Below are 288358 nucleotides of genomic sequence, written 5' to 3'. Positions count from 1 at the left end.
ATTATAAAAAGATGTTGAATAGCTCACAGTCTTGCTGGAACAGTAGATAACCAGGTTTGCGTCTAGAAAGCAAGGAACAATGTGAGAAATTATGCCACAGAAATTTCCTAGAGAGGAAATTACTATTGCTGCTTCTAGGCTCTGCCCACTATAATCTGCACTGCTGACACCACTGACCCTTGACATCAGAACCTCCCTCCCACCCCGCCCCAGAGTCCCACTCCCCCTGCTGTTCAGTGTTAGTCTAACCCTAACCCTAACTCTAACCCTAACCCTAACTCTAACCCTAACGATGGCTGCTGCGCCCACTAAAAGCTTCGTTGTGGTCCCCGTTTCTTCTGGTTGCTAATTCCCTTTGCGAGTCTGCAGAGCATACACATGATCAGAGAAGACTGAGTCTATACCCATCCCCCTCTTAGCTGCATGAGAGGCTGGGGAAATGATTATCCAGTATCCTTTTGAGTCTCATGAGTGGGAAATTCTTCACACACAGGATAGACTTCTAAAGCTGGGTGGACCAGATGAATGAGAATATCCACCAGACATATCAAGCCAATTGATCTGAGGATTATCTCTGATAATGAATGTGAAGAGTGTAGCAAGTTCCTGGCTTTAATTATAGAGCATCTGCTCCTTGCCTAGCAGAAGGCTAAGTACTATGATGGGTCCAAAGAAGTCAGGGTTCCTGAGCTCCAAGAAATGACAGTCAACTCCGACAATGGTCCAGAGTTGACCTTCCTATAAGGTTAATCCCTTTAGCGCCGTCCTGTGTCCAGGGAGAGCAAACTCTGCCTTTTGGTTTCAGAAGACCTCATTACTGCTATTGGAAAGAACATTTTGGTCAGAGATAAACAATGTTTCCACTTTCTTGTTTGGAAAGCTATTTAGAGAAGGGGAAATGAGTGAGCAAGGGTTTCTGGTGATGTGATGGATGACAAAAGACTTCCCTCCATGCTGCAATGGCCCAGAAAAGGCAGCAGTCACACACGTAATGCTCGTTACTGCTAATGGGAGTTGAATCTGGCATCCGGAGAAGAACATGCCCTTGGAGCTGTGCTTCCCTCTGTGGACAAATTGACATTGAGGGAACCTTTGTCATAAATAATGCCTGCCATTCGAGAGAACATTCAGCCCATTGCTGCGGAGGGAAGACAAAAGAGTCACTGAAGTTTCACAGACTCTGGGAGCTCTCTTTAGGAAGATGAAAGAAGGCACTACAGGCCTCAGAGCTGCAGTGATGGATAAAAGAAGTAAAGAAGGGGTTCTGAGTCGCTGGGCCTTGTGATGGCTGTACTATATACATATATGTCAAATATCCAGGTACAAAATGAAAACTTCAGTTCCTGTTCCCAAAAGCTACAGTCTACTGTTTTGTGTTATATATTTTGACAAAAAAATAAAACAAAAAATAAAATGCTATTTCAGGGTCGCAGTCCATTCAACCAAGAATTCTATCCCTGGAAGACTGTTTAAAGGTATTTTGGTGAAGGGCCCATGTTATATAAATTGACAAATAAGTGAATGAGTGAAGATGAAGGATAAATAACTAAATACAAGGCTTAACAACCTGTTTGCCTGCCATCCACCTCCAAGCAGACCTCAGAGAGTTCATTTTAAACTGTTCCAAAAGAGTTGACGACCAATGGCCTAAACGCTCCTCAAACCTAACTATTCAGTCTGGATGGTAAATCTCATGAGACAAGTACTATAGAGCGTTCTTTCACAAAATCTTGTCTGAATGGAGTCCAGTTTACTGGAAACTTCAGTTTAATAATCTGTGCCAATCCTTTCAGCATCCCCTTGTCACACGCCCCCCCACCCCCACCTGCCACCCATGCCTCTTATGCTCTGACCATATTGGGCTTTTTTCCATTGCCTAAATAGACCCAGCTCCTGTCTGTCTCAGGGCCTTTGAACATCCTGTTTCCCCTAGCTGTGCTCCAGCCTCACCACCGCTCAGTCAGCGCCTCCCTAATGAGACCAACTCTGGCCTCACCCTAAGTGCTACCACCGCTGACAAAACCCCTCTACTCACTCCATTCACAGACCTTCCCCCTCAGTCCGCTCCTTTGTTTGTCTTCATAGCACTTCTGATCACTTGTACTGAAGGAGTTCAGAACCTGCCACCCTAAAATAGGCCACTTTAGCATATGAAGTATTTTGAGGTAAAGGTAATCAGAACAATCAGATGCAGGAAAAGCTCTTTATCTCCCCCTTAACTGCCTAAAATAAAGTATAAATTTCCCCTTTTATAAAGGAAATTTGCATTTATAAAATAATTTTCCATTAGGAAATGCATCTGTATGAGGAGAAAACTACTCCCAGAGACAGTTGTTTTTTTTTTTTTTTGCGTTACGCGGGCCTCTCACTGTTGTGGCCTCTCCCGTTGCGGAGCAGAGGCTCCGGACACGCAGGCTCAGCGGCCATGGCTCACGGGTCCAGCCTCTCCGCGGCATGTGGGATTTTCCCGGACCGGGGCACGGACCCGCGTCCCCTGCATCAGCAGGCGCACTCTCAACTACTGCGCCACAAGGGAAGTCCCCAGAGACAGTTTTTTTTTCACCCAAGAGACTCTTAATTGCATAACAAGGCAGCTTTTATTTACCAGATATTTCCTCCCCTCCCCTCCCCTAATTCACTCCCCCACCTAAGTGTCAAACCCCTATTTTCCATAACTCAGGATAGTATACAAGTCTCAGCTGGACACCTCCTTGAGTCTTATATTTTTATAAAACTCTCCTGTGTACGTATGTAATTCAAATTAATCTTTTTCTCCTGTTAATCTGTCTTGTGTCAATTTAATTTTTAGACCAGCTACAGAACCTAGAAGGATAGAGAGAAATTTTTTTCCCTCCCTTATGCCATCCTTATTTGTATATGTTCTTGCTTTTTCTTTTTTTCTCACTACAATTCAAGCTCCATGAAGACAGATGCAGGGCCTACTTGACTCCTTATCTTATCCTCAGGGCTAGCAGAGTAGTTATCACATGACATGAGATAAACAAATAAACGCTGAATAAATAAATGAACGTATTCTCACCCCTCTCATTACAATTTTAGGAAAATGAGGAAAAAATAAAACAAGTTTATATTAAGAGATACATTCAAAACAAAAATTTCCAGCATGTATCCTGTGGGCAACAAATATTCAACCTAAGTATTACCTCTTTTACATTTATAACCAAACAAAATACCTCATTCAATAAGAAAATCTTGGAAGGCAGTAAGGAAACGAACATTTATTTATGTCTCACATATTACAGGATCTATGTCATTTCTTGCAGTTCCTCCAATAACTCTGGGATAGATATAATTAGAAAAACGAACCATAGCATTTTATTGTCTTTCCTTATCTGCAGATATGAGACATAAATAACAATGAGAAATAGCCTGTGCAGGTCCCATACCTCAGAGAAAACTGGGATTGGTACAGAATAGAATGGTCAGAAGTGGCTTCATAGGAGATGTGAGGCTTACATTGAGTCTTGAAGAATGCGGGACATTCAGAAGGTAGAGAAGAAAAGGATGGTAAGTCCATGCAGATAGCAGAGCCTGAACAAAGTGTAAATAGTACAGGAGTCAGCACAAAGCATTGGAAAAAAATAGTGGAGAAATCACAATGGCTGGTGGATCATGACAGGGAAAATTTAGAAAGATGGATTCTGTCGGCATGCTGGAATTCCTTAAATTCTGGGCTGAGGAGACTGGATTTTATACTCCACACAAGAACAAACCATGAAAAGTTTGCTTATGATGAAAACTACATTTAAGGAAATTTAAGTTGTTTATGAATAGGTGAACTGTCATAAAGAGAAGCTAGAAAAAGTTATGGGATAAGTAAGTACTGAGGTTGTAATGTACAACATGGTGACTACAGTTGCTATCTGGTATATTTGAAAGTTGCTGAGAAAGTAAATCCTAAAAATTCTTATCACAAGGAAAAACATCTTTTACTTTTTTTTTTGTAACTATATGAGAGATGGATGTTAACTAAACTTATCGTGGTAATCATTTTGCAGTATATGTATGTTGAGTCCGTACAAGGTACACCTGACTCTTAGAGCTGTATGTCAATTATATCTCAATAAAACTGAAAAAAATATTATCTTCCAATACAGAAAAAAAGAAAAGCTGGAAAAGGGGAGACTTCTTAAAGAGCTAATGTTCTTATCTAGGTGCTTGGCAGCAGAACTAAAAGAAAAGTGTTTAATTGTATCTGTCAGAGTGTTACTGAGTCCAAGCTCACTCTGCTTGCTGAGAGGCAGGCCAATAAACTGGGAGACAGGTGTTGAGTCAAGGAATATTGACTTTATTCAGAAAGCCAGCAGACGGAGGAGAAGATGGCAGACTAGTGTCCCCAAAAACCATCTTATCGAGGTCTGGATGACAGTTTTTTTATAGAACAGAGAGGGGGAGGAGATGAGGAAGTAAAGTAAAAAAGCCATTAGTCTTGCAAAATATCTCCTGGCTTGGCCAGCATCAGGGAGAAGGGATGTGTTAATTTCTTCCTTTCTGCAGCTACTCACAGGTGGGCAGGGTCAGATTGTCTCCCTGTGAGCTGAACAAAGGCACTTTAGTTTAACATTCAGGCAGAGGGGCAGGGTTCCCTGAGGCAGGCAATTATGTATGATTATAATAACAAAAGCAATGAAAAGCAAAGGTTAAAATAAAAGAAACAGATCCAACATGGAGTCAGATTTTGCTCTTCCCTGTTACAAGGGTCCATTCAGAAAAACAAGCCACTCCAATCATTTTAAACAGAAGGTATTTAATGCAGAGAATTGGCTACACAGATGATATAAGAACTGAGAAGTAAAACAGGGGACAGTGAGGCAAACCAGGAATTAACAAAATCCGGAAGCTGTTACTGCCACCAAGGTTGGGGTGACAATTGGGAAATAGGGTCTTACTGGAGTCTAGGTCTGGGGCTCTCTCAGAAGCTGAAGATGAAGACAGCCTGCCAGGACGTAGATGCTGTTTATAAGAACATGGAGCCATGCAGCAGCTCTATCTGCTGCTGGAGATGCTACTCATGGAGAAAGAACACAAAAAATATCACAGTCTCTCCTTCCTTCAATCTCCCATTAGTGGTTCCTTTGGTTGAACCTAGACAGAAGGCAACTGGCCAAGATATTTTGAAAAATATATTTTCATACACGTCAAAGCAGAAAAGGAGGTTAGGGAATGTTTCTGAGAGTTTACAGGCAAAAAGACCAACATATCAGTTAAAGAAAAGAGAAGCTGGGACTTTAGGACTAGTAAGCCATAAAGGGTAAAAAGTGTCCAGGTATATACTTCAATCATGCCATGAAAAGAAAAGAAAGAAATTAGGAGAAAAGGTTTACCAAGAACAGCATCATTTTGCAGATTATGGAGTTGAAAACCAGAAAAGTGAAGTTATCTGACTAGCGTTATGCAGCTTTTTCTTGAATGAATCCTAGGTTGAAACTGACCTCTTCTTCCAGGTAGTGTAGTACTTTTTCCATTGTATTCTATTGTTCAAATTTTGTACATGTTCCTCACATTGTAAGATTTTTTTTTTAATGTAGAAGCAAATACAGTAGGTGATTTTCAACTGAAAAGAGAATTTATCAGGCTTAATCATTCAAAACAATTTTTTTTAATTTTATGCAACAAGTCTTAATAGAAGTTCTCCTTTATCCACATTTTCGAATGCATAATTCTGTCACATGTGGAGAAAAAAATGGCTTCTATGAACACCAAGGTTCAAACTGGGTGCTAAATGCTTGCAAAAATATTACCATATGAAATCAAAGTGGCATGCATCATGAGGGACACCTTTCCAACTTGGCTTCAGAAGTTTTTTCAAAAAAGTCTATCTCCTGCTGTGTCTTTATGCAATCATACACAGCATGATTAGATGGAAAAAAATGATTCCTTAAATACCATGTACAGCTAGAATAAATTTCTAATCAATTCACTGATTTTAAATTGTTTCAAAATATATCCTGGGTACTAAGACGATCATCCTTAACTTTTCTTATTTTAGTAGAAATTAAGTTCTATTTTTTTGACCAATACATTTCTGCTCAAGATAAAATATCGAGAGGCTTAAAATTCTAATCAAAACATGCAAATTTAAGTGAGATATTATTTTTGTCTGTCAGGTTGGTAATGATTAAGAATGAAAGTATCTAGTTTAGCAAGAATGTGGGGAAAGGGGTAATCTCATATTCTTCTAGAGCAAGTATAATCACTACACTCGAGGGCAAGTGTAGGCACTATAATCATTTTGCAGTCCAACTTGGCAATATGTATTTAGAGCCTTTAAGAAATATTTATGCCCTTTGATCCGGTCATTCCAATTCTAGTGATTTGCCCTAAGGAAATTATCAAACAATACAAGAATGTTCATCACAATATCACGTATAGTAGGGAAAAGAAAGGGCACTACAAAATATCAAAAAAGACAGTGTGATTAAATAAATCAGTGATGTCATATATGATACAATATTTTCGGACCTCAGTAACCAAGAATAAAACATCAGCAAATAATATGTCGGTATGATATATCATTTTTTATATATGCCATTTTATAAAAGGTAGAGATTACAATAGTATAATCCAATTCTCACAAGCTTTGTATAAGTATATGCAGCTGTGTACACGCATACATACACATACACATGAGTAGAGAAATGCAAATACTTTAGAAGTTTATGCACCAAAAATATTTATAGAGCTTATGTCTGCCTGGAGATGATATCAACTTCAAAATGTTGCTGTCAAGATTCAATTACAAATATATATATAATTGACATACATAAAATAAAAGGTTTTTATTTACATTAATGAGTAATACAGATGTGAAACAACTTCCTTGTATGTCAAAGCCTCGCTTGGGTAAATCGGATAATAGTGTTCACATAATGGGAAGATATTTCCTCAAATTTTGAGCTATTCACAATGTAATGGCTACAGAAAAAAATGTCAGCATTCGTGGCAGAAGTATATAGGTTGGCTGCAGATACAAGAGCTTGATAAAAGTCAACAAAAGCGTTCTTTGAGAATTAATTGGCTACATGGAATTTACAGTAAAGAGTGTTGAATATTTTTTTATTACTTGTAAATTGTGCATCCTGTATCTTTTATACTGGTAAAAATTGTAATGAACATACACACATAAAAAGGAATATTTTATTTATTTTACATTCATATATCATATTGTATATAAACATATTATATATAATATAATTTGTGTATTATACATATATGTGTGTGTGTGTGTGTGTGTGTGTGTGTATAAACACACGCATAATCTCCCTATCAGAGGGCCTGGGAAATAGTAGACCTTCAAAGAACACCAGTTACTTTCTTTCCTTTACGATGTTTTCCTTATGTAACACTCACCCCACTCTATTCTATGCCTAACATGATTTGGCTCCAAGAATAGAATCAGGGGGCTTCCCTGGTGGTGCAGTGGTTGGGAGTCCGCCTGCCGATGCAGGGGACACGGGTTCGTGCCCCGGACCGGGAGGATCCCACATGCCGCGGAGCGGCTGGACCCGTGAGCCATGGCCGCTGAGCCTGCGCGTCCGGAGCCTCTGCTCCGCAACGGGAGAGGCCACAACAGTGAGAGGCCCACGTACCGCAAAAAAAAAAAAAAAAAAAAAAGAATACAATCAGGGATAGAGAAATACCTCAGGAAGGGAAATAAATCAGGCAGAAAACGAATAAGCTTCTAGAACTCTTTGCAGTGTCTCTGCACATATCCTGTCAGGCCAAAGCTTTAAGCTGATGCCAGCTTCCAAATGACAGCAGGATGACAGGGCTTCATCACCCAGTGCATGATCTTAAAGGCTACCTTACTGATGTACATAGACTAAGGATAACCTCTTTTTGAGAAAGTGTTCTCTTACTGCCTTTTAAAAGCATGAATCAGACCCTGGAAAGGCTCAGGTTCATTACTTTAAAATAACCATGTAAAGGAACTTATATCCACATATCCAGGCCTAATGGATTCTGCCCCCTGAAAGAGGCATAATTTTGGATTCTCCTTCTAAGCGCCTGTTGGGTTTCCATGGGAACAAATGTCTGGGGGTCAACTCTACTCATCTTGGGGTTGGGGAGCTACATGAATGGGTGAGAGAAAAAATCTGTCCCCTTTGGGAGCTGATTGGGTCTAACTATGAGCATATATTTGGCCATTAAAGAGGAAGGAAAGGGCTTGATGTGATATGAGGTTTTAAGGCCAGAGCCGTGAACACCTCACAGAAGTGTGACATAATTTTTAGCCCCTCCAAATGGCCCCCTGGCAAGCTGTTGCCTGACCACCTTTAGTCTGCTTTCCCTTTTGTTCAAAGAAAGGGTAGATGCTATCTTTTCGGGCTATTCAAAATGAAGAGAGAAAGGACTCTCAGACCCCATCCTTCAATCTGATTTAATGGAAATGAAAGTCAAACTGAATGGAACAGTATCTGACATATAGTAGCATTACAACAAATATCTATCCAAATAAATATTTACAATGTATTATTAAATGAAAAATAAGGCTTTTGAGCATTGTGTAGTATATAATATTTTAAAATATACACTTACCAACTAAAGTATAAGTTCCAGTTCTTTTGCTTGCTGAGTAACTTTGACCAAATCGCTTAATTTCTCAGTGACTAAATGTCTTCATCCTTAAAATTGGGATAATATATAGTAACCACATAGGGCATTTTCATGAGAATGAAATGTGAAAATTCACATAAAGATTTAGCATAATCTTTAATATTTAGTAAATGTCCAATATGTCTGAGCTTAAAAATATGCATATAACTGCTATATATTATTATCACATAAACGTGGACAAAGAATACATTAAGGGTGTAGATCAGGTTTAAAAAGAGAATTATCTGGCGGGTATATGAAGAAAGAAAAGAGGAAAAGGTAACCAAAAAGACAAAAACAACACGAAAAACAACAAATACAATAAGACAACATTTATGAATTATAAAATTATGTCTATATATACATTTTAAGACATATTTTCAATAAAAATAAATGTCTTGGGCTTCCCTGGTGGTGCAGTGGTTGAGGGTCCGCCTGCCGATGCAGGGGACACGGGTTCGTGCCCCGGTCCGAGAGGATCCCACATGCCGCGGAGCGGCTGGGCCCGTGAGCCATGGCCGCTGAGCCTGCGCGTCCGGAGCCTGTGCTCCGCAATGGCTCAGAGGCCACAGCAGTGAGAGGCCCGCGTACCGCAAAAAAAAATAAATAAATAAAATTGATAAATTTGACTTCATTGAAATTTAAAGTTTTGCTCTTCAAAAGACACTTTTAAGACTTAAAAAGGCAGTCACAGACTGGAATAAAATATTTACAATGCATATATCTTACAAAGTACTTTCATCCAGAATACATAAAGAATTCTTACAATACAATAATCAGAAGACAAATAACCTGACTTTAAAAAATATATGTATATGCAAAAGCTTATACTTCACAAAATAAGGTGGCAAATAAGCCCATGAAAATATGCTTATCATTCATCATTAGGCAAACTATTAATAAAATCACAGTGAGATACCATTATATACCTATTAAATGGCTAAAATCAAAAAGATTGACAATACCAACTATTGACAAGTATGTGGAACAATCAGAGCTCTCCTACATCATTAGTGAAAATACACACTGGAAAACAGTGGGAATTTCGTTTAAAATTATGCATAATCTTACAAAATACACAGAAATTCCATTCCTAGGTGTTTATTCAAGAGATATGGAAACATTAGTTTACACTTATACTCAAAAGCAGATTTATTCACTATAGCTCCAAATCGGAAAGAATTCAAGTTTCCATCAAAATCTGAATAACTAAACAAATTGTGGTGTGTATATAGAAACAATGAAGTACAATTCAGCAATAAAAAGGAATGAATTACTGATAAAAGCAATAACATGAGTAAATCTCAAGAACACTTTTGTTAAGTAAAAGCATCCAGATACAAAAGGCTACATACTGTAGGATTTAATTCAAGTAAAACTCTAGGAAAGCCAAAACTATAGTAAAAGACAGCAGATTTATAGTTACCAAGAACCAAGCGTCAGGAAGAGAAAACTGACTTTAAAGAAACATAAAGGAACTTTATAGGATGATGAAAATAGCATGATTACTGTAGAGGTTACACAACTGTACACAATTATCAAAACTCAACAAATTTTGCACTTAAATTAGTGGATTTTTATAATGTGTGAATTACACTTCAATAATGTTTATTTTTAAAAATAGAGTGCAGGAAAAAATCGCCTGTGGCCCTAGTGATTTAGTCATCAGTGGAAATTTTGTGTTGCTGTAATTTAATTATCAATAAATACAATTGCCTTAATTATAATAATGTAGCATTTTGCTGATTAGTAAATTGCATGTAATCTGACACATGCTATGGTAATGAAACAGAAGGTTCAAAATACAGATTATTCTAAAGAGCCAAGGTAACAATACCAAGTATCACTGAGGATAGAGAGCAACAAGAACTCTCCTACACTGCTGTGGGAGCATAAATTGGTACAACTGTTTCGGAAAATTCTTATGCATTATTAACCTTGTTTTGTACGATCAACCCTATGACCCAGCAGTTTTATGTGTACGTATGTATCTGATAAAAATAAGGTCTTATGTCCATCAAATAAAATATACAGTAATTTCATAGATGCTTTATTCATAATACCTCCAAATGGGAAATTCATGAAATGTCCAAACACAAAAATTATTATGGAGAAATAAATTGTGATATATTCACCAAGGAATTCTATTGAGAAATTTACAATGAACTACTGTTACCCACAACCATACAGATAAATCTCATAGGCAACGTGGAACAAAAACAGCCAGACCCCAAATTCCATTCAAACTGTGTTAGAATAGGCAAAACAAATCTAAGTTGGTAGAAGTCAGAATGGTGCTTCTTCAGTGGGTAGTATTATCTGGGACGGGGCATGAGGGAGACTTCTGGGGCCCTGAAAACATTCTGTCTTGATCTGAGTGGTGGTAACACATACACATGTAAAAATCCATCGAATTTCACACTTAAAATCATTGCACCTTACTGTGTATAAATTATACCATAATTTTAACATTTTTCAAAGTTTAAATCATGCTTTTAAAAATTATGAAAAACATAAAATAATTATGATGTATCACAGCCTTAGAATACTAAATACTATTCTTGTTCTGTGGATAAGAGACTGAGAGAACATTCTCAGTCTAAAAGACTGAGAGTCTTTTAGAACATGCTCCATATAAAAATCCTTCTGGAAGGTATTAGGGAATTCTCAGGATCAGATAAGATGAACCTTCAAGCCATATGAGAAAAATGTGAGCTCTCAATTTATTTAAAATGTCAACACTTTCCTTACTCTTCCAGTGGTTATTTCTTTTTAGTTTCCTGTAAGGGTTGAGGACAGACCTGGCTTGACTGGTAGTCATCAGGTTGTACTTTAAGCCCCTGCTGCCTTCTGAATAGTAGTGTGTACTTGGACAAGTCAGGTACCCTCCCTATGATTTCAGATTCCCAAAATACTATTATTAGCAAAAATGGGAACAGCTTCTGTCTATTGAATATTTGTTATGAGCCGGACACTGTGCCTTCCACTTTGCACGCAGTATCTCCAGTCTTGTGTGCAGGGTCTTATTATTGAGAAGCGGCACAAGACTGTGTTCTCTGGAGTCAGATTCTGAGTTAAAACCCTGGCTCTGCTTCTTCCCAGCTCTGTAAATGTGGGCCTCAGTCTCTTCATCTATAAAATGAGAATTAAAAAAAACATTCCTCCCAGGACTGTTGCTAGGATTAAGCAGATTTATATATATAAAGCAATGAAAATATGCCTGGCACATACGAAGGGCTATAAACATATTTGATAAATAAAAATGACAAAAATAATTTTAAAGATGAGAAAACACAAGCTCACAGTGGCAATAGCATAGATGGAGCAGAGTGCCACACTCTGTGGCAGTGTGTAGACAGTGAGGGGATGCATTGTATGCTGGATTTTTTAATAAGAAAAATAAGACTTTTTATTATCATAATGCCCTGACAATTCAAAACACTAACGAAGATAAAATACTCTCCAACTGTTCTTGGACCACACCCACCTTGGACAGCCCTGCATTGAGGTTAAATAACTTGCCCAGAGTCATAGGACTGCAGATGAGGAACTGAGATTCAAACCCATATCCATCAAATTTCAAAGTCTTCACTGACTAAACCTCCTCTAAGGGCCATCCTCGTTCTTAGAATGTATCTCTTAGAATCCCTATCTGCTGTATATAGTATTGAGGTCTTCTCTTGAAATATTGTTTATTCAAGAAATAAATAGTAGTACCTACCATGTATTGAGCTCTCTTCTAGCCACTGGGCATACAGCAGTGAACCAGACAATGTCCTTTCTCTGTTAGAGCTTATATTCTAGTAGGGTGAGACAGAAAAATGAATCCGAAGTGTTATTATTTTCAGATGGCAATAAATCCAGTTGACCCGTGTGCAAGGTTGGAGTTAGGGGTGCTGAGTGTAACTTCACAGTCAGCCTTCTGTATCCAGTTCTGAATCCTCAGATTCAACCAACTGCAGATCCTGCAGTACTGGAGTACGGCTTTATTGAAAAAACCCATGTATAAGTGGACCCAAGCAGTTCAAACCCTGTTGTTCAAGGGTCAAATGGAACTGAGGAAATAAACCAGGCTGATGGACCAGAGCTGCGCGGCCCAATAGAGTAACCATTAGCCATATGTGGCAACTGAATACTTAAAATGTAGCTAGTCCAATAGTTGAAATGTGATGTAGGTGTAAAACACATATGGATTTCAAAGATTTAGTACTAAAAAGAGAGTGTAAAATATCTCATTTAGCTTATATTTCTCTTTAAATCCTTGAAGGTATTTATATTAGCTGGGTTTTTTTTTCTTTTTTTTTTTTTTTTGGGGTACGCGGGCCTCTCACTGTTGTGGCCTCTCCCGTTGCAGAGCACAGGCTCCAGACGCGCAGGCTCAGCGGCCATGGCTCACGGGCCCAGCCGCTCCGCGGCATGTGGGATCTTCCCGGACCGGGGCACGAACCCGTGTCCCCTGCATCGGCAGGTGGACTCTCAACCAGTGCGCCACCAGGGAAGCCCGTATTAGCTGTTTTAAGATCCACATCTGCTAATTCCATTACCTTTATCACTTTTGTTTTGTTGGTAATAATGGATGCTTCTCCTGGTAGTAAGTTGTACTTTTTCTACTTCTTCACATGTCTAGTATTTTGTTTCTATTAGACCTTGGACCCTGTGCATTTTATAATGTTGAGTGCGGGATTTCCTTTTAAGATACATTCCTTTAAAAGGCATTGGACTTCATCCAGGCAGGCACTTAAATTACTGTACTTGTTATTCAGCTTGAAATTTGCAAAGTTTTCTTACAAGCTTTTTAGTGCAGGTTTCAAGTGTCCTTAACTCTAGAGCTAGTTTATTCTCCTTCGTAAGGCAGGACCCTCCAGTGTCCTGAGGGCTTCAACACGAACTCTTTCCTGTGGTTGACCAAACTCAGACATCTCCCAGCCCTGTGTGTGTTCTAGGAACCCTTCAGTTTACAGTTCCTTGGTTGTTTTTTTGCCCAGCCTCACGGTCCTTGGTTGTTTTTTTGCCCAGCCTCATGGAGGCTCACCTTTCACATCTGTAGGTTACTATTCAACACTATATTCAAGGGGCCTTTATGCAGATTTTGGAGAGTTTTTTTCCAGGCAGCTCCCTCCTTTCTGGTACTCTGACCCTTAAATTCCAGACACCTCACTCTGCCAAAATTCCAGCCTCCATCTCCTCCTATGCTCTGCTTGAGTTTCCCCTCCCTTCACTGCAATCTGGGAAGTGCCTCTGGACAGACAGCCCAGATGAACATAAAGTTCACATTATTTATTTCTCTTCTCTCATGAATCACAGTCCTGCACTGCCTGTTGTCTACTGTCCAGAAACAGTTACCTCATATATTTCATGCAGTTTTCTCATTGTTTACTGTCCCATCACAGTTACTCCATCACAGTCAGAAGCAGAAATAAGCCTGTATGAAATTTAGCCATTTATAAAAATTAAAATATTTTATTTTTAGAAAGTAAATGCATTCCAAGGGCATCTCATCATAAGAAGCATCTAATCTAGTCCACCGATTTTCAAACTTGGTTGCACTTTGGAATAACCTGGAATATCACTCCAAGGGTTTCTGATTTAGATGGTCTGGGATGTCATTTGGGCATTAAAAAATGTTAAAGACCCCTTGTTGATTCTACTAATATGCAGTCAAGCTTGAGACCACTGATGTGATATACTGAAGTATTTAGTGACTGACATTACACTACAAAGGAGTGGATGCAGTGTGGTTTTTTGTTTGATTGTTTGCTTGTTTGTTTGTTTTGCGGTACGCGGGCCTCTCACTATTGTGGCCTCTCCCGTTGCGGAGCAACAGCCTCCGGATGCGCAGGCTCAGCGGCCATGGCTCACGGGCCCAGCCGCTCCGCGGCACATGAGATCTTCCCGGACCGGGGCACGAACCCATGTCCCCTGCATCAGCAGGCGGACTCTCAACCACTGCACCACCAAGGAAGCCCTCCATTGGCACTTTTATCTTTGCTTCATCCTCCTAACGGAATGTGAGGCATGTGTGATTCCTCTTTTAGAAGGTTTGCTTTACTTCTTATTGCTACAGTTCACTCCTATCATTTCCTAATAATGACAATCGTATAAAAAGGTTTTTTTTAATGCTTCCCATAATTTTGTCATGTAATACCCATAGGATTATTACTGGTTATGTTTTATGATATACAGATATTATAGATGCCTATATTTTTCTTTCTACCAACATGTAAAATGCTGATGAGTTAAAACCCTAGAGGGTGAGGCTTGACCAATCAAAGACAGGAAACAAGAAGGAACCTTGCCTAAAGGCATTCCACAAACATGAAGTGATCACCTAATATATTCCAGGCACTGTATCTGCTTAATAATATTACATGAAACTTTGACATAGACTATACTTTGTTTCTTTTTATGATAAAAGGAAGTGTTTTTTTTTCTTCTTTATCCTAGAAGCTACTTAAAAACTGGAGTTAGTGGGAATAAAATAAAAGAGCTTGCATGCACAATGTCTTTCAAAAACAGCCATTTCTCTTAATGATAGCAAGTCTTGGAAATCTTGCTGAAAGCTACATGACTTGTTTAAAGTAAATGAGATTTCATCTTCCCATAATGATCATATCAGGGAAAGAGGAAATCTGAGAGATCAAGTGGATTACAAGGGCCAGAGATATCTCTAAAACCTATGAACCAGCACAGAGATGCAAATTTCCAGTTTTTGGTCTTCAATGACAGAATTCAAAAGTAAATTCAAACTATTATTACCATAATTTCATAATATAAAGAACATTTTAACCCCAGTAAGAAGGAAATTATCTCAGAATTCTAAAATTCTGCTATAAACTTAACATTATGAAAAACTCATTAAATATTTTATTTTTCTCAAAAGCTGGTGGGACTCAGGGTTCCTTCTGTCCTCCTTTAGTAGTTCATGCTTTAGTTTATTCTTCACTCATTTATTCACAAAACCTATGTTGAGTGCCCACTATGTTCTAGGATTGCTAGCAAAAGATGGAGATCTCTAAATACTGCAAAGTATGATTTTCAAAAAGTTAAAAACATGACTCATATGATCAATTTATTTAACGAATTTAATATGGAATGATCAATTTATCTGACTAATTTAAAAGGGAATCAGCAGAATCGTAAAATAGTATCAGAGAGCATTTGAGGAACTGAGAATTTATGGGGATTAAAGAAAGAATATTGGAGTAAAATTGCTAGGTTAGGTAGAAAACGAATAAACTGTCCTCTGTAGTTAAATTTTCTACGAGACAGAAATTTGCATCTCTATTAAACAAAAATCTACCAGTTAAAAGGTAACATGACAGAATTAGGGCCCTGATCCATAAAAAATACAATATCAAATACAGGCATTTTCTCCTTGATTATTAAGTAGTCATTGGGTAGGTCTATTAGTCAATGTTCCAGAATGACACTGAAAGGACACGCAGTCCTCTTTGCCTTATTTCTAAGTATCAGATAATTTTGAGAACAAGAAGCAGATTCTATGGGCTGGTCTATTACAACTATACTTCCCCAGCTGCTAGAAAGGAAAAAATAAAAGTATTAAAGAGAATTAAGTCCTCAGAATAAATAAACATATATAGAACTTACATGTGGCACTTTTTTTTTTTTTTTGCAGTACGCAGGCCTCCCACTGTTGTGGCCTCTCCCGTTGCGGAGCACAGGCTCCGGACGCGCAGGCTCAGCGGCCATGGCTCACGGGCCCAGCCACTCCGCGGCATGTGGGATCTTCCCGGGCCGGGTCACAAACCCGTGTCCCCTGCATCGGCAGGCGGACTCTCAACCGCTGTGCCACCAGGGAAGCCCCTACATGTGGCACTTTTAGTTCTCATGCAACTGAGCAAAGTGGTTATCCCCAAGCAAATTTTAAAAATGGAAAAATCAAGGCTGAAAGCATTGAGATCACACAAGAGGAGCCACTATTCTCAAATCCATACATGTCTGTTCGAACCTTCAAGCACTTTGCAGTAGGCCATGTGGCCACTCATGAAATTCACAGGTTTGCTGAGCCATCCACTCACTGGTTAATTCGAAGACATTTATTGATCACCTCCTACACACTCAGTATCTCAGGCCTGGCCCTGAAGCAGGGATCTAAGCAGGTTCTATCTTCATTTTATCTCTGCCTCATCAGCTTACATTCTAAGGGGCCCCAGGCCTTCATTTTAGCCAGTTGTCACGCAAGCATTTCCCTCCGACACAGCAAAAACTAATTTGAAGTCATTTCTTTTTCTTTTTGGAAGCATGCCCCTCTTTCTGCCATCTCAGCCCACAGACACCTGCCTGTTTCATCCGGCTGCCTCTCCCCTTTCCTGCTACCTCTCATCTTTCCCTTCCAAAGCCATTTCATTCCCTGAGTTCAGAGCTGCCGAGCTTTCCTTGCAAGTCAGACAGACACCTCACACGTTCTATTCAAAGGTTTCAGATGCCTAAACGACCAGCAGCTGCTCTTGGGAAACCTGAGCCCAGAGCCCTTTCAAGCAGTGGCTCCAGGAACTCCCCGCGCCTCTGGGCCTGGGATGGACAGAAAGTCAGCCCAGGCTAGAGCTCACTTTCACACAGGACACATGTCTGAGAAGCTGGTCTTTGTTACGAAATGTCACAGCTACGTGAACAGTGGGAGCATAATTCAGGCCACTTTCTTGGTGGTCATTCACAATGGATTAGGTCACTGGTAAAACAGAACCCAAAGGTCCCCAGTGTAGAAGGGCTCCCTTTGGCTTTAGCAAGAATGCAAAACGTCAAGAGGGTGTACCTTTACAGCTCATGGAGACTATTATTTGCCTCCTTGTAAACTGGGGTAAAATTCATTTCTGTTTTGAGCTACAGTGATGTGACTGTGCAATGCTTAAACAGCAGGCCACAGAATCCGAATCTTTTAGACCTGTAAGGACTCTACCAAAAAAAAAGAAGAAAATGGTAACTATTGAGGTGATGGATATGTTAATTCGCTTGATTGTATTGATTATTTCACAATGCATACATATATCAAAACATCAAGTTGGGGCTTCCCTGGTGGCGCAGTGGTTGAGAGTCCACCTGCCGATGCAGGGGACACGGGTTCGTGCCCCGGTCCGGGAAGATCCCACATGCCGCGGAGCAGCTGGGCCCGTGAGCCATGGCCGCTGAGCCTGCGCGTCCGGAGCCTGTGCTCCGCAACGGGAGAGGCCACAGCAGTGAGGGGCCCGCGTACCGCAAAAAAAAAAAAAAAAAAAAACATCAAGTTGTATACCTTAAATATTTACAATTGTTGTCAGTTATATTTTAATAAAACTGGAAAAAAATCATATGTCCCATTCCTCTGCTTTCAGACAAGACTCCACAAGATCCATAACATTCAAATCAGAGAAATCCAGTCAGAGCCCAAGGGAAGCGGGGTGGAGCTTCCCACCTTTCCCCTCAATCAACCAGTCCAAGGTGTAAGGATACTCAGCTCTCAAATACATTTTTCCTGGGGCATAAGTGAAATCCCTCACACCGGAGCCTAATCATTTCCCCTTCCTCTTGTTCTGTAATTGCAGAGGTGCCATAAGACTGGTCAGTATCCACTGAAGTATGACCCATTGCAAATACTTAAGCACAATCTCTAAATATTCTCACCCTAAATGTCTGAAACTACGCGACTGGTATAGGTGAACTGTGAAGTTGAACTAGAACCCAGTGAACTTGTCTCTGTAAACTCCCTGGGGGGTCTGAAACAGGAAGCTCTAACTAACCCGTGGAAAAAGGCATTTTTACTTCCTCCAGAAGGACTGACAGCCAGGCTCACTCTTATTATTCCCAAACCAAAGGCCAGGAGACAAATGGAGGCCCACATACCATATAACAATATATTTTAAATGTATAAATCAAGCTGACAAACTGTTGGTTAAAATATGTTCTATCCACCTTCCTTGAAAAGTATACCTTCATAATGACAAAATTGAAAAATATTTTTAATACTGTTAAGTTTAAATGATTGCAAGTCAGTATAATATCAAAGATAACTGAATTTAATTCAAGTTACAGTGTTCTGTTGGTAAGCCGCCAATGTCAGAATGAGTTCTAAAGACATGCCATTCATAAATTATTATATTTTTTCATAAAAATATGCCTTGCCTTTATTTCAGCACATCACTAATTACGCTGTTAAAGATTTGTCACATAATCTGGGATCTACTGCCCGCAAAGCCAAATTAGACAAACTTTCTTGAGTCATCAGATTTCTTAGTTTTTTAAATTAAATTCAATGTAGAGAAATTTCCCTCTTCCGAGACAATAGCAATTAGCATTGTCAATGAATTCTTTAAGCAAAACAGATCCAGAAGTTAATCATAATTTTACATGTCATTTAAAAATTTTTGATGTGGTCACATATAATAAATTATCACAAAAATGGCATAAAATAATTTTATCCCATAAGGCACAAATACACCGTAAATTTAGCATCTCTTTATGAAATATTCAAATTCATAAGACCTGCATTTCATTTCTCTCTTCTAGTGAATCTCATATGTTATCTAAGTTTAATTTTGTTGCTCTAAGAATGATTTAGTCATTATTCTCAGCATGTGTCTGAGAGTAATTATGATGTCAGACTTGATATGTGTTTCATCAACATGTTCCTCCATTGACTAAATCCAGAAAACATATGTAATCTCTGATTTGTTCCCAGTGTCATTGCTATGAACATCGAGACCATTCTCCCAGTGACAAATTCAGACGATGTACCTTACATGCCACACAAAATATTTCTGTATTTCAGCCAACATTCTACTTTGCACACTTTATTACCTTACCCACCATTTGGTGCCATTATCTTAGGCCTTTCCTGATTGATCTTTTAATTACTTAAATAAGCTGAACAGATTTTTTGAGAATTTGTTAAATTATATTAAATATTCTTATAAAGTACAACTTTTGCAATCCTAGCTTCGGTACCAATCTAATTGCCAATGTGAAAAATCAGTACCATGCTCCACATTCATTACACCTAGACCAATGCTGTCCAATAGAATTTTCTGCAATGATGAAAATGTTCTGTATCTGAACTGTCCAGTATGGTAGCCACACTCCACGTGTAACTAACTAGCACTTGAAATGTGGTGAGTAGGACAGAGGGCCTGGATTTTTTTTTTTAATAACCTCTCTTTTTTTTACAAAAAAATCTATTTATTTATTTGGCTACACCAGGTCTTAGTTGCAGCACACAGGATCTTTCTTTTAGTTGCGGCATGAGGTATCTAGTCCCCTGACCAGGGATCGAATCCTGACCCCCTGCATTGGAGGTGCAGAGTCTTAATCAGTGGGCCACCAGGGAAGTCCCAGGACCTGGATTTTTAATTTCGTTTAATTTTGGTTTATTTAAATCTAAATAGCCACCATATTGGACAGCATAGATCTTGACCTACATATAAACAAATTTAAAAGTAATATGAATTTTTCACACTGCAAAATATTTCTCATTTGGCACGTTAATGTATGCCTTCTCGTCCCTACCTGGAAACCCTATCTCCTTATGTAAAATTGGCTTCATGCTACCTGAGAGAAAGAACTTGTTAATTAATTTTTCTTTCTCTTAATTAAGAGTTCTGCCACTCAAATTATTTTCACGCCCTGATACAGTGTCTGTCTCCACTATCTTGTCCCATCCAGGAGAGGGAGTGGAAAAATGTTTTGTTGATGCCTGAGTTGTGTGTGTTATGTGAGACTTTCTAAAACAGTCTTGGGTCAAAGGCTCCTCTTGCCCAAATCTAGGATGAGGCATGTGGGTGAAAAGGAAAATCTTGAGTTGAGAAAGGAGGTGGAGAGAAGAGAAAAGAAAGTAGGGCACATAGATTGGTTTATCCTCACCCTCCTTCTTGCTTTCTCTATTCAGGATGCCCAAATGCGGAGAAAAATGGTAGTCGGCAGCTTCTGACCACAACTTTCTTTCCATGAAAACGTTCACTGTTCTGAGGGAGGAGATCAGAACTTTGTGTAACCAACATGCAATAAGTAATAATTGATTAAATGACTCAGTAAAGACCACATCCATATATACCACCCCCACCAACACTAGGAGGGACTTTGCAATCAGCCACTCTTTGGGATCCAATAATTTGACACATTTAACTGTAGTCCTGAGAACCTCTTGACAAACTACATCACCTCCCTGGGATTCAGTTTTATCTCTAACTCAAGAAGTTTGCATATTGGAAAACAGAACCCATCTTCTCGATCTTCACTAACGTGCTCTTCTGTTTACTGTCCGGACTTCTAATGGAATTGTTGAATCTGTCAAATGAGAGGACTATAAAAATGGCACATCCAGGCAGTCCTCATTAAAGGAACACCATTTCAGGGGTATTGTATTTGTTTGCTAGGGCTGCCATCACAAAGTACCACAACCTGAGTGGTCTAAGCAACAGAAATTCTTTGTCTCACATCTCTAGAGACTGTTAGTCCAGGATGAAGTAGTTGATAGGACCATGCTCCCTCTGACGGCACTAGGGAAGGATCTGCTGTGGCCTCTCTCTTGGCTTCTGGTAGTTCCTTGGATTGTGGCAGCATAACTCCCATCTTCACACGGTGTTCTCCCTGTCTGAATGTGTCTGTGTCCACATTTCCCCATTTTATAAGGACACCAGTCATACTAGCTCATAGCCCACTCTACATCATGATGACTTCATCTTAACTAATTACAACTGCAATGATTCGATTTCTAAATAAGTTTCTGTTATGAAGTTCTGGAGAGAACACAGCTCTGCCAACTCCTTCGATTTTGGCTCAGTGATACCAATTTCCCACTTCTGGCCTCCAGAGCTCTGAGAGAATACGTCTACTGTTTTAAGCCATTAAGTTTAAGCCTTGATAATTTGTTACAGCAGCCATGGGAAAGTAATTCAATACATCTGAATCCAAGTTTTTCATCTGTTGAGTTGGGGATAGGAGACAGAATAGATAGGCAATTCTCAACTCTTGCTACACGATACCATCAGCAGGAGAGCTTTCAAATTATTCTGATGTGGATCTGGCTCCAGAGATTCTGGTTTAATAGTCTGGGGTGAAGTCTGAGTAGCAGTACTTACAAAAGCTCTCCAAATGTTTATAGGATGCATGGAAGCTTAGGAGCCACTAGACTAAATGGTTCTTCCTGAATCTAACATGCTTTCATTCTATATTCTCGTATTTTAATACCATTACCTGTTTGAATGTGGGATAAGAAATCCCCAGAGAGGACAGGAGGAAAGAAACCTCCAGGAGAAACCAGGACAAAACTGAGTGATATGAAAGAGAGCTAGAGGGACATAACAGTGAATTTCAACATGTCCCTTTGGTGTTCAACAGCCTTCCTCTCCTGAAGAGAGTGAAATCACTCCTAGCAGTGAAGAAACACTGTAGAAGTAGGTGACTTTCAGAAAGGTTACATCCAAATGGCAAGCCAACTTACTGCTGTGCTTCACCAGAGTGAAAATCAAAGGACCAGTGGGAATTCAAAGGACTCCCTTTCTTAATGATTCATTTATCACTTTATGAAATATTTATTACAGTACTTTCTTGGATGCCATCCAACCTTTAGTCATTCAACAAATACATACAGGTTGCATACTGTGTATCAAGCACTGTTCTAGGTATTGAGATCCAGCCAATATCCAGAAATATCCTATACTTGATGAGATCCTGGGGAAAAAACATGGTGTGAGGAAAAATAAATCAGGGATGGGGAACATGAAATGGGGTGGGAGGTAGTGCACATGTTTGGACAGGGGAAGGCTCCCAGGACATATGTTTGAGCAAAGCTCTGAAGTGGGTGAGGGAAGAGCCTTGGGCATTCACTTAAAGAGCTTCCCCAACAAAGGGAGTAGCAAGAACTCATGGCTACTTTAATAAATCTAGAGAATCATCTGTCTTTGGAACTTGAATACTTGATTCAAGAATCAATGTATTCTCTTCTGCTTTGCCCTGTTTCAAAATAAATTGGAAATGGAAAATAGGAGAAACTGTTTAAGTAAAGCTTGAGTATGGGGGACACTGCATTGGTGAAGAATTGGTTCTATGAATAAGATCCTTTTATACTCTTTTTAGCAATAAAGAGAGCAAAAAGAGCCTTTTCAGGCAAATACCCCCAAAGCAAAAGTTGAGCCACTGTGGGGCTTCAGTCTCCAAAGGGCAAGTTCCTTGACAGGAAGCTCAAGGGAAGAACAGTGACCAAGGCAGTAGAAGCCCCTAAGCTCCATGCTGTTTTTCAGCACTGTGGTGTGATTTCCCTTTATCATTTTTGGACCAGTCCCCTTTTCCAATTGGGGATCACAGCTGCTAAGAATAAAGTGGTGTCTGTTCTACTGGCAGAAGGCACAATGGCCCACTCATGTCATCAATGGGAGTCATTGTTTGGGAAATATTGCCATTGAGATATTTTAAAATGCTAATGAATTAATTTCCGTTTCAATGCTGAGTGTCACTCAGTTCCTTTTGTTTTTAAATGCAGGAGAGTTTTTTTAAAAAAACAAATTGTTGTGGATCAAAAATATTTCTCATGAATATATAAATTCAGAATTTCAGGAACCTCTAATATTATTTATTTAACCAACTCACTTAAAGAAGAGAATGCAGCTCAGAAAAGCTGAGTACTTGGTTAAAGCAACAATGCTACTTAATGACAGACTTGGAATTAAGAACCAGTCTCTGTGCTCCATCCAGCATTCTTTTCACTATAGCAGCCTGTGCCATCAGAAATATTTTTGTTAGAGGGATCTGTAATTCACCATTAAATTTTCTTGCCAAGTAAGTATATTCTCCCAGCAATTTTTTTCTTACTACTCAAATATGGAGTCCAGTCAAATTTCTCATGGCGTCTCATCGAATCAATGCTATCTTTTCCACTCAAGGAAAAATAGTCCTTGTACACTGGACAGTCTCAGGGAATCAAAGGAATGTGTTGTTCTTTCAGATACAGGCATGTTTCTTGATGCAGCCTGTTTGGTGGCTTGTGTGGACATTAGCTATAAAGCGTCCACCCCCTTTAGGTGTCCTGGTCAATGGTTTGTTGCTGTTAAATCACTCTTTCCAGAAGCTGAGGGTACATCAGCCATCTCAATACAGTGCCCTGAAGACTGCATACTCAATGAGCCTCATTGGAAAAAAAGGGGGGGTCCCTTTAATATTGTGGAACATATAAGTGTCCCAGTCTGTGGATTCAGTCCACACTTACATCAAAGAAGCTCTGCTTTATCTGAATACCCATTATTCTGCTGTCATTAGAAGAAAACACGACCCTGGTTTAGATATGCAGATTGAGCACACAAAAAAAAATACCAATGAACTTGGAGTTCAGAGAATTTTTGCTTTAGGTACTTCATTCAATCATTTATTCAACAAAAATGTTCTTAAGACCTATGAAAAGACAAATCCTCTTCTAGGTGTTAAAGAAAAGATTATTCATGACACTTGTTAAAGATGAAAGGCAGACTTCATTCAGAGGGGGACTATTGAGATCAGTATGGGGACCAGTGTAATAGGGTCTTGTAGTGGAGAAGAGATAATGGTCTCAACTTTGAACACAACCTGGGCATGTGGAAATTTATAGCCAAGGAGCAGGGTGGGGATCAGTAGATAGAAAATTACTAAGAGGAAACATCTGGGGTGAGGGAAGATTCTTGCTTAACCAACCTAACAGGATTCTTGCTGAAGGCAGGCCAGGGTGATCAAACATCACTTGAGGGATGCTGGAAGGTGAGGAACCCAATTAGATATCAAGAGTGATCAGGGGGGACCTTCAAGACGGTGGAGGAGTAACACGTGGAGATCACCTTCCTCCCCACAGATACATCAGAAATACATCTACATGTGGAACAACTCCTACAGAACACCTACTGAATGCTGGCAGAAGACCTCAGACTTCCCCAAAGGCAAGAAACCCACCACGTACCTGGGTAGGGCAAAAGAAAAAAGAATAAACAGAGACAAAAGGATAGGGACGGGACCTGCAACTCTGGGAAGGAGCTGTAAAGGAGGAAAAGTTTCCACGCACTAGGAAGCCCCTTCACTGGCGAAGACAGGGAGTGGGCGTGGGGGAATCTTCAGAGCCGCGGAGGAGAGCGCAGCAACAGGGGTGCAGAGGGCAAAGCAGAGAGATTCCTGCACAGAGGATCGGTGGCGACCAGCACTCACCAGCCCGAGAGACTCGTCTGCTGTCTGCTCACTCACCGTGTGGGTGGGGGCTGAGAGCTGAGGCTTGGGCTTTTGAGGTCAAATCCCAGGGAGAGGACTGGGGTTGGCTGCATGGACGCAGCCTGAAGGGGGCTAGTGCACCACAGCAAGGCGGGAGGGAGTCCAGGAAAATGTCTGGACCTGCTGAAGAGGCAAGAGACCATTGTTTCGGGGTGCACAAGGAGAGAGGATTCCTTTCCCATGTGCCCACAGAAGGCAGAGTACCACCTAAGCAAGCTCCAGAGATGGGCGCAAGCAGCAGTTATCAGCTCGGACCCCAGAGACGGCATGAAACACTAAGGCTGCTGCTGCCGCCACCAAGAACCCTGTGTGCAAGCACAGGTCACTATCCACACCCACACTCCCCAGGAGCTTGTGTAGCCCGCCACTGCCAGGGTCCCTTGATCCAGGGACAACTTCCCTGGGAGAACACATGGCACGCCTCAGGCTGTTGCAATGTCATGGCAGCCTCTGCCGCCACAGGCTCGCCCCGCATTCCAATTATGACTACTGTACCCCACCCTCTCCCCGGCCTGAGTGAGCAAGAGTGCCCTAATCAGCCGCTGACTTAACCTCCTCCTGTCTGGGCGGGGAACAGATGCCTGATGGTGACCTACAAGCAGAGGCGGGGCCAAAACCAAAGCTGATCCCCAGGAGCTGTGCAAACAAAGAAGAGAAAGAGAAAGGGAAATTTCCCACAACCACATAAAAGGATGCTCAACATCACTAATCATTAGAGAAATGCAAGTCAAAACTACAATGAGGTATTGCCTCACACCCAACAGAATGGCCATCATCAAAAAGTCTACAAACAACAAATGCTGGAGAGGGTGTGGAGAAAAGGGAACCCTCTCGCACTGTTGGAGAGAATGTAAATTGATACAACCATATGGAGAACAGTATGGAGGTTCCTTACAAAACTAAAAATAGAACTACCATATGACCCAGTAATCCCAGTACTGGGTATATACTCGGAGAAAAGCATAATTCAAAAAGAGTCATGTACCACAATGTTCATTGCAGCTCTATTTACAATAGCCAGGACATGGAAGCAACCTAAGTGTCCATCGACAGATGAATCGGTAAAGAAGATGTGGCACATATACTCAATGGAATATTACTCAGCCATAAAAAGAAATGAAATTGAGTTATTTGTAATGAGGTGGATGGAGCTACAGTCTGTCATACAGAGTGAAGCAAGTCAGAAAGAGAAAAACAAATACCGTATGCTAACACATATATATGGAATCTAAAAAGTTGGTTCTGATGAACCTAGGGGCAGGACAGGAATAAAGATGCAGACGTATAGAATGGACTTGAGGACACTGGGAGCGGGAAGGGTAAGCTGGGACGAAGTGAGAGAGTGGCATGGACATATATACACTACCAAATGTAAAATAGATAGCTAGTGGGAAGCAGCCGCATAGCACAGGGAGATCAGCTCCGTGCTCTGTGACCACTTAGGGGGGTGGGATAGGGAGGGTAGGAGGGAAACACAAGAGGGAGGGGATATGGGAATATATGTATACATATAGCTGATTCACTTTGTTATACAGCAGAAACTAAAACAACACTGTAAAACAATTATACTCCAATAAAGATGTTAAAAAAAAAAAAGAAGAGTGATCGGATATTGAGATTTGAGGATTCTGGCTAAACAGACATAGCAGGATTCTTGCTAAAATTAGACAATGCAGAAATAAACATGTAAATCCAAGAGTTGAAGCCTAGTTGAAAAAGAGTTTAGGAGAGCGTGAGTAGTTTGGTCAAGAAGAGAATCTTGGTTATAGGTTATAAGGGTTGATGCTGAGCTAAGGCAGGTTTCCCGCTCTGTCATGATTTGCAACGTGAACTTTGAAAAATCAGTTTTATATGTCTCGGCCTTGGTCTTCTCATTTTAAAATGGGAAGTTTTAATACTTGCCTTGAGATTTACACAGAAGAAATATCAACACTTTATAAACTGTGAATCATGTTTCAAATGCAAACAACGATTTTAAATACAGCCCTTGTGAGGGATCCTAGTACTAACAATAATGTACGAGTTCCTGTACTAGGATCTTTTAATCATCCCAACATCCTGCCAGACAGGCAGCATGATTTCCTTACAACCTGCCGTAACTGAGGCACAGTGAAGTGAAAAGTTTGCCCGAGTTCCCAAGGCCAGAAGGTAGAGGATCTGGGATTCAAACCATGTCTGTGACTTGTTAAGTTCTGAAGTGAAGGCCATGCCTATGTGACTTCTACAAAACAGAACTGACTTCAATTTAGCAAGAAAAAACCATAAATGGCTATAAAACTCTTGGAGCAAAGTAACCAAACTGGTTTGTAAAATTTTATGCACATACAGTGACCTACTTCCCCTACCCCCAGCAATAGAAAATGTCTCCCAGACCCCGATGTCTTATCTCTTGATACAAATTCTAGAACCATCAAAAGCAATAATTGAAATCATATCTCCAGGTCAATCCGTCTTCTAATTTGACAGCTTAATCAAGAGATGTGTGGTCACCACTGTCAAAAAAACCTTTTTTTTTTTTTTTGTATCTAGGCCCAGGCAATTTCAGGATGATAAACTCAGATAAATAAAGTTTACCTGGAGTTCATACAAATACAAATTTCAGGAACTGACCTTTGCCGGCCTAGACACTTTTTTCTTTCTTTCTTTTTTTTAACCACAAGCAAAAAAATCAATAGCAAAATCAAAACCAAACCAAACGAATGAACTGAAGAAACAAGCCTGAACAACTGACCATAAAAATTTCTAATTAGAAATTTAAACATCTAGGAAGAATTACCTAGAAAAGAAATTTTCTGTGGGTTTGCTCTCATCTTTCCTTTAAGGTGTCATTTTGGTTCTATGTGCAAAAGTGGATTGAAATCAACTTCACAGGCAGCCTTGACTTAAATCAAGGAGACAGTTCCATCATTACCTGGAAACTTTGCAGCCACAGCCCTGCTCCCATGTAATAATCCAAATCCTAACCTACGGCAAATTTGAAATGTTATTTACATATGTTTTAGGTAGACGTGCGTTGGGGGAGAAAAATCAACTCATCAGACGTGCTCATCTGCCACCTGGCTTCCTCTGGGTGCCTGAAACATCCCTCAAATTAAGAACATACCAAATGGAAAGAAAAAACAACAAAGACCAAAGCTGAAGGCCAAAGCCACAGAGCAATAATTGAACTCAATTCCAAACAACTGTCCAAAAACAATGTTAACGTCACTCTTTCTCAACTCTAAAAATGGCTTTCTTTTTGCGGTACGCGGGCCTCTCACTGTTGTGGCCTCTCCCGTTGCGGAGCACAGGCTCCGGATGCGCAGGCTCAGCGGCGATGGCTCAGGGGCCCAGCCACTCCGCGGCATGTGGGCTCTTCCCAGACCAGGGCACGAACCCGTGTCCCCTGCATCGGCAAGTGGACTCTCAACCACTGCGCCACCGGGGAAGCCCTAAAAATGGCTTTTAATTAATTTATTAAAATCATTAAATTATGCCATTTTAAAAATTCATATTTTTAAGATATCTTTTCTGTGCTTTGTGTAGTCCATCCTCCAGTTGCAGAGAGAATGCTCACTTGAGCACAAATCTTCACTTTGCCCTCACGTATGTCGCCTGTGTGTTATGTTTATCGTGCCATACAGTACAAAGTTGGATATAAATGTGTTCATTACTGTTCCATGAAATGTATAAAGACATCTGTGTTGCTTTTCACTCATAGCAAACCCCTTCCATGTCCTGTCTCTTTCTGCTTAGCCTTAAAACAATCCTGTAAAGTAACTGAAAAAGGTACCATCACTCCCATTTTACAGATTAAAAAACAAAACCTCCAAGAAGTTAAGTGACTCTCCTGGCAAAGGCTAATAGACTCAATGTCGTGTTGCAGGAAGAACAGGACACTGGATCTGAGCAGACAGACCTCTAGTATTTACCACCTCCTTTCCTTCCCTTCTCCATCCCTCGGTCCCTTCCCCTTCTCCCTCCTTCAGTCCCTTCCCCCTCTTCCTCCATCCTTCCCTGCTCTCCTTTCTCCTAGTGGTCAATAATTATTGAACTCTTTGAAGTCCAGGCAGACATCCTGTTCAGTCACTGACTAGCAAATTCATGGCCATACTCCCATTCCAGGCATCCAAAAGCAGAAACCCCAAATCTGACCAGTGTCAAATTTGAAATTATGGCTCCTTCATGTCTTCCAAAACCTGAACTTTCCTTCCATCTTAGCTATCATAGGTATTTTTGTTGGCTAATTTGGATAAACATGTATGTTGTTTACCAGTCCACATAATTTGCACAACTGTGTCTGTTGGGATCGCATGAATATTCTTTTGTCTCCAAGTATCCTTGAGAACAATGATTTAAGCAACAAAGTTTGGGGTAATAAAAAACTGAGCAGACTTCCATATATGAGAAGGACTCACTGGAAGATTAAGGAAGAAGGAAAGAGAAGTTTCACCCCTTGTCTCCAGCAAGACCACATTTCTTACAAACACCCTCACAATGCAGCTGCTATTTCTTGTTTCCAGCAATAATGTAGGGTCATTACTGTTGTCTTTAATCACACGACCTCAGCTTCTGATCCCTCCATCCTTCATTCATGAAGTGAAGAAACATACCAATTGCTTCACTGTAAAGTTTGAACGAGACTCCCTGGAGGCAATCAGCAATTTCATGATTAATGTCAATAGCAGAGATCAGTGAGCTATGGAAATGGGAGATGGAGAGGGAAAGAAAAAAGAGAAAGAAGAAGCAGTTGCATGGGAGACTACAAAAATCTACTTGTAAGTCAATTACCAATTTCCACATTTAGTTCTTCCTTGAAGGGAGAAAAATTAGTCTTTCCCACAGTATGCGTAAAGACATGATGTTAGTAGGCTTCACCACAAAAAAAAAAAAAAAGAGGGGTGGGGTAGGAAGTCTTATAGTCATTGTTGGGCTAAATAAAACTTGAAATTTTGTAGACTTTAATATGTGAATGGAAGTGGCAAGACAAGATGAGTACAAAATACGTTGCTTTTACCAGATTTATGTGATTATGGAAACAATTTTCTTACAGTCTATGACACAGAATGTTCTGTGGAACACACTTCGCTCAGTTATACCTGTAAAAAAAAAAAAAAAAAAGAAGAAGAAGAAAGAGATAAGAACTCCAAATAAGATATAGTTGAATTTTTCACATTCACATAGTAACTTACAGTTTATCAAATATTTAACTAACATAATCTCAACATAGGATGTTTTGATCTCACTGTCCCCTTGAATTTTACCTAATCCCATACGGTCCTCGATTAAAGCAGCTCATGACCCTTGTAAACAAGGAGAATTCTTTCTCCATCTCCCTCCAATTCCTCCCATTCTTTTCATCCAGTGTTCTCTCCTCCTTCCCCCTGGACACTAAGGTCCAGCACTTTCTTCTCTTCCAGTAGGATCCTAAAAAGAAGGGGAGTTCTAGGAGTGCAGCTAGTTATCAGTTCAACTGGTGTTGAGTACGTACCATATTATTAGTTACTAGTTGGTGATGCTGAGGTTGTCCCATGTTTCTGGAACTTGGAAATGCTAGAGAATAGCAGCAAATCAGGTTGCTGTATGTATAAAGGTAAATTCCAATTAGATTGACATCCCAGCTTCACTGCTGCTGTTGGACAAAGGAAGGAGACAAAAGTATGTCTTCTTCTACTTTACATTGTAGACATTGCTGATGATTGGATAAAGCAGGTAAAAATAATTATCTAGTAATCTCTGGTTCATTTTTACTAATATGGAATCTATAGGAGCGAGTTGGAAATTTTTTGAACATGGCTTCTCTCAACTCTTGGTCCATGTGATATGGAAAGGATGAATTTCATCCCCCTGATCCAGGGCGTGTCACATGGCCAGACAACCCCCTCCGTTGTTCAAAGGGATCAGTTGAGGGATGGGCACATGACATCAGTGGGTCAATTAGTGTTGACCCTCGGCACTTTGCTGAAACTCTCAGGAAAGAGGAGCTCTTTGTTCTCTGTGATCATTAGCTGTGAGAATGACGTAAGCCTAGAGATTTTGGTGACCAAAACCGCCACATTAGTTCCATGAGAATGAACCCAAAGCTGGGGAAGGCAGGGCCAAGATAGAGAGAGAGAACAAGGTGATTTACTGGTGGCATTATCTGAGCTACTGGATGCCTTCCTGAAGCTAGAAACGTTTCTGAATTTCTAGTTTTATGAGCCAATAAATCCTATTTTGCCTAGAGAAGTTTGATTTGAGATTGTAACTAAATGGATTTTGATTAATGCACGTCAGAATTCTTAACCCCTAGAAAGAGACTGAAAAATATATACTTATACTCATTTTGCCAAAGATGATTAGAAGGATTTCAAAAACTAAATGTTTGCCTTCTCTAGAAACTTAATATTCAGAGATATTTTAAAATTTTTTTAAATTGTTAACTTGGAAAAATAATTTCATTATCATTTTTAGAATGGTCCATTTTCTCTTATTTTAAAAACGTATTAGCATAAAAATATTCATTGTAATTCGTTTTTTTAATCTCTCTTATACTTATGTACCCCTTTTCTCCAGTCATGTATACTTGTTTATTCACTTTTTTTTTAATCGACTCACAGTTTTTTCTATGTTATTATTACTTTTCACATTGAATCAATTTGGTAGTTATTGATCCTCTCTAGTTTTTGTTTTCTACTTCACTTATTTCTGCTTTTAAACTTATTGTTTTCTTCCCTCTACTTGTTTTATGTTTAAATTGCTGGGTTTTTTCCAAGGGCTACAAATTTCCCTATAATACAGTTTTAGATTTTTGGTAGGAAAAAACTCATGTATTTCAGTTCTAGGTATTTTCTGAGCTCCATAATGACTACTATTTATCAATGGGTAAGAATGGAGTTTAATTTTTTTATTTGCTCATTTTGCTTTCCAATCATGTCTGGTAATTATTTAGTTTTATTTTTGTTGTAGTCTTCTAGTTGCATTGGGGTTATAGAAAAGAGTCAATATATTACTACTGAAACTTTGGTTTTCACTAAGACATGCTTTGGAGGTAGATACATAATTGGTTCTGGTAAATGATCGATATATATTCACAGTGTAATTAGCAAATGTACATTTGCTAATCGTTAAATACAGAGTTTGTTGTAAATCCATTAGATAAAGCTTCTTAGTCGAGTTTTTTAATTTTTCTATGTTTCTCCTCATTTTTTTTTTTTTTTACGGTACCCGGGCCTCTCACTGTTGTGGCCTCTCCCTTTGTGGAGCACAGGCTCCGGACGCGCAGGCTCAGCGGCCATGGCTCACGGGCCCAGCTGCTCTGCGGCATGTGGGATCTTCCCGGACCGGGGCACGAACCTGTGTTCCCTGCATCGGCAGGCAGACTCTCAACCACTGCGCCACCAGGGAAGCCCTCTCCTCATTTTTATTTTGGCTTGATTCATTCATTCACTCATTCACTTACTCAACAAATGCTCTGAGTGACTACTACCGGCCAGGCACTACTTTAGAACCTTGAGATACTGTGGAAACGATAAAAACAAAAGTTCCTGTCATCAGAATGCTTCCTATGGGGGAAACCCTGATAATTTAAGAGAGAGGGAAGAAAGAAGGAATGAAAGAAAGAATGGAGAGGTATATAGTGTCTGAGGGTTCGATTCACCCAACTGCTGATGTGGAACCCACAAATACGGAGGGCTGACTGTAGTGCCATTTTTGATAAGGGACTTGAGCATCAGTGGATTTTGGTACCCTTGGGGGTTCTGGAATCAGTCCCTCTCAGATACTGAGGGATGGCTGCAGAGAATTACAGGTGGTGATAGGAACAATGGAAAAAATAAAGAAAAAAGATAAATAGTGCAAGGGTGGGAAAGGGAAGTGGTCTGGATTATATGTAGGGTTCACAAGAAAGGGCCCACTGAGAAAGATACACTTGAGAAAAGACTCAAGAAAGTGGGGGTGTGAGCCAAGTAGATTTCTGAAGTCAGAGAAATTAGCAAGTAGAAAGGTCCTACAGTGGGAGCACACTTGGTAGAATCAAGGAACACAACGGACTAGTGAAGCTACCACAGAATAAGTAAGGGAGAGGCTAGGGCATGATGATTTCAGCAAGGAAGGCTGCTGGGTTGCAGTGAGGAGGGAGACTGAACGGGGACTTTTAGCTATTTTCAGGGCTTTGGCTTTTATTCTAAGTGAGATGGAAAGTCATTGGATGCATGCGGAGTGATTAATATGAGTAAAATCATAAACAGGTCATTTGGATATCTTTTGGTGGGGGGCAGGAAGGAGAGGGAATAGCTACAGTAGGCAAAGGGCAGAACCAGGGAGAACAGTTAAAAGGTAATTGAAATGTACATGTAAAAAACTATTGGATGTGGCACATATATACAATGGAATATTAGCCATAAAAAGAAATGAAATTGAGCTATTTGTAATGAGGTGGATGGACCTAGAGTCTGACATACAGAATGAAGCAAGTCAGAAAGAGAAAGACAAATACCGTATGCTAACACATATATATGGAATTTAAGAAAAAAAAATGTCATGAAGAACCTAAGGGTAAGACAGGAATAAAGACACACACCTACTAGAGAATGGACTTGAGGATATGGGGAGGGAGAAGGGTAAGCTGTGACAAAGCAAGAGAGAGGCATGAACATATATACACTACCAAATGTAAAATAGATAGCTAGTGGGAAGCAGCCGCATAGCACAGGGAGATCAGCTCGGTGCTTTGTGACCACCTAGAGGGGTGGAATAGGGAGTGTGGGAGGGAGGCAGACGCAAGAGGGAAGAGGTATGGGAACATATGTATATGTATAACTGATTCACTTTGTTATAAAGCAGAAACTAACACACCATTGTAAAGCAATTATACTCCAATAAAGATGTAAAAAAAAAACAAAAAACTATTGGAGCCCAGGCCAGAATGGTATCAGAGAAGGTAGTAAGATGAATGTATTCAAATACGGCTTAAAGATATAGCTAGCAAGATTTGCAAACAGATTAAATACACTTGGAGTATGAGATAAAGAAAGGAGTAAAACATGACTCCAAAAAATGTTAATCTCTTCCTTCTTTCCATAACACTAAAGAGATTTTGAAAACTTTTCTTATCATGCCTCTCCTTTTTATATGTATTAGTTTTCCAGTATTTTACTTCCATCTTGCTTTACACCCACCAAATGAATCACTGTTCTCTTTATTGTTTTATGTACAGCCGTTGCCATTTAGATTTGCCCACAGTACTTGTCTGTTGTTTTTTGAAAACACACCTAATTTCTTGGATCACATGTCTTTCTTCTATATTCAACTTCCTTTTATCTAAAGTTTATTATGTCAGCTATCAATTTATTGCTTCCTAGCTCGAAATTCACCCTTCAATATTTGCTCTGCAATAGTGGAAGAAATTCCTTTCAATATCTCTTCTTTACAATGCGTTAAGCTTTCTGGATAGAGGGCATGGATGGGGCACTTCAGTAGGGAGGAGAGCCCCTGTTTTATCTGGATGTACTGTCAGTGAGGGGTATAGGCATTAAGACATTCAATGGTGCTTGGCCCTAGCCACACACCCAGAACATATATGGCTTTTTGGTTTAGTCTAGTGATCACTTGTCATGGTCTCAATAGGGACACTGTGAGTTCTGCCCACACTGGCACCCTAACTCCCTCTGCAATACTCCCTCTCCCTGGAGGTTTGTCTCCTATGACCTGTGGCCCATGTACCAAACTTCTCACACACTCTGGCATCCTGACTCTCACTGCTTGCCCCTGCTCTGAGAAGTTTGTCTCCAGCAGCCCTCCTGATGCCACAGCCCTCCAGACAGGAACAATATATAGTAACCCCTCACCCACGCCAGCGCTCCACCTGTCCTGCATGCCTGGCCACCACCTGTAGCGTGCATGTGGCTTGCCTCTGCACCCTGGAGTGTATAGAGGATGTTCTCTTATTTTCATTCTAGCTGCTTTTTTTTTTTTTTTTTGCGGTACGCAGGCCTCTCACTGCTGTGGCCTCTCCCGTTGCGGAGCGCAGGCTCTGGACGCGCAGGCTCAGCGGCCATGGCTCACGGGCCCAGCCACTCCGCGGCATGTGGGATCTTCCCGGACCAGGGCACGAACCCATGTCCCCTGCATCAGCAGGCGGACTCTCAACCACTGCGCCACCAGGGAAGCCCTCTAGCTGCTTTTAAGATCATCTCTGTGTCTGTGCTATTCGGCAGTTTGACAGTGATGTATCTAGCCCCTCCCCACTTCTGTTGAAACCAAACAGGTCCCTGTGGGACCTTCCTGGGGACAGACTCCCTGTGTCTCCCCCTTCTTATCTGCAGAAAAACTTCAGCCTCCTAGGCCTTCTGCCAGTTCCAAAGAGCAAATTTAATCAGAGAAGTGAGAAAACGCAGAAACAAAAGAAAACAGTCAAGCAAGACAAAATTATAATACTTTAGCCATCAAGCAAGTCAAGGACATTTAATTCCTCCTCAAGGGCCATAGATAATATCCTGAAGTTGTTTTGCAGATACCAAAACACCCCACCAGTGGGAGAAGTTAACTGCATGCTGACCACCAGCACATAGACCTCAGACCGGTTGAAACTAGAAGGTTAATGATTGAAATTCTCAAATCATCACCCTGTTACCTCATGGTCAACCAATCAGAGAACTGTACATAAGCTGACCACACACCCTGTGACCCTGTCCCTCACACTGTCTTTAAAAGCCCTTCCCTGAAAGCCATTGAGGAGTTCAGGTCTTTTGAACACAAGCTGCCTATTCATCTTGCTTGGCACCCTGCAATAAATGCTATATTTTCCTTTATCACAACCCAGTGTCAGTAGATTGGCTTTGCTGTGTGTTGGATTAGTGGGCCCAAGTTTGCTTCAGTAGCACTGTTATGTTCTTCTTGCACTTTCAAATATGAGAATCCGTGCCTTTCATCAATTCTGGAATATCCTCACCCATTTTCTCTTCAAACATTGCTTCCTTCTTATTCTCCCTCTTTTCCTTCTGTCCTCCTTTTTGACATCCATTAGGCCTCCTCATCCTGACTTGCATCTCTTTAACCTCTCTTTGTAGTATCTACTTACCCCTCCATTCTGATAATTTCCTCAGCTCTACCTTCTACTTTCCCCTATTCTCTCTTTCAATGTAACTAATCTACAATTTAACCTATCTATTGAGTTTCTAATATAAATGACTCCAGTTTACATTTCCAGAAGTTCTATTTGATTCATTTTCAGATTTGCCTGTTATTTTTTATAGCTTCTTATTTTTAGTTTTTTCTAAAGTTCTTTTGTAGTTCTTTAATTATCTTAAATGCCCTTATTTCATCATTTGAATTCCTGCTATTTGTTGTGTCTGCTGATTCTCAGGATAACTATTTTCTTAAATTGATTTATGATTTATCATTGTAAGTTTTTCTTCAGAAAGAATTTCTCAGTAAAAATCTTACGCATCACAGTTGAGAGTACATCCTTCAGAAGAAAAATTGGGCCTTCTGAAAAATGCCAGAACTATTTTGGTGTTAATTTGTCATCATGGAATCCTCAAACCATGCAGGCAGTAAAAAGTACAATCTCTTATCCAAGTGCGAACATGCCAATGGTTAAATTTATCAGAAGGAACTTTGTTCCCTCTCAGAGTCCAGGATGACAGACAAGGTTCCTTGTCATCTTACTGTGCCAATGGTTCATTTGTGTCTAATCTACCCTTTCACTAAAATGGTAGCCCTTGAAGGGTCAGACTTAATACGGTGGTCTCAGTTATAAACTTTTTTCTCCTGTAGGTTCGTTTTGTCCTGTCCCAGTATGTGCACCTAACACCCTAGGTTACTAAGACCAACAACCACCAACTTCAGGACTTCCACAGTCCTATAATATCAAGTCACTTTTTTACAGCTCCATTGGCACCTCATGTCTACCCTTACTCATTGAAAACCTAAGCTATGAACTCAAAAGGATGTTGTCTATATATTTTTTTTAACATCTTTATTGGGGTATAATTGCTTTACAATGTTGTGTCAGTTGCCGCTGTATAACAAAGTCAATCAGCTATACGTATACATGTATCCCCATATCCCCTCCCTGTTGAGCCTCCCTCCCACCCTCCCGATCCCACCCCTCTAGGCGGTCACAAAGCACTGAGCTGATCTCCCTGTGCTATGGGGCTGCTTCCCACTAGCTATCTATTTTACATTTGGTAGTGTATATGTGTCAATGCCACTCTCTCACTTCAGGCTATCTGATATTCTACCATGTTTCCAGATATAAAAGTATGACTATTATTTTAAAATATTTTTCCCATAGTAAAATGTAAGTTTTCCTCATTCTGACACAAACAGTTGTAAAAAAGTTGTATTGCAACTGGCTTTACAACTGACAAATGAGAAATGTAATTTTCCTATTGCTCATTCTTTGCTTCCCAAAGTGCTTCTGTTGAACTAAAAGTCTAAGAGCAGAGAACATATTTTTATTTGAGTCTTCTGAGTCATATTAATTAGGCAATGTTTTCAAAGTGCTTTTTGAGATGAAACCATTATTCATCAGCAAACCCAGTTTTTTGTTAACATAATGATGGCTCCTTTTAAAGATGCTAATTGGCCCACCTGCCATGAAAGAACAATTTCACCTTTGCATTAATGACTGGAAACATCATACCTAAGCATCCTACTTATGAGTTCATAAATAAAGACTTCATAGGCAGAAATATATATAATTTTACTGTTACAACAGCGATGAAAAGTCACTGCAATGAAAGTGAACATTTTGGCAATGCTGTGTACCTCCTGAAAATAGAAAGTTGCTTGTGTGGGAACCACAAGAGAAAACCCATTATTCTCATTGTTTCCATATCATTGTTTCTATACATAAGAAAAATATTTTCATATTTCTCAACAGACTAGACCTTACTGAAGTAGTCCATTCCCAACAACTGTCCTATGAATATGGTTTTAAGCTAGTTCTATTCTATGTCTATAGAGGGGAAAGAACTATTAAATGATTTTTTTCAGCATTTAAATGAAAATAACAGTAACGAGCAACTTAGCAGTAACAAGAAAGTTTCTCTCAGGTTCTTTTCTAACATGCAGAGAGAATATTATGCTCTCTAAAATGTTATCCAAAGATTCTTTGGCATTTTTTTTCAAAATTATATTTTTATCCACTCTGTATTTCATTGGATATCAAATATTTGATATGGCATTTGAACTGACTTAATTTTTTCCCAAGGGCTAAAATGATTTTTTTATAAATCTTCCCTACAGAATCAAAACTATTTGGAAGGCAACATTAATAGCCTTCTCTTCTGAGAAAAGTGAGAGGGCTATAAAAATCTAGCATAGAGAGCCAAGTACACTACAGCTCTTATAAACCTTGAATCTAAAAATAAACCTTTTCATGACACTTGTTTGAAAAAAAAAAAAAAAAGGTTGTTCTAAGAGAATATTCTAGAAATAAATTTAATCCAAATGTCTCTTTTCAAAAGAATTAGTTTTGAAGTCGTTGTTCCATTATAAAACAGCCTAGTATATGAGCAATTTGCTAGTTGTAAAGTAGGCATTTGGGGGTGTTCGGTTAACTTTTTTGTGGATCCAGAGGCCCTTGAATGGGCTAAGTACCCATTTATGAAATGGTGCCCCAGAGTCAAAAAACTAAGAGAGCAATGAAAAACACCTAAATAATTGTCAACAATCAGGTTCTATCCCAGGATAATCTATATGGTTCATATATAACATAAATCTAAATGAAATTTTTAAAAATCTGATGATATATAATGTTGAGAATCTGGTTTCTAAACAGAAGTCTTATTTCTTAATTTCAAAAATCGATCAGGTTGGTTTATGAGGTTCCATACTATAATAAATTTCACTGTGCCTAAATAAGGAATTTTATATAGCTGGGCCAAGAAACTCTCTACCATCAAGGAAGTTAATTAGATGCATTTTAGGGGGCTGCAGGTGTGTCTGAAATTCAAAATTTGGATGTTTACCTTTACATATTGCACTAGGTGTTGGGTACATAAGAGGTGAATATAAGATAATGGTCCGAAGTTCAGAGGGGAGGCTGACATGTAGATCCGCAGATATAAAACAGTGATGGCAGGGAAAAAAATGAGTGATCAATTCTACTTGGGAAGCTCAGAGAAGATTTCTGAAGGAGGTATTTGCAGTAAGATTGAAAGCTGAGTAGGAGTAATGTAGGTGGACAAGAGGAACAAGGGGCATCCCAGCAGAGGTATGAAATAGGATTGCAGATTTGGAGAACTGCATAAGTTCAGTATGATTGGAGCATTAAATATACCTGGGAGAACAGTGGGAACTGAGGTTCCCAAAATACACACATACATATATTTACACTTTAACATTTCAGCCTTTTAAAAAAGGTGACTTAGAATCAAATTATAAGAAGGGTGTATTATGTACCTTGATGGCTGAAAACAACACATATTTATTATCTCACAATTTACATGGGTCAGGAGTCTGGCCAAGGCTTAGCTGGGTCCTCTGCTCAAGGTCTGACAAGGATACAGTTAAGACATCTACTGCCATGTGCTCACCTGGAGGCTTAGCTGGAAAAGAATTCACTTCCAAGCACATGCAGGTTATTGGTAGAACTAATTTCCTTGTGGTTGTATGAGGAAGGGTCCCAGCTCTTTGCTGGCTGGTAGCTAGATGTCACCCTCACACCCTAGAGGCTGCCCACAGTTCCCCACCATATGGCTCTCTCCTTAGGCAGTTCACAATATGGCGATTTGCTTTTCAGAGTCTCTCTCACTGACAAAGTCTTATATGATGCAGCCTAATCAAAGGTATGATATCCCATCACCTTTACCGTATGCTATTGGTTATAAGGAAACCACTACTTCTTCCTACACTCACGAGGAGGGAATTACATGAGTGTCATTCATTGAGGTGTCACCATAGGGTGTGTCCTCCTCAGAGGGCTTGATGGAATCTTCATGGAATCAAATAGAAACTGAGTATCTAAACTATTTTGATGTCATTTTCAATTCCTAATTTTCCAATGACTCATGTTAGAAAATTGGAGGTAAATTCCTTTGGAAAATGATCGGCCCTAAGATATAACAACACAACACATAGAAACATAACAAACATTCTCAAAACAAAATAATAGAAAATAAAGCTTTGATGAACTAATAGTGCTCAAAATAGCTCATAAAAATTCAGATATTACAAATAATATTAATTCTGTATTTGATATAACAAACTAAATATCCAAAGGATAGCAAAAATGGCACATTGGATTCGGTCATCACATGCCCTCTTCCCATGGTCCACAGCGAGGTAACAGGTGCTGAGAGCTATTCAGAGCTTTGTGAAAACTATTTGGTCTCTGGGAGTGATCATGACTGAATGAGATACAAAACAAAGCAATAGAAGTGGCAATTCCAAATGCAGCAAGTGATTACATGGAGTGACTTATTTACTAAAACCAGAGAGGAGAAACTTGAAAACTCCACTTATTCACTCAACAAGTATTGACACCTCCTACATGCCAGGCATTGAAAAAGGCACTGAAGACATGATGGCAAACAAGGCAGACTCAGTTCATGTCCTCAAGGAGTTCTTGTGACCTTGTGGTGTGTGGGTATAAAGTGAGCTCCTGTAGACTTGCCCTGCCTGGTATGGTACCCACTGACCACATGTGGCTATTGAATATGTAAAATGTGGCTAGTAATGATTGAGATCATTATATACTATACTATATAAACTATAAGCTTAAGATGTACATTGGATTTCACAAATTTACTAAAAAAAAAAAAATATATATATATATACATAAACTATCTCAGTAATTTTTATATCAATTACAAGTTAAAATAATATTTATGCATTGAATTAAATATATATGTATACATAAAATATATTATTAAAATTACTTTCATCTGTTTCCTTTCATGTGGCTTACATGTGTGGCTTGCATTGTATTTTTACCAGACAGTGCTCTAGACTAGGGACTTCTCATTTCTATGTCTTTTGTGCCAAAGATGGTGCCTGTCACATAGTTTACTCCACACCCATCAGGAAGCAGTAAAAGCAGAGAGAGAGGGACCACCTGGGGCTGTGTAACAAAGTAAAGGAGAGTTGTTATCAAAATTTCTCTCTAAACACTGGTGTTCTTGGAACTAGACAGTGGTGATCTACCACTAAAATATATATATATATATATATATAAATTGTTTCTTCTCAATTTTCAGAGGGGGAAAGTCAAATAAAAGTATTTTCTTTAACTAGTTTTTTTTTTGTTTTATTCATTTATTTATTTATTTATTGGCTGCGTTGGGTCTTCGTTGCTGCGCGCAGGCTTTCTCTAGTTGTGGCGAGCATGGGCTACTCTTCCCTGTGGTGCCCAGGCTTCTCATTGCAGTGGCTTCTCTTATTGCAGAGCACGGGCTCTAGGCACATGGACTTCAGTAGTTGTGGCTCGCAAGCTCTAGAGCACAGGCTCAGTAGTTGTGGCGCACGAAATTTGTTGCTCTGCGGCATGTGGGATCTTCCTGGACCAGGGCTCAAACCCGTGTCCCCTGCATTGGCAGGCGGATTCCTAACCACTGCACCACCAGGGAAGTCCCATTAGTATATTTTGTTCATGAATTTTTCTTAAATCTCTGTTATCAGTTGTTGCTTTTGTGCTATAAAATGAATAAGAAGTTAGTGTGATCAGTGGAAAAAACTGAAAAATAGCCTCCATCGAGCAAACACTGAGAGCTTCCCTGGAAAACAGTTTTCCAGATTCCTTTGCAATTTATTTCCAAACTTCTTTCAAGTCCAGTTTACTTTTGGCTTCTGATCTTTAGTATCATGTCTTGTTTGGGATCCTCTTCTGCCCTTTGGACAGAAGTCAATATTTGCCTTTGCTAGCTTTGATGTTTGTTGCTGCTAAAGATATTGGTTCCGTCCTTTTCTGGACTTGGGCAGGAGGAATCATAGCTCAGTTTTAGCCTCTCAGCCTTCCCAGCTAATTCTAAATTGTACCCACAGAAACAAGGTGTTAGACTGAGGAGACATTATTGCTTTCCACAGGATGAATCATTCCTAAGGAAAAAAGCATCAGCTTCCATAGTCTACCTGATACCACAGGTGACCTTTGTCATACTCCCTATAAGAAGAGGAACATTTTTCTACCCCAAAATCCATGGCGGTGGGAGCTTTGGGAAGTTGTTGAGAATCTAAAAAGTTACCTGTTCTTCAGATTACTTGTCAGGAGAGTGGGATGCTGAGAAAGAAGATGTACATGATGCAGAATGCATAGAATAAAAACTGTAAGAAAAATCAGTTCCCTTGTTTTTCTTAAATTCAATTTAATTGGATTCTCTACTCCAACCCACCAGGTTGGCAGACTATTCAATCTCAAGCATTATTGGGGTCTCTTCTCCATCCCAGGTTTGCACCACATATGGGATCTAAAGATACAGGGAAGGTCTTCTAAACGCCAGTCTATATGAGGACCACTGAAGTCTCAGAGCTCAAGTTTATTGTAGCTTAATGTGCCCCTCATGGAGTCTGGGAACTCTTTCTAAAGCTGAGAACCTTCACCATAGAGTTTCCACCTCCTTATGCACTCATCATAGTCCTAACTTCTAAGCCCTTGTCTCCTCTTTAGGGACAGGCACAGAGCAGTGTATGGTATACAGATGCCCACTGGTCTGGGGACACACAAATCTTTCTCCTTTTCCACTTTCAGGGGAATCTCTTTTCATTTCCTGGCCCTCAAAAACCTTCATCGTCTCACCTCTCTCTCTGGGGCACGATATTTTTAAATACCCACAGTATTTTATAAACGACAGAAAGCATTATTGACTTCAGGTTGCTTTTACTAAGCCTCTGGCTCCTACCTGGTACAGGAGGCAAGATGTGGTACCACAAGGAGGGAAAAAAAGAAAATTAAAAATTTAACCAATTAACCTGATACCAACACTGTGAAAACCACAGATTTAAATAATGGCGCCTTTGTTTTTTAATCTGTCTCTAGTAACCAGTATTGGACGTGGCTCAATAAATATAGATTATGTAAATGAGTTAATGAATGAAGAGTATTCAGTTAGATTTATTTCGGCCCCACCTTTCCCAAGGTCTGCCAAATTTAAGTTATCTCCGTCACTTTCTCAGGCTGCCCATCGAAATTTGTCTAGCAACATGGCTACTATCTCAACAGCAAACAAACAGACCTCGTAGTCCTGGTCTGAACCTTCAATGGTACATGCATCAGACAAGCAGAATGCAATCCAGGACATTTCAAACACCTTTTAATCAAACAAAAAGTCAGTGCACCTATTTTCTTTACCCTTCTGTATGAGGAATTTTGATGGCAAGACTGCTCAGTTCCCTACAAATTCTAATGTGGAAAGAGTCTGCAAATTACTGCTCGTCCCACAAAGCCTGCAAAATCAGCTTCCATTTGAAGAAAAATAAATGCAAAGATAAGACAGAGTGGGGGTGAGACCCTGGTGCCCTCAACACATCCCAAAAAACCTCAATTTTTTGCTTTACCCACTAAAAAAAGTATTTGTATCCATTTCTAGCCTTCTCTCCTTTGATCCTCTTCAGTTGAGAAGCCCTTCCCTTTACTTCCCATACAGCTCTATGGCTTACGTGACTGCCTAAAGGGCACCGTTGGTTTTCACATGGCAAGTATGACAAATTTCTAGAGCCCAGTGAAGGCAATGATGTAATGTAGAGTCCCATTCCGTCGGAGTCATTTATTTGGTTTTCATATAAGAGCAGCCACTTGCTAAACAGAAACATTATCCTCCACGATTTCATGTTTCCACAGAAAGGTCGTCCCACTAAAGTAACACTCCTGGCCTCCTTCCCTACCCTTTTACTCCTTCCCAGCAGAGAAATGATTTATGCAAGTAAGGAGCATGGGAGAAGAGACAGGACAGCTCTATTCCTTAAGAACTATTGGGTTAGCCCTGCCTCTCTGATGGGGATTGGAGAAGCTGTCTTGGACCAAAGACTCTGTGGTTGAGTGAGTACGTCTGTCTAATTCTAGAGTTCAGTATTAGGAAGCAACATCTTCCAGCCTGGCTGCGGGGTCCCTTAAAAGTCCAACACTGCTGTGTCACGTTCACTGTGAGCTATTGGGAATACAAATACCCATAACAAATAATCATGGTCCCTTCACTCAAGGAACTCATGGCTCATAAGAGAGACCAGGCACATAAACATATAATTACAATGTAAAGTGGTAAGTAGTGACTGAGAAAAGCACTGGGTACTAGGGGAACACAGAAAAAGACATCTAGTCCAACTTGAGGGGTTCAAAGAAAGCTCAAGAGGCAAGCTGAGTCTTCAATGAGAATTAAAATTTAGCATCAAGGCAATAAATAACAACAAAAACTACCATTTATTGACAATGCGCCATGTTCTAGGCACATGCTTTACATGAATTATCTCATTTAATCCTCATGACAATCTGTGAAGTAGATTATTACTCCCATCTGAACACGGAGGACACTGAGACTCAAAAAGTAAATTATGTTTTTCCAGCTCATACGCCTTGTCAGTGATGAGGCATATGCACTTTTTTTTTGGTACTTAAATCAGGATTCAGCAAACTTTTTCTGTAAAGGAACCAATAGCAAATATTTTAGACTTTGCAGATACTCTCAACTCTGCTGGAATAGTGTGAAAACAGCCAGAGAACCTGCATAAATCAGTGAGCATTGCTGGGCTTCAATTAAACTTTATTTATGGACACGGAAATTGGAGTTTTATATAATTTTTCTGTGGCATTAAAATCAATTCTTCTTCTTATTCTGAATTTTTTCAGGTATTTAAAAATTTAAAAGCCATTCTTAGCCATAAAAATACAGGCCATATTCAAACAGGTGCTAGGCCAGATTTGGCCCTCGGACCGTCCATTGCCAATCCCCGCTTTAAATCATTTTCTGGGCTTCCCTGGTGGCGCAGTGGTTGAGAGTCCTCCTGCCGATGCAAGGGACACGGGTTCGTGCCCCGGTCCGGGAGGATCCCACGTGCCGCGGAGCGGCTGGGCCCGTGAGCCACGGCCACTGAGCCTGCGTGTCCGGAGCCTGCGTGTCCGGAGCCAGTGCTCCGCAACGGGAGAGGCCACAACTGTGAGAGGCCCGCATACCTCAAAAAAAAAAAAAAAAAAATCATTTTCTACCCAACTTCCTCTCTGATGCTTGCTTGCAGTTTTCCTTCTCCTTTGTGATGGTGGGGACCTTTGTTGGTTTTAGTTGGTTTTTATTAAAGTGTGAGTTACTGGATTTTCTTTGATGTCTTCTAAGGTAGAAAATAATTTCTCACCTTCCCAAAGTGCCCCATAGCTGAAAGTAAGCATGTCATGGCTGGGACTTCCCTGGTGGTGCAGTGGATAAGATTCTGTGCTCCCAATGCAGGGGGCCCAGGTTCGATCTCTGATCAGGGAACTAGATCCCACGTGCATGCCGCAACTAAGAGTTCACGTGCCACAACTAAGGAGCCTGCCTGCCACCACTAAGACCTGGTGTAACCAAATAAATAAGTAAATAAAAATATTTTTTTAGAAGTCATGACTGATGCTGGCGCCAGTTAGAACCTATCACAGTCTCTCTGCCCTGATGTGGCTCTGAAACACTTGGCAGAACTTTACTTCTTGCTCTTCCAGCCCATTTTGTTTTTACCTTGTTATTCCCAGGCACATTCCTCTGAGTTAATAAGTTCATTCCTTTATAAGTCCAGACGGGGAGACTGATAATAAGCAAAGTGATGACTTCAGAAAATGGCCCTTCATGGAGGTGTTGGGTGAGCCCTAAAACATTCCTTCCATTTTCCAAAGAGGAGAAGTTAAAGGCTCTAGTAGACATGGTGGTATGGAAGCCTCTTTGTAGGGAAAGCCCAAATAAAGTAAAATTGTCAAAGTTCAAGTCTGACACTTTTGATAATGGTGAGGGGGTAGAACTTACTTTCTGAGCACTTCCATTCTTTCTTAGAGTCTGTTGTGCCTGCTCAGCATCTCTTACCTATCTTCACACTTAGGTGCCCAGTGTCCTCAAAACGCCCCTTGCTCAACTACTCAGATCAAAGCCATTGGCAGAATGGCCTTTGGTATTTCAAAACTATAATGATGAGAACTCCATTTTTTTCCGACACCCAGGAATGGATCCTTTTTGGCAGAACTGCTAGTCACTTATCCTAAAATCCATTCTCCCTTTCTTTCTTAGTAATAGAACCCAAAATTGTTACCCAGCCAAATGACTGTCTAGAAAAAAGATGAATTTTCCTAGCTTCCTTACAGCCATTTGTGAAGAAATGACTATGTTCTGAACAATGATATACAAGGCAAACTGTCTTCAATAGCTTTCAAGAAGCATACTTAGGTACCTGGTGTGCACCCCTGCTCTCCCTTCTTATTGTCTCTTTCTCCTTGAAATAAAGATGCTATGGCTGTTGCTCCAGTAACCACTTTGAACATGACTATGAAGGCCACACACAAGGGATGGTGGATGGAGAGCTGGAAGGAGCATTGGTCCCTAATTTCATTTGGTCATCAAATTAGTTCTGGACTACCTCTGGATTTTTTATACATGGGCAAAAAATAAATCTTTATCTTACTTAAGTAACCACTTTATTGGGTTACTATTATACACAGCTGACCACACACAGACCCCCGCCCCTCCCCGAAGTCTAACAATCATCAGTTGTTACAATTGATACAATCATCGTGTTAGCCAAACTCATACAGGCAGAAATATTGAATCTCTGACTTTTTGAGGAAGTTCAAATCATGGACCACCAAGTACTTAGCGGTGAGTAAAGATGATCGGGGGCACCTCTGAGACTGTTACGACAACTTCCTGGCTCCCACTTGTCAGATCAGTTCCCAGCTCAGCTATGAACTTCACTGTTTTCCATCTTACATAGGGACACAGGGTAGGATAGAGGTCAAGAGCAGAAACCCATGACTCACCCATACCTGCTCAACTTCTTACTAACCGTGTGTCCAGAAGTAGGTTAACCTCTTTAAGCTTCAGGTCCTCATCACTAAAATAGTAACTACTCCATAGGATTATTGTAAGGCTTAATGAGTTAATGTATGCTAAACAGTGTCTGAAACAAAGAGGTGCTATCTGTGTGCTGTTATTATTAATATTATCATCATCAGTATCTTTGATGCTTTGGACTCGATGTTGATAGCACTTGATCTTCCTAGTATAGAGTTACTATTTTATCCTTTATAAGTTCATTTAAAATATTGTTTAGGGCTTCCCTGGTGGCGCAGTGGTTGAGAGTCCGCCTGCCGATGCGGGGGACACGGTGTTCGTGCCCCGGTCCGGGAAGATCCCACATGCCGTGGAGCGGCTGGGCCCGTGAGCCATGGCCGCTGAGCCTGCGCGTCCGGAGCCTGTGCTCCGCAACGGGAGGGGCCACAACAGTGAGAGGCCCGCGTACCGCAAAAAAAAATTGTTTAATTATAAAAGAAATAAACGTTCTCTATTAAAAACAGTTAGACTGCACATAAGTCAATAAAGGAAAACTCAAAATGTTCCTTAACATGTTGGTTTCACTATGATTCCTAGGGTCAATCATTATTTTTTAAAATTTATTTATTTTATTTATTTTTATTTTTCGCTGCGTTGGGTCTTCATTGCTGCGCGTGGGCTTTCTCTAGTGGCGGCGAGCAGGGGATACTCTTCCTTGAGGTGCGTGGGCTTCTCATTGCGGTAGCTTCTCTTGTTGCAGAGCACGGGCTCTAGGCACATGGGTTTCAGTAGCTGCAGCATGCGGACTCAGTAGTTGTGGCTCACAGGCTCAGTAGTTGTGGTGCATGTGCTTAGTTGCTCCATGGCATGTGGGATCTTCCCACACCAGGGCTTGAACCCACGTCTCCTGCAATGGCAGATGGATTCTTAACCACTGTGCCACCAGGGAAGTCCTCAATCATTATTAACGGTTGTACATGTATCCTTTCAGATATGTTCCATGTATGGAAAAATATACATAGACATATGTAGAGAGAGAAAGAGAGACACATATGTAGCGAGAGAAAGAGAGACACATATGGATATGCATATCCTATTGTTTTATACAAAAAGCTCCTACTATAGCTACTATTCTATTATTTGCTTTTTTGACAATATTATTATTTTATTGAGATGTAACTGACATTGTAACATTGTATTCACTTTAGGTGTACAACATAATGATTTGATACATGAATATATTGTGAAACAATTATTACCATGATAACTTTAGTGAATATCCACCACTACAAATAGTTACAAATTTATTTTCTTCTGATGAGAACTTTAAAGATCTACTTTCTTAGCAGCTTTCAAATATACAATACTCCATAGCGTACATTACATCCCCAGGACTTTGTCTTAAGACTGGAAGTTCGTACCTTTTGACTTAATATGATTTTGACATCCTTAAAAATGTTTGCGTTGTATTCCCTACTCGTGGACAAATATATTGTTTCCAGTTTTTTACTATTATAAAAAACACAGTACCTTTGTGCATTTGTGTGGGTATATCTGTCAAAAAATTCCTGAAAAGAAAGAGCTGGGTCAAAGTCCATAAGCATCATAAGTAGTGCTGAAAAGCTCTCCAAAATTTTGTTTCAGTGTATAGCCCACTGATAGGGAAAGCGAGTTCAATCTCCCTACACTATCTTTAAGATTATTATCAAATGTCTTAGATCTTTGCCAGCCTGAGAGATTAAAAACAAAATGCTTTATTGTTTTAATTTTTATTGTTAGTGGGGATGAGAAGCTTCTGCTAAATTTATCATTTATCTGTTTTTTCTTTAAAAAAATTTTTTTAATGTCGTGTTTTTGGTTTATGTCCTTCCAGTATTTGAATCTTGCCGTTTCCTCGAGGACTCTGGCTCCGTGTGCCTTGGGTCACCACGCGTAGGGACTCCTGCTGTAATTCAATCTCTTTCTGACTTCTGACACCAGCCACTCAGCTGGCATCTTGGCCTGAGTGCCTTGGTTCCAACTGCCCTCGTAAGTAGATGGGAGAGGGGCTCTGGGGGGCAAGTTTGGACACACTCATCCAAAAGGGTTAAGTGACAGAATGAAAAACTATAGCCCTTCTTTCCTAAGTCATATCTCCTCTGTGAGTCAGAGGAATAGGTTGTATAACCCTAGGCCTCTCCAAGCTGGTGTGAATCCTCACCCAGAGTCCAAGATCTCCAACAGCACCACATTTCCTAGTGAGAAACCATTACTCTTAAGTGAAGACTTTGCAGAAAGCCCAACAAGCTCTACCATCCTACTGTCATGCTATGTCAGAGTTGAATCCCTTTCGGAATGGTTGAGGGGGCAGGGTCCTCCAGGCAATAAGGTTTCCCCAGCCCGGGGCCGTCTTTAGCTCACAAGGTTGACTGGCTAATACATTTCTTAGAGCTCCTGGAAGCACCTCTCAGAAGCAACTGAAGCCTCAGAATACAAAGGAAATACTAGAGAAAGTGGAGTCTACAAAACCAAGCTCTGGCTTTGCAAAGCGCATCTGTGGGCCATAATTTTGGTAGGTACACAATTTGAAGAACTTGTTTCTAAGAACCTATGCAAAGCCCGGTGTTGTGAGGCAAGCATGTATAAAACCCTCCAGAGGCCTCTTATAGGCTCCTTCACGGTCCCCTAAGAAACAGCATGGTTCAACCCACTCTGCCTTATTCAGGGAAGCCCCTTCCCTCTTCTCCCACGGATGCTGCAAAATCTTGTTTTTCATCCCCTTCAGGGAACACCTGAACTCAGGAAGCTGGGGCACTTGGCAAAAGCAACAAAGTGCCCTTTAGAACAAAGAGGCACAGCTGTAAATGCAGCTCTGAGAACACACCATACTAACCCACAGCTCTCCAGCGAGGAAAACCATCTGACCTCTGAGAGAGACCGTGCATCACTTAGTTCGAACCAATCACCCACTTATTACTCATGCTTTTCCAACCCCCCCCCGTGCCCTCCTCAAACCACTGGGTCTGCACCAGTCCTGCTCTCTGTTTCTTTCAAGTTCCAACACAACACTTACTGTTCTGACCCTGTCGTTCTCTGAGGGTGCCCACCTTCCACATTCTCCTGGACACTGAAGGGTTCGGTCCCTATCGCGATGGGCTCCTTTGTGTTCACGGAGTCAGAACGGCACGGTGAAACTCTCCAGGATGTTGACATCCGGCAGAGGTACAGCTGAATCCCAGCTCTGCCATTTGCCACCTATGACCTTGGGCAAGGTACGCAATCGTTTCCTCCGTTGTCGGGTGGATAATCACAGTTGCCCTGGAAAGTTGTTCCAATGATTAAATCAGATAATTATGTAAAGTGCTTGGCTCTGTGCTTGATTCATGCTATGAGATCTAAATTTTATTCTTAGCTTGACCTCTCTTTTTTGGTAGTTTCACATAATCCTTTCCTTTCAAATCCAAATTGTCTGTCCTTTGAGATCACAAACCAAGTCCTATGTTTTTTTTAAACCCCATAAAAGTGTCTAGCCCAGGCTGTTTATGGATTAGTCAATAACTGTTTCTGAAATTATTGGAATATTTAGACAATATTATGGTAAAAGGTGAGAAAGACGGGAATCACGTGTAAAAGTTGATGGCCTCAACAGAACTGGTACAGTGCTGTATAGAGCGTGATTCTCCAGATACTGAAGAAAAATGCTCAAGTTTGACTCAGAAAAGCTGAGTTATAATAACCTTGGCAACCTTGGTAAAGTCACACGATCTTGGGTTCTCGACAGAAAATAATGCTTAACAAAACCTGCCTACCTTTCTGGGACATGTTGAGGTTCAACTGCCATCATCTATATGAAAACATTTTCAAACAGTAATATAGTACAAAAATGAAAGAGCTGAGAATGATTGGGTAAATTCGACTTCTTAAGATTACCTAGGAAAGGAAGAAAGAGGTAGGCTGTTTCTCCTGGAAACTGCCCAGTGTCTGAGCATTGTTAGGATTTGCAGCCTTGAAATGTGTACATAATCTGATCCTCCCCTGGATGACAGAGGGTCCGGCTGTACTTCCCAAGACTGCTCAGAACCAGATCTGCTAGCCCCTTACACTCTGGTCTTGTGCCCAAGTTAAGCCTGCAGCGGCTAAAAGCTAATTTCTAAAATATTAGGAGACTTTATGGGGAGCAAAGTCCAGGTACTTACCCAGAAATGTTCTCTGGGTTGACTACATTTACAAAGAATGTAAAGTGCAGAGAATTCTGAGACTCCTATAGATTCAAATAAACCCCAAATCTATCTCTATACAAGTCCCATTTTTAGCACTTTTTGGGTCAGGTTGGTTTCTTTTCATTTGCTTTTGCTGCAAGCTTGTGGAAGTGTTTGCTTCTTGACAAGTAGGAGTTGGGAAAGAGGTGGAAAATTACAATCTGATAGCCACACCATGCCTTTTGGGCAAGAACCTAATAGAAAAACATCGAGTCTGGTGTTGAACCATACAGTAGAAAACAGAAGGTCTAGCATCCTATTTCTGTCACTAGTTTGGACAGTGGTATAGGCTGAAGGCACATACCATGAAGCAGAAGAAAGTCCAACTGGCTAGTTGCCATAAAACCTAACCTTGTCGCATTACACTTACTGTATGAGCAGGGATGGGACCTCCTTGGAGCTCAGAGGTTTCATTCTATGCTGTGAGAACATGAGATTGTAACAGATTATGTACTGAAGACTGAAGACAGACCAAACATATGCCAACTTCCCAGAGACTGATATGAACATCCAGAGCTCCAATTCGGTTATGTATAGTGGGAGGTACCAAGTCATGACCCAAAGTTCAAATCCAGCCTGCAGCAGTCTTTGTTTTGCTTGTCATTTATTTTATTTCTGGGGCTAAATAATATTTTATGCAAATTTGGGCCAAAGGTTTTTCCAGCTTTACTGTGATATAACTGACATATAACACTGGGCAAGTTTAAGATGTAAAACATGATAATTTGATATACATTTATATTGTGAAATGATTACCACAGTTAGGTTAGTTAGCACATCCATCACTTCACAGAGTTATCTCTTTTTTTTAATGGTAAGAACTTTAAAGACCTACTCTCTTAGCAGCTTTCAAGTATGCAATACAGTATTGTTAACTACAGTCACATACTATACATTAGATCCCCAGAACTTATTCATCTTATGTCTGAAAGTTTCTACGTTTAACCTCCTTCACCTATTCTTCCCCACCCATCTGGCATCCACCAATCTACTCTCTGTTTCTTTGAGTTTGGTTTTTTTAGATTCTACATGTAAATGAAATCATAGAATATCTTTCTTTCTCTGTCTGGCTTACTTCACTTAGCATCATGCTTTCAATGTCCATTCATGTTGTTGCAAATGGCAGGATTTCTTCTTTTTCATGGCTGAATAATATTCCATTACACATATAACTCACATTTTCTTTTTCCAGTCATCCATTGATGGACATTTAGGTTGCTTGTGTATCTTGGCTATTGTGAATAATGCTGCAATGAACATGGGGGTGCAGATATCTCTTCAAGATAGTGATTTCATTTCCTTTGGATATATATTCAGAAGTGGAATTTCTGGACTATGTGATAGTTCTATTTTTAATCTTTTGAGGAACCTCCATACTGTTTTCCATTGTGGGTGCACCAATTTATATTCCCACCAACAGTGTACAGCGTTCCCTTTTCTCCACATCCTCGCCAGAACTTGTTAGGTCTTGTCTTTTTTTTTTTTTTGCGGTACGCGGGCCTCTCACTGTTGTGGCCTCTCCCGCTGTGGAGCACAGGCTCCGGACGCGCAGGCTCAGCGGCCATGGCTCATGCGCCCAGCCGCTCCACGGCATGTGGGATCTTCCCGGACTCGGGCACGAACACGTGTCCCCTGCATCGCCAGGTGGACTCTCAACCACTGTGCCACCAGGGAAGCCCCAGGTCTTGTCTTCTTGATAACAGCCATTCTAACAGGTTGAGCCAAATTTAGAAAGTCATTTAAAAGTATATTTCTTGATTGTTTTGGCAAATCAGAGCATCTGGCTCCTATGCTTTTCCCAAACGACAGCAATCACTGTCTGTTCCTGAACAACACTGGCTCTTGACAGGGGGCTTGTGCTCTCCAGGTTTGCGTATATCTCACCTCAGATTATTATCCAACACGGGGATCATTTATCATGGTATTTGCGGAGAAATATCTCATCTATACTTACGTCTCTATCAAAATTTGTTAAATTTAATAGAAAACTAGAGGGCAGAGTATTTTTAAAAAACTCAAAGAGGACATATTTCCTTTTGGGGATAAAGAATAAACATCCTCATCAAATATATATACATATTTATCTATCCTCATCATCCTATGGTCATAAGCTTCTCTCTTCCCCAAGGTAAAATCACTTTAGCCTTGAAAAAATTTCAGAGCTCACTGATTATAATTGACTTTTTGTGACAGAATCTAAGTTCACTCTAAATTGATTCTTTTGGGGAAAACAAAATTCTCTCTTAAAAAGAAAAAGAAAAAAGAAGAAGGAAAGGAAGAAATCCTCAACCAGCCTGAAACCCATTTTTCAGTCGCTTGATTATCTGGAAAGAAAATAAATGGCAATAAAGTGTTTTGCATTCGTGAAAAAAGTAAGACTCCCTTGCTCTGACTGTAATCTACAGCTGCCTTTACTTGGGGGCATTGGTGCTGGTGACATTGAAAAGAATAGCCACAGTTTTTTTAACCTTTCAGAAAGCCAGTGAGACAGAGTTTAAAACATACCAGTGTTAGGGCTGCCAAAGACTCATTCTTTGGAAGAGAGGTTGATTCTCTTGTGGGTTTCCCTTTCAGAATGATTGTAAAGGCCCTCACTCAGAGGACCACGGATGTAAAATCTGAGTTTCTATCAACTGAAGCTTAAAATATAGTGAGGGTGGCAGGGTGACCCAGTGGAAAGGGGACAGGATGTGGAGTTTGTTAAGCCACAGTCTGAATTTCAACTCTTCCACCCAAAATTGATGTGACCTAGAATGGGCTTATTTCTCTGTGTTTCAATTCCCTATTTATGAAACATGGATAACTTCTGCTTCACAGAGAAAACATAATAAATTGGCCCATTGTAGGCACATTCAAGTGTTGATTCTGATTCTTTTGTTTGTTTGTTTCCTTTATGTATAATAATGTTAGCTAACATGGACTGAAATGTTTACTATCTGCCAGACCGATGCCCCTTCACCTACATTCCAGTTTTCTCCTGCTTTTAAAGTTGCTCTAGTCCCTTTCCTAAATTTGAATACACTAGAGCAGGAGTCATTCTTTTTTTCTGTAAAGGACCAGGTTAGAAATATTTTTATATTTTTGACCATCTCTACTGTCAAAGGGTTCAAAGGTCAAAGGGCTCTATAGTTTGTCAGATTATTCAAACCTGCTATTGTAGTATGAAAACAGCCACAGATAATATGTAAACAAATGTCTGTGGCTGTGTTACGATAAAAGTTTATTTACAAAAAAAACAAAGAGCTGGACCAGGGACCATAGTTTGCTGCATCAGAACCCCCTTGATAAAATGTAAATTTCCAGACCCTACCAAAGACCAGAATCATCAGAATCCTTTGGAGTGAGGCTTACGTTTCTGCATTATTATTTCCAACTCTACTTTGAAAAAAAAAAAAAAAGTATTAAGCCTATCAATAATTTGAAAGAATCGTACAATGAATCCCCATTTATCTTTCACTAAATTAACTTATTATTAATTTTGCATCATAGATCTCCTTCTCTTTCTCTTGTTCTCTGTCTCTATGTTTGAAAGTCAGTTGATACTTTGCCACATTTTCTTGGTAATCCCTCCCTTTCTCCATCTGAAAGTCAGTTACAGACATCACCACGTATCTTCTAAGAAGAAAAACTTTCTACGATTATCACCTGCAAGAAACTTAATTAACATGGATACAATTACATGATCAAATATACAGTCTGTATTTAAATGTCTTTAATTGCCACACACAAAAAATTCCTTGTAGTTTTTCTCTTATTATTGAATCCAAGATCTTGCAATTTATTTGGGTTTCATGTCCCTTTAGCTTCCTTTCTTTTAGAAAATTCCACCCTGTTTTTTGTCTTCCATGACTTGACACTTTTGAGAAGCCCTGGCCACTTATTTTACAGAATCCCTGCAATCTGGATCTGCCTGTTTCCCCATATTTAGATATTTAGATGGTAGATTGGATCAAGCACCTATATGGTGCACCTTTACTGATCTGTGCACCTTTACTGAAATATATTCTAAGGACAAAATGAACTGCAGAGAAATTTTGAACTTACTAAGTAGGTTTGTTGTTTGTACTGCTATCAGGATAGTAATAGTAATTCTGAAACAATTTCTTTTTCTAACGTAGGACACACCAAAATGAATAACTCTATTGACATGTATGAAAACCAGATTTCTCACATATTGGGAGACACAAATATGGAATAAGGAAAAGTAAGAAAGTATCTCATGGTGTAGAATTTGAAATGATAATAGGAGTATGAACTCTATCTATCTATCATCATAGTTTAAATAAGCACACCTAGTCTCCAGATCTTGATTTTTAAATCACATTTCACACTGAAAGGAACCAGGGGTCCTTAAGGAATGGCTGATCCCAGGGCTAGGCAGATAAAATACAAGTTGATCCTGAAATAGCTTGTTATGCCAGAAAGCAAAAAGCAAAAAAAAAAAAGTGCTTGATAATGAGGACCTGTCAAAAGAACACAAGAGGCAGCTTGAAGAGGTTCATACTGGCCATATTTGATATATTTAAGCAGAAAATAGAAAAATGATAGTAATGAGTTAGAGCACATTAGATAAGAATCTATATCACAGTGAAATTCAAAACCAACAACAAAAATCACTGTATATAGAAAAAAGTTCCTTGCTTCAGAAGCAATAATAAATGTGGAAGAAATTATTGAATTTGATACCTGCTTTTTTAACATGTTCCCCAGGTGGTTCTAATTCCCTTCAACCACTGGGAACAACTACTAGGTGTCTCCTTGACACTGTTCAATTCTATAACAGCCATGAATCTTAAACATAGCCCCAGGTCTGGAGAACCTAATACTTAATAGAAATATATGAAAAATAGAAATTCTAGTGAACCTGTGACAATTTTTTTTCTCCTTCAAAACACTTCTGAAAGTATTTTCCCTCGCTGTTTAATATATCAGTCATTCCGGCTACTCCTGAAACCTGCTTTTCTATGGTAGCGTGGTCCTAGGAGAAGTCCTGCTTACTTTCTCCATAATCCCCTGCCCCTGCAGTGCAAAGTCTTATCACCCTTGGAGACAGGAAAAGGAGGCAGCTGCCTGGGATTGCCTCCAGGCTCAGCCTCTTGCTTGCTCTATTTTTTTTTTTTTTTTTGTCCCTTCACCAGGCAGACCAGAGCTTTCAGGCAGTGACTGCCAACTTCAAGTTTAGTCCAGTGGACACTGTGTGTAAATACAGTGTCTTGCGATGCCTCAGAGGGCTTGAATTTTCATTCCAGAAGTAGGGCAGTAGCCCTTTGCCTTTAAATATGTCTTCTGCCTCTGGGTTTCCAAGTTTTGCAATTAATTGGGGCTACTTTTGCATAGTTCTAGTTTAATTATGCAGAGAAGCAATTCAAAAGTTAGCATATAGTTATGAATTTCTCTCCCCATAAACACTTTTCCTTTGCTCCCATATTCAAATCGATTGCTAGACCCTATCAATTCTGCTTTCAACATTTTTCAAGCATCATCCTTCGACTTTTCACTTCTTTGCTACCATATTTTAAAGACGTGTATGGAAGAAATTTTGATTTCTTATTCCTCTTTACCTTTGCACCGGGACGTCTTCTATGCCTACTTAGGCCAACTTGCTAAAGTTTTAGTATGTGGTGGGATACACCTTGCCTACTAGGATTTCAGAGTCATTTTATTCAACATGTCTTCAATATGGGATCTCACCTATCCTTCTACAGTTTTAAAAAAGAATCAAATTTATATCCCTTAGGAAAAGTGACTTAAATTTACAGCATGGATATTAAAAGACTGGGAATGGTTTGTTTCAGCAGAAGTAGTTATGGAAGAGAACGAGAGAGAGTGGAACTCAATAAGAAAAGAGAGAGGATAAGCATCTATAACTACAATTCTGCCTTGAGCTAGTCTTGTTGCCCAAAGTCACCACTACAACATTCTAAACACAGTGAGCAATCAGATAACTCACCTGACATACTGGCTGGCTGAGAGCCTGGGTGGTAGTCTATCTAGTTTACCAAGGATCCACCCAGCTAAATACCAGGTCTATGCAACAGAGTGTGTTGGCCAACCCACTTGAAATGGATGATGTGCCTGTAGGCCTCCTGGGGCACGCCAGAGAAGAAAGAACCTGCTCAGCCGTCTGTTCAAGCGCTGTCCCTCAGTCTCAGTGCTTCATCTTTAAAATAAGAGTCACTCCTCCTGTGCCTTGAAGAAACTTTGAGAGCCAACGTGGAGTCCTCCACGGGTCTCCCCTTTTTGCAGCAAGTAACTAGCCTCAAGAGTCCCCTTGGGCTAAGAATTGCATCTGGGCAACTCCTCATTTCTCAAGGTGGTCTCTGTTGCCGGTTAAGACTCCTCAGTAGGTCTCTGTGAGGCTTCAGTGGCCTCAAAGCAGAGGGTCCAGATGGGGGCCTGACTGAGCCCTCTGCTGTCAATCTCAGCTTGCTCTAGCTGCAGCCACTAACGACAACCTTGTTTCCTTACAAATTCCAGCCTGTGACTTTGGGGCCATGTCGTTACTTGTAAAAAACCTATTCTTCTGTTGTCTTTGATGGAGTCAAAAAAATTCATGTAGTTACATAAAAATATCTGATTCACAGGGAAGCCGACTATACGTCTTGTGTTGGGACAGTTCAAAATGTAGTTCCTAGACAACTTTTGCAAATCGTTCTTGTTGCCAGACGTGCTCAGACATTGCTGTGCAGTTGTGGGGGAGGATGGAGGGAAGGGGAGGGGAGATACTTTTTTGGTCTTTTTGCTTTTTACCTTCCCCAAGAGGGGACAGTCTGGCCAGCTTGCTCCAGTAATGCAATAAAGACATTGCAATAAATAAAGCAAAAAATAGTGAAACAGTAGGGAAAGGGGCAGGGCACAACCTTTAAAGGAATGACATATCCTGAGGACACGACATAAACTGATTACAACCAAATAGGTCCAAGATGGTGGACAAGTCAACTTCCACCAGACCTTGAGCCCCAGTATACACTCGCTGTAACACATCAGCACTCTAAATGACATCACAGGCGCCATGACAGTTCCAAGGCCGACCATAAAGGTCAAAAAGTAGGTGGTGGCCCAATTCCTGGGAATCTCCACCCATTATGCAAAATAGCTAGAATACTCCTCCCGCTCATTAGCCTACAAATTTACCCACCCCTATAAAAACTGACAACCCCATACCCTGGGGCTGCTCTCGCCTTCTGAGATGGCCCACACACTGTCCATGGAGTGTGTTTCTCTCTAAATAAATCCACTTCTTACCTATCACTTTGTCTGTCACTGAATTCTTTCTGTGATGAGACATCAAGAACCTGAGCTTCATTAAGTCCTGCGACCAGGTGTGTGATCTCAGTTGAAAGACTGTGGGTTTTGGCCAGGTTCAAGTCCCAGCTACGTGGATGCAAGTCCCAATCAGGGTTTTGGCCAACTTTGAGTCTTGGATGCAATCTGGGTTTTGAGTCCCAGCCTTAGGGTTCAAGTCCCAATCTGAGTTGCACAGCTTTAGTTTCAATAGTGAGAAGAAGAAATAAAATAAGAGTCACTAATCAGAATTACGATTCAGAATCTGGAATCTGGCTGCTTCCGTTCGTTTCACACTCAGTACTGCAGCCATCTCATTCTCCTCATGAGCTCTTTATGTACATGTCTGTCTTGCTGTCTTAATTATCTTTGCATCCTTGGGTGTGCCTGTCTCCAGCACCTTCCACAGTGTTTTATAAGAGCAGGTACTCAGTAAGCATTTGGTCAACACGTATGTACACAGGTAGGCCTCAGCTTAGGAGCTCTGCATTTCAAGCACCCTCCTGCCCCTCTGTCATTCTGTTCTCTAATTTCCCCTCAGATGTCAAGGAGCTTTCTGCCTCCTCTTCTTCACAAGGTAAATACCTTATAACCAAACTCCATTCTGTAATTGGATAAATCCCCCTAAAGATGCTCAACCTATCTTCAGGAAACAGCATCAAAAGTACAATGATCCTATTTTCCAAACCTAAACACTGGAGCACATGTTCTAACCAGTAAAAATTGACTCAGTAGGTATTAGGAAGTAATACAGTCTCTCGCTATCCGAGGGGGATTGGTTTCAGAACGCCAAAGGATACCCAAATCTGAGGATGCTTAAGTCCCTCATATTAAATGGCATACAGCAGTCGGCTTTCCATACTGCAAGTTCCGCATCCACGGATTTAAACAGCTGCTGATACAGAGGGCCAACTGTAGTCGTAATTAAGACAGTTCCTGACAATCCAAAATGTATGATGGTTGAGGCTCAGAGAGGACAAGGAGAATGGATTGTGCTGTAACCCTCCAAGGCCCTCCTTTGTGGTCTGGCCCAGTCTATCTCTCTGGTCTCTCTCTTCCTCCCAGGGGCTGCTCCAGCCATGCTGGCCTCCTTTGGTCCCTTGAACCAGGCAAGCTTAGTTCTATCTCAGGTGCTTTGCTCTGGCTCTTCCCTCTCACTGGGACCCTCTTCCCTAGATCTCTGCAAGATTCCCTTCTTCTCACCATCCATGTCTCAGGCAATAGTCACCTCCTCACAAAGGCTTTCCTTAACAGTGGCCACCCATAGATGTCCCTTGCCCCTCGTCACTCTAGACCCTGTTGCTCTGTCTTATTTTCTTCCTGGTATTTACTTCTCCGTGAAAGTATCTTATGTTTGCAGTCTTTCTCCACCTCCACCCTACCGCCCACTATGATGTAAGCCTCATAGGGCACATCCTACCATTTGTCTGCTCGCATTTCACAGCACCTAGAACAGTGCCTGGGACAGGACAGATGCACCACCAAACTTTGTGGAATGAGGGAGGAACACTGCCCCTTCTTGCTACTGCTCCATCACTATCCTCTGCTCTGTGCTGCTGAGGATTTCGTGGCCTGTTTTTGCAAGCCTAGGTCCACCCAAACATCTGCAGGAAAATGCACCTCCCTCAGCAAAGGGGCACCCACGGGAAGATCCCACTTTGGGCTGGGTGGAAATGGAAGTCAAAGGTTTAGGACAGAAGGAGGAAACAAAACCGGATACAGAGCTAAGTAAAAGAAATCTGGTTAAAAAAAGGAGGAGGGGACTTCAGCTGTAACATCTGGAATGCTCAAGTTGGACTGGGATTCATGATAACCCAGTTGTGTCTTTGTCACAAACCCACCACGTGGCCTTGGATTTGTCGCTGCTCTTCTCTGAGCTTCAAAGGCCACACACATAAAGTGAGGAAGCTAGTAGTCTTTGCAGACCTGTCCAGTGACCATTCTTCAGAAGGGGAGACCTAACAGAACATAATCTGTCCTAATTGTAAGTATTACAGGGCTGCAGTGCAGTAGTCCCATCTAGAACCAAGAAATGAGGTAAGTAAAGTTTACCTTTGAGAGCCGGCCTTACTGCTCAGGGGCCAGATATACAGAGCTGTGTGAGGGATAAGAAAGGGCTTTTAGGCAAGCAAGACCACAATAGTCATCAGCTTCAACTTACTACCATGTCTAAAGAAAAGAGTGTGTCAATTCTGGAAGGGCCCGGTGTGCTCTAACTTTGGAAAGCAGGAGAGGCCAGAGAGACAAGGCTGGCTGCACCTTTCTACACATATCTAGGGGAAGGGTCTTAACCCTCAGGGCTTTCCTCCTGGTGGAAAGGCTGGCCTCAGTCCAAGGTGAACACTGGGGCTGACAGGTTCTGAGCATTTTTAGGAGAGTGTAGGACAATGATTAAGAGTCCAAATTCTTCACACCTGGGTTTGTACCCTGACTCTGCCATTTATTAGCTACAGGACCAGAACAAGTTTAACAATCTGTACCTCCGGCTTTCCACCTGTGAAATAGGAGAGATGATAATAGTAAGTATCCCCAAGAATTACTGGGAGGATTAAGTGAACATGTATAAAGCACTTAGAAGAGGGGCTATTATTCTAATTCCATCGGTGAAGGCATCTCCGGCTGACATGTATGCCTCAGGCCTAATGATGTTGAATATTTGCTCTTCTCCTTCTGATGCCACTTCCAACAAGCAGTCTACTGCTTCCCATGTAGGGCTCCTTACCCGGAAAAAAATGTGCTTATCACAGAGATTCTGAGAAATTCTCATCCCAGAGCTTGCAATTTCTTATGGCAAATTGATACATTACTTCTAGTTATGCCTGGGCCTCTGACATCGCTTGACCACAGAGGCAAGATACAGGTGTGCTGTGAATGGAGGATTTCAGTCCAAGGGCGATCTGTTTCGATTTCTAAATCATCACACTGGCATCCTGGTGCCTATCTCCACCTCAGTGCATTTGGCAGCACTCAGGTTCCTGAAGAGTGACGTGTGTGAGTCCTCAGCCTCTAAAGCAGAGGGCAGCCCCCAGACGGTTTTCCCACCCAACACTGGAGCCGCCTGTGCCGTCCCGGCCGTGAGGACCTTTACATGAAAGAATAAACAGCTTTTGGAACACTGGTGGGTTAGAAATATAGGAAATAAGGTTGTTACAAGCAGAAGTATAAATCTAAGCATTCCCCTTGACCTACCTGCAGTGACTTCTTTTCCTCAAAAACAAAAAAATCCCAAAACTCAAATGTTTCCATTTCATTCTGGGACCCTGCCTGGAATACCAACCACCCGATCTCTGGGGATGGGTCTGGGTTTTTAAACATTCTCAATTAAAAGTGTGAGTCATTCTGGAAGGGTTAGAGAACTTCCAGTGATAATACACATCAGTGGGAATGTGTTCAATAGATTTCTTTCCTCCTGACACCTTGCTGGGTTGGGTTTACCTTTAGGAATTCTCAGATTTGTGAATTTTGTTTTGGTTTTTGGAGAGATGGCAGAGAGAGGAGGGAAAAGGAGAGAAAGGAGAAGTGTGAAACACTTCCAGAGTTCCGTGAGACCTGCTTAGGGTCGGGGAGAACTTGAGAGGTTCAAGGACCAGGAGGGTTCTGGGAGGTTCATCTAAGACATGGGTTATGTTGGCATTTCCACATTGGCCCGGGAAAGTAACCAATGATTATAATATCATTTCCCAGGAAAAATGCAGCTAGAGCTCCACATATGTCACTCATAAAGGAACTTTTGAGAGAGAGTCCATTGCAACTGAGTTCTTAAATGGTGGACTTTCTATATTGGATCTCGGGAAGAAAGAGAATGTCACAGGAAGCATTTGGGTGGCACTGGGGGAAAAAAAAAAGATAGGTCAGAAGCAGAGAGCATATAATGTGCTAGAAATGGAAGAACATCTGTCTCTGGGGTCTGGGGCAGGCAGCGACCTCCTAAAAACCCCAGCCAGCAAAGACACCTCTCCAGAGACCCGGCAGAAAGATGTCCTGCATTTAAAAAGAAGTTTCCCGCACTCGGGTTATGCTGACGTTTCATTTTGGGGTCTTGAGACAGCCTTCCCTCGTGACTCTCAGGCAACCCAGGGCCTCTGCCTGAGTCTACCTTTTCAGCCCCTGCGAAAAGGAGAGACAGGTAAGAACTCAGCAGGAGGAGCCGAGACTTGGTTTGAGGAAGCCAGAGGGAGGAGATTTGAATCTAGACACCCCTGGGGGGTAGGACTGAAAGGCGATTCAACAGAGGGTGTGAAAGGGGAGGGGGCTTGGGAGCATCAGGCAGGGGACCAACGCAGGACACACAGACCACGCCAAGGTGCGGTGTGGGCGCCCGCGGAGAAGGGCGGGTGGAGAAGAGACGCCTGGGGCGGGGTGGAAGGGAAGTTGTCCCTGCGGCGACGTGCCCTCGGAGGAGGGAGGCGGGGAGGGTCGAGCGGGCGCGCGGCGTGTGACCGCCGAGGCTGCGGCGGCTGGAACAGGTGAGCGGCCACCAGGCGCTGGGTCCCCGTCCTTCCCCGGTAGCGACTCCCCCTACCGACCCTCGCCGGCGCTTAGCCGTTACGCGGCTTCTCCTCGGTTTGGGGTTTTGCCACTGGCAGCTGGTTTTTTTCCCCTTTCCTGTTTCTGTCTCTCCTTCTTCTTTTAGGTTGCTCCACCCCGCCCAGGATCAGGCCAGGGGGAACCGGCCGCACCGCGGTTGCCAACTCGCGCAGGGCGCTTCGGCGAAGTCCCGGAGTGGAGTCCCGCGTCCCGCCTCCTCCCTGCGGGGCGCGCTCTCCTTGCTCCCCCCGCAACCCTTCCCCACTTTTCCCCCCTTTTGCAATCACATGGCATTTTAAGAATGCCGGAAAGATGGCGGTAGCGGCGGCGGCGGCAGCGGCGGCCGGGCCGGCCGGCGGGGGAGGCGGCCGAGCGCAGCGGAGCGGGCTGCTGGAAGTTTTGGTGCGGGATCGCTGGCACAAAGTTCTGGTGAACTTGAGCGAGGACGCCCTGGTTCTGAGCTGCGAGGAGGGCGCTGCGGCGTACAACGGCATCGGGACCGCCACCAATGGCTCGTTCTGCAGGGGTGCCGGCGCGGGGCACCCGGGCGCGGGCGGCGCGCAGCCCCCGGACTCGCCCGCCGGGGTCCGCACCGCCTTCACCGACCTGCCCGAGCAGGTGCCCGAGTCTATCTCGAACCAGAAGCGCGGCGTGAAGGTGCTGAAGCAGGAGCTGGGCGGGCTGGGCATCAGCATCAAGGGGGGCAAGGAGAACAAGATGCCCATCCTCATCAGCAAGATCTTCAAGGGGCTGGCGGCGGACCAAACGCAAGCCCTGTACGTAGGGGACGCCATCCTGTCCGTAAACGGGGCCGACCTGCGGGACGCCACCCACGACGAGGCGGTGCAGGCGCTGAAGCGCGCTGGCAAGGAAGTGCTGCTGGAAGGTAAGGGGTTAACGCCGGGCGGGCCGCTCGGGATGCGCAGCGCACGCCCCCCCCCCCCCCCCAGCCCCACCGCAGCCTCATCCTCACACCCACCCGCTTGCTGTCACCCACCAGGGGGCCGCAGCGCGCGGCTGGCGGGAGTTTTGACAACTTTTGCCCACCTGGGGGCAACTTGTTCCCTCCCTAGGGTTGTCCCAGGCGTTGACCCGTCAGGGGTGTAGGAAAGGGCTAGGCGAGGAGGGTTTCTGTGCCGAGCACCGGGTCGGAGGCGTAGTGAGGTTGTCTCATTTTTTATCCGCGCAAAATCCTTGTGTAGTGTAGGGGCTGGAAGTGAAACTGGCAATGAAGTGTACGCGCCCGCGTTCCGAAGCGAGCTCACTGAGTAATAGCAACTCTGACAGTTTTCTGCTTTGGCACAATTTTCTTCTCAGGAGCCTGGGCTGCCCAGCTAAAAAAAAAGGGTTGAATCTCAAAGGGGCCAGAGAGGGGTGGCAACGTGTGAATGCTAGAACTCCCACCACCCTTCCCATTTCCTCCTTTCAAATTGGAAACTCGGCTTCTGGCTCGGGAGCTGTGCCCAGGGCTGGGAAGTGAGGTGCAGCTGTATGCAAAAGTACACTTCTGCTGCCAGGTGTTTGGCCAGTCCCTCTGGATTCCAGGTTGCTCCGTTGGAGGGCTGGTGAAGTGGTGTTTCTGCCTGCATCTTCCCCCGGTGTTTCCCCTCCATTCCCCCGGAGTGATGTGGAAACAACTTTGCATTTGTAAACAGTTTCCCCTGCGTGTGAGGTGTCTTAGAAACTACTCTCTTGAGATCTTATGTCCCCATTCTCCTAGTTGCCGAATGTGAGCAGAATAGGTAGCACCGTTTTGTGCCCTTTTGTGACTGTGGGGCGTTACGTGGGGCAGAAGGGCAGTGGTAAGGGGATGACGCATTCTCCTTTCCCATTACAGCTGCATTTTTCACTGGATGCCTGCCACTCTGCCCCTTAGCTTGCTTTGTACATAGCTCTTTCAGCACTAATGTCATGGAAATATCTATTTATTCAGCTTTTCCCCGCCGTAGATTGAGTTATCTGGGGTCTTTGATTTAGTTTGGGTCATCTCCCTTGAGCTCCATGACATGCTTGCTGAGTCAACGAGTAAATGAACCCATGGCCATTGAAACAATGTTTCAACTGAGACCTTGTAAACCAGGTGGTTGATTTAAGCCTAAATCAAGAACTTAAGTCAATTTCCTGCTCATCAATTGTGGTGCTGGTGTGTGAAACCCAGAAAGTTCGAAGTTGGGAAACCAACTGTTCCCTGTAACAGCTGATGCAACTCTCTGGTACATGGCCCACATCCTGGCCTAGAATACACGTTCCCCCGCCCCTTATTTGTGTAGAGGATTTGTGATGTCTTCATATTTAATTGCTACCCAGGATCCGGAAAGTGGAAGGCTATTTGCTTTGGCTTTATGGTTAACATAAGTAAACAAAAAAGTTTTCTTGATTCAAGTGTGTGTTGGCTTCTGTGACAAGGGGCAGGTGGAATTTGGAGCAAGTGTAGTTTGGACTATAAACGGCTGGATACCTGCTTGGCTTGTAATATTTACTGCAAAATATCAGGGGCCACAAAGGCAGGTTGCTTCTATTTCAGGCACTGCCCTTCATTATGTCCCTTCTTCTCCTCAGTTTCACTTTAATGAATAGTGATTTAGCAAAGAAGTAAAAAAACAAAACAAAAAAACTCTCTCACCCCTAAAGAGGAAGAAAATGTGACTCGCTACAGTTTAAAATAAACTTAGACAAAGAAAAAAAGTCAAGCAGTTGTCTGACTTTATTGGTGCAGCAACTGAAAAGTGAGCTTTGTAAAAATCTCTGAAGGTAACATTCTTACAACTGATTGTTGTGTGTTCCAGGCAGGACCTCTAGGGGCAGACCTATGGGCTTCCTAGCTAGACACGACCCACCTGGGCTTTGAGCAGCAGTCTTATTCCAAGCCTGAGTTTTCAGAAATTGACTGCTATTAGGATAAGCAAGAAACCCTCTCCCCCCACCCCCAAAACAGTGTCTCTTCTTCTGAGAGTATTGGTCCGAAATGAGGTGGGAATGATCATGTATCATCAAATCAAATAGAAAACAACCTCTCTTTTGTAGCTTGGCCTAGTACAGGGATTCCCAGCTGAAGGGACTTTTCAGAATCACGGGAAGGGCTTTTTGAAATCACCTATCGGCACTTCCCTGGCGGTCCAGTGGTTAAGACTTTGCCTTCTAACGCAGGGGGTGCAGGTTCAATCCCTGGTCCGGGAGGTAAGATCCCACGTGCCTCACAGTCAAAAAACCAAAACATAAAACAGAGGCAATATTGTAACAACTTCAATAAAGACTAAAAGTGGTCCACATCAAAAAAAAAAAATCTTGAAAAAAGTTTAATAAAATAAAATCACCTATCTACTTGCTACTGCACTGAAATGCCATCTTGAGTTCAGAATTTCTACATAGGAAAGTCTTTGCTGATGTAATCTAGTTGGACCAGAGGACTAAGGGAGATGTATTACAGATATATTTATATGGTAAAGACACTGTTTTCTATTTAGATTGCTTTTTTTTGGTTTGTATGATTTTTGAGGGAGCTGTTGGAGACTAGTTTCATCCCTCAACCACAGCCAATATGACCCCCATTACGTGACATGCGCCCCCTAGTGGAGACTGACTGCCTCTACTAATGGTACATCCTGTGAAATGAAACCCCGCCCAGCAAATTTCAATGCCAGCGTTCTAGTCTTAGATTCTGCCGCAGAAGGATGTCAACCTCCCTGAGCCTCAGTGTTTTCTGAAAAATGAGAATAAAGAAATGCTTACTTATTGGGCTGCCGTATGGAAGAGCACTCTGAGAATTTAAAAAGGCCGGGGGAGGGGGGCGGGACAGAACGTATCAAATGCCTGCTGTGATTATTTTTACAATTCACATGAAGATGAAATTGCCCCTTCTAAGGGACACATCTTTCCTATTCCTTTACTAGAGTTTATATTTTTAAATTTTTATTGTTTTGTTGTTGTTGTTGTTTTTGTACTATAGAACTGTAATGTTAGGAGACCTTTGCTCTGGGAAAAGAGAATCACAGCAACAGCTAACATCTCTTGAGCACATAATTTGTGCCAGGTTTTACTTATATTTGTTCGTGTACACTTCTGGTAACCCCATGAGGTTAGTGCTACTGTTGCTTATTTTACTGATGGGAAACTAAAGTTTACAGACTTTACACGTTTAAAGTTTACAGGTTATTTGCATAAACTACCAGAGCTAGAAGGCATCCAGGTCTATCAGACTTCAAAGCTCATACTTAAAACCTCCAGGTGAAATTGATACTCTGAGCTTCTGCTTCAACTGCGTGCTTGAATCAGTTGAAGCTTCATCAGTTATTGGGCTCGAGATGTCCTTCCCCACTCCTCGAATGTGCTGACGTGCCTGGGACAGCCTTGAGCAGGAAACAGCAATTGTGTGGACCACTCAAAAGGGAGAGACAGGAAAGAGGATTGAGTCTCAAAGCCCTAATCACCAAGTGTCTGGCTATCAAGAGGGAGCTGCTGCGATATGGCCCAAATTTACAAAGTGACTGAGCGTCCGTCATTAAACACACGGCAGGCAAAGAGACTAAACTGCAATTCAGACTCAAAGAGTGAATAAACTATTCCAGTTAAGTCAGTGTTAAACCAAACGCGCATCAAAGTTAAGATCAGAAATCTTCACACTGTGAACTCATTTCCCATTTTAGGGAGGTGGGAACAGGGACCCTGCATTCAGCCATGCAGATATTCAACCTCTAACTCCAGGGGTGCACCCTCTGGAGTTGGGCAGGGCATACCTGCATAGACGTCTTTGGCAGCTTTGGGTACAGAAGCGGGGGTGGGGGAAGAGGTTTTTGCCCTTGTATCAATAGTAAGATCATAATTTGGCCTATATCAACCTTTTTGTAACTGAAGTGACAATAAAATTAGTTTCTTCAGAACTTTGTTGAGATCAAGGAGTGCAGAATGTTCCGGAAGTGGAGGTGAGGGGTGGACAGAATTATCCTTGGGTACAGAGGTCACTTATGGAACTAGACTAGAAAAAATAGAAACGCAAAGGAGAAAGTCAGAGACAGTTGTTGGCATTAACCTTCTCCATCAGAGTTCCTCCCTCAGTACTACTCCCAGGAATGCTCGTCTGTTGAGATCATCTAAAATGTCACTTTCATAATCACTTTCTCCAGTGGTGGAAGTAGGGATGATGGGGCAGGGAGGTGGCAGGGTGCAAGGGAAGGGCAGTGATTTTGCTGCCATTCAATCTCAGGATTGGATGAGAATTTGAAGTTTAAAGAATATTAATTTATTTAGGATGTACAGATTCTTAAAGAATACCCAAGAACCCTGGAATTAGAATCTTGAAACTTGAGTTATCTTTTAACTAATAATTACACTTTTTGCAATATACTTTATTCCTTTGGGCCTTAATTTTCTCCATTGGAAAGCTAGAAAGCTGCGGTAAGCCATCTCTAAACCTTATTTCACTTCATAACTTATAAATTCAGACCCAACACACTTTTATTAACAAATCTTTCTAACACCCCTTTTATTATCATGAAATGAATTTCATAAATATAACCTAACTCTAATTTAAATTTAAAATCAAAATAATGCCCTATTATTAACATGACAAAATGGAGAAATGAAGTGAATTATAAAAAATATGTTTCAATAGATAACTGCATGGTACAACTACACCAGAGGTCATAATGAAGGAGGTAGAAGCTAGGACTCGTATGTAAAATTACTATCGATGCATAGCTACAAATGAAGATGGGTAGGGGTATGTAGTATCACTTGGGATCTGGAAAAATCTTGCACTGTGAAGGACTGGCTCAGATGTTGCAAGGTGTCTTGGATCCCTGGCGGCTATCACTAAATGCTAGTTGTATGCCAGCATGACCCACCTTGACCTCTAAAATGCCTCCATAAGTTTATGAACTGCTACTGGGGAAGGGCAAGAACCAACCTCTTAAGAACCAGTGTTCTGTAAGAATGCTAATTCTACTTTATAATGCCTAACCTTTTGTAAACTCTTTTTACACGTGTGATAGTACCTAACACTTATATAATATTTACCTTGTACCAGACGCTGTTCTTAGCGCTTTACGTGGACCAAATCAGTGGAATCTCACAATACCCTGATGCTATCAGTATGTCTATTTTACAGCTAAGAAAACTGAGGCCCAGATCAATTAAGCCACTTGCCAAAGAAACACAGTGAATAAATGCTGAGGCTGAGATTGAAGCACAAGCCTTAAAGCCGTTGATCCTCATGAATAGCTGTATAAAATGAGCGGACTAGGGATGCTTATCCTCAACTTGTTGATTAGGAAAATGAAGCTCCAAGAGGTGGAATGATTTGTCTTTATGAGGTCTTTCTTCTACTTTCTTGTTTGAAATATTCGTTTTCTACTATGGCTGTAACAAATAACTAGAAACCCTGGTAAATTAAAACACACACTTACTATCTTACAGTCTGTTAAAGTCAGAAGCTCGATGCTGATCTCACTGAGCTAAAATCAACGTATCTGCAGGGCTGCATTCCTTTCTGGAGGCTCTTTTCCAGAAGCTTCTAGAGACCACTCTCCTGCCTTGACTCATGGCTCCCTTCCATTAAGCCTGGGGTAGCAGTTTGAGTCATCTCACCTCTAATCACTCCAACCTCTATTATACCTCTCTTGCATTTTAAAGGCCCCTTGTGATTACATTGGTCACATCCAGATAATCCAGGATAATCTCCCCATTTAAAGTTAATGTTTAGCAACCCTAATTCAATTTGCAACCCTAATTCCCCTTTGCCATGTAAGGTAACATATTCACAGGTTCTGGAGACTAGGCATCTTCTTTTCAGGGGGTGGTGGGGAGGGATAATTTTTCTGCTACCACATCTGGTTCGCTAAAGTCATAATGGTGCAGAGTTCCCAGGTAGGACTTCATGAATACAGTAAAGAATCACTTCCTGTCTCATTGCAAAGGAGTTCTTCATTCATTCATTTATTTACGCCTCTAACGAGTTATTTATTCCGTGTCTTCTATGTGCCACACGCCACTAGGGGATTGCCCTCAAGAGGCAACATTTGAGTGACAGACACAGATCAGCATCGGATCAGCACCATACAGGCAACTACAGGATGGAGTGAAAAGGGCAACATGCGGGGTTTTATGGGATGCTGTGGGTTCCCGTGGGAAGGGCAGCTGAGCCCCTCTAGGGCTAGGGAAGGCAAATGCCTCAGGACAGCCTAAAAAAGAGCTTGGCCATCAACTTTAGCCCAGTGTGGCTGAGCGGGTAGAATGTGACCTTCAGACCTTGATGAAGGGCAAGACTGAAAAAAGACCAGAGAATTGAGCAGGGGGCAAGGCTGGTAAGCCTTGTTACAGAGTTGGATTTCATTCTGAGGGTGAAGTGTTTTAGGCAGGGAAATGTCACGCTCGGTTTCACATTTCAAGAAGCTCGCTCTCTAGAGCGGTGCTTCTAGCATGAGGTTGGCAGGGCTTTAGTGAAATGACTGGCTCCCTGTTTCCACCCAGCTGCCCTGGGACAAGGCCACTTGACCCTGAATTATACTTGGGGGCAACTCCATGAGTAAGGCTTAGGTTTGCAAAGGGGCTTTACTCGCATTATGATTTTGTCACCAGGTCACCCCTTTGTGGATGCTTGGACAGGTGTTACAATCTGCCTTTTGCACAGGAGGGTTAGGTGACTGGTCCCAGGTTACCTGTCAGTGGCAGAGCTGGAAATCAGATTATCTAACACCCCATCAGCTCTCCTGCTGCGCGCTACACAAACTCAAGACATCGTGTGGGGACCAAAAGAAGTCTCAGAGGAATAAGCCTTGGCCTCTGATTTTGGGAGCCTTACAGTAATTAGGGAGGTAGGGCATTTGAGGCTGATTGTGAAGTACTTGAGATTAGTAAGACAAATAGGGTGATTTTGACCCCAGCATATATAGCATAGTACCTGGCAGACATCAGGCTGTTAAAATGTGTTAGAAAAGGAAAAAATGGAAGGACAGATGGAAGGAAGGAAGGGAGGGAGGGAGAGAAAAAATTGGGGGATTTAGCAGTGACCCTTTTTTTATGACTCCCATCCTCCAGCACTCCTGCTGTTGGACTATGGCGATAAACATTTGGCATACGATAATGAAAACTATACCTTTTCCTGTAGAGAAGAGGAAGAAAGAAGGGACTTTATAAACCTAGGAAGCACTTACTTAACATAGACCAGTCTTGAAAGACAGTTCCCAAAAGAGGAGCCAGGCATGATTTTAACAGTGATCCAAAAATGTAATTAATTATCCTTTTCGTGTTATATTTATAACCACTTTGCCTTTGCCCCGCTGTGGCACAGGGACCTACACATCTGAATAAGTAAGAACGCTTTCTACCCAAGGAGATGAAAACTCTCTGCTTAGATATTTTAATTGTTTCTTTTTTAAGCTTATGTATCAGCCTGAGAATTCAGACCATGTTCCTTAAGTGAAGCTGATCGGGATGGTCCTTCAGTTCCTTCTTTCTGCCGGGGTAGGGGATGTTCTTCTTGTTCAGTGGTGCATTTTAGCCGTCACCCCATGAAGTATGTATAAAAATAACTCGCTGCACATGGCTCCACACTTGTGAAAGACATCTAAGCAAAGCTACCAGTGTTCTGTTTGGCGAAGGGAAATCATTCTCTGGCAGCTAGTGGCCTACTAAGAATTCTACTTCAGATGATGCATTTCAAAGCAGTTCATGTTAAAGAAAAGCCAGAATTTCCCCCGGATTTATAACAGGTGTTTTACATACCAAACCTCATTACCCACTTCACTGGCTTTGATCTATAATAATGCTTGCCTTTAGCCCTGGTCTGCAGAGTGAGACTTAAGAGAAAATATACAATGTGCACCACAAAGTAAATATCCTAAGACACAATGAGCACAAATGAGCCGCATTCCCAGCGCAGAATAGACAAGATGGACAGGTTCACGATTAATAATGATTATCATGGATCTTAAAAGGATGACCCGTACTTTAGCTCAGTACTTTTAAAAACTGCTCCTCCCTGTGGACTGAAGCATCGTTCTTAGCATGTTCATAAGTGTGGGTGGCTCTGTCTAAAATGTAACGGGTTGCTGAGGATGACTGCAGCTGACATGTCCAGTTTGTTTGCATTGCTGTTCATACTGCTCTTGTTTCTTCCTTTCGCAATTTTGTTTTTTTTTTCAAAGTGGTAAAAGACAATGGTTCAGAGGGTGGGCCTTGGATTTATTTTGTCTGGGCTCGAATTTGCAAGCCACCTCTTTCTCCCTGTGTGATCTTGTGCAAGTTACTTAATTACAAGCTTCAGTTTCTTAATCAGTGGGTTCATTGTAAGGAGTGGAGTGATTATGTATGTAAAGTGGTTAGCTCATTGCCTGGAACCGTAGTCTGCACTAAATAATTAGTAACTGTGTAATATGTCAGGTCTCATGCCTATCTAAGTATTATTTTTGGATAGAGGGTTCAATCCTATAAGTAAAATGAAGGGTTCAATCATATGTTCTATAAAGCCTTTTGGGGGGCACAAGGGAGAGCTTGGGATTTGCCATGTTAGGGAACCAAACGACGTAAGTGATGGCTTAGGAGAGTTCGTTTGCCTTGCAGGTGTGAATTATGATCCCACAAGGGTGTATTTCACTGATGAGTTTTAGTCGCATCAGATGCTTTCCATCAACCAAACCACAGCGTAGGGCGCTGTGGCTTTTAGTGGGCAAATGTGAACTGTGTCTTAAAATGCTGATATGCAGGAACATGCAGAGGAGTGTTTTGTGAAGGAACAGTAGGCAAGTAGGGACTTAACCTACACAGCAAAATTCAAAACTCTTTAAAATTTTTTCTAGTAATTATAGGAATGTGGAGATCTTATTAACCCAAAGAAACCCAATGTTTCTTTTACAAAAAATGTAAAATATTTATATAATCATTACTAAGTCAAAAATATACTTTAGTTTTTTATTCTGTTATTTAGTACTGTGTTTCGTGGTCTCCAAGAGACCATCCAGTGGAAGATATGTCATTGTTTATGTACCCTTAAGAAAGAAAAAACTGTCTAAGATGGGAAGTCTGATAGGTTACCTGCATAAAGTTGGGACACCAAAGGGCTATGCCTTCAATGCAGGAATAAATGAAAAATAAACCCATCACACAAAAAGGGACAACAAAGGCACTCATTTCAAATTTGGTACTGGTGGAAGGAAGGAAGAATATATCTCCAATAATATTGAATTGCAGGTTGGTTCTAATAAATATTTAGGTCTGAATATACAATGTCAGTGTGAGTTTTAAAAAGTACTTAGGCAGATAATCTAATCTAAAGTGTTTTCAGATAGAGAGGGCCCCCGATGAATGATAGGAGAAATTATAAATACTCTCTGCAAGAACTTGGTTTCCATCCACACCTTCAGAGATTTTAAGGCCCATCCCCCAATTCAAAGATGATAAAATGTGAAAAGAAATGGGCAGTTTGAATTGATGAGGTATGGTGTAAAATTGTTACACAACTATTTATTAAAATAATTTTTCTTTTAATGTTTGTAAGGTGGCACCTTGTTGGTAGATTGAAGCAAAAATCTATAGAGGGATGAGATGAAATTCCTGTTCTAAAATAGAACAGCCCAGAGGGGAGACAGGTGTAGAGTAATAAACTACATTTATGTAAATTACAATAAGTTCTATAATAATAAAAAGTTATAAAGGAGTAAATGTTGTAACGGAACTTATGGAATATCTGAAGGTACTAAGGATATATGAAGTGGAAAGGAATGCTTCACAGAAGAGGTGACTTGAGAGTAGGATTACATAAACAAAGTGAAATTTAAAATATAGGTAATTACATGGCTATCTGGGGCCCTGCATTTCATCTGAAATATCCTTCATCTGCAATGAAAATCAAGGTTAATGATTTTTCTTTTTTGCTTGCGATATCCATATACTGTCCTCTGTTCTGTACTTCATTTTTAGAATTTGTCTAAATCAAAATACTACATGTTTATAGCATTCCTTCGCCTACCCTCCCCCATATCTTCTCTCCTGTTCCCCAGAATAGTAGAATATATAGCAGTATAGGCATATTATTTAGAATATTCTAATAGCAGTATGGGCATATGATTTAGAATATTGGAATACTTTTTTTACATACTAGAATATATATTCTAATATTCTGAATAATGTGCCTGTTACTGCTATTTCTTGATATATCAGATTTAGCCATTATTGACTAAATCAGTCTCTGTTTATAAAATTATGATAATGTCAGTATTGCTCCATTTTCCAGCCAAGTAATATTCTATGATCAGGTCTTTTGCAGTTACTAACAGCTTTTCTTTTTTTTCCATTTGCTTAGTTTTCTTATGCCTAGATCAATTTTTTTTTCCCCAAATGCAGCACTAATGTATCAAATTTCTAGCAATAATTTTTTTTCAGATTTTCACACATATCAAATAATCCACCCATTCCGTTTATTTTTCTCCTGGAGCCCTGCCACTCTGGACTGCTTCTGTCTTGGCCTGGTGTGTGGCCATCTTCCTCGGGTTGTCCTTGGCTTTATCCTGTGTCTGTTTTCCTGAATCTACTATCACCTTCATTTCTTGTTTACTCCCTAGTTTTGCTGGAGCACTTTTTTTTTTTTTTTTTGCGGTATGCGGGCCTCTCACAGCTGTGGCCTCTCCCGTTGCGGAGCACAGGCTCCCAACGCGCAGGCTCAGCGGCCATGGCTCACGGGCCCAGCCGCTCCGCGGCATGTGGGATCCTCCCGGACCGGAGCACGAATCCGTGTCCCCTGCATCGGCAGACGGACCCTCAACCACTGCGCCACCAGGGAAGCCCCGGAGCACATTCTTCAGTGGCTTTCTGAGAAAGAATGTTTGGGAGGTAAATATGTGATAATATCTTTAATTTGTTTTCTCACTGGATTGGTCCTTTGATTGTGGTGGTCTGAGGTAGCCGTCATTTTCCCTTAGCAGTTTTCAGGGTTGCTAGTGAGAAGTCTTAGGCCATTCTCGTTCGCTTTCTTTTATGTGTGAACTATTTCTTTTTACTGGAAACTTTCTTTTTTTTTTTTTTTTTTTTGCGGTACGCAGGCCTCTCACAGCTGTGGCCTCTCCCGTTGCGGAGCACAGACTCCGGACGCGCAGGCTCAGCGGCCATGGCTCACGGGCCCAGCCGCTCCGCGGCATGTGGGATCTTCCCAGACCGGGGCACGAACCCGTGTCCCCTGCAAAGGCAGGCGGACTCAACCACTGCGTCACCAGGGAAGCCCTAATACTTCTTTTTATCTCTGATATTCTCAGTTGTATAGAGTGCCTTGCCTTGGTGTGAGGCTTTTGGTAATCAATTTTCCAAGCACTTAATGGACAGCAGTAGGCTGAAGCCATAGTTCCCAAACTGTGTGTCAAGATATCCTAGGGTGCCCCAGTGAACTCACAAGGGTACCATGGAATATTTTAAAGTTTCAAGGAAAACAGCAACATCTCTTGGATACCAGGCAAACTATTAAAGGGAGTTTCAACGTTAGATTGCTGCGTTCCTTCAGTAATGTGAATATCTTTGCAAAGCTGGGTTTTCTGTGATTACTGTGATAAGAAATTAAATTAAAAATAAGTACCAAAAAATAAATAAATAAATAAGTACCACATGAAATGAAGGTGGCAGTATCCATATGATTGCAAAGTTTTAGAGGTTGTATAGTGCCCAACAAATGCTAAGTTTTTAGGACTTAAAGATGTACTACGTTGTTTGGACTTAACTACTTAATAAATTGAATTGGTAGGTGTTTCTTTGGGCCTATGAGTGTCATGAAAAAAATAACTAAGACATTTAGGCTGCCATTTACTGAGTAGATTGGGGTCTGTGGTCCAGAGGCTCTTACACGTCAGTTCTGGAACAGTTTTCTTGTATTATTTATTTGACAGTTCTTCTCCTTTGCCGTTTTTGCTCTCTGTGTGTGGAAATCTTATAGCTGGATGTTGGACCCTCTGTATGGACACGCTAAGAAACTAATTTTTGTTATCTTTTTTTCTTTTTTTCTCCAGTTGTCCTTCTCTTTCATGTTTGTTCATTTTCATGAACAATTACTAGATTTGTATCTACAACTCTTGTATTGAATCTTTAAAAAATTTTATCTGTTCTATCTCTAAGCTCCAGAACATTCTCTTGGTCTCATTGTTCATTCTTTTCTTATAGCATTCTCTTGTTTTGTGGATACAATATCTTTGCTGCTCTCTAAGAACCCATGAATAATAGTTTCCTGAAGACTTTTTTTTGCACTAATATTGGCTCAGATGTCTCAATGTACCTTTCTGTCCACCTAATTTTTCAGTGTGTTCAGGCATATCTGATAGTGTCACGCATTCTGAGATTTGTTCCATTTTTGTGTTCCCCGAGAGGCAGAACCTGATAAGAGTATCTCAGTGTAAGAAGTTTATTTGGGATAGAATCATAGAAAACACTGGTAGTAGAGTGGGAATGTAAGACGGTGATTGGAACAAAGCCATAAAGACCCCACCGTGAGCCACTAAGCCACTCTGGAATGCATCAGATCCTAACTGAGGGGTGAGGAAGGGGGTGAAACTTATTCACCTGCTCGCCATCATCATTTCGTTAAGGTTGACTGCTGAGGGTATTACCTCTCTGATACTCCTGCTGGCATCTCTGCGAGGGTCACAAGTACCCTCCTGCCAAAAAGATGCCCTCCAGGCAGAGAACTGCAGGTGTTCACTCTAAGCGGCCTTCTCTGCATGTAACATTGACTGCAGAGGAGACATGGTATACTGACTTGGGCTTCATCAGAACCTCATTTCCTGATTTAAAAGTGTTCAGAGGAAATCGTGATGGAAGATGCACTGTGCTCAGACCCATTTCTGTCCCAAAATCTTTTGTAAAGGCTGGTTCAGACACAGTCAAGATTGAGTATATTATCCTCGGGAAGCCTTGTAAGGCAAATTTTTGCCCACCTTTACCTGATTTTTCATTTCTTTGAGTGTGTGGTTAGCAGAGAGGCTGGCAGTTCCACTTAGTTGATCGCACAGTCCCTGCAGGTAGGCTATGCACAAGTTAGATTAATTGGACCAAAGGGGAACACTGTGTTTCTCACCCTCAGTGCTATTGGCATTTTGGACTAGATAATTCTTTGTTGGGGAGCAGAGTCTGTCTTCTGTGATGTAGGATGTTTAGCAGCTTCCCTGGCCTCTACCCACTAGATGCAAGTAGCATCCTTTGCCCCTACTTATAATAACAAAAAATGTCTCCAGACATTGCCAAATATCCCAAGGAGGACAAATAGGCCCCGGTTGAGAGGCACTGGTGTACAGCCTATAGTACCGGTTCTCAGACTTGGCCATGCGTTAGAGACACCTAGGAAGCTTTAAAAAACCTCATGACTGGATCCCTCCCTAAGGGATCCTAATTTTAACTAGTCAGGGATTTATTCTGGGTATTAGTCGGTTTTCAGGCTCCCCAGGTGATTCTAATGTACCTTCAGGGCTGAGAACCACTGGCCAAAACGATCTGCTCATTAACTGTAAAGTAGCGAAACAGAGTCTAAGGCAATCAGGAGTGGTGGGGCCCATGGTGGACTGGGTTAATCCAATGTCATCTTAAGGTGGGCAACTTCAGCTCTTATTGCCATGTGGAAGAAGATCTCTTTTCTGTTTTGTCTCTGGAACTTGTGATTTTCCTTTATTGACGCTTTGGAGTGCACAAAATACATTAACAGCAAGCCCCTCTTTTGATAATACCATTCCTGTTACAGGGACAAAGGAACTATTGAGTCTCAGAGGGACGGTCAAAAGTGTAGACAAGGCAGGAGCAGAGTGGACAAACTAGCTTTCTGACCTTGAACAATAGCCTCACCTGTCTAGAACTTAGTTTTCTCATGGCTAACGTGGGGATAACAATAGTACTTTCTTTGTGGGGCTGATATGAGAATGGAAAGAGTGAATACAGAACTTAGTACAATATCTAGTACTGTGCATTGTATCAAAGTATCAAAGTGTGTTGGTTACTATTATGATATATTTGTCTTCCTGCATAGATTATATGATCATAAGAGAAGGGATCAGGCCTTATCTACTTTAAGAACTTCAGTGAACTGAACAGAATTGACTCATCGGTAGTTGTCTGTTGGTCATTAGCCATGGCCCTAAAACAGCAGGATTTGGGCAAAACTAAGAAACAAGCAGCTTCATTTGGTAAGATTTACAGATGGTTAAATAATGTACGTGGTGTTGGATCAACAGTTATTTAACAGTGTCTCCATGTCGTAGGTCTTTATCAATACCTGGTTGAAAGAGGGGCCTAAATTAACAAAACCAGATGCTTTGTCCCAATCCTTCTAACACCTGGAAAATAGAATTTTGAAATGGATTTGCTGGTTTAAATATATTTTGAACACTTTACAATTTTTACGTGGGTACATTTTATTTTAAATTATACCTCATGTCCCAGAATCATTATTTCTCATTCTGCCAGAAAATGTACTCTCCACAAATTTATCTTTGCCTCAATAATTATGAAATGACAGGAGACTGTATTTCCAGTATGGTATGTTTATCAATCTGTATTTGTCAGGGGAAAAAATGAATATAACTTTACAGCTGTTCCAAGTACTGAATTAAGTTGTCTGTCCTTTGAAAACATCCATAAGGCGTGGAAGGATGATCTGAAAGAAGAAACTTTTTTTTTTTTTTTTTCTTTTTTTTTTGCGGTACGCGGGCCTCTCACTGTTGTGGCCTCTCCCGTTGTGGAGCACAGGCTCCGGACGTGTAGGCTCAGTGGCCATGGCTCACGGGCCCAGCCGCTCCGTGGCATGTGGGATCTTCCCGGACCGGGGCACAAACCCGCATCCCCTGCATCGGCAGGCGGACTCTCAACCACTGCGCCACCAGGGAAGCCCCAAGAAGAAACGTTTTAAAGAATGAATCTCAGCCACTGATTTGTAAAATTCCATTCTCAGCTGCTTAATTTTTTTATATATGTTCATATTTATATATGTGTGGGCATGTAATGTAAAATATGCACATAAAATATATTTTGGGAAAATGGAAAGTTTCCCTGATATAGTTGTAGAGAAAGAACATACCTAGAAAACACACATGACACTATATGACAGCTTTGCTAAATGAGTGTTGTGGACAGTAAGTGCTACTACACACATAATGAGGGAGGAATCCTGAAAGCTGTGGACAATACGGAATGCTTTTACAGCGCCAAAGCCTGAAGTGGACACAGAATGGTTCATTCTTGTCTGCCACTGCGTCCTTCCACGCTGGGTAAAAATAGGGTGCTTGCTTGCAGAGCAGGCTTCATCTCTTTCCTCATCAGCCCCCTCTCCCCAGGCTGGAATAGTTAGACTTTTGGGGGCCGGTCCCAGGTCTTGGGAGCCTCCCACTTCCCAAGTTCTCTCTGTCAGGTTTCATATCCAGACTGGTCTCCTTCATCTTTGGCTTTCCTCTCCAGTCTTTCTAACACATTTACAGATTCCACCCCTTGTTATAAGTTAAATATGTCCCCTCTAAATTCTGGTGTTGAGGTTCTATCCCTCAGTACTTCAGAATGTGACATACGGAAATAGGCTCCTTGCAGATGCAGTTAGTTAAGATGAGGTCATACTGGAACAAGGTGGGCCCTGACTTGTATCCTCATGCAAAGGGGAAATTTGGACATGGACACACACACACACACACACACGCACACACACACCCACACACACAATACCTTGTGAACATGAAGGCATAGATTGGAGTGATGTTTCTACAAGCCAAGAAACTCCAAAGATGGTTAGCATGGAACTGATTCTCCCTCATGGCCCTCAGAAGGAACCACCCTGGCCAACACCTTGATTTCAGACTTCTGGACTCCAGAACTGTGAGAGAATAAGTTTCTGTTGTTTAAGCCACCCATTTGTGGTGCTTTGTTATGGCAGCCCTAGCAAACAAATGCACCCCCTATAGGAGGTTTTAGAATAAATTCCATTAAAATTTGGCAAGGAGTTTAAGGAGTGGGTGCATAGTCATTGAGTTCTAGCACATTTTTTTCTCTCTGTCAAATGTCTGATGACACCATCTGTCTTTTCTAAGTGTTCAAATAAATTGCTCATCACCTTTAGGTGTGTACGTCAGCAGCAGTAGGGCTGAGCAACGGTAAAGCTGTTGCAGGTTGATCTGTGCTCGTGAAATAGGTGGGAACTAGCTCTCTGTAATGATGCATACAGCACTGCAAAACTTTGCTCTCACGCATCTTAGCCTTGCTGTGAGACTGTTACTTGGAAGCAATTTCTCTACTTTCTGGCTGTGTCAAAACCTGATATCCGCGCTACTGGAATAAATCATTAATGTCATTCCCAAAATGTTCACATATGCGGTTGCTGGATGCAATACAGTTATTTGGTTTAAAAAATTTAAGTATAAGTATGTCCCAAATACTGCGTGGGACATAGTTAGGCTAAAAACTTGGGCTGCTTACCTGAAAGCCAAGTTTAACTGGGCATCCTGCATTTTGATTCGGTAAAGCTGGGAACCCAATTTACATTGCTTTCAACATTGTAGCCTTAAAGCCAGCCAGTGACAAAACCGTGAGTCACTGGAGTAAGCCAATCAGAGGGTGGATCATTTAGAAGGGGTTTTGTAAAGATAAAGTAAACCAAGAAGCTGCTCAGAAGGTGTGGCTGTGTCCTTTCTCAAGCCTTTTCCAGAAGAAGACAAGAGCAGGAGATGGAGGATGTGATTCTTTCTCTGAAGCCTTTGCTCCTTATCCGCAGTTTCAGAGGGACCAGGGTTTGGAGCACTGACTAAGAAATGGGGGTTAGGGACAAGGCATTAGATAACTGTAAATCTAGAAGCAGCACTGACTGAATTACTAATAAAACCTAATATTACCACTGTGACCTGAAGTAGTTCTCATCTGAAAATTGAAGAATTGGCATCTTGATGCTGTAGGTGTAAAACTAATTAACAAGATTGTTATTAATAACAACCCCCCCTTTATATCTTGACCCTGATTTCTTTCTAGCATGTCATACCCATAGTACTTCTATTCCTGAGTACAGCCGGCCTTCAGTATCCCTGGGGGATTGGTTCCAGGACCCCTGTGAATACTAAAATCTACTGATGCTCAAGCCCTTTATATAAAACGGGGTAGTCTAGGCAGCCTTTGGTATCTGCAGGTTCCACATCCGTGGATACAAGGGCCAAATGTATGTATGTATGTGTGCGTGTATATATATATAGTGCATATACTGTATATTGTTTATTGGTTTCTTGTCAGATTCCTTCTGTTGGAGGCTCTATTCCCAGTGCCTAGAGGATTACTTGGAATTCAAAAGACACTCAGTAAATACTAAACTGAATGAATGAATGAGTAAATGGCATTCTTTAAGTAACCCAAGGCTTTACAGAAGACCCTTTAGTTAGTCAATTTAAAAGAAAGGCTGACCCTCTGAGCTTTCTATGTGAAGGTCTGAAAATTTTCTGCTCTTGTGAATTAATTTGGGCTAGTGGGGGCTGAGAGCATGGTGGGAGAAATTTAGAGATGGAAAGATCCTTTTTTCAAAACTTTCTAGCGTTCCGTTCCAAGTTTTTGAGTTGTGTCAGGCTGCAAGACATTGTATGGTCCAAAGGACTTCTCAGAGTCTCTGCAGCTTCTTGCTAACTAGTAGTGAAGTTAACCTTCTTCATACTGAATTCACCAGCCATTTCCTGTTCCTCCAGTTGGTTTCATGAAGGGGAACAGAGGCATATGGGAAGAAAAGTTTCATCGCCTGGATCTTACCCTATTATTGCCATAACTAAACCAGTTGCAGGATTTTTTCTTTTCCATGACATTAAAAATACATGATCATGCTTGACCTATATTAAAAATAAGTTGAAGCATATATTATTGAGAAAGACACTGTGAGCTAGTCACACTTACGAAAGTTCTTTCATGTGCTTCAAATAGCAAATATATAAAGATGAAAAAACACCTAATAATTTTTTCGTTCCTTGGCAGCAGCATTAACATTCTGATTAAATCTTTGATTGTTAATGTGTTCTAGAATCTTGTAAATAGGATTTTTAAAAAATCACCTTAAAAAAATCTGTATTTGACTAGTTAAAGCAAAGTGGGGTTTGAAGTCAAACAGGCTGAGTTGCAGTTGTGCAACTCCCCGGACCCTCACTGCCTAAATCTTCATAATTCCAGTTATCAGAAGCCAAGGACTCTGGAAGAAAAAAAAAATGTTTTTGAACTAGAGTTGGTCCCTTGAGTGGAACACTTAATAGATTGTATGCTGAGAGATTACCTTTGGGGACAGCATTTGTTCATGGGCACCTGGTGTCCTCTCTCTTAGATCTTGCCTTATCTTTTCAGCAGCACGATTAGAAGTGGCGACTGCAGTTGCAGTGGAAAAATCCAGCAGGAGGTTATCATATTTAATGTTTCGGAAAACTTCCTTTTGAAGGCGATAACAGTATTTCTTAATCACCGTACTGTTGGGCAAGCACAGGTGTGTTGCATACCGTTAAACCACTCTCTCCTTAGGACATAATGTTGTTCTTTGAAAGTATTTGGCTCTCCTTCTACCTCTTTTTCCTCCCACCCCCTCTTTATGCCAAAGAAGGCACATTTCCCAGACTTACTCTCCACACCGAGCAAGGTGTTCTTTCAGAAATCCCAGATGATTTTTTTTTTTAACTCATTCCATTCCAGTTGCATTTCCAAGTTCATGATGCATGTTTCTTATTTGGTTTCAGTCCACACCTTTTGACTGAGCATCTCCTGTGTAATGAGCATTATAGCAGCTTCCAGAGGTAGAAGCAAGTCCTCAAGGGGCTTACAATCAATCCACGGGGGGAAAAGACCTACAGAGTAGCCATGTTTTTCTCTTTTCTTCCATTAGAGTTTGTCTTGCACTGCGTCAGGGAGAACCATGGTGTAAACAGATAGCTCAAGCCTAGTAATAAAAAGGGTGGGTTGGAATAGCATTTCAGTCAATTTTGGTCACATTCAAAGTATGAGTCTTGAAAGGCAAGTGAGGGAGAAGCAGAGGACTTCTTGATGTGAGTCAGTTAAGAAACATTTTGTAAAACCAGCTACCTTTTAATTTTAACTGCAGGATACAACCCTCAATCTTTGGTCAGCCGTTGGAACCTGCTACAATTTTAGCCTCAACCTACTTTCTTCTTCCTTCATGAACACTAGGCTTTAGCTAAACTCTTCTTCTTACCTCCTAAAAACACTGTACAGTATAGGATCTGCCACAATACTTGGCTAGCAGCAGGTAATTAGTCAATATTTGGAGAATGAGGAAAAAAATCAATATGAATGTAGGTATTTCCTCTTCCATTTCAATTCCAAATTTCTGAGAGAGAGAGAGGAAATCTGACTGGTATGGCTTGGATGAGGTGTCTCCCCTTTGTCCAGATAGCTGTGTCTGGGAAATCGTGTCCAGGGCCAGGTGGTCAGTGAGCAGGGGTTTGGAGCATCTGCTCTGGGAAGGGTGTCATGAATATGACCTGCTGTACTTCTGGGCTTAAGGAGCAGAATTTATTGAGAGATTGTAGAGGATCAAGTATCTGGAAGGGGCAGCAGGGAACAAGGAGTCTGTTGATTTTCCTTCTTCGCCCTTGTAGTTGGACAGAGGTTGAAGGAATGGCCAGCATTGGAAAGAGTTACAAAGGAAGTGGTATTTTCAGGGGAAAGCCAGGCTTCCGTCAGGGCAAGTAGGAGGAGGGAGTGTTTAAGAAAAGATTGAAGATAAGGAGAAAGAATCTTTTTTCACAAGTAAACATAATTCATTTTAGTTTATGCTTAATTATGGGTATTGACTTTTTTTTCTCATTATCTCATTGTGATCAGATATGCTTTTACTGAATACATAAGACCAAGTCTGCATGGGTAACATTGCTTTTATTTTAAATGATGCATTCCAGTTCCGAACAGTAGTGTTACAAATTGAAGGGAAGTAACCCACTTTTAGGTTGGGATTTACCCATGATTGTTGAATGACTCAGTGAAAAGTGAGTGAGTGAACGAGTGAGTTAGTATAAAACATATAAACTGAGAGTGAGAAGTGGGTGTGTTTGGAAAACTATCAGCTTTATATAATTGAGTCTTCTGAGAAATATTTGCTACTCTCTGTTGGTTTGCTGCCAGAGCTTGTTTTCAAATTAACCCAGATTAGTTGTCTCAAGTTAGATAGACAGATTTGCAAAAGTTTTTTAGGCAAATGTACAATTGCATATTATAGGAGAACTATTGATTAGATAAACCAAATAAGAGGAAAATTCTCCCCTTGTAAACTTCCTGTGAAGTGCCCTTGCTGTAAAGACCTGTCCAGGAAGAGTTGAGTAGAAATCAAAGGGAAACTTGTCATCCTTGCTTTTCTTTCTGGGTGGAAAGCCAAAGGTAAACATCATGGTCGAATGGAAAAGTAAATGGATTTTAAATTTTTATGTGTGTTTCCCCAGTTTGAGGTGCTCAGGCTTCATTCAGCTGTACAGTTAAAATTGACAAGACCCCTTAAAATGTGACATAGTCACTCGAGGGTTGAACCTTCCAGTATAGCTATCGGGTGGATGCTTTTGGATGATGACTTTGTTGTATAACATTTGTTATGTTTATATATAAATGCAAGCATATTTATTTATAATTTAAATTATTATTACTTCCTTTGATCCTAAATTATCCTAGAGTATGTATTCATTTAGAGGAGGTAATGTTATGGTTAGTATTTTCCATTTTATTTAGTAGAGGAGTTAACAGTGGGTAAATGTAAAGTGAATTTCTTCTTTCAAATCTTTTTTTCCAATTGATTTTAATTTTTAAAGGGACATTCCCAGAAAAAGAAAATATTCAGTAAATTCTGTAAATGTTGTTCGGAGGAAGGCTTCAAGGATCTGGTCATTGCCTGGTTTTGTGGATTGAATTGTGTTCCCCCAATATTCATATGTTGAAATCCCAACCCCCAGTACTTTAAAAGATGACCTTATTGGAAATTGAGTTGTTGCAGGTGTAATTAGTTAAGATGAGGTCATACTGGAGTAGGGTGAGCCCATCCAGTGTCACTGGTGTCCTTATAAGAAGAGGAAATCTGCACACTCAGCTATGCATAGAAGGAAGACCATGGAAGAGACACAGGGAGAGGACAGTTATCTACAAGCCAGGGAGAGCGGCCCAGAACAGATCCTTCCCGCACAGCCCTTAGAGGGAACCAACCCTGCTGACACCATAATTTTGGACTTCTGGTCTCCAGAGCTGAGAGGCAATGAATTTTTGTTGCTTAAGCCACCCAGTTTTTGATACTTTGTTATGGCAGCTCTAGCAAATGAATCCACTTGGCTATGTAATCTGATGAGCAGGGGTGGCTATACAGGGTGCCGTGGGTCCCCCCTCGCTAGAAACTGACTTTCATTTTGGAAATTCCAGTTCCATACCCCACCTCCTGGTATTTCCCTTCTTCTCTTTAACATCAGACATTTATAATGTCTGATGAGGCTGAGTTGTGATATAATAATTTTCCAGGGAAGTCTATCGTATAGTCTGAAACTTCCTAAATAAGAATGGATCCCTTCCCTGCGTTGCAGAATTCATAAAAAGAGGCAGGCTGAGAGGGCGTTGATAAGGTACAGAACTAGTAGAGAGGCTGGATTCTTGCTTTGGCTCTAGCTGTTAGCTGTGTGGCCTTGGACAGCTCACTTCTCTGAGTCTCAGTCTTTTGATTTGCAAAACAGAAGATCTTCTCTATCTTTTTGTGACTCTGTGAATGTAAATTCAAAAATCTAGACTACATAAGACAGAGTAAGCATACACGTAATCATAACATTTAATAGCCTTTTTCCACTTTCGTATTCTCCAAATACAAATGCCGTTGGTTACAAAAAAACATTGCAAAGTACAGAACACCTTATAATGAATATCACAGCCTCCTGGCTTCAGCCTAGTTTTAACTAGTTTTAAAGTGAAGAATCCCAACCCTTCTTAACTTCCAGCTCACTTCCCAGAGGAAACCACTTTGAACACTTGCCATATTTAGCTCTTTTAGTGGTTACCACCCTATCTTTAATGATATGTTTATGCTACATTTCCTTGATGATCAGGTCCAGACATTAGCTCTTCACTCCCCAACGCTTACTAGTTTTAAAGTGAAGAATCACTGATTCAGCAGACATTCCTAATGCCTGTAGGTCAACAGGTCCCTTTAGGAGTCTCACTCTCTGGATCTAATTTGAGAACAGAACTCTATATTCAGTCAAAGGGAAACCAGGGATTAGATGATTTCCACAGGGCATAACACAAGATGTCGGGAAGGAGTTTGGTTTAATTACTCAGCCTCAAATTGGGCCTGAACTGTTATGTTTTTACTCCTTTCTCTTTTTTAATATTTTTTAAATTTATTTTTTATTTTTGGCTGTGTTGGGTCTTCATTGCTGCGTGCGGGCTTTCTCTAGTTGCAGCGAGCGGGGGCTGCTCTTTGTTGCGGTGCGGGCTTCTTATAGCAGTGGCTTCTCTTTTTGCGGCACACAGGCTCGAGGAGCGCGGGCTCAGTAGTTGTGGCGCATGGGCTTATGTGCTCTGCGGCATGTGGGATCCTCCCGGACCAGGGCTCGAACCCGTGTCCCCTGCATTGGGAGGTGGATTCTTAACCACTGCGCCACCAGGGAAGTCCCTCCTTTCTGTTTTTCTGCACATATTTATTTTAAAAGAAGTAAAATAAAACAAAATATTGTGTGTTATTTTTATAAAAAGGAAAAGTATCTACCCTGATAGCTCATCATTGATTAAAAAAGAAATTAAGAGATATTTGACAGGTTAGATGCTTGGTTCTTAAATACTAACCCAGCTGCTCTGAAAGGGTCAATTGGTGTTCATTTGTGGCGCTAGTTTGATTTGGTTTTGCAACTTCCCTTTTCTGGAAAATTGCAATTGGCTATCCAAAGAGTAAGATACGGAGTTGAAGAAACCATTACTGTTTCTTGGAAACACAGCATTTCTGCAATACAGATTTTTCTGGAAATGCTATTAAGTAAATGACATTGGCTTATAATTTAGAAAACCTCTTTTTCATCCATGATGGCAATAAAATACATTTTACAATGGTTGTCATGTTGACAACTTGGGGTTTCTTTGAACCTGTTCAAATAATCTGACGCGTCTGCTGTTCATTTCTAACCTTGATCACGTTAGATGTCTCATCAAAGTGGAGAAACACTGATGTTAATGGAGTTTCGAATTTAACTATCATATATACCATAGCCACATATTAAGATATACATTAAGCCACATAGACCATAGCCACATAGATACATATTAACTCATAGCTTAAAGGGAGATATTAAAGGATGTGTCTACAAATGAGACAAACAAGTTTGGTGGTGAGGTGAAAAGAAATGTAGAAGGAAGGGTTGGATTTTCAGCACTTTTTTCTATTTACCAACCCTCTTTCTGGAAACTCTCTTAGTTCACCCACCAGGGATCAAACCTGGGCCCTCAGCAGTGAAAGCATGGAGTCCCGACCACTGGACCACCAGGGAATTTCCTGTCTTGCCTTGTTGACTTCATAATAGCACTCTTTCCGACTTCTCCTGTTCTACCACCTATCTTTTTTTTGGTAGATCATCCCCTATATGTCCCTAATAGGCTTTGGCAAGTGTCCATCTGTAATCTACTTCTTTTCTTCTTCCATAGTTTTAACTGTTATTTATTTGCACAGAATTCTTAGATCCCTTTCTCTAGCTGCTGCTCCTATCCTGAACTTCCGGCATGCCAGCTGGACATTCCTGCATGAGTGACCCGGAAATTTCTCAAATGAGACATGCCCCAAACAAAATCGTCATTTTTCACTCTTCTGTTCAAACTTAACCTCCTCCCAGTGCCCTTCAGTTGGGTTACAGACCCATGCTTTGCCCACTTATCCAACCCAGGAAACGGAGGCTTGGGCTCTGCCCCTGCCCATCTCTCAGAGTTCAGTTCATTCTACCCACACAGTTTGCAAATCCTGATGCTTCTTTCTGTGCCCACTGTTCTTGTCCTAGTCAGGTCTTACCATCCTGTTTCTAGGCTGTAGCAACATCTTCATAGTTGGGCTGTCAGTCATCAGCTGCCGTAATCCTCCATTGTTTAATTTTATTTTTTGCCAGAACTGTTTCACTTAGTAGATGTTGTGATCATGTCATCTCCCTGCTCAGAAATCCTTGGCTAGATCCCTAGTGACTATCAGGCTACAACCGAAACTTCACAGCCTGACATCCGCCATTTCTTTATCTGTCCCCACTGGACCTGGCACCCAGTAGACGCCTGATGAATAAATGAATAATGAATGAAAGAATGACCAAATGAATGACTCAACAGGTATTGAGCGCCAAAGATACACTCGTCTCATGCTGCCAGGAAAGCTATTTCCCTCCTTCTAGAATGGATGAAATGGTATCCAGTGTGTCATCACTGTGCACTTTTTCATGACTATCCAGACGTGATCAGTTTCCTCTCAGTTTGTGACTGGGGGATGTGTTATTCACACCACAGTCACAGCAGTTAATATCCGTCATGGTTATTTACGTGTGTGCTGGGTATTCACCGAGAATTGGACCTTTTAGGGCAATGAAGACTCAACCCCTAACACAAAGCTTGGTGCACATGGGAAATCATCCCTCATTTGAATTCCCACCACCACTGATTTCTTTCAGACTCTCAGTATATCTCTCCTGAAGTTCTATAATAACTTCATAGGCGTTTTCCCTGTCTTCACTCTCTCATCCTAAAATCTACTCTTCACAGCCCTACTAGGTTAATTCTTTTGACCTAAAAATGAAAAGTTTGCAAAAATGTGAGAACACTGGTGAAATCAGAGGTCAGGATTCTTGATTTAGAGGTTGTTGCCCTTTTTTTTTTTTTTTTTTTTTTTTGTTGCCCTTTTGAAAGCATCTGAAGTTTTCCCTTTTTTGGTAACTCTGATGATTTTAGAGATGTAGGCGCCCTAGGTTGCAAAATGAATAGAATGTCATTTTGTGGGGCATGGGAGATCTTTCAGTAAATTTTAGCTGCCTAACCATTTTGCAGTATTTGTACTTTGAGAGTAAATATAGAGTTAAGAGGAAATGTTCCTGGGAGCAGGAAGGAGACATGTCTAAGCCTAAAGTGAGCCTAATAAGTGTATTTCCCCCGCTAAGGGGTCTCGGAAATTACCTGAGTTGTAGCATATAAATACGGTTATTGCAGCTTGACGAGGTTATGTTCACATGCACATAGAGTGTGGACTGATGCAAATGACTGGACTTTGTCAACAGAGCTGAAGTTTGCAGGACAGCTAAATAAGTTGGAGACTTGAGAAAGGGAGCGTTCTGAGAAGCATCCGTCTCACCAAAGCGTTTCTGCTGCTACTGCAGATGCCACTGTGAATTGGAATTGCTTATTACTTCCGTCACTTTCCATAGTGCTTTGGGGGATACCATTGCCTTTGTATTATCTAAGTCTGTTCCTGCCACCAGTGACTGGAAAACCTAGGGCTTTTTTTTTTTTTTTTTGCGGTACGCGGGCCTCTCACTGCTGTGGCCTCTCCCGTTGCGGAGCACAGGCTCTGGACGCACAGGCTCAGCGGCCATGGCTCACAGTCCCAGCCGCTCCGTGGCATGTGGGATCCTCCCAGACCGGGGCACAAACTGGTGTCCCCTGCATCGGCAGGCTGACTCTCAACCACTGTGCCACCAGGGAAGCCCCAAACCTAGGGCATTTTAACAGGCAGCCTGTTACTTGAGAGTTGGCTTCATGTTCCCTGTACTAAAGTAGACATTCCTCCTGGGATTTAACCTCCTGTGCAAAGCCTGAACCACTTCAGTAGGAAAAATGTGGCCCTAATCATGTTTGCCAGTCACCCGTGGCTTGCAGAGTACTTAATGCTTATTAACTCGTTAATCTTCTCCATAAACCCTGTGAGGAAGGTAGATGTCAATTTGTGTTTTCTTCCTTCCAAGGGTTGTGAATTCGAAACACAGATTTGCACAGGCTGTATAAGCACATGTATGGCCAATCTTGGGAAGTGACCCTACCATTTTGAGCTTTGTGAAATCAACATGTTTTAGCAGCTGATTCTTTTTTTTCTGGTAACTCCAAGATGGCTCTTTAAAGCCACCAAGCAAAAGTCCTCATTGAGTAAATCTAGCAAGGAGACATGGGCTGAAAAATAAAACTTGAAGCAACAGCAACTGTTTGATGGGGTGGGGAAGAGATACTTATAACATCAAGACCATGATGCATGACCTTGAGGTTGTTCCAAATTCAACATGTTTTATCAGTTTTTTGAGGCTCCTATTTATCCAAGGGGTAAGGGTTAGTTTAACCAACTGTTTTCTAATCTCCTCAAAAATATTTATGAATAAACCGTGGCAGGTGCTCTTTTAAGAGACCCAGTCTCTGGCTTCGGAGAGTTCTTTTCTTCATTCTAAGTCTGAGCAGTAGAAATGCATCCTAGTTGAAGATTGGGATTAAATGCTTATAGCTGAAATTGGGATATTATTCCTACTTCTAGGTAAGAGTGTTATTTCTGTCCTTAGATCTATAAATTGAAGGTGATTTCTGAGAATCTGCCCTGTCACAGGGCCTGATTTTAATCAACATGCTTCTCAGATAACCATATTGCCATCTTATTATTTTCGTAATGAAGTATGCAGAGCCCAAGGACATGCAGACTGTTGATTCATCCATGTGTGCATTTATTCATTTCGCAAGTACTTCTTTATTACCCACCATGTGACAACATGTGCTAAGCTCCTGGGGGTGCTGAGATGGCCAGGCTTAGGAGGAAGAGCAGGTGGGCTATTTAGCTCTAGGTCTCATGTTCATAAAAGGCCTCAAATTAAGACTCCTGACCTTGTTCCCAAATGAAGTTTTATTTTGGCTGTCAGTAAGGGTAATTTGTGAAATATAAGCATTTTAGACTATCTGAGGGTTCTGATAATCCTGCTTTGGCAGGTCTTAATTCCATAGCATGTTGGGAGTTTCGAAAGAGGAAGTGGCCTGGGCCAGGTACCACCTCTGAGAGTTTTTAGGAATGGCTCTGACACCCTTCCTGTGTCTCATTGCCCCCCAGAAGATCAGGCATCCTTTCCCCCAAGAAAGAAAGAAGGTGGTTTGCCGGGATGAAGGAGCATCTCCTGGCAGCAGCCGTGGAAAATAAATGTTAGATGGAAGGAGCAAGAGACAGCCTCTGGGGAATAGAACTGAAAAGGTATGGGACATCGTAAAGCCCCCTGGGCAGTTAATGGCACAGTGAGACTAGAATGAAGGTTTCCGAATCTGATGTGCTCTTCTCTTTCCTCCATAGAAGGGGACCTTCAACGAAAGATACTGTGCTTTACCTTGCTGCATGGTCCTCTACTTCACTCCTTAGGATACAGGTTGACTTCAATTTGCCCTCCTCTCTCTCCCACACCCTCACTCCTCTCCCTCCCTCCCTTCCTTCCTCCCTCTCTTCCTTTCTTCCTTCCCTCTCATTCTTTCTTTTTGTCTCTCTCACTTTCTCTCCTTCTTGTTTGAGTACATCCTGCTTTATACTTATTGCCAGTGTCTTCTCACTACACTAGTCCATTGTTTCTACTAACAATAGAGGTTGGCCCACATCAAAAGCCAAAAGCTTGGTTTTTATCAGAACAATATTTGTGTTATGTGCTTTGATCTTGCTTGACTCTCCTGCCTGGGGCCAGAGCAGGACTTTATCGCAACAGTGAACTTGAGGCTGTGTGTTCTCCTCCCTGGAGCTGGGATGGCCAGGATGCAGTTAGCCTGTTGCAAAATGAGTATCACTTGGACTAAAAACCTGCAACCAGTTTTTCTCAGTAGGTCCCAACTACGTAAGGCAGAGAGGGAGGAAAAGAAAAAAACCTCACACAAATATTACTCAGCCATTAAAAAGAATGAAATAATGCCATTAGCACCAACATGGATGGACCTAGAGATTGTCATACTGAGTGAAGTAAGTCAGAGAAAGAGAAATATTGTATGGTATCGCTTATATGTGGAATCTAAAAAAGAAATGATACAAATGAACTTATTTACAAAAGAGAAACAGACTCACAGACTTAAGAGAAGGAACTTATGGTTACCGGGGGGGGGAAGGGTGGGAGGAAGGGATAGTTAGGGAGTTTGAGATTGACATGTACACACTGCTATATTTAAAATGGATAACCAACAAAGACTGACTGTATAGCACAGGCAGCTCTGCTCAATGTTGTATGGCAGCCCGGATGGGAGGGGAGTCTGGGGGAGAATGGATACATGTGTATGCATGGCTGAGTCCCTTTGCTGTGCACCTGAAACTATCACAACATTGCTAATCGGCTATACTCCAATATAAAATAAAAAGTTAAAAAAAAAATAAAACCCACACAAACAAGCAACCCCCTTCTCCGCCTAAAACACGGAGAAGACAAACTAGGCCAGAGTGACTTATTTACCTGCCTGTCTTGTTCTTATTATTTCTCTTTCTTTGGGTTTTAGACAAGTGCAGTATGACAAAAGTTTAACTCTGTGTTTTCCCTGGAGCTCCAGAATTATCTTTGAGCTGCCTGGTGGATAGCACACTCAGCGTGCCAAAGGCTTTTCAAACTCAGCGTGCCAAGACTGCACGTACCATTTTCCTCCAGAAACCCGCTCGTCCTCTTCAGTTTTCCAAATCTGCCACCAAGATCCCAAGCTAGAAACACTGGATTCAGCCTACACTCCTTTCACGCACCGTGTTCTGTCAATTCTCCCGCCTAAACATCTGTGAATCCAATTACTGCCGCCTCTCCACCCTGTACTCCACATGGCTGCCAGGAAGATCTGTCCAAAATGCAAAGCCGAATGTGCCATTCTCCTTTCTAAAAAGCTCTGAGCATCCCCCAGACTCAGAGCATCACGTCTGTACCCTGAAGCATGGTAGAGCCACGCTGCAGCCCTGTCGGGGTTACCTGTAGCCACACTGAATGTCCGACCAGGCCTTCATGGGGTGTGATCATAAATGCCCCTGTATCTTTGCTCTAGTTAGTTGCATCACCTGGAATATACTTTCACAGCTAGTCACATTCTGCTCTTTCTTTCAGATTCAGCTCAACTCTCTCTACTCTTTATTTTATTTTATTATTATTTTTTTGCGTACACAAGCCTCTCACTGTTGTGGTCTTTCCCGCTGTGGAGCACAGGCTCCGGACGCGCAGGCTCAGTGGCCATGGCTCACGGGCCCAGCCGCTCCGCGGCATGTGGGATCTTCCAGGACTGGGGCACGAACCTGCGTCCCCTGCATTGGCAGACGGACTCTCAACCTCTGCGCCACCAGGGAAACCCATCTCTCTACTCTTTAGCAAGTCTTCTAAGGCCTCTCAATTACTTGGTGGCTTCATCCTTTTACCTGGGGTGTGGCTTACTAGAAAGAACATGAGCTTCAGAGTTAGACCAAACAGATCTTGAGAACGCGTTTCACTCTGAATCTCAGTTGTGAGCCCTTTACAGAAACTGCCTTAGATGAATACTTATGTGTGACTCGGCATCCTAGATACAGAATTATTATCATTCAGCGGATAATTACAAAAGTGGGAGCTCAAGATGGCAGAGTAGAAGGACGTGGGCTCACCCCTTCTTATGGAAACATCAAAATCACAGCTAACTGCTGAACAACCATTGACAGAAAAACGCTGGAACCTGAATCTCAGTTGTTTCATTCAGAGCATCGACACAGTGCCAACTTCGTAGACTCATTGATAGGATTAAACAAAATGGCACTGTTTCCAATAAATACCAGTTTCCTTCTCACAAAACTGTAGAGATATATAGCACAGCGTTTAAAAGAATATGGCCCTGAATCCAGCGCATGTGGCTTTATAAAGCCCAGCACCACCACTTAACTCATATCAGTGACCTTGAGCAATGACATTCACTTGAGCAAATTACTCTTCTTTCAGTGTCCTCATCTGTATAATTATAGAACCTACTTTGTAGGCTGCTTGGGAATATTAAATGAGATAAATGTAAAGTTATTGTGTTTGACACCCAGTAATCATGCAATGGATGTTGGCTGTAATCATTTTTCCCCCGCACTTGCCATGCTATATCACAGTTATTTGTTTACGTTCTTCTTTTCCTATGAACTTGAAGATTCCTAAAGGGAACAGGCTATGCCGTACTCGTGCGTGTATCCTCAGCGACTACCGGGAAACATGGAATAAGCATTCAGAAGGTATTTCTTCAAATGGATAAAGCCAGGAGCATTTCATCCGAAGTTTTCATTCTGCACCACAATTAACAATACAGTCTGGGCTCCTTCCAGGACATTGCCCCGTTCTCCTATCCATGCCAATCCCCCTTTATGATCCATTGAAAATTGGCTCCTTTAGGAAGCCTCCCCCCCTGTTACCCCAGGCCCATTCAGATCTCTCCTTTAGATCTCAGTTCCTGTTGTTTTATTACTTTTAAAGTACATTATTATTATGGTGATTTTGCAAGTGTATCCTCTGTAGGCTTGGAGACTTGTCAACAGAGGGGACTGCCTTCTTCCCTGGTCTGTGAGTGCTGTTGGTACCAACAACAGTGATACACTTGTCAGTGCTTTTAATGAAACATGTTACCTCTCAGGCTGCCTCTTATGGCAGCGTCTTTTCTTCCTCTTCCTTTCTTCTCTTCCCGTTCCCTCCAAGGGCTCTTCCAGCTTTTGAAGAATGTGGTTGATCACTGCTTTTGACTAGAGAGCTTCCATTCCTGCTCTGGACCCAGAGTGTGTCAGCTTAAGGAGTTTCTCTCCTCTGTCCTGTCTGTGGTGGGCACACAATTTTTAGTGTTCCCTATCCTTATTTCAGTTTAGTTGACCCCAGTTGTATTGGAGACATTTATCTGCGTACTTTGTTATACTTTATATTTTTTAAAAAAGTGTGTCCCTGGGCTTCCCTGGTGGCGCAAGTGGTTGAGAGTCCGCCTGCCGATGGAGGGGACATGGGTTCGTGCCCCGGTCTGGGAAGATCCCACATGCCGTGGAGCGGCTGGGCCCGTGAGCCATGGCCACTGAGCCTGCACATCCGGAGCCTGTGCTCCGCAACGGGAGAGGCCACAGCAGTGAGAGGCCCTCGTACCGCAAAAAAAAAAAAAAAAAAAAAAAAAAGTGTGTCCCTAACCTTATATGTGAAAGGCAATCCAGAGGGTTCTGGACAGGACAGATATAGGACAGAGATAAGATATGTATTGTAACATTGTTACCCAACAGAAGTCCTGAGAGAAGCTTATTTTGGAAGATTTCTATTAGAAGGGCTAAATTCTGTTCTAAAGATGCTCAAAGAGCTTGATGTAAATTAAAGCTGTATGATTTGGGTTAAGTTTCAAAGAAGGCATGATTATATTTGTTTTACACATGTTCTTCCATTGTTTTCAAATCAGATCCTTGAGTTGAAAATGATTCTTGTTTGGGAAGAAGACACAAACCAATCAAGGGCTTCTCCAGTTCAAACTGGTTGACTGTTAAAAAGAAGCATAAGCATACAGCACTTGCATTTTCATCGTCTTCATTGTATTCACTCTCTTAGCAAAGAAACCTAAATGCTTGTGATCTAATGGAACAGAGATTACTTATACATTTTCCCCTGAATCTGTCCTTTATTTTTGTACAGAAACAAAATTTTCAGGTGCCTTTTCCTAAAGAATAATTGTTTCTCCATTCTTCACATAACAGAAATAATAGAGACTAAAAGAGAATGCCACCCAGGGTTTCCTTTAATTCCATAAATTCTGATTTCCTTTTATCTTATTCTCTGGAGTCTGAGATTCTAATTTTTGACTGAGTCCCTGGACCTTTCTCTTTTCCCAAAACATTGTTCACCTCCCTCTGGGACGAGAAGTTTCCTTTCTCAGAGATACTGGGCGCCTGGCTCCATTCTAGTCCAGCCACAAATCCGGTATCACAGCAGCTGTCAAATATTCCTGATCTCCCCACCGAACACCTTCTCTCACCTTTCCATTGAGTGAACAATCTGGAAATAGATGGTCCAAAGTGACTCTTCCTGTTAGAATTCTGAGATCATTACTCCATACCTCTGTCTGTCTTTCCCATAACCCAGCTTAATGTAAACATAGGTAAAGATTGGTGCCAAAAATAAATTGCTTAAAAAAATAAGCATGATCCATTCACACTAGATGAGTCTGCATTTTAAGAGGTACATCTTGCACACAGGATTTACAGTCTCCCTTTTAATATTGAAGGTTAAATTGGTTTGAGGTCCAAATTTTCAGTAAGCACTTGAAATCAGGCAAAGAAATGCCCAATTATTAGGCATGGTTCCTATCATGAAGACCGGGGTGGATACAGGGAATGAGGTGAGGGAAAGTAAGGAAAAGATCCACACTGACTTGACGTTCTGCAAAGTGAATGGTGATTGTTTTTCTTGCCTTTTTGTGTCAGTCCCTTCACTGGGATCAACGTATGTTGGAAGGAAAAGCCACTTGGCAATGTAGGATTAGTAGAAGACAGCATCACAAGACTGATTACTATAGAGTCAGATGTTGCGGTAGTTATAGACAGAAACTGGTAGGAAGAGATGCATCTCATGATGGAAAAGACAGCTAGGATGCATAGAAATGTTTCTCACGAAATACCATGGCTGATGATAACCAACTGCCCAGTGATTAGCAAGAACAACTATGTGTGCAGAGAGAGCCCTGGGCTAGGAGTGCAGACCTGCCTGTGTTCTAGGCCCTGCCCAACAGCAAATTTGCTATGTGAGTTTGGGTTAATCACATAATGATAATAACATCATAGGTATGGAATATATGGAGCATTTTGTTAGGCATTTTATATGTGCTGGTTATCTGCTGTGCATCTAATGCTTAGTAACTTCAACAATGTATCATTCTCTCTTACAACTCCATGGTCATCGTTTGCAGTGGAGGGAAACTGAGGCTCAGAATAGAGTTACCAACTTGCCAGGGTCACAAGCCGACAAAGAGTAGAGCATGCTGTCAGGGCGTCATACCCTCTCTTTCAGCATCTTTTAAATGGAACATCTGGCAAACCTTACCAGCACCTCCCTCTGATGTACACTACTTCCCGCAACCCTCCCTTGCTTGTTTCTCTCCAGAACCCTTATGACCATCCTGTATAGTCCATGCATACTTGTTCATGTGAGTGTTGTCTGCCCCTCTCACTAGAATGTGGTCAAATGTAAGTGATGTGGTTGGAGTATGAAAGAGGTACAAGTACAAGCTAGTGTTATTTGCACACAGGCAGTACCACTGTGTCCCCTCTAGTATTCGGTAAATACCTTCTGACTTTAGGATGTCCCCATGATGAAGTTCTGAGGATGTGGGCTGCTGGGTATCCATCACTCCTGGCTTTAGGGTGCCAGCACACAGCCGAGGGGCTAATGGTTGGTGCTGTTTTGCTAGAACTTGAGTGGCATGAGGACGATGTGTTCCATGGGACTCAGTGGTGTGACCATGTACAGGTGGGTTAGTCTCCGTCTCAGGTTAATTGTTCCGGGCTTTGCTGCTGTTTTCTACGGTGAGTTTCACAGACAGAAACCACTGCCTCTCTTTCTAGCAGAGCTCTCAGAACATCAAAACCATTGTCTGGCTCTTGGGTAGATCAACAAAGCAATTGAATGCAGTTGCAGTGAAATAATGCAGACCCCAGAAACGTCCAGCTGCTTGGCTGGGCTGTGACCATCTTTCCGAGTGATGCCTGCAGGTCTTTTGTGGGGAGTAGAGAAGTAGCATCTCTCTTTTCATTCATCAGAGTCATTAGTTGCAATTTATCAAGAATGAGAGAGGTTAGAGTTGGAAAGTGCAGAAGGATGTATTAATATATGTATAGTATATTAATAATAATGCCACCATGCTCAAGAAACAACAAAGCCCGATAAAAGCCTAGTAATAGAAGAAACTTTTTATTGAGGCATCTTGCAAGGGATTTCTGTGTTTTATCACATTAAAGGCTCTGAACAACCCTCTGAGGAAGTAGTACCCCTGTTTAACAGATGAGAAGCCTAAGGCACAGAGATGCTAAGTGATCGGCCCAAAAGTCGCACAGTAATGTGTCAGAGCCCAGGTTTGAACCAAGATACTCTAGCTGTAGAGCCTGAGTTCTAAACAGCTATATCACTGGATCTTTCTACTGCCTTTTTTGTTGATAGCATTTTCAAGGTCTAAAGCGTGTATAAGCAAGTCAGTGAATGCATCTAAGATGTAAGCTCTTTGTATTCTTCAACTATATAAGCATGGTGTGTGTGCGAACAGTTTATAGACATTGCTTACAGTTACCAAGTATGCTGGAGTGGGAAGTGATTTTAGAAGCAGTCTATTCCAGCTTCCCACCCAATGCGGGGATCCCCAGGGAATCATCCTTCAGGTTGGCTTCAACTTTAAGGTCAGGTGAATAAAAATACTAAGAACCAGCATAAGAACTGATGTTAATAATTGCTGTAACCATGGAAACAAACTAGAACACAGATGACAAAAAAGGTTCTTAAAAGAGAATAAAACACACACACACAGAGAAATGACTAGATTTGGGAACCCAAGTCAATTAATAAAGGCTGGGTAATGGAGGAGAGTGGGGTTGAGAGAAGTATAGACACTAAATGCCTGGGCATCTATAAAACATGGTCAAACCCGTTTTTGTTTGTTCATTTGTTTTGATTAGGTAAATAAGATTTTTTGTGTGTTTGTGAAAAAACTCTGTGATAACCATTTATATAATTAAAAATAAGACGCCTGTCTTTTAAGTGGGTATGGGACATAAAAGAGCCTCTAAAGGAAAAAAAAAATAATGGAAAAGAAAAAGCAAGGAAACAAAAGAACAACAATAAACCCCCAAATGTATGCAGTATGGCAAGTTCATAGGTTTAAATTCTTCTATTAGAACATAAAATGTCAAAGTGGATTAAAAAGCAATATTCAGTCATTTGCATTCATTACCCGGTGAATTAAAATGGTCTAGTCAATTATCACATTGTACAGTATTTTATTAGTTAATATCTCCTCTAATTACCTTGAAGACAGACTTTAAGTCTTATTCACTTTGGTATTGCCAGTGTATAGCTGGTATACTGTTGTCAAATATATGTTAAATGATTTAATAATAAAAAGATAATACGTGGATAACAATATGAGGAAGATAGTATTTAATCAAAAAGTGTTATACACAAGAGAGTGGGTGGTTTCACATGGATAAGTGGTATAATCAATGATGAAGACATAATAGATTCGAAAGTTTATGTGCCAAAGAGCTTCACCATAAAACATATGGAGCAAAAACTGTTAGAAATGCAAAGATAAATTGGTGGTAAGAGTATGGGCTTTGTAATCAGTCGTACCTGGATTTGAATCATGGCTTTGCTGTTTATTAGCTTGGACCAATTATTTATCCTTTCCGAACCTCATTTTCATCATCTGCAAACATGGAAATAACCTCATTGTTGTGAGGATTAAGCGAGGGAATGTAGGTCAAATACTAACCCACAGTAGTCAGCCTTCCCTCACCACCAGGTCCCTTAATTTTTTGGAAAAAATGGAAGGGAAGGAGAAGGGGAGGGAGGGAGGGGAAGAGGAGCCCTGTTCTGTTTAATATATCACTGCTTGGATGTACCATTATTTATTCTCTTGATGACATCTTTTTGGATGGCCATTAGAGAGTTTCTAATATTTTGCTATCAGAAACAAGACTGTAATGAATATTCTTAGAAATATGTCACTTTGCATACATGTGAAAGTACTCCAAGAATTAGAATTTATCCTGAGTCAAAAGGTATGTGTGCTTATGACTTGGAGACTATTGCCAGATTACTCTCCAGAGCTATTGTGCCAGTCTACTCTCCACCAGCAAAGTACTGAGAATGTATTTTTCCTCATACTCTTGCCCATTACATTGTGTTATCAACTTTTTGATCTTTGCTTATCTGATTGGTGGAAAAAAAAACATTGAAACTTTGATTTGCATTTCACTTATTTTGAGTGAGGTCAAGCATCATATTGTAGATTTAATATTTTTTTCCTGTTTCTATTCTTTGCCCATTTTCTTGCTGGTGTTCTTTATAGTTTAAGGAAATTAGCCTCTTGTTAGTTGTAAAATATGTTTCCCATTTATCTTTTGACTTTGCTTAATAGTATTTTTTTCATTAAGACATTTAAAAAATGTTTATATTGTCAAATTTATTAATCTTTTAAAGATGACATTTGGAGTTTATGTCATATGTAGCAGGGCCTGCCTTACCTTAGATTATTTTAAAAGGTCATTTTTCTTCTAATATTTATTGGTTCCATTGTTTAAATTTACGTCTTGATCCTTCTGTAATTTATTTTGTTGAAGGTGTATTGTTTTAAAATGACCTCTACATTTTATGTACTAAAACCCAGTTGTACTAATAATCCCATGCCTTTTGGTGTCTAACACAAAGATAAGACCAGGCAGTCAGTGCCAGATACCAGCAAGGTGGTTGTTGAAGAGAAATATGTTAGTGCTGTTAGGACAAAGACCCATGAACTACTAGTTACAAGGAAACTGATTTCCGCTCCTCCAGGAAGAAAGAACATTTTAACAAATAGACCAACAATGGCATCACCTCCTTTTTGCGGGTTTCTTTGTGGCTTAGTAAGCTAACTATTTTTCTGAGTATTCCAGGAAGCCTGCGTTCCTCTGTCTGCCTTTCAAGAACTTTGCACTTTACAATGAGCATCATTAACCAAGCAGTTCTTGGGAAATAAGCACATATAGTAATGGGATATGTAGAACTCATACTGTCTAAATAACAAAATGAATTTCCTGGGAATCACATACCTTGTGCTGGAGGTAGACGTTTCTGAGATAGTCCATTGCAGTGATAAGAGACTGGGCTTCAGAGTCAGAGGGCCTGTGGGCCTGGCTACACATACCTCTGAGCCTTAGTTTCTTCATCTATAAAATAGGGATATTAATACTACCAAGGGATTGTAGTCAGGCACTCCTGAAAGTTTAAATGATTGATAAATACTAGCTATTTTTATTACTATCCTGTTTTGGTACAATTCCATTGCCTAGCATTTTTTTTTTTCTTTCAACAAGCATTTATTGAGTGCCCACCGGGTACTGAACACTGTACTGGATTCTGGGGCATAAAGAAGATTAAACAAGGTACCTGTCATCAAAGACCACAGTCTTAGGTTGTACAGAAGTATGAGGACAAAATACTAATTAGATCAATAAAGCCAAAAGCACTGTACAAATTCTAGATTATAATCCAAGCTAGAGAAGGAATGGCACATAGAGCAAAGTAACTTATGTTGGCAACAAGCCTGTGAGTGAACAACAGCTGGTAGGAAAATCAAGTAGCAGCTTCCTCTGCACCCTCCAAACCCAAACAGTCCCCTTCTTTCATGCACGTAACGAGAGATGACAGCACGGGATCAGGTCCTAATGCGCAGGCTTTCATGAACCCAGTCCTTCTTTTCATCCTGATTAGAGGATAAAGAAAATGGGTTTCCTGGCTGGTCTCATCCTGGTAAACATTTTGCCTGCTTTACAGAACTGCCACCCTAGTTAAGTGCAATTTGCTGGACCTGCAGTTGGTGGAAAACAGCAGGGCCTTTGTCAGTGAATAGAGCTGTAGTGACAGGGGGGACATTTATAAAAATGCTGGTGTGTCTCATGCCGCATGCCAGCTGGTGCTATTAGTGCTCTTTTATGTGACTCTTGAAATTCACTATAATCAATTCTGAAAGTAAAGCCAAGGCATAATGAGTAATCAAATTCAGTTCTCTGGAACCCATAGTAGCGGTGGTTTTAAACGCGGGTATTGTCTCACTGGAAGTTGAAAACTTCTGAGAAGTTGAGAAAAAAAAGGTTGATATTTATATAAAGAATCATATGGGTTCTTTTCCAGTGGTTTTATTTTTATTAAGAACCAGCAATCCATGAGTTGCAGGAATACCATAGACTAGGCACCTTGTAAACAACAGAAATTTATTTCTCACAGGTCTGGAGGCTAGAAGTTCAAGAACAGGGTGTCAGCATGGTGGGGTTAAGGGCCGTCTTCCAGGCTGCGGACTTCTCATCATACCCTCACCTAGTGGAAGGGAGGGGCGAGGGATTTCTCTGCGGTCTCTTTTGTAAGAGTGCTAATACCATTCATTAGCTAAGCACCTCCCAAAGGCTCCACCTTTTAATATCATCACACTAGGCATTAGGATTTCAGCATATGAAATGAGGGGCAGGGGGAGACACACTCAGACCATAACAACATGGGTAACTGGAACCCATGGATTTATGTGAATCCTGCAAATCCTGGTCTGAGTTACCATTTTCAGAAAAAGAAACACTTCTATTAAAAGTCTCTGGTTGCCTCACAGGGTGTTCTATACCAAGCACAGGGGTGGGTTAACTATGACCTGTGGGCCAATTCCAGTTCACCACATTTTTTGGGGGGTTATCTGCCTGGGAATTAGGCTGTGTTTATTGTTTCCTGGAACTGTAGGTGTCAGAGGCTGAATTCTTCTGATGTCCTTGTTTTTGTCTGCTCTGTTGTCTTGGGTTTCCCTAGAGACTCCTTTAGAAATATGATCAGAGCCTTGCAGTTAACAGTAATCCCCTGTTGTTATACAGTAGCCGCACTGATGTGGTGGCAGCATGTGTGCGAGGGGAAACACTCTTTTATCCTTTGATTATGATTAGGTCTCAGTCCTTAGTCTCCATCATTGCAGATTTAAGAGCCTTTTAATTTCTTTTCCTGTTTATAGTCTTTGCCCATTTTTCTGTTGGGTTGATTAACTCTTGTAGGCATTCTTTATTGTTTAAGGAAATTAGCCTCACATTAGTTTCCCATTTGTCTTTTTTTGTTTTTGCGGTACATGGGCCTCTCTCTGTTGTGGCCTCTCCCGTTGCGGAGCACAGGCTCCGGACACGCAGGCTCAGCGGCCATGGCTCACGGGCCCAGCCGCTCCGCGGCACGTGGGATCCTCCCGGACCGGGGCACAAACCCACGTCCCCTGCATCAGCAGGCGGACTCCCAACCACTGCGCCACCAGGGAAGCCCTCCCATTTGTCTTTTGACTTTATGCTCTTTTTTTATCCACAGAGAAAACCCCCCCAAAAAGGTGAATACATTTGACTATATACAGTTCTTCACAAGTGGTTCTCAGAAGTTTTTTTCACCCCTTAGATGAAACAGGAAGACGAGGAAGGGCTGCAGTTGGGTATTTCCCTTCCCTTAGCTCACTGGGTTCTGATAAAACCCCAGTAGTTTAGCCTCTGGTAAAATAGTTTCCCTTGAAGGCAGGCCTTGTTAAGGAGAACAGAAGAGTCTGGGTATACAGTTGACCCTTAAACAAAACAGGTTTGAACTGGATGGGTCCACTTGTACATGGATTGTTTTCAATAAATACGTTCTACAGTACAACACGATCTGAAGTTGGTCAAACCTTCAGATGGTTGGTTGATGGATGTGGAACCATGGATACAGAGGGTGGACTGTAAAGTTATATGCAGATTTTTGACTGCGGGGAGTGGGGCGATGGGATGGGGTGGGGGGTTGGCACCCTTAACTCCCACATTGTTCAAGGGTCAGCTGTATTTCCGAGTGGTTACTTTTCCTCTCCTGCTGCTGGAGGCATGAAGGGCTCATTTTCCAGTCTTCACGTTGAGAACCTGATGGAGCTCTCGGAGATAAAACTCAGGAAAGTGTGGGAGTCCCTCAAGGACTAGGCCTTCAGGAGTTTTAATCTCTCAAGCTAGGCCAAACCCAGTCTCCAATAATTAGTAATTAAAGGCTAATCAGCCCATTGCAGTTTAGGTATTCCTACCCAATTCCTCCTGGTAAGATGTGAATCTCTATAGCTACCTGTCTGGCCACTTGTGGGAGCATGGTGATTTGCTCTCACAAATTTGTGACCTCAACTCTCTCATGACCTAAGAAAAGTTGTTGATTTGTAGCTTCTCAGCTTTTTTTCCTGTTGTGAGGATGGGAACGACAACTTCCTAGCTCTTCGCATGTCAAACCAGAAAGTGAAACTTACCACCACCCTTTTTTGAACGGCCCATGAGCTAAGAATTAAGTTTTTGAAAAAAATTTAAAAGAGAATATTTTGTCACTTGTAGAAGTTATATCAAATTCAAACTTCAGTACCCAGAAATCAAATTCTACTGGAGCATAGCTACTCTTATCCGTTGACATATTATCTACGGTAGAATCAAGTAGTTGCGGGAGGGACTCTGTGGCCAGCAAAGCGTAGCATATTTACCCTCTGATCCTTTACGGAAAAAGCTTGCTGACCCCTGGTTTAGCACATTCTGGGTGCAGGTCCTGAGTAAGTTCAAATCCTTTTTGACACCGTGCTTGAGTTGGAAATCAACATTGAGCACCTGTCAAGTACGGGACAGGATCATCATATTCAGAGATGAGTGAAGACATAGGCCTGCCCCCAGGGAGCTTACAGGCTTGCGGGGCAGACTAGGGGTCAACCAAATAAGCATTTACTGGATTGTTTCAGAATGAAAGACATTGGAGTTAGCTTGCAAGAGAGCGTCATTAGAGCCCAGCCTGTCGGGGAGAATAGGAAGTACTTGGTGATGGGCCAAGGGCTGGGTCTTCTTAGAGTGCCAAGGTCAGGAGATCGTTGGTGTGCTGTACTTCCTTACTCAGTGTCGATCGCTAACAGTGGTGGATGCCCCGTGACTGCTGTGGCCACCTCACTATTGTAATGCCACTTTCAAATAGGCATAACTGTGTTCAGTGTGGTTTTCAATTCTTATGTTACCAGGAAGTATACTGCTTTGGGGAGGGAGTGTGCTCATTTATCAAAAAAGTATTTGAAGCAGACTACCAACCTGATGACTAGTGAATCAGGAGAATTCCCTAAATGTTTATAAACAAGTAGAAATATGTGAACATATACAGGTTGGTCTTAACTCTGTTGGTTACATTTGCTGCTCTCTTTCTGTCCTCTGAAGCTTGCTTTGGGTTTCCTGCAGAAAAGAAGCTAAACCACTAACTGTTGAGCTCATATATATCCTATAATGCAGAGTGAGTCTACTATGATCTCCATAGAGAATAGCGACTTTAGAACTCATGGCCATAACCTGTATTAAACTCTTTCAGTCCTTATTCTTATGTGTATAACAGCTGAAAGATATCAGAAACACTTCCTGATCTTAAGTGGGTTGATGCTGAGGAAGGTCTGTGATGGGCTTATATAATAGGGTGGGTGTAGGCAACATGTAGATATACAGTCTGGATTTCCTTATTCATTGAAGATAACTTCAGTGAGGTCTGGAGTCTTTAGGAAAGAGATGACCACACTAGCCTCTTGGGTCTTCTTTGTGTTAAGTGTTAAGGTCAGCCGAGTTCCTGATTTAATAGTAGCTTTGAGTCTTTCTGGCTATGTCCCCAAACTGCAATCTGATTGCATACTATGCTGTGGTTTGGCAGGGGAACAAAGGTACATTCCCTTACCTTCTTCTTAGATTCTTTATCGGAGTGATTGTGAAATCCCCTCAGGAAGTCTTGTAAGTGAGCCATCAACAGATGACATTGCGTGTAAATGGAGCTGGAGAAATAATGAAGCAAATGACCCATGCAGAAGTGACCTAGAGACTGTCATACAGAGTGAAGTAAGTCAGAAAGAGAAAAACAAATATATTAACGCATATATGTGGAATCTGGCAAGGCGGAAATAGAGACACAGATGTAGAGAACAAATGTATGGACACCGAGGAGGGAAAGGGGGCAGGTGGGACGAACTGGAAGATTGGGATTGACATATATACACTAACATGTGAAAAACAGATAACTAGTGAGAACCTGCTGTATAGCACAGGGAACTCTACCTCATTTTGCTGTACAGTAGAAACTAACACAACATTGTAAAACAACTATACCCCAATTAAAAAAAAAAAGAAAGTGACTGAGGCACAAATAAAGAGCATATTCTTGAACATCTTGCAGCTCTCATAGAATTTAGACTTGACAAGGACTTCCAACTCATTGCAGAGACCACATTCGTGAAACCTGTGTTCTGTCATCATCATCCAGGTCCTTTCTGAATGTGTCCAGAGGTGGGGAACTCATGCCCTCACCTCAACTCACATGCATTAGGGCTCACTAATGATTATGTTATAGGGATCTTGTGGTTGAGTGACTCCAAACTCAAACTCGTTTTAGGGAAAAGCAACATTATTTAGCTCTCTTGACAAAACATGGCAAGGGCAGGTTTCAGGGTTGAGTAGAAGCTAGGTTTGAATACTGGAGATCAATCAATTTCTCCATCTCTTTCCCTGCCTCCCTCACTTTCCTCATTTCCTCTTTCCCTCTCTGATTTTTCTCTATTCTCGTCCATCTTTCTAAGTAGAGATGGGCTTTCTCCACTTAGTGGAAAACAACACGGCCACCAGCAACTTCCCAAGCTCATATATCCCTGCTTCACAGTTAGAAAGGGTTGCTGTTTGTTCTTTCTGGTTCCCATGTTCCCAGTCGGGGGAAAAGATCTGATTAGCCTACCTTCCATCTGGTGTCTATACTCACGCAGTCAAAGTAGCCAGGAAGGAAGGACACCCCCATTGGAATGTTATGGTTGGAATAAAGGAAAGTCTTTCACAGAGGAAGGGAAGAGTGTTAGGCTGATGAATCTGGGGATGCACGTTAGAGACATCTTGGGTGCTTGGGAATGCTTTCCTAAATTAAAACTAGTGCTTGTACTTCCTAGTTTTGCCTTCTCTTGAAACACAAAATGCATTAATCCTTTCTTCTTTGTGACCTTTCAAATATGTAAATACAGCTTCCACGTCTGACTATTTGGCCTCTTACAACAATCTCCTGGCCTATGTCTCCTGTCTCTGAGTGACCTTCTCCTTTCACTTTCGGCTCCAATAGGACCTTCTTGGATGTCTCCCTACTTACTCTTTTCCTTTAGCCTCCTTACTCACCCTGTCATTCCACCTTAGTCCCCAGAGTTCCCCTTAATCATCGCTCAGCTGGCCTTGGCAGCTGTGGGCCTGTTACCCAGTATCATGTAGGAATGCAGTTCTTTCATTAGAAAACAGGTTTGGGAACCTGATAGATCTGTTTTGATTCCATCTCTCCCACTGAGTAAAAGTGTGACCTTGAGAAACTGACTTAGCCTTTTGCAGTGTTGTCATGAGGATTACGGACTAATACCTACACATAGTCCCTAGCCCAAGGTCTGGCATTGAGTAGGCACCCAATAAAGGATAGCTGTGGTTATTGTCATTATGATGATTACCTGAATTCCTGACATCCCATAGGTAAGGGGCATGGGGCTAGGACCAGATCCTCTAGCCTTTGTCCGTGGAGAAAAAGATGAGACTTTTCCTAACCTGGAAAAGGAAAAAATTGGCAGGCACAAGTTGGACCTTGGGACTTCAATTTCTTTCTCCCCCACAGGCATTAGATTTCAACCTCTGTGCCTCTGGGAATGTAGCAGTTGATTTTCTCTTGTTTTCTACCTCAGGTCTTAGGCCAATGGTCTTGAGGGAAATAAAACCTCTGTTATCCCAAGCTAGGGAATTGGACAGAATTCAAATTCCATCCAGGTCAGCTATTAGAGACCCTAAAGGTAGAGATGATTCTTCTCTGGGGCTTTCTTGAAAGTGTCAGCCCGACTCGTTCAGCTCAGTTGAAGAAAGACGGTTCTCATATTATTACTCTGGGTAAATGTCTTGGCATTTGAAGCTCTCCAACTTTTGGCTCTAGTTTAATTTTCCAGCTTTAATTCCCTTTACTTTCTAATTCTTACCTTCTGCCATTCAAAGAGGTCAATTTACTGTCCCCAAAGCTCACCCTGTGAATGGGTACCTCTGAAATTTCCCTATATCGTTACCCAAGTGGGTGTCCTGCACCAAACTAAATCCATCTTTACCACCTTATCCGTTCATCCATCCATCCCCATCTGTCCATCCATTGAATAAGATAATTTTTGTTCTATTCTGTTATTAGTGTTCTGTTCCAGGTGCTAGATGTGACCAACATCAAGTTCCTGGTCTCGTGGAGTTTATATTCTAGTGAAAGAAACAGAAAACAAATACATAAATAGATGCTTTAATGTCAGGTGTGTTAAGTGTTGGGCTGAAAACTAAAGCAAAGTGAGGACATAGAAAATGATGTTGAGGATGGAAGGGTAAGGGAGTGACGCTATTAGATACACTCATTATGAATCTTAGACTCTTAATGATTTGGAGGATGGGAAGTGGAAGTTTAGGTAGTCCGGAACACCACCTCATTCTCTGAAAGATGTCTAGCCACGGAGACAATACACCATTGTTCTTAAGAGCATGGGCCTTGGAGTTGGATTAAACTGTGTTTGAATTCTAGCTCAACCGCATGTCACCACTTGCTGCCATCTCAGAGAGGAGATTTTTAAAATGATACATATTTAATATTAATTAATTATATATTTTATTTATTTTAAATTATATAACACATGTGTACATATGGGTGTGTGTGTGTGTGTGTTTGCTAACCGCTGTGTTTCTGGGAACTTTAACTTAACCAAGTTGCTTGACCTGAGATCAGATTGGATTTTTCATTACCCTTTTGTCTAATGAACCAAGTAAAACTGCCCTTCTGCTAGGCTTGGCTTTTGATTTTTTTGTTTTTAAATGTATTTAGTATTTATTTTTTGGCTGCGTTGGGTCTTTGTTGCTGCGAGCATGGGCTCTAGGCACGTGGGCTTCAGTAGTTGTGGCTTGCAGGCTCAGTAGTTGTGGCGCATGGACTTAGTTTCTCCACGGCATGTGGTATCTTCCCGGACCAGGGCTTAGACTCTTAACCTGTGTCCCCTGCATTGGCAGGCGGATTCTTAACCACTGCGCCACCAGGGAGGTCCCAAGGCTTGGCTTTTGTTAATTATCTCTTTAAATTGGATATCCTTCTTTTCTCACGCTGTGTGTCATGACATAGTGGTTGGGGGAGGTTTATAGGCAAGAAAAAACAAGACCGTCACCAACAACGGGTCGCAAGTTACAATGCCAAGATTCTCTGAAACATCTCAAACAACACAGTGAGCTGCGTGCTGGGCAGCACCGTTTGTGTCTGACTGCTTTAAGCTAGAACAAGGTGAAGGAAAGAGAATGGGTTGGAAAAGTTACCCGGTCATAACAGCTGACATTTATTGGGTACCCACTGTGTGCAGACACTGTACTCAACTCTTACATGATGCTTCTCTTTTAATCCTCATACAGTTATTATCCCCAGGTTCCAGAAAAAGAAATGGAAGCTTACAGAATTTAAGTCGGTAGCTCAAGAGGTTGTAACTAATACGTGATGGAGCTGCTGGCTTAAGAAGTTTTTTTTAAAATATAAAATAATTCATTGGCCCACGAGGGAAGAAGCTTTAATCACGAGCCAAATGCATAAGGGAAAAGAAAAACCGGGACCAGCTGTAAAGGCAGGAGTTTTCTTCCAGTGCCAACAACAATATTGCCACCACTGCAGGTAGAAGTACGATCAGTGGGGACAGACTTCTTGCACATAAAATCTAGCCTTTAAGATTTAATTTGTGTGGATCTCTGAAGGAGCTGTATGAAAAAGAAGTGGAAATAAACACATACAAGGAGTGGCATGAGGGGCTTTGTAAAACCCTTCCGTCCCAAATTCTCTCTTCTACCCTGTTGTCACGTCTGAAATGCCTTCATTAGTGACTAATGTCCTTGCATGGTTTTTCTAGATGTCATCGTCATGTGGGCAACACGTTCGTAGCCTATCAGATTTCATCAAAATTCAGAGTTTGTCTTTTCACATCCACTGCGTCCTATTTCCTACCCTGAGATAACTTAGTGTCCGCACTTGGCCTTTCGTTTCTACACTGAATCTCACTTCCTCATCCCCTTCGTTAGCACTTCTCCACTCTGTGAATCTGTCCCTCACTCCTTTGTTCGCTAAAGCTGACAGTGGGTGATAAAGGGTCAGTTATTAGGTGGAATCCCTTAGCCATAGATAATATGATTCCCCTCCTTAGCACACAGTGTGGTAATATTCAAGCGGCAGGCTAGTTCTGTTGAGTTTTCAATATCTGAATCATAATATTCTAGGTTGGGGGGGATGGCTGGAGGAAGGGGGCAGAGATCTTTTAAATTCTTCAGGAGCCTTTACACATTCTTTTTTTTTTCTTTTTTTGCCGTACACGGACCTGTCATTGCCGCGGCCTCTCCCATTGCGGAGCACAGGCTCCGGACGCGCAGGCTCAGCGGCCATGGCTCATGGGCCCAGCCGCTCCGCGGCATGTGGGATCTTCCCGGACCGGGGCACGAACCCGCGTCCCCTGCATCAGCAGGCGGACTCTCGACCGCTGTGCCACCAGGGAAGCCCCCTTCCCACATTCTTAAATCACAGTCGCCTTTGCTTGTGCATAGAGCTGGTTCTGCTTGTAAAATGGAAGCCAGCTCTTCATTTTCCACCTGACTTCATGACAGATGGAAATGTCTCTTCCGCTTCTCCTCCTTATCGCTCAGCATCCTTCTTCTCTGAGCAAATGAGCATTCGTGACCCTTAGTGAGTCAATTCCGTTTAAACAGAAGGCCAGACACACCCCAGTGTGTTCAGTTATTTTATGATCAATTCCCTTTTCTGCAGCATCTTTCTTCCAAGGGTCAGAGAGCACTTTACGAGCTATATTGGCAACATTATCGCAAGTCGGAGCACAGTGAACGGCATCTGAGGACGGTGATTTAGGAGAGAGTGAATATGAGAAGACAGATTTGATTTTGATCAGTGGATGACAAGTTCTTCGTGTGCTATCTCCATAAGGCAACACCTAGAGAAGTCAGCTCAACAAATGCATCCCAGATGAAGGAATTTCAGGCAAGCCAGTTGGTACTGGAAGTTAGGAACACAGCAAGTTATTGCACATTCTGGATACTTAGTAAATCTCTACTGAATGATTAACCATGTAAATGCGTCAATTCAAAATATTTGTTGAGCTCCTGCTATGTGCCAGACACTGGGCTCAGCCTGGGGATTATAGAGGCGGGGGGATGCCGCCATAGGACGCAGTAGTGCATGAATGTACCACAGTGCTGGCCCTCAGGAAGCTCAGATGAAGACACATGAGACAAATCAACATAATAAAGATGATTAGAAGACACAAGAGAACAAATAATGAAGATGAAATTTATAGAGCAGAGGTTACAAAACTGGCATATTTTCAATGACCTGCTCAGAGTTTAAAAAGTAAGTGTTCTTTTGAAAAGTTGGGAGATCATACACACCCACCCACCCACCCCCATACACACATGCACCCCTCAGATTTTGAGCTTCTTTTGAATCTCTCAAACCTGACAACATTAGCCCCTAATTCCCATTACGATATCTGGTGTATGCTGAGTAGCCTTTTAGAGACGGTGGTCCATCTCCGATTAGCCCCAGCTTCCCTGCTCCCACCCGTGCACAGTACAGACAAGTTCAGTTATATACAAGTGACCCTCTTTTGCATATATGCCTCCTTGCCACCCTAAGCATTTAAGTTTGAAAAGGCTGCTGTAGGGTGCAGTGGGGAACGAAGAAGGAAGGAGTCAGTCCTATTTTGAGAGGTGTCAGAGAGGAAGTGAGTCTTGAGTGCTGTTAAAAGCTGAAGTTTTAATTAGGTGGTAAATGGTGGATGGCCATTAGGGGAACTGTGAGGTTTTGCCCGAAGCAAGAAGATACCTTTTCCTGGAGTGAGAGGGCAAGGCCAGATCATGGGAGACATTGCTTGGCGAGCTAAGAGATGTGGGCACATTTACAGCCTCTTTCTCTCAGCAACACCTTCTACTCAAAAAGACAACGATACAGTGGCTTCTAAAAATTGAGTTCAAGATAAAGCCACCTAGTTACTAAGGCCAGAACCCTGAGTTCATCCTTGATTCTTCTGTCTCTACCCCTTCATGAATTTATTATCAAGCCCTGCTAATTCCACCTTCGAAGTATTCCTTGATTTCCATTCCTTTCCAGCTTCATCTCTTGTTCACTACATTCCTTCCAAGCCCTTGCACAGTTCCTAGATGTGTTTCTTCTCACCTCAGGTCTTCCTACATGCTGTCTCTCTGCCTAGATCTTAGTTTCCCTATGACAAGCTCTGGCCCACCCTTCAGGTCCTAGCTTAATTATCACTAACTCAGGGTACCTCGTTTTGACCTGGCTATGCTCCCTTTGTCTTCTCGCACAAGATGTGGTCTTCCTATATATGTTCTCAAAACATCCTTACGCTTCTCCACCACAGAAAATATAACGATTTTATTGCTTGTGTAGTTATGTGTGCAGTGGCCCTCACCATCATTCAGCTGTAAGGTCCAAGAGAGCAGGGGTAGGTTGTGTCTGTCTTGCCCACTCCATCACCTGTCCCAACCCCAAGCAGGGAGCAGCATAGTAACCACCACATTGTATGAGTCACATTATCGCCGTGGAGTAAAACTTATAAAAATAATTATAAAAAATAATGCTTCGTATAGTAATAATACTGTGGTGTATAATCACTGCCATATTGCTGAGGAGTAATGACAGAGTGACAGGCTGTATGGGCAAAGGAATCTGGTTTATTCATTCATTCCAACCGTATATATTGGAGGCTCATTATGTGCCTAGTATTGTTTTAGGAGTTAGGGATAGAGCAGTCTCTGACTTTGTATGCCCATCAATGAGCGCATAAATGAAGGAGACAGGGAAGGATGAGCAGAAAGGAAGGAGGGAAGGAAGGAAGAATTATTAGCCTAAGTGATGGAATAATCTGTCTGCAGTAGAGAGGCCTGGCCTTGAAAGATCAAATGAGCTTTCTTAATACTTCTTAATAATGAAAATAATCATGGTTATGATTGATTCAGTTGAAATATTGAAAGTGCAAGTTTCTATCCACATCCCATGATTGCTAGAGTTCTATAAAGTGAAAGCTTTAAAGCTTGGAAAGAATCAGGTAACAGCTTTGATGCAAAGACTTGAACGGTCTGTTTGCCCAAAGAAGAAACAGAATCTGGACTCGTAAGGAGTTAGGTAAGTTCAAAATGGGCGCTTTAGCAGACAGGGATTCCAAGACCAGCACAGACTTTTCCATACTAATAGTTCAATATTGCAGCTGCTGAGTGCCAGCTAGCTAGGCTTTCATGTACAGATGAGAAAAATAGCTGGCTCCTAACTTCCTATAAGTCTGTTTCAGTTTTCTTCATTGCAAACCTTTATCAGCATTTTTCACAAGACTTTCATAACAACCGTAAAACTCAACAGGCAACCACAAGACAGGGGCCTCTTCACAACGTACAGACAGCCAACCACAAGACACTACCAGGGAAGTAGAATAAAATGCACCAGGCACATACAGACAGGGACTGTAGTGGTTTATAAAGAGTATCTTGATCCATTCCCTACACATGGAGAAACCAATAAATTTAAGTAGTCTTTAAAAAAAGAGAATTTTGGCTTCTCAGCCAGCAGTCTGGTCAACTGCTAGCATATAATGAAAGGAATTATTTGAGACTTAGCCTCCATCACAACAAGATTCTGCAAACATGTAAAGAGGAAAGAGAATGCTTTTCCTTTCTCTTTTATTTTCTCCTGCAACCAGTGAACTGTTAAAGGTCTGCCCTAGCAGTTACTTTTAAAAGTTGAGGAAAACAGGTTGTTGGAAAAACTAGCTGGAAATAGGCTCTGACCCAGACCTTCTAACTAATGCCTGGAAGGCTGTCCTCTAAATTTTTTCCAGACCTTCCTCTGATATCGAGTTTGAAAAATCAGGCAAACTAGAAGATTATTATTAATATGACCAGTGTTTGAAATAATATTTTTATTACTTATATTTAAACTATTAGTGAAGTAGCTAGCCTTTATTATTTCCTTTCTGGGTGCCAGGGACGTACTACCCACTGCACATATAATTACTAACAATAACAAAATCAGTACAGGGTTGGTAGTATTATTTCTATTATTTTTAGAAGAGGAAATTGAGTCCCAGAGGGATGCAAATGACTTAAAGTCCCACAGCTGTGAAGTCACATGGCTGAGGACTCAAACGCTTGAGTCTGTCTTCCTCCAGAGCCTGGGCTATTTCCACTGCACTGGGCTTAATGAAACCAGAACACCACCCTTTGCAGTGAACAAGGGTATGTCTTTTGCTAAGCACTGAAGTATTAACACCATTACCCTGGAAGAAATTTTCATATTTTATTTTCCTTTGGAATTCACTGCCTTGAAGTTATATAGTCAATTCAAGCACTAACATGTCTCCCCTTCTCTGGGCAGCTCCAAAGAGTTCCTGTGGCCCCCAATGCAGGAATTTGACTTTCCCAGACAGCAAATCACTTCACCCTCCTTTTCCCTCTCCAGTCTTTACAAGTCCTGCATGTGCCAGATGCTTCAGAAAACAGTTCCTTTGTATTGAATTTCCAGACCACAATTCCCAGATTGCGGAAGGATGAGGACCAAAATATTTTTATATTCCATCAGCTCAATTTTTTGTGGATAGATATATTTTTAGAGTCAGTTAAAAAGGAGGAGGGAAAAAACCCACTCCCGAGCAAACAACTCCCTGATCTAACACATAGAATGCAGGAGTCCTTACGTTCAGTGGAATGGACAGGATGTCAACAGTTGCTACAACAGAGCTTGTTTTTCTTTGTTGTTGTTTTTTTAACATTTATTTATTTATTAAACATTTGGCTGCGCCGGGTCAGGTCTTAGTTGTGGCACATGGCATCTTTATTTGCGGCATGTGGGCTCTTAGTTGCAGCATGCATGTGGGATCTAGTTCCCTGACCAGGGATTGAACCTGGGCGCCCTGCATTGGGAGGGCAGAATCTTAGCCACTGTGCCACCAGGGAAGTCCCCAGAACTTGTTTGAATAGAGTGAGAATGTAATTTCTCTCACCTGCTTCAGAGCGGAAAGGGGGATGAAAGGCTTGGGTTAATTAGAGAAGTCAACAGTTACTCTTCGGCAGGTATCAAACAGTTAAACACTGGCAAAGAAGTCCATTCAAGATCTCATCAAACAGACAATGCCTAGCAATGTGTAAAATGTATCTTTTGGGGGAAAAATAGAGGGAAGGAAAAGGAAAAAATAATCACTTTTTTTCTCTCCACTCGGAGTCAAACATGTTTAAAAATTGGTGTATTATTCTGGATTAATTTGTTTGTATACATACATAGGTGTATATGGGTATGCTTATATACATATATATTTTTTTAAACAAAAATAGGACCGTACTACATATTTTGTATCTTCACCTGCCTTTTTTTACTTGAAAATACAACATGAACCTCTTTCACTGGTTGAAAAAAATATTTTTCTTTCTTTCTTTTTTTTTTTTTTTTGGCCGTGCTGTGAGGCTTATGGGATCTCAGTTTCCCTACCAGGGATTGAACCTGGGCCACAGCAGTGAAAGCCCAAAATCCGAACCACTAAGCCACCAGTGAACTCCAGGAAAAAAAAAATTTTTTGTTTACATGATTGTTTTTCATTGCTTCAGAGAATTCCTTGAGTGGATATATGAGTTGTTGGCTATATATGTTGCTTTCTACCTACCTATTATAAACTATCCATGTTGACATTCTTGTAGGCGAATCCTTATTCAATACAAATTTCCTTACGATTAATTAATAAAAGTGGCATTTATTGGGCTAAAAGATCTGCATATATTCAAGATTAAACTGTCCTCAGAAAAATCTACAGTCTGAATATAGGAAATACCATTTCTCTAATCTTTACTAACACTGAATATCCATGGTCCTGAGTAATAAAGAGAAAATCATCATTTTAAAAGCCAGCGACTTATTCATTTTGGTTGGCAAAAATTGCCTTAAGACTGCAACTTTTATATAGGAGAATGCCTCCTTGACCTTTTTTAGGTGAGAAAGGCTAGACCAGGGGGTGGAAAACTCTCTTCTGTAAAGGGGCAGATAGTAAATATTTTAGGCTTCGTAGGCCAGCAGGTCTCTGTTGCAGCTACTCAACTCTCCAGGTAATGGGTATGGCTGTGTTCCAGCAAAATGATATACAAACACAGGTGGATTTGACTTCTGGTGTTGTGGTTTGCCAGCCTTTAGGCTAGACCCTCAGCATGGTCTTTAAGGATAAGATTGAGACAAAGACTGAACAGTAGTGCCTTGCAGGATAGAGTAACTGGTACTTGGGAAACTCTTGGTAGGAGGGGCAGCAATTAGAGGGGGCGAAAGTTTGGGGGAGGTGGGAGAGAACTCAGACGAGTCCAGTATCAGGGCAGTTAGCAAGGCTTAAGGAGAAGCCTGCCAGAGAGCAATTCCCTCTGGTGGGGGTGGCTGAATAAATTTGGCCGAGGAATTTCGTCACATCTAAGATTAATTTTAACTTATTTCCTGTTATGCTCCAAACAGGAGGCCTCCTCCATCTTTCTCAAGCCTCTGGTAAGATTTTGCTACACTTGCTACATTGTGGTTGTGTGCTTTGGAAGAATGAGGGCAATAGGACCAGTTCCAGGGGTGGGAAGAGGTGACATTGGCTGTGGTGAGTGAAGTGTTTGAGAATTAAGCCAGAGAAGGGATCCAGGCAAATTGTGACAGGAGAGTGTGATCTTGCTTCTCCCTCAGAATCTTCAGAAGTTCTGGCGGAATGCTGGAATACTCTCCATCTGTGGGATGGGGCTGTATCAGGCAGCGTCCTGGCAGGAAACAGATGCAAAGCTGGAGCAGAATCGTGGGCGGGGCTAAGGGAACCGGCCAAGATGGGGATGGGCCCAGGGACCAGCAAGAGTGGGGAGCCATCAGCACCCCTAGGTGTGGGGAGGTATGGGAGAGAATCATGTCACCAGGGGCTGATGAGGGCTGGAGCCATCTAAGAGGGACCTGCTTGCCTTTGCTTGTAGCTGTGTGCAGCCACGATCAGAGTAGACATCTAGGTGGCTGGGCCTGTTAAAATAATCACTCAGACCTCTTTTTTCCCATCTTTGTTCTCCTGCCTGTGCTCCCAGTGGCCAGACCAAATTAATAAAAGTCAGAGGGCAAGGAGACTGGGCAGTGGAATTCCCAGAGGTCAGTCTCCCAGTACACCAAGAGGAGCGGAATGACCTGGGGACAAAGAGTTGTAACCGAGAATACTGTTCACTTTATTTGGATAATAATAATAATAAAAAAGGATATATCAGAAAACTGAAGGCCTTGGGATATCTGGGTTTTAATAAATCTGCCAAATTATTTAATGAACAACCATATTTTATTATTTATATTTTTTGTTTTAAACGTGGCAACAGTGCTAGGTGCTTTAGACAGAGAGAGGAAGAGGGGACAGCAGATACATCTGTGATTCGTACTGGCTGCTTGCTCTTGTTCTGGTTTTAGGAGGCTAAAATATGCCCCTAATTAATCGATGTGTGGCATCTATTCAAAGTTTCTTTTGTCCTGGAAAAACTCTACCAACACTAAAAAATAATAATAAAATATTAAAGTAAAGGGAAAATGTTATGGCCGATTACAGCAGTTATAATTATAGCAATACGTCATATTTACTGGTAAAACATCGAACTTACGCTACATCAAACATATTAAGAGCAGCTGAAAAGGATGGTTTTGTATGATCTATACTTGGTGTGAATGATCCATCTTCTCCAGAAGAGTCAGCCTCCGAGGCTGGTAGAGGGGCCAAGACAAACGTTAGGTCATAATCATCTTGTGTAGCTCTAGGAATCTGTACATTTTTCTATTGTATGGAATTGCATTAACACTGATCTTCACTTATGTGGATCTGTTGGCTTTTAGAGGCAAGGGAGAGGTACTAGTTAATTTTTAGTGTAAGAGATGTAGATGCACCTTCTTCTCAAGGTTGATTTAATCAGATTCTCTTCCTAATGAAACTGGAAATAAATGGAGGTGAAGACATGTCTCCCCAGCACATTAGTTTCTTGTCGGAGGGATTCCAGGACCAAAAAAAAGCACAACATTTTCTTTTCTTGGCCCAGTGCGGTAACAGTAGTGTGCTCTGTGCTTTAGCCTGAGACACACAGTTTAGGAACAGATTGAGGCTATTTCGGCACCATCTGCCAACATAGTAATGATGACACCCACAAAAGCCCACCCCTCCCAAAGCCCCTCAGTCACTAGACTACCTGCTGTTAGTTGAATGTTTTATTCATAGGTTGCAAGAGGATCTTACTCTATCAGGAGATAGAGAATTACCACTTGTACCATTGCTGCAAAACAAGCTCCATGAAATTTTCAACTTCCTTCACGGATGCACAGCCCCTTAAACACAGACCTTTGCGTGAGCCTTCACTCAGCTTTCTGTTAATATGGGCTGATTACTGCCGCTCACATTACAAGTCTCAGTTAACTACAGTGATGCTGGCCAGGTATCGGGAACATCGATTGAGAAGCCAAGGAAAGGGTGCTGAGCGTGTTTTTGTAATTACCTCTGTGTTCCATGCAATTTCCGGACTCCAAGTGATAATGAAACACAGACACTCAGTGTCACTTTAAGAACGGTATCCTTTGAAGATTAAGCTTCATTGCGCTTGTCCTCACATACTTTGTCCCTACTAATCAGAGGTCTCCTTGCAGGACTGTTGAGCAGAAAGACCTAGAAAGAAGCATTTTTGCTTCCATAGTACGGTCACTGACTTAGAACCCAAAGGTGCCAGAGCAAGTTGCCAACTCCAAACCCTCTTTAATACTCACAAGAGAAAAACAAGTCTATTCATTTGTATTAGGCTTATATCAATGGAATGGCCAGAAACCCAGCAAGTCAGAACATGTTCGATGTTACCTATCTTCCAAGAACAGCTGAAGTTTTGATAGTTATCCCAAAGGATGACTGGTTCATATGGTCGACATCTGCTTGTAGAACTTTTGACCTTTCTTTAGGAGTTCTGTGACTCTAAGGTTTTGACCGGGCACAGGAAGTACTTTAAAAGTTTGTATACACAATACCATGCTGGGCACGTTGAGAAATTTCTCAGCAGTGATTTTGGCCCTTCAGGATTTTTGCCTTACATTTAAGAACCCAAAGCCAGTCCCCACTCTCTGCAGATGAGCTGTCACCCCTGTTCAGAGTACGTCTGTAACCTGGCTGTGCGTATAGTCAAGGATCTTCAGCCCCCTGATAAGTAACTATTGATTGTTCTCTTAGTCTATTCAAAAACATATACTACTATAACAAAAAAGCCCATATGAACCGGGTGGTTTATAAGCAGCAAACAGTTATTTCTCATAGTTCTAGAGGCTGCAAAGTCCAAGATAGAAGTGTTGGTACTTTCTGTATCTGGTGAGAGCCCACTTCCTGGTTCATAGTCGGCTGTGTCTGAACTGTGTCCTCACATGGCAAAAGGGACAAGGGAAATTTCTTGGGCCTCTTTTATAAGAACACTAATCTTATTCTTGAGGGTAGAGCACCTCCCAAAGGCCCTACCTCCTAATATCATCACCCTGGGGGTTAGGATTTCAACATATGAATTTGGGAGGATGGGGGGGGGTGGACACAGATATTCAGTCCATAGCAATAGTAAATACAAACAAATAAAAAAGGCTTTTTAGTCATTTTATCTTATACCATTTTAGCTACAGCATTTTCTGATTGTAACAGATAATAGGTATAATGTCCGTGACTGGGGACAAAAAGGACAGAACGGATTATTTGTTGTGTGGAGCCTTGTGTGGTGGCTTTAGGATGCAGCCTCCTTGCTTCCTCCATGCTTTTCTGTGACTACAGAGGCTGGTTCAGCGTCCTTTCTGTGCAGTTGTCATCTTTTCCCTAAATGCGTTGTTTTGCATTTGCCTTTAGGGAAGAGGCAGTCCCTCTGGGGACCCTCTGCAGGACCTGAAGTGTCCTGTATTGTAACCCCACCTCACTTTACATTTCTTTGGAATGTCTTATTTTTGCCCTCTTGGAAATCTCTATACATTCTCTCTTCCCAATTATTATTAAAAATCTGCTGGGAATCACTATCGGTTTTACTTGTCTCCCACCCGCAAGATGTGAGTTGATCTGTCCTCCTCTCTCCCTTTGGCAAGAACCACAAGAGAGCCCTGGCTTAGTTTTGAGAAATTCATGCTGTGTTTGGGACCTCTTCTGATGTTTGTGTGGGGTTCCCCGTCTAAAAAATACCCATCAGTCTGATAATTTCCAGAAAGAGAAAGGAAATTTTTTACTCTGAAAGAGAAACCCATTATTCCAGCCCGTATGGGGATCACTTAAAGCTCCTGAAAGAGACAGCCTAATGAAATGCCACCAGTGTGGCTTGAAATAGTTAACAAAGGCCGGAAAGATGGAGAACTTCTACCCCCAGATGGAGGTGGAAGCTGGGCTGGGAGTCACACAGCTGGGGCGGGCTGCTCAGGGGCCATCTGTCAATCAAGACCTCTGCCTTCTGTAGGAGAATAAATGGCCTCAGATGAATGTGATGCTTTCAGTTGGAAACCTCCTTCAGAACAGGCGAGCTGGTCACCTCTCAATAATGTGTCCCTTACTCAATAATCCTAGGTTGGTACACTTTTCCTCATATCTCGTGAAAATCTTTCTTATTGCTTTTCAAACCAATACAATATAATGTCCAGGAGAGGCAGGAAAAGGGTTTTTAAAGGCACAGTTTTCTGCCTCAAAATGCTTTCCCTTAAGCCAAGGGCCATAAATTGGCAGGCAGTGTTTTGCTTGTCTGGTAGATGGCTTGACTTTTTTTTTAGTTAAATGTCTTTGATTTCGTTCCCTTGTTTCCACAGACCCTGCCATTTCCTACTGTTTTTCATTCAGCCCATTCACATGTGTGTTCTACCTGCCCAGCCCCTGTGGATATTTGGGCTCAGGACTCTTGATTTAAACTCTTATTTTCTCAACTTGATAAAAGACAATAGTAACATGGTCACCTCTGCATCTCCTACACATACCAAACTTCAGTCCTAACCCTAGGATGTTTTTGGAGAATGAAGAGTTACTATGATGTGTTTTTCTCCCATATAGAAGGTTTCTCTCTCATTAGTAAATTGGTAGCATTTGCCAATTTCCACGGTATAAATCCTCCCACCATGGCTGATTCCAGGCTGCCAATACAAAACCATCAAATGCTGATGTGGGAAAAGATGCACAAAATCAGTTGTGCAAGCCAGTTCCAGCACCCTGCTCATTGTTGCTGCAGTCATACCCATGGTCTCCTTTGGTTTATTTCCTCAGCTATGAGCTAATCAGATGAAGAGGACATTACTCCAATTATGGCAATGGACAGAGCAAAATGCCCAAAGAAAATATAGAATATATTGCTCTGGTGAACTTTAGAAATTATATCAAACATGAGGTCAGCAATTTTTTTCCCCTATAAACAGCCAAATAGTAAATACTGTAGGCTTTGTAGGTCACATACAGTCTTTATCACATACTCCTTCTTAGCATGCCAGCCATACAAGTAAGGTCAGGAGCCAGTCAGATCCGTCTGTGGGCTACAGCTTGTAGGGTATAAAAGAGTAAACATGGGAAGATGGTCAGATTCATGTATTGTTTTAATTAGAAGGGGTAAAATACCCTAATTCTAACTATATTTCTCTGAGTACCACTGCACAGAAAGAACATGAAGCAAAGTTACCTAGAGATTTTTAATGCGGGGAAATAAAATTAATGAGTAGTTGCCACTGAGACTTGGTAGACTTGGTCATATGTCTGGAATATAATCATCCTAGGATAATGCTTCATCCAAAAGGAAAAGCGCTATAAGAAGTGAAGGTGGATGCACTGAACACCAAAAACATGCATCCTTGGACCTAGACGTTACCATACTAGGTGAAGTAGGTCAGGCAGAGAAAGACAAATATCATATGCTATCACTTATATGTGGAATCTAAAAAATTATACAGGCGCTTCCCTGGTGGCGCAGTGGTTAAGAATCTGCCTGCTAATGCAGGGAACATGGGTTCAAGCCCTGGTCTGGGAAGATCCCACATGCTGCGGGGCAACTAAGCCCGTGCGCCACAACTACTGAGCCCGCGCGCCTAGAGCCTGTGCTCCGCAACAAGAGAAGCCACTGCAATGAAGAGTGGCCCCCACTGGCCACAACTAGAAAAAGCCTGCGCACAGCAACAAAGACCCAAAGCTGACAAAAATAAATAAATAAATGAATAGATTAAAAAGAAATTATACAAAGGAATTTATTTACAAAACAGAAACAGACTCACTGACATAGAAAGCAAACTTGTGGTTACCAAAGGGGGAAGGGGGGAAGGATAAATTAGGAGTTTGAGATTAGCATGTACATACTGTACATAAAATAGATAAACAGCAAGGACCTACTGTATAGCACAGGGAACTATATTCAATACCTCGTAATAACATAACGGAAAAGAATCTGAAAAAGTGTATATATATATATATATATATATATATATATATATATATATATCGAGAGAGAGAGAGAGAGAGAGCTGAGTCACTTTGCCGTACACCAGAAACTAACACAGCATTGTAAATCAACCACACTTCAATTTTTTAAAAAAGAAGACAATGCATCCTTGTGTGCAAACTCACTGCCCAGTGTTTTGTGAGGACAGAAGACTGGTGTGATATTACTGTGCCTAGAGATTAAGAGCATGAGCTGTGGGTTCAAATCCTTGCTCTGCCACTGACTAGCTGTGATGTCATCAGTCTTAAACTCCCTGGGCCTCAGTTTCCACATCTGTAAAATGGCAGTCATAACTGTAACCACCTCATGGTCCTGCTGGGAAGATTGAGTCGATAGATTTAAACTGCTTATAATGTGTGTAGCACGTGGTAGATGCTTTATTACTGTAAATCCAGTAAAGGGAATGGACGATGCCTTCGTAAGAGATCGCTCTCTGGAAAGAAAGATGTGGAAGTGATGGGAGACCCTGAGCCTGGGTGCTTTCTCCTGTATAAAATATGAAGTAGAGCGTGTGCCAAGCTCCTGACCACGACAGCTTCGTGACTCAGAAGACAGAGAAGGTGATGAGGGCAGCAGCCTCTCTCCTAATCTTGTCTTCAGCCCTATTTATAAGCGGTCCATCACTTCCCTTTCCTTCCAGCTCTCTTCATGTCACTAGAATGAAAGAATCCAGTATCTTGTCTGTTGCAAACACAGATCACAGAAATCTTTTTATGGGAAGGATGCAGACAACTGCTTTCCTGTTAAATTTCTTTTCGGACCATTGGCTGATTTCCCCTCGGTCTGCATGGGTTAGTCTAGGAATAGGGGTTCATGCATGACTGTGTCATTGTCATTCATCCCAACCCCCAACTTTTCCGTTAACTTTGCAATTTTGAATAAGTTGCTCTGTGTTTATGATCCTCTGCTTCTTCACCAATAAAATAAGAGTAATAGCAACACTTCTACATCTGGGCAGAAGGCAAAAATGTGAGGACGAATTAGAAAGCACTCTGTAAGCCCAAATGCTTTGTAAATATTTAATACTTGGTAGTTGAGGTAAATGTCAGGGGAGTATGGAACCCAACATTAATCTTTTTGTGATGACAGCTCTTTAGATGTGTTTAATTTCCCAGTCCAAACACTGTGGACCCTGAACTTTTCTGATCCCCTTTCTCCTTTTCTTATTTCTCTTCTTTCACAATACCCAAATATTTCCCACCCAACATCAAATCACAGTTCATTTTAATTCCTCAGCAAAGGGTAATTTTAGCTTATGAGGTGCCCCGATGTCCTGCTGTCCATCTTGAGTTCCTAAATGCTGTCACAGAAGAACTTAGGCTTCACTAGGAAATTCCCTTTTTTGACAGAAATATCCCTTTGTGTTCAAACTGGACTGAATGCCTTTATCCCAGAACAGCCCCCATTGTTGGAAGTCCTCCCTTCTCGTTAGGCTAGCTTATTCCACGGACAGGCTAAAGGCATTTCCTTCCAGCTTTACAACCCTACTGGGTCCTTGTCACTAATGAGACCCAGCACCTGCTACTGTCAGCAAGGTTTCCTGATTGAGGCTAGGAGGGGTATAAGTAAATGAAGGTGGCAGGGGGATTATTTAAAAATTACTCTTAATAATGCATGGAGATTTTTCCAGATTAACTCTGTTCTTTTGAAATGACAAGAGCTTTTCAGTAAACACTTGTCTGGATGCGGTTTCACAAGGGAGATTTGCCACACTCTGAGGAGAGCTTTTGCTTCTAATGTTTGTTGCTGTGCCCAGGTCACACCCACCTCAGCTGCCCAACAGAAGAGCAATTCTTATGAACAATGATTTGTTTTGCAGTTTTAGTTTATTCCTAAATTGCAGGAATGGTTGATGAGTGAAGTCTTCTGATAACTTTTTATTGGAACAGAATAGAGCATAGATTCAGGAATACTTGAGGCTGACATGTGTTTGGTGAAAAAAAGAAAAAAACAATAAAACGTCGTGCTTTTTTTTTTTAACTTCATGGTGATGCATGCAGTTGTCTGAGGCTGGATATCTTATATTTGTATTGTGCTTTGCAATTTGCATAGGACTCGTGTACTTTCACGTGCTTCTCGGCTTTAAAATACTATTGAGGGTTTGGGGTGATGATGTTCAGTGGCAGCTTTAGAAGACAGCTATAATGAGTGAGTGGGATTTGGAGGTGGTATTTCTTTTACATTTAAGAAGGAAGGAAGAGAGGATGCATGGAGGGAGGGAATGAGAGAAGTCAGTTACTTAACCTCATCAAGATTTGCTTTTCTTACCTGAAAAATGAAGAGAGTAGTAATCCTTACCCTGTTTGTCTCACAAGGTCTTCGATCCCCTGCAGTAACCTCTATATGAAAGTCCTACTTCATCCAAAAAGTGCTTTAGCAGTTCTAGTGGGTGTTACTGCTTATATTATGATGATGCATGGAAAGTCTGCCCAGCCAAAATTGTTTCATTCACTGGCCTCCTGCACTGTGAAATTCCCAGTTACGGGGGTAACACAGTAACTCCATAGCACTCATCAACACATTAACTGGATTGGTTTAGCCACTTACATGTTAGCTTCTAGGGAGACCTAGTAGGGATGAAAAATGGGGTTATATATTCTGATAAATAAGAAGGGGTTGAGAAGAGTTCTGAACTGGAGAACGACAAGGAGAAAATGAGAAATGTATTGCAGGGGTAGGTTGAAGCCAGACTAAACAAAGACAGACCTTGACGTCCAGGCTGGCCCTAGAACTGCCTTCAGCCTTAAAACTCAACAACTGCTCTGACCCCTTAAGCGACTTCAGAACTCTTATGTCTCCCCAATCTCTGAATAGTCCTATGGTTAGGTCGTTCTGAGCTTGTTTTGGTTTTCATTTCTTCTATCAAAACTTGTCGGTTTATAGGAGATAATGTCAGGTTTGGACCCAAATTGCCCTTCTTTCCCCTCTTAGAAAACATCAATAGAAGGAGTATATGCTATACAAGTCATGAGATTTGTTTAAACAAATTTATAGCTAACTTTTCTTTAATGCTTCATAGTTGACAAAGTATTTTTCAAGTATTATGTAACTTATTTAGAGCATTGACTCTGTGGGTAGGTATCCTAAGTACTGGGGGGAAAAGGAAGGTAGTAATACATACCTGCCACCCGAGATTGATAGGATTAAATGAGACAATGTTCATCAAGCACTCTGCTTAGCCCCCGGGCATACAGAAAGCACATATTTCTAATGCCCCTCGTTTATGGATGAAGAAACAAATTCAGAGAGGTTATGTGATATGTTTAAGGTTACAGGACAAGTCAAAGGTGGATCCATAGGTCCAACTGCCTCTCCACCATGCTAACATGGCAATGAACAGTCAAACCACGTGACATTTAAGTTTGGATTCCATGTCACAAACTGTTGAGAAACAAACAGAGACAAAAAGAGGAAAAGGGAGAGAGATAAAGAGAAAGAAGAGAGGGGGAACACAAGCATGTGCTATGGTCTGAATGTTTGTGTGCCCCCCAAATTCATATATTGAAATCCTAATGCCCAATGTGATGGTACTAAGAGGTGGGCCTTTGGGAGATGCTTAGCTAATGAGGGTGCGACCCCTTTGAATGGGGTTAGCACTCTTATGAAACAGACCCCTCAGAGCTCCCTGGCCCCTTCCATCACATCACAGATACAATGAGAAGTCTACAACCTGGAAGAGGGCCTTCACCCAACCCTGCTGACACCCTGGTCTTGGATTTCCAGACTCCAGACTGTGAGAAATAAATTTCTGTTGTTATCACCTACCCAGTCTGTGGTATTTTGTTAGAACAGCCCAACCAGACTAAGAGAGCTTTTTATTTTTGGCTGTGTTGGGTCTTCGTTGCTGCACGCTGGCTTTCTCTAGTTGTGGCGAGTGGGGGCTACTCTTTGTTGTGGTGCGTGGGCTTCTCAGTGCGGTGGCTTCTCTTGTTGTGGAGCACAGGCTCTAGGTGTGTGGTCTCCAGTAGTTGTTGCTTGCAGGCTCAGTAGTTGTGGCTCGCGGGCTCTAGAGCACAGGCTCAGTAGTTGTGGCACACGGGCTTAGTTTCTCTGTGGCATGTGGGATCTTCCCAGACCAGGGCTCGAACCCGTGTCCCCTGCATTGGCAGGCGGATTCTCAACAACTGCGCCACCAGGGAAGTCCTAAGAGAGATTTTAAAATGTTGACTTGCTAAGACATAGGTGAGAGATAATAAGTACTTCACCTAGGCACAGTTAGGATATGGTAAAAAGTAAGTGTGTGTGTGTGTGTGTGTGTGTGTGGTTGTGTGGCTTTAGTATGGTAATGTAACCAAAGGGCTTATGGGAATGAAGCGCATTTAATTTTCCTCCAGCTTCTAGTTTCTTAGGCTTCCATGTTTTAGCCCTGCTGCATCAGACCTTGCATATTAATAGATGGTTGGCGTGGCAATCCTTGGAGGGCCCCAGGGGAGGGAGAGGTCTTCTAATAAAATCCAAACTGGTTCAGCTGAAAATTTTGTGAAGTCTTTTTATATCTACTTTGTTTCTTGACCTCCTAACAAACATCATGGAAATGTCATTTCCAGCCACAGAAGTTTCGGTCCCTTGATAGAATTCTGAGGGGAAGTAGACTCACGTTCATTGGTTCCCAGCTCTTCTTTGGGGCCCCCCTACCATCATTCAGCATCCCTGACTTCCGCCTGCTGCAGAGTCTTAACTCACCTAAGGTCTCTTCAGAATCCCAACATTTGTGCTGGGCCTTAAGCTGTTATTCCCTATAATCCACCAGCCTAAGGGCTACCTTCCAAAGAGCACAGTTAACAATAAGGAGACTTGGGGGGATATTGTGACACAGCGTTGGAACTGTTTGAACCAGTCTCTTCCTGCCTCTCCCACGTTCCCCCTGCATCCTTGGAGAATCCCAGGTGACTCATTTGTTGCTTCGTGCAGTAGTTTGCTTAGGGTTTCCATAACAAAATATGCAGACTGGATGGCTTCCACAGCAGAAACTTATTTTCTCATGGCGCTGGAGGCTAGAAGGCTAAGTTCAAGGTGGTGGCAGGTTTGGTTTCTCCTGAGGCCTCTTTCCTTTTTCTCACAGATGCTGCCGATGGCCACCTCCTCACTGGGTCCTCCCATATCTTTCCTCCGTAAGCACCCCCAGTCTCCTTTTGTGTGTCCTCATCTCCTCTTCTTAGAAGGACACTAGTCACATTGAGTTAGAGCCTACCCTAACAGCCTTATTTTAACTAAATCCACTCTTTACCGGCCCTCTGTCCAAATACAGTCACATTCTGATGTCCTGGGGTTAGGGCTTCAACACATACATTTTGAGGGGGACCCAGTTTAGCCCATAGCACCTTGACAGCTATCAAATCTTCATGCTTTGCTGCCTCCATTGTTTGTTCCTTTTCTGGCCTCACCTCCCCCCAGGGGTTGTCTCATGGAGATCTCTTGTCTTCCTCTGCCAGCCCCTCCCCTGTGTTCTGACTCCTGTGAAGACTTGCTGACTTCCAGGCGGACTCTTGGGTTTGCGCAGACTTTGTTGCATTGACCTCATGTTGTCAACATGGCCGCGGCCACTGCTGAGTTGGACTATGGCCCCCTTCCACCAGAGTGATGACTCTTTTTCTTAAGACATAAAATGGGCAATGTGTGTGTTCTCTCTCAGATGCGCCTAAGTATCTTGGCTGCTTTTCCTGTCACACTCTTTCTATTTTATATATCCTCCCTCTTGGAATTTCACACATCCACGCCATGGGCTGGGTTGAAAAACAATTGGCATTGTGTTTAACGCCAAAGCTTCCTTGTCAGCTTATAGCCGTTCATCCTAGAATCATCTGCAAACTCTCAGAATCGCTATGCTGGGTGGGGGGGGCTCTCTTTCCTCCTCCAGGACTTCCTAGACAATTCAAAGGTAGCCATTGTTCTGTCTAGGGCTGGCCAGAATGTCCAAATGCTTCAGTCACATCTCATTGGAAGTTACACCAACCTGTATTAGGGAATACAGCATGGGTTTGATCCCTCTGGCCCTGGGGTAAATCCTAGAATTATCTAGAATTAAACCCTATAATGGCCCCTCATTAAAGGAGTATTATTTCCCAAAGGTCTCAGCTTCTTCATCTCTAAAGTGGTGATAATGAGAGTACCTGTTTCTTAGTGCTGCTGTCAGGCATTAAATACGGTAGCTTAAAGTCTGGCACGTAGTAAGCACTCAGTCAATATTAGCTTTCGTGACCATTATGCCAATAAGACGTCGTGACAGTCTTGATCTTTTTACGTTAGAAGCTTCCTTCTTCCTCTTTGTGCTCCTCCTTTTATTCAACAAAATATTTATTAAATAAGTGGTATGTTTTAAGCACTGTGCTAAGGTCTTTGCATTCACTGATCTTACTGGATTCCTCACAGTAAGCCTTGCGGTGGGTATTGTTAGGAGCAGAACTTTACAATCCTGGGAGTATAGCCTTGAATAAGACAGATGTTGTAGCCTCTTCCCAGAGATTGCAGCATAGTGGGAAAGTCAGATGTTCGACTACAATAGTCATCACATCAGCCTCCTCTACTGGAGGTGGTCGGCTACTTCTTCTAGTGATCACGGGATCCTGGAGTTTAAATAGAGTTGGCCTTACTATTGCTAAGTGCTTCATGTTGTGAAATTATATCCCCAACCTCTGGCATCCCTTAGGGCTCTTATCAGTGAAAATCCGGAAAGCTTAGAGAAGGAAGAGAGTGGAAAGCATATGGTCATTTGTATTTTGTTAGATTAGAGCTGATTATTTATTATCACCTGGTAAAGAAGACACACAGACCCAAGCTCCAGTCTTTCTTTCAGGAGGCACCGAAGAGCTTGGAATTCCCAGCCAGCATCCTTACAGAAGGCAGTTACTTGGTTGGTGGAATAGGAGTTTAGAACAGACCTATTGCTTGGAGATCCAGACTCACTGAGCCTGCCTGGGCCATGCGACTCCACAGAGCAGTATACCGAACACAGAAATAATGTTTTAGAGAGAAAAATGATACAGACGCCTATGCATGCACCACCAGTTGCCAGCCACGGCTACCTTTCCTAGCCCTCCATTAAAAACCACAGCCAGATTTTCAATATGGGTAGACATTCTTGTCTGTACAAAGTGATCCCTCAGGTACAGTGACTCACTCCAGGAAGAAGAAGGAACAGGCCACCCAATGATTCTGAAAAAAACTATTGTACTTTTTTTTAAACCACTTTGTGAGTACTTCTCAGAGGTGATATTTACCTGCCTAATACTTTGCACACATATAATTTTATTCCCAGTCAGGGCCTCTTGGATGAAATTAGTTTCCTTTGTCACCCCAGTGATGTTTGTCACTTGCAAAGATGTGTTTTACTCTAAAGTACGGTATAAACTCCTGAAGGCATAGGCAAACAAGAGTTGACTTTTGCCCATCACATGAACTTCCACGCCCTTTCTGTCTGTCAGCCTGCAAGAGTCTCAGAGAAATAGTGTGTGTGCTCTCTATTCATAAAATATTCCTGTGCTCGAAATAGAAACGATCAACTCTGCAGTGAGGGAAATGACAAAATGATGTGAAAGCAAAAGGAGAACTTCTCATGCTCAAGAACCCAGAACCCACATCCCCTGATCTAGTTTCCGCTTTTCTGGTTAACGGTGAGGAATAACCGGCAAAGTCTACCTTAAATATAAGTTCTGCTAGAGACAACAAACATTACTTTGAATGTCCTTCCTTTTTTTTTTTTTTTCCCATCATAAGCTATAATTCTGTCTTCCTCTCAGTGGTTCAAAGTTGCAGAAATGAGGAGAGTTAAGGTATTTGATAACCAAAAGTTATAGGAAGCTATTTAATAACCAAGGGAGACTTGAAAAAAAAGTAGCTGATTTACCAACGAGTCATATCAGTGCTTTGAAGAAAAGAACACAGCTGTTACATCCTATGAAAAGTGTGGGTAATAAAATCTTTACAAAGGTGTTGAGCTTTCCAACTTTTAATTTTCATACCCTCGTGGAAAGATAAGCATCTTCAAAAGAGCCAGATTGCTTCTTGTGGCTTTTTGAGTTTTGAGACACTGCTCACTGTTTATACAGCCCTCCCATTTCCATGAAATAAAATTGTCATTCTAGTCGCCTTTGCAGAAATTACACAGCATTGGGGAATGCTGAGTGTTTTCCGTTGAAGTTCTTATTAGGGGAAGTTAAAAATTCAACAAGTCATAATAATTACCCAGAATTAAACCCATGGTATCTAGTAACAGCTGGGGTGCTGAATGATAGGGAAGTTCTGCCACGGACATCTGCGGGTTTGGCTTCTGGTTCTGGGTTTTGGTCCTTCCTGAGCGATTCAGGACAAGTCGCCTCTCAGTGAACCCCAGCTTCCTCCCTCGTGACGTGACTTGATGTCTGCATACTCATCGATGTCCTTTCCTGCACCAATGTTCTGTGACTCCTGGCAAGACCAGGGAGCTAAACTTTTCTAATGAAATATTAAGCAATCAAGATTTTAGGTCTCAGAAGTCATCTCTTCCAAGCCCCGTCCATCCAGAATGTCATAAACTGCCCAGAGAGATGATATTGGTTCTCCTGGTCCATTTCTAATGCTCTGCCATTGACCCCCTTTCACTCTCTCTGGGTCTGAAACCAAGGAGCTGCTACTGCCTCATTTTATGGAATGTGTGTGGTTCCTTAATATTGTGATTGTATAGTTTTTTTTCAAAGAGAAAAAAAGACAGAGCTAAGCATTCTTTTTTTCTTCTTCTTCTTGTTTTTTTTTCTTGAACAAACTAAAATAACAGGGTATAATTTGACCTGGATTTATGAAACTGCGATTTATTCATTGAATGGAAAACAACTGTGCTTTTTCTTCTTAGCTATTATTTTCTTTAACCTTTTTTTTTCTTAGCTATTATTTATTAAGCCACCCCATGCCAGGCACTGGGCTAAGTTCTTTTTCTAGACATACTATTTAAAATCTTTAAATCATCATGAAAGATAGGTGTCATTATGCCCATGTTACAGAAGATGAAATTGAAGCACAAGGATATTAAGTTTCCTAGAGTCACCCAGTTTGTGATGGAACTGAGATTCCAGTTCATCCCAGTCATCCTAACCACAATGTACGGTATATATACACAGATATATATATCATATACATGTGTATATCAATATGTATAAAACATATTGAGGAGATGTAGGTAGTGGTAATGTTTCCACTTCCATTTCTAAAACAGTTTGTTGCAAAATGAAGCTCATTTTAAACTCACTCCCCAAGGATTTAGAATTCATTGCAACAGCCCCTAGCATAGGGTAGGTTCTCAGTTTGGTTGAACAGATGCTTGGATTTATAAACATGGGATTTATGTATGGGACATCACTATGGGGTCGGTGATAGAATCGGCAGTGCATTTGTTGATGTTGAGTTGAGATGGTGGCAGTCTCTGCATTTGCACTTTGACCTGATGCCGTGGTCATTGGCACGGTGCCTGTGGGGACACTGGGACATTAACCCACACTCTGTGTTTAAAATATGTCGGTGGAAAGATTAGGTCTAATAAACAGATTTCTCTCCAGACATGTTTTGCAATAGTCTCGCTCTTGTGGGAGGTTGACGATAAGTTAGACATGGTCCTCGCCCTGGTCCTTCAGCCTGTTCTGAAAGGGACATGACTTTCACTTTGGGGATCTTTGAAAGGCATAGAGCATGTAGGCAAAGTGTGGAGTTTTTAACTATAATTGATAATGATTATAGTTGTACCTACATAGGGAAATCTTATTTTTCAAAACAATTTTCAAGAGTTAATGCATGCATGGGGTACATAATTCAACAACTACCGAAAGTCCTACCTCCAGCCCTCCCTCTCATTCACGCAGTTCCCTTCCCAGAAGCAACTGGCGTCTTCCAGAATATTCCAGAGATACTCTAGACATATGTAAGCACTTAGGCATTTATGTATTTTTTTGCCACCAAGAGTAATACATTTTATACAATCCTATACCTTGCTTGGAAAACAGGATTTTAAAAAAGTGTCTAGCACTGAAGGGTCAGTTAGTAAATATTCTGTTTAACAAATTAATCCACAAAGGCAACAGCAAGAGGGAGGAGGTGGGGGAGAGAATATTTGCGTGGCTGGTAATACCATTCCCCAGTAAAGCTCAGAAAGATGTCCGTAGGAAGCTGGCTTCTAATCTCCATTTGTTCCTCTGTGCTACAGTAGGAAGCTATGAGGTGTAGCTAAAAGATCACAGGGCTTGGGATCAAACTCATACAGAATTTGTTAGCCATTGATTTTCCCAGTGATCAGCAAACTGAGAATTCTCATAGGAAACTACCCAGCCCAGTGCTCAGTACATGGTGGATGTGACGCAGGAACGGTAGAAACTCCTGGTCTTTCATGAATCTCCTCTGCAGTATTTTCATTCTACTTCAACCTGGGTCTTGTTGCAATATTCTACATACTGTGGCAAAAATCTGGCAGTAGTTTTTCTGGTCTCTGAAAGCAGTGGCCAGCATATACTGAGTGTTACTCTGTGCCAGGCACCGTGCAAAGCACTTTGGGTACATGATCACGTTTAAGGCTCGCCGAAACCCTGTAAGATTATTACCATTATTTTTCAGACCATGAACTGAGCAGAAAAGTAAAATAATTTTCTCACAGTCGCCCCTTGGGTGAATGACAACTACAGGACTTGAACTCTGAGCTGCCTGAAACCAGCGTGCATACTTCTCACACACGTACCTGCTCCTTGTCTGGATCTGATAGTTTCACACCTGTAGACACAGCCTTTGGACATCACAGGCAAGAATGAACTTGTTACCACCTCAGCCTAGTTCACCACACACATCCCTGAAGTTTTATGCAGCTTTACACACCTCGTTAAGTTGTTGCAAACACAAGTAGCAAGATGAGTCACACCTTGAGCCCACATGTCAGTATTCCTCTTTACTTTGTTGGTCAGCAGGTAAGGGCTTGTACTGAGGTGCATTTTCTGATTTCTCCTACTCTCATCTTCCAACCCTCCATTCAGGAGCCCTTCCATCTCTTGATCACAGCAGGAGCCATACAACTCTTGCTGCGTAATGCAAAAAGAAAGGGAGAAAAGTGTTGACTGAGAATTCTAGCAAACATTATTTAAGCTGAAAAGGAGTGCTGCAGATTGACTATTAGACTCTTAGTGCTAGGAATGCCTGGACACTTTCTTGTCAGCCTTACAGTTTCAGATTTTTATGACTGTTTAATTACCACCGCTATCCCACATTGCCCACAAGTGCCTCTTCCAAACACTATGGAAGTTCATTGTCAATTACAGCCAGCTATGTTCACTCTCTACATTGTGGATCTTTAATAGCTTTCTTTACTCCGCAGCACTGTCACAAACAGTCCAGATAATGGCTCCAGTTTTCCCTCTTAGAACTCATATTTTTTTTCCTTATGTACCATGAAAACAAAAATCGGATGAAACTGTTATCTTTCTGCAGAAGAGTGATTTTCCTTGTAACGATTATTTAAACAGGAGTCTATTTCAAAATGTCCACCCTCATCTTACATGGTGTCAGAAATCTGTTCATAAATGTATTTCGCCATTTGAATAATTCTGGGAATTACATATTTGATATCGATGCTGAAAGAGGAGTTTAATCCACAGAGGGTGATTTAATCAAGAAAATAGCTTTGCTATTGGAATATATGATTCTTTACAGAGCAACAAATCGAATCCTTCCTTATCCAATAAAATGTATACTCAGTGGCCAACAGTGTCTCTGAGAAACTAGGGAAGAGAGCATCTAAGGGCTAAAATAATCTTCAGGGTTTTTAAGTGATAGCTGATGATTTTTAAAGAAACGTAAAATTTGAGCACAATAACCTAAATGGAAAAAGAATTTGAAAAAAGATAGGTACATGTATATGTATAAGTGAGTCACTTTGCTGTACACTTGAAACTAACACAGCGTTGTTAATAAACTATGCTCCAATATAAAATAAACGTTTTTTAAAAAGAAATGTAAGTGTTAAAAAATAGATTTTCTAAACTAAATGAACACAGAGCCCTTAAGTAAGGATGAGCACCAGTGAGCAGGGAAAACTTTGGTTCCAGTTAAGTATATGGTGGAAACAGAAGCCTTCTTGCGGTGGGAAGGGAGAGGAGAGTAGTTTCAGTGTAATGAGATGCTGACCTCCCAAAGGATCATTGATCAGGTGGATTAGATTGGTTTATAGCAAGTCAACGGTCATATCATTTTTTAGGCTTTTGGTACTAGGGGTCTAATTCATGATTAGTGTTAACGATAATGATTAACTTCATAGATTTTGTTCACGATATTAAAGGATTTCCACATAGCAACTTTTAAGAAAGTCTCTCTTGCCTAGGATTGATGAAGCACCTGTCTTAAGGTAAGCAGACAGACTAGGTAATGTCTTCAGAGTCCTCTCAGCGGACGTTACTATGATTGATGTTGTGTATGGTTGGACCTTCTTGCAGGCGTAACAACTGTTCCTTCTCTGCTGTACCTGCTGCCACTAACTTCCTTCCTTCAATCCTCTTTTAGTTTGGGGTCCTCTGAAAGCAGAGTCTGAGACAAGGACTTAGGCGCAGGTACTTAATTTGGGAGGTGATCTCAAGAAGCTGGAATGAGGGCAGAGAGATTGATACAGGGAAAAATGGGAAGTCCAGGAAGAGCGTAACATTGAAATATTGAGCTGGTGACCACCTTGGGCAACTGGGGCTTAATGTCATTGGGGACCCTTTAAGGAATTGTTCAGAATGCACCCAGAATAATCCCCCCTTGCCCTAGGTTTGAAAAATGCAACATCATCCGCCAACTCCTCCCCCTGCCCCTGTTCCCTCTCTTCACCTCCCCCTTCCCTGCCTTCTCATTAACTCCTCCGCGCTGAATGAATGGCTTCCGCAGCTCTGGAGAAAGTTCCGAGGCAGAGAAGCTGAGAAGCCTTGAGAGGGGAGGCTCTCAGTATGTAAAGACCTGTCTGCCACAGCCGGAGCTAAATGAAGTCAGATGTGGTTCAAGTCACAGGAGGCCATAGGGAGGGGGCACGAAGCCCCCATTAGCAGCTCCCAAAATATTCTAACTCCTTTTACCCACCAGCCCTTCTTCTCTACCCCACAGCCCACTTCACTACTGTTCATTCGCTCTCTGCCTTGTACTTTTCAACCCACTGCCTTCACTGGTCCCTAAGGCTCCTTGCTTTTCCCCTCATCCCCATGTCTATCTTCATCCAACTGTGCGGTTCTGCCACCCCTGCTTTTCTCCCTCTATTGGTGATATCGTCCTTGTTTGGGGGCTTATCGTTTTTTAAATCTGCTTTCCATTTCATCAAAACAGAAAAAGACCAAAAAAAACAAAAAACAAAAAGGGTGGGGATGGGTTTCCAAAGCTCAAATCTTACATTGGGTTAGTGATCGTAAAAATACTGTGAGCTAATTTGCAGCTGTCGCTTTAAAATCTAGTGCTTTCTTTCCATCAAATTACTCTTTTCCCTACTCCATGTTCCCTAGAAGGGAATCGCTACTGAAAATAACTTTTCAGCATTTGGAAGCCGGAATGTGGTGTGGCTTGAGGATTTGGGCTTGGTGGGGAGAGAGCTTTATTCTGAGAGCTGCAGGAAGACGCACACCCTGCTTAACAGGTGGCCCAAGCTGATGGGACTTCATGTTCTATAGCAGCAGTGAAGGAATGTACGATGGACGCCAACTAGAGCCCATTAGAGCGGACAGGCCCAGGCCCATGGCTGTCACTCTAAACCCAAACCTTGTCAGGGTGTCCAAGGGCTCTGACTCTCAAATTACCCACACACATGCTGTTTGGTGCCCCTGAAACGGGGATCTGTTTCAAGGTCTGTAGAAACATGAATTAACCTTTGCAGCAGAAAGGCTCATCAATGTCCAAAGCCTTTTTTCTCTCTGCTGTTGTCTGTCGGTTTCCTTTCCAACCACAGGGACCCAAACGATCTTTGCAGAGACTGAACTCATCTCTTTCCTTCATGGGGAATGAGCAAGAATTTCGGACTCCCTGGCTCAAGCTCCATCAAGCATATGCCTCCTTTGAGTTCCCAAAACATATTGTTTATGCTTCTGCAGCAGTGATGATGGCGTTGTAGTGTCATTTATCTGTTTGCATGTCTGCAGTCTTCCCGCGAGACTGGAAGCACCTTGTGGCAGGAAACATATCCTAGGATGAACAACAGATGCCATTTGTTGGACATTCAGTATGAGCTAGGCATGGTTCTCCAGCTGTAAGCATATTTCATTTTCTTTGCGGTAGTCCTGCTGGGAAGGTATTATTATCTTCATTTGGTAGATGGGAAAATTTGAAGTTGAGGGAGGTCAAGTTTGCCCAAGGATATACAGCTTTTGAGGGGGCAGAGTTGGAACTTGGACCCAGTAGCCTCTATGTCTAAGCCAGAGTGTATGACCAGTGAGCTGTATGGTGTCACTTTGTCAAGCAACCAACTAGGAGTGAATGAAGGAATTCACAGAGCAGGCTTAGCAAACCCCAGGCTCATCTCACACACTTATTTACACTCTGCATTTGGAAGTAATGCCAGTCACACCCATCCTTCTACACTGAGGAAGAGCCTTTGCCTTGCTTTCTGAAAATAATTCCAATTGGCTTTCTGTATGGTTTGTAACGTTGGCATATACACTTTAAGTCTTTTCTAAGCATGTATAATATGTAGTATATATGTGTGTGTATTTATATATATATAAAATATTGTGCTGTATATAGCTCCTTTGAACCTTCTTTGTTCATGTAACAACATAACGCTATGAATATTCTTCCATATCAAAATATCATTTCTCTGATATAGCTGGAAACAAGTGTTGTGATAAGATAATCAGATTGGAAGAGACTTTCTGAAGTCACCACCCACCTTTATCTAAAGCGGTGATTTCAAACTCATTTTTAACCATGACTTATTGTTTTTTCCAAATAAATCTATAAAGAATATCAACAAACGGCAGTAGGGTTATATTTGTATGAATTTATTTCATAACTGCAGCTTTACACATTTACTTATTAAGAAGGCAACCAACTCGAGTAATAAGGCTGTTTTGTCTAGACAGCCCTTTTTAGTTGGAAGTTAGGGATGGCAGTTGAAGTTTTGTGCGTGCCTTGGCATCTTGTTTTGATTGTGCTGTGATGGGAAGATCATGGACCACACAGCTAAGTATCTGTGAGTGGTCATCAATATTTAACCACCACAATTAGCTGAGTATGTGCTGCAGGAGAAGCTTGATTTCAAGGTCTGTACAAACATGAATTAACCTCATAGCAGAAGTCCACACCTTGGTGTGTGCCAGTGTGTCAGAGTTTCATATAAGACACATTTAAATCTGGGAGTACCACTTTTTATTACCATTTAAAAAAATCATCGAAGGTAAATTTTCACTAAAATATAAAATCTTAAACAAATATTTGTGTAACCCCTTAAAGCACGCATTGTAGAAATCTTGGATTCCGTGACACTGTAGAGTTTTCTGGAACTCAGCTAGGAAACCACTGATATAGCATCCCCCTACAAAGTCTAATAAATTTATAAAAGCTGGAAAACAGGGAGTCTACCCAAGACTGCTTCAGGAATACACCCAAGTGTTTAAATCCCCTCATTATGGTCAGAAGAATTTTCCTCGTGCCTGACTCAAGTCTCTTAAGCTGCTGCCTGAATTTCGCACAGTAGATAGAGGTTCTCAGAAAATCCTTGATGACCGGTAGCTTGAGGCTTCTGTGGAGGGGTAAAGTAGTTGGTTACCTTCCTTCTCACCAAATAAATATGTCTTCTCTCACCACTCCTGACTTAGCATCGTGGGTACCCGTGATTCGGCAGCATCATTTTCTGGTTAGCCCCCAAATCCTGCCAAAGCAGTAGTGACTTCTTTAAGTCACCTCAACAGAGAAGACATTTAACTTGATATGTTTTCAGAGTTTGGGTTTGGAAAAGATCCTGGTTGATGCCCTTCATAGCACTTATGTGCATCTCTCATCCATCTTGTCATAGCTCAGTCCAGGATACAGGTGGTTGCAGCGAGTCAGGCAGAACGGGAAAGCCCGTCATTTGACCTGTCCACTTGAGCCAACTAGTTGTTTGGGAAGTTGTATTCACTTGCAGCAGATAGGAACAGGAAATGGTAGGCAGATCTGAGGAATAAGGAGAAGACCCAGTTGTCAGAATGGGGTCACAAGGTCAGAGAGTCAAGAGCACTTGATACTGATGGGCTGTGTCTTATGCTGAGGGTTTAAATCTATCCTTGCTGGCTTATGGCAGGCTTGTATGAGAGCCAGGGTGCTGGCCCCTAGGACAGAAGCCAAGTAGGGAGCTGGGAAGAAAGCGAAGCTTCAGAGTTTGGGTGCCAGGCAAGGTCTAATACGCTTAGCATTGGGCAACCCCAAAGGGCATAGGGGGTTTGTCCGCACACTCTTATGGGGTAGCTGGGTTCTTCTGGACATGGCACACCAGGAGGTGATGGAAATTATTTAGAGAGCACTGCCGTATCTTGCTGTCTGCCCCTTTGTCCTCGCCCATATGTTCACTACATCACCTGTCACCAGAAGGTGTGGTGGTAGCCCAGACTTCTAAGAGAATTTGCAGCTGTTCTAATCCTGATAGTGAGTATAAAATTTTTATTGAAATATATGGATAGTCTGAAATTGTTTTACAAACAGGAGAACAAGAGCTTTGGGTTTTCTGAGCCTTGGGCCCTATTCATGTATTCTCTCTCTTGGGCCCTATTCATGTATTCTCTCTCTTGGGCCCTATTCATGTATTCTCTCTCTTGGGCCCTATTCATGTATTCTCTCTCTTGGGCCCTATTCATGTATTCTCTCTCTTGGGCCCTATTCATGTATTCTCTCTCTTGGGCCCTATTCATGTATTCTCTCTCTCCTACATGAGAGAGAAAAAAAAGTCAGGCACATCCCGTGATAGGAGGAATGGTGTGAGCAAAGGTGAAGGCTGGGTGAATAAGTACCTTTCGACCCCAGCACACCATATTGGCTCTTCTCCCTTCTTGGTCCCTTCTTGGTCCCTCTTGGTGCTTCTTGGAATTACCCTCCAAATAATTCACCTGCACCCAAGACCTTATCTGGGGCTCTGCTCTTGGGAGGAAGCCAAAGTAAGAAAGTGAGTTTGACAATGAGACCATCTTCTTCCACTGAGTGTGCCGCAGCTTTGGGAGAATATTCTGTGGGGTGATGACCGAAGGCAGGCCCATCAGCCGAAACAGGCGTCTTGACCTGAGCAAACCAGGGAGACTTGGCCAGGCCAATTATCCATGCATCCAAGAAAGCAGGGGTGTTCCTGGAGCAGGGAACTTGCACAGGGGGTAGTGAGGGAGGGTTGGGAACAGTGGCTTGGATCCAGTTGTAGACAACTTGGACAACCAGGTTAATGAGTTGCTTCTCTGTTCAATTCCTCGGCAGTTGGACAAGTCTTTCTTATACCCCGCTGTTTGCTTCTGACGCAGTGAGAGAGTTGGGGTTGGAAGCAGGTCCCGATCGATGCCCTCCATTGCACTTTCCTACTCATGGTATCAGTGGAGTTCTGGAGTCACAAAAGCCCAGGCAGAAGAAAGTATTCTATTCTTCCTTTCTTGTAGAGAGTTGACATTCTTTTGCCTCAATGCTTGTAATATTTGGAGTTTCTAAGGACCCACAGGGGGAAAATGTGCTCTATTTTGCTTTCCTCTTGGTGGTTTTAATTTCCCTTAACCTCTTCATCTGTTGTGGTAGCTCTATTGTGCCTTGTACTCAGCCCTCCAAAACCCTCACTTCCCACCTCCCAAATAATGCTTAGTCTTTCTTTCCCTTTCCCTCCCAAGAGCAGTTAGTGAGCAAGGGATGTGTCAGAAGCAGGCCCATTCCTAATATTTTCAGAGCCCTGGGCATGAATGCAAGTGGAGATCCACATGCTATTGGCCTAAATATTTTAACATTTTCAAACAGATTTTAAAAATTAAATAAAATCTATTTGGACATCTCCTTTGCTGGATCATATTTAAAATTCTCAGATCCCTTGGAGTTCCAGTCCAGAAACTGGTAGGGGAGAGCTGGTGGGAGAGCAGGCAGAGAAGTGGCCCTGGGGACACTTTCATCCTCTCTGTCTCCACCCTTGGCTTCACAGATGCCACTACATGCTTTGTGCTCATGTGAGTGGACAATTAAGCCCACACAAGCTCTGTCTAAGCTCTGCCTCTACAAACATGCATTACTTTTGCTCCTCTTGGAGCCTGAGGTTGGTCCTCTCACGCCTGGTTCAAAGGGCAGGACTTCTCAGAGCTGATGGGTGGATACATCTAACACCTCTTTTCTCCCAACTTCAGCCTGTCCTCAGGCACCCTTAGAAGTGCTCTCTTGTTTGAGCCACTTGAGGAAAGAGGGCTCTGTTTTTCATTTCATTTTTATTTTCTCTAAAAATACCCTGAAGATCCTGTCTCTTAAGAGCGTGGGCATTGCATAAGCAGCTTCTAACCCTGACCCCATTTCTGTGTCTGGAACACACAACAGAAAGTTCATCTTGACTCTCCCTGGCTTCCTTCCACCCTGGACATTATTCTTGGCTATTTACCATCAGTGCTGCGGGAAGGTCTCATCTGATAATGCAAGCCAACTAGGTAGACTCCTGTCCAGCCTCTGCAGCAAGAGGTGGAGAAGGCAAACTTCAGTGCTCTGGAGGCTTAACGTTATTTGCTAGCTGAGAATCTCCATCAGTAAAACTGAAATCAGAGAGAGAGTGTGTCATGGCAAAGTTGGAACAAAAAGGCAGCTGGTGACCTGGTGAGTTTTAATCATATTCCCTGGGCCACTGGAGTCACCCAAGCATTCCTTTGGCTCGGGCCGCCTTTCTGCAAAGGCTCAGTGACTTAGCGCTAAACTTGTACAGTGGGAGGACAGTCTTAATATAGAGTGGGCCGTTTGAATGGGGTTCAGTGGGCTGCATCCCGGGCTCTGTGGTAGCCGGTGATATTACATATCATCTAGGCAGGACTGAAAGGAACATTAAACTGCATTTCCATTATCAGCGAGGTCCTTAGTGGCCTGTGGATCAGAATCAGAGCATTCTCATCAGTCTGCCTAATGTCTTCCTGGGCAGCCTCCTACAGATCTAGGATTAGTTGGCACAGGAAGGCTGAACCACCTTTCACGGGGAAAAAGTCATCCACAAGAAAGCCTGGAGCGTGTTGAGCCAGGGAAAGGCTAGTGGCAAGTTAAAGGGCCTCGTATGACGATTGAAAGGGCCACTTCTGGGGAACCTAAGGGTTTCTGCAGAGAGGATCAGCTCTCTTGGCTAAAATATTAAAATCTGCGAGAACTCCTGTGAGGGGATCAGTAAGAAAATTGCTTTTCAGAGAAGCCCAGGCTCTGGACTTCTTGAACTTTTGCCCTTGCGTGAATTATTTAGCAGTCCTCAGAACTACTTCGTAGGGCTAGCAACAACTTCTATTTCCAGTGCAAAATCACAAAATTTTAGAATTTCAGGTGGAAGAGAAGGTAAGGGCATCTAAACAGAAGTGTGATGCAGAATTTCAGATTGAAGAGAAGGTCAAGGATATCTAAACTGTGATGCTCAGTTCCTCTCCAAGGGGCTGCCCAGGGGACTTCCAGCCTCTGTGAGAAACCTCCCCTGACAGGGAACCCACTGCTTGTAGCTGAGGGCATTTCTGATTGTTAAAAGTTCTTATTCCCTGAAGTCTGGAACATCAACTGTCCCAAAACAGAGACCTATAGTTTAATCTCTAGCATCCTCTCTGAGTGAGGAAGCACACATATTTGCAAAGTCAGCTGCTGGAAAAGGTGATTAACTATAAGTGTTGACCTTCACAAAATAGAGTCGTTTGCCTAGAGTGCTGGCTAAGGAATCAGTTTTGTTCTGTGTGACGGTGTGAAGAGAATAACAGAGTATAATGTGAATAGCTTAAACAGGGATAAAAAAATTAAGGTTACTGATGTGGGACAATACTTTGAAGTATATTTCAAGTGAAAATTGTCAGTAATAATAATAATAGAATTCCACACAGACTATATACTTTATCCTTGGGCAGTTAGTCTGTGGCAGATATGCTTAAGGTGAGAAAATGTATTCCTTTATTCATTCATTCATTTATTTTATATTTACTTTTTTATTGAAGTATAGTTGATTTACAGTGTTGTGTTAGTTTCAGGTATACAGCAAAGTGATTTAGTTACACGTATATATTTACATATATGCATGTATATATACATATATATGTATATATTTATACATTCATAAAACATTTATTCGGTACCAACTCAGCCCTAAAATAGCCAGAAGAAAGACTTAAATTTTTTCATCTATGAAGGAGCCCAGAATCTGGTCAGAGAGAAGATGATTTAAATCACTCACTGTGGCTCACTGAGAAGAGGATTCCTGGGGTTCTACCAGGACTGAGTAAATGTACCTGGATTAAATCAGAAGGAATTTCCCAAGGTAAACGGGACCATCATATATTGATGTCAGCTAGTTCTCTTCGTTGCTTTCTCAGAAACCCTAGTCCCTTGATCAGTTAGAGATTTGGCTTTTTGATTAGTCCAGACTCTGGTTAGTTTCTCAAAATGTTTCCCCCCCTGCCTTGCAAGCAGGACGATATCATGAATACAGGGAGTGCTTAATAAATGTGAAACGAAGAGGAGAGAAGCAAGAAAGGAGAAGAATGCCACCTCTCTTACTTGTTATTTCAACCTCTGGTAATGGGACCCTCTGGTCTCTGCCAAATAGTTGGTCTCAGTACTTGACATCACTTGAAATCTTGCATAGAAATGGCTCAAGTCCTATCCATCTTCTTTGCTTATCATACTTGTAGGCATCTTCTTTTGTTTATCACTTCTTTAAAGGGGACATCTTTAAATCATACAACCCAAGTCTATTCGTTTCTCTTTTTAACTACTTTTCTCCCCCCCCACCCCATGCATAGCTCATGTGATGCAGGCTTGTTTGCTGTTGTTTTCTGGACTCTGTTGAATACTGCCAGCCTCACATTTTCATGAGAATCAGGAAACCTGAGCATTGGGTAGGTATACACTGTAAACCTCACTTAAATATCAGCAACTAATCCTTCATTAACACGATAATGAACCAAATTCCCTGTTCCTCTCCTAAGGATATTGTGAGCTTAAGGAGACCAAACACACGCTTTGACTTTCACGCGTTCAATCTAAACTTGTTTTGGAGAAGTGAGTGGCTTAAGTTGAGAATGAATGACCTTGAATGTACTTTACTTATTAAAGGAAATGGAGCTATGCATGTCGAGGAAAAATGAAAAGAAGAGAAAATTACAAGATAAAGGTTGGATCTATTTTTTTACGACTCCTAGAGTTGTGTATTGAAAGAGAATTCCACTGTGATGGGGATTTACGTCTTTTGGGTACGTGAAATTCCTCCAGTTTGTGCTATTATGTAGCTCATCTTTTCACAGAAATCCCAGAGTGCTGACAGATCAAGAGGTTTAACATTTCAGATCCTTTCAGCATTCAGCAAATGCAATAAATATCAGAGGTGGCTTGGGTTGAATGTAAGAGCAGATTTTGTTTCTGCGGGAGAGAAACTTAAACCCACAGGCTTGCAGTAACTTTGAGGAGATTTTCTTCTGCACCTCGCTCCAAATGTGACTTGATATTTTAATAAATTTTGTATATCTTGTTGCTTCCCTGTAGGGCATCATTCTTGCCCAAGTTGCCACATGAACAAGGGGTAATTTCTAAAACTCTTCTGTTAGTTCACTTAACAGAGGCTTCTGAACTTTTTGCTTGAGGGTTTGGAATTTATACTGACACCTCATCCTCTAAGACTGATTCTAGGAAAAACTCTTTGGGAATAGTATCTGCTTCCTATTTAGATTGAAGACCATACTTTTAGTGAAGAATGTCTCTGCCAGAAAGGACTTAAAATATCCATCTCAATGATTCTGTTTCTTTCTAGTGTGTGTTTATTTATTGTGGCCAAATCGCCTTCTGTGAAATGCAGCATTGGTGTCAAACTTATGCAGGCCAGGCTCCAGTTCCCTTGGAAAAATTGAATTACACAGCTGGCCAGAACTGACAGCATAAGCTTTGGCTTTTGCTGAAGGCGAGCGTTATGGATGGCTTTTCACATGCTGGTCTTTCAAATGTAATCTTCTGATTTAGGTCGGCCGCTATCTCTGTGGTAGGCAAAAGGGAATGTTTCAGAAATACACTGGGAAGATACTCTTGGCATATCTGCATAGCAAAAAATTAATTTCTCATCTGGAAGGCTAAATTCAATCCAGTTCCAACCCAAACTCCAAATATATGTGTTTCTGACATGGGACGTCCTTAAACATATAAAGAATGCGATATGAGAGATGCTAATAATGGACTCCTTTCTCTAAATATACTCCAACCTGTGATAGATTTAGATATTCTCCTCTTGGCTCTAGCACTCTCATGTTCCTGGGTTTCCTCTTTTGAATAATAATAACAACTGTTTTTTGGTAGAGCCTTTAATAGGTAATAATGTACATTATTTTAATGCTTCTGTCAAATTGTTATCATTGGGCATGAACTATTATCACACACTACAACATGGGTGAATCTCAAGAATATTACGCTGAGTCAAAGAAGCCAGAGACACACATATACATACTGTATGATTCTATTTATAGACAATTCTAGAATAAGCAAATCAGGTTGCTTTAGGAGTGGGCAGTAGGGAGGGTTGACTGAAAAAGAGCATGGGGGAAATTTCTAGGGGGATGGAAATGTTCTGTGTCTTATTTTGCACTCTTCGAATCTGACTGAATGATGTGTTTAAGATCTGAGCCCTTTACTTTATGTGAATTACACCTAAATTTTAAAAATTATGATTTCTATTAGTATATATACATGAGGAGCCTGAGTTTTAGAAAGACCAAATGAGTTGTCCATTGTCATGTAGCTGTGGAGAGAACTGTGCCTCAACCCAGGTGACGTAACTCATAAGTCCAGGTTTTTCCACTCTAAAACAATTTCCAAGAATGGTCATATTTACATGACTCCACTATGAGGTCAGTGAGTTTTCAGATACTTTTCTTCCTGGGAATAGAGATGGCTTTCCAAAAGCACATGAGTGGGTACTGGAATGAGCAAAGAGAAGGGGGCCAGCATCACAGATTCACAGCATGTGTAATGGTTAATAGCTAGTGCTGGAATCAAAATTCTCACTCTGCAACTGACTATGCACGTGACGTTGGGCAGGTAAACCTGTCTGAGCTTCATCTTCTTCATATGTAAAATGGGTTTCTGTGAGGCATAAATATAACCATTCATAGACAGTCCGTAGGTGTCTATGAATTACCAATGAATGTTTGCTATTATTAGTCACCATTTTGGTTAAAGGAGGAATAAATGCCCTTGTGTTATTCACAGGTTTACTGTATTATACTGTATTATTTACCTATATGTATTATAATGTGAAATCTTTGTCTCTACTATACCTGTCCAAGTGGCTACATAGTTAACTTATCATCATATTAAAGAAATGCATGTAAAGCTAAGAGTCAGTAGTTCCAGTACTTCTCTCCTTGACTTCCTTGTTTTGGCAACAGGCATTGTCGAACAATTTATTACTATATGTACTTCATATGCGGTGTGTATAATGTCATGTATTTTTCCAAGTTCTGGACGAAAATTCATTCCGAGTACAATTCACTTATAAATCTATGATTCCATGAACTCTGGGAATGATTCACTGAAATGTCTTAATGTTTGTAAATGATTGTAGAACTGGAAGGGACCATCTTTTGGAAATAATTAGTATATTACATAGTTTAATGTAGGTAGACTTTCTTAAAGCAGGATAGTCCATTTAAAAAGTGTTTGAGTATTACTCAAGGATTTAAAAAAAAGAAGTCTTTTTGAGACATGATAAACAGAATATATGGCTTTTTTTTTTTTTTTTTTTTTCGATACGCAGGCCTCTCACTGTTGTGGCCTCTCCCGTTGCGGAGCACAGGCTCCGGACGCGCAGGCTCAGCGGCCATGGCTCATGGGCCCAGCCACTCCGTGGCATATGGGATCTTCCCGGACCGGGGCACGAACCCGTGTCCCCTGCATCGGCAGGCGGACTCTCAACCACTGTGCCACCAGGGAAGCCCAGAATATACGGCTTTGATGGTGAAGTTTGTTTTTCCAGCTTCACTTCTATTATTATAGATAGCATATTAGACTATAAATGTTTGATTATTATATATCAGAGCCCTCTTTAGCTGGCTTAGGTCACAAATCCTGCATGACTTGTAGGCTTGTCCAACAAGGTAATATATTTTAGATAAGCACTATCTGTTGAACAAAAAAGAAGGAGTGAAAAGTTTGGAGCTTGATAGGAAATAAAGCACTTACATATATTTTTTCATGAAGAAATACTTTAAACTTTCTGGTTCAAGATGCCTGACAACATCTGCAGCTTTTGTTTGCATGGCATGTTTGCATGGTGTGGAGCCTGGATACCCAGGACGATAGACAGTAAGAATGTCTAGTCTATAATTCACAACCAGGATTTTCCATTTTGCAACCCTTCAGCTGGTGAGGCGGAGCTTGTAGGACCTTGCCTCAGAGGGATTTGGGGGAGATTTTGCCTTGGGGCAACAAAATTTAGAGTATATAAAGATTTTTTAAAATGATTTGTTTAAAACTATGCAATATTTATAGATGTTATTTACATAAAGATAGTCCAAGTACTCTTTCAGCCTGTAGAAAACTTGAGTTTCATACGTAGAGTCAGTTAACCATATCATCATATTAGTACTGCCTATAAGTAATGTTATGAACCACAAAATTGATTTGAGATATTTTTCAGGCTGCTTGTCCCAGGCTTGTTAAAACTCTGGTTTTAGCCTCTGCCAATGAACACCTGGTTCCAGTGTTTCACCACAAGTAATGGTTTGTCCCTTGCACAAGCCAAAAGGATTTTCGGTTTGCATTCTTCTCTAAGTGCAGGAAATATGCCTTCAAGGTCAACCAGCTGTCTCTTCAGGGTGTTCTGAATATTTGCTAAACATGATCTAATTGAAGATTTATAGTAAATATATGAGTTACATGTATTAGCCTCATTTAAGAGGTGCAGATACTAAGGCTTAGGAAATGTTAGATACTTAGGTCAGGAAATGTTCCATGTAGCCATTTGTGGAGGAATCAGTAGCATAAGCCAGATTGGATTGACTCTCAATCTGTAATCTTTTGCCTAAACTATATTGGTTCTTGAATAACCCAATCATTTTCCTGTTGTTTAGTGTGAGCTTTCCCTTCATAACACCCACAACCTCCTCCTTCTTCTTTCCTGCTCTCAGATTAGATCATGGAACATAGATAGTGTTTTAGAACAGGAGGAAGAGTTTAAGTCATCTGTTCATTTCAACAGCTACTTCCTTCTTAAGCTTTGATCTTTACATTTGCCCTTTGCTTGGCCCTTAGCTGTCTGCAAAGAAGATGGGGCAGGGGGTGGTGGTGGAGATGTGGATTACTTGGAACATAAGAAAATATCACTAAGGTTGGAATCCCTAAAATGACTCTAGGGTGATACACACCTGCCAGCTCCCTCTGTCCTAGTGTTCTAGTTCTCTATGTCTGTCTCTGGGAGTTTGCCTTGCTTGGAAATAAAGGGAGCTACGTGCGCCTTTTAAAATAACAGACACTATACATATAGTATCTGGTTTAATACACACAACAGCCCCATGTGATTAGTATTATTTTCTTCATTTTGAAGAGGAGAAATCTCAGGCTTAGAGAGGTTTAGCAACTTGCTCAAGATCTCAGAGCTCATTCAGGAGAGTAGATTCTACATTAGTTTGGATTTCAAAAGGCAGCTTAGCACAGCACAGTGGGGAAGAGGAAGGACTTTGCAGTTAGATCCAGGCTTGAGTGAAACACCATGACTTTGAGGCTGTGAGGCCTTAGAGTAATTTATTTGACTTCTGTGTCTTCATCAGTAAACTGTGAATAATAAGAGTACCTATCTTTCAAGGTTGTTGTGAGAATTAAAAGACATAAGCTATGTAAAATTCTGGACCTTTAGTTAGCGCTCAGTAAGTGTTAACCATTATGACTGTTATATTCCCTCCTCCCCCTGGGATTGAGGTGAAGCTCTCACCACTTCCCACAGCTTCAGACTCACAGTTCTACTGCCTTTTGATCTCTGTCTTCATGGATGGTCTGTCTACATCTCAAACCTTACATCTTCAAAACCGAAATAGTTTACTCTCATGTCCCAAACCTGTACTTCTTCACATATTTTCTGTTCTTTTTAATGGCATCACTGTCTACCTAATTAACCAAGGTATTTGAAAGCTTGGATTTTATAGATAAGGAAGCTTAAGAACATTGGAGGTTAAATGATTGCTAATGACCACACAGAAAATTAGGACCCCAGCCAGGATGGAAATCCAGGTATAATGAGCTCTAAGTACTTTACCTTACATCTTTTTCCTTTTTTCCTTTCTTTCTTTCTTCACTCTCTCATTTATTCATTCATTTTTTTTAAACCTTTCAATCCTATACTTTTAATTGCTTCTCGTTCTTTAACATTGCCTAGGGCCTCAAGTATTATACTGAATAGAGTGGTAATAATGGGTATCATTATTTTGGTTCTGATTTTCAAGGAGATGGTTTCAGCATTTCCTCATTTAGAATGTTTGATGTCAAGTGTTTTTTTTTTCTTTTGTTTTTGCGTGTGTGTGTGTGTGTGTGTGTGTGTGTGTGTGTTTTGTTTTATCAAGTTAAGGAAGCTACCTTCTATTTCTGGTTTACAAAGGGCTTTTTTGTTTCATTAAAACTGCTTGCTGGTTTATATTATAAAATGATTTTTCTGATTGAAGTAATCATATGTTTTCTCCTTTTCTTCTGTTAACATACTGAATGACATTTATACATTTTCTTATATTTAACTGATCTCGCCTCCAAATAATCCAAATTTGTACTGTCTTCTAATATACTATTTGGCTTGGTTTGCTGATACTTTGTTTACTATTTTTGCTTTAATTTATGAATGAAATGGGTTGGCAGTTTTCCTTTCTGAAATTTTTCTTGTCTGGTTTTGTTATATTAGCTTCATAGAATAAATTGGGGAGGCTCGCTCTTTGTTTTCTGAAATAATTTGATTAAGATTTGAATCATCTATTCTTTGAAAATTTGACGGAATTCACTAATAAACTCTGGTTCTCTTTTCTTTGTGGGAAGAATATTGACCAGTGTTTCTATTCCTTTAAGAGTTATAGGACTAGCCATGCTTCCTATTTCTACATAGTTTTAGTAAGGATCCCTGCGCCCCCTGCCCCGGGAATTTGTGCATTTCATTTAAGTCTTCAAATTCATTATCCTAAATATGTCTGAAGTTTTATTATCTTTTTAGTCTCTTTTGTGTCTGTAGTTATTTCCCCTTCTATTTATTTATAATACTGGTTTTCTGTTACCTCTTTATTTCATCAAACATGCCAGGAGGCTCTCTATTTTTTCAGGCTTTCCTTTGCTACTTTTAGATCTTTCCCTTGTGATGTGGAATAGTTTGACAATTTGAATTCTGATATAATCTTTACAGAATATGTTTATTAATTTAATCCTCCCAATATCCACAGGTTTTTCCAGCACCAGTAGCAACTCATTAGTTATTAGTCACAATAACCTAGCCTATGTCTCCATGTCAGTTGGATCGTTTGCATTGCTACAGCTGGGGTTATTAGATTTATTCGATTAGATATTAGATTTAGAACATAAAAGACCAGATTCCAGATCTGCTTCTTCCTTGAGGTAAGATAATTAAGCCCTCTGAACCCCAATTTGTCCACATTTTTTATTGTTAAATTTTCCTATGGGTCTCTTTATTACAAAGAGTTGTATCTCTTTTCTGATGCTTACCATCACTCCTTCCTTGCCTCCTTAAAAAACAAACCAAACAACAAAACAAGCCCTTCTATCTTGGCTGCTCAGGGTCAAGAGAAGCTTCTGGAGGCTTAGAGGAAAAACTTGCGAGGTTTTAGTCTCCTGGATCTGGCATTTAGATCCAAGAAGCTTGCTTAGGCCTCTCCTCTGCCATCCTGATCGGTTCTTGTAGTTCTTGGCAATTCCTCTCCCAAAAGACTTGTAAGCAAGGTCAAGCTAAGTTTGGCCTATAGGACAGAATCCAGTGCATCAGGTGTGACCAATAGGCATTAGTTCTGTTGAGCAAGATGTGTTTGTGTGCACGTATGTGTGCTTGGGAGGGGGTAGAATTTGGTGGAGAAAGTTGTTAGGCTCTTACCTCCTGGGCCACGGAAATCTCAAGCAAATAAATGCACAGCCAGATTCTTACAGGACTTGGAGATCGTGCACAGTTCAGTGGGGATGACAATAAGTATGAAATGAGATTGTGCCCTTAGAAGTGTTTTAAACGGTAAAGCCTGTTGAAAATGGCAGGTATTCATAACATCGTCCAGTTTAATGGACCCTAATGTTTCAAAGCCCGCACCCCCATCTCCTTTACTCTCGGATGCTTCTACAGTCGCTTTAGGTCTGCAGCATATCCAGGCTAGGGTGAAAAAAAAATCTCAGACGTGGCCTGAGTCTGCAGTTGGTAATGATACTTTGTTTACTTAATGTGGTTTCTTTTGGAAAAGCTTGATGACTCTGGGCTTCTGCCACTGAAAAGTAACTGCAAGTTTACTGAGCCCCAAGTCTGATTTGCAGGATGTTATTACCAAGCTACATCTGGAATAATAGAAGTTTATTTTCCAGAGATACCTGTCAGGAGGAAGTGAGAGCAGGACTTCCTGCCTTTTGACGTAAAGTCCTATTCACACATGATCTCTGTCTAGGAAAGAGTAAGAACAATATTAGGGCTTGAGCATTCAGACATCCTTTCTGCCCATTACTCATTTCCTGTCTTCAGATGTTAGGGTATAGCTGTTAAAAGTTACTGTATTTTCCGAAGGAAGAGAAACTATGATTATTTGCGATGGTGAAGAGCTTACTGGCAAGTTGTTGGAGGATCAAGTCTGTAGACATTGTTAATCCATATTCTCTCAAGTACTTATTAATACCTAATGAATACGCTTCAGTCCAGTTGTGTGTGTGTATTGAATTATATGCTGTAGCAAACCCCAGATTTAATTTATGTGCAGTAAATGCATGAATGAAATGATACTTTATGCACTGTTGATTTTGACAGTTCCTAGAGTTAGAAAAGAGATTGGTATTCTTGCAATACATGTTCTCATTTAAATTTCCTAACAACAGTAACAGCAACATAATAGCAATAGTTGTATGTGAGTGCCTAGGATGTGCCAGGCACTGTTCTAATGGCTTTGCATACATTTTAAAAATTATTTAACCCTCATGACAGTTCTACAAGATAGGTCGTATTATTATCAGGTGAGGTAACTGAGGTTCAGAGAGGTTACATACCTTGCTCAAAGAAGCCCAGCTTGTAAAGTAGAAGATTTGGGGTTCGAACCCAGATTCTGTGACTCTAGAGCCCATTTATTAAACTAGTTCATTTTATCGTCTCTCTAAAGAAGACACTGTTTTCCTCATTTTCTAAATGAGAATTCTAAGATTTAGATATTGTAACAAATTGTCCCATTGTTACATAACTAATATGTAGCTAATAAGCATATAATAACAAAGAAATGTACAGCATGACTTTGCATGGTATACAACCATGACCTGCCCTCACTGTACTGGAGTCATTGGATTCCGCATCTTAATGAACCACATTCCAGGAAGAACATAGAACATGACAGCTTGAAGGGATTTTAGAAGCAATCTGTTCTTCTGCAGAGTAAAAGAATCTTTTCTGCAACGTGGGAGATAGCTCATCCAGTTTCTGCTTGAATGTTACTAGCAATAGCGAACTCACTACTTCACAGTGTTTACTTACACTGAACCCAAATATAGCATCTATAATTTGTCTTCACTGACTGTGGCTCTACCCTGCAGAGATACACAAAGTGAGTTTGGCACAGCTTTCTGTTCTTTAGGCCCCATCAATCTTCGCTTTTCTAGGTTACCTTCTAATAATGGTAACTGACCCTTATGGTGTTTACTATGCCAAGTTCCTTAGAAGTTTTTTTACTTATATTAACTCATTTAATCCTCACAATACCTATGAGATAGGTGAAAGAAATAACACATGAAAAACTAAGTTATTTACTCAAGAGCTTGGTGATAGAAAAGCTAGGGGTTGGACCCCAGCCGTCAGATTCCAGAGTTTATGCTCTTCACTACTATGAGCTAATGCCTCTCATTTAACCTATGTTTTCTTTATTTCCTGAATCTTTGACAAGCCGATTACCCTCTTTACCCTCATTTGAACATTGTCTAACCCATTTGGGCTTCAGGTATAGGCTGATCAAGGTGACAAAGGGGGAACTGTCCTCTTCTGAACACTATACATGTATCATTGGAGCCTAATGTCCTATTACTTTATTATGCAGTCATAACCATGGCCATCCCTAGAACCTTTCTACGCACAAAACTGCTTATAATACAGTTCTCCTGTCCTACATGTTACAATGATTTTTATCTTGAATACACAATGACAGAACTTTCCATCTTATCCCTATTATATTTCATGTATTTAGTTTGGGCTTGGGTGAAACTCTTAAATCCTTATTTTGTTATCTAAGGCATTAGGCCCCTCTTCCAGCAACTCTTTAGGGACCTAAAATAGCAAAAGCAACATCTGTGATGCCTGTCATACATTAGGTCATCCATTAACTCCTTTAGGCCCTGAGAGAATGTGGACCAGGAAACTGATAACAACTGGATATCAGATGAGGAAGGTACTAGTGGTTCCAGCCTCCTTTTTGCCAGGCTTGTCTTTTTCTTTCTGTAAAGCCAAATATGTATATTTTATCTGTTTATAAGGTGCTCTAAATGCTTTGTGTACTCTGCAGAGTAAAGCCACCATCAGAGAATACAAATTATAGGAGTAAGATTTGGATTCATATAAGAGAAGGAGGATAAGAAAAACATTCCAGACAAAAAAGTCTTTTTAAAAGCATGACTTATAAATTTTCATGGTTGAACAAACAGGATTCATTCAGGCATAAGCATCTAGCCATGTGTAGAGGCAGCATCCAGAGTACAGGAAAGAACACGGATTCGGACTGGAGGCTTTGGAGCCGGACTCCCTCAGGTCAGATCCTGGCTCTGCCAATTGCTGCTGTGTGACCTTGGGCAAGTCACTTCAGCTCTCCATGCCACACTCCCCTAGCTTGTGAGGTAGGCATTATAATAGTCCTACTTCATAGAATTGCTCTTCAATAAGCTAGTATACTTCAGACATTTAGAGTAGGGCCGGATGCATAGTGAGTAGTCAATAGCTGCTCGTTAGTATTCTAAAGCCCTTTGTTCAAACAAGGCCCACTGCCTGTTTGGGTAAACAAAATGCTGTTGCAATGCAGCCACGCTGATTTATTTACATATCATCTGTGTGTCTTTCATGCTACAATGGAAGGAAGTAGTTGTGACCAAGACCCAAAGGTCCAACAAATTTTATATCTGGCCCTTTACAGAAAGAGCTTTTGCCAACCTTCATTCTTCAGGATAGAGGACAAGGATTTCTGAGCCTCGTCTGTTACTCCTTTGTCTTGAAACCTTGGATCAATGACAGATACTCTCTGGCCTCTGCTACTTCTGTTATAAGCCTCCTTCTCCTGAAGAACAAATCTGTGAAAAATCGTGTCTTGGAGATCCTACTAACTTTGTCTTTCATTTGCTCAAAACTTCCGTGTTTTACAGCCAGACTTTTGTGTTAATTGCTGTGGATATAGATGAGAATATCAATTTTTTATTTTTTCTAACACTAATGAATACTTAGCATGTGCGGACCTTAGTTCTAAGCCCTTCATATGTGTTAGTTCATTTAATCCTCACAGCAACTCTTTGAGGCTGGCACTACTCTTTATCCCCACTTTACAGATGGAGAAATGGAGCCACCGAAAGGTTGAGAAAATTGTCCCAAGCTCACACAGTTGGCAGGTGGCAGTGGCAAGATTTGAAACGATGCAGTGTGGTTCCAGAGTGTAGAGTTTTCACTTCTACTGTAGTCACTCAACTTTGAGGACCTTATGATTCCACCAGAGAGACCTATATGTGAACAGATGACTGCACGTGATGTGTGTTTAAATATTTGTAAGATGAACCAGCACAGTGCCTTGCGTGGCATAAGCCGTCATCATAATGTTTAGGTCCTGATGCTGTTAATATCAGTGGAGATCGCCACAAACCGTGGTTGGAGCTTAAGGGAGGCATGCCTGGAGGACTTCAAGAAGGAAATCTTACCTGAATTGAGACTTACTTGATATTAAGAGGAGTTTGCCAGAAAGCTTTCCATGCAGAGGAAAACACATGTGCAAAGAACAGAGGCATGTTCAGAGAACTAAACAGTATTTCTCTATGGCTGGTCTGCGGACAATGGGGACCAAGAGGTAGTCAACTGATAGGAAGTGGGCAGGGCCAGAATGGCTCTGTAGGAATTGGGACAGACCCAAGTCCTTTAGTGGGTGTCTCTTTCAGAGCAGAGTTCTATATCTGTTTGTTTATTGTCAAACACCCCCCCCCAATCCTGCTCATATGCACTGGAATGTAAGCCCCTCAAGGGCAGGCACCCAGTCTGTTTTGTTCACTGAAATAACTCCAACACTAAAGGCCATGCCCATAGCAGGAGCTCATTAAATGTTTGTTCAGTTAATGGATAACTAAACCAATCAGCATCCTTCTGGGTGGTTGTAGGACTCATGGAATAGGATACTTTCCCTGGGTCCACCTGTCATCCCTGGTGACAGTGAGCTTGCTTTGTTGAAGAGTCAAGGCAGGTCACCTCAAATGACTCTGCTGTAGAAAATAGGGTAATTTTTGAGTTAGTTTTTAAAGTAGAGGCTTAGCAAATTCATAACCAGTTTATTTTAGTCCTGACTCCACATATGAAAATTCAGCATCCTCACCCACAATGTCCTTATGACCTCATGCGAACCTTTGGTCATCCTTCAGATGTCTGAAAATCCTACCCTCAAGGACCCACCTGGCAAAATATAAGTGAAAAAAATATTGGAAAGTGAATGAAAACAATGATCCTTCTAGGCCACTATGCCAAAGTAAAGAAAAAGTAACCTAAGTATATAAGCTCAACATAGGTTTATTTTCATTTGTCAGGTGCCCATAGGGCTTGGTAAAAAGTCAGAAGGCACATCTGCCTAAGGCCTAAGGATTTGGCACACATTTTAACAGTGATGTTAAATGTTTAACAGCGATTTCCCAAGGGATCATCGAATGTTTGAAGGGTAGGAGCCTTATTTCCCACCCCTGACATGTGAGGAGAATGAGGTCTAGAAGGTGAAATAACTTGCCCAGGGCTGGAGAGGTAGTTAGCAACAGGGCTGGAACTGGAACCAGGTCCCTGACTCCCAGGGTCAATTCTCTTTCCAGTTCACCGCTCAGCCTCCTGAGAGATTAGCTATAGTTTCTGAGAAGCTTATATTACCTCTTTCATCATTTCTTGGTCTTTTTGGAAATATTGATGATCTCCCTCTGCATCTTTCCTAAGATGACCCAGGAAATGGCATTAAGAGAAGTCTCTTGCATATTACATTGAGTCAGCAAACCCCATTGTCACCAACTTGTCCCCAATTTGCAAGTTTCACTGAAGGTCCGAATACTCAGGTTTCTTGGCTCCAGCTGATGCCTTTTCCCCTTAATTACATTAGAAAATGTACATTTCATGTTCACATCCCCTAGAGTAGTGAAATATTTCTTTTCTTCCTGTAATCTGGAAATCCCTTTTTTGGTTGTTTTGTTGTTATTTTTAAGAAGAAAACTTGCACATAACAGAGGGACTTGCTGGTTCTTCAGAAACCAGCCTGGTAGGAGAGTTGATTGGATTTGCCTAAAGCATTTCCTCATTAGTAGCCTGTGTGTGCTTTTCCTTTCAATTGTCACCTGGCCTCCTCAACAAAGATTTAATTGTGGCAACTTGGGGCCTTTGGAAACGTGGGTTTCCTGAATGTTCTTTTGAAATCTTCACAACTGTGCATCTTTCAGATGAAAAACTGGAAACATATTGAAAGTGACTTGGTGCATTATTGGTTTGAAGACCACTTCTCATTTCTCTTCTCCCCCTATTTTGTAAGGGAAGATTGGAATTTTAATTGCTCAGCCATGGTTTTTAATTCATGATGCCCAGAAAGGGCATGGTTTATTAATTAGTCCTGATTATGAGGTGCCCTGAGCCTGGGCCTGGCTGCTTCTTGATCAGTTTCAACAGTTCTTTGCCTGAAATTACTGTCTGTAAGCACATGGCGGTCTAATTATGCAGACACTAGCTGTTCAGGTCTGCCAGGTTAAACCCTGTATTATACATATGACAGTGCCTTAAAAGGCATTTGTTGAAATGCCAGTTTATTAGTTCAGCCTTACAAAATCCAGCTCTCTTATGTTATAGGCAAATAGCCTCTTAATTGGATGTTTTCTCCCTGTACATGAAAACGTTGGCTTAAATACACAGACACACACACACACACTCATCCAGTTAATTTTTTTTAAAGTGCGAGAAACAGTATTGCTTCATGGTTAAAGGTAAGGACTCTCGAGCCAGGCTGCCTCGATTTGACTCATGTGTCTGCCACTTTCCTGCACTCTAACTTGAGTTTGTGAGTTACTCTCTCTCTCTCTTTTGCACAGCCTTTAGTAAAATGGGAATGATTGCAATGTCTGTATCCTAGGGTTGTTGTGAGGTTCAAGTGAGTTAGTACACAACAAACACTTATCAGAGTTCATGAAACCTAGTTCTTGTGTTTTTTACTGATTGCTCCAATACATTTATTTGTGGTTATATCTTATAAAATCTAGTTGTGTTAAGCTGGCACGGTTAGGGATATCTCCCTGTGGCAAAAGCTAAGAATTGTCCCCTAATGTCTATTCTCTTTTTCTTCCACAGTAATAGCCTCCCCTCGCACCAACTTTTAGCCAGGTTGGCATAGAATTGTCCAGAGTTAAGAGTAAATTTCTTTTCCATGTAGAAGTGGCCATGTGACTAAATTCTGGCTGATGGGTTGTAAGTAGATAGTGTGTCAGCTTCTGAAAAGTGACCCTGAAGGAAGGGTAGTGTGTCTTTGACTTTTTCCTTCTTCCTAACGATGGGAATTTGGTCACGATGGCTGGAACCCAAGCAGCCCTCTTGGGTCACTAGATGGCAGGTTAGCAATATAGAGCAGGAAAGGAGCAGAGGCCTGAGGACCTAAAAACTTCAGGGAGCAGAGTTGCCCTAGCAGCCCTTTTCTTTCACACTAGACTTTCGGTAAAAGCAAACCTCTATATTATTTAATACACTGTAATTCGGGGCACCTATTGCTGTCAAATCTAGTCTTAGGTAACATCTTACCCTCCCTGAATTAGACCACATTCATTATTTTGATTGCAATGTGTAGGCATTTCAGGACACTAAGGCACAAAGAACCACGGAAAGTTTTCACACACTCTTAATTTCCTATTAGAGGCACTGCTTTACAACACCCAGACATGGCTGCAGTGCTTTTACTGTCTGAATGAGGGGACTTATCCTCAGGCCTCACTTGGTGATTGGAGAGGGCACTGCTTGACAGTAGAATTATGCTCATAACTGATGGCCAAATCTTGTAGAAACTACTTGTAATATCCCTCAGAAGGGATAGTCTGACAATTTTATTACTTCCCTTGGGCCAGAAATTGTGAGCCTCTGGACAAATCCAAGACAGTTTTCTTTTGCTCTCGTTGCTATACCCAAGAACAAGTTTCTCTACTTCCTATAAATATCAAAAAGAAGCAGGACTCCTAAACAAAGGAACTTTAAGCAGGATTGTGGTGGTGTTGCTAGTTCTTCCTCAGGATAGATGTGGAAATAGTTCAGTGATCTTAGTGTATCTTGCTTAGGAGCAATGATGATAATCTCTTAGTCTCCTTTATTTCCTTGAAATTGAATCTTATTTTCGGACGGTGCCAGAGATCTCAAGACTCATTTAGGGATTTTGCTGAGCCATCTTCCCAACACTGGTGAAAAGGAGAGATGACATCTAAAGCTCTCAGAGGAAACATAGGTTCTAAGGAAGAGTGCCTGATTTCATACTTGACACATCATGAAGAGTATGATAAATGTTCTTCTTTATTCCCCTTCCAAACTGAGGTCCAATTTTCCTTTCCTATGGAATTGTGATAGAAATTATAAATCAGAGTACATTATTTAAAAGAAGGACTGTTATTCTTACCTCTACTTTTAAAAGTCCTAGCTGCCCTTTAAGGCCAAGTTCAAATGCCACCTACTCCATGAAGCATCCCTGGATTCTCCCCTCCACAATGCTCACCCCCTACTCCAGCCAGAAGGATAATAATACAATCAAAGTAGAATCTTCAATCTCAGCTGATACTTGAATTTCCCATATATCAATAAGTATAAGTCTACAATATACAAAGCTAAGCAGAGTTCTAGCTTCTGCAAAAGCATTTTAGAGATGGAAATTCAGTACCTTCAAAAGAGAATTTATTTCAGTTTTTAGACAGCTTAATTCTGTCCCACTAAATTTTCTGCATTTGTTTGTAGGTATGTCTGTGCTCCTCTTTAAATACACTGCCCAGAAATAAACAATATTCCTTGAAATACACTGTCCATGAATCACCTTTCTTCTTCTGTTACTGCAACCTGTGCTAACAGGTTTGCGGCAACCATGGAGCTGTTTTCTCCCAGTTGCACTTATATTCAGTGAAAATTCTGAAATCTTCTTTTTAAATATGTGTTGGTGCTAAATGACATCTCCTCTGTCTTAAATTCATGTGGCTGGTTTTGATATTTAGTTTGGGTCCTCCAATATATAGATCCATATTGCATGCATGTGGGTATGTTTGGTCTGCTTATTAAAGTGTTGCAAACCTAACCTGTCACTCAAGCCCCTAGATCCATTTGTCTGGTGAATTCTTCCAAGGTCCTTTATTCTTATTATAGCTCATTCTGCTTTATGCCACAGTTTATGTACTTGTTTTATGCGACTGTCTTAGGTGGGGTTCCCTAGAAGCAGAGCCTCTGTCTGGGGAATCGGGCAGCAGCTCTATAGTCTCCCAGGTTTGACGGCTTCTGATGGTCCAAGAGCAGTTTTCCAGAGCAGGAGAGTAGCTAAGAATTGTTCTCAGCCAACACACAGCAGCTAGGATATAGGTGCCCTAGCTGCTGAAAAGAATCTGCCGGGACACCAACAGCATCCACTACAGTCAGCCATGATTTTGTAACTCTTAAGTATGGAAGCCATGTATTGTTTATTCCTGCAGTCTCCATGAACCTGAGTCCAAGTCTTACACAGGGAAGGCACTAGTTTGTGGAATTGAATCACCAGAGATCTGGAGGAAGTGCCCCCTGGTTTGCACCCGTTCCAATCCACTGCCATTTGTAATAACAAATACCTCTAAGGGACTTACCATGTAAGTGACAGAGAGAAGGATATGGAAGCTTATATTGCATATTCCAAGAATCCAGTTTCCCTGTCAACTTGAAAGCTGTCTAAGGACCAAATGCTTAAATTTAGAATTGGCAAATACCACCTTAGTAAGCATATCAAAGAGCAGAATTTTAGTCTGCTCCATTCAGCTTTTAAACGATTTTGTTTCTTTAAATTTTGTAAAGTAATATATGCATATGGCTAAACATGAGAATGGTATAAAAGAGTAATAAATGAATAGTAAAGGTCTATTTTTCCATCGTCTTGACTTGCAGTTCCACTCCTAGAGCTAACTACCGTTAACATTTTCTTGGATTTCTATCCAGAAATAGTTGTAGCTCTACGAGGATAAATATCTATGATTTTATACACAAAATGAGTACAGTATGTGCACTGTTCTGTAAAGTTTTTTTAGACTGTTAATAGATCTTAGAGGTTTTTCTACATCAACGCCTCTATAGCTATCTCATTTTTTTTAATGAATGTATAAACGTCTTACAATTTATTTAACCTGTCCTCTTTCTTTTTAGTGGACATTTAGGTTGTTTCTAGTTTTTGGCTTATACAAGTAATGTTTTTGCCATCACAGATTTTTACCATTACAAAATGTGTTCTTCTATGTATTTCTTTGCATATATGTTCTTTTTTTTTAATTTTTTAAAATTTTATTTATTTATTTTTGGCTGTGTTGGGTCTTCATTGCTGTGCACAGGCTTTTCTCTAGTTGCAGCAAGCAGGGGCTACTCTTCATTGTGGTGCGCGGGCTTCTCATTGCGGTGGCGGAGCATGGGCTCTAGATGCATGGGCTTCAGTAGTTGTGTCATGCGGGCTCAGTAGTTGTGGCTTGAGGGCTCTAGAGAGCAGACTTGGTAGTCGTGGTGCACGGGCATAGCTGCTGTGTGGCATGTGGGATCTTCCCAGACCGGGGATCGAACCTGTGTCCCCTGCATTGGCAGGCGATTCTTAACCACTAAGCCACCAGGGAAGTCCCTGCATATATGTTCTTAATACTATTAAATTGAAAAGCCTATCCCTGAGTCTCAACAGAATAATGGAGATGTGGATAGTTAATGTGGCCACCAGATTCCCTACATCTATACTGAATAACTGTGTGTCTTTTAGCCTAAGATATGCTTTCTCACTCTCTGCCCATTTGTTTTTTAGCCTCTTTCCCAGAATGCACCTCATAATCAGAAAAGATAGAAATTGTCATAATTGAAAAAAGCTGAGAGTAATTCTCAAGTTCAGGTTATCCTGATGGCAAGTTCTAAAAACCACGTTGGTACATAATTTAAGGAATAGAGATTCTGAATCTTGTTCAGATTTTAAGAGTCTCTGTTTAAGAGCTTATCTAATACAAGTTTCAAAAATGCCATCAGACTTTCCAGAAATTCAGCCCTGATGTACTGAAAAGTGTTTACTGTTGTCTTTTTGCTTGCAGTGAAGTATATGCGGGAAGCCACACCCTACGTGAAGAAAGGCTCCCCAGTATCCGAGATCGGGTGGGAAACGCCTCCGCCAGAATCCCCTCGGTTAGGCAGCGGGTCCTCAGATCCTCTGTCATCGCAGTCCTTCTCCTTCCATAGAGACCGGAAAAGCATCCCTCTCAAGATGTGCTTCGTCACTCGGAGCATGGCCTTGGCTGACCCTGAGAACAGGTAAAGATGGCTAACGCCCTCCTCCGTATCTCGCTGCTCTTTGGCCTCTGCGGTTGAAAGAGAGCTTTTATCAGCTTGTACTTGTGTTCTGGAAACACTGGACGGTTTCCAAAGAATAGCCTGAAAGGACCACAATGCGGGAATGTATATGTCAAGCTAGGCCTCCCTCTCTTTCTTCCTCCATCCTTCTTTTTCTTCCTTTTATCCTCATGAAGAATCTGTATACTAAGCTCTGGTTCTGGAAAAAGTTGAATCAGTGGAGTCAGGATCTTATGTGTCTTCCCTGGGTCTGCCTCTGCCAGTATATGTAACTTTGGGCAAGTCTCTCGGAGCACTGAACCTCAGTTTTGTCGTATGTAAAATGGAAATAGTTGAAATCAATGCCTCGTTGAGTTGTGAAGATTAAATGAGGAGATCCATGTGAACTACTTAGCCCAGGAAAACCTTCCGTGAATATAAGCTATATAATACTATGTATTATTCCTATTGGTTTTTCTTTTTGGCTGCAGCATGCAGCATATGGGATCTTAGTTCCCTTACCAGAGCTCGAACCCCTGCCCCCTGCATTGGAAGCACAGAGTCTTAACCACTGGACCACCAGGGAAGTCCCCAGTACTATGTATTATTGATGCCAGGTAACAATAAGCAACTAGGCCTCTCTGGGCCTCGGTGTTCTCAACTGTGTACTTGGAGGGTTTGATGAGAGCATCCTTAACACTTTTCGGCTCTGAAGCTCTCTTTATCCTCAAGAGAGAAAAAGGAGCGGCCTCGATCCAAGCCTGGAGTGCTATTTCCCAAAGCCTATACATGACATCTTTGCCACAGGATAGATATATAACCCAATCCATGGCAATTAGAAGGAATCCAGGCAAGATGAGCCAGTATTTGGGGTCCCTATTCCCCCAAAAGTTTTCCTTTATCTCTGCTGACAGAAAACATACATCTGGAAGGAAAATAAAAGACATGTAGAGAAGAGAGAGAGAAATTGAGCCAGAGAAGGGGGAATCGTGGTGACCTTTGCATCCTCATTCAAATGCTAGAAAAAGAAACAGCTCTACTGGCCCTTATTTACAAATGAGTGGGACAGCTGCAACCCCACCCCAACCCAACGAGGAAGTATTTGGCTGGGTTCCGAGCTGCTGATGGGGAAAACCCAAAGGAAATAAGAGCGGGGAGAAAGTTGCCTGCTTGGCTCACAGCCAAATGTTTTGTTCTCTTCCCAGTAAACTTATGCTAAGGAAGCTGCTAGCCCTTCTGACCCCAGTCAGCTGCAGGGTCTACCCTGCTCCCCGCCCCTCAGTTCTATCTGCATAGGGATCAGAGATCAGCCATTGTATGAGCGAGCCAGGGGGTATCAGCAAAAGATGAATCTGAGAAGGCAGATTGGGAAGGAGGCAGAATTCTTAGATGGTCCATTCCCACCCGTTCTCTGTTTTGCTTCCCCTCCCCCCAATTTCTACCACTTTCCTGGGCCTACAGTTGACATCCTGGTTCCTGAGTTTCCTCTTCCCTGGGCTTTTACCCACTCAGTCAAACAAGTCCTTTCTCCCAAGAGTCTGAGGCCTAAGGTTTCAGATCTGATGAATTCATAATTTATCCAGTGGCTGTCTTGTGCTGGGCCGCATGCTAATTACTTCAACCCAGAGACTGCAAAGTGGCAGCCTTTAGGTGTCCCCAGCCCACAGATATGTTTTTTTAGTGGTCTATCTAGGGTTGCAAAGAAATTTGAATTAGTTGCCACATTGAATAGTCAGAAAATTTCACATTAAAAAGCCAGATTTCTGGACTTCCCTGGTTGTCCAGCGGTTAAGACTGTGTGGTTCCACCACAGCGGGCACAGTTTCAATTCCTGGTCAGGGAACTAAGATCCCGCATGCTGCATGGTACACCCCCCAAAAAAAAGAAAAAAAAAAAAAGGTTTCTGCAACTTTCACATGGGCTATAAGAAATTACTTTATTTAAAAAAAAAAGCCAGATTTCTCCTTTTCTAGAAAAATAAGAAGATCTAATGATATCATTAGGCCTATATTGCTGCAGGCAGGCCTCCCATCTATAGGAGCCCAGTAGAGTCTCATCCTTTGAAAAGGGAATGAACTCTCCTAGTCACTCCTTTTGCCTTACACTTAGGGGATTCAGTTAATTACCTGCCTGGGTCTTCACATTTCCTGCCTTGTCCTTGAATTTTGTAATCATGTTTAGTCCTCTGAGTTTCTAACATCATCCCCACTCTACAGATAAAAATAACTGAGGCTCAGGGCTTACGTAAGTTCCTATGGTCATATAGTTGATGTATGATACAACTGGTCTTTAATGTCATGCCTATAGAATGGGTGACAGTGTCAGTTTACCATTCCCAGAAAAATACAGAGACTAGAAAACTCGGGATATTGTAGAAGTGGTTAATACATTAGGGAGAGAGTGTGAGTAGATGATTTCTAGGGTTCCTTTCAATGGTGGACTTACATGCTATCATATTTCTCCCAATTATTTAATTACATTGTAAAGAATATTTGGGGAGATATCAGGCCTTAGTTCAAATATTGGAAGCTTCATTTTGTCAAGCCAATAGAGAGGATGCATTTTAAAAAATTTTATATTATTGAAGTATCGTTGATTTACAATGTTGTGTTAATTTCTGCTACACAGCAAAGTGATTCACTTATACATATATATACATTCTTTTCCATATTCTTTTCTGTTATGGTTTATCACAAGATATTGAATATAGTTCCCATTTTTAAACTTTTATATCGGTGCTCTTCAAGTTGACCATTGATAAGTATATGTAGGGCCTCCTAGGTGGTAAGGGAAAGCCTGTCCTGCTGGGGTGTGAGAACCAGTAGGGCAAGACTGCAAAAGAGAATCCAGCTAAGCCAGAGGGTCCAGGAGGGGATTTTGGTCCAAACAGATACAAAACTGCTGACAGTAAACTAACCTTTCACAATGTGCCCGTGTATCAAATCACCATGATGTGAACTTTAAATATCTTACAGTTTTGTCCGTTATACCTCATTAAAACTGAAAAAAAGAAAAAACCCCAAAAGACTAGGGGTTTAATTGAGTCTTGACCCTGGTTGAATAAAAGAAGAAAAGAAAAAAGAAACATATTTTATGGAACTCCAGTCACATGCCGGGCAGAGCATAATGTACCAGTCAGAAATATGGACTCTGCAAAATTCAACTCTGTGCTGAGTATGAGACACACCTAACACAAAGTGATTTTAAAAGGCCAAAAATATAGGCTGGGCAGATTATATAAGGCAAATGCAAACTAACAGCAAAAACAAAAAGCATCAATTTTGATCTTGATATGTGACAGGGTAAAGTGCAGACTGAAAAGCACAGAACAAGACAAAGAAGAACTGGTTTATGTTAAAGGCCAGAGTTCACAAGGAACAGAATTCAGCAGTTATGCATGCACATCAGGTGACACAGCAGCAACCTTTACAGCAAAATATGCAGAAAATGCAAGAAGAAATAGAAGCGTACTAAAATTAGGTAGTTCAATGCTACTCTCAATCCAAGACAAGGCAATTGGACAAAAGATAAAGATACAGAAGACCCAAATGACATAATTAAGGGATGTCTGGACACATCACAGTCTTTGTACCCTGATAATAAAGAGTACACTTTTTTTTTTTTCTAATCCACATAGAACATTCACAAATTAACCATAGATTGTCACAAAAAAATGCAGTAAGTTCCATAAGGTAGAAGTAATACAAACAACATCCTCTGATGATTGTGGAATAAAACTAGAAAATCAATAACTAAACCAAAGCACAGAAAGCCTTTCTTCATGGAGTTTCAAAAGCTCTCTCTGAAATAAATAACTCGGGTCAAAAGGGAAATAGAAACTGAAAGTGTACCATTTTAAAAAATAATGAAAATTATGCAAATATTAAATATAAAAGGGAAAGAAGTTGAAAGGGAGAGTGTTGCCTCTGCTGTCAGCTAGATCTATGGTGGAATCTTAGCTCCACCACTTATGTGTGAAGCAAGTATCTCATTTAATCCCGATAACAACCCTAGCTCGTAAGTACTCTAATCTCTATTTTATGGACAACGAAACTTGGTTCAGAAACGAGTTGAAGCCAACGGGAAATCTGAGATTCAGACCCAGGCCTGGCTGTCACCAAGCTCAGTTTCTTAAACATGACACCCCATTGCTTCCGATTTTAGCGCCTGGCAGAACAGCTCACCTGAACTGTAAGCACCATGGCCAGGAATTAACAGTCTCCTGGATGCTAAAACCTCAGCATCTTGGGGCTAATCCCCTCGGTTGGTGACACACAGCTACTCATAGTTTGCATTAAAAGCTCTAATGTTCGGGCTTCCCTGGTGGCGCAGTGGTTGAGAGTCCGCCTGCCGATGCAGGGGACGCGGGTTTGTGCCCAGGTCCAGGAGGATCCCACATGCCGCGGAGCGGCTGGGCCCGTGAGCCATGACTGCTGAGCCTGTGCTTTCAGAGCCTATGCTCCACAACGGGAGAGGCCACTGCAATGAGAGGCCTGTGTACAGCAAAAAAAAAAAAAAAAAAAAGCTCTAATGTTCAATTTCTCAAATTGAAACAGCCATAGAACAGCAGGTAGCATTGCTGCTCTTTGTGTAAAAAAGGTCACCCAGCAGGCGCTGAATACACAAGAATATGTCACTGCTAGTGCTGGTTGTCAATGATCACAATAGTTCTTTTGCCACCTCGTAAATATCTCCTGTGTTTCACAGTCAGCTCTTTGCCATCATGGCCACTGCCCTAGTCCAGGCCCAGACTATCCCAAGTCCTCTGGACTATTGGGACATATTTTCTACTGGATGCTTCCAAGGTTCTAGTTTGCCCCTCCCCCATCCCCTAGCATCTACCCTACTCTCAGCTAGTTAAGGGAGTGTGAAACACTCAAAGTTTATCCATTTGGTCAACGTGGCTTCCGTCACCTTCGCTAATCATGAAACTCCTCAGTATTGCATAAAATCCCCATGAGATTTTGGATCTTTCCTAACTGTCCAGCGCCTCTGCATCTCATCCGTTATGCTCCAGGAACCCTTAAACAATTTCTGCACACCCTGCACTTGCCACCGTGACAGCTTCCTAGTCACCCTTTAAGCCTCAACACAGGGGTAGCACAGGTCCTGCTAAACATTGTGTATAGATCCATTCATGATAGCATCCTTTATAATGACTTGTGATTTTTTTTTTCCTAACATGATTACCCAGTTCTTAAAGCCAGAGGACCCTTGAGGTCTGGGATTCCCCATGCTTTTACTTTGATATCCCAGCTTTCTAAAAATTATTATGAAGAGAGGTAAGCAGCAAGTGATAGAGTAAATGGAGGGAAATATTAACAGTAGGTACACCTGGGTATTCATATATTCTTGGCACAATTGCTAATTTTCCAAGTTTTCTGTAAATTTGAAATTATTTCCAAATAAAAAGTTAAAGAAAAATCCACACACTGCCAAAAATAAGAATCCCGGCTTTCTAGAACATTGCTTGATACAAAGCAGGCATTCAAAAATATACGATGTTAATAAATGATAAATGGCATATTTATCTGCCCAGTTTTGCTATTCTTACCTTTTCAAAAACTTCTTTTTAAAAAAATCTTCTACTAAATATTCTTGCAAATAAAAGAAAAAGCACGGTTCTATCCTGCCATGCTCAGCAAATTTAAACCAAGACAATTCATTAACCAAGCCCGTTGAAAGCAGATGGACCAATGCAGTGGGTGGTATACAAAGCTTTGTTCATGACTCTGTGTACTAGTAACAGATCCCACTGTAGATCTTCATGGTTAAATTACAGAGCACACAATCTTTCTTGAAAAACAGTGCACATCTCTAGTTACAGCGCGTAAGTGAAAGATGCACAGAAAGCGTCATTGTGGTTTCAAGTGGAAAAGCTCCGCTCATCACACCATGATTCAGAGGGATGGGATCTCGTAAATCCTATAGGACCCATGGATTTGTTCCCACAAAGTGCCCTTGGTGATATCCCCATAATCCAGTGCCCAGGCTTCTGCCACAGAGGATCAGGAACCTAATTAGAGGCACAGTGACGTTGGATCCATCTCTAAGGGGTGGACTCATATTAACCAAGCAAACTAGGGTTCACTTGTAACGGGCAGTGCAGTTGTCAAACAGATGTAAACACCTGCATGGGAGGATCTGTGTCTCCCCGTTAGGGGCAGGCCGTATTAGAAGACAAATGTAAATAATAAGCAGAATACCAGAACTCCAAGTAACAAAAACACCGTGGACTTTCAAGGCAGCCTAAGCAATGCATTCTCTCCATGTAGGCCAACTATGTGAGAAATTAGATTATCACCAAGGTTATCAGTACAAGATATGCCAGTCGACCATAAGAAGTATATTTTCCATGAGGAAGCTGGAAGCTGTCCTTACCTACATCAGAAGAGCTTTGCCACGTGGCCGTTATGTTAATTTCTGCTCTACTCAGACTCCCATCTCCTTTGGTCTGTATGTAAATGGCCCGGGGTTCCCCCAAGTGGCTCTCCACTGTCCCCTTAATTTCACATGATCTTATACCTGATGGGGATCAGAACAGTGGACTGAATTTTTGCTGATCAAATTATATCATTTTCCAGTCCTGGCTCCCTGAATTTGCTCCAGTATCCCCTCATTCAGAGTTTTAGGTGATCCCAAATACTTTAGTTACACATTTATAAACAGATGGTCTTTTAGTGACCCCCCAGCGGAACAGTAATCATTTTACTGGTTTCGCCTTATTTTCTCCTTTTCCCACTGTCTGGGGACACATTATTGTCCCCCCCCCCCGCCCCCATATCTTACGTAGAATTCTAAACTATGCTCTTTAAACTTAGAATACTAGTGAAAAATCCTCTCCTGTAGTACATCCAGAAAGAAGATTCATGAGGTACTTATAACCACCTTGTTTCCACAGTAAGTTCTTGCATATGAAAAGTGTTTCTCCTGTTAAGAGGCTCACAAAACATGTATTTTCTTGGTTCGGTTTTCTTCACTCTTGGTTGGACACATCATGGTGGCCTCATAACTGAAAATACCACCAGCAGATCATGACTGATGTTACATTTTGGAAACAAAGGAAAAATGAAAAATCAATTATATTGGTGCTGTAGTAAGTGGACACAGTTTAAATATCTAAAACAGAGGCCCAGGTTAACTAATATCAATGAATAAAACTCTAGATTGAAGTTAGAAAATGTGAGTTTGAATCCCAATTCTGTTACTTATTCCCTTTAACTTGAGACAGACTATCTAATCTCTCTGATTCCCAGGTTCATCCATAAAATGTGCTTTAAAATACTGCCCACATACGATTGTTGTGATGATTAGATGACTTAACGTAGATATCCTCTAATTCCTGGCAGCATAACCATGGCATAAATGCAGCTTTCGATCAAAATATCCTTATTCCTGGGTGCAAGAGGGGTGGGGGGAGTTTTTTCCAGCAGAGAAGTTTCCAGGTGATCTCCCCAAGCTGTTGAGCAGAGGCTGTTTTTTAAGACATTCTTTCACAGAGGGGTTTAGCCTTTTGAGACGTCTGGCTCTCTGCAGAAACTTCAGTTCCAGTTTCCCAACTCCTGGGCTCACGCAGCCTTAGCTGTCATTTATGTATCAAGACGGTCCTCAGCCCCCCACCACTACCTGATGCACTCTCTGACACCACCCCACTCCACCCCGTTTCATCAGGGATGCCTCATGGTCAGACTGAATATTCACCCTCCTGGTTTTCAATGCCCTTGTACCCTTTTTTTTTATACCTGGGAGTTTCCTTTTCTTTTTTGCAAGCTCAGTATTACATTAAAACATAAAGAAGCAAACTTTTCTTATATCTTATCCAGCATATCTAGGTGTTCATAGCAGAAGGGTTTCCGAATCTGTGTAGACCACCATTGTGCTGGAACGGGAAGCCTCCTCTCATGGCTGCAGAATTGCTTGTAATTGGCCATGTGTATCATGAACCAAAGTCAATGTTCTATTTTTTTCAACTTATTTAGAAAAACAAGTTAAACTTTACCATCATGTTGAAAACTAAAAACAAACAATTTGAGTATTAACCTTTGGATGATCTACCACTTTCATTTGAAAGTGTGGGCTTCCCTCTACCACCAAGAGCACGATTTTGGTCATGCTTTTTCATCTGTCTGTACCTGTCCGTTCATCTATCTATCTGTCTATCTATCTATCTATCCATCTCTGTATCCATCTACTTATTTATCATCTTCATCAATCACATATCTATCTATATCTATCTATCTATCTAGCCGTCTCTCTATCCATCTACTTATCATCTTTATCAAACACATTATCTATCTATCTATCTTTCTACCTATCTTGCTCTCTGTTCTTGTTTCTTACTCAGACAAGCCCAGTGAACTATTTTGTTACTGTAGGAAGAATATACATAAAACAAGAGATGGCCTTGGTGTTTGTTTCAACTGTGCTCACATTCTACATTTGGGAAATATAGGAAATGGAATATATACTATTATTTCAACAATTTGTTTAAAGATAATGGGAAGGAGAAATTCAGGGAGATTGGGCTGAATTAGTCAGAAATCTGACATAGGAAATAAAGTCCTAATCAGTTGTATTGTTTTTAAGTGTACATAGTGAGACAAAGGAGGCATGCCTCATAGCATTCCTAAAACAGACCTAAGAAAATAGGTAAGATGCTCCCTTTTTAAAGTTATTTTAAATGAAAGTTTAAATTTTATCAAAAAACAATAAAGGCAGATAGTTTAAAAATCAAATAAATCTAAAAGATTTGTTTTACAAAAAAAGCAGTGGAGTCTTATCATTAATCTGCAGCCCGTTTGTAAACCAATCCAGAGACTCATGTCTGAGATCTGGGAAATTTCCTCATATTATTTATTTGATACAATTCTCCTCTGTTTTCTTTGTTCTTTCTCTGTGCCTCCCGTGTTGGAAGGATATTGGACCTCCTAGATTGATTTTCTAAGTCTGTTTCTTTCTCTGCTATTTCCACCATATTTTTTTACTTCATTTTTTGACCGTTCTCATGAAAATATCTTGTTTAAATTTCAGCTATTATATTTTAGCTCTTTTTGTTCTCTGAATGTTCTTTTTTAAGAGAATTTTGTTCTTGTTTTATGGATCCCATATTTTCTCTTACTTCTTGTAGACTATTTTTAAACAGACTTTATTTTTCCTGTTGCAGAGCACAGGCTCTGGACGCACAGGCTCAGCGGCCGTGGCTCAGGGCCCAGCCGCTCCGCGGCATGTGGGATCCTCCCGGACCGGGGCACAAACCCGTGTCCCCTGCATCGGCAGGTGGACTCTCAACCACTGCGCCACCAGGGAAGCCCCTTTTGTAGACTATTAATTAGTTTTGTTTATTTTTCATTGTGCTCTTTGTTTCTCCAGTTACCTTTTTTCTGCTTGTTTCGATTTCATATTCCTTGCTGGAGGTTTTCCTCAAATGGCTGGTGACCCATTGCTATCTGTTCATTTTTTACATGGAGAGACTAAGAAGCCTGTTGGAACCTATGTGTGTGAGGCGTGGGGCTTAATCATTGTTGAGAATTCATGCACAGTTGCTGCTTGCTGAGTCAGCCATCCTAAGAGACCCCTTCTGATTCTGCAAATGTTGGTGTTTGGAAGTTTGAGTTACTTAGGGGAGAACCATCTAGTCTTTCTGTGGGTGTGGGTGGTGGGAAAAGTGGAGAACCTCCCTCTGCCAGCTTTCTCACTGTCCCACCACTCAGCTTGCAGACCTCACACAGGACCCTTGTTTTGAGCCCTGCATCATCCCCAGTCCTCTCTCTGGAGGTTCCAAGCCCCTGCAGGTTTGCAGAGCCAAGGGGCTCACACTTCACTGAAATCCTGTCTTCAGCCCTTCAAATTGTAAATTCTTTGCCTCTTAGTAGGGAAATAAGAGGAATTCCTTGCCTCTGACTCTATAGTCAGTTACCTGGTTCCACTGCTGTCGGTCCTTCACACATGCATTGAACTCTTGCCTCTTACTTTCTTGTGGGTTTTATACCTATTTTACTGTCTTTTTCCTGGGATCTTTTAAGGGAGAGGAGATGAACATGGGTGGCCAAGCCACTGTGTTTTTCCCAGTGAGAACCCTTACATGATTTGCATCTTTGTATACAACAGAGTGCACCAAAGGTTCATTTCAATGAGCTTAAAAAACATTTTCATAGCCTTGTTATTTTTAAGAAAATCAGTTTCCTCCGTAGATACACTTCAGGACTGTATTCATCCTAATTATCATCCATTTTTAACTAGTGGGAGATGAATTAGTAAAGCTTCCCTGGCAATGGTAAGCAAGTTACAAAAGGGAATTCAACTATCCTTAGTTAGCCTTGAGAAAAAGAGTTGAGGAGAAGACTTGCCAAGCATGGTTCTGTGATTTCATCAATACACCAGTAAAATGAGTTCATTTTAGTCCATTCCTGTGCCTCTAAACACCATTCCAGGAAAATCTCAGTTTCCCCTCTTCTGAGAGCACTTTGGGACATTGAACTTGACCATCTGGGTGCTGAGAGATTTTTGCTAATGTTGATTCTCAATATTTAGGTCTTGATCCTTTGCTCTTGATTCATTAATTGAACTCCATTTGGTTTGCAAAAAGCCGCCCCAGGATTTCCAGCTGAGATAATGAAGCTTCTGAAAATAACTCCAATGCTCTCATGCAGGCGTTCTCTATTCAAGCAGGCATCACCTACCAGGCAATGGGGACAAGGGGGAGAGAGGGAGGTTCACAGAGCAGTCCCTGCCCTTTGGTCCTTTGACGCATGCGTGGAATTTTATTCTCCTCAGTAGAGGATGGGTTTGGGGCACGAAGAGCTGCAGACACATTTAGAACAACACCCACTTGGATATACAGAGCCTGTGACTGTTGAGAGATACTCTGTTTCTAAATAATAGGAATTTTGACATTGCCAGTCCTTTAAACCAGGTTGAGATTTCCTTCCTTCTCTTAATTTCAACTTTTAAATAGATAGTTTTGATCATTCTTTGCTAGATGTTGAAGCGGCAGCAGTGACAGAGTTCTTGCCCTGACACAGCTTACTGTCAGGTGGGAAATAGGTACAAGCATGCCGGCAATTACAAAACAATACTACGGAAGGGTGACGAGAGAAGTAAAGGATGCTGTAGAAGCTGTCTCATGGGACAACTACCTACTCCAAAGTTCTGGTTTTGGAGGGGGTGGGTGCAGGCAATAAGGGGTGATTGTTGGAGGTGGTAATGTCTATGCTGAGACTTGAATCATAAAATAGAAGTTAGTCAGGCCAAAGGTCACTGCAGGGAGGCAGAGAAGGGATTCTTGGCAAAGGAAATAGTATGAGTCTAGGCACCAAGGCAAGAAAAGACATAGTTCTGATAAAGAACTGGAAGAAATCAGTCTCTTTGGAGCAGTCAATGAGAAGACTGTGTCAAGAGTCTGGAAGGGGGCTTCCCTGGTGGTCCAGTGGTTAAGACTCCGTGGTCCCATTGCAGGGGGCCTGGGTTCAATCCCTGGTCGGGGAACTAGATCCCGCATGCCACAACTGAGACCTGAGCAGCCAAAAAAAAAGAGTCTGAAAAGGTTGTCACAATCTGAGCTAAGCCATTTTGTGGTTAGACTTCATCCTGGGAGGGTCTGGAGCAGTGGAACAACAGGACAGAGATCCCTCGGGCCTCACGGTGAAGCACGGGCTGGAAGCGGAAGGCAAGACTGGAGGCTGGGGGAGCGGTGAGAGGGCTCTCGCAGAAATGGAGGTGAGAAATAATCCCAGCTTCTACCAGAGTAGGACAGAGGCACTAAGGAGAAGTTGGACGAATTTGAGAGATTTTAAGAAAGAGAATCTGCAGGAGTTCCTGATAAAATGGGCTTGGAGGGATGAGGGGAACGAAGCTGCCCAGAACTAATCCATGGAAGCAGAGCCACACACCTGGCCACTGTTTCCTAGATGATTACACTGGCCCTGAGTGAACGGGACTGAGGACACATATGTTTTGGTACAGGGCTGGGGGTAGGTAGAGGCTTAGAACAAGTTTAGGCCTTTGGAGATACTGCCTCCATTGAGAGTGTGAGTATGACACCTTTGGACGGTTTTATGTCCCTACCTAGATTCACAAGCATCCTGAGGACCAGTAGCATGGCTTGGCTTTCTTTCGCATTTGCCACATTTCTTAGAAGACCACATAGAAATCACTCGCTAAATATAGAAAGGCAACTGCAGTGATTCCACTCAGGGTCCTGGCAGGTGTCTGTCTTGAAGGGTTAACTGAAGAGCTTTTAATGAAGGGACTGTTTATGGAAGAGTGGGCTGGGTTAAAGGAACAAACAACGGATGGAGAGGCGCCCAGCATTTAGCAACAGCAGGAAGCTATTCCTACCTCCTGGGACCGAGGGGCAGAGGGCACAAGTTTCTGCAGCCCAGTGAGGACCCTGGGAGATGCACAGTGGCCCAGGAAGGGTTGGGGGTAGGTCAATACCCTCAACCCTTCGTTTTTTTTTTTTTATATAAATTATTTTATTTCACTTATTTTTGGCTGCTTTGGGTCTTCATTGCTGCACACCGGCTTTCTCTAGTTATGGCGAGCGGGGTCTACCCTTCGCTGCGGTGTGCGGGCTTCTCATTGTGGTGGTGTCTCCTGTTGCGGAGCACAGGCTCTAGGCATGCAGGCTTCAGTAGTTGTGGCACGTGGGCTCAGTAGTTGTGGCTCACGGGCTCTAGATCGCGGGCTCAGTAATTGTGGCGCATGGGCTTAGTTGCTCCGTGGTGTGTGGGATCTTCCTGGACCAGGGCTCGAACCCGTGTCCCCTGCATTGGCAGGCAGACTCTTAACCGCTGTGCCACCAGGGAAGCCCAACCCTTCTCTTCTTCTGCCCTAGAATCTCCTGTCGATGCTTCCAATTGGCTGCATGCAACTGGGAGCCAGAAGTTAGGGAGCCTGAATGATTAGTTAGAGTTTGACATCTTGGAGCACGGAGCAAGGCAGAGAAGGGCAGAGAATGAATCTGGAGGCAAACATAGAAAAAAATCACAAAAGTGTATATACATTCTGCCTTTTTGAACATAGGTCTGATATGTTTATGACAAGTTATATACAAGTTATATACTAGTTATAAGAAAAATGTGGTTGACCCCAACACTTCGTTTCCTGATCTTGTTAGATAAAAACGTCTTGGACAGTCCCAAGTCAATATTTGTAGGTTCCTGCTTAATAAATGGTGTTATGCCCCATCTAGAGTTTTTTGAGCCTCACACTGCCGTGGCCTCTCCCGCTGCGGAGCACAGGCTCCGGACGCACAGGCTCAGCGGCCATGGCTCACGGGCCCAGCCGCTCCGCGGCATGTGGGATCTTCCCGGACCGGGGCACGAACCCATGTCCCCTGCATCAGCAGGCCGACTCTCAACCACTGCGCCACCAGGGAAGCCCCTGTCTAGAGTGTTGATCGAGATTTCTTTTCACCACGGTGATGCGAGCTGGATATAGAGATGACAATTGAGAAGCTTAGAGAAAACGTTTATTTTACGGAGGCTGGAAGCTGCCAGAAGGACAGGGAAACGGAGTGGACAGGGCAGCATAGCTAAGAAATGGCCTTGATGATCATTGTTGTCATCTCTTCGGAAAGTGGCAGATGTCTGGAGGGGGTGTCCTCTTCCATTATGACAGAGCTGAGGGCTGGAGAAAGGGCAGGTGAGAGCAATGCTGTGACTATACCAAGCTGCTTTTGACAGTGAAATCTCCATAAAAAGGCAACAGATAGACAGATGGAGATGTGAGGAGACGGGGGTACATTTGAGCAGTAACCGTTGGTCAGTGGGAATCAAAACTGCAAAATCTTTTAAACATTCATTTGCTCTGATCTAAAATGCCACATCATTTACCCTTTATAGACACGCTTTGACTTGGAATACGGTGCTTTTTTTTTCCCCCAGAATGAAACCCTCTCCTCTACCTCTGTTATGAAACACACAGTAAAGGCCAAGGAGTACAATGTGCTTCATTTCCTGTATTATTAAATATTCAGGCAATTGGAAAATGTTTCCTCATGTTACTTGGAAATGAAACACTAGATCCAGAAGTTAGAATTCTTGGAGCTATTTTCTCAAGCTCTCTGGCAATATTTTTTTACTGGATGTGTTGTGTCATCTTGAAAAGATGATTGACTTTCAGGCCAGGCTAACCTGAGTTCCATTGCTAGCTTTTCTACTTATTATCTGGGTGATTTTGGTCAATTTACTTAGCTTCTTTGAATTTTTTTATATATATATAAAATGAGGGTGATAGCATTTCTATGTATGTGCTGTTTTAGGAATTAAATAACTTGGTATGTGCCTAGTTACCTGCCACATAGTAGGCACTTAATCCCTTCCCGTTTAGCTTTTTTTCTGGTGCAGAAATAGCCAACCCTAATAAGATTATCAAGAGAGTCTTTTAGTGTCATGAAGATATGTTAAGAATTTTTTAGATAGTTTTATTAAGTGCTGGGAAAGCCCTGGGAAGAATATTGAGTTCGAAAGTATAAAATAGCTGTTTAGGTAGATGAAAACCCCATCGTGATTTTATACACTTCTGTCTGATACCGCATCTGTAGTAGTTGACAGTCTGAAGAACTGGGTCAGTCTGCAAATAGTATCTTTAGATTGATTTCTCCAGGAAAGAAAGAGACAGGACTTGAATCACTAAGAAGGGGTAGACTCCTACCAAGGCCACATACAGTTTTGTAGAAATATTCCAATAAATCCTGATGGAAGAATTCTCTAGCCAGCTGTCAGATATGTAGAGAAGGAGAGTGATAGAAAAAACAAAAAAGCGCATGCATGCGCCAGAGTAGGAATTAAAACCAAAATACTTCTGCGGATACCACAGTAATCCCAGGATCCTATTGACTTCAGTTTGCATCAGGTTTCCAGGCTTCACAAATCTGTTATCATTATGTCTCCTATGTACAGAGTTATAAAAGTGCTGTTGATGGGCGACCAGCAGTATAGAATGTGTATTTTAGTCATTTCTTTCTGGATGTGCAGAGTCTTCTGTTATATTCCGTCCATCTTTTCTTTTTGAATTCTTTTTTTTCTTTTTAAACATCTTTATTGGAGTATAATTGCTTTACAATGATGTGTTAGTTTCTGCTTTATAACAAAGTGAATCAGTTATACATATACATATATCCCCATATCTCTACCCCCTTGCGTCTCCCTCCCTCCCACCCTCCCTATCCCACCCCTCTAGGTGGTCACAAAGCACTGGGCTGATCTCCCTGTGCTATGTGGCTGCTTCCCACTAGCTGTCTATTTTACGTTTGGTAGTGTATATATGTCCATGCCACTCTCTCACTTTGTCACAGTTTACCCTTGCCCCTCCCCATATCCTCAAGTCCATCCTCTAGTAAGTCTGCGTCTTTATTCCTGTCTTGCCCCTAGGTTCTTCAAGACCATTTTTTTTTTTTTTAGATTCCATATATATGTGTTTAGCATACGGTATTTGTTTTTCTCTTTCTGACTTACTTCACTCTGTATGACAGACTATAGGTCCATCCACCTCATCACAAATAGCTCAATTTCGTTCCTTTTTATGGCTGTTGAATATACAATATTCCACTGTATATGTGTGCCACATCATCTTTATCCATTCATCTGTTGATGGACACTTAGGTTGCTTCCATGTCCTGGCTGTTGTAAATAGAGCTGTAGTGAACATTGTGGTACATGACTCTTTTTGAATTATGGTTTTCTCAGGGTATATGCCCAGTAGTGGGATTGCTGGGTCTATGGTAGTTCTATTTGTAGTTTTTTAAGGAACCTCCATACTGTTCTCCATAGTGGCTGTATCAATTTACATTCCCACCAACAGTGCAAGAGGGTTCCCTTTTCTCCACACCCTCTCCAGAATTTATTGTTTGTAGATTTTTTGATGATGGCCATTCTGACGGGTGTGAGATGATACCTCATTATAGTTTTGATTTGCAATTCTCTAATGATTAATGATGTTGAGCATCCTTTCATGTCTTTGTTGGCAATATCTTCTTTGGAGAAATGTCTGTTTAGGTCTTCTGCCCATTTTTGGATTGGGTTGTTTGTTTTTTTGATATTGAGCTGCATGAGCTGCTTGTAAATTTTGGAGATTAATCCTTTGTCAGTTGCTTCATTTGCAAATATTTTCTCCCATTCTAAGGGCTGTCTTTTCGTCTTGTTTATGGTTTCCTTTGCTGTGCAAAAGCTTTGAAGTTTCATTAGGTTCTGTTTTTATTTCCATTTCTGTAGGAGGTGGGTCAGAAAGGATCTTGCTGTGATTTATGTCATCGAGTGTTCTGCCTGTGTTTTCCTCTAAGAGTTCGATAGTGTTTATAAGGTGAGAAATGCACCATTTTCAGGCAGATGCTTATAGTTTTTGATGTCTGTGGAGGAGAGAAGAACTAACTAAACATACGGGCAGTTGAGCTGAGTGAACTAACCAAAGCTCCATTACAAACCAATGTTCAGAGCAGCTGAGAGTTTTTGCTCCAGGTCTGTGGGTTGTAATGGAAAGAGCTTGTGCCTTTGAAAGCAGAGGGACCTAGGTTTACATCCTGGCTCTTTGGATCTTGGACATCTTATGTTATCCCTCTAAGCCTCAGTTAATCCATCTATAAAATGGGCATTATAAGACCTACTTTTCAGAGTTGGTACACAGATTAAATACCTCTCAAAATGAGGTATGCATAGCCTCTAAGATAAAGTAGGTTTTATCAGGGAATATATAAGACCAGTAAATGAAGAAGTGTACTTTCCAGGAGCATGAATTCTTCTCTGAATTTTGGGAGAATAGAATTTATTATGGAGTTAATTCACATGAATTTTAAAGCCAAAACATGGGACTTCAAACAAATTTATGCTTGGAGTTATTTTAGCTCAAACCTAGATTCCCTGAAAGTACAAGTTTACTCATTTCAACAATTAAGAGTTCTTAGAAAGTTGTTAGAAGAACCTATATATATATAACAGTATTTAGCAAATGTTGTCCGCCACATCACAGTGAAGCAATTGTAACCAGCCTAGGTAACTTAAACAGAGAGGGATTTAATATAAGGAATTCACTGCTTACAAAAAATGGGAAGCCTTTGGAATGGGTCTCCCTTAATGACCCTCAGAACTATATAATACTGATATAATCAGGAAAGTGGGGAACCAGGAGGTTGCCACTGAAACTGTTGAAATTATATAGCACCAGAGCAGTGATCCAGGAGTCAGGAAATTGGAATAAAGATGCTGGAACCTTGCATCTGCCTTGTGACACATAGAAAGTCGGTGATTGGACACCATAGCTCCAAGCCAGCTGCCATTGCCTCTTCCTTTTGATGCTGCCAGCCTTGTTTGCCAGCAGTGGCAGTTAAAACATTAGAAGTTTGTCCTCCTCTTCACTTCCACCTCCCAAATCTCATGGGAATATATAAAACCTATATCTGGCATAATCTTATATGTCTCCAGAACCCTAGCTGCAACAGAATCGGGAAAGGTGGATAAGTTTTTCTAAGCAGTCTACATTATAGAGAGGGTATAATGAGGCTGAGTTAGCGGATTCAGAGTATCCATCCCATAAAGTGTTGGCTACATGGTGGGAGCTCATTCTCCTCTCTTTTTCTGTAAAGACTCAAAAACAAGAGCTTAAAGGAAATTCTGTGCCTTGACATGGTTTGGGGAATTGTGGCAAAGATAGGACCTCCTCTCCTGGATCCGTTCTGTAGAGTTTTGGAAATAGATTATAGTGGCAGGGACAGTAGTGCTCACCGCGTCCATTTGTTCCTCTGAATTTCCAGGTCTTCTTAGAGTTATGTTGGGCCTTGTGACTAATTCTGTCTAATGAAATATGAGCAGAAATGATGTGCACACTTCCGGGCTGAGGCTGTGATGGGCACATGTGTTCTTGGAGATACAAGTATAAAATGGGGGAGCTTCCTGAGTGACTCCATGAGCAGATCCCCACCTTACCCACCTGGGACCCTTTATGGACATATAGCATGTTATTTTCATAAAGTTTGGTTATGTGGGATGACTGAGATACCAGGATCATTTGATACCACATTAAACCTATCCCATCATGACTAATGCGATCATCCTGTAAATGTGCTAACCAGTCAGTCAAGCTGATTAATATTTACTGGAAGACACCCGTGTTTCTCCTGAAGCTAGGAGTCTTCAGTAAATGAAATTTTCTCTTTCCCACTTTATATAGTTTTTAATTTAGAACGCAAAAACAACCATATTGCTTTTTTTTTTTTTTAGTTGAGGTCATCCAAATGAATGAGCATGACTTAGAGTTACCAGATGAAGGACCATTGGGCCTTTTCACACTCAGAACATGTGAAAAGCATCCTTTGTTGTTGCAATTATAGCTGTTGCTTTTGGGGACTGTTACTACTTGTGGCCAAGGCTCTTTCCCTCAGGGGCTAGAGGACACCTGTTTGGTCAATGAAGAACAGACTTGAAAACACTTTTCCTCTCTAATTTACCTTTGCCCCTTTACCCATTCTCTCAAGTTTTCATCTATATTAGCTTCTCTACAATAATTCTCAAGCTTCTTTTTTTTAATCTTGTCACTGCATAATTGATGTGAAAATAAAGTGAGATAATGTATGTTAAAGTAGTTCACAATCTATAAAGATATAAGAATGTAAGAGAAAAACATACCTCACTGAAGATGTCTATATCTCATCACCCCTTCATCAAGGCCCAAAGAAACCCAGAACTTCCCCAACTTGAGTCTCCATGTATCACCCTTTTACAGCTGTTACAATGTGATGGTTTTACATTTATTTGTGTCTTTATTTGACTAACATCTGACTCTCCCCCTAGCTCCCTGAGTTCACTGGCCATGTTTGCTTTTGCTCATCAGTGACTGGCTCAGGGCAGGTACTGAATAAATAGTCATTGGATGTATATATGTAGGGATATATGGATGAATGGATTGATGAACGGAAGAGAGAAAAAGAACACAAGAAAGACCCAGGAGATAGGAAAGCGCTTCTCAACTTTCCTCTCCAGCATTTCTGTAGTCTGCAGGTTACCATCGATGGGCCAAACAGATGTCTAGAATTTCTTCAACTATGATCTTTATGGTACCTTGTAAGTTCCCCAAGGTACTTCTGGTTCCCAGATGGAAAAATTCTTCTTTACAATGATTGCCTCAGTCAGTATGTTAGATTGCAGAAATCATGAGGCACCATTTATGAGAGGAAAACTACCCTCCAATTATGACCAAAGGGCAGAGAATTCATTTTTTTCAAGGGAGCCTCGGTTGACCTCTGTTGGCCTCTTTGTAAGAGTTGGATAGCTTTAATATTGTACCTTCCCTATTTCCATGTAGACAGTGCTCTAATTGCATGTTGTAACCCTTCAGCTTAGAATTACTTGTCCCGAAGAGCCATGAACTTGAGCCCAGAGGACTGGTGGGGGGGAAGGACTGGACTAAAGACTGGCCTTGGGAAGTCAGTGTCCCTCCTCTTCCAGGAGGTCCTGGAGCTAATCAGTCCCAGTGGAGCCAGAGGACCCCAGCTCCAGGCACTCTGGGAATCAGACGGAGTTTGTGCCACTCCAGGTGGTGCAGCTGTCCCTCCGTTGCCCTACGTAACCCAGGCAGAGGGGATGGCTTCCAACCACAGGAAATCAAAATCCAGCCTGCAGACAGATGTCATTCAAGGTCCAACCAGGAAAACAGACTACTCTGGGCATTTTAAACAGAGGCAATGAAAGGCAGGAAATTGGTTATACTGGTGAAGGAAGAGCTGAGAAGCCAACAGGGGTGATATGACCACCCAGAGCTGAGCAAGCTCTCTTAGACTGAAGGGACAAAGTAGGGAGGGGGTGTACCAGCATCCAGGGCACAGGGCCACCCGTATGGGGAGGGAGTGAGTCACTGATTAAACATACAGATTCCTGGGCCCACCCCAGACCCACAGAACTGGAACCTCCAGAAAAAGAGCATAGAAATCTGCAGTTTGTTTTTTTTTTAAAACATCTTTATTGGGGTATAATTGCTTTACAATGGTGTGTTAGTTTCTGCTTTATAACAAAGTGAATCAGCTATACATATACATATGTTCTCATATGTCTTCCCTCTTGCGTCTCCCTCCCTCCCACTCTCCCCATCCCACCCCTCCAGGCTGTCACAAAGCACCGAGCTAATATCCCTGTGCCTTGCGGCTGCTTCCCCCCAGCTATCTACCTTACTACGTTTGTTAGTGTGTATATGTCCATGACTCTCTCTCGCCCTGTCAAAACTCACCCTTCCCCCTCCCCATATCCTCAAGTCCGTTCTCCAGTAGGTCTGCATCTTTATTCCTGTCTTACCCCTAGGTTCTTCATGACATTTTTTTCCCCTTAAATTCCATATATATGTGTTAGCATACGGTATTTGTCTTTTTCTTTCTGACTTACTTCACTCTGTATGACAGACTCTAGGTCTATCCACCTCATTACAAATAGCTCAATTTCATTTCTTTTTAAGGCTGAGTAATATTCCATTGTGTATATGTGCCACATCTTCTTTATCCATTCATCCGATGATGGGCGCTTAGGTTGTTTCCATGTCCTGGCTATTGTAAATAGAGCTGCAATGAACACTTTGGTACATGACTCTTTTTGAATTTTGGTTTTCTCAGGGTATATGCCCAGTAGTGGGATTGCTGGGTCATATGGTAATTCTATTTGTAGTTTTTTAAGGAACCTCCATACTGTTCTCCATAGTGACTGAACCAGTTCACATTCCCACCAGCAATGCAAGAGGGTTCCCTTTTCTCCACACCCTCTCCAGCATTTATTGTTTCTAGGAAATCTGCAGTTTTAACACATTTTCTTGGCATGTCTAATCATTGGTTAAGTATAGAAAATCCTCTTTTGAAATAATCAAACAAAAGCAAAAATCCCCAAATATAAAACTTGATCCAGTAGACTTGAGATCAAATACTGGTTGTGCTGGGATTCACTAGTTTATAGCCTCGGGCATATTTGGGCCTCAGGCTCCCTATCTGTAGAATGGTAGTAATGATGTCAGCTACATTGTAGGATTTCTAAAAATGGAAAGAACATATGTACATGAACCCTGAATGTGGCAGAGCTGCTAGGAGGCAGATCTGGGACTTGAATCTAGAACTTTCTAGTCCTTGTTCACCATGAACTTTCCATTGAAATCTGTCTTCTTTTTGACTTCACAGAGGTGTCTACGTCAGAGTTCTTTAAAGAATTTCTTAGGTTTCTCCAAAGAATTATAAATTTAATTCTATTCACAAAGCTGTAATACATGCCTACTTAGCAGAAAGTACTCAGTGAATAGAGCAGTGTGTTATTTGACACCTTGCTGACGTCTTCCACCTAGAACCACCTATTCGCCTCCCTACCCACTGACTCCTAACAGATGGACTTCATAAACTCGGGTCATTCTTTAGTCATCACACCAGGGGAAATATCACCTACTCTGGGAAGTCTTTGCTGTCTCCCTCTCTCAAGACAGAATCATTGCTATTATTATTCCGAGGAACCCTGGCTATCATTTTTACAGCACTTACTGTATTAAGACCAAGGCAGTAAGTGACAGAACTGGGTTTGAGCCCAGCCCTTTTATTCCAAAGCTCATATGGCATAGAACCATAACTTCACATACTCTCTCTCTCTCTGTCTTCAACCCCCTTCTAAAGTTGCCCTACGCAGACGTAGAGAATGGACTTGAGGACATGGGGAGGGGGAAGGGTAAGCTGGGACAAAGTGAGAGAGTGGCATGGACATATATACACTACCAAATGTAAAATAGATAGCTAGTGGGAAGCAGCTGCATAGCACAGGGAGATCAGCTCGGTGCTTTGTGACCACCTAGAGGGGTGGGATAGGGAGGGTGGGAGGGAGATGCAAGAGGGAGGAGATATGGGGATATATGTATATGTATAGCTGATTCACTTTATTATAAAGCAGAAACGAACACACCATTGTAAAGCAATTATACTCCAATAAAGATGTTTAAAAAAATAAGAAATTAAAACTGAAAAAATAAATAAATAAAAATTTTAAAATAAAATGTAAAAAAAAAAAAAAAAGTTGCCCTAACCATTCAGGATGGGGGAAAGGGGGGAAAGCCTATTTCCTCCACTGAGCTCTGACCTTCTAGTCATCCATTCCAGAGCAAAACCCCATGTTCCATTCATTTTTGTGTCCTAGCACAATGCATGATTTATAATAGAACAGAGGTCAAAGTATGGTCCCAGATCAGCGACATCAGCGTCACCTAGGAATGTATTAGAAATGCAGATTCTTGGAAGTCTGAGGGTGGGATCAAGCCAGCTCTGTTCTAACGAGCCCTACAGGTGACTCAGATGCACAGTCATCTGAGAAGATGCACACTCCCTCCTACCTGCTATCCAAAACACAGATTCTCAGCCCTCTGTATACTCGTAACAAACATTGCTTAAGCAGCTTTATAGCATGTGTGGCATCTTGTTATCACTGCCTCATTCTCTCTGTGAATTGATTTCTTAGTGCAGGTGTTCGATCTAGTGCATACTTAACTAGCCAGTACCTTATTCAGTGCCTGACCCCTGGTAGGTGCTCAGTACATGTCTGCCAATAGAAGGGGTGAATTCATGAAGACAGGGAAGCTAGACCCATGCTTTCAAGAACACGATACATTTTTAAGAGCCGGAAGGAACTTTAGAGAACAATTCATACTAAACTGAAGCCCAGCTGAGAAGGGTTCCCAGGTTACAGCAGTGACTTAGTGGTAAAATAAGACATGAATGATGTCTTGATGTCTTCGAGCTCCTTGCTGCTCAAAGTACGATACAGAGACACCAGCAGCAATGCATCACCTGTGGGTTTGTGAGAAACGCCAAATCGCAGGCACACCCTCCAGACCTGTTATACCAGAATCTGCATTTTACTATGATTCGTCTCACTACAGTTTGAGAGGCATTTTCATTTTGACTCAATCACTGAGCTTTCACCAAATTAATCTCTCATCCTTTGGTTGACTGTCCTTTTTTTTGTTTTCTAAAGATGAAATTCAATTTCCTAGTGAATCCACGTATGTGAGGAATTTATTACGGAGGGGATGGTGGTGGTGAAATAAATTCACTCAGTGCCTTGGAAATAAAGCTTTAACAAATGATCAGAAAAAGTTCCTTCAGTGCAGATGGGACGACTGATTTCTCGTTTAGAACAGCACCCAACCTGGCTCAGATCCAGGCAAAATGTCAGCTGCTCCAGCTCATGAAAGGTCAACATATTGTTTCAAACAACTTTTATGAAATGCTCATCTTGGACTTCCCTGGTGGTGCAGTGGTTAAGAATCCACCTGCCACTCAGCGGTTAAGAATCTGCCTGCCGGGCTTCCCTGGTGGCGCAGTGGTTGAGAGTCCGCCTGCCGATGCAGGGGACACGGGTTTGTGCCCCGGCCCAGGAAGATCCCACATGCCGCGGAGCGGCTGGGCCCGTGAGCCATGGCCGCTGAGCCTGCGCGTCTGGAGCCTGTGCTCCGCAATGGGAGAGGCCACAACAGTGAGAGGCCCGCGTACCGCAAAAAAAAAAAAAAAAAAAAAAGAATCTGCCTGCCAATGCAGGGGACACGGGTTCGAGCCCTGGTCCAGGAAGATCCCACATGCCACGGAGCAGCTAAACTAAGCCTGTGCGCCACAACTACTGAACCAGAGTGCCACAACTACCGAAACCCGCACACCTAGAGCCCATGCTCCACAACAAGAGAAGCCACTGCAATGAGAAGCCCGTGCGTCGCAAGGCAGAGTAGCCCCTGCTTGCCGCAACTAGAGAAAGCCTGCGTGCAGCAATGAAGACAAACGCAGCCAAAAATAAATTAATTAAAAAAAAAAAAGCCAGTTGCTGTTTAAAAAAAAAAAGAAAGAAATGCTCATCTCAAAATTGGAAGCACTATGAAGATGGTTATATGTAAGCCAACACCTCAGTGTCATCAACCTTGTACCCTTACTCCAGCCTGCTTTGTTCCCACAGGATCTAAGGTGGAACCATTTGAGGCTTTGTTTTCTCCCATCTGAAGTAGAGCCAACTTTCTGTTATGGTTATGGCAATAGAATAACAGTGTGAAACAGGGAAGCTCATTAGCATAAAATATTTCCCTCTAGAGTTTCAACTTCTGCCCCTAAGTCTAAGCCTAAGGGCTGCTTACAATTAGTAAAATCATGTGACTTGAGTTCCTTATTTCCTCCAGCTGTCCAGGATGCAAAATGAGTGATGGTGTTGGCAGGCACAAGAACAAAGGAGGGAGTATTAAAAGCATGGGTCATACCCAAGTCCTATAATTGGTTCCTTTCAAAGTTATTTGCTGTATACAATACAATACCATACTAATCAAAATCTCAGCAGGTTTTTCTATAGAAATTGACAAACTGATTAAAAAATTCATATGGAAATGCAAAGGACCCAGAATAGCCAAGCAGTTTCAAAGAAAACAAAGTGAGATGACTAACACCACCTCTTTCAAGCATTTTTATAAAGTTACATGATCAAAACAGTGGGGTACTTGATCAATGGAAAATAATAGGGGTCCAGAAAAAGACTCATACATAGACGAACAACTGATTTTCAAGAGAAATGCAAAAGTAATGGAGAAAGGATAGTCTTTTTAGTGAGTGGTACTGTAAAAATGGCATATCCAAATGCGAAAAAATACTTCACTCCGTACCTTACACAGTATATAAAATTAGTTCAAATGTATCATCAACTTAAATGTAAAACTTAAAACTATAGAACTTCTAACAAAATAAGGGAAAACTTTTGTGAATTTGGGTTAGGCAAAGGTCCTATATATGGCACCAAGAGTGCAATCCATAAAGATTGATAAATTGGGTTTCATTAAAATTAAAAACCTGTTCATAAGAGAATGAAAACACAAGAAAATATTTGCAGAGTAATACTTGATAAAGGACTTGTATCCAGAACAATGTATTAAAAACTCTCTAAATTTAGTAATAAGGAATAATGCCATTTTTAAGAGCAAAAATGTATAGACACTTCACCATAGAAGATAGATGGATAGGAAATAAGCACATAAAAAGATGTTCTACATCATTAGTCATTACAGACATGCAAATTAAAACCACAAATGAAATAACACTACACACATTAATCTGGCTAAAATTGAAAAGACTGATCATATCAAGTGTTGACAAGGGTTTGAAAGAATTGGAACCTCCATACACTGCTGATTGGAAATGAAAAATTGTTACAAGCACTTTGATATGCAGTTTGTCAATTCCTTAAAATGTTAAACGCACATCTATCATATGAACCAGCAATTTCACTCCTAGCTGTTTACCCGAGAGAAATGAAAGCATGTGTCCATAAAAAAACACAGTTGTTCATGGCAGCATTATTTGTAATAACCAAAAACTACAAACAACCCACATGTCCATCAAAAGGTGGTGGATAAACAAACAGTGGTATATTCATACAGTGGATTACTGCTTGGCAATAAAAGGGAATGAACTATTGACACATGCTACAACATTGTATGAATCTCAAAATAATTGTGCTGTATAGAAGAAGTCAGATAAAAAGGAATATATACTGTATGATTCCATTTATTAAAATCCTACATAATGCAAACTAAGCTATAGTAAGAGAAATGGAGGGAAGAAGAGTCATGGAGGGTATACATGTGTCTAAATCTTGTACACTGAAAATTATGTGCAGTTTATGGGGCTTCCCCGGTGGCGCAGTGGTTTGAGAGTCCGCCTGCCGATGCAGGGGACGCGGGTTCGTGCCCCGGTCCGGGAAGATCCCACATGGCGCGGAGCGGCTGGGCCCGTGAGCCATGGCCACTGAGCCTGCGCGTCCGGAGCCTGTGGTCCGCAATGGGAGAGGCCATGACAGTGAGAGGCCCGCATGCCGTGGAGCGGCTGGGCCCGTGAGCCATGGCCACTGAGCCTGCGCGTCCGGAGCCTGTGGTCCGCAATGGGAGAGGCCATGACAGTGAGAGGCCCGTGTACCGCAAACAAAAATTTTTTTTAAATTATGCGCAGTTTATTATATGTCAATTATAACTCAGTAACTGTTTAAAAATAAATGCAGTTATAGAAAGAGTTTCCAATGAACTGGACTATCTGCTGTTTGAGAATATCCTCCGCTTCTGCGCCTCTCTGTCCCTGGTCGTGGTCCCCCCATCCCGCAGACTGGAATGCCCTCCGTCCATTCTCCACCTGTCAAAATCCACTTACTCCATAAGCCCCATCTCAAATGCCTTTGTCTTCCAGAAGTATTTCCTGATCCTTGCCATCTAGCAGCTTTCCTTGGATAACCTATGCTTCTTTAATGGCATACCTGTTCTGCCATATGCTCTGCCACCACCCTCACTAGGCTGTAAATGGACTACATCCAACTTACCTTTGTATCCCACCATGCCCCACCATGCCTAGCAGACTTCTGTATCCATGTATGGATATTTTTGAATTCAATATTTGGTGGACCCATTTCTCCAAAGATACAAGTATTAATTCATAAATCAAATGGTCAGGATAGAATGCTCTTCCACTCTGCTGTAGTTTAACCTTTAGTATCTACATTGTTCTCTCCTCTGCATTTCTACTGCTGGTACCCCCATAACTGCAGAGATGTCCTAGCAGGTGTCTCTCCCCTCCAGTCCCATCTCCCCAGCATGATCCCCCTTAAAATACAGCTTGGTCATGTCACTTGCTGAAATGAAATTCTGTCAGTGGGTCCCCTTCAGCCTCTCTCCCCTGTTTGTCCTTTCACTTCCTTGCCCACATTTCCCCTACACTTCGTCTAAGCCAAGACCCACACAGAGTTTCCATAATGTGCAGTGTGGATTTCCTCTACTGTCCTTTGCTCAGGCTGCCCCTCTCCTTGGAATACTCTTCCCTGGGCTACTAATCCTTCTTCTTGGTTTACCCAGCTTATCCTCTTCCTTCAAACTTAAGCTTTAGGATCATCACTGTATTTGTTATAACTCAGTCCAGTCCTCTTTGTGGATGAGGAAAGTGAGCTACAGAGAGGTTTAGTTCTTTACTCCAGACTGTTCAGCTTCATAGCCAGCACATGGACCAAGGCCAACTGACTCCATCAACGATATTCTAACCAGTGTGCTATGTGGCCTTTCCTGGAGGGCAGTCATTGAGTTCTTTTTTTTTTTTTTAATTAATTATTTATTTTGGCTATGTTGGGTCTTCTTTGCTGAGCGTGGGCTTTCTCTAGCTGCGGCCAGCGGGGGTTACTCTTTGTTGCGGTGCGCGGGCTTCTCATTGTGGTGGCTTCTCTTGCTGCAGAGCACAGGCTCTAGGTGCGCAGGCTTCAGTATTTGCAGCACGCATCCTTAGTAGTTGTGGCGCACGGGCTTAGTTGCTCCCCAGCATGTGGGATCTTCCCGGACCAGGGACTGAACCCGTGTGCCCCGCATTGGCAGGCAGATTCTCCAACCACTGTGCCACCAGGGAAGCCCAGTCATTGAGTTCTTTGGCTGCCATTACCCACTCCCCCCTCACCTTTCAGTCTCTGCAGACAATAAGCTCCTCAAAAGCCATGGCCATATTGTCAGACTCAGTGTCCCTAGCACCTAGCAGACTACCTGGCAGAGAGCAGACCTTCAATAAATCTTTTTGAATGAGTGATTCAAGCATGATTAAGGTTATATGTACTTGCGCCAGCCTCAAATCTGTCTTCTTTCGGTTTCTTTTTTTGGAGGAAGTAGATTGAAGTCTTGGTAAAAGCAGTCTGGGCTAATTGATAAGCAGTCCTCATGCAGATTGCCCGAGGGTACAAAGCTGGATATAAAGTTTAATCAATTGCCTTGAACATCTGGAGGGAACAAATGTTTGGAATGCCTTGAGGCAGAGGCAGGTCTCCCTGGCAGCAGCCATAGAAGTCACTGCATTCTTTTCTCCCCTCCAAGGCCCGCCCCCTCCCACTGTCACCCACCCCAGTCCCCAGCACCTCCCCTACCCCATGCATTCCCATGCCAAGAAGTAGAGAGCTTTGAGTTAATTCCTTCATTTGTAACAATTTTCCAGTTCCACTATTTTAACATATATTTTCTTTAAAAAAAAAAAAAAAGCTAATGAAGTCAAAACAAAATCAAACAAATCTAACCCACAGCCTTGCTGCTTCACAGAGAAACTGACTCTCTTTCCAACTTGTTTCACACCTTGGCATTTACTATAAGAATGAGGAAGATTGAATTTCATGTAGCGTGACCTTTTGAAACTCAGGATGATCATTTGCATTATTCTGATTTTCACCCTCTCTTGCAGCCAGTACAGAATTGCATGATAATTTAAAACTTGTCTAGATAGTTCAGATATAGATTTTTTTAAATAGCAATTTTGTGGGTAGCTGATTTATTTGTTCGTGCTTGTTTAAATCCTTCATGTAATGAAAGTGATTATTGCTGTCTACAAAAGAGGTGAAAGTGTCTTTGAGCAAAGCCTTCACAGAGAAAATAATTATGAAGCTGTCATTTCCATAAATACCTTGACAGTGAAATATCTACAAAATACTATAGTGAGTGTTTCAAACACAGAAAGAGCTACTAGCCTCAAATTCAGGATCAACCCTCTGGAAAATGGTAGAGAAAGTTGTTTGGCTCCAGCACACCATGAGTTCTCCATTCTTTCCCTGTTCTCTGAACTTGGAACTTAACATGGTTGTTAAGAAGTTGGATTCTAGGGACTTCCCTGGTGGCGCAGTGGTTAAGAACCCGCCTGCCAATGCAGGGGACACAGGTTTGAGCCCTGGTTGGGGAAGATCCCACATGCTACAGAGCAGCTAAGCCCGTGCGCCACAACTACTGAAGCCCGTGTGCCTAGAGCCCGTGCTCCACAACAAGAGAAGCCACCGCAATGAGAAGCCTGCGCACCGCAACAAAGGGTAGCCCCCGCTCGCCGTAACTAGAGAAAGCCCGCACACAGCAATGAAGACCAACGCGGCCAAAAATACATAAATTTATAAAAAAAAAAAGAAGTTGGATTCGCGGCTCAGTAATATTGATACTACTGCCTGTAAGTGTGACCTTGGCTAAATCACTTCTCCTCTTCCAGAAGTTAGGGTTTTGTTGTTTTTTTTTAATCTTTAAAATGAGTGGTTGGCTTAAATGACCTCTAACTTCCTTCTGGATTGCTAATTCTGTCTTTGATCACTCATTCATTCATACATTAAACTACGATAATTTTGGTTTCTACCTTTCTTTATCTAGTTCTCTCATGCTAACGAAAATCGCCAGTGGTCTTTTCCACTTCCTGAATCCAAATTCCCTGGCAGCTCTAGTCCTTTCAGGTGGTAGAACTTCTTCAAATTTTTCTTGCCCCATCCAATTTACGTCTCCTCTTTGCCATTCTCTCGGGGCCCTCTTCTCTGCTGGCTGGTGGCTATTAATAATCTTTGTTGAAGCGTTCACGTCTATTAATGGTTTAAGGTGCTGCCTTCCGTAGCTAACACATCTTTATTTATATAGGGGTCATAGACATACAGTAGTGCTTTTGCCCTTATATTCTCCCCTTTTCTTCTCCTCCCTCCTTGAAAGACTTAGTCAAAATTAGAACTAAATGGATGAGCGATATTTTGGTGCTAGTGAAGTACTGTTCTCTGTGTAAGCAGCTACCAATTTCACGTGGTTAATTATTGCTTAAGTCATTTATAGAGAATTTAACAAAAGATTCTCTGCTCCTTGAACAGATACAAACTCTTCTCTTGTGTTAGGAATTTCTCATGATATATTTGAAAACTTAAGAAAGTGTGTATGTTTGTCCAAGATTGCTAGACAGTAATCTTAGTGATTACAGGAACCATATCAGTGTTGAGTTGCCCTTCTCCTCATGTGCCTAATGCCATGTCTGGTAGGTACCAGACACTCAGAAAATAATTGATAAGGAAATAAATGAAAAAGGCATCTCACAATTTTGTAAATGAGGCAGACCAGTAAGTCTTACTTTTTCACATGAAACTCTGACATAGAAGAGTTAGATGACATCCACTTCTATTCTTCTCTCTCAGAGATAAGCACTTTGAATTAGTATTCCTCGTTGCTTCAATTCTGTGTCATCATTTTACCCTGTTTTACACATTTGCAAGGCTGCCTGCTTTTACATCTAATCCGGGTAAGTCTCACAAGATCACAAATTGATTATTTTAGCCCAAGAAAATCATCTGTGGCAAATTATGTGATAAACATTATAATATGAAATAAAATACAATAAATATTTCTGAGCTGAATGCTACTACACTTCACCCATGTAAACTAGCCTTCTTGTGGGACATTAAAACATATTTGACTTTATTTAATGTACCAAGCTTATGACTTAGAACTGAAGACACTTTGTACCATAGAATTAAATTCCATTCTTCAAGACTAAAAAGGTTAATTTCTAGTAAGGGAAAAAATAAAAATGTCAATGCAGGCAGTGATAGAACTTTATCTGGAAAGGGAGTTACTATAGAGATGAGACAATCTTTTACTAGTAGACAGAGCCATCCATTCACTTAGCCCAACCAATACTTATGGAATACCCTCCTCCATGTGCCAGACAATGGGGGTGAAATGAAGATAATTCTGCTATATGTCATACCCTCAAGGAATTTATAGTCTGGTGGGGGAGATAAACTATAAAAGGATAAATCTTGAAAGAAATTATCAGATGACTAAAAATGAGAACTCTCTCCAAGGGTAGGGCAATAAGGAGCTACATGTCAGAGCTACACGTCAAAATGCTTTCTAGATATTTCTAGAAATATCAAACAGATAGCGTGAGTGCTGTCAATCCTCACTGCCATGCCCATGGCAGACAGCAATGTATGATTATGTCACTGCACCTCATTGAGCCTAGAATGAGACCTCTGGCTCCTTCACAAGACATCATTTCAGGAAACCACTACTTTTTAATCCAAGTTGACCTAGAAAGTAGAACTTATATCCCACCTTAGGTATTGCTCCAGCTCCACTATGAAAATTTGGTAACTTACAGTCTGGCTAGCTTTTCTGAAAGGGAGATAATATTGATAACACTTGGAGACTGAATGAGCACCAGGAAAAAAAAGACAGGAGGCATCAAGGATGATTGGGTCATCCAACCTGGATTATTGGGAGGACGCTGATACTGTGAAGACAAAGTAACCACAGAATACTCTTGGAGAGTAGCTGGTATATGTATATTCTACAAGTATGAAGTTATTACAAGACACCTAAATGAAGATGGAGCATTTATAATGTTTCTTGTCAAATCTGGACTTTGTTTTTCTTTTTGTCTTGGTGATTGGCACTGTCATTCATTCAGTTGTATAAGCCAGAAAACTAGGCATCCTAGACTCTTCCCTTTTCCTCACTCCTCATAGCTAATCCATCATGAAGTCCTATCAGTTTTGTTTTCTATACATTTCTAATCCATGTACTTCATACGATTTCCACCACTAGATATTGTACGGGACATACTTAGAGTAAAAAATTATTCATTGTTTGTCTGAAAATCAAATTTGACTGGGCATCTTATATTGTTATATGTGAAATCTGGCAACCCTAGCCCAAATAATCTAATTACACAGAAGCAGAAATAGGTCTTTAGGCTTCAAATGCTATGCTCTGGATTGAACCATGGGGTGGATTGTTTATTTTGTCAGTATATTGTACTAAGATTCTAGAGACAAATGTATATTTATTTGACCTGCATTGCACCTTGTATATTTACATGGCTTTAAAAAAAGAAAACTCCAGTTGAGTAAGGTCAAACCACAGAATATTTTGTGAGGTACAGATGAAGTGTGGAGAAGAACAAAATGTTTTCTCTAGTTTGACATTAGCTGTCTCCTCTTCCAAAACTTTGATAACGATATCGCTCCCGTAGGAGAGGCCAAAGTGCTGAAATTCTTCACATATTTTGTAAATTTATGTATTAGTGAAACACTGAAACGAGCCAAAGTGAGAGATATTGTCAGGTTCCCTCAGAGCTGAGCAGAATACTATATCATGCATGACCTGTTTTTGAAATGGGGTTTTGTGGAAAAACAGCAGAACACCTTTTTCTGGCTTCTTTTCCATTAACTGCTCACACTTGACACATTCCTTAGATGATCTCATCAGCTCCCATCATGGCAACCATATTCCCAAATCTCCATTCTTAGCTGGGGAGTGTAGTTTTTTTTTTTTTTTTTTTTTTTTTTTTTTTTTTTTTTTTTTTTTTTTTTTATGCGTTACGTGGGCCTCTCACTGCCGTGGCCTCTCCCGTTGCGGAGGACAGGCTCCGGACGCGCAGGCCCAGCGGCCATGGCTCACGGGCCCAGCCACTCCGCGGCATGTGGGATCTTCCCAGACCGGGGCACGAACCCGTGTCCCCTGCATCGGCAGACGGACTCTCAACCACTGCGCCACCAGGGAAGCCCTGGGGAGTGTAGTTTTAAGCAACAGAATCAACTCGGGCTGAGGATATTAGGGTGCTCGCATATCTCCCGGAGTTCAGATAGCCAGGCTAGGAAGTTCAACATCCAACCACATGGTGAAGGCTGTTCTAGAAGAAATGCCACCGTTGCCATTGCTTAACAACCATCCACAGCCCACACAGCTGCCTCAGCTTGCTCCTGTGACAGCCGGCACTGGCCGAGCTCTACCACTGCCGCCATTAAGAGCGGGGTGCCTCCACCACTATACGTGCCAAAGGATGGACCCTGTACTCACCTGCTTTCTCATATTGCCTCCTTCAGAATTGCCATTTTGAGTGAGTGGCTCGGTGCCCTAGCGGTGAGGAGGGCTGAGAACTGGAATTCTGGCTTCTACTTTGGGGAACCTCAACTCAGAGTTTGGAAAACTTTCCAAATACACAGGAAGGGTGTTCAAAAGATATTGAGCAAAGCGTGAAAATTCTTCTCTACTCTTTTAAGTAACAGACCATGCTTTACAAACGTCCTACTAAATGGAACATAATGACAAAGACACAAGCCTTGCAGTCAGGTGAACTTGGGTTCCAGTTCTAGCTTTGCCTGTTACTAACTGGGAGATTGGACAAGCCTAGCCCCTCTGAGGCACAATCTTCTCATCTGTGCTGTAGACACATTAATACCATTCCCCTCACAGGACGGTGATAAGGATAAAAGGAGGACAGTGAACTCGTTTGGTGGTGGAGTTTACATCCCCACAGGACAAATACTCATCCTCATTTTGAATATTATTACTGCCATATTTTACCTCTTTTTTTAGTGTTGTCTTTTTCACAGAAGACCATTTTTTTTCTGGTGAATTGTTTCACTAACGACATATCGCAGAAGGTATGCAAGCATTCACTGTCTTCAACTTTTTTTCTAGTATTTTTTTTCTGATTACATTGCAAAAAGATGAGAAATTGTAGAAAAGCAGAAAAGTAGAAATAAAAATGCCTCGGAATTCCACCATCTAGGGGTAGCCACTGTTAAAGGTCTGCCATGTATTTGTCTGTCGGGAAGTTTTTTATCAACCACCAGAGTCACAGATTTGTGGAACAGTAAACAACCATGTGGTTTGCGTTCCCCTTGATTCCCTGTAGTTCTGCAAGTCCACAGGCCACCTTCCTACTCACCACCTTCGTCTGTGTTTTCTCCAGCCTCACATCGGAGGGGAAAGGTCACTTGAAGCCTTCGTTGCCAGGTTGCAAGTTATGTTTTATTTATTAATATTGTGTTAGGAGGCTTCAGTTTTGTGTGTCAGCCTTGTGTTTCTAAACAGGGGAAGTAGAGGATGCTGGGAAATATTATCTGGCTCCGTGAGAGCCTTTGAGAGAGTGAGAGGGGAAGAAAATGACTTTTAGTGTGAGGTTTGCCAAATGATCTCTGAAAAGCTGTGATATCATTCATAGGCCTTGCCAAGCTGCATGGAAACGGCTCATCTTGGCAGACATCTAGAGTGAGCATATAATTCCTTGGGGTTGGTATGGGCCTTTATCAGAAATAGTTCCATAGGCAGTATTTACATAACTGTGGTGGAGTGTGAGAATAAACACAGCTGTGGCATTGCCCTAAATATTTCTATTCAGTAGGGAATTAAAAGAGAACTTTATCGCTGAATAAAGATAAACACAATTCATCAAGCAGTGGTCAGTTCAACTGGGGAACAAAACAGGAGTTAGAAAAGACTGGCCTGCTGAAAACAGCTCCAATCAGCCAGCCTGACTTTATTGCTCCTTCCCTCCCTCCCTCTCTCCTCCTCCCCCAGTTCCAGAAACGTAGGAATCATCAGCTCTCAAAGAAGTTGTCTAGATTTTTTTTTTTTACACCAAGGAGGAAGTGGAAGCCCCTCAGTCTGTTTACCGCGTATAGACCTACTGTGAGCCAGTATGCTTCCCGGTGCTTTATCTATGCGTCTCATTTTAGAAGGCTTCCCTTTTTTTTCGGGTTATAGAATTGAATGTGAGTAGGGAGTATGATTATTTTGCCAAGGAGAAGATTTTTTAATACCAACATGTGTTGGAATGGAAGCAGGATTGCCACAGCTTTAAGTGGTCTGCATCTTACAAGTTCCTTTAAGCATTCACATATATATAGGGTGCTGGCGATATTCTGTTTCTTGTTCTGGTAGTGGTTAAATGGGTGTTTGCTTTGTAATAAAACACTGAGCTATGCAAAATAAAACCACGGTAAAATACCGTGTTTTAACTGAACAGAGGATACCAGCTGATTTTTCCAAGTTTCTCTATAATAATTTCAATTTCTTAAATTTCAAAACATTATTCGTTTACAAGAAGATGTGCATGTATATAAATGTAAGTAACAAGTAGCAAGTAAATAACATAAACATAAATAGTAATAGAAACCCAGGAAAAATTAACTTTAAATATTTTATGAAGACCATCTTGAAGACAGGAAGAAAAAGTAGTTAACGGCTCTTTTCTTTGAAAGTGACAGACATTCAACTCAAACTACTTATGAAAAAGAGAAACCAGGAAGTTCAAGGGGTGACTCCAACTACAGGCATGGGTGGATGTAGTGATTCACATGATGTCATGAAAAATCTGTCTTGGCTCTAAGCATCCATATATTTTAAACATTAGTGCAGTCCCAGTTCAACTATGCACAGGAAGATAGTTCCATGGTTTATTAGTTTTCTAGGACTGCCGTAACAAAATGAGCACAGACTGAAAGCTTAAAAGAAAAGAATTTTATATATTCTCTCTCAGTTTTGGAGGCCAGAAGTGTGAAATCAAGGAATTGGCAGGGTTGGTTCCTTCCCGAGGCTGTGAGGGAGAAACCATTCCAGGCCATCCTTGGCATTCCTTGGCCTTGCGGTGCTTCACTCCAGTCTCTGCTTGCATCACCACCAGGCCTTCTTCTCTGTGTCTCTGTGTATCTTTTCTGTCTCTTCTACTGAGACTCTCATTGGATTTAGGACCCATCCTAATCCAGTGGGTAGATTAATAAAATAAGCATCTCATTATCATCCTTACTTTCATTACTTCTGCAAAGATTCTATTTTCAAATCAGTCACATTTGAGTTTCTGGATAGGCATGAATTGGGGGAAATACTATGCAACCATCTACACATGGTGAGCTTCTTGGGGGCAGGGACCATGCATTCTACTTTTCTCTGCAGCACCCAACACACATGTGAGTGTCTGGAAGACTCACCAGTACTCACAGCATATTTTCTGTGTGCATGGGTAAAGAAATCGCTGCATGTTCCCAACTCCATTTTGTAACCCAAGAGATTTACTGGGATTTTCTGTTTTAATAGTCATGATTGTCTCTTTACTAATAGTGTAGCTAAGAGAGAGCTAACTTGCTTATATGTGCCCATGGGTCCAGATAATATAAAAGGATTGCGTCCACTAATATAGTTTCTTTTTCCAGTAACTGAGCCAACAACACAGTCTTAAAATGCCCAAAGCTTAAATGACAACTGCTAACATCAGGATTTACCAGTCACGAAGCACATTCACAATTATCATCTCATTTGGTTCCTTAGTAATAACCCCATGAAGGTTATTATTCTCACTTTCACTATAATGGTCATTATCACTTTCATCATCACCATCATCATCATCCCTGTTTGATAGGAATAAAGAAACTCAAGGCTCATAGAAACTGTGACCTATTTATGATTCAGGACTTGTAGTTGTGTTTGAAAATTACACAGCTCAAACTGGCTTCTGCAGAAGGGGAACATGGAAGAAAATACAAGGATATGCTGCTGAGTGTCAGGTACGGCTGGATGCAGGTCTCTCATCTTTCAGCTCTGCTTTCCTCTGTATTGGCTTCATCTGCAGGCAGACCACCCCTCTTGATGGCCAGATGGCCATCAGGAGATCCATGATTATAACTGTTCCCTCTGTATATATGATGAGAGAAAAACATCATCTAACAATGACTCCTGAAGAAATCCTGGGCCTGGCTCTCCTTGGCCAAATTGCATCACACCTACAACCTTTAAACCCATCAAGCCCCCAAATCACATAGACTGAGAATGGAGGTAAAGCCTGTTACCAGAAAAGGGGGGAGTAGAAACTGGGCAGACAGAACCACAGATGTCCATAGGAAGCATAGTTTATAAATGACAGAGCTTGGGCTTTGGGACAATGTTGTTTTAACCAACAGGCCAGTCCGGCTCCTCCCCCTCCCCTCCCCCTCCCCCCTCCTCCTCTTCTGTTCAAATACAGTGAATATACAGTGGGTACACATGGAACAAAATTCAGAAAATACAGAGTTATACTGTGAAAGTTTCCCTTCTTAAGTGAGTGGGTTTGCTGATTCATTTTGGTTCTAACATTCTGCAAGGATTGATTGTGTTCTCAGTTGCTTGTTGGCATTTGTATTCAGGCGTGCCAATAAGACAATTTTTATAATGTGGCTGTGTTTTTATGTGGCTTGCAAACATAGTTTGGTACTATCTCTATTGTGAAGATATGGCTTCGATTACAGAACTTGGCTTTGGGGGACTATTGTACCTCTTCTGTTATTAAATGTGTATATGTTTATGTCTCCATATGTAAAATCTAGCATAGAGCTATTTTTTTTGAAATAAAAATTTTTTTTAATTTTTAAAAAAAGAGAAAGCTTCCCTTCTTATCTTGTCCTGTCACTCAATTTCCCTCCTAACTGAACCTACCTGTACACCTCTCCAGGCATAGTCTCCACATTTACAAACATTTACATGGATCATTTTTACATTAATGATATGATACTGCTCTCACTGTCTGCCCTGTGCATTTTTCACTCCCATTGTATCAGGCATTTTTTGGTTCTCTGACTCTCATGACTTAAGCCACCCAACCACAGTGCCATGTTTATACACCACTTAGTTATTTTTCCACACCTGAGTTTTTCTTATTTTCCTTTTCTTTCTCCCCCACCCCGGCCACCTCCCCTCTTCCTACTTTATTTCCTCATCTTTATCTCTCCTTTGTAAATGGATGAGGTAATTATTGGAGTTGAAAGTGCCTTTTTTTTTTTTTTTTTTTTGTGTTTTGCGGTACACGGGCCTCTCACTGTTGTGGCCTCTCCCGTTGCTGAGCACAGGCTCCGGACGCACAGGCTCAGCGGCCACGGCTCACGGGCCCAGCCGCTCTGCGGCATGTGGGATCCTCCCGGACCGGGGCACGAACCCCCGTCCCCCGCATCGGCAGGCGGACTCTCAACCACTGCGCCACCAGGGAAGCCCGAAAGTGCCTTTTTAAGGAATGAGTTACCAGAAATATTTGACCCTACAAAGTGGTTCTTTTGGGGTAGGTTGTCGGCAAAATACTTAAGTAAGATGAAACCATTCCACATCTCTTTTCACCCCCAGAGTCACTGGTTAGCTCAGGCAGTTCAGAAAGCAAAAGGACTTCAACAGATAGTTGTAGCTCTAGTTATGGCTAAAACTCAACATAAACTTCATAAAGTCCTTTTAGGTGGAATAAATTAGGTAGATGGGATAAGGGATAATGTAGAATCAGGTTTGCCCCAAATCTTCCAGTATCTCTCAAGAAACTCATGCATCTCTCCCCAAAGTTATTTTTTTTCCATCCCAAGATGTTAGAAATAGCCCTTGTATAACTTTTTAGTTTCTCCTGGGGCTTGCATTTTTCAAGTCCAAGTACTCTGAAAAAGAGTCTCAGGGCCCACCCTGGAGGACTCTTCCTTGCCTCATGGGACCACTACCATCTTCTTGTACGCAAATTTGGGAAGACTCTTCATTGTAAACCAGAATACAAACCAGAATTGATCAATATTAGCTTGGCACTGTGATAGCCCATGCATACATTATCTCATTTTTGTCTTTTCAGTGATCTTGAGAGGCAAGATTGAGCCATCTTACGGATAAGAAAATTGAAGCTTAGGGAGGTTATTTAAAGTCAGCCTGAACCCCAAAATCTATATGCTTAACAACTACCTCCTGACACATGTGGGTTTGAATTGTTTTCTTTAAAAATGGGCTACTGAAAAAACTACTGCACAGCCAGCCCAGGAATAGGATTTCTTTCTCTCCTTATACTCCAAGACATGCATTGCACCTGGTACATTTACATTTTGGCAAAATAAGATTAAATGACAAATTAAGCCAAAGTGTGTGTGTTTGAGATTTGTGCTAGGTAGTGTGATAAGTAACCGTATATATACATAGTCACTCCATGACCTTGACCAGAATCTTGAGTTGTCTCTCAGAAGTTCTGGGGACTTTGGTGCTACCAGCTACTTGTTTGCTTTAGCGTGTAGAGTACATTGGTATTAAAAGGAAAGGTTGGTACTCTTCTTCCTCCTTCCCCTTTGGGTTTAGGGAGAAGTGAATGTGGATCACTGAATTCTTTCATTTATTCATTGCACAAATAATTGACATCATTTCTGTGCCAGACAAGCCAACAACTCTTCACCCACTATCATTTTTTGGTGATTTCATGCTGCTCCCATATGCTGTCAGTGAAAGGCTCTTTCTCATCGCCCTGTTGACAGTGACCCCTCTCTTGAGTCACATTCTGTCTCTTTATAGAATCTATAAAGCTGACAAAGCTGCAGCTTTGTCAGAAAGAATGGCCTTCTTCCTCGTCACTCAAATCTGTAAGCCCTTCCTAGGCTGTTGATTCACAACCCCAAACACTTGCCCTTTACATTCAGGACAGACTCTCCAGAGCCTTACTTCATCCAAGGCCTGTCTGTGGTGGTTTTAAGATATGTCCCCAAATCCTTTGATTCTCTTCCCTTTAAGAAGTGAAGCCTAAGTCTTCCTCGTGAGTGTGCATTGGACTTGGTGCCTTACTTCCAACACAAAGAATGAATCAGACATATATACACTAATATGTATATAATAGATAACTAATAAGAACCTGCTGTATAAAAATAAATAAATAAAATAAAATTCAAATCAAAAAGAAAATAAAAGAATGAATGAATCAGAACTGATGGTATATGACTTGGAAACCAGGTGATAAAAGGAATAGTAGTTTCTTCTTGCTCTCTGGGGGAAACCAGCTACCACGTCATGAAGACACTCAAGCAACTTTTGTGAGAAAACAAAAGTGTGGAGTTTTTGTTTTTTTTGATGTGGACTATTTTTTAAAGTCTTTTATTGTATTTGTTATAGTATTGCTTCTGTTTTATGTTTTGGTTTTTTGACCCCGAGGCATGTGGGATCTTAGCTCCCAGACCAGGGAGGAAACCCACACCCCCTGCATTGGAAGGCAAAGTCTTAACCACTGGACTGCCAGGGAAGTCCCAAAAGTTTGGAGTCTTAAGCCACTTAATTCTGGGGGAATTTGTTACTCAGCAGTGGATTACTAATACACTTTCCAACAGCCCTCTGTTGTGTTGCCCTTCTGGTGACAGTCCCCTATGGGCATAGCTCTTTAGGGGGTGGTTTGAGCTTGAGCTCAGAAAGGCCTGCCATGATCCTTAATCTATATAATTTGTGGAACATGTAAAGCATTTACCCAGGCCTCAGCCTCTAGAAATTCTTAATAGGTCTGGGATGGGGTCCAAACATCTATATTTTTTTGTTTTGTTTTTGTTTTTGTGGTACGCGGGCCTCTTACCGCCGTGGCCTCTCCCGTCGCGGAGCACAGGCTCTGGACGCGCAGGCTCAGCGGCCATGGCTCACAGGCCCAGCCGCCCCGCGGCACGCTGGATCCTCCCGGACCAGGGCACGAACCCATGTCCCCTGCATCGGCAGGCGGACCCCCAACCACTGCACCACCAGGGAAGCCCCAAACATCTGTATTTAATTAAATGATTAAAAAAAAAAACTCAGGGATTCCTGAAGAATACTTCTGATGGAGAACTTCTGCTGCCTTCTGTTTTTGACTATAAAAAGCCACAAGCCTCTCTATTCTGTATCCCCTCTGTTCCTTCTTTGAGACTGATGGGGCGGGGTGAGGTCAGTTCACTTTTCAGCATGTTCACTTCAGCCACTGGGGACCCTGGCAAACAACCAAGCTCAATGCTTTTTTCTTATGACCCCATAGAGCACCCTTCTCAAACTTAAATTGCGTCAGATTTACCTGGAGGGAGATCGCTGGGCCCCACTCCCAGAATTCCTAATTCAGTGGGTCCAGGTACGAGTTGAGAATTTATATTTCTAATAAGTTCCCAGCCGATTCTGCTGCTGCTGGTCTGTGGTCACACTTTGAGAACCACCACTAAAAAGGCATAGGACCTGGTGTTTAAACTTTGCCTCAAAAACAGTCCAAGATCCTCCCTATAGTGCAGGCAACAACAACAGCAAATGAAAACAGGCAAACAAAACCTCACCATTTTGCCTGAAACAAGTCATCCACGGTGACAGAAATTCTGCTGGTGGTTATCTGAGGGGAAAATAACTGGAAAGGGAGTGTGAGGTGACTTCTGGGATACTTGTAATATTCTGTTTCTTCATCTGAGTGGTGGTTACAGGAATGTGTTCCCATTGTGAAAATACATTTACAATCTGTGCACTTTTCTATCTCTATGTTACGCTTTAAAAGCTTACTTAAAAATTAATAGTAATGATAAATGCTGTCAAAATCTGGGGAAAATGGGCCTCCTCTTCACTAGCCTGGACATCTTTGTATAGGCCAGCTTTCCTCTGGTTACGCTGGCAACCCAACAAAGAAATTATTCTTTCTTTCTTTCTTGCTGGCATCATTTTTGTATGCATGTGTGTGTGTGTGTGTGTGTGTGTGTGTGATACCTGGCTAGTGGCTGCTTCCCAAACTGTCATTAAGAAAAAAAAAAATCCAGGTCTTCAAAGGAAAATATTCTAAGAGAAATATTTGCATGTTTTAAATTCCTAGAATAATGGATATTGATAGAATAATTTGAAAAGCAAGTTGAGCTCTCAGTAATGTTTTTGGAGAATCCTAGTTTGTGTTTGGCTACTCAACTGTACTGAGAACTTTGGGAGGGAAGGAAAACTCACCCTAGATTGACCACCCATTTCTTTGAAAAGTGCCTAAGAGACATGAGAGTATTTTCTTCTGGGTAAGAACACATGTCACCTAAAAAATTCCCTGTTTCATCACATAAAACCTTTGAAGTCTTAGTGAGAAGACTTGCTTTGCAAATTTCTTACTGAAAAAAAATCTGCTATTTATTGCTAAAACTCCCCTAGAGATATTCTACTTTTTAAATAATTCTTTTTCTATCATTTAAGTTTATGGGTGGTAGAAAATGTTGGTTTCAAATGTAAATGAGGCCAGGTTACACTGGGACTTCTAATTTTCTGGTGATCTGCAAAACTGTTATTTTAAATTTAGGAGCTAATTAGGACACTGTTGGGCATATTTGTTGGTGATGATGCCTTGAGACAGCTGTAGAAGACAATGGATGCTCCCTTATTGGATGTCATACAGTCTAAAGGAGAGGCAGTGTAATTCAGTATTTAAATTCATGGTCTTTTGAGCCTCAGCATCATGGGTTGAATCCCAGTATCACCAACTTTGTGGCCTTGAGTCAGTTCTTTCTCTGTCCCTCCAAACTTTAGTTTTTTGGGTTTTTTTAAATCCTGTTAAATGAGGTAAATAATATGTCATAGAGATATTACAAAAATTATAAAAAATAATATAAATAATATAAAAATAATAAAAATATAAAATAAAAATATAATATAAATATATAATATAATATATAAAAATAATATAAATTATAAAAAATAATATAAAAAATATAATATAAAATATAAAAAAATTATAAAAAATAATATAAAATAATATAATAATATATTACAAAAATTATAAAAAATAATATAAAAAAATTTATATAATATAAATTTTTGCCTGACACATAGTAAATACTCAATTAATGTTAGCATAATTATTGAGGGATGAAGGGAAATTGATACATGGATCATTTCATTTAGTTTTGAATTTCCCAATCCCTGTATCTTTCTAATGCAAACATGAGTGAAGAAATGTTATTTATTTGCATGTACACATACATGAATGAATAAATAAAATGTATGCTTTTCTCTCTGCAATAAAAATTATCTGTCTAAAAATTATAGATGTGGAGAACAGGTTAATGGTTGCCAGGGACTTGGGATGGTGGAGGGGAGGGCAGCGCTTGTGACTGTGAGGGGTGAGTCGGGGGAGAGTTGTGTAACATAGAAACATCGGAGTAAACTGGGTAAAGGGTATACTGAACCTCTCTGTCTTAATTTTGCAATGCCATGTAAATCTGTAAGTATTTCAAAGCAAAATTTAAAAACGAAAAGGATTTGTCTAGAATTTCTGCCTTTTACCATAATTACAGTATGTAGATCTCACTCTGAATCTCAGGTGATCCCTTTGGAGTTCTGGCATAAACTTTGGTATTTGACTTTAAATATAACACTTTTGGGAATTCCCTGGTGGTCCAGTGGTTAGGACTCCGTGCTTCTACTGCCAGGGACCCAGGTTCGATCCCTGGTCGGAGAACTAAGATCCTGCAAGCTGCATAATGCAGCCCCAAAAAATAAATAAACAACACTTTTCGTGCATGTCTCTCCCCACTGTTACCCTTTCCTCGGCCAACTCACTCCTCCACTACACTTGTCCAAGTATTAAGTGGTAGGGAGATGAGCCACAGACAGGATTCTTAAAGAATGCAGTTTGGTTGTCTTTGATGCTAATTCACAATTAACCCTAGCAGTAGGATTAAGCAAGTGGGTAGATATTTCAGTCTACTTCCCACCAGCAGCAGCTAGGTTGTGAGTATATTGTTAAAATCCTCTGTGGATTGAGAGGTAAGGTAAATTAATATCAGCTCACAGTTTGGAAGTCTTAATCTGATACTGCTAAAAACCCACTCAGCTGAGTGCCAGGAAAACCAGACATCCTTAGTTCAGGTGATTGGATGGTTGGATAGCTAGGCCCCCAGTACCTCGACCAGTGCCTGCGTACAGTCAGTGTTTGTAGATGAATGGATGAGTGAGTGAATGAATGAATGAATGAATGATGGGGGCATTAAGGTAAACCATGGGAAACAAGTTAAAAGTAAGAGTAAAGAATTAGTTCAACTTAGCGGGGAGAGGCAATATAGAGGTAGGAGGTGGGGGAAAAGGTTATTACGGAATTATATGAACTCTCATCTGTGTGAAACTTTTGAAAATTGTAAAGCACTATAAAGAATCTTTTATTCAATTGAAAAATGAATTCAAAAATCTTAATTGAAAAGCTAAAAATTAAAATGTATAATAGGAAAAGAAAACAAAGAATTAGTTCACCTTTGAGGCCCAGGACTTCGGAAGCATGATCTGCCAGGGAACCTTCCAACGCTTCTCTCTTTGCTTCTGTAGGCAGCTTGAAATCCACTCTCCAGATGCTAAGCACACGGTGATCCTGAGAAGCAAGGACTCGGCCACTGCCCAGGCCTGGTTCACTGCCATCCATTGCAACGTCAGTGACCTGCTCACCCGAGTGATCACCGAGGTCCGAGAGCAGCTGGGGAAGATGGGCATTGCTGGGAGCCGGGAGATCAGGCATCTTGGCTGGCTTGCAGAGAAGGTAAGGAAAACGTTCCCGCCGTCGTAGGCATTTTCCCCGGGCTTTCCCAGCACTTGCTGCAACCACTGAAGTCAGGTACCTCATTCCACGGGCTGATTCTCTCATTGGGATTTCTTGTCTGTCTCCAGCAGATTTTCCGTTGCATTATGCAGGGGCTGTGTCTTCAGCAACCTTGATTCCCCACAGACGGTCCAATATGTGGCAAAATGCAGGTGGTCACTAATTGTCTGTTGCATGGATGAATGAGTGAGAAAGTGACTGGACAGTCTGATTCTCACATGTACACAGGAAGGGCAGGGGCAGTAACTCAGACTCACAACACAGCTGTCTCCTTGGGAGGTAAGGAAGTTGAAATTGTTGCTTAAAAGAGGGTTCGTGTGGGTTTTGATGGACCTGCTTGTTAACATCGACGCATTTACAAATAATAACAGCAAGGATTTCTTAAGCAGCTACTCCATGCTGACTCTTATATATTATCTTTAAGTTGTATTCTTAAGCCAGCAGGCTCTGAATGTGTCATCATTTATGAGCACCTATTTTGTGCTAGGCACGGTGCTAGGCAGGAGTGGGGAGGGGTGTATAAAGATGAAAAAATGCTTACTGTCTTTCCCCAGGGAGGACAGCTGCTGTGGAAGGGACCTAGGGTCATGGTAACACTGTCACTCTGACTTCTTTTCCCAAGTGGTGTGATACGTTGAAGATAGTAAAACTCACTGCAGCAATCTCCTGGGAGTTAACCCTCCTCTTGATTTCAAAGGATTGAGCCTTTGCCATTGCCCTTACATCTGATTGCTGTCCCTTGAACTTGACCTTCAGTGCTCAGGAACACTGGGCTTTGGTGACAGTCTGACCTCCCAGTGACTCACATTCTAATAGGTGGTAAATGGGAATAATGATTGTTGCAATAACAGCTTTCCTGCCAGTGAACCATGTCATCTGAGAAGACCCAGTCCAATGGCACCTGAAAATAATACTTGAACACAGCATTCGGCAGTTTGCCACCATTGTTCTTTGTTCGCATCAGTTCATGTGTGGGTCTCAGCCACAAAGCTCAACACAAAGTGGGCTGTTTGGTTTGGTATTGTCCCATCTCTCACAGGTTTCAAAGGACTAAAGGGACAGTGCAGGTTGTGGTGGCACCAAGATCATAATAAAAACCACAGGTAGTCTCTCATGATACCGTGTGTGGGGATTCCTGATGAAAACAACACTGCAGATCTGGATGATAGCATTTTAGAAGTCGTTCTCTAACCCTCTCTGCTTTTTACTCTCTCCAAATGTATGTGTTTTTATTAGGAGAAGTCTCATTAGTCAGGGATCTTTCAGTTGCTAGTGACAGAAAGCTCAGCTCAGCTTGAGCATGAAAGGGGACCTACCACTTCTGCTAACTACAGTGTCCAAGGGTAAGCTTCAGGCATGGTGGGATCCAGGGACTCAAATAATAATAATAGACCTGCCTCTCCATCTCTTTGTACCCTGTCCACTTTGTTGGTTTATACCCTAGCAAGCCCCCTTTACTTGGCCTAAGAGTTTCAGGCTCGTGGGGGCGGTTTTGTTTTGATTTGTTTTTGTAGCTGTGGCTATTTCAGTGAATAGAAACCTCTTTGCTCTCATTAGTTCCCACAGAAGTCCTAAGATAAGCCTGACCCAAACCACGTGCCCCGTTTGTTGAAGGGAGGTGGTTCTCCCATGGAAAGTTAGGCTGCTGTGCAAGGAAAAGACGGAATGGGTTCTGGGAAAGCAAAAACAATAGACATTCGCTATAGAAGGAAAAGGGGAGGAGTCGATTGGGATGAAAAATGTCCTCACTTGGTTAGGTCTGGAGTGGACGTGGAAGTGTACTGCATACTTTAGGATCCAGCAGGAGGTGGATGGCAAACTCAAAAGGGATGATTGGAAGGGATTTAACATAGCAATAATTTATAAGGTGTGGCCGAGGCAAGGAAAACCAGTAAGGGATGGAGAAGCACTCCAGAGCTCAACAGTTAGAGGTCACTACCATCCTTTAACCTGAAGTGGCCAGGAACGGGAGCAGTTACCTGAAACCAGCAAGACTTGTAGCTATAGAAAAAGGCATCCACTATGAGCTATGGTCTTCGGGAGAGAAACACAACCCCTGCCAATCCCTGCCTGCCGATCTCCTGCTGGTGTCTCCCATTGGCTGAGGCTGATTGGAAGCCAGAGGCAAGAGAGCCCCACCGATGCTCTGTTAGGGTCAGACTCCCAGGGCTCCGACCAGGGCAGAAAAGGATGGAGCGTGGAACTAGTGGCAAAAGGAGGCTGTCCAACACACATCCCTCTACCTTGCAAGTAACTGAGATGGTCTCAACTCTAGAAGCTACTTTTCTCTCATCTCTTTTAACACCAACTACATTTAAAACCATTACTATCTGGATAGTTGAAAAATGATATTGTGTTATTAGTAGTGATACTGACATTTTTTCCAGAGGTTCCATTTTCTCACTTATAAATTGTCTGCTTGTGCCTTTTTGCTTATCCCAGATTATCAGTAGACACGTTAAGCATTCCTGTGGAGCAGTCATAAAGGTGCATAAAAAGCTTTCTGCTTTTAGAATATTCTTGTTCTTTTGATGTAATTTCAGATCATCATTATAGATGTTTCTTTAAATTGTAGTATGCACTTTATCCATAAGAGCAATCAATAATGAGTTATCATGGATAATTATCAGAGGCAAGGATGTCTTTTATTGCTTTCATCTTCAGAACTTCTTAAAAGATTACCATAGATCAAGTCCAAGGGAGCAAATGCAAACTGGAATTTTTTTGAATAAATATTTAATACTGAATCCTAGTGTGTAGACATATGAATGGTTTTTAGCAAAATGTTAGAATGAATGGCAAATCTTTAATACTGTGGCTTTCTTATATTATCACAAATATCAGAGAATTCACTTGGTATTTGTAAAGATAAAAAGTGTGATCCTATATATATTCAGCTGTAATTTACCTTAAATTGATATCCTTTGTCTTTTCCTATACTGTCGATCTTTGATTTTTTTGGATTAATAACAGTAGCTCTAGGACAAGGTTTGTACATATTATATTCAATTTCAAGTTTTTAAAACTGGCATTTACATGAACTAAAACAATATGAAGCAACATTTTCCCTTCAAAAATCCTGTTCGGTGCAAACCCTAAAACTTCCTCTACACTACACAGAAGGAAAACTTTATATTTAACGTATTCTTCATTGTGAGATGGTCCAGGGACTAGAAGAATGTCTCCCAAGAAATGCTTAGGTCTTGAGTCAATGGGGAGAGTTCAGTACACTCCAAGAGAAGAGAATGAGAATGAGAAAAAAGTGGAGGTGGCGGCTTACAGTTTGTAGAGAGAGCAGACCAGAGACTGGTCTAAAGGGAAGCGGGGTCATCCTGAAGGAAGGCGGTAAGCAAATCTGGTACCTTGGATGGCACCCAATTATGGAAGATCTTGAAAGCTGGACAGATGGTTTGAATTTGATTTGGCAGCAATAGGAAATCTTCATGTAGAAAATCAGAGAGAAGGGAACTTAGAGGTGACCTCTATGGACTGAACGTGTCCCCCCAGAATCTGTAAGTTGAAACCCTAATCCCTAATGTAATGGAATTTGGGGGTGGAGGCTTTGAGAGGTAATGAGGTTTAGATGAAGTCATGAGGATGGAGAGCTCCATGATGGGATTGGTGCCCTTATAAGGGATGAAGACACCAGAGCGCTCTCTCTCTACCACATGAAGATACAGCAAGCAGGTAGACTTCTCTAAGCCAGGAAGAGAGCCCTCACTAGAACCCCAGGCTGACACCCTGATCTTGGGCTTCCAGGCTCCAGAACCGTGAGAAAGAAATGTTTGTTCTTTAAGCCACCCAGTCTGTGGTAATGTGTTACAGTAGCCTGAACTCTGGGACCTAGAAAATGGAAGGTGTTTTATTTATGGTCACACTTTAAGTCAAGATACAGGAATAATTAGTGAATGGGACAGTGCTGTGATATCATTTTCTCTTTAATTTTTAAAAGAATCCAGTGCAGCTCATTCATGGCAATCAATTTAATTCTTTCCTTGAATTCTGGCAGCCATTCCCTGAACTCTCTACAGAATCAAGGTCAGCTCTGCAATCGCCTTTGAGTGGGGCTGTTTTCCTTATCTCCTTGGTGTCCTTGGTCCTGTGAACGACACCACAGTGACAGGTCCTGGACTGATTTCCCCTGTGAGTGCCCTCACTTGTAGATGGGCCAGGTGCACCAATATAAAGTCTTTCCCGTCATCATATTAGTCTCAAGCCTTTTAACTCTTTGCAAAGCCCCAGTTGCCCCAAAAGGCCCATAAATGTTCATCCCTACCCTGAACAATAAAATGCATTATGCCCCAAACAAGTTTTTTCAATCATCTTTCTTCAGTTAATCTTTTTACAGTTATTATTGAGGTGTTTTCAGTGGTCCAATTTCAGACAAGAGAAAAACAAAGAGAGAATATAGGGCTTCCCTGGTGGCGCAGTGGTTGAGAGTCCGCCTGCCGATGCAGGGGACATGGGTTCGTGCCCCGGTCCGGGAGGATCCCACATGCCGCAGAGCGGCTGGGCCTGTGAGCCATGGCTGCTGAGCCTGCGCGTCTGGAGCCTGTGCTCTGCAATGGGAGAGACCACAGCAGTGAGAGGCCGGCGTACCGCAAAAAAAAAAAAAGAGAGAGAATAAAATAAAGAATAATAAAGAAAAAATAAATAGAAAAAAATAAAGTTGTGACTCACTACTTAAAAAAACAATAATAAACAGGGATATGGCAGAATTTTAAAATTCTGTTTTGTGCTCAGTTTGTAGGGTATTGTCTTTGCTTTACCTTATTATCTCAGTTTGCAAACATTTCTTGTCAGATTATAAACACAACACAATTAAAAAACAAATACCCCATTGGTAGCTCTGAGATGCAAGTTCAATTCTCAGCTTTCCTCATTTCCACTAGTTTCCTTCAAATGGGCAGTTTTATAGAGCTGTTCCTCCCCAGGGTGTTGTTGGAAGAGATGAAGCTGGTAATTAGTATTTATTATGTGCCTAGTCTGTCTCAGGCAGTGTGCTTGAAATAATCCCTATCCTAGGAGGCAAACTTGGAGAAGTTAAGAAACTTTTCTAAGATCACTCCTTTAGAAAGTGGCAGAGCCAGAGTTTGAACCCCTCTTTCTAACTCCACAGCTCAGAACTCTCCACTAAGCTGAGCTAATAAGGGACCCAGGGAACAAGTGTCCATATGAGTGAGACCCCCCCCAGAACCCCGTGTCAGAGCACCACTACATACGAAAAGCACAGTTTCAGAACTAAGAGACATATCAAAATAACTCAAATCCTTCGTTTGCCTTTATGAAAATAAAGGGTGTCTTTGTCAGTTCGGACTATCACAAAGTACCATAGACTGGGTGGTTTATAAACAACAGATATTTATTTCTCACAGTTCTGGAGGCTGGAAGTCCAAGATCAGGGTACCAGCACGGTTGAGTTCTAGTGGAGACCCTCTTCATGATTTATAGACAGTCCTCTTCTGTATCCTCAAGTGGCAGAGAGAGAGAAAGGGCTAGCTGTCTTCTTATAAGGACACTAATCCTATCTTGGGGGCTCCACCCTCACGACCTAATCACTTCACTAAGTCCCCACCTCCTGATACCATCACATTAGGGCTTCAACATATAAATTTGAGGAGGACAGAAACATTCATTCCACAGTAGAGGGAATTTACATACCACGACAGAGCAACACTTACTAAAATCTTTTCTGTCCTACAAAGACTGAAATTATCTTTGATAGGATACGTTAGAGGAACACTAGAATACACACACACACACACACACACACACACAAATATAATTTGTGTACACACACACACACACATTGTCTATTAAATGCAGTAAAAAGGATTTGCACTGGTCCTTTCAGCAAAATATTGACTTACTGTATGGCTCAGAGGTTAATGCACCATGGTAACTGAAATCTGAACCATGTTGTTGAGAGACTGGGATTATTTAATTAAACCATGACAATTGGAATTCATAGATGTTGGAAACATGCAAAGCAAGGCCGATGCTGTGTGTGTTGTTCATCTCTGTTTGTTTGTTCTTTAGTTCTTCTAGATCTTTGTTAAACATTTCTTGTATTTTCTCAATCGTGCCTCCATTCTATTTCCGAGATTCTGGATCATCTCTACTATCATTACTCTAATTCTTTTTCAGCTAGATTGCCTATTTCCTCTTCAGTTATTTGGTCTCATATGTTTTTACCTTTCTCCTTCATCTGTGACATATTTTTTTGCCATCTCATTTTTGTCTTTATGAGTGGGATTGTGTTCCTGTCTTACTGGTTGTTTGGCCTGAGGCTTCCAACACTGGGGTTTGTGGGCTATTGGGTAGAGCTGGGTCTTGGTGCTGAGATGAGAGACTCCATGAGACCTCACTCTGATGAATATTCTCTGGAGTCTGAGGTTCTCTGTTAGTCCAGTGGTTTGGACTGAGAGCTCCCACCACAGGAGCTTTGGCCAGACCCCAGGCTCGTGACCCAAGATCCCGCAAGCTACCTGAGGCCGCGTAAACAAGCAAACAAAAATAACAAAGTAAAAAACAGAATTAGACTAGGAAACTAACAGATATGTTAGGAAGAATATAAAAATAAAAATATAGATTAATCAACAACTGGAAAGTACATCAGTACCACAACAGTAAAAAAGAGGAGGAAAAAGAAAAAAAGGGGTGGGATGGGGAGGCCTTGGCTGTGGAGGGCGGGGCCTAAGCAGTGGCAGAGGTTTGGGCAGTGGGAGGGGCCAATGCTCAGGACCCACAGGGCTACAAAGGCCCTGGGGCCTGTGGGGGGTGGGGCTTAGGCTGAAGGAACAGAAGGGGCCCAGCCGTGCCCCCCACCCTGGTCTCAGAGGATAGGGGACCTCACCTGGGGGCCCAGCAGGCTTCCTGGGCTTGAGTGGGCGGGGCAAACGCCCTCCTCTCCTTTCCTGCTCCTCTGGTCTGGGGTCTGGGAGGGCCCCTCCCACCTGCCTCTCCTGATCTCCCCGACCTCCCTCCTATGCCCCCAGGACCAGTACGGCCGGTGGGGAAGGGGGAACCTTGGAGGGCAGAGGAGCGGCCTGGGAGCTCAGCAGGCTCCCCAGCCCAAGTGGGCCAGGTGATCGCCCTCCGCTCCTCTCCCTCTCCTCCCGGAGAGTCCCTCCTGCCTGCCTCTCCTGATCTCCCCACCTCAGGGGCGCCGAGCCTGTCTGGCCTCCACTTCTTCCCCCTCAGTCCCCCTACATCCTAACAGTTCACCTTGGGGTTCCTTCCGTCTCCTTGGGTGTCAGAGTTCTCCACCAGTGGCAGGCAGGTGCCCTACTTGTAGGGAGACACTAACTCTGCATCTTCCCACGCTGCCATCTTCTCTGTTTTGTTTCAGGACTATCTTTTTTTAAAAAAAACTTTGAGTACTGTAGCATATTGCTTTTTATGAAATACAGCCTAGGGCTTTGTGTATTGTACCAAAATAGATTTAGAAGTGAACACTCCACTGTCTCTCTCATAGAAGTGTTCTTCCTTGGTGTCCCAACTCCAGGAAGCACACCAGTTATAATAAACAATTGTCTTGGACTTCCGTGGTGGTTCAGTGTTTAAGAATCCACCTGCCAATGCAGGGGACATGGGTTCGAGCCCTAGCCTGGGAAGATCCCACATGCCGCGGAGCAACTAAGCCCGTGCGCCACAACTACTGAGCCTGAACTCTAGAGCCCGTGAGCTACAACTACTGAGCCCATGCGCCTAGAGCCCGTGCTCCGCAAGAAGAGAAGCCACCGCAATGAGAAGCCTGAGCACAGCAACGAAGAGCAGCCCCTACTCACCGCAGTTAGAGAAAGCCCATGCACCCATGCACAGCAACAAAGACCCAAACAGACCAAAATAAATAAATAAACAATTGTTTTGTTTGGGCCGCTTTAACAAAGCACTATAGACTGGGTAGCTTATAAACAACAGAAATTTATTTCTCACAGCTCTGGAGGCTGGAAGTCCAAGATCAACGTGCCAGCCTAGAGAGGTGAGGGCTGTCTTCTGGACTGCAGACTTCTTGTTGTGTCTTCAGATGGGGGAAAGGGCAAGGGGTCAGGGACCTCTCTAGAATATCTTTTGTAAGGCACGGATTCCATTCATGGAGATTCCATGTCCTTACAACCTAATCACTTCCCCCAAAGCCCAACCCCATAATACCATCACCTTGTCCATTAGCTTTCAGCATATGAATTTCAGGGAAACATTCAGACCATATGTAGAATTAAATATTTACTTCGTGCTTCATAGTGATTTCATCTTCATTTCCTTTGACATTCCTGAGAACTCACTGGCTCTACTCCATCAACTACCAGAGCAGAGTTGAGTTCTGTTCTTTCAGTGAGTACGCATGAGGCTGTGTGCCCAGTTTAGAGGTGGGGACATCCTTGCTCTGCAGGAACACATTCCCTTTCAGGAAGAACACAGGCACAGTCGGAGATGCTGTGCACGCCTCACGGCTGTCATGGTGAAAAGTGCTTATTGGGATTCTGCCCAAAAAAGGTGTGATCGTTGAAAATAAAAGCTACTCTTTGAACTGTGCTGACAAGAAAGCCGATTCTCGGTGTTGGAATGATTAGTTTGACCTTTCATTTTTAAGTGGTTTTATGAAAATATGAGCACTGCATGCACCGTAATTTTAAACATGGAGTGTTGGGTTTTTTTTCTTCTTCAAACCAGACCCACAAAAATCAAGCTAACTTTAAATAGCCATGTAGGGTCAGGTAATCATCTCAAAAATACCAACTGCTGGGAGCCTTTACCTCTTGTTCTACTCTTAAAGAAAGGGAAACTGTTAGTAATAGCAAGACAGTCCTACCCAAAAGTGTCCTATTAAATAATTACTTTGAAACATGACGGACTTGGAGATCTGACGAAGCCTTTCTTTTCTGATACAATTTTTCTGGTCCTGCTAGGGTTTGCTGTCCTCCAGGAAAAGGTGATAGGAGGTATGTGAGCAGTATTTGTGTGCCAAATGATGCATTACGGGGATGACTTGAGAGGCCCCAATCTGGAAGAACAGGTTTTAAAGAGCTATTTATTACTATACCCATTTAAGGGGGAAGTTGGTAGGAAGGAAAGAAGGAAACAGGAAGGAAAGAGGGAGGGAGGGAGGGAGTGAAGGAAGGAAGGAAGCAAGGAAGGAAGGAAGGAAGGAGGGAATGGGAGAGAAACACATGCTTTAATAATTTTACCTCCATTAGACTGAAACCAGCTTATGTTATTCAGAGGATAAAAGTAACATTTGGATTTAAAGAGACATGCTTAAAACTTTCACTTGGATCCCTGATGCATGGCATTTGATTCCTGGAACTATGATAATAGCACTTGACAGTTCACCACTGTCTTATTTAGGTGATAATCCTAGTAAATTCTTCATGTGAGTGGAAGGGCAAATGAATAACCATGAAGTCTCGTGGGTCCTGCAAAGGGCTTTTTTTCCTCCCCTCAATTTTTAATGAGGCCCCATATTTGTCGTCCTCCCCAATGGCTCCTGGGAGCACAATGTGTTCGGTGTGGACTGTGGAGCCCACGCCAGGCTGCTGGCCTCTGCATTTGAGGAGTCCTCAGCTGAGACTCTGACCCAAGTTCCAACACATTGTTGGCTCCATCATATTGATTCCTGGCTCTGATACTAATGTCTAATGTGCAGCTAATGAGTTGCATGGCGTACGTATTAACGCAGGCCCTGGCAGTGCTAATGCCAGACCAGCCATGAGATGGAGTTGGGAGGAGGGCAGCGACACCCAGTGCACTGACATCTTAACAGACGTGAGCAATTAGCAGAGCTGTGTTGCAGAATCGCCATTTCTTAGCTTACAGGAAGTAATAAGCCATCAAGAGGTGGAAAAACATGTCTTATATCTCCTCTTAAATAAAAAATCCTTCTGCATCGGGGGTGCTCTGTGAACTGTGAAGTAGGGAGGAAAGTTGAAATGTTTAAAGTCAGGTAATAGCTTTTATTACCAAAGGGAAGCTGACTGACTTCCAGCCTTGCTGTTGAGTAACAGTAGATTTAAGACCTTCAGGCATGGCCATGTGGCACTGACCGCAAGGACACTGGTGACATTTCAAGGCAGTGCTGTGTTGTCTGGGTTTTTTTGTTTGTTTTTTCAGGAGATGGCAGGTGGGAGGTACAAAAGCGCATGCCACTCTGGCCTTAGAAGACAGTTGTGCACAAAAATTTCTACCAGCACATCCTGGGAGACATAATATGTCAAAGAAGGAATCGTGCCTGATTTTGTATGGCACCCAGAGTGCCTAGCACTGTTGCTGGCTTGTAGTTCAGGGCAGATGGATTGAACTGGTTAAGGAGTTGAGAAAATTGATTACAAACTCATGCTACAGAAGGTAGTTATTTGACTTTGGACAAGGCACCTCTCTTAAATTTGTTCCAACTGCCTTATTTTACAGATGAGGAAACTGAGGCAAAGAAAGGTAAATGCTTTTTCACTTCACTGCACTGCTTCCATTAAGCATTAAGTTTATATAAGAAAGTACCTGCTATGATGGCATGGATAAACAGTGGACACCAAGCCCAAAAGACCCGGTTTTGACCCTCACTCTGCTCACACAAGCTCCTTCGTCTTGGGCAAAGCACTGATAGTTTCTCTGAACTCTTGCATGCAACCCTGAAAAAGTCAATAATGATGCATGTGAAAGCTCTTTGTAAACTGTAGAGCTCCATACAAATGCAAGCTATCATCATTAATTTATTTTCCAAGACACTGCTTTCCAAACTGTTAATACAGTGTAAAAGAGGTAATGTAAGAGAAAAAGAAGTGATGGGATCCATGACCAAATAACTTTGAAAAAAGGCTATATTTCGCCTTTAATATTTTGCCTATATTAAAAGCTCTGAGAGGTCCTGATATAAAGAAACCCATTTGACTGTGTTTGACATAGAGGTCCCTAAATCTGTCTCACCATTGTAATTCTTCATCTTTACCCTTGTAGAAACAGATACAAAAATGTCACATGCCGTAGAGAACAGACTTGTGGTTGCGAAGGTGGGGGGGGCGGGGAGGGAGAGGGATGGACTGGGAATTTGGGGTTGGTAGATGCAAATTATTACATTTAGAATGGATAAACGACAAGGTCCTAATGTATAGCACAGGGAACTGTATACAATATCCTGAGATAAACCATAATGGAAAAGAATATAAAAAAAAGAACGTATATATGTATATAACTGAGTCACTTTGCTGTACAGCAGATAGGCACAACATTGTAAATCAACGATACTCCAATTAAAAAAAGAATGTCACGTGCTTATCTTGTATAAATGTTATATCCACTTATTGACCATCACTGAGTGTCTGGTGCGCAGACAACAGTATTGTATTGTTTCTCGAGAATTTTGTAAGAAACTTCATCAGAATTGCCTAGAGAGAGGATGCTGATGGTTAAAAATGCAGATTCTGGGGCCCTACCCCAAACCTACTGAATCAGAATCACCCCAGGAGGCGGGGCCTGGAAATCTGCATTCTCAGCGAGCTCCCCGGAGATTCTGATGCACATCGGAGTTTAATAACCACCGCTGTCTACCATCGTGAAAATGAGCGTGGACTATGGGGTTAGCCCACCTGGTGCGATGACCCTCCAGCTGTGTGGCCTGGACAAGCCCACTTTGATGTTTCTAAGCCCCAGTTTTCTTATCTGTGAAAGGGGTATAATAACTACTTGGCAAAGGTTTTGTGAAGATGAACTGATGTAAAGAATGCGAAGCGCTTATCACAACATCTGCCCTAGTCCGTTCGGGCTGCTCTAACCAGAGCCCACAGATGGGCTGGCCTATGAACAGCAGAAATGTATTTCTCACAGTTCTGGAGGCTGGAAGTCCAAGATAAGGGTGCAAGTTTGAGGCCCTCTTCCAGGTCCAAACTTCTCCTTGTGTTTTCACATGACAGAAGTGGAGAGGGATCTCTGTGGGGTTGCTCTCATAGGAGGGAAAATCCTGTTCAGGAGGCCCCTGCCCTTACCGTGGAATCACCTGCCAGAGTGTCGACCTCCTAATTCCATCACCTTGGGGATTAGTATTTCAACATACGATTTTTTAGGAGGATGCATTCACACCATAGCAACCTGTGATATAATGAGATCTCATTAATAGTAAAAGTTGCTATTATTATTAGGACCACTATACAGGGTGGAGACATAAACATGATCGCTCTCCTCAAGTGTGCTCTGTCCGGGGCTGGAGTTAAATTTTAGCAGTTGACTATGGACACCACGATACGTGCCACGGGGATATGAATGAAGTTAAATGGTAACAGGGATTCACTGTTTGGAGGGACACCTAGAAGGCTCTGCAAAGACAGTATTTGAGCTAGCTTTGAAGTAGATGTCTTCTAGGTAACAGCCAAACAAGCCCACTAATAAACAGAAAAAAACAAGAAAACAATCCTAATAGGACTTCCAGCAAACTCACAGGACATTCGCCACATGTCTGACACTGCCTTCTTGGTAGTTATGTGAGTTGGCTTCCTATCACCTCATGTCTAAAGGTAACTGTTCTTTCTCTGATTTAATTTTCTGCAGAGACTGCCATAGGAAGCACTAAAAAAAAAAAACCCTATCAATATTCAAAAATAATTTAAAATAATAATTCCAGTTTCTTTATTGACTCCCCCCTGCCCCTGCTGCTTCCAATTGCTATTTAATAACTTTTGATTTTGCTGCTTCTCTCCCATCCCCACTCTTTGGTCACTGGCCAGCAAGTGTCTAAGAGTGACCATGAAGCAAGGTCTAATTACTTCCAAGCTTAGCGGTGGATAAAACTAATAACAGCCAGCATTAATTTCTTAAGTGCTCTGTTCAGCATTATCAAGAAAATTCAGCAAAGTTAGGTTAATTGCCTGCGGGAGGGTCAGCCCTGCTCAAGGGCATACGTGGGCTACAAATGCAAAACACAGCCCCTGTCCTCAGGTAGTTTATAAGCTGATCAAAGAAGGAAACAACAAAGTGAGAAGTTTCAAAATCAAACCATGATCCACAGAGAAAATGTGCAAGGCAAAAACCAATCCTGTTGGATTAAATAACAGTATAAGTCTTCCTGTGATTAATTAGATACATCTGAGATCAGGTGGGCTAGGAACATTGGTCCAGCCTCGTGGAGAACCCCTAAGGAAAGATTTGGGTGGAAAATATGAATTTAGTAAGTCTCATCTCCGGTACCCTTAGGGATTACGTATTTTCACAAGAGGCATCAGGTCTGTGCTATGATTCCAGAGTATATCAAGCCAATTTGTCAAGTATTTCCTACAAAGCCTGGAAAACATCAGGCAGAACTGTGGCCCAGCACTGCTGGAATATCTGTGCGCAGAGACATGTTGAATATTAGATAAAGTGACACACGTTTCTCTTCTCTCCCTTCCAAGCAGAAAAAGAGGAAGAATGAGAGAGAGGCTGACACGATTCATTTTCACTCGCTTTCGAGATGTTTTTAAACTTATTTTTCTCTTTGAAAATTAACGGGTGCTTGTTGTAAAAACTATTGTCCATTCATCTTTTAATTTGATTATGGATTTTGCAAGGGTGACTCTGCAGTGCGGGCAGCTCTCCCCAGAGACACTCCCTTGATGATGGGGAGGCAGGTTGGCTTGGAACTTCACATCTTAGCAAGAGTCTCCTCTGATGACTCAGGGCGTCCTGCTCCCGTCTGATGCCTGCTGGCCGGACTGTTGCTGGTAGGTGGTCATCGGATCACCCATAGAAGTCACTGGTGGGAGAAATGCTCCAGCATGGAGCTGTACACATGGTCTACCCCATTATTTCCCGAGGGTTAAGGAACACTGGGTCATGAACTACACGAGAGGGAAGCAGGCAATTCTACACTGAGTTCTTCCTATGTTAGGATCTTCGCTTTTTCTGTTTCTTTTTTTTTCTTGCCTGCTAGTGGATTTATTGTTTTTATTTTGTTCTTTTATTTTCCCTCTCTACTTATTTTCCCTCTCTACTTATTTAACAACAGATAGCCTTTATCTGTTGTTTTAGTAGTTTCCCTTTAATTTTCAATATGTGTATATGACTTCACAAAATCTAAACAAAATTAATATCTCTAACTCACTCCCCCAAATGTAAGGATCTTAGGAAGCTTTTGCTCCACTCCTGTCTTACACGTTATTTTGTTCAATGTCTTATTTGCCATCTTGTTTTACATTCCCCGAATTAGTGGTCACTTTTTAAATCCAACAACAGACACTTGCTTAGATTTGCATACAAGTTGACTGCTCTCTTTGCTCATCATTGCTTTCTACACCCCACTTCTTCCTTTGGAATTCAGTTTCCTTCTTGATGAAGTACTTCTTTAGTGCTTTTCACTTTTGTTTTTGTTTTTTTCAGCAGGAGTTCTTTTCTTATTTTCAGCATCTTATTCCATGTTTATGGTTTCTAATACTTTTAACAGACTTCTATGTTAGAGTATGTACTTTTACTGTATGTAGTTAGTTGTGTTAGTTTGCTAGGGCTGCCATAACAAAGTACCACGGGCTAAGTGGCTTAAACAACAGAAAATTTATTTTCTCACACTTCTAGAGGCTACAAGTTTCAGATCAAGGTGTTGACAGTGTTAGTTTCTTTCTCCTGAAGCCTCTCTCCTTGGCTTGTAGACGGCCGTCTTCTCCCTGTGTCTTCATGGGCCGTCTTCTCTGTGTCTTCACTTGGTCTTCCCTCTGTTTGTGTCTGTCTCCTAATCTCCTCTTTTTAAAAGAATAACAGTCATGTTGGAGTAAGCGCCCCCCTTATGATCTCATTTAACTTAATTACTTCTCCAAAGACTGCATCTCCAAATACAGTCACATTCTTAGGTACTAGGGGTTAGGACTTCGACTATGAATTTGGGGACTAGAGGAGACACAATTAAACTTATAGCATAAGTTCTTAGTGTTCTAATAACCCTATATGATGTGTCTGTTAACCCGTTCTCATGGAAGATTTTTATCACGTGTTGTGAAATTTTGGACTGTAAACTTATCTCCATCGGGGGCTTAATTATGGGAATACTATGTGCCTGGGTCAAAGTTGTGTCCCTACAGAACAGCTTTATCTTGAAGGATCTGCCAGATGTGGCCAGAGTTTCAGTGGCTCAGGTCAACATTTTTGATAATTGCTCAGCTTGGGGTTTCCTGGACCATGTGGGCAGTGTAAATGCTGACCCCAGACCTTCATGGGCCATAGCCTGTGGTTATAAATGATCAGAGGAGGCCTTTTATCCTATTCAAATCACAGGGTGTTGTCAAGAAAATTTTTTTCTGTCTATTCTTTCACTAACTGTGAAGCCCTTCAAGGGTTCAGATTTAGGCATGGACAGCAATTACAACTTCCCACCTTGCAGGCATGGTCTGCCATGGCGTTGGGCAGCAACCCGCTATTCCCAAGGAGCGCTGAAACCTGATTTTGGTTATGGAAACCGATAACCTCACCTTCAGTCTACCCCAGCCTCTCTGCGCCAGCTTGGCCATAGCATCAACCCATTGCTTTGCAGTTCCCTCCTTTTTTCTTGCACCTGAGATTTTGAGGTATTCATTTAAAAGGATATGTGTTAGATTTTATCCAGCATTTTAAAGTGTTTCAAGATAGCTAGTCTCCCACTGCCAGAATGCAAATGTAAATGATGGGTTCTAGGGAAGAGTAACATCTTTATAATGATGAATAGTTCCTTTCAAGAACTGAGTATTGGTTTAGATTTTCTTTGAATCCCTCCATTCTATTCTCTTTAATTTTCTTTACATGGATTTGTACTTATTTTTATTTACTTTTAGCTACTATACATAGGATCTGTTCAGTTTTCACTTTTACAGACTGTATATATGAAGTCTATGATTTCTATATATTAATATTGTACCTAGCCAACTTGTATTCTTCTGTTACTTATAAGTTTTCCCACTGCTTCTCCTGGGTTTTCCAGTTATAGAGTCATCTCAGCCCCCAAATATGATCATTTTAGCTCTGTCTTCCAATTATTTTTATGACCCTGTTTTATTTATTTTGCTGGATTGATAGTACTTTCTTAGCAGTGTTACATAATAGTGAGGATAGAAAGCATTCTGATATCTTCTTTTCCCTAACTTGAACAGGAATGCCACTCATGGTTTCTTGTTAAGCTGGACACCGGCTAGTTCGCAGATTAAAGTAACTGACATTTCTGTAGGTCTTCAGAATTTAAAAGCACTTTTCTGTACATTGTCATCTTGAATTCTCACCACGACCTGGTTTTGTGAGACACAGAAAAATGCCCAATTTGCTTAATTTTCTTTTAAAGACGACTTACTGAAAATTGGACCTGAGTGGGCAGTGACCTTCAACTGTACATACCAGTGGAAGTTTTGTCCACTTTTGGTTACCAGATTTAATAATAAGACCTTCCTATTCAGACTTCCTATTGTTTATTTCTTATTGAAAACCCAAATTGGGTCTTCTCTTTAACTAAAAAGCAAGTGAGAAAAATCCAAAAGCAGTGCAATGTTTTGAACTGGAATAGATATGTCTCAGTGTAAACTTTTAGGGGAATAATAGCTGTTGCTTTGAGATGCTTGTATAAAGTGCTGAAAAACCCTCATCTGTTCTGTTTGTGTTTACACAGTTGATAATATTCACTAAGGCTGCTCTGTAAGTTTGTACAGTTCGTGCACCCCACAAAGGTGCCCAGCAGTGGGGAGTAATAGGGCAAAATCCAACTGACATTCCACTTGCCAAGCCTCCTGCGTTGGGTGGTAGCAACCCACCAGAAGACCCCCACCAGAAGAAAGGGCCCTTTATTTTCAACATGACCGTAGCTAAGTGGTGTACCTGCAGGGCTGCTTCTTCCCAGAAGAGGGCGCCTTTTCCTAATTCTCTTAAAGAGTACATAGGCTGATCCCACAAGCCATGGATTAAACCCTCTCCCCTAAAGCATAAGTCCACACACAGCTCATGGGGGTTACGGTGCAAATTCATGCTAGTGTTTTACAGGGGTTTTGCCTAATCTGGACTTTTTAAATTTTATTTGTTTGTTTGTTTTAACATCTTTATTGGAGTATAATTGCTTTACAATGGTGTGTTAGTTTCTGCTGTATAACAAACTGAATCAGCTATACGTATACATATATCGCCATATCCCCTCCCTCTTGAGCCTCCCTCCCACCCTCCTTATCCCACCCCTCTAGGTGGTCACAAAGCACCGAGCTGATCTCCCTGTGCTGTGCGGCTGCTTCCCACCAGCTATCTATTTCACATTTGCTAGTATATATACGTCCATGCCACTCTCTCACTTCGTGCCAGCTTACCCGTCCCCCTCCCCATGTCCTCAAGTCCATTCTGTACGTCTGCTTCTTTAGTCCTGTCCTAATCTGGACTTTGTTTTAACAAATGTGAGATAATTTTTGCAGAGTGTTGCCTTTTATAACTCTCAGTTTTGAAACATTATACCGTCTTCATCACTGTCAACAACATGCATCTACTGGGTATTTACTAAGCAGGGATCACTAATACGCACTAGGTGGAAAAGAGTTGAACTCAGCATGTCTGCTTAACAAGCAGTAGCCAAAGGTGTGTGTCATGGATCGTCTTGTAAATAGATATTACTTTTGTTTGAAGCGACATTTCTAAAGAAGCACAGGCAGACATGGTAAGGTCACTGGAAGCCACATATTTCCATCTGTTAGCCTTGCAGCTATTTCCTGGGAGGTTGGCAGTCTTTGTGGGAGCTGGAGGAAGTAACATCTTTTTCCAGAGTGAGTTCCGAAAGGCGGGAGAAGCACATAAGGCTCCTGAAAGCAGATGGAAGTCTGCGCACTCTTCTGCAGCAGGGGACTCAGCCCATCTCTTGCTGTTCCTCCAAGCTTCGGAGAAAGGGAACCGCTGAGTCAGCACTGACGATTCAAATGCATACAGGGGGGCAGGGAGTTGTGTACATCGCCCGTTCTACATTCCTCACACATGAAGGAACGTAAGTGTGGGAAGGTTCTTTACCAATCCAAGATCACATGCTTGTCATGGGAAAGTAGAAACTAAAATGCGGCACGGACCTCTACTCTGGGATTCAAGAGACCCCTCCTTGTGAGATTTCAAGCACTTTCATTCCTTCAGTAACAACTTACGATGCACCCACTGCATGCATTCATAGTCTCTGGAATAGCAATGGCTTGAATAAGGAAGCACATCTTACTGGAGACAGTTGCCTGGCTTTGAATCCTGATTTCTATGTGTCTTACCTGGGAATGGTTTCTATAGTTCAGTCTTTGATCTGATGTTTCTATTGGTGGAGTAGCTGGATGTATGAATATGGGACACAGGCTACCTATCCTTAGGCTAATCAGTGGCTGATGACATGACCACACGAGAAAAGAAGGACTGATACTTTGGGAGCTTGCTAGAGTGAGCTGCTAGGTGTGGAAGCCTAACTGATGGGTGACTGAGACTCAGAACCTGAGAGCACCTGAGCCATGAGAAAGCAGAGGATGCCCATCTGCAAAGACAGCTGAACACACACATGAAGAAGCAGAGGTGATACCTGAAGAGGAGGAAACTGCTTCCACTTCATCTGCCTTTCCATTTCTCAGGGGGCCTGGCTCACCTTCCCTCCTGGTCTGTGGGTTCTGTGAGACCTCTCCAGCCTCACTTTCTACACCCCCTCTTGATTTGGTCCCAGATTTGTCATTTTTCCTTTTTTGTAATCAGAGTGTCTGAACCAAAGCCAGCTGTCACTCTCAGACGCTTGGACATGGAACCTTTTGGGGAGCAGGGTCCTTTCGCCCAAAGTCTTGACCTCATGACTGTCTTCATCCTGCTGAGAAGGGCTGCAGCCACCTCTTCACCATCCAGGTTAGAATCCACACTGGGGAGATGAGGCCTTGACTCAAACTTTCTATTCTGTTAGAAAGAGCTCTAACAATTCACTAAGAGCTCAATCAATCCACTAATCCCCCAAGTGATGAGTGAATTGATTATTGAACTGAATTTTAGCTCTGAACATTTGACGTGATCCCTGAATGAAACCTGAATCCCACAGAACCTCTGGGAGACTCAGCCTTTGCCCTGTCTCATCCTGGGAGCACAGAGAACACTCGAGAGCACATGGTCTTCCTGTCCTATCCTCCAGGACTGTGGTTCTCAAATGTTTATTTGCATGAGAATCATCTGGAATGTTTGCTGAGACACAGGTGGTGGGCCCCACCCCAAGAGTTTCTGATTCACTAGGTCTGGACTGGGGTCCAAGAATTTGTACTGCTGACAAGTTCACAGATAATGCTGATGATGCTGGTTCCAAATCACGCTTTGAGAAACGCTGCTTTAGAACAAAAAACAAGTGATAACTAGAGAATGAATACTAAAGAGTCCAGGGCTTCTTTTGGAGATGATGAACATATTCTAAAAGTAGGTTATGGTGATGGCTGGCCACAGAACTCTAAAAATATATGAAGAATCATCGAATTGTACACTCTCAATGGGAGAATGTTGTGGTATGTAAATCACATGATAATAAAGCTCTTTTCAAAAAGCCATGACTTTAATTAGAGTGGGTTGCAAGCAATATTTTTCTCTTAATTAATTGGAATGAAATAGAAAATATCAGCATGTGTTTTATACATTGTATTAGTCAGGGTTCTCCAAAGAAACAGAGGAATAGGATATAGACAGAGATAGACAGACAGACAAAATCTGCAGGGCAGGCTGGCAGTTGCGGCAGGATTTGCAGTTGCAATCGTGAGTCCAAAGGAAGTCTGGAGACAGAACCCTTTCCCCTCTGGGGGACCTCAGTGTTTTCTCCTAAGGTCTTCAACTCATTGGATGAGCCCTACCCACATTATGGAGGATAATCTGCTTTATTCAAACGTACTCTGATTTAAATATTGACCACATCTAAAAAATACTTTCATGGCAACACCTAGATTGTTTAATCAAACAACTTCATTCCATAGCCTAGCCAGACATATAAAACTGACATAAACAATTTACCATCCACACAGTAAAAATATCACTCCGTGAAACTGTTGTTTCCATTTGCACACAGATGAACTGGCTTGCGATTTAAAATGTCTTCGTGACTGTGATTCGCAGATTTAAAAGTACGAAAGCCTCTGCTTTAGAAAACTTCATAAAGTCAACAAAACAAACAGAAAACCTGCTTTCTTACTTGTGGTGAAGGCACACTAAGTGGAATGCAAGGAAATCTTTATTTGCCTCCAATTTAAAGACCCAGCGGGGAGAACACAGTCTCCAGACTCCAGGAGCCTCATCTGGCTGTCAGCGTTATTACTCTAGACAGCCATATGTTTGTGACTGAGGGATTGTAACGCCAAGCCTGGGATGATTGAACCGAGTGGAAAACACGTGTAGGCTGGCAGGCACATCTCACAGACACATCAAGATGATTAACATGAGGCTCCCTGTATCATTTACATGCAGCCAAAGCAGTTCTTGTTGAGGAGGCTGTTTTGACGTGGCAGCTTCAAAACGTAAAAACACTGTGATTTCATATAGGTTGTCACAGAATATTGAGTAGAGTTCCCTGTGCTATACAGTAGGTCCTTGTTGGTTATAAAACCTATATGAGAAAAGAATCTAAAAAAGAATGAATATTTGTGCATATATAACTGAGTCACTTTGCTGTACATCTGAAACTAACATAATATTGTAAATCAACTATACTCCAGTAAAATTTAAAAATAAAGAGTAAATAAATAAAAACACTGTGGTTTCTTAAGCAGTTCCGTGCTTAGCTGATGCTCCTGAGCTCCCACTGCATCCCCAGGCAAGGCTCACAGTATGAGTCGTGGATGGGGTGAGACAGCAATGGATGAAGTTGTCTGTGATATGCATTACTGTGTATTTTTTATTTTGTAAAGGGCTGTGAAATTAAGGATCATTTTTTTTTTTAGCACGAAGGATGTGGTGAGGCTCTCAGTGGGACTAGAGATGGGGTCAGGCTCGGTATGAGGTACGGAATGTCTGAGCGGTATTTTTGGTAACACATTTACAATTTAAAGGTTTTTTTTAAGGGAATTTCATATTGTCTCGTCCAAGTAAGCTGTCTCAGGATCTCAGATACTTTCATCCTCATGAGACTAGTGAAATCTAAATTCTAACATCGACATTCACCATCCTTAGGTAGGTAATGAACCCCCTCCCCCGATGTGGCCACCCCCTACCCCTTGAGACCAGTCTGATGGTGAGAGCCAGAGCTGGCCCCATTCTTTGCTGAGATTTGGAATCATTCCCCAGAGTGAGAGTGCCCAGCTGGCCTGGCCCAGCTGTATTCCCAGCAGTGCTAGGAGACAGCCGGTCCTGATGTAACCCCACAGGGGAGCAGCTTGACTGCCGTGCCTCTTCCCCTTTGTCTGGGTCCCTTGGGCATCAGGCTCTTTTACCCACTTGAGTGGCATGATTTTCCTTCTCTCTGTACTACTGGCTTCTCCTTCCAGCTTTAGTGTAACCAGTCCCCTTTTCTCAGGCTGTGCATAGCTGTGTCGGGCTCTTGTTCTGTCCACCAGTCAGATTAACCTTGACAGCCCTGTTCTGTGACTTATGCCTCTGCTTCCTTGACTCCCCATCTTGCAGCGACGGCCCATCCATTTCCCCGTGACCAAGCCCAGTTTTCCCAGTTTTCCCCCCATTTCATGGCCAGCCTGAAACTGGACTATAAAACCATGCAATCTGGCTGCAGAGACACTACACCATGCTGACCAAGACAGTCTGTAGGTCAATTAAATAATAAATTGATAGATACAATAATAGACAAGTAGAGAATTTCAGCTATCTATTGCTAAGTAATATCTACAACAATTAAATGCCTTTTTAATTGGGGTAGTGGCTTCAAAACAACCACCATTTTATTATCTCTCGCAATTCTGTGGGCTGACTGGATTTATCTGGAAAGTACTGCTCCATGTGCTATCGGCTGGAGCTGCTGTCTGGGGGCTTGACTGAGCTGCCCCATCCAAAATGGCACACGCATATGGCTGTCCAGTGATACTGGTTGTCAGCTGGGAGCTTGGCTGGGATTGTCGCCTAGAGCACCTTGGTCCTCTGTGTGCCTTCTTTGTAGGGCTTGGACTTCTTGAAGCATGGCAGTTGGATCCCAGGAGTTCCAAGTGTACAGAAGCAGAAATTGCAGATCTTTCAAAGCCCAATCTCAGAAGCTACAACAGCATCACTTGTGCTGCATCCTGTTAGTCAAAATTAGTGACAGGGCCAGCCTAGGAAAGGGAAATAGACTCCATTTCTTGATGCATTTGTATCCATCTTTAATCTACCACATCAAGACGATCAACAGATGAATAAAGAATAGGTGAATTGAAACATTCCAATTAAAATTTTGAGGAGGTAATGGTGGTTTTTATGTACTTCAATATAGTTGCTTCACTATATTTTCTGAAATACATAAATTGCTATTTTTTAACTTTAATAAGTATAATACATGCATGTATGTGCATATGTTATTAGTACAACTTGATGAATTTTAACAAACTGAACATACCCATGCAACTTGCATCCAGGTCAAGAAAGAGAACATTATCAGCACCCAAGAGAGCTTCTTCAATAGCTATTGCTTTTTACTGTGACAAAAAAAGTGTTGAAAAAGAAGGATCTATTATAAAAAACAACAATTCTTACCAATCTTCTATCCTTTACAAGTAAAACCACATCTTTGACATTTGCAAAATAACCACCAACCCTTCATGATTATTTAAATTATAGATTTCAGGGCCCAATTGACTAATATCTGTCAGTTTGTAGCAAATGAATGGAAGTGCATTTTCCTGACAGTTGAGTGGCCAGTCTGAATGTTTAGTGAATTGACCAATGGCCTATATTTTTAGCAAAGCTTTTATCATTGTCAAAATGGTATTTAATTCTTCAAATGTGTTTTGAAATGAGGCATAAATAAATATAAGGGGTTTTAGCAAAAGCATCATCCAGCAATTAGCTTCATTCAGAAACATACAAAAAAAAAAATCTGCATGTGTACAGTGTCATTTTGTCCACTTTACTATTTTCAGAGGTAGTAGCTAGATTCTCATGAGCTAGAAATCACACAATCACACAACTGACTATTACATAGAATTCTGATTAACTTTTAATGTGCATTTATATTTTGAAATGGGCACTGATAAAAGATCAAGAACCAAGGCTTGTTCTTATTCTTTAAGTCTCGACTTAAAGTCTCCTCATGGCATGCACCTTCCCTGGCCACCTAATTTAGAGGAAGGACCCTTTCTTCCCACCTTGTTTGTTATCTACCTAACCCCTGTGATAGCTTCAATAATAGGCTCAAAATATAACCAGGTCCTAAGCCCTGGAACCAGTGAATGTTATCTTCTATGGAAAAAGGGTCTTTGATTATGTAATCAAGTTCAGGATCATGTGATGAGGAGGTAATCCTGGATTATCCTGGTGGACCCTACCAGTAACCACAAATGTCTTTATAAGAGGGAGGTAGGGGGAGGCTTCTACAGAAGAGGGAAAGTGATGCGATGGAAGTGGAGAGAAGTCAAAGAGAGCAGATGCTATGCCTTTGGCTTTGAAGATGGAGGAAGGGGCCCCTGAGCCAAGAAATGCAAAGAATGCAGCTCTAGATGCTAGAAAAGCAAAGAAAGAATTCTCTAGAGCCTCTGAAGCAATTGCTGATCTGTGGACACTTTGACTTTAGCCTCGTATCACTAATTTTGGACTTCTAGCCTCCAGAACTGTAAGAGAATGAATTTGTTGTATTAAGTCACCCAGTTTGTGGTAATTTGTTACAGCAGACATAGGATACTAATACGTACCTATCACAATTTGATTTACTTGTTGGCTTATCTTTTTTTTTATTCTTTCCTCCCTCACTGAACAGTAAGCTCCTGGGAGTAGGGACTTTGTTCGTCTTTACTGCTGTATCCACGGTATGCAGTTGGGTGCTTGGCATAGAGTAAATGTATACAAAGTGATACTAAAGCTAACGACAAGTTGGAGTAGGTTTTTGGAGGAATGCATGGACATTAGACAGTGGGTAAAGTAGGGGAGAGCATTACAGACAGGGGGCGCTGTTATGAGCAAACGTGCAAAGGTGAGAATAAATTAACATGGGGTTTGGGGATATGAATGAAAAAAGAAATGGCCAAATAAACCCTGAGTTCCCATTGAGAAACAAGAACACTCTCCCCTGGAGGGATGACATGAGAGCAGATTAAGCAGGACTTTGAAAACCCAGTAAAGATGATAGGAGTAGAAAGGGATGCAGTGAAAGCTGGATAGCTTTGGACTGGTGGGCAAATGGTTTACCCAGTGGGCAGTTAAAAGCATCAACAAAGTAGCCTCCCTTAACAAAAGAGAAAGCTTTATCTTTGAGGAATTAATGAAGAATTTTGCAACTGGAAAATCTACCGAGATATTCTTTTAATTTTAGCATACAATGTTCTGTTTTAAAATTAAATCTTGGTTTTATTTTGAATTACATGTAAATAAGTAAATCCACAACCTTTTTAGGACATTAAGCCTCTGTAGATCTTAAGCCTCTGAAGCTGCAAGATGGGCTAGAAAGCACTGGTTCATCCCTGGCCAGGGCTATGTCCTGCTGCTGCCCCATGTGGCTCAGAACAGTGGATCGTTTCCAGTCTGCAGAGATCAGCAAATGGTGATCACCGATGGTGGCGCTCCCAAACTCTTGTTTTGTATAATGATGACTTACGTCCTCAGTAAGAGCTTACCAGTCAAAATGGTGATTAATTAGCAAACTCACTAATTGGGATCCTTCCTTGTGGTTCTGTTGTGAAGGATACTCATTTTTCCACTGGTACTTCCGAAAACCACCATCCTGTAAAAATGTCAATTTAGCAAGAACCCTGGCTATGAAACAGGCATGTGCAAATCACACATGCTTATAAAAATCCATCACACCACTTGTTGGGGGCAGATTAATGCCCCTCACCCTCACCAGATGTTGTATTACTTTTCTACAGCTGCTATAACAAATTACCACAAACTTCAAAGTTTGAAATGATTCAGAAATATCAAAATCAGTTGAGGTTTATACATGAAGGCATGAGCTTTTTAGAAGAGACAACTCCTCCCACTTTGTAATTGACAAAAGTAATAAAGGCTCACCAAAAACTCAAACAATAGAGAATTGGGTAAAGTAAACAGTGAAAGTCCTTCCTCTCTTCCTGCCTGATCTTATCCTTGAGCAGTTCAGTATTTCCCTTCTTCAAGACAAGGACTTTTTGTATTTGTGAATTTGAGCCAGCTTTAAAAATAGACTCCCCGGATGCCTTCCTAGATGAGGTGATTTATGGGATTAGGAAAAAGCCCTGTCCAACTTGCCATCTCCCCAAATAATGTTCTCATTATGCCATTTTATGGCTGAAACTCTATCATTAGCAATTCATTTCTTTGGCTTAATGATTTGGTTTCTTAAGATGCAGATACCTCATACAAGACTAACCCTTTAAGCCCTAACGATCTTTATAAGAATGAGTTTATTTAAATTAAGACTTTTTCTCTCCCTGCTCCCTTATCTCATCACCTGCTTTGTTTATTATCACAGTTTGGAATCATTTGTGTGTTTCGGTGCTTTTTTGTCTGTCACCACCACAGACTCTAAGTTTCATGAGGGCAGGGACTACTTATGCCTTAGTACTATCCAGTTACTGGGATACAATGATACCAGATGTGCTCAATAAAGATGTGATTGGATGGAAGATCTTGAAATAATGGAATCAGACATGAGACCAAAGGGTGCTGGAACATTATGGAAGGCACGGGCAATACAGCGTGAGAGGGTGGGGGCTGCCTCCCAGGCCTGCTCTCCTGCTGATGTGCACCCGTCAGCATCTAGGGCGTCCTTCCTCTTGGCTCCCACTTCCATTGGTGGGGCTGTGCTGTGGTTAAATAGCTTGAATATCACACCTGATGCCATAATTAAACTTTACTGACCTCACAGTTTTCTTAATTACCCACCCTGTGAATCAAAACTCTCTGGAACTGATTTTTAAAAGTCTGAGACGATAGAAAATCAAAGCAAGAGAAGCGTATCTGTTTTATTAGGTTTTTTTTTTCCTCTGAGTCCCAAAAGCTGTTTTTTCCCCCTTTTTCTTTTTAACAGCTGTATAAACAAACATTTGCAAAAACAAAAAACCATGAGAACAGGGTGTGGGTGAAAGATCATTTGCAAAGGAATCCGCTGTTTGCAGAAATATTTACAGAAAGGTAGCAACCTCCACGCACCTGTTATTCCAGGTGTGCACATCGAACTCACTGACCATGTTAGCACTTGCCTTGAATGGCATTCAATGCACAGGGAATTTGGGAACTAAGAATAACGCTTCCGGAGTAGGAGAAAGTAGACTTGACTCAATGGGACTCTGATATAGCCTCATGATGAGTGGCAGCAGCCACCACAGCTTAAAATTGGATATTTTGTTTGATAATTTCTGTAACATCTGTCTCCTCTTCCAGCCTATAAGCTCCATCTGGGGAGACTGGTTCTGCTTCTTACAACATGCCCAGCTCCTGGCCCAGTGCTTGCATATAGCATGTGCTCAAAAACATTTGTCCCGTGAATGAATACTTATTACCTCATTCAGTTAGGATGGCCAGTACTAGTGGTGTGAATGGATTTTTTTAAATTGTTCAGCTTCTTAGTTTGACATAGGACTGTTCATTTATCATTTTTGTCTGAGTAGCTTTCTAACAAAGCTTTCACACTTTATTCACACTTTAAAAAAAATTTATGCTGGTAGAGACTTAGCTTTTCTCATGAATGGTGTTAACTGTGGATCATTAGTGACTGTTATAATAGAAGCAGTTGGAAGAGATTGACCCCGAAGATTCTCGTAATGAGAAAGTAGTAAAATTAAACTCAAGTAGTCTGTGTTCTTCTTTTTACATGTTTCATCATCATCATCTTCAACTGAACGATCTCATGTTCAAGTTAATTTAATGAGAATGGCTCTTTGCATCCACTGAGACCAAACACTTGCATATTACGGAAGTCACTTCCTTTAACCTAACTCACACCCCTTTGCACACAATGAAGATGAAAGAGTTTTTACAAGGGTGGGAGAGAAAAGGGTGCAGACTGGACTGTGTAGGACACTCAGGGGGATGAGGCTGGAAAGGACCCCAAAATTTGTTGGAGGCGAGGTATGAGGCAAGGGAAGAGACCAGAATGAGTGCCTTTACAGACTCATAAAACAGGGCCATTGTTGCTACCAGCTGCAATCTTTCTATAACCCATTGCATTGTCATGGTTAATATGTTTTCAATCCCAAACCTTACACTCCCCACACTGTGAGTTTAAAGCCAGAGTTATTCTTAGACATTCCTTCCTGACAGTGAGCGAGGAGGTCCCGGAGTTATGCGTCTCTGGAAAATCTTATCTAGAATAGCATGTAAGCCTTTGATCCTCAGTTCTTAAGATGGATGGGAGAAAAAAGTGACTCCTCTAATGAAAAAGGTCACCAATTCTCTAGGGGTCAAAGATGAAGTGGACTAAAATCTAACGGCGTTTGGTAAATGAAAAGCACATAAGAAGATGCTATAGGAAGATGTAAGTTTGGGAAACGAAAGAGGAAAAGACAAGACGTGTGTTCTTGTGGGGTTGGGGATGGCTAATTTTCAGAACTTACTGATGATCCAAGGGCCAGGGAAAATCCAGGAGACAAGTGTCTGAGAATCCATGATGCTGAATGTCGGATGCGTTACAGTGTATGTTTTGTGTGTTAACCACTTCTGCAGATGCTTTCTTTAGGGAAGTACAGTCAGTGTGTTCCGCATCCCAATCTGTGTGTTCTGCATCAGTGGATGTGGAGGGCTGACTGTATTGTCACTTTATATAAGAGACTTGATATAAGGATCCTTTCATATAAGGATCTTGGTATCCACGGGGTTAAGGAACCAATCCCCAGCAGATACCCAGGGATGACTGTATAACACCTCAAAGACAATCCATTCCAGAGAATCAAAAGTGTTGTCATGTTCAGTTGAGACCTATGATTAGCACAGGGGTAGCCAGGATCAGACTTGTTAAGGATGTGCTGATATGACAGTGGCCATCACTTCATATGTGATGAGCCCTGTAAGGCCAACAAAAACTGTGGGGATTCCAGGAAGCATCATATTAACAGTGTGCACTTTTACAACACACACTCCTATTGACACTCTATATAATACTTCTAATACTTTCTACTTTTCATATGTTACCTCATTTGATTTTCAGTTATCCTGTGAAGTAGATAGTGTTTTTTCCTTGAATTAGACCAGCGTGAGGCACTGGTTAGAAACCAGAGAAGAGCAGGGAGAAGCCAAGTTGCACTAAGGGATGACGAATAACGTGAAGGCAAAAATGTCGATTTCAAAACTCTCTGCAGAGTTAGCACATTGAACTGTCACTGGATAGCAGTTAAAACTATTCCTAAATGAAAAGTTCAGCTCTAGTTTGTCGCGTATTGAAACCATATTAGCCTATTTTGTCTCTTTACAACACTGGCCAAGTTAACTTTTTTATATTTGTTGCTGATTTACTCTCTTTGTTGCCTCGTCTAACTTCCATTAAGTGGCCTGAGACAGGGAGCAGAGTACCTGGCACACAATTTGCGGTAAATAAATACTTCTTGAATGAATGAATGAGTTCTGAAAGCAGAAAAAATGGCAAGAATGACATTTCTTTTCAGAAAACAGCATTCTTTTTAGGTTCTTAATAGTGTACTACATTAGCAGTTTTATAAATTTGAAGTTAGATCTCAGGTTTAATTAGTATGAGGGTAATTTTTTATGAAACCTGTCATTAAAAGTCCTCCCGGGAGATTCAAGGTCATCCAGAAAATGTCCACCTTTGGAGAGATTTCGGCTCTGACGTGGTACTGCATGTGAAACTGTGCCTTCCTAACAGTGTCTCATTTAATTCTGCTGAGCTTTTGTAGAATGTTCAAATGTCCTTGGAATTTTCCTCATGATTCTTTTACTCCTGAAAGTAGCATGTTGACCACAAAGAGATTGTTTGTTGCAGAAGGGAAAGCTGAAAGAGAAAACGTTATTAGAGAGAGAAGGAAAAGCACTTGTCACCATATGTTTTCACAGTTACTTTTCTATCTGGAAATGACATTTATATTGTTTCCTGTTTGATACCTACAAAGAGTGCACCTACAGACATGAAAGAGACCTCTTTTCAGAGTAGGATGTGCCTGGATATGTGATCCGCCAAATGCCTATGAACTTGGATATTTAGACAATCCTAATAGGGTAGAGATGGAGGACATGCCTGTGTTGGAATTGTCAGAAGGGGATGAATATGAAGGAATGTGAAAGCTGAAGCTAGGAGGTAGAGTGTTTTAACTGGACATATTGTCACTCCTAATAATTTTGGTAATTTTAATTCTCTTAATAAAAAGAAGGAGAAAACAGATTTTGGGTGGGCAGCTAGCATTTATTCCCATATTAAGTAAATACAATAAAAATCATGAAAATGGTACATTAATGACTAGAGTTTGGAAAAACTGTGCAGGAATCAAATGTCCATGGATATCACATTAGGAAGAAACGAAGAGGGAAAATCCCTTAGCAGAGCCTTTTATAGATTAGAGGTTTCCTTGGGCCAACACACCTTTACTCAGGTCAACTCATCTCAGCAACATTTATCATACTATCGTAGACACTGATGAAATGGTTAAAAAATAAAAGGCTAAGGGACTTCCCTGGTGGTCCAGTGGCTAAGACTCCATGCTCCCAGTGCAAGGGGCCCGGGTTCGATCCCTGGTCAGGGAACTAGATCTCGCATGCCACAACTAAGACCCAGCACAGCCAAATAAATAAATATTAAAAAAATAAAATTTATAAAAAGGAGGCTATGATCCAGTGTCAGAATGAGTTATGTGGGCCAGGGAATCCCAAAGCAAGCTGTGCATCAGAATCTCCAGACAAAGTTGCAAAAAATAGAGATGTGTAGTGTCAATCCCTAGATATTACGATTCAGTGGATTTGGGATTCTAGAATCTGTACTTTGAAGGCGTCCCCTCGTGATGCTGAGGCAGCATCCAAGGGCACTGGTCTCCGGAAATCACGGGTAGAAAACGAGCGCTCTGTACATTTATGATTGTGCACGTGGTAACTGACACGTTGATGTTTTCAAACAATAGTGGACACAAAAATTCCCGAGCCTTTGCTGTAAACGCAGGTTCCTGGTGCCACCCCCAGTGCTTCTGAAGAACTGGATCTTAGAAGGGGCAGACATCTGAATTTGTAACTGGCAGCCCAGCTGATAACAGAAGCAGGTGATCTGCACAACAAATGTTGAGAAACACTGATTTTTGAGAACTTGATATTTTCCAGGCACTGTGCTATAAACCATGTATACACAGTATCTGACTCCATCCTTCAAATAATCATATGGGAGAGGGACTTTTATGACCCCCATTTTGCAGATGCGGAAACTGAAGCATGGAGAAAACTGGGTCAAGATCATACTGTAAATAGCTGAGTTGACTTGCAGACTAGAACTGTCTGACAGCAAGATTTATGATCTTAATACTAGACTGCCTCCTTGCTTTCAGGAGGTCAGAGAGAAAAAAAAAAAAGAATCTTCCCAGTTGAGGCAGGCTTTATGAAGGCATTTAAACAAAAGTAGGTTAAGGGGACTTTGGAATTTGTTGCTTGGTCCTTGGACACATAAAGTTTGAGCTGTCTCTAAAATGAATCCTTTTTTGCTTTTGTTTGTTTAGTTATAAAACTCTGAGAGCTCCAACTGAAAGCAAGCGTGTTGATATTGTTTTCATACAGTAAATAGTGGAATGGTGTCTGACATAAGCTGTTGGACTAGGCCATGACTTTAGAAAATGCTGATGTGTTTTTGAGGCTGACACTCCCTACATTTTTTTGCCTTTGATAGTGTTTTTTAAAATTGAAATATAGTTGATGTACAATATAATCTTAATTTCAGGTTTATTACATAATGATTTCCATTTGCGTATAGTATGAAATTATCACCACGATAAATCTAGTAACCATCAGTCACTATGCACAGTTATTACAATATTATTGACTATCTTCCTTATGCTGTATGTTACATCCTCGAGACTTATTCCTTTGACGAACTGTTGGTTTTCTCCTTTAAAGGATAAAGAAAACAGATAAGGAAGCCTGCAGATACAGTGAAAACAAAACAAAGGATGCTGAAGCATAGATTATTTTTTTAATAACTTGCTCTTTTAGATTTAGTGATAATGTCAGCTGTCTTTCAAAAGATAACTTTTTAAAAACTTATAAATTTCTGCTGCCTACTAGCAGCCCTTTAGAGGGCAAATTTCCTGGGCATTAGAGAAGTAAAGGCTGTAAGTCGAAGATAACTTGTTTACCAGACAGGGACTGTAATTGAAATAGCCCTTTGGAATTAATGAAAGTATGAAATAGCTTTTCCCCAGCAGACCGAGAGGAGTCTAATTTAATTATCTGTGAGTGTCACAGATTAGAAGCAGCCTTTCATTCACTTCTAGAAGCTGAGTATGGACAGCTCATACCTAGTGAAGGGAACAAGGAATTGGAGCCATGGGTATGTGAAGAATGCCCATGGGAGAGTACAGTGATCACAGGCCTCTGGGCTCCAATGGCAGTAATGGTTAGGTCCTATTTACGGTGTTTATCGGGGGCCTGAGACACCGAGGTATGACTTCAGTCCTTCGGCATTCAGCCAGAATCTACTGAACGCCCCCCTATATCCTAGGCATTATGTAGGCACCATGCATACCTAGATACAGTATGGAACCGTGAGTATTCTGTCCAACTGGTTTCCTTTTGGGGGACAGGGGGCGGAAGATTTCAAAACAAATGCCAAACTTCATATCACTTCATTCCATACGTTGAACTAGCTGCCACCTGAGGTAGGCAGAGTAATGATCTCCCAGAGGTGTCCACAGCCTAACCCTCAGAGTCTGTGGATATGCTGCCTTAGGTGGGAAGAGGAACTTTGCAGGTGTAATTGAGTTAAAGCTCTTGAGGTGGTCAGATTTTCCTGGATTATCCAGGCGGCCCCAATTTCATCACATGGGTTCTTACAAAGGGGGGCAGGAGGGTCAGAATCAAGACAAAGGATGTGGTGACAGAAACAGAAGGAGCAATGCCATGTGGGGTCATGAGCCTAGGGATGTAGGCAGCAGCATTTGGAAGGCCAGGAAATGGATTCTTCCTTCTAGCCTCCGGAGGGAAGCAGCCCTGCCAACACCTTGATTTTAGAACTTCTGACCTGCAGAACTGTAGGATAATAAATACCACTGTGTTTGTAGTAATTTCTTAGAGCAGCAATAGGAAACTAATACACAAAGTTTTAAAAATACGGAGAACTCACATAATAATACAGATTTAGGGCTTCTTTTGAAAAATCAGAGACTGGGCAATGCTGAGCCCACAGTCTTTCCTGGCAATGATAGGCTAAAGCTGAAAAGAAGCTACCTTATAACTGGGATGTGGTTAGCTTGTTTTTTTCTTGTGTCTGGTCCTCTGTAGTCTCTGAATTTGTGACTGCTTGTCTAGAAGATTCTGTAGTTCATATAGCCTCCATAACATTGCTGAAAGCATGTGTTTTGAATCGACCGTTATTTTAAGCCATGAGCTGGAAGGGTCAGAAGCCACTTAACTTCCTAGTGGTTCCAATATCTAGAAAGGTTTGGTAGTTACAAATATTCAAACACTATTTCATAGCCTACTGTACTCATCTGTTATATGTCCCTAAACATATGACATGTGGATGATTTAAAACTACACAGCATGTTAAACTGGACCTCACCCTCTTAGAACTTGCAAACATTTGTACTGGGGTGAACACCACCCATGAGGAAATGTGTTAACCAAAATAACAAAAACATGCAAATTAAATTTATAGTGTAATGGAATGTTTCATCACCTTTAGAAAACCAACTGTGTTTCATTTACTGGCCCCTCAATTGTTCAATGAAGAGTAAACATAAGAGACTAATTTTTGTTATAAATAGAAATATCCCTTTAGTGGAACAACCTATTATGGGTTATGAGACATTTACACCTTAGTCTTGAAATACTTTAATGAGATGTGAGACTGGGGGAGTCAAGAGCTTTGATGATTAAGAAGGGAAGTGAGGAGCTTGGATTAGACTGATGTCTGGCCTGAGTGAAGCCCTACGTGCCAGGAGGTGGGAAAGAGGGGCAAAGCCTGCTGCGTGGGTGCACAGAACAGGATCCCAGCTCTCCAGCCTGCAGGAAGCATCATGGCTGAGTTCCCAGCCATCTTCCCTCCTACCTTTTACCTCATTTTCCCACATCATCCCCCTTTTCTTATAGGAAACAGCTTTGTGATATGAAAGTATCACAGCTTTGAAGACAGGAACTAATGTAGCCTTGGCTGTACGTGACCTCTCTGAACCACAGTTTATTCTATAAAATGGGGATAATAATAAATGCCTCATTGTGTTGGAAGGATTGAAAGAAGTGAAACATATCACAGTGCTTGTCTTATTTCCTAGAGCTGCCATTAACAAACTGCCACAAACTGGGTGGGTTAAACAACAGAAATGTATTGCCTCACAGTTCCGGAAGCTAGAAACCCAAGATTCAGGCATTGGCAGGGTTGGTTCCTTCTGAGGGCTGTGAGGGAGAATCTGTTCCTTGTTTCTCTCCTAGCTTCTGCTGGGTTGCTGGCAACCTTAGGCATTTTGTGACTTCTAGATGCATCACCCTGATCTCTGCCTGCGTGTTCATGTGATGTGCTCCTTGTGTGTGTGTCTGTGTCCAAATGTCCCCTGGTATAAGCACACCAATCAGATTAGATTAGGGGCCCCTGTATTCTGATATAACCTCATCTTAATTAATTACATCTGCAATGACCATATTTCGAAAAATGGTCACATATTGTAGTATTGGAGTTAAGACTTCGACATATGAATTTGGGGGAGGGGGCAACACAGTACAACCCATAACGGTGCTCATCATAGAGTAGGCTCTTAATCCGTGTTTACTCTCTCAGCCGTATCCTCCCTTGATAAAGAGAATTCTTCCTTGTCATATAGATTTTTAAATTGTCAGATTTAAATGACTCAAATTCTAATAACCCTCACACATGTCAGAATGGCTATCATCAAAAAGCAACAAATAACAAGTGTTCATGAGGGTGTGGAGAAAAGGAAACCCTCCTGCACTGTTGGTGGGAATGTAAATTGGTGTAGCCACTGTGGAAAACAGTATGGAGGTTCCTCAAAAAACTGAAAATAGGGCTTCCCTGGTGGTGCAGTGGTTGAGAGTCCGCCTGCCTATGCAGGGGACGCGGGTTCGTGCCCCGGTCTGGGAGGATCCCACATGCCACAGAGCAGCCATGGCCGCTGAGCCTGCGCGTCCGGAGCCTGTGCTCCGCAACGGGAGAGGCCACGATAGTGAGAGGCCCACATACTGCAAAAACAGAAAAACCTGGCTGTGCACTTACCTCCGTGGATATGTGTGATCTGCCCTAAGGTTGGCTTCATTATGAAATACCAGGGACCAAGGCATTACTTTCAATAGAGCCACCAAGGCCTCTGTGAGAGTCCGTTAGCATCTGACCTTCTGCATACTCAGTAAATAAGATAACTTTCAAAAAAATCTACTCTGGGTCTGCAAGTGTTCAAAGGGAAAAAAAGACAAAACTGGAAAACTGACTGAAAATATAGTGGGTTCAGACCATTTTCTTATGATTAATTTCTTGTCTTAACCTTGTGCCCCCAATTCAGAACATGACCTGGTTTGGAAATAGGGTCTTTGCAGATGTAATTAGTTGAGTTCATATTGGAATACAGTAGGCTGTAAATCCAATGACGGGTGTGCTTATAAGAAGGCCATAAGAAGACACACAGAAAGCAGTCCATGTGACAATGGAAGCAGAGATTGGACACATGGCAGTACAAAGCCACAAAACACCAAGGAGTACTGGTAGCTACCACGTGATTAGGAAGAGGCAGGGAAGAATTCTTCCCTGGAGTCTCCAGAGGGGACATCATCCTGCCGACACCTGAGGTGACTGATTTATCTATCACCCAAGCACCAGAGTCTCACCTCACTAACTTGTATGTTGACTCTGGTGAGCATTCCAACCATAAGCCCAGAATCTGGGGCTTTATTATATATGGCTTATAGGGGTCCAGACCCAGTTTCACAATTTGGCAGAAGAGAGCAATCTTGAACTTGAGAACTGCTGCTGTTGGTTGTTGGGAGAGTTGGCGTATAAAAATTATGTCCTCTTTAATTGCCCCACAGTCAGACTATATTTTTCATCCCATAGTTTTCACTCCACTTTCTCCAGCATTTTTCATCACTGTCTTGACATCTAGCAGACAAAAGGGATCACTCAGTCTGCTGCTCACTCTAAGCCACCCTTGAATTCACCGTGTAATCCAGGTGCCAAACAATTTGGGAATTGTGTGAGAGGCGAGAAATTAGTCCTATGAAGCTGAGGCTCCCCCAGAACCCCGTCCTGAACCTTCTTTTTCTAGCCTTCTTCCCCTTTCTCCTTTGCTTTCTCTTTCTTTCCATTCTCCTCTGTGTCAAGCTATGGATGACCCACCTGGCTCCTGAATGCTGGGTCTCGGCGTGGTTCAGGACCACTTGGAAGAGAGTTGCAGGCTGAGTGGGACTTGCTTAGCGCTTCCCTGGGCTCCCTTTGGCCGCATTTAAACTCCTTCCTCTTCTTTTGGTAAATTGGAGATGATCTTTATCTGCCTCTCAGCGAGTTGGTGCAGGGATTATCTAATGTTTGTAACGCATCTGGAAGTCGATAACTGCTAATTATTTTACCCTGATATCTTGTCCTTTGTTCTAAATACTTTGCAACCTGAGGTGAAAAGACATAAATTAAAAAGTGGTCGAGATAACCATGATCTCCAAAACAAAGGTTGTGATTGACCTTCTTCTTTTATGAACTGCTTTCACTCTACTGTTAGTCACTCCGCTTATGCTACACCTTCCTTCCTGAGCAGGATGGATGGAAGAAGAGTGCACTCGAGGTACGCAATGGAGAGAGCTAAGCTGCCAGTACCTGCCGTATGGGAAGAGCTTTATATACATTGTCTCATTCAACCCTCATATAATATGCACAGGAGGTCATTATTAGTACCTTACACATCAGTGAACAGGTGCTTATGGCAGTTCTGCTGAGAACTGGTAAAGCCAGATTTTGAAGATGTTGTTTGGCTCCAAACACTTCTTCCTCACCTTGTGCTCAAGTAGAAGGAGAAAATAAGTATGTTATTTGTAATGAGGTGGATGGACCTAGAGTCTGTCATACAGAGTGAAGTAAGTCAGAAGGAGAAAAACAAATACCGTATGCTAACACATATATATGGAATCTAAAAAAAAATGGTACTGATGAACCTAGGGGCAGGACAGGCATAAAGACACAGATGTAGAGAATGGACTTGAGGACATGGGGAGGGGGAAGGGTAAGCTGGGACGAAGTGAAAGAGTGGCATGGACGTATATACACTACCAAATGTAAAATAGATAGCTAGTGGGAAGCAGTCGCATAGCACAGGGAGATCAGCTCGGTGCTTTATGACCACCTAGAGGCGTGGGATAGGGAGGGTGGGAGGGAGACCTCCGCAAGAGGGAGGGGATATAGGGATATATGTATATGTATAGCTGATCACTTGGTTATACAGCAGAAACTAACACACCATTGTAAAGCAATTATACTCCAATAAAGATGTTAAGAAAAAGAAAATAAGTATGTTGGGAAGAGTGAGTTGGTATGAGGAGAGAAAAAGAGACCCATACATTGTTTTTTGCCCTGTGAGCAAAGTCCACTGAACACAGAAGAGGTATAAAGCAAAAGTCTAGAAACTAAAGCAGTCCCAGCCTATACAGCAGGGAATTTTAAACTAAAAAAAAAAAAAAAAAAGATCTGATTTTGAATTTGGAGAGGCTGTTAGCAATAATTTAGTCTTACCCTATCCTTTGACAGATGAGGACATTAGAGCTCCAAAGGCAAATCATTCTTGCCCAAGGTCACTCAGATCTTTAATTTGATATTCTTAGTAGAAAGAGCTAATGTTTTTTAATTCCATAGACCTCTTTACTTATTGTTTGTTAATTTTTATCTATTTTAAATTTTATTTATTTATTGAGATATAACTGACATACAGCACTGTATAAGTTTAAGGTATGCGGCATAATGATTTGACTTACCATACATCATGGACTGATTATCACAATAAGTTTAGTGAACATCCACCATCTCATAAAGATACAAAATAAAAGAAAAAATATATTTTCCTTGTGATGAGAAGATTTGCTCTCTTAACAGCTTTCATATATAGCACACAGCAGTGTTAATTGTATTAATCATATTGTACATCATTAGTACTTATTTATTTTATAACTGCAAGTCTGTACCTTTTGACCATCTTCCTCCAATTCCCCCTCCCCCATCCCCACCTCTGAACCGCAAATCTGATCTCTTTTTCTATGAGTTTGTTTGTTTGAAGTATAATTGACCTACAACACTGTATTAGTTCCAGGTGCACAACACAGTGATTCGATATTCCTACACATTGCAAAATGATCACCATGAGAAAAGCTAACATGTTTAAGACTTGCCTGTTTACTGTACTCCAGACATTTCTAAGTTCTTTATGTGTATTTATTCATTTAACCTTTACAACTCTAAGAGGCAACAGCATCATTCTTTTCTTTGCGAGTACCTACAGAAAGGGCACAGAAAAGGTTTTGGGTTTTTTGTTTTTTTTTTGTATTTTTCATTATCATATAACTTTAATTTTTTTTAACATCTTTATTGGCGTATAATTGCTTTACAATGGTATGTTAGTTTCTGCTTTGGTAAAACCATGTCTTTGAAAGTAATCTGCAGATTCCAGGTATTTTAGAGGAAACGAGTTCAGCAGTTTTCAAACTGTATTTCAATGTTTGTTAGGAACCCCGCTCAGAGATGTGAGTTGTTGGAGGATAAAGCCGTAAAGTCTGGGACCCCAACCCGGCTGCAACCCTATACAAACTCTCTTTCAGTTGTTTCACATTTTGTTTTATAACTAGATGACTGTTGAGACCTGCCTCAAATTGAGGATTCAATGACTACTTCCCTCAATTCTTTTTTAAATTGAGATAAAATTGACATAGAACATTGTGTAAGTTTAAGGTGTACAACGTGTTGATTTCATACATTTATATCTACTTCCCTCAGTTTTCAACCTTGACTTCTTACCACTCTCTCTTAGATTCTGCTTGTCTTTTCATAAACCTTTTTCTCTCATGCTCTGCAGAGGTGACTGTGCGATATCCCCCTATGGGATTTAGCTCACTTCGGTTGCACATCAGAATAATTTCAAAATTGAATGTCTGTTTTCCTGCTTTTTCGCTTCACCTTCTTCATTAGAAACATGATCAGTTCTTGAGTCTCTGACCAATGCAGCATCTGATGACGGGAAGCTGGAGTGGAGATGAAAGTTGTCACATCCATTTCAGGAGTCACGTTTCAATAAAATGCAGACACATCCCCAGAACTGTTGCATAGACACTGGAGAATCTTTGGGTGCCAGGAAATTTGGACTTCTAACAGAAGTTGTCACCAAACTACAACCTAAATATTCAAGCCTGAAGAAAAGTGTCCTTGAAAGGCTTTACAGTGTGGAGCTCACGTGGCCCAAAGTATAGTTTTAAAAACCTGTTCTTCAACATGAATATTTTCTCCTTGGAAAGTCGGTGGTCCTCATGAGCAGACTTCTACCTTTGAGCATCCACATAGTATCAAAACGAACATTCTGTACACAAGGATGGTGGGGATTGCCCACTCTGAGTCTTCTCTCAGCAGAATTAACTTATCAACACAGAAGTCTTTAATAAGCCACAAAATGTTTTAGGGCTTTGGGATTATTCATACCTATATATGCCACTTAACATGTGGGTGAGTTTATGATTCCACCATTAGAAAGGTCTGCGCTTTACTGATGGTATTTACTGTTGACATTGATTTTACAAACTTAATATTGTTTTTGAAGAATGATGCTTAGTTGTGTTCACATTTAAGTGACTGGTTCCAGTCAAAGTTAATGGATCAGATGTGACTAGGTAAGTAAGACAGGCGCTTTGGGAGGATTGTTTGTAGCTTCTCCAGTCCTATTTAATGAGCTGGAAAAGTAATTTACTAGGTTTAATGTAGAGGCTGGAAAAAATTCTAAACCCCCCAAACACTTTATGCCTTGAGACCATAGCTTATTCACCTTGTAGGGTCTGGTACATTGCCTTCTCTAACAATTCATTTTGATCTCTTGAAGATACTGTTGGAAAAAGCAATAAGCTAAAGCTCAATTTTTTTGTATGCATAAAATGCATAAAGGGGGAAATAAGCCAGGCAGTCATTCACATTCTAGTATAAATAGCTCTACAGGGGATTTCTTCATTCTAAAAAGTAAATGTTTATTTGGAATTGTTGGAAGATGGGCATTCAAAAGTAAAGGTGATCATTGTGTAATGAATTCTTCCTGGGAGGAGAATGAGTTGAAATTGTCAGCACCAAAGATAATCGTGTCTTGCCTTATAGTTTTTCCCAGGGAAAGCAGGTAGTTATATTGTTGCTGTTTCCAAAGAATACCTTTTTTTGATAAGTTTAAAAATTGGTGAGCCTGCCACAATTTTCCCACCCTGAGTTTCACCATCTGCCAGGTACCAGGCTCAGCACATAACATGCACTGTCTCATTTAATCTCCTCTCCAGCATTATGAGGTCCATGCTACTAAACAGGCTCTAAATGATGTTTAATCTGCATTTTAGACATTTTAACTCAATCTTCACAACAACCCTCTGGTATAGGTACTATTATTTCCCCATTTTACAGATATAAAAACTGAGATACAAAGAGAGTAATTGACTTGCCCAGGATCCCACGGTCTTGTGGGGATGTTGTAGCAAATTGTGGAGCTATGATTTATGTTCAGGCATTCTAGCTCCAGAATATACTGTTGTATATGTTATCAGTGAGCAAACAGAAGGACAGAGAATAACAACTTGCTCCAAGTTATACAGGTCAGGCAGCCTATAGGCTACATAAACCTACAAAAGCTCAACCCTCATATCATCCTGCACACCTTCTCTTTGATCAGTCATTTGTAAAGCCACACACACTTGCTTCCACCTCAATACAGATCTCACTGTGGTGCTTAGAAAAGATAATGATAAGCATAGAAAGGGAAGAAACTGCTTTATCATTTGTTTAGCTTACCGTTTATTTATTTAGTTTACTGTTTCTTTTATTTCTGAATAAATTGGAGATGGTGGCTCATTATGAGAGAGCTGAATCATCACCGGATTAACTGCCAGTGTCGAAGGCAATCTTAACCTTGTCTACAGCAGTGTTTGTTATCTTTCATGACAATAAGAATCACCTGAAGATATGGTAAAATGCAGATTCTGATTCAATAGGTCTGGGATGGACCTGAGATTCTGCATTTCTAGCAAGCTTCCAGGTGATGCGATGCTACTGGAACATGATCTGTGCTTGGAGTACCAAGGCTAGAGCACTGAGCTTTTCCAAGAAGGATTTATCCCAGGGCCCAGAGTTCAAGTGGGAAGGAGGGCATTTTCATAGGTGGAAGAACACTTAGGGAGTCTGGTCAAATCAACACTGGGCAGAGGAGGGATTGCTCATGAGATAAGGTCTGAGCTACAGACTCTCAGGATTGAAAGGAACTTCAAAGGTCATCTGGTCCAAACATCCAGCTGATGTTTGAATCCTCTTGTATCCCTGCCAGGTCATCTCAGCCCTTGAGTTAAAGAAGTATTCTCCATGAAAGGAAATAAACATTCAATTGAACGAAAGAATTTTAAGATGGTGCCTGAATCACAGAAACAATCTAAGAGTGAAAGACTGGGGGAAGAGCTGTGACGTCTCATGTCTGTGCAGACAGACATTTGCCTCCATGGTATATTTCTGGAGCCTTTGGATATTTATTCAAAAGCTTTCAGACCTTACCATTTCATAATAAAAACAATGCCCTCTACCAGAGAACCAGCTGGGAGTGCTTATTCCCCTATGCATTTGCGTCCCACTATGAAATAGAGGTTTCAGTGCTGACTGGCAGGTGAGAAACAGTGACAGATGTTTGGCTGCTGGGCTACTTCTTGGCTTCACTGACTGTATATACCAGGGCCTTTGAGAAAACATATTTTCAAGGATCAAGAATCATGCAACCGGGGCTCCCCTGGTGGCGCAGTGGTTGGGAGTCCGCCTGCCGATGCAGGAGACACGGGTTCGTGCCCCGGTACGGGAAGATCCCATATGCTGCGGAGCGGCTGGGCCCGTGAGCCATGGCCGCTGAACCTGTGCGTCCGGAGCCTGTGCTCTGCAGCGGGAGAGGCCGCAACAGAGGCCTGCGAACCACACACACACACACACACACACACACACACACACACACACACACACAAAAAAAGAATCATGCAACCATGAATAATTTCTTCTCATTTTGATTTTTACAACCTGACCCAAAAGGCACTTGTATTGTTGAGTCTTCTGATTGGGGAGATGCCAACTTCTTTTCAGTTACTCTTTTCTCAGGCTGTCGCTTGATGGGTCTCTGCTTTCTGTTTCAGGTGCCCGGGGACAGCGAGAAACAGTGGAAGCCAGCCCTGGTTGTGCTGACTGAGAAGGACCTTCTAATTTATGACAACATGCCACGGAGGAAGGAAGCCTGGTTCAGCCCAGTGCACACGTACCCTCTTCTTGCCACCAGGTAGCCATGGTTTTGTGTCCGGGTATGATGTGTGGTCTGTTTGAAACTATTTTAATCAATTACCGTTATTTCAGCATATTATGATATTACTGCTTCCTCTTGCAATAAGAGCTGAGAGTTCCTCCAGAATATAGCCACACGTTTTTAGCCTTTTATTGATAGATTATTATTTATGACCAAACACAGGGCAACACAAAGCCAGAGAACAAACTGCTTCTCCATCAGGAAGGAACAGTGCCATCTGTGATATGGTCCCAGCCTAGTCACCTTCCTGGGTCTCCATCCCATTCCCTCTGAGATGAACTATACCAGTGTGTTTACAGTCTTGACATTCAGGTAGAATTAAGAAAGGGACTTCACTTGGTGGCACCAAAAATGTCATGTGGGAATGTCCCATTGTGCTTTCTAAAGCTCACCCAGCGGGAGACCCCATAACAAGTTCTTCTGCAGTTGTGTGATGCTTCCCGTGGAGTGGGGCTGCCACGGTCCGTTTCTTAGCACCTTCAGTGCTCACTTATTGTTCATGTGACATTATCCTAATACATCATATGCTTCCCCCCTTCTTTAAAGCCCTGTATCCTGGGCGTGAAAGCACATCAAACCAGTCTTGCCTTCATGCCTGGCTTCTGCTGCGAGCTCTTTCTGTATGTGCCTTATGATAATGGGTGCAGTTTTCACTACTCCTGTTACCTGTTTCTCTACCTAGTAGCTATGTGTGTTAACATAATGTTTGTGGCCCCCACTGGCATAGTGCCTGGTAATTTGGGGCCCTTAAATGTCTGTTGAATGAATTATTGAACAATGTGGGGCAAACTCTGGAAGGAGTTTGGTCCAGTGGATGTAGCATAGTGGACTGAGGTTTGGGGGCATCTGTTCTGAGCAAGAGGTAGAATCAAGATGGGTTCTCCGTTCTGAAGGGATTGAGATGCCTAACAGGTTATAGTCAAGGCTCAGGTGCAGGGAAGAAGATGAGACTCAGTAGCAGAGCAAAAGTACCACAAACTCAAAATGGCAATAGTGAATAGAGCTGAAACTCCCTAAAATCCCTCCTCCTTCCACTCATGGTTGGTTATGGAGAACAGCAGAAGTAACCTGAAAATGCCAGTTATTGGCCCCAGAGGTGAATACAGGAAGCCTTCCGGGGCTAGGAACCAGGCCTAGATCACTTAGATATTAATCAAAAAAATAAAATGAAATAAAACAGTAATTTAATTTGAGTCTTCTAAGCCTCAGAAATTTCAGCAGGCTAGCTATTCAAGTACTACTGATGTTTATAATAAAACCTCAATGATCAGAATCCAAGCATCCTGAGATGTTCCTGCGAAGATTCAGGCTATGTCTTGGGGTTCATTCAAATTCAGCGCAATCCCCATCGCTTTTTTTTTTTTTGTGCGGTACGCGGGCCTCTCACTGCTGTGGCCTCTCCCGTTGCGGAGCACAGGCTCCGGACGCGCAGGCTCAGCGGCCATGGCTCACGGGCCCAGCCGCTCAGCGGTATGTGGGATCTTCCCGGACCGGGGCACGAACCTGTGTCCCCTGCATCGGCAGGCTGACTCTCAACCACTGCGCCACCAGGGAGGCCCCCAGTCCCCTGCAGTTAATATCCATTTTCCTCATCCATGGGCACTGATGTTCAGATTCTGAGACATTTCTGTAATTGAAACCAAAGAAAGATTAGACCACAATCATGGTCTTCCAGTTACTGAGATCTCAGATAAACTGGACTCATGCCTCTTGGAATGGTTTTCAGGAAAAAAACGTTTAAAGAAGGTAATGTTTCTGGGTAATCCTCAGGCAACTTGAGAGTAAAACTTAGCCTAACATGTAGCTTTTGCCTCACCGTTTCTCAGCATTCTGACCTAGTGGAGGCTACTGTTTCATTCCTGCGTGCATGCACTATTCATTCAGGATTTTAAATATTTAGTTCCTCAATCACACTGGCCACATTTCTAGGACTCAGCTGTTGGGGCTAATGGCTGCCATTTTGGACAGCACAGATCTACAACATTTCCATCATCACAGGAAGCTCTGTGCACAGCACTGCCCTAGAGCATACATGACTTCCTCAGAATTTGTCCCAATTTGGGCAAGTGACTGGACTTGCCCGTTCCACAGCAGTCAGTCAAAGCTCAGGCTGCCTGATGGGATTTCATCCTACAGGTTTTTCAGGCTGTCGGCGCAAGCAGGGCACCTGTGGCTCAGGGCACTCACTGAAGAAAATCACAGATATGAACCCATAAAAAAGCAAAGCCCCCAGAAGGAGAGATGGGTGCACAGACACAGTAAAGGGTATCTGAGTAGGCTTGGGTGGGGCGCCTGTCATAGGCTCACGAGCCATAGGGATGTCAGGTCTGGATTATGAGCAAAACACATGAATAGCCTAAAACCATAAGCCTGCATCCAATATGGAAATAGGAAATGGAAACCCCATTCAGTGCAAACTGCTCATTTAGAACAGAAGATGCAACATTTTAAAAAATCAGTGTCTGCCACCTAAATATAAAGATGTAGCGGGGATACTTGACTTCTCATCTCGCTACCCCTCTCCCAAATTACTAACCTCTGCACTGCAAAATAATTCATTATGATGTGCGTATGTTAGCCATAGGTGCAATGATAAAATTAGGCCCATAATCATGACCCTGATCTTAAGCTGGAAGCCTGTGAGGCAGAGGTGAGATGTTAAGGCAGCGCTGGCAGTCCATTCTTACTTCAGCCCCTTGAGCTAGTAGGTAAGGAGCTGTCTGTCCTTGAGCAGCACGCTGGAGATGCCGGAGCTGAACTTCCCATCCTAGTTTTGCTCCCGCGAAAACAGTCTTACCCCGCCTGATCACTTCACCTCCCTCTTCTGAGTCCTCATCTGTTAATGCACTAGGCAGAATGCTGCCCTCTGCCAAACCCAGGGAGAGATGCGCTTTGGGGAAATGGGTTTTTCACTGACCTTTTGGCTTGTTCATCAGCTACCGTGGTTTGCACACATTGGTCATGGTCAGCTCCCCTCCTCGACCCTGTGGATGTGTCTAGAAAAAGACTTTTGGCAAACAAAGAGCGAGGAAAACGACCCATCTCTTCCCCTGTGTAATCACGCGGGGGAGATGTAGCCCCTTTGTAGCTCCAGGCTGTGAAGCAGCGTTCATCTCAGCTGAGGACTGAAACTCTTGTGTCCTTGCAGGTAAAGCTGGTTCTCTGAGGTGGGAGGCTGGGCTGAGGATGGTTTAGAGAAACCACCGTTAGAAGCGGTAGAAGTCCAAGGAAACTCTGGATCATTGCATTATAGAAGCTACCCCAGTACTTCCAGTGGCTTCTTCCCCGACCGCACATTGAAGTTCATCAGGTGACTCTTTCATTTACTTTCCATGTGTTCCAGGCAGTCACATGTGGCACTGTGCCCTTGATATATGAGCATTTGGGCACATAGCCTGTCTAGTAGCGTTATTTGTCTTCGAGGGCATTTCTCTAAGGAAGGGGAGTCATGTCTTTTTAATATTTCTTTTGAAAACCTTTTATTGAGGTAAAATTTATAAACAGTACTGTACATGAATCTTAAATGTATGGTTCAATTAATTTTTATTTGTGGATACAGAGCCACGTCTTCTAAAATTTTATTATAGGTTAGGGTGTCTACTAATTAATCATCCTGGGTAACGTTATCACAAAGGCCATGGTAGTACCATTTGCAAATAGCTAGACCCAGCTGGTAATAAGCCAGTGGCTGACCTTTGTGGAGGGAGCATAGATCAACGCCAAGGGCTTTACATGGATTCTATCTGAGTTTGCAAAACTTATCCAATTTAAGATTCACCTGGCTGTTTATTAAGGATTCTGGTCCCAAGGCCCTGCCTTGGAGATTCTGGCTGAGCAGGCCAGGGTTAGGAGTCAGGAGTCTGTTTTGTTGTTGTTGAAGAAAGCAGCTCCTTTTTAAAAAAAGTTATTTATTTTATTTTTGGCAGCGTTGGGTCTTCACTGTTGCTTGCAGGCTTTCTCTAGTTGCGGCGAGCAGGGGCTACTCTTCATTGCAGTGCACGGGCTTCTCATTGCAGTGGCTTCTCTTGTTGCGGAGCACGGGCTTCAGCAGTTGTGGCTCTCGGGCCCTAGAGCATAGGCTCAGTAGTTGTGGCACACGGGCTTAGTTGCTCCACGGCATGTGGGACCTTCCTGGACCAGGGCCCGAACCCATGTCTCCTGCATTGGCAGGGGGACCTTCCTGGACCAGGGCTCGAACCCATGTCTCCTGCATTGGCAGGCGGATTCTTAACCACTGCGCCACCAGGGAAGCCCAGGAGTCTGTGTTTTTAACAAGCATCAAGCACATGTAGTCCTCGGGGATACCACATTTAACCCTCACAACCCTACAAGGTTTAAGTTTTATTCCGATTTCACAAAGAAGTAAGCTGAGGAACTAAGAGGTTAAGTAAGTACCCACAGTCATACAGCTGGTGAGAATCAGACCTGAGATTCTGCTTCTGAACCCACCTTCTTTACCACCACTCTCTGCAGCGTCCCAGGAGCATGTTTCTTATTCCCTGAAGTTTTGGTGGCTCTTTGAATCTGCTCAGAGCTTTCCTTAGCTCTCCTAACAACTTAATCATGAATAGATGGCCACTCAGATCCCCCAACAGAGTGAGGACGGAGCTGGGGATGCTCTCAGAGACCTGGAGTTTCTACCCAGGACTTAGCCCAAGGGTTCTCAAAGTAGGGTCCCGGACTGCAAATTCTCCATCCCACTTCAGACCAATTAAATCAGAAACTTCTGAAGTGGAGCCCAGCCCATCTGTGAGTAAACAAGCCCTCCAGGTGTTTCTGATGCAGGCTAATAAGAACCACTGGTTTAGAAGATTCCTGGAAGGCTCTGCTGCCTTCCTGGTAGGAAGGAAATGCCATAGCAAGGACTGGGTTCTTTCTCCTCTGCGGTTCTTCGGAAGCACTGTTTTGCCTCAAGCTGTGATGACCAATGATGAATTAGTTCAAAGGGTGTCCTGGATCCAGGTGCTCACAGCTCCTAGAATGTACAGTATGGCTGCCCTGCTTTTTCATCTTATAGGCGTTTTCCATGGGTCCTTTGCCCTCTACCTCAGCTTCCTTTGAATTACTGTGCAGTGCCCCACTGCATGGATCCTCCAGTGCACAGGATGTCACTGCACAGTGATGACTTAAGTACAGCCTTATTTAGCATGATGCCTGGCACACAGCAGGACGGGGCAGCTGTCAGTCCTCTTCTCTTTGCTTAGCGGTGCTGGGAAGCATTGTTCGGAATGTTAGAGACAGTCTTGCATGAGAGAAACTGGCTGGGAGTGTCACCAGTAGGAAACAGGTTTCTTCTATGATTGAATTATCCCTCAGACAGTACAACATGGCTCCAAATCCCAGCTACTTACCAGCTTTGGAAACTTGGGCAAATCATACCATCTCTTTTTGCCTCATATCCCATATTTGTAATATGTGGATAATATTTGTACCTGCCTGACAAGGTTGTTATAAGGATTACATTAGGGGCTTCCCTGGGGGCGCCGTGGTTAAGAATCTGCCTGCCCATGCAGGGAACACGGGTTCGAGCCCTAGTCTGGGAAGAGCCCACATGTCGTGGAGCAACTAAGCCCATGCACCACAACCACTGAGCCTGCGCTCTAGAGCCCGTGAGCCACAACTAAGGAGCCAGCGTGCCACAACTGAAGCCCACGTGCCTAGAGCCTGTGCTCCGCAACAAGAGAAGCCACCGCAATGAGAAGCCCGCACACCACAACGAAGAGTAGCCCCCCCCTCGCTGCAACTAGGGAAAGCCTGCGTGCAGCAATGAAGACCCAATGCAGCCAAAAATAAATTAATTTTAAAAAAGAGGATCACATTAGACCGTGTAACGTGCATATGATGATGGTAAATGCTAAATAAATTTAGTTATTTTTACTCTTATCTCCTTAAAAAATAAAAGAACAACAACTTTATTTAATGGTAGAGAGGAAAGATCACAGTATTGGATTTGGCAGACTTGGGTTCACACTCCAGTTTTGCCCAGTTAAGCCCAAGTTTACAGGCTGTATGATCTTGAGCAAATCACTTCTCCTCTCTGAGCCTCATTTTCCTTGTCTGAAAACATTTTCCTTGTCTGAAAAATGTCTACTGCAGAGTGATTATGAAAGTTAAAATATGATGACTGTATTAGCTTGTACCATAGACTGGGTGGCTTAAGCAACAGATAATTATTTTCTTACAATTCTGGTGGCTGGAAGTCTAAGATCAGGGTCCAAGCATGGTTGGTTTCTGGTGAGAGCTCTCTTCTTGATTTGGTAGATGGCTGCCACCTTGCTACATGCTCACATGACTTCTTTGCATGCATGAGGAGAGAGAGAGAAAACTTGAGCTCTCCAGGGCCTCTTCTTACAAGGACACTAATCCCATCAGAGCATGGCCCCATCATTAAGATCTCATTTAACCTTAATGACCTTGGTTCTATCTCTAAATATAGTCACATTGAAGATTAGGGCTTCATCGTATGAATTGATAGGGTAAGGGTGGAGCAGAATTCAATCCATTGCACTGACTTAACTACAGCCTTATTTAGCACGATGCCTGGCACATAGCAGGACTGCGCAGCTGTCAGGCCTCTCCCCTTCATCTTAGCAGTTCTGGAAAGCATTGCTCAGGAGGTCAGAGAGAGACAGTCTTTTCTTTTGCACAGAAAGAACTGGCTGGAACTGTAGCAGGTAGGAAACAGTTTTCTTCTAAAATCAAGTTATCCCTCAGCTCAGACAGTTCATAGTTGATTTGTTTTGAGGTTTTTTGGGGGGGCCCAGGCACATCTAATTTATATTTTTCTGGAAGATGAAAATTTGATTGTATTACAAGGCAGAGGCCCTAGAAATGCTCACAATATGTTCTTGGTGCCAGCCTCCATGCAGAGAAGTTACAGGCAGTCACTTTTTCCACTGACAAAATTCCATGGTGCCTCCGTACATTGATGGCGCAGTTCATAGCAGTGTGCTCAGTTTGCAAACATGTTGTAATTTTAGTTGTTCTCATCCTTCAGCTTTTTATGCATCCCCGGGAAAACATTTTTTGCTTAGCTAAAAGCTTATTTGATGTTGCTGAACATTAAAAATAAAGAAAGGTATTCTTGCCCATAAGGAGTAAGTGTGTTGGTTTTTTGTCACTGTCGTCACAAATGGCAAGTGAGATAGGTCTACAGAGAGCGAGGAGTAAGGTTGCAGTATTTCTGGAATTCTAGAAGAAGTTTAACCCAGAAATTCTGCCCACCCAGTCCCAGTGGTTGGTGAAAAATTCAGAAGCACAGAGCTTGTAAAAAGAATGACGCTGCTCTGAGCCCAGTTCCCTGACCTGTGGGTTTGAAGTAGCTCAAAAAAAGGAACAGACGGAGATGCACTCCTCTACTTTGATATCACTTGGGAACCAGAGACATGGAACATTTGGGGGAATCTTTGGTGCCTCAGGAACTAACCTGTTTCTAAGCGCTAAAAGTAGCTGCTGCCTCAGGCCAGCCTCAGACATTTTAAGAATGCTTTCCACTGGAAAAGGCTGGCCAATTGCATTTGTCAAACATTAAATTATAATCAGCCCATGGTTTTCACGCTAAGCCTAGGAGCCGCCCTCACTCTTACAGAATGTGGGCATATTCCATGGGCATTCCCTAGGGTAGCATGAAAGGATCTACATGCCCAAGAATCTGCACTCTGTCAAACTGAAAAGAGGGGGGTTTGCCTACACACCCATCCATTCCATTTGTTCCCATATACCTAGTACACATATTAACTGTCAGCCTCCTGCCCTCCTTCTTACCAATCCAGGAGTTCTTCAGAGGTGGTGAGTGGGAGATTAGCAGAGTGAGGAGATTCATGGACTTTGGAATCAGACAAACCAGGAGTCAAATTCTGAGACCTCTACTTGCAAAGTGATTGGGGCAAAATATCAATCTCTCTTGAAAACAAGTCCCCTCATCTATATGAAGGAGGTAATGGTACCTTCTGCTTCACATAGTTATTAACAAGACCGACTGAGACAGTGTATGTAAACGGTTAGCAGATTACTGAGATATAATAAGTGATTGATAAATGCTAGCAACTGTTATTATTGGGGAAAATATTAATAATTGGCATTAATGTATGAATGACTGAGAAGTAATTGGACCTATTTGATCCTACCTGTGATACTGTATTTATCAGGGACTTGTAGTGTCTTAAACCAAAGTCATTGTGATGTAAGGATTGGGTTAATTAACAGTTGTGGGTTTGTTTATAGGGAGAGGGAAGTGTGAGATGGAAATAGGGAACCTGGAACCCCTTACCTCACGTCACAAAGTTAGTTCTGAATGCTGCCTGTAACAGCATTGCAGGTAGGTGGCTTAATTGATGGCTTCATCCTTGGAGAAGGAATTTCAGTTCAATTTAAGAAACTTTTAACAGGCTCCTGTTAGGCGCCAACATGGTACTAGAGGCTGACAGTAGGGGAATTAAAAAAAAAATGCGAGAGATAAAAGCCAAATGTTGTAAGAGCTAATTGTTCAGTTTATGCACTCATGGCTTTATTTTCTCAGTAAACCAGGGCTGATTTTAATTGTCATTACCTTACATGGAGAAGTTCTTGAAGGTCTTTTAATAATATGTATTCTATACCCATTGTGATATACGTTGACGTAATTAAAGCATAGATGGGATAGAAGAATATGTAAAGATAATCAGACAATTCAAAGACTATATCTAAAAATCAGAGTTCTAAAATTGCTAAATAATTAAAAGGCTATTAACTTGAAAGGAAAAACTTACCAAGACATTGGATGATCACGATGTGACAGCATCCATCAGACTGGGAGTCTTGTTTATCCCTGGAGAAGGGAAGTACATGGATGAGTTAAGCCCACAGATGACCTGAGGTCTTCATTATACTCTCTCACTTTAATTTCCCTCCCACCTAAAGTTGACCAGGTGGAGTTTGGCCCCTTTTCCTGGTATGATGGAAAGAGTCTTGTGGACCTGGGCTCAAATGCTGGACACTCAATATGTGGTCCTGGGCAGCTACTTTACCACAGAGAACCATGGATTCCTTGTTTGGAAAATGGAGCTCATAATACACTGTCAAGACTCATTGTGGAGGATAGACGAGATAGTTTATCAGTGCAACTTTTCACATCTACTTTCCTCCCTCTTTATAACTGCCGGAAGCTGGCTCTGAATGATTGTGAGGCCATGGGGACTGTGTGGAGGATGATCACGTGTCTCTGGAAGTGCACCTGGGTAATACCATAACTCGTCAAAACTGGGCTCCAATCTGTTTTGCTGCTCATTCTCCTACGTTCAGTGGGTCCTGGCTTACACTCAGTATCCCGCAATGATATCAACTTTCTGAGAGATGGGACCTTGCCTAAGTCTTTTACCACCATATTCAGATGAAAGAAGTGTAGAAGGTAGAAATGAAGTAAGTGTTCAGTTATTCTTGGCCGAGGGACAGCACGCTTGTTCTTGGGCAGCCCTTCCTGTCTGATAGTTTGGGGTTTATTAGAGATTATTTCCCCTCACTTCTTTCCTGAAGAGTCTGTTGACTGCTGAGCCCCATTAGGGGTGACCAGTTGATGAAAGTATTCAAAAGGAGCACCGGAACCACTGAAGGGATCTAACCGGCTGCTTTTCCTTCCTTCCTTCCTTCCTCCCTCCCTCCCTTCCTTCCTTCCTTCCTTCCATCCTCCCTTTCTTTCTCTCTTTCTTTCCTTCTTCTTCCTTCCTTCCTTCCTTTCTTTTCTTTACTTATTTTTGTGTGTCTTGCATTGTGGTATGCAGGGAGACGCTAATTACAGCAATTAAGTAAAATGAGGATGTAATATTGCATAGCAACCCAGTTACCTAATCTGTAATTTTACTAATTTGGCTGAATCTGTGTGCTGCAACTGTTTTTGTTTTAATTAAGGATATTAATAATAATGTTTTTTTATGGAACATTTTATGTGAACACCTATCCAGAATTAAATTAGTGCATAAGCATCCCTTGTGAGATAGATTTTTTTGTTTCTGTTTATCTCAAAACCAGTCACACAAAAGGGGCATATCTGAGGATCAAGAAACAATATGCAGCCTTATGTCATACCTCAGTTATTGATAGAGAAACAGGTGGCCTGGCCTCCCACAGTAATGAGTATTTCTACTGCCTTGTTGCCCCAAATCTTGGACAAAGAATTTGACTTGAAAGTGGGCTTATCACACAGCCCTTCTGAGCCTCATGGAATCCACCACTTTGGGAATTGGAAGTAATTTTAAAATGTTTCGCCCTTTCTTTTTATCTTATAGAAAGATAAATGGGTTAGGGACCTAATTATATATAATTCTTTAAATGTACACTGGATCCATGCTAGCCATGAATGTAAAATCTTAATGACTTTCATTTTTTTGATAAGATGATTACCTTCTACTCCCAGACCAAAAAAACCCCCAAAACACTCAGACTCCCTAAGCAACCAAGCTACTACTGAAAACACCAGTTGCTAAAGATGGATTTGAAAGAAGAAACAGGAAATGGATGTTAGAGTAATCTCATAGAACATCCAATCCCAGATACCTTTCAAGATCACTTTTTTTTTAGGACTGAATTAATCTGGAAATTAGCATTTTAGTGGATGCAAACCAAATTCTTTGGATTTAGCCGTAACTACTGTTTGGTGTGGTTGAGGGATGGAGGGTGGGAGAGAAGTCAATATCTCATAGCAGTAATTAATCACAAACTTCTTGGAAAAGAGTCCTCTTTGTAGTCTAGCTGTTCATTTAGTCATTCACTTAAAAAATACTTACTGAGCACCTGCCATGTGCTTGAGTTGTTCTAGGTGCTAAGCATACAGCAGGGGATAATCAAATAAAAAGTCCTGCGCAGATCAAAGTAATTATAATAATGACTATTACTATATATTCTGTGCCAGGTGCTGTTCCATACAGTATTCCTGTAACTCATTTCATCCTCACATGTTGCTAACCCCAGTTTCCATTTGATGAACCCAAGCCATGAAGAGTTTAAGAAACTTGTCAAGGTCATACCATTGGCAAAGAGCCATTGGGGTATCTGCCTCTCTGCTATGTCCCCTCCTACCTATGGCTTTATTCTCTTGCCCCACTCCCTCATGTTATATGGTCCTATTCACTTGTTCAGTTATCTACACTCCTTGCTAACAGGGAGTGTAAAATCTTGCTAGAGTTTGTGGCTTTGCTTCCAGCCATGGAAATGTGTATCTGAATTTTGTACTGGAACAAAACATGTCCTTCGGCTTCTCAAGCAGTTTCAGATAAAACTTAGAAATGCGGTGTGAGATCAGAGGGCAGACAGCAAAAGCAAGAACTACAGTCCTGCAGCCTGTGGAACAAAAACCACATTCACAGAAAGACAGACAAGATGAAAAGGCAGAGGGCTGTGTACCAGATGAAGAAACAAGGTAAAACCCCAGAAAAACAACTAAATGAAATGGAGATAGGCAATCTTCCAGAAAAAGAATTCAGAATAATGATACCGAAGATGATCCAGGACCTCAGAAAAACAATGGAGGCAAAGATCAAGAAGATGCAAGAAATGTTTAACAAAGACCTAGAAGAATTAAAGAACAAACAAACAGAGATGAACAATACAATAACTGAAATGAAAAATACACTAGAAGGAATCAGTAGCAGAATAACTGAGGCAGAAGAACGGATAAGTGACCTGGAAGACAGAATGGTGGAATTCACTGCTGTGGAACAGAATAAAGAAAAAAGAATGAAGAGAAATGAAGACAGCCTAAGAGACCTCTGGGACAACATTAAACGCACCAACATTCGTATTATAGGGGTCGCAGAAGGAGAAAAGAGAGAGAGAAAGGACCAGAGAAAATATTTGAAGAGATTATAGTTGAAAACTTCCCTAACATGGGAAAGGATATAGCCACCCAAGTCCAGGAAGCGCATAGAGTCCCATACAGAATAAACCCAAGGAGAAACACGCCAAGACACATTGTAATCAAATTGGCAAATATTAAAGACAAAGAAAAATTATTGAAAGCAGAAAGGGAAAAATGACAAATAACATACAAGGGAACTCCCTTAAGGTTAACAGCTCATTTCTCAGCAGAAACTCTACAAGTCAGAAGGGAGTGGCATGATATACTTAAAGTGATGAAATGGAAGAACCTACAACCAAGATTACTCTACCCGGCAAGGATCTCATTCAGATTCGATGGAGAAATCAAAAGCTTTACAGACAAGCAAAAGCTAAGAGAATTCAGCACCATCAAACCAGCTCTACAACAAGTGCTAAAGGAACTTCTCTAAGTGTGAAACACAAGAGAAGAAAAGGATCTACAAAAACAAACACCCCCAAATCAAGAAAATGGTAATAGGAACATACATATCAATAATTACCTTAATTGTGAATGGATTAAATGCTCCAAACAAAAGACACAGGCTTGCTGAATGGATACAAAAACAAGACCCATCTGTATGCTGTCTACAAGAGACCTACTTCAGACCTAGGGACATATACAGACTGAAAGTGAGGGGATGGAAAAAGATATTCCATGTAAATGGAAATCGAAGAAAGCTGGAGTAGCAATACTTATATCAGATAAAATAGACTTTAAAATAAAGAATGTTATAAGAGACAAGGAAGGACACTACATCATGGTCAAGGGATCAATCCAAGAAGAAGATACAACAATTACAAATATATATGCTCCCAACATAGGAGCACGTCAATACATAAGGCAACTGCTAACAGCTATAAAAGAGGAAATCAACAATAACAAAATAATAGCGTGGGACTTTAACACCTCACTTACACCAATGGACAGAACATCCAAGCAGAAAATTAATAAGGAAACACAAGCTTTAAATGACACAATAGACCAGATAGATTTAATTGACAGTTACAGGACATTCCATCCAAAAACAGCAGATTGCACTTTCTTCTCAAGTGCACATGGAACATTCTCCAGGATAGATCACATCTTGGGTCACAAATCAAGGCTCAGTAAATTTAAGAAAATTGAAATCATATCAAGCATCTTTTCTCACCACAGCACCATGAGATTAGAAATGAATTATAGGGAAAAAAACGTAAAAACCACAAACACGTGGAGGCTAAACAGTACGTTACTAAATAACCAAGATATCACTAAAGAAATCAAAGAAGAAATCAAAAAATACCTGGAGACAAATGACAATGAAAACGCGACGATCCAAAACCTATGGGATGCAGCAAAAGCAGTTCTAAGAGGGAAGTTTATAGCTATAAAAGCCTACCTCAAGAAACAAGAAAAATCTCATGTAAACAATCTAACGTTACACCTAACAGAACTAGAGAAAGAAGAACAAACAAAACCCAAAGTTAGCAGAAGGAAAGAAATCATAAAGATCAGAGCAGAAATAAATGAAATAGAAACAAAGAAAACAATAGCAAAGATCAATAAAACTAAAAGCTGGTTCTTTGAGAAGATAAACAAAATTGATAAAACCATTAGACAGACTCATCAAGAAAAAGAGAGAGAGGACTCAAATCAATAAAATTAGAAATGAAAAAGGAGAAGTTACAACAGACACCACAGAAATACAAAGCATCCTAAGAGACTACTACAAGCAAGTCTATGCCAATAAAATGGACAACCTGAATGAAATGACAAATTCTTAGAAAGGTATAACCTTCCAAGACTGAACCAGAAAGAAATAGAAAATATGAACAGACCAATCACAAGTAATGAAATTGAAACTGTGATTTAAAATCTTCCAACAAACAAAAGCCCAGGACCAGATGACTTCACAGGTGAATTCTATGAAACATTTAGAGAAGAGCAAACACCCATCCTTCTCAAACTCTTCCCAAAAATTGCAGAGGAAGGAACACTCCCAAACTCATTCTATGAGGCCACCATCACCCTGATACCAAAACCAGACAAAGATACTACAAAAAAAGAAAATTACATACCAATATCACTGATGAATACAGATGTAAAACTCCTCAACAAAATATTAGCAAACAGAATTCAACAACACATTAAAAGGATCATACACCATGATGAAGTGGGATTTATCCCAGAGATGCAAGGATTTTTCAATATATGCAAATCAATCAATGTGATATACATATTAACAAATTGAAAAATAAAAACCAAATGGTCATCTCAATAGATGCAGAAAAAGCTTTTGACAAAATTCAACACTGGTTTATGATAAAAACTCTCCAGAAAGTGGGCATAGAGGGAACCTACTTCAACATAAGAAAGGCCGTATATGACAAACCCACAGCAAACATCATTCTCAATGGTGAAAAACTGAAAGCATTTCTTCTAAGATCAGGAACAAGACAAGGATGTCCACTCTCACCACTATTATTCAGCCTAGTTTTGGAAGTTTGAGCCATGGCAGAGAAGAAAAAGAAATAAAAGGAATAGAAATTGGAAAAGAAGAATTAAAACTGTCACTATTTGCAGATGACATGATACTATACATAGAGAATTCTAAAGATGCCACCAGAAAACTACTAGAACTAATCAATGAATTTGGTAAAGTTGCAGGATACAAAATTAATGCACAGAAATCTCTTGCATTCCTATACACTAATGATGAAAAATCTGAAAGAGAAATTAAGGAAACACTCCCATTTACCACTGCAACAAAAAGAATAAAATACCTAGGAATAAACCTACCTAGGGAGACAAAAGACCTGTATGCAGAAAACTATAAGACACTGATGGAAGAAATTAAAGATGATACCAACAGATGGAGAGATATACCATGTTCTTGGATTGGAAGAATCAATATTGTGAGAATGACTATATTACTCAAAGCAATCTACAGATTCAATGCAATCCCTATCAAATTACCAGTGGCATTTTTTACAGAACTAGAACAAAAAATCTTAAAATTTGTATGTTGACACAAAAGACCCCGAATAGCCAAAGCAGTCTTGAGGGAAAAAAACGGAGCTGGAGGAATCAGACTCCCTGACTTCAGACTATACTACAAAGCTACAGTAATCAAGACAATATGGTACTGGCACAAAAACAAAAATATACATCAGTGGAACATGATAGAAAGCCCAGAGATAAACCCATGCACCTATGGTCAACTAATCTGTGACAAAGGATGCAAGGATATACAATGGAGAAAAGACAGCCTCTTCAGTAAGTGGTGCTTGGAAAACTGGACAGCTACATATAAAAGAATGAAATTAGAAAATTCCCTAACACCATACACAAAAATAAACTCAAAATGGATTATAGACCTAAATGTAAGACCGGGCACTATAAAACTCTTAGAGGAAAACACAGGAAGAACACTCTTTGACATAAATCACGGCAAGATCATTTTTCACCCACCTCCTAGAGTAATGATAAAAACAAAAATAAACAAATGGGACCTAATGAAACTTAAGAGCTTTTGCACAACAAAGGAAACCATAAACAAGACAAAAAGACAACCCTCAGAATGGGAGAAAATATTTACAAATGAATCATCAAAAGATTAATCTCCAAAATATATAAACAGGTCATGCAGCTCAATATTAAAAAAACAAACAGCCCAATCCAAAAATGGGCAGAAGACCTAAATAGACATTTCTCTAAAAAAGACATACAGATGGCCAAGAAGCACATGAAAAGCTGCTCAACATCACTAATTATTAGAGAAATGCAAATCAAAACTACAATGAGGTATCACCTCACACCAGTTAGAATGGGCATCATCAGAAAATCTACAAACAATAAATGCTGGAGAGGGTGTGGAGAAAAGGGAACCCTCTTGCACTCTTGGTGGGAATGTAAATTGATACAGCCAGTAAGGAGAACAGTATGGAGGTTCCTTAAAAAACTAAAAATAGAACTACCATATGACCCAGCAATCCCACTACTGGGCATATACCCAGAGAAAACCATAATTCAAAAAGACACATGCATCCCAGTGTTCACTGCAGCACTATTTACAGTAGCCAGGTCATGGAAGCAACCTAAATGCCCATCGACAAATGGGTAAAGAAGATGTGGTACATATATACAATGGAATATTACTCAGCCATAAAAAGGAACAAAATTGGGTCATTTGTAGAGACGTGGATGGATCTAGAGACTGTCATACCGAGTGAAGTAAGTCAGAAAGAGAAAAACAAATATCGTATATTAACACATATATGTGGAACCTAGAAAAATGGTACGGGTTACTCGGTTTGCAGAGCAGAAATTGAGACACAGATGTAGAGAACAAATGTATGAACACCAAGGGGGGAAAGCCACGGTGGGGGGGGGGGTGGTTTGATGAATTGGGCAATTGGGATTGACATGTATACACTGATGTGTATAAAATGGATGACTAATAAGAATAAATAAACATTAAAAAAAAAAGGAAATTGGGTGTGAATTGCACCTTGAAACCCTGTCCCTGGGCGCCAGTATTTTTTTCTAGCTGGGTAAGAAAGTTATCTTCTCTAGGGAGACAGCATTTCCTTGGTTTCTTTAGTGTAGTCCCCACTGCAGATAAGAGACAGATGGTCGTATTTTTAAGGATACACTTGCTTAAAAATATAAACTAATTGAAAGATAAATAATAGCTGTTTCAGAGTCCCCTGCCCCCCCACCCCACCGAGACTGCAGATCAGGAAAGATCTTTGGCAAGAATCTTGAGAGGAATGTAAAAAGGCTGCTCCCAGCAGGATGCGAAAAACTCAGGCAGACAGATTCTGTCCTTAGCCCTACCCTTTCAAAAGTCCAAATGATGACTTTTAAAATCTTACCATCCAGCTGACATTTACTTGGTACATTGTATCCAGAATCTGACTACTGTAATGTGTTCTCAAATGCAGTCTGCAAATGAAGAGCCCAGTAGGAGCTTTTCACTGGCCCCAAATTTCAAAGGATTTCAAAATAGGTCAATTGTGTATGAGTGTGTGTGTTTGTGTGTGTGTGTGCTTCTCTTTGTAAAATTGAGCTCACATTTCAAAAACTTTTGCACTGATGCTGTTACTCAGCCAACATGTATTGGACACTGACTATGAATCAGGTAAGATACTACACACTGAGGAATCAATGAGAGATGGGACAAGGCTCCCACCTTGAAGGACATTAGGGGAGATGACGTGGTGATCTTAAGCAGTGGGGTAAATGAATTGATAATGATGTGTGGCGTCCAGAGGAGGGACGCCTACCTTGAGGAGATCCATGCTATGCTTGGTCTTGAGCACCAGCCGATCACTGTGCTGTCAACAGCAAGTCTGCTTCCCCCGACATCTTCCTACCCAGGAGCTGTCATTGACACACGAGCAACAAACCTTACATACAGAGAGGGCACCCAAGGACTCCTGCTGGCTGCCAGCCTAGGCAGTCTGAGCCTTGCTGGAAATGTCGCTACCTCACCTTAGATCCCAAGAAGCAAATCATCTACTCCAAGTGTGGTTCTCCCAAGATGGCCCAAAGTCCAGGGACGGCTTTGATCTAACCATAGACTCTCAAGGTGAGAACTCTACCATCCCTGGGGAGTCGCTGACCAGCCTATGCTTGAACACTTCCACAGATACTGCAGACCTGTATGCTTGCCCCCTTCCTCCTTCCCATTCCTCACACGGTCTCTCATCGCCAAATTACGTTCTGAGTGATTTCTGGCGCTCAGTTGAAAGGATGGAAGAAGAGGCTTGAACAGAGCAAAAAGCTCGTCGAAGGCCCCCCAGTGCACCCCTGAATCCAAAAGGATCGTGTAACTTCAACTGGCAGGTCTCAGCAGCCCTCGTGACTCACTTGCTGGAGGCCAGTAGGTTCATGTAAGGGATTCATGAGGCCATGAGTGTAGGTTTCATCCCACATGGATCGGTTAACTTCATTCTGAGAAAGGCTATTCCACAGCCACAGGCTGCAGGTGTCAGGTGATAGGAGCTAGACATGGACAATTTAGACTAACGCAGACACAAACCAATGCAAGTGGACACAGATGAGTTCATCTAGTATTCCAGCCCTGAACTGCCGCTAACATTAAACAAACAAAACATGTATTCCACACTGAGTCAGAATGCATATGTTTTTCAGTGCAATGGAAGTCCTGATTCTAGAAATTAAGGTGAAATATTTGGTTTCATTTTAGTCCCATAGCCTTGTAAAGCTAATCTTTACCTTGTGCAGTATATGTTGCTTAGAGGAAAATTTAAGAATTAAAAAAATAAAGTAGAAATAAAATCATGCATGAAATTGCTTGACAGTTTAATGGATTTGTTTCTAAGCTTTTATTTTACAGAGTTCAGTTGCATATTTGGAGCCTTTCAATGAGTACAGGTGCACTTCTCCACATTCACATATGTGTTTCTAAAATAATTTGTTGGGACTGTGTAGTACCCCATCCAGAAGATGTGTACCCAAGTGCATTGTGTGGATATCTGATGTAGTTCATTTGATTTTTCATCTGGAAAAAGTATCCTTTTGTTACCAGTATGCACACTAGGTAGCAGAAAAGACAATTTGCTCTGTCTCACAGTTTACATACAGTACTGTACGTTTCATTAACCAATATTGGTATATTCAAAAGAACACATAATTCAGCATGTTATTCAGATTGCAAATCAGCTTGTTCTTTGACACAAATGTTAGATAATTCACACTTGGGTAGTTGAAAAATCCAGTTTGCCTCTTCCCTTTTCTTCTTCAGTGAGAATTTGGTGATGAAACAAATAACAAAGTACACCAACAGTCCTCCCCACAAAGGGCTTTTTTTAAAAATCATTATTTCCTGTAACACGGTGAATTTCCCCATCAAGGACTCCCTGTGCCTGGTATTGGTCAGCTAGATACAGGGCTTGCTCATATCTTGTTACACTCTGTTAGTAATTTCATTCCCTTATATCCAGACTTACCAAATGCAAAATTCCTAACAAATTGCATTTTCCAGTTATTATTGGCTTTAATTTTATAGTCTCTCTAGAGAAAAAGAAATGTTGGTAAGAAATTCACAAACATGTAACATTCTTCAGAGGGTGGTGTAACTTCTTTTTTGCTTCACTTGTGCCTCTGTGTTACATTTACACTATCCCTGGACTGTGACAAAGTTGATGTCCTCTGGGTGGAAATTTAGTGGATAGAAAGTGAGAACGTGAACAGGGAAGGCATCAGGAAAATAATTTTTATTGAATGCTTACTATGATGCACTAAATACTGGATCAAGTCCTTTATATATTTTCTTTTTGTGTGTGTGTATAAACATGACATTTAATGCATTTAACATTTATGTACCCTTAGGAACATAAAGAATCAGGTTTGTTTGTTTTTTCTTTCCTTAAAAAAAAGTAATTTTAACTAAAAAAAAAAAAGTACCCAGTTAAAAGCAAATAAGAGTAGAAAAAGGTATATAAGGAGAAGTCAAATTTTCTACTTCAGATCTGTTTCCCAGGGCAACCACTATTAGTATTTTCTTATATGTTCTTACATAAATATTTTATAAACACACAAAAGCATATATAAATATGTAAGTGTGTGTATTACTCCTTCCCCACCTTCTTTTTTTAAACAAATGGGAGCCTGGTCTATTCACTTTTGTTTACTATAGATGTTTCATTTCTGTAAACATCAATACAGCCCATTCTTTCCACAAGCATATATATTATAACTGAGTATATATACTATGAGTATATATATATGATGTACTATGAGTATATATATATAATGATATTTAACCAGGTATTCCTAGTCTTTTGCTTTTATAAACAACGTGGCATTGAAAATCCTTGAATATACATACATTCCTTCACATACTTTTTAATTTATGTAGAAGCTGCCCCAATGTATACCCCAAATCTGTTACCAAACTTTTTGACCTCTTCATTTCTCTTTGGTTAACGTAGCATCTCATTGTTATTTTGATTAGCCAGCCATCTTCTGTTTAGTTCCACTGATCTTCCCATTTCTACCTGAATGAGTACTAACCTGTTTTGAATAATACAGCCTTAAAATATATTTTTATGTCTGGTAGGTTCAGTCTCCTTATATTTCTCTATAAAAGGAGCATTTAAAAAATATTTTAAGGACAACATTTCCGACTGCCTTAATGACAGACTCATACAAATCCATCACAGGCTGACCTTGGAGATATTGCGGGTTTGGTTCCAGATCATCACAACATATTTTCTTTATATATTTTCTTATATTTAATCCTAATCATATGAGGCAAGAATTATATTTTTAAAGTAAGGAAACAGAGGGTAGGGGCAAGGGATGGAATAATACTTATTGATTACAAACCATATCTAGGTTCTGTACAAGTACGGTACACAGATCATTTCATTGGATCTTTATAACACTACTTTATGAGGTGGTGACTCTTAGAACATTTCACTAATGTTCTGTAGAAGAGGGTTCTAATGCAGTTTGTTATGCCTCCCAAACCCATGTCCCTTTTCGGTTTACCATGCAGCCTGCCACCTGTGCCCAACTGACACAGGTTTTAAGATTTTAAAAAGGAAGAGCTAGATATATTTCTTGAAGCAACTAAAACGTAAACACCTTTGAGGAGAAGAACACTTTTGAGCAACTAAGAAAACACAATAGGAATTTGCGCTTTCTGCACATACTTCTTCTTAATGAAGTTTTATCTGACCCTCAATCCCTTTAAATTCTTAGGCTTTTGAGAAGTGCTTTCCATTTTCTCTACTCTCACCCAGATTTTGAAACCTCCCAGAAGCTTCTCAGTTACTCTTGTTCCCTTCTTATTACAAAACACCCTCCTCCCTCCCGATGAACTCGACTCAGTCTCTACATGTTAAATCCCTGGGTGGCGACACCCATGTCAGCAGACATTTTCCTTCATGCTCTCCTGGACTCTCCTCTCAATGAGATTCATGGAACTTCTGTTTTGCATTATCTTTTTACTGGGGTATAATTGACAAAAGTATACACGCAATGCTTTCATATCCATGTATATTGTGAACTGGCTACCAATCAAGTTAATACATTGATCATCTCACATAGTTACCTCTTTTTTCACAAATCTTAATTATTAGCAGATTTCAAGTCTACAATACAATATTATTAACTATATCACCAGGCTGCTCATTAGATCCTCAGAACGTATTCATCTTACAACTAAAAATTTATACCCTTTGACCAACATCACCCCATTTCCCCCAGCCTCAGCAATCATCATTCTACACTCTGCTTCTATAAGTTTGCCTTTTTAAAAAAAAAAAAAAAGATTTCACGTATAAGTGACGTCATACAGAATCTCTCTTTCTCTGTCTGGCTTATTTCACTTAGCATAATGCTTCCAGGTTCATCCATGTTGTTGCAAATGGCAGGACTTCCTTCTTTTTTTTAAGGCTGAATAATATTCCATTATGTATATATGCACCACATCATCTTTATCCATTTATCCATCGATGGACTCTTAGGTTGTTTCCATATCTTGGCTATTGTGAATGGTGCTACAGTGAACTTGGGAGTGTAGGTATCTCTTTCAGATGCTGATTTTGCTTCCTTCAGATATTTCCTCAGAAGGGGCATTGCTGAATCATATGGTAGTGCTAATATTAATACTTTGAGGAACCTCTATACTGTGTTCCATAGTGGCTGCACCAAGTTACATAACCACCAACATGTACAAGGGTTCCCTTTTCTCCGCATTCTTGCCAACATTTGTTACCATTTGTAATGTCTCTATCTTCAAAGAATTGTACAGCCAAAAACCTTTTTCAATTAACCTTTTGCTTCAAGTCAGCATTGCAGACCACATCTCCCACTGAGTTTCAACTCTGTAAGTAAAAGAAAGCTCCTCAGGGTTACACGAGCCTGTCGCTAGAAATTCAGTGGGTTACAGTATGTTTTATTTCAGTGATAATTTTGGTCTACAATATTTAAGCTTGCAAGAGAAAATAAGCTTTTGGATTTCCTCTGTACAATTTTTAATCTAGAGGTAACAAGCCCTTTGCCTAAGAAAATAACTCTCTCATCCACCAAGTGAATGGACACCTGGAATTTCTCTAGCCAATACTGAAGTGTTTCTTTCCGTATTAAAAGATAAGGCTGAATATGCAAATACCCTGGAGAGAAGTAATATTTACTAAATTATACTCATTCTCTCCTGCAAATTATTGATATGAGAGTCTCTCCCAGAAGGAGGTTGGGGTATGGAGGAAAAGGAGAGAGCATAAGAGATTTGAGTGTTTACAGGGGGCAAGTGAGAAGTAGGAGCCAGTGCCTGCTCAGAAGGCAGCACTCACAGCCTTTGATTCCTCATGTTTCCTCTGCCCTTTTAGAAAATATTTACCATGAGAGTCACATTTTATGCTGTGAATGTATGTTCTAAAGTCAGTGTGAAATCATGTACAGTAAAAATCACCCTTGGAGGTGCATCAGACCCGGGTGACAGGCAGAGCCACGACGACGTTGCAACAGCCCTGAGGCTGAGTGGAGGTGAGAAAACAGGCTCACGGATTTCAGGGCTGTGCCTGGGTTCCACAACCAGCAAGTGACTGAGGCACCACTTCATCCAGTTCTTCCAACTTTAAACACTTCTCTCTCTCAAGTGTTGGGTGCCTGCCACAGTTCCCCGACCAGGGATCAAACTCAAGCCCCCTGCAGTGGAAGCGCAGAGTCTTAACCACTGGACTGCCGGGGAATTCCCCAGAATCTGCTTTTTACAAAGACTCCTTCTGCCAACCAGCTGTGTGGCTCACAGGGTCTTGGTGCTCCAGCCGGGTGTCAGGCCTGAGCTTCTAAGGTGGGAGAGCCGAGTTCAGGACATTGGTCCACCAGAGACCTCCCAGCCCCTTGTAATAACAATCGATGAGAGCTCTGCCAGAGACCTCTGTCTCAACACTAAGACACAGCTCGACAATGACCAGCAAGTTACAGTGCTGACAGCCCATGCCAAACAACTAGCAAAACAGGAACACAACCCCACACATTAGCAGAGAGGCTGCCTAAAATCATAACACGTTCACAGACACACCTAAAACACGCCACCGGACGCAGTCCTGCCCACCAGAAAGACAAGATCCAGCCTCATTCACCAAAACACAGGCACTGGTCCCTTCCACCAGGAAGCCTACAAAACCCACTGAACCAACCTTGCCCACTGGGAGCAGACACCAAAAACAACGTGAACTACGAACCTGCAGCCTGTGAAAAGGAGACCCCAAACACAGTTAAGTGAAGCAAAATGAGAAGACAGAGAAACACACAGCAGATGAAGGAGCAAGGTAAAACCCCACCAGACCAAACAAATGAAGAGGAAATAGGCAGTCTACCTAAAAAAGAATTCAGAGTAATGACAGTAAAGATGATCCAAAATCTTGGAAATAGAGAAAATACAAGAAATGTTTAACAACAACCTAAAAGAACTAAAGAGAAAACAAACAATGATGAACAACACAATAAATGAAATTTAAAATTCTCTAGAAGTAATCAACAGCAGAATAACTGAGGCTGAAGAACGGATAAGTGACCGGGAAGATAAAATAGTAGAAATAACTACCACAGAGCAGAATAAAGAAAAAAGAATGAAAAGAATTGAGGACAGTCTCAGAGACCTCTGGGACAACATTAAACACACCAACATTCGAATTATAGGGGACCCAGAAGAAGAAGAGAAAAAGAAAGGGACTGAGAAAATATTTGAAGAGACTATGGTTGAAAACTTCCCTAATATGGGAAAGAAAATAGACAATCAAATCCAGGAAGTGCAGAGTCCCATACAGGATAAATCCAAGGAGAAACACTCCAAGACACATATTAATCAAACTATCAAAAATTAAATGCAAAGAAATAATATTAAAAGCAGCAAGGGAAAAGCAACAAATAACATACAAGGGGATCGCCATAAGGTTAACAGCTGATCTTTCAGCAGAAACTGCAAGCCAGAGGGAGTGGAAGGACATATTTAAAGTGATGAAAGGGAAAAACCTGCAACCAAGATTACTCTACCCAGCAAGGATCTCATTCAGATTCGACAGAGAAATTAAAACCTTTACAGACAAGCAAAAGCTAAGAGAATTCAGCACCACCAAACCAGCTTTACAACAAATGCTAAAGGAACTTCTCTAGGCAGGACACACAAGAGAAGGAAAAGACCTACAATAACAAACCCGAAACAATTAAGAAAATGGTAATAGGAATATACATATTGATAATTACCTTAAATGTAAATGGATTAAATGCTCCAGCCAAAAGACATAGACTGGCTGAATGGATACTAAAACAAGACCTATATATATGCTGTCTGCAAGAGAGCCACTTCTGACCTAGGGACACATACAGACTGAAAGTGAGGGGATGGATAAAGATATTCCATACAAATGGAAATCAAAAGAAAGCTGGATTAGCAATTCTTTTATCAGACAAAATAGACTTTAAAGTAAAGACTATACAAGAGAAAAAGAAGGACACTACGTAATGATCAAGGGATCAATCCAAGAAGAAGATACAACAGATGTAAATATCTGTGCACTCAACAAAGGAGCACCTTAGTACATATGGCAAATGCTACAGCCATAAAAGGGGAAATCAACAGTAACGCAATCATAGTAGGAGACTTTAACACCCCACTTTAACCAGTGGACATATCATCCAAAATGAAAAGAAATAAGGAAACACAAGCTTTACATGACACATTAAACAAGATGGACTTAATTAATATTGATAGGACATTCCATCCAAAAACAGCAGAACACACTTTCTTCTCAAGTGCTCATGGAACATTCTCCAGGATAGATCACATCTTGGGTCACAAATCAAGCTTCAGTAAATTTAAGAAAATTGAAATCATATCAAGCATCTTTTCTCACCACAATGCTATGAGATTAGAAATCAATTACAGGGAAAAAAACCATAAAAAACGCAAACACATGGAGGCTAAACAATACATTACTAAATAACCAAGATATCACTAAAGAAATCAAAGAGGAAATCAGAAAACACCTAGAGACAAATGCCAATGAAAACATGATGATCCAAAACCTATGGGATGCAGCAAAAGCAGTTCTAAGAGGGAAGTTTATAGCAATACAATCCTACCTCAAGAAACAAGAAAAATTTCAAATAAACAACCTAACCTTACACCTAAAGCAATTAGAGAAAGAACAAAAGTCCCAAAGTTAGCAGAAGGAAAGAAATCATAAAGATCAGATCAGAAATAAATGAAAAAGAAATGAAGGAAACAGTAGCAAAGATCAATAAAACTAAAAGCTGGTTCTTTTAGAAGATAAACAAAATTGATAAACCATTAGCCAGACTCATCAAGAAAAAAAGGGAGAAGACTCAAATCAATAGAATTAGAAATGAAAAAGGAGAAGTAACAACTGACACTGCAGAAATACAAAGCGTCACAAGAGATTACTACAAGCAACTCTATGCCAATAAAATGGACACCCAGGAAGAAATGGACAAATTCTTAGAAAAGCACAACCTTCTAAGACTGAACCAGGAGAAATAGCAAATATAAACAGACCAATCACAAACACTGAAATTGAAACTGTTATTAAAAATCTTCCAACACACAAAAGTACAGGACCAGATGGCTTCACAGGCAAATTCTATCAAACATTTAGAGAAAAGCCAACACCAATCCTTCTCAACTCTTCCAAAATATAGCAGAGGGAGGAACACTCCCAAACTCATTCTACAAGGCCACCATCACCTTGATACCAAAAACAGACAAAGATGTCACAAAAAAAGAAAACTACAGGCCAGTATCACTGATGAACATAGACGCAAAAATTCTCAACAAAATACTAGCAAACAGAATACAACAGCACATTAAAAGGGTCATACACCAATGATCACGTGGGATTTATCCCAGGAATGCAAGGATTCATCAATATATGCAGATCAATCAATGTGATACACCATATTAACAAATTGAAGGATAAAACCCATATGATAATCTCAATGGATACAGAAAAAGCTTTTGACAAAATTCAACACCAATTTATGATAAAAACCCTCTAGGAAGTAGGCATAGAGGGAACTTACCTCAACATAATAAAGGCCATATATGAAAAACCCACAGCTAACATCGTTCTCAGTGGTGAAAAACTAAACTATTTCCACTAAGATCAGGAACAAGACAAGGTTGCCCACTCTCATCACTATTATTCAACATAGTTTTGGAAGTTTTAGCCACAGCAGTCAGAGAAGAAAAAGAAAGAAAAGGAATACAAATCAGGAAAGAAGAAGTAAAGCTGTTACTGTTTGCAGATGACATGATACTATACATAGAGAATCCTAAAGATGCTACCAGAAAACTACTAGAGCTAATCAATGAATTTGGTAAAGTAGCAGGATACAAAATTAATGCACAGAAATCTTTTGCACTCCTATACACTAATGATGAAAAATCTGAAAGAGAAATTAAGGAAACATTCCCATTCACCACTGCAACAAAAAGAATAAAATACCAAGGAATAAATCTACCTAAGAAGACAAAAGACCTGTATGCAGAAAACCATAAGACACTGATGAAACAAATTAAAGATGATACAAATACATGGAGAGATATACCATGTTCTTGGACTGGAGAATCAACATTGTGAAAATGACTATACTACCCAAAGCAATCTACAGATTCAATGCAATCCCTATCAAACTACCACTCTCATTTTTCACAGAACTAGAACAAAAAATTTCACTATCTGTAGGGAAACACAAAAGACCCCGAATAGCCAAAGGAATCTTGAGAAAGAAAAACGAAGCTGTAGGAATCAGGCTCCCTGAGTTCAGACTCCACTACAAAGCTACAGTAATCAAGACAGTATGGTACTGGCACAACAACAGAAATATCAATCAGTGGAACAGGATAGAAAGCCCAGAGATAAACCCACATGCATATGGTCACCTTTCCTTTGATAAAGAAGGCAAGAATATACAATGGAGAAAAGAGAGCCTCTTCAATAAGTGGTACTGGGAAAACTGGACAGCTACATGTAAAATAATGAAATTAGAACACTCCCTAACACCATACACAAAAATAAACTTGAAATGGATTAAAGACAAATTTAAGTCCAGACACTATAAAACTCTTAGAGGAAAACATAGGCAGAACACTCTATGACATAAATCACAGCAAGATCCTTTTTGACCCACCTCTTAGAGAAATAGAAATAAAAACAAAAATAAACAAAAATAAACAAATGGGACCTGATGAAACTTAAAAGCTTTTGCACAGTGAAGGAAACCATAAACAAGACGAAAAGACAACCCTCAGAATGGGAGAAAATATTTGCAAACAAAGCCACTGACAAAGGATTAATCTCCAAAATATACAAGCAGCTCATGCAGCTCAATATCAGAAAACCCAAACAACCCAATCCAAAAATGGGCAGAGGACCTAAATAGACATTTCTCCAAAGAAGATATACAGATTTCCAACAAACACATGAAAGGATGCTCAACATCAATAATTACTAGAGAAATGCAAATCAAAGCTACAATGAGGCATCACCTCACACCAGTCAGAATGGCCATCATCAAAAAGTCTACAAACAATAAATGCTGGAGAGAGTGTGAAGAAAAGGGAACCCTCTTGAACTTTTGGTGGGAATGTAAATTGATACAGCCACTATGGAGAGCAGTATGGAGGTTCCTTAAAAAACTAAAAATAGAACTTCCATATGACCCAGCAATCCCACTACTGGGCATATACACTGAGAAAACCATAATTCAAAAATATATAAACCACAATGTTCATTGCAGCACTATTTACAATAGCCAAAACATGGAAGCAACCTAAGTGTCCATCGACAGATGAATGAATGGATAAAGAAGATGTGGCACATATATAGAATGGAATATTCCTCAGCCATAAAAAGGAATGAAATTTAGTCATTTATAGTGAGGTGGATGGACCTAGAGCGTGTCATACAGAGTGAAGTCAGAAGGAGAAAGACAAATACCATATGCTAACACATACATATGGAATTAAAAAAAAAAAAGGTTCTGAAGGACCTAGGCACAGGACAGGAATAAAGGTGCAGATGTAGGGAATGGAGTTGAGGACACGGGGAGAGGAAAGGGTAAGCTGGGATGAAGTGAGGGAGTGGCATGGTCATATATACACTACCAAATGTAAAATATGTAGGTAGTGGGAAGCAGCCGCATGGCACAGGGAGATCAGCTCGGTGCTTTGTGACCACCTAGAGGAGTGGGATAGGGAGGGTGGGAGGGAGACCCAAGAGGCAGGGGATATGGGGATATATGTATACATATAGCTGATTCACTTTTTTATACAGCAGAAACTAACACACCATTGTAAAGCAATTGTAGTCCAATAAAGATGTTAAAAAAAATCACTCTTGAAAATCCCTTTAATCTCCCATAAAATGCAGTTCTCCTCCATGTCTCAAGAAGTCCAGCATTACTGTTCTTTTTCAAGCTTTAACACCGATACACAGATTGCTACTTCTTCAGCTGAGTCCCCTGGTTGTCTGCTTGCATTTGGAGGCTGTGAGCATGAGAAATGCATGTAGAAGTGCAGCCAGATGATCCAAAGTACAGGAAACACAGGGGGTAACTAATTCTAACCCAGGAAACAACAGATTTCCTTTCTTGTCTCATGCTCTCACTAGGTCATACATATGCCCAGAAATGGAATGGGGGAGATGGAATTTTCCACATTATTTAAATTGTTCTCTCAATCATTTACTTAATTATCTTCCTTTCTGGTTGAGTAAGTATAGCTGAATTTGTCTAAATAAAGTTAAAGTCACAATATTCAATTCCTCTGCATAGTCAACCGGATGCACAGTTCTTGGCCACTATGCTAATCTCACTCTACCATTGGCCAGGCACTGGGTGAGGAGATGGCAGAAAACCATGGTGAACATTAGGGTATAGTGGACCTTTTGGTACCGGATCAGAAAATTGAGAGCAAATCACCAATTTGGGGCTCTTCACAGGTGTATCAGGTGAATACAGTAGTTTCCATTTTGATAATTTCTCTCTCTCTGTTTTTCTTAACAGGCTGGTCCACTCAGGTCCAGGGAAAGGATCACCCCAGGCTGGTGTAGATCTGTCCTTTGCAACACGAACTGGTACCAGGCAGGGTATTGAAACGCATCTCTTCAGGGCTGAGATCAGCAGGGACCTCTCACATTGGACAAGGAGCATAGTACAGGGGTGCCATAATTCAGCTGAACTCACTATTGAAGTCACCACAGGTGAGCATTGTTGGCTTTGGTTTTGTGATGTCACATCCTTATGGAAAGAATGCACCGTCTACTCCACCACAGCCTCAAAATTGTTTCCATTACTGGCCATTTGGGGTACTTAAAATTCCAGAGATAAACTTAAATTCCAAAGGTAAATTTAAAATTCTTCTAAATTAAGGCACTGAATGCCCTACTAAAATGAAACCTAGGGGTCTGATTGTGAAAAGCCTTATCTCATCGTCATTCAGGAAAAGTGGGTAACTTAGATAGTCAGATGTCATTTCTACCATGGTAAACAGTGCAAATCTAGAACACTTCCATCATGGTAGAAAGCCCTGATGGTATCTGCTCTGGATGAACAGGATTTTCCCACAAAACCTCTAAGGTTATGAAATAAATGAAATAGAAACCAAGAAAACAATACCAAAGATCAATGAAATTAAAAGCTGGTTCTTTGAAAAGATAAACAAAATTGATCAACCTTTAGCCAGACTCATCAAGAAAAAAAGGGAGAGGACTCAAATCGATAAAGTTAGAAATGAAAAAAAAAAAAAGGTAGAAAAAAAAAAACTACAGAAATACAAAGGATCATAAGACACTACTACAAACAACTATATGCTAATAAAATGGAGAACCTGGAAGAAATGGACAAATTCTTAGAAAGGTACAACTTCCAGGACTGAACCAAGAAGAAATAGAAAATATGAACAGACCAGTCACAAGTAATGAAATTGAAACTGTGATTAAAAATCTTCCAACAAACAGAAGTCCAGGACCAGATAACTTCACAGGCAAATTCTTTCAAACATTTAGAGAAGAGCTAACACCTATCCTTCTCAAATTGAACACTCCCAAGCTCATTCTACAAGGCCACCATCACCTTGATACCAAAGCCAGACAAAGATACTACAATAAAAGAAAACTACACACCAATATCACTGTTGAACATAGACACAAATATCCTTAACAAAATACTAGCAAACAGAATCCAGCAACACATTAAAAGGATCATACACCATGATCAAATGGGATTTATCCCAGAGATGCAAGGATTCTTCAATATACACAAATCAATCAATGCGATACACCATATTAACAAAATGAAGAATAAAAACCATATGATCATCTCAATAGATGGAGAAAAACTTCTGACAAAATTCAACACCCATTGATGATAAAAACTCTCCAGAAAGTGGGCATAGGGAGAACTTACCTCAACATATGGCCTCAAAGGCCATATATGACAAACCCATAGCAAACATCATTCTCAATGGTGAAAAACTGAATCCATTTCCACTAAGATCAGGAAAAGACAAGGATGGCCACTCTCACCACTCTTATTCAACATAGTTTTGGAAGTTTTAGCCACGGCAATCAGAGAAGAAAAAGAAATAAAAGGAATACAAATTGGAAAAGAAGTAGTAAAACTGTCACTGTTTGTAGATGACATGATACTATACATAGAGAATCCTAAAGATGCCACCAGAAAGCTACTAGAGCTGATCAGTGAATTTGCAGGATACAAGATTAATGCACAGAAATCTCTTGCATTCCTATACACTAGCAAAGAAAGATCAGAGAAATTAAGGAAACGTTCCCATTTACCATTGCAACAAAAAGAATAAAATACCAAGGAATAAATCTACCTAAGGAGACAAAAGATCTGTTTGCAGAAAACTATAAGACACTGATGAAACAAATTAAAGATGATACAAATACATGGAGAGATATACCATGTTCTTGGACTGGAGAATCAACATTGTGAAAATGACTATACTACCCAAAGCAATCTACAGATTCAATGCAATCCCTATCAAACTACCAATGGCATTTTTCACAGAACTAGAACAAAAAATTTCACAGTCTGTATGGAAACACAAAAGACCCCGAATAGCCAAAGGAATCTTGAGAAAGAAAAACGAAGCTGTAGGAATCAGGCTCCCTGAGTTCAGACTCCACTACAAAGCTACAGTAATCAAGACAATATAGTACTGGCACAAAACCAGAAATATAGATCAGTGGTACAGGATAGAATGCCCAGAGATAAACCCACATGCATATGGTCACCTTTCCTTTGATAAAGAAGGCAAGAATATACAATGGAGAAAAGAGAGCCTCTTCAATAAGTGGTGCTGGGACAACTGGACAGCTACATATAAAAGAATGAAATTAGAACACTCCCTAACACCATACACAAAAATGAACTTAAAATGGATTAAAGACCTAAATGTAAGGCCAGACACTATAAAACTCTTAGAGGAAAACATAGGCAGAACACTCTTTGACATAAATCGCAGCAAGATCTTTTTTGACCCATCTCCTAGAGTAATGAAAATAAAAACAAAAACAAACAAATGAGACCTAATTAAACTTAAAAGCTTTTGCACAGCAAAGGAAACCATAAGCAAGACGAGATGACAACCCTCAGAATGGGAGAAAATATTTGCAAATGAAGCAACTAACAAGGGATTAATCTCCAATATATACAAACATCTCATGCAGCTCAATACCAAAAAAACAAAGAACCCAATCAAACAATGGGTGGCAGCCCTAAATAGACTTTTCTCCAAATAAGACATACAGATGGCCAAGAGGCACATGAAAAGATGCTCAACATCACTAATTATTAGAGAAATGCAAATCAAAACTACAATGAGTTATCACCTCACACCAGTCAGAATGGCCATCATCGAAAAATCTACAAGCAGTAAATGCTGGAGAGGGTGTGGAGAAAAGGGAACCCACTTGCACTGTTGGTAGGAATGCAAATTGATACAGCCACTATGGAGAACAGTATGGAGGTTCCTTAAAAAACTAAAAATAGAACTACCACATGACTCAGCAATCCCATTCCTGGGCATATACCCTGAGAAAATTGTAATTCCAAAAGATATATGCACCCCAATGTTCATAGCCACACTATTTACAATAGCCAGGACATAGACGTAACCTAAATGTCCATCAACAGAGGTATGGATAAAGAAGTTTTGACACATGTATACAATGGACTATTACTCAGCCATAAAAGGGAACGAAATTGTGCCATTTACAGAGACATGGATGGACCTAGAAACTGTCATACAGAGTGAAGTAAGTCAGAAAGAGAAAAACAAATATCGTATATTAACGCATGTATGTGGAATTTAGAATAATGGTTCAGATGAACCTATTTGCAAAGCAGAAATAGAGACACAGACATAGAGAACAAACGTATGGACACCAAGTTCGGGGGTGGGATGGACTGGGAGATTGCGATTGATGTATGTACACTAGTGTGTATGAAGTAGATGGCTGGTGAGGGCCTACTGTATAGCACGGGGCGGGGAGAAAGACGGTAAAATCTGTTTGAAGGACATATATTAAGTTAACCTTAAAAATGCACTCCAATATACATTAGATGCAGACAAATACTGTTTGACTCCACTTACACGAGGTATGTAGAATAGCCAAATTCATAGAGTCAGAAAGTACATTGGTAGATGCCAGGGGCTGGGAGGTGGGCAGGGGAGGGGGAATGGGGAGTTAGTGTTTAAAGGGGACAGAGTTTCCATTTAGGAAGGTGAAAAATTTGGGAGACGGATGATGGTGAGAATTGCACAACAATGTGAATGTGCTTAGTGCCACTGGACTGGTTAAATAGTTAAATATGGTTAAAATAGTATATGGTTAAATATGGCTAAAATAGTATATGGTTAAATATGGTTAAAATAGTATATGGTTAAATATGGCTAAAATAGTATATGGTTAAATATGGCTAAAATAGTATATGGTTAAATATGGTTAAAATAGTATATGGTTAAATATGGCTAAAATAGTATATGGTTAAATATGGTTAAAATAGTATATGGTTAAATATGGCTAAAATAGTATATGGTTAAATATGGCTAAAATAGTATATGGTTAAATATGGTTAAAATAGTATATGGTTAAATATGGCTAAAATAGTATATGGTTAAATATGGTTAAAATAGTATATGGTTAAATATGGCTAAAATAGTATATGGTTAAATATGGTTAAAATAGTATATGGTTAAATATGGTTAAAATAGTATATGGTTAAATATGGCTAAAATAGTATATGGTTAAATATGGTTAAAATAGTATATGGTTAAATATGGTTAAAATAGTATATGGTTAAATATGGCTAAAATAGTATATGGTTAAATATGGTTAAAATAGTATATGGTTAAATATGGCTAAAATAGTATATGGTTAAATATGGTTAAAATAGTATATGGTTAAATATGGCTAAAATAGTATATGGTTAAATATGGTTAAAATAGTATATGGTTAAATATGGTTAAAATAGTATGTTTTATATTATGTAACTTTTACCACAATAAAAAAAATTCTTAAAAAAAATTCTTTTAAAAAGAATTAATTAAGTGGAATATAAATCCTTTCTCCATCTCTGCTCTGAAGCAGAACTATTCCTCTATCCTAAACGAATATCTGTCTCTTGAGGTTCCTGAATTAGGTGTTTCATCCAGGGAGGGATGCCATATAAAAACAAGACATTTTGTGTTTACTTTAGGTTAAAATAAATTAAGTTGGCCTTAAAAAAAAAAAAAAAAAAAGACCTCTTAGGTACAGCGTTTCCAAACTTCAGTCACACTGAAAACAAGAACAACAAAAACAAAGTTTTTTAGTTGTACCCTCAGGAGCCTCTGATTGCTGATGCCTATCCCTAGAGATTGTGACGCAGCAGTTCTGGGGCAGGGCCTGAGAATTTGCATCTAGTACGATACCAGGCAGTGCTGGTGCTGCTGGTCCGTGGACCACTCGGTGTGCAGCGCTGCACTAGGGTGCAACTTCCTCCAGCACCCAGGAGGATTCTAAAAGATGGGACCACGTCAACGTGTAGCAGGGTTTCTCCACATTTCCTTTACTGGTGCAAACATGAAAAACCAGATGTTCTGTAGAATTTCTGCTGCAGCATCTCTGAGATAATCACTGTCTTTTAAAAATTATCCTGAAACTAGTTAGTACCCCCCAATATTTTCCAACATTGCTGAAAATGTCTCTCGGAGTGTCACGGAAGTTTTTATTTTTTAAGCCACTCTGTATGGCACGAAAAACTAGAGTTTCAAACCTGAGAGTTGGAAAAGGCTCAAGTCACCTGAAAACTAAATTTAATGTAGTTATACGTGTAATTGCAGAGAAGTCCAGACTCCTTGCAACAACTTCTGGGGTGTTCTAGAAAAGAATGAAGATGGCCAAAGGGGTTTGGTTTAGTTTACATTCCACAAATTTCATAAAATCCTTCTCTCAGTAAGCTGAACTCTACCTCGACAGGAAAACAATGAGGCTGTTAACAGACTAGCCAAAGGCGGATAACAAAGAATTGTGTGGACTGAGCTAGCTGGGTGGTGGGAGAGAAGAAATTAGGGAAATGGCCAAGTGCAGCCCTGTTTCAAATGGAAAGATGCCTGCAGAGAGTTGGGGGGAGGGGCTGATGTTTTAATCAGAGCTTCAATTACCTTGATAATGGGTTCAATTTATCCTGTGTAGATTAAGAACATCTTCAGATAACTGACTACATTATATATAAAGGCCACGAATACCACTTTAGGTCAATTAAAATTAAAAGTAACCAGAGTCAATTAATTCAAACCATCCAGTGGCACAGCTTTCAAATTCAAACATAGAGGAAGGGGGAAAAAACATGTTTAGAGCTCAGGCACCCACATATTCTGCATATGTTAGAAGTGAAAACTTTCAAAAACGAGGATTCGAGATGGGAAGTCATAACTACATCTGTGCCGTGTCTATGTTATGTTTTGGTCATCCTTGAACTGGACGGGTGGCAGGGGTCTAGGGCCCTTCTGAGAGGATAACTTAAGACTTGCCAAGGGGCTCTTCCCAGGACTCACTGGAGAATGCACCTTTGGAAAATAGCAACCCTTTGTTACAAGTTGAAAGATGGCTGCGGTCAGTCGAAGGAAGGGGTATATGTTTTAACCAATTAAAAGCCACCTCATTCTGTGGGCAGAGAGACACTCTGTTCCTTCCCCCAAACTCTGAGGGGCTCCCCCCACCCCAGTTATTAGTCTGAGAGCCTCTTTGCCAAGATCCCTCCCCACATGCCTCCGTGCCCTGAGCACCAGAGTGTGAGAAGGCTGTACAAGACAGACTGGAAGGAAAGAACTTGAATTTTGAAATCTAAACCACTGGGTTGTGACATGTTCACCTCTCTGAGCTTTGCTTTTATCACCTATAATATTAAGCTAAGGTCCTGCTTCTAAAGTGTGCTGAGGTGAAATTCAGTTTGGTATATAAAGCTGAGCTGAGCTAAAGTTGGTCGAGAGTAATCAATACTGCCTATGTCCTCCTATCCCCAAAGAGCTTTCAGATGGATATGAAGGCCAGAGCCAATTGACTTGCCAGGGCCGGTTAAATGTGGTGTTTCGTGAGGCAAAAAAATCCAATCTGATACTCTTGCTTTTTTTTTTTTTTGGCCGAGCAGCTTGCGAGATCTCACTTCCCCGACCAGGGATCGAACCGGGGGCCGGCAGTGAAAGTGCCAAGTCCTAACCACTGGACCGCCAGGGAATTCCCTCCAGAACTTTTTGATTAAGGGTTTTAAACACTCACAAGTCTTCCTAATGGGAACTTGGAATCAGGTGGCAGTCCCCCTGTCCAGCTCATAATCTGAGAGCGCTGGTCTCTTTTCCTAAACGCAAGGTGGACCACAGATAAATGCTGGCACCTAACCTGATCAGAAGGTTTTACTTTTGTTCCGTTGGATCAGAGGGCACCTTGTGGACACCAGCTGAGGTTCCTGAATACCACACTGGACAGAGGGAGTGTGGACACCCAAATCCTTCACCGAAGGTGCCACACCTGACATCGATCTACAGCGGCAGCTTTTCCGGGACCCAAGATGATCAGACCATCAGGGAAACTCAAAAAGCACTTCTTTCTGTTTATAAAATGAGTTTTTCAACTTTTTAAAAATTAAAAATCAGGTTATTTTTTCACTACTCACTCCTGACTTCTTCCATGTGTTTTTGTTACCTTGGGTAATGTCACTGGGGGATTGCTTGCTTCTTTCACCAGGTGGTAGACATGGCACTGATTGATCGATTGATTGTGTGTGTGTTGACGATGATCAGAGGTAGCTTACTCTAAATCAAATGTCAGTTTTTTCCAGCTTGATACAAGGCCATCGGAACACCCGTCTCCCTACATACATGTTGTCAGATGGTCATATAAGGGCTAGAGCCCAGACAAAATCCAGCAAAAGGAATTTCTTTCAGTTTATTTCCCTTAGTTTCACAGGGCAAGTTAAATTACAATATCACAATCAATCTAAGGAGAATATTTTCATGCATGATTATTAATTTTTAACTTTAGAAAGAAGTTGGTGGCTGGGCCCTGGGTTTGGGGAGACTAGAAGCTTAAGTGCCTGGGAAAATGGATGGACTTCCATTGTTCATACTTCTGTCTCCATCTGTCTCTCTCAGCTTGCACCTATAAAAACCAGGAGTGCCGGTTGACCATACATTATGAGAATGGATTTTCTATTATCACTGAACCACAGGAGGGTGTCTTTCCCAAGACAATCATACAGGCTCCTTATGAAAAGCTGAAAATGTCTTCAGATGATGGAATCAGGATGCTGTATTTAGATTTTGGAGGCAAAGATGGAGAGCTTGTAAGTGCACTTTTCTTTAGACAGTGTGGTTTCGTATATTTTGTCTTGCAGTACACCCATTATGGCCTGCAAACATAATGCTGCCTGTATTTATTTAGCATTTGACTATTTACAAAGTACTTATAGGTTCATGTCTTAATTGAACCTTTAAAAACAGTGAGGGGATCCAATTTTTTCACAGTTCTTTACTTAGGTCTCATTTTCCATGGGAATATTACAGAAATATTTGAATCAAGGAAATGATCCTTTACAAAGTCAGCATTAAATTCTTTTCAAAGAGGGTCCCACCAGCTTTAAGATATACCATTCATTGTTTCAAAGTATCAAGCATCTGATCTAACCTGGGCATTGTGCCAGGTGTCAGGGATGTAGGGGTGTAAAACACCAGTCCTGGCAACCTGGGGGGTCTCAAAGGAGCAGAGAGTATGAAGAGTACAGATGGGGAGGGGGTGGGAAGGGGCAGAGTGGAGGGGGCAGTGAGGAAACCCAGCAAAAGTGGTCAACTCTGCCTGAATGGAGAGAGGGCCAGACAAGGACCCAGAAGTTTTGAGCTCATATCAAAAAGTGTCCAACAAGCGCAGCAAGTTTGTCATTTAACATAACATTTATACTTCTCATATCATTGCAAATTGCCCATGTATTTAAAATCATGATTTCCTGTGATCGTTACCGCCTACCATAGTGAAAAAATATGTTACTCTAGTTCCACTGAAGGGTGAAAGTGGCACATTCCTTTACTTTCTAGCAAGTATAGTTCTCAAGAAGACATAGCATCTCATTTAAGCTGTGGAATGTAGAACTTCAAACAGGACCTTGATTTGGAACAACTAGTCTGTGTCTAGGTCCTTCCTAGTCAACGAATATCTGTTGACTCACACTTGATAACGGGGACAGGGGATATATAAAATGCAGAGATAAACCTCAATTTTAAAGATCTAGTCATTTTAACTCAGCTACTAGCCTTGCACAATTCTCCCTCTCCCTACTCCCGTCTCTCTGAAGGAAAGGGCCAGGGCCACACTTGAAAGAGCACAGGAGCCTGAAATCTCAAAATTTCAGCACCACTCTCCTAGATCATGCAATACTACTAGCCCCAGTGCAGTACCAGGTTTCTTCCTATGGGTGTCACAGGAGTCATGATGAAGTCAGTGCCCCGTGGCTGACAGGTGATCTGAACTCACTTTCTGAGAACAATTTCCAGCCAGTCATTTTTCTAACCTTTAAAATGGATCCGCAGAATTTTATAAAATTTTGTTGTTTATTTGTGTGTTCAATCAGTAAATGCAGCCTGAAGGCACCAGTTTGGAAAGAAGAAATTGTTGGAAAGTCCATTTTGCTGAGAATGCTTCTGGTTCAGTTGCTGCTCTGTCCATCACCCAGCTGTGCACTTTTTCCTAAGGGTGACTGCTCCCTAGCAGCAGGGAAAAGAACAAGAAGCAGTCTCCTGTTTTATCCATGGCTTGAAAATTCAAGGCTATTTTTGCCCATGAGGAAAAAAATCACTTATGTCTAAATTTCAGCCTTTCTGCCTGTAATTACAACCTGACTTGAAAGACTTAGGAAGGACTGATTTTTTGCTGCCAATATATTAGGCTGATAAGCTCAAGTTCAGACACAGCTCCCCCAGGGTCTAGCTATGCAACCCCCAGAGGCAGGTGCCAGGGAGGAGGAAAGGAACAGAGGTGAGCTGTACAAAATGCAATAAATGGAGGGTCAGGAGACCCTTGCTCTTTCTGAGTGTGGAACTAACTCACCAATTGTCTTGCGCAAGTCCTTTTATTTCTTTGGGTCTGAGTCTTTATCCATAAAATACAGTGACTGAAGTAGATAATCTTTAAGGTTACTTCTAAAAGTTGCATTCTGTGTTAGTGAAATAGAATATGGTGATTAAGCCCAGACTCTGGCATCAGACAGACCTGCGTTTGAGTCCATGCTTTCTCTTTACTGAAAGATCTATGATCTCAGAAAGTTTTATAACTTCTCCAAATCTTAGTTTCCCTTATAAAACATAGAGATAGTAACGATAGCTACCTCATAGTGATTTTGTGAAAATTAAATAAGATAGTAACACAGCACCTGGTTCATGCTAAATACAAGTTAACTTTGCTGGATGTTATTTTATGATCAGGTTGTTATTCCCCAACAGTGTCATCATCGGAACAGAATTGGGGACAGTGGATGAGAATTGGGAGCAACACACTCAATGCTCCTGAATTAGGTCAGGTGATAAAAATTCAGCCTATTAGGCTCTGACCACGTGCCAGCCCAGGAGGAACACATGGAGAAAGATAAAACTTTAGAGGGGATCTTAACAGACAAGTGATGTACGTGATTACAACAATCTATGAGTATAGGACAGTGAGGACACAGCTGCTTCAAAACCTGGGTTCTGCATTTTATGGTTTATAAGGAATTTTCACATACAGTATCTCATTTTAATACTCTACCCGCTGTGAGTTAGATAGGCCTGGGAAAAATTTTCAGTGACTTGTCCAAGATTATGTACACGTCTAAAAAGTATTAGAACCAGGACTGAAACCTATGATGTGAAATTTAGTACTGCTTCATACGGTACCTAATCCGACATAAATAGTATCACTATCGTGATACCAAAAATAAATGGTTTAGACAGTCAAGAAGGGCAACACTGATATTTATGCTATGGGTATGTATAAATTTCACAGAACTTATTTTGGAAAAAAAGATATACGAGATGTAAGGAAAAAGTTCAAAGAGTTATTTTTTTATCTCACTGGGGGCAAGGATTTAAAAACACAATTGCTCCAGTTAACACTTAAAAGCAGGAAGTGCATAGATCTGTTTGATGTGTAAATCACTATTTTGTATCAAGCATTAGTTTAAAATCTTTCATATTCTCTTCTTTTTGAATTTCAGCAACTGGACCTTCATTCCTGCCCCAAGCCGATTGTTTTCATCATTCATTCCTTCCTGTCAGCTAAGATTACAAGGCTGGGGTTGGTGGCCTGAACAGAGGAACGAATTGCCTTTGAGAAGAGGAGGGCTGCAATGCCACCGAAAAGTGTCATATCAGACACCATTTGCAGTGATGCACCAGATGTAGCATGCCACTGTCAGCTTTAGATCCCAAGAGTCCTGTGTAACAGTCCCAGACTCCTCTGTCAATTTCAGCAACTATAAAGGGTACCTTCAGAAAAACTCCACAAGGACTATCAGAATGAAACTGTTTTTTTAGAACAGTAAAAGGGTAAAGAGGTGAGGCTGATTGGAAATACACAGCATAGCTTTTAAGTAATGACAGTCAAGGACATGAACATTAGAACAGGATGTGCAGATCTTAATCATACCAGTTTCTAGGCAACTGGTTCACCCAGGTAAGCAAGGGCTGTATAGATGAGAAATGGACATTTTTCACCTCTCCCCTCCCCACCCCAGTAATAAGGACCCCTTGTTTTATTGTGCTTTATTTTCTATTTCTAATTGAGTTGACTTTCGCTGGTAAGGAAAGAAAAGTACTTCAAATGGAAACCCACCTTTTATTTAAGTGTGAAACAGCTGTTACTTTTGCTTAATGAATTATCTTTCAATGATGTAGAATGATTCTGAAGTGTTCTTATTAGCATATGATGAGTGGGAATTAAATAAAGCATCAGATACTGATCTGAGCTGTAAGCTGGTGGATTCTGAGCCAAAGTAGACTGCTTAAATTGCAAAGCTCTGCTGAAGAGTGGTGTGTGTGAAAGATGATTAATTCTGGGACTACACTCATACCCAAAGTCTGCTATCTTAGAGCCATGACTTATAGCTTTATTTATAAAAGCAAATTATGGATTTTTTAAAAAGATTGTCAATGGATATATATATATATAATAATAATTCATGCGGGGTTAACTAGTTTTCCCCACTTTGTGGTTTTCAGTGGAAGTACCCAGCAATTTATTGGCCCTTGTTTCTGCCTGTGCTTGTATGCATGCATTTTCAAGCAAGTAATAGAGCAGCCTTATAGGATTCTGGTTAATGCTGGGTTTTACATAGAGAGCCAATGTTATAATCAAACCCATCAAACCCATCAACAGCTCTTTTGGAATTCCAGGGAAATAATATAATGACCTGAAATTTTTCTACAAGAATATTTTCAGACATCGTATAGCATATTACTGATTTAACACTTTTGCTTTTATCTTTCAAAACAAATTCACTGAAAACACACCTGTTATTTGATTTTAAAGTCACTTTTCTCAAATCTTGAAAATTAGCTCTAGAATTTCTGTATTTGTAACCGTCCTCTCCCTTATAGTTTTACATAGACAAATGTTTCAGGTTAGGTTTGTGTGTTATTTTTCAGAACCGTATTTTAGCAAATACCTATGCAAAGAGCTTTAAAAAGTAAAACTGTTTTAAAAGAATGTGATTTTGTTCACTCAGATACATGTGTTTCTTGAGTTTTACTTTAGATCAGCATTTTATTTTCGATCAGTGTTTCCCCAAAGTAATACAAGTAACATGTAATACAAGTTCCAAGGGGCACTGATTGACTGGTGTTTTGTCGGGGGGCAATTAAAGGGATTGGTCATCAAAAATGTTTGTTCAGGGCTTCCCTGGTGGCGCAGCGGTTGAGAGTCCGCCTGCTGATGCAGGGAATACGGGTTCGTTCCCCGGTCTGGGAAGATCCCACATGTCGCGGAGCGGCTGGGCCCGTGAGCCATGGCCGCTGAGCCTGCGCGTCCGGAGCCTGTTGCTCCGCAACGGGAGAGGCCACAACAGTGAGAGGCCCGCGTACCGCAAAAAAAAAAAAAGTTTGTTCAATACTGAGTTAAAAAATGTTGAACAGATTTCATGACTGCAGGCCTCCTCAAAGACTTTATTGAACATTGCGATTCTGCAAGGGGGGGCATCCTGTGTGCCATTCCTAACGCTTAGCTACAGAACTCCTCTCTAAAGGAGCATCTTGTGAAGCTAGTGTCAAAACACACACACACACACAAAACAAAACAA

At 41.4% G+C, this 288358-nt stretch overlaps 1 protein-coding gene across 2 annotated transcripts; it reads left to right on the top strand.

Moving 5' to 3' along the window:
- Positions 1 to 63085: 63085 nt before the first annotated feature.
- Positions 63086 to 286372, top strand: SNTB1 (syntrophin beta 1). Of its 2 annotated transcripts, XM_065895571.1 has the most exons (8): positions 63086 to 63659; positions 160824 to 161040; positions 204679 to 204886; positions 234203 to 234220; positions 246500 to 246621; positions 275540 to 275736; positions 283194 to 283384; positions 286280 to 286372. In XM_065895571.1, exons 1-8 carry the CDS (start codon positions 63086 to 63088, stop codon positions 286370 to 286372), a joined length of 1620 nt encoding a protein of 539 aa, XP_065751643.1. The 2 variants fall into 2 exon arrangements, with proteins under 2 accessions (XP_065751643.1, XP_065751642.1); XM_065895570.1 differs by lacking the exon at positions 234203 to 234220 and having other exon boundaries at positions 246482 to 246621.
- Positions 286373 to 288358: the final 1986 nt, after the last annotated feature.

The sequence above is a fragment of the Phocoena phocoena genome, chromosome 17 (genome assembly GCF_963924675.1).
Source record: "Phocoena phocoena chromosome 17, mPhoPho1.1, whole genome shotgun sequence".
NCBI classification, from domain to species: Eukaryota; Metazoa; Chordata; class Mammalia; order Artiodactyla; family Phocoenidae; genus Phocoena; species Phocoena phocoena.
This window is presented reverse-complemented; position numbering and strand designations above follow the sequence as displayed.

What these genes read in the sequence shown, in the direction of transcription:
- SNTB1 (XM_065895570.1), top strand. Translation starts at nt 63,086, where the DNA reads ATGGCGGTAGCGGCGGCGGCGGCAGCGGCGGCCGGGCCGGCCGGCGGG. An exon ending in TACCCTCTTCTTGCCACCAG is followed by an intron (nt 246,622 to 275,539) that starts GTAGCCATGGTT and finishes TTTTCTTAACAG; the next exon opens with GCTGGTCCACTCAGGTCCAG. An exon ending in CACTATTGAAGTCACCACAG is followed by an intron (nt 275,737 to 283,193) that starts GTGAGCATTGTT and finishes TGTCTCTCTCAG; the next exon opens with CTTGCACCTATAAAAACCAG.